We start from the raw sequence: 285,192 nt of genomic DNA on the forward strand, positions 1-285,192 counted from the left end.
CAGAGGCGGCCGTACCGGCGGCCCGTCCCTCCTCCCGGTGCAGCTGGATTAAACCCGCCGGTATTCCCGGGAGACTCGGGGAATCGGAGCAGGGGGAGTCTGGAAAGCGCGGTCGGGCATCGCTCACGCCGGGTGTCTCCAGGCCTGGGGATGTTTGCTGGGTCTCACCTGTAAAGAAGAGTCCGTCACGTTTTCTTACTAATAAAGCTGAACTGAGTGAGAAACTTCGGAAACAAGAACAAAGCGGCAGCACCTTGCTTAGCTCACCAGCTTCTCACAGGGAGCAAACACGGGTCTTCTGCTGCGTCCTTAACAACTGCAAACGCCGTGCCACCGGCCATGAACAGAGGCTGTGCTTGAGCCCCCTTAGAGCAAGAGTCACAAAGTTTCAGCAGGTTACTTCCCAGAAATGCCTAGTATCTGGTTGCCTCTCTTACCTTATCTTATCTTACAAGATACTGTCCAAAACTGTGTTAACTTTTTGTTTTGAGGCCTGATTCCTCACAGAATTAGAACAACTAGCTGTAGAGCTGTGAATTCCCTTAATGTGCTGGCACAGTAACAGTATCACGAAGGCCACAGGCTTGTTTGGAGAGTTCAAAGTAAGTCTTTGATCTAGTTTCATCCTGTAAATCACTCTTGTGGAATCTCATCTTAATTTTGCAGGGTTCCTGTACATGCTGGTTGCGTGGGCAGCTGAGCGCTCTGGCTGTAGAACAATTCTTGCCATGCAGCAGGTCAGGCTCTGTCCGCAGCACGTGAAGAGCACAGGGAAGCAGCCGGAGCCCTGCCCGGACAGGAGAATCGGGGGCTGTGTACTGGTGGTCCCCTCCCAGTGCCCCCCGCAGCGACGGAAACGCTGCCGTGGAAAGCATCAGCGCAGCAGAGACAAAGGAGGACTCTTCAGGGAAATTTTGTGGTGACAATATTATTGACTGTTTATATTAGAAAATACATCAACTCCCAAATCAAACCATAGAAAGAAAGTAATCTTTAAAGCAATTATGCATTATCGCAATCCCTGAGTGGCAAATGCATCTCTTCAGTACACTACATGGGATGTTGGCGACTCTCCTGCTACCTCTTTATTTTCCTGTGCTCAATTTTGCATTAAATTTGCTTTCTGAAGTAAGTGCAGCTAGAAGTGAACTGCAGAAACTGAGCCCCCCAATCATTGTCATTAAGGCCAGTTTTCAAGCAGCATGAAATTCAGTAGAGACACACTCAGGGTAATATGAGAAATTACACACAGTACATGGTACGGGTATTCTTTAAATTCTAGCTTAATACATTCTGGCTTTTAATCACTGAATCAACCTCTCAATTCTGACAATACAGATAAGAACAATGCTCATCTAAATGTATACAATATACCTTAATACCCAGACAAAACCAGCGGTACTACTGGAGGGGGGAGTTATTGCCCTTTGTATTTCTTCAATCATCGTACACAAACTTTGCTTGAAGACTCCAGAAGGAAGATACCTGTTCTTCCTTACATGTTCAGTTTGATGAGTGATCTAGGAATGCACATTTGCACTTAAACTTCAGTTAAAAAAGGAAAAAAAGAAAAAAAGTCCATTAACAGTCAAATGAAATGTTTTATTCTGAGTTAAATTAGAGCTCCCTCTTCATCATGCATGAGAGTATTTTTCCTTCATCCTACTTGGGATAAAGCCACATGAATCTGCTTTCCCTTACTCGTTAAAGCTCCAAGATGAACATTTGCTGAGACTGATGGCAGAACTTACCCTCTTGACCAGTCTATCGCTTTGACTCACGATTTCCCCCAATACAGCACTCAGTTACACACCCAATACTGGTTCACACCCCAGTTTTCCCAAGATGCAAAAAAACAATTGCATCTTTAAACTGCCACCTCTAAGAGCGTTGACTTGTCCTGAGGACCCGAGCGCGCTGTCCCTGGGCAAACGATGCCGCATATCCTCCCGACGCCTCTTGGGCTCTTCCAGGCTGCTGCTGGCCCAGCGCAGGCATCTGTAAAGATAACACACACAAAACATGCCATCGCTCTTCCCATTCTGGCTTGACTCCTTCGTGCCTCCTATCTTGCCTTCTAGCTCACACACACCTCCTCCCTTCCTCTCCGTAATCTACCTACGAGGCAGACACCTCAACCTTGCGAAATAACACTGGGGTACCTGCTAGTTTTGCCCACAGGAGGATTCAGAACAAGCAGAGCAGCTGCCCCTGCATCCCTCTGAGACCACTGTCACAGTTTCTACCCGCCCTGCTAGAGACTTGACATCTGACTGGGCTCGAAGACGTTGTTCTCTTGGCCGGTACAGCAACAATGCACAGTCCTTTGGGAGCAGTTCCTGAACTGTGTTTCCTCAATTCAACTATTTCATCACTAAAAGAATTCTACAAATAATATGGGTCTAAGCCTCGCATTGAAATAGTTTAGAAAGGAAGGAAAAACTTGAAAGACGATGCACTTTACCAGGATGTATCATATCAGTCCATCCTTATGTATCTCACACCTGGCAGCAGATTGAGGGCAGGCCAAAAAAGGAATTTTTCCTCTGCCGATACATAAATGGCAGGTCCAACGTAGATACAGTAACGTCACTCTCTTTTACCCAGAACAATTTATTAATAGTGATTTTGTTAGAGATCAGCTCGCTATACGTTCACCTTGTGCTGCATTTCCACACATGGAGTTCTTGCTGAATGGCTCTTGGTTCTAGATCATCAGGAAATCAGGCGAATGCCACATTAATCCAAAGAAACGGACTTGAAGAATGGGAAAATCTTGTATTTAGAATGTAGGGAGAAGGCATTATGGGATTCAGTCCCTCCTTACATATATGCATTAATTCCCACTCAGAAAATTGCAGGAAGTACTTCAAGAGTTGTAATAAAAAATCTTAACTTTAAAAGAAAGACATGTATCTTAAATAGAAAAATAATACCTCAAGGCATACTAAGACAACTAGTAACGTGGTAAAAGTAAACTTAAACATAAAATTTTCTTGTGGACAATTTCCTACAAAATTGCATATTATAATTTGCAAGCCTTTCCCGCAAAGCACATTAACTTGCCCAGGAAAAAAAACAAAAAAGGAAGCTGGACTGGGGATTGTCGTTCTGCTCCAAAATGGATCCTTTGTTCATTTCCAAGGCATGAGATCGCATTTGTTCTGGGAAATGTGTAACGTAACCTGCTTCGGACGCCGTGTTGGGCTGCGCCTCTCCGCTTGTGCCACACAAACCGTCCGCTTTAGGGACCCGGTGCTCGGTGCGGAGTCACCGCCCTGCACAGCGCCCGTGCGGGGCGGCAGCGCCCAGGGCGGGCCCGGCCTCTGGTGCCGCTCCCGGCGGTCGGGGAATGCAGAGGGACAGCGCTGCCGACCCGCTCCCGGCAGTTGCGGCGGGTTCCGCGGCGCTGGCGGAGCGCGGGGCGGGGCAGAGGCCCGCTGCCATGCGCCCCTCTCCCGCGGCGGCGGGGCGGTTCCGGAACCCTTCGGTGCCCGCCCGCCCCTCAGCGGGGGCCGCCGCCGCCACAGCAGGGGGCGCTGCCGCGGGCCCGCGCCCGGTCGCTGCAGCCGGGGCCCAGCGCGGCCCCGGCACCTGGCGCCCCCTGGCGGGCGGGAAGCAGAAGTGCCGGCCCGCGCCGTCACGTGACCGGGAGGCGGAAGAGCCCGCCGGAAGCGGGGGGGCGGCTTCCGGCGTGGCCGGGCTGGGGCGCGCGGGGCAGCGGCGGCCGCACGGCGCTGAGCCGCGGGCGCATCCCGCTATGCGAGAGACTCCGCGGCCCGCAGGTGAGACGCTGCCGCTCGCGGGAGCCCGCGCGGCCGCCCGGCCCGGCGCCGCGGGCCCGCCGCGGGGTGGGGCGGCGAGCGAGGCCTGCGCTCTCCCCGCCGCGCCGGAGGGCTCCCGCGCCGCTGCCCGGCCGGGGCGGCCCTGCCCGGCGGAGCGGCGGGAGGCGGCCGGAGGCGGGGGGGCGGGCGGCGGGCCCGGCCCGCCCCAGGCGGAGCCGCCTGGCCGCGGGGGGCGCCGGGGCCTGGCCGGGCCTGCGGCCGCGGCCTGTAGCGCCGTCCGGGCAGGGCCCCGCCGGGGCGGCCGCGGCGGCCGGAGGGGCGGTTTCATCAGAAGCTCTCCGCGGAGGACTGAACCACCTGCCCGCGAGCGCTTTCTTCAGGTCGTTTTATTTCCAAGCAAGCAGTGTGTGCCTCGTACGTCTCAGCGTTGCAGCTTGGCGACTAATTTCATTTTTATTAATTCAAATGGAAAAACTTTGTTCTTTATGAGCTGGGATCAAGAAAATGCAGAAAGAGACAGAGCAGGTTGTAAAATGAGGAAGTGAAACCTCTTTGGAAAAAAAAAGTTTTCTTGATGTGTATGGCTTTATTCATAGAAAATATTTTACTTACGTTTTGATGGCTTTGGTTTTCATGAGAACTTAAAATGTATAATATAAAAGTCTGCTCCCAGCTGGAACTGTTTCTGTGGTGGCATGCTGAGTCCTTGCTGAAAGGCTGCAGCTTAGGCTAGCGGTAATTACATAAGGTCTGTAGATAAGTCTCTTTAAATTTCAGTTGAACGTGTCCTGAAGGCTTATCTTTTTTGTAGGCAAGTATTGAAAAATAGGCTTAAATCTGAGAATATTCTGAAAGGAGATAAAGAACTGCATCTGCATTAAAAAAAAATAAAATCTGATTGTTTTAAAAAAGATTTTTATAATGTATGCTATGTATAACCTAACTGTTTGAAATACTTAAATAACGTTGTCGAGTTGTTTTAAGCAAAGGGGTAAGAAAAATTAACAATTGAACTGGCAGGCCTACTGTTCTGTTACTCTATGGAAAAATATCAGTAGCTGATTTGGTCTCCTGAAGTGGATTGGGTGTATGGGTGCATGGCAGGACTGATGCTTTAAAGAAAAAACGTGAGAACTGCTGAAGAGGTAAATTTAAAGGTGGTCTTCTGCTATTGTGTAGATGACAACTTGAAGATCAGCTGAACTGTGTGCTTTTCAGAGATTCCTTTTTCAAGGAAGCAGTTGAAAAATCTGCTCTTTCCAATACTCCCTTGGATTTACTAAATTAAAGAACCATTCAGACCACCGAGCAGTTTATATTGACAATCATACAGCTTGTTCTCGGACTAGCTGGAAGTGTTCTATGGCAGCCAGGTTATCAGGGTAGCAGTACTCAATCCAAATTTCACGTTCACACTTAGGTATGACAGTTTCTGCTAATTCACTCTGGTGAGTTGGTTACTGTCTCTAGACTTTTTATTTCACTTGAAAGGTGGGGAAATGGTGCCATATTCTGCACCTTCATGTGAAATTCCCCTATACTTTTGGGAGTACATCTCAAGAAGCTTGTTCAAGGATACACATAATCATTTTTAGCTCATCAAATGCTTAAAGCAGGCTGTGAGGACTCTGGGGAGTAACGCCTTGATGTAAAGGGCTTTCCGCTTTCATAACAGTGTTGGTCAAAGCACTTGAACTGGTGTGCTAGGTATGCAAGTTTTAGTCTGTTTGCTCAGCTGATGCATCTTGGTTACTGTCTCAGAATGTCACTGCTCACCCGTGATTTTTGTGGGGCAGTATTTGTAGGAAAACTGTCTTGTGTCACTAAGTATTTAAAAAAAATAATAATTAAAATTATGACTGATCCTCATCTTAAAGCTGAGGATCCCAAGGTAGTTGGTAAACATGTCTTAAGTTAAGCAGTTATTTCAACCACTAAAACAGTAACGATTTCTGAAAATGTAAAAGCGTATGTGACTGTATACAGCAAGTTGTGGTGCTCAACTATGAAACTCAGTCATTGGACTGTCCTCCAGTGGGAGCTTTGTTCAGCCCTTTCAGTTCCTCCAGCTACCCAGCACTGGAAATTAGTGTAAGATCTGAAGAAAGAAGGAAACTGTGGTCAAACAAGGTACCTTTTTTTTTTTGACTATGTTGCTGTGATTATTTATGATTACAGATGGGTTTCATAAATAACAGGTTATTCTTCCCAGGCGGTTTTCTTCAGAGACCTTCGTAAGATGGTCAGGTTGATACCATGCTTCTAGTAAAAAAGTAAAAGGAAGTTTAAAAGCATAATCTTCACAGTTCTGCAGAAGATGCTGGTTTCAATGTTTACAAGGAGTTTGTGCCTGTATTTATTGAAGAGTCTTGGTGGCTGTCTGACTGCCTTACGCTCTCTTTTCTGGGAAAAACCTTTATGTGAGATAACAGTGAATCGTCTGTGCTCACCTCTGCTCCATGTGCTCATCAGCCTTTTCTAGCTCTGAAACTTTGGAGATGGAACTCTTGAGTTTTTTGGGGAGTGGGGGAGAGTTGTCTGGAATAGGAGTTTGAAAACAGATCGGAATGGTAGGGAAGGGATTATGTAACCATGAGCTGTTGGTTAAACACTGAGTGATTTACATAATCGCTCCTGTGTAGTCTGCATTTCGTAAGCAAGCTGCGGCTTTTTCTGCACTTAGCAGTGACACATTTGTGCCAATGTGCCAGCGTTTTAACACAGTGCACCAAGCCAGCAGGTTTCTGTCGGTGGTTACATAACTGTATGGAAGTATTGTGGTTCTTGTATGGACTCCCTGCAGCAGGATTCACAGCCACGTTTTCCCAGTTCCATATTTCCACAGACATACTTTCATTTCAGAGTCCTCCGGTTGTTTGTAACGCAAGGTCTAGTTTTGCACCATGTTAACAAAGTGCTTTCAATTCTGTACATACACACTATCTGCTGATTTACTGAGTATTCTCTCTCAGGTGTGCAGCCCCATCTGTTAAAACTTTGACACTTTCCCCCTTAGGAGAAATGGAGCTTGATAGAGGAACACTGCGTGCTGCTCCGTGGCTCTTCTGGAATTCTGCTGTATTCCATTTAGGCATTATCAAATTGAAAAATTGCACAAGTTTAGCTTACTCAGACAGTTAATGTTCTTTTGTAGTTGCATTTAAATTTGTCATTATTTCTAATGATAATAATGTGCAAATTTATCTCAAATTCAATTTAAAGCAGACATTTTAAAGAATTGTATTACTGCTTAAAAGACTGTTGACTTTGTAATAAGACGTCTGGATCATGTGGGAATATAAACATTAAAATGTGAGTCTTAGCTGAGCTTCTAGCATGTAATTGTTGCATTGTTACAAATATACAAGGTACATGCAGAAAAAAAATATGTACAGCAGATGTATCACTTTCCTGATTAACATTTTAAATTCTGTAAGGTTTTTCCTAAAGTAAGGAATGTTACAATAACATCTGAAAAAGCTCATTGAAAGATTGGATTATAGTCCTGCAAATGTACAAGATCTTGCTTTTTCACCTTTTGGTTAATAAAACAACAGGGAAATATCACTAAAAGAGTCATAAGCCTCATTCTTACTAGGGTTCTGCCTTTGTAGTCATATGAATTGATATGTTAGCTTTTGAAAATTTCATTTAAAGTGGAATATTTCATATGAGTACAATCAGTCTTTATTAGGGAATCAATGAGATTATTTTGTTGGCAGTTGAAATGCAGAATCTTTCATATGTTGTTATAAACTCTGGGACATCCTGGAGTTAGAACTCTACTGCTGTAATTTCACCAAATAACTGTTTCTGTTATCCTAAACTCATGCTTGAAATGCTCAATCTATCTCAGCTGGGTAACGTGTGTTTGTAGCTCCTGCTGTAGTTGATGAGTCCTCTTGGACAGATGAAGCACAACAAAATGTGCTGTTGTAGCCATTTGTGGCCAAGGTACAACTTTCAGAAAAGGGAGAAATAGAAGTGCAGCAGTGGCATGGGTTCCAGAAATTGTTGGGTTGAGTTCCATGTGGGTCTGCTTAAGTGTTATTTGATAAAGAAAAAAAGAAAAAGGGTAGAAGGAAAGATCAATACTTTACTAAGCAGAATTTCTGTTTCTTTTTGTTTTTCTCTTCTTACAGCACAACACTAAATTTGTAATGAAATGGAGTCTGGGTCAAGCTCTTTTCGAGTGGAATTTCCAGATTTTTCTAGCACCATTTTGCAGAAGTTAAACCAGCAGCGCCAGCAAGGACAATTATGTGATGTGTCCATTGTAGTTCAGGGCCATCTCTTCAGAGCCCATAAAGCTGTTCTTGCAGCTAGTTCACCTTACTTCTGTGATCAGGTTCTCCTGAAAAACAGCAGGCGAATAGTCCTGCCTGATGTGATGAATCCCAGAGTGTTTGAAAACATTCTCCTGTCCACCTACACAGGTCGGTTGGTAATGCCTGCTCCAGAAATTGTTAGCTATTTGACAGCAGCGAGTTTCCTTCAGATGTGGCATGTAGTGGATAAATGCACGGAAGTGCTGGAGGGGAACCCGACAGTTCTGTGTCAGAAGATGAATCACGGCAGTGACCATCAGTCCCCGAGCAGCAGCAGTTACAATGGGCTCGTTGAAACCTTTGAACTTGGCTCTGGAGGACAGACGGAATTCCACAAGGTGCAGGAGCTAAGGGATGGCGAAAACGAAGAGGAGAGCTCTAAAGATGAGCTGTCGTGCCAGCTGACAGAACACGAGTACCTTCCCAGTAATTCTTCTACAGAACATGACAGGCTCAGCACTGGAATGACAAGTCAGGATGGAGAGGAAGGAACCAGCGACAGCGCAGAGTATCAGTACACCAGGCCAATGTACAGCAAACCCAGCATCATGTCTCACAAGCGGTGGATCCATGTGAAACCAGAAAGATTTGAACAAGACTGTGAAGGTGTTGATAATCCTTATGATGAACACCAAGTTTCTGAATCCATGAATGCCATTCAGGCAGATCATTCAATCCAGTCTTCCGGTGTCGAAGACTTTCATATAGGTGACAAAAAGATAGAAGCAGAGTTTGATGAACAGGCAGATGAAAGTAATTATGATGAACAAGTTGACTTCTATGGCTCTTCTATGGAGGAATTTTCTGGGGAAAGGGCAGATGGAAATTTAAGTGCTCACAGACAGGATCTTATGATAGCAGCAGGCTACGGCGAAGGCATTGAAATGGCTGCAGGAATTAAAGAAGAAACGTCCCTCACTGGATTCTCACACGCTGATAAGCTGTATCCTTGTCAGTGTGGGAAAAGCTTTACACACAAAAGTCAGAGAGATCGGCATATGAGTATGCACCTTGGTCTTCGACCTTATGGCTGTGGTGTCTGTGGTAAGAAATTCAAAATGAAACACCATCTTGTAGGCCATATGAAAATTCATACAGGCATAAAACCATATGAGTGTAACATCTGTGGGAAAAGATTTATGTGGCGGGACAGTTTTCACCGGCATGTGACCTCTTGTACCAAGTCATACCAAGCTTCTAAAGCTGAGCAGAGTACTACTGAGATGAACTAAGACATTAGTGCTTACATTTGTTTAGCAGAGTAAGCAAAATTAATTATGCAGATAATGTCTGGTACTTGCTATTGTAAATTCTCCAAAAACCAAGTTTTAATGATTGTGCTGGTATAAGCAGACCAAACTTATTTTCCACAGTATTACTCCAGGTGTTCGATGGGTGAAGTGCAAATGGTTAATCTGAGAGGTGCTTGCGAAATGAGGTCTGTTAGGTCTCTGTGACATGGATTGTAATCACGGCAGTATGTAGAAGCCCTGTTGGTTTTTTTAAGTCTTCTAAATTCACAGTAAAACCCAGCTCTAAATTGACCCTAATCCTGCAAATACTTAGATGAAGCAGGAATTCGAGTAGCCCTAGTTAATGCAAAAGAGAACTAGGATGACCAAGCCAGGTTACATGATTCACGTTTTAATGAAAAAAAAAATTGGACTTCCACCTTAAACTGGACACTGCCAACATACTTAACATGCATCATTAGATAGTCTACGTCATTAAATAGCCTTTGCTGTATTGCTTAATGAAAGGCTGTGTTAAAGGTGGTTTGGCTTTCCTTTATATGTCTTCCATTTTTTTTATCCATCTTCAGTAAAACAAATGTTGTATAATTTTGTGCTGATTTCTATTTAGAGTCTGTAAAGCACTTAAATATAGTTGAGCACTATATAAACTTCAATCTGTATTAAGTATGATTTGTCATTGCTCCTCTAGGGTCTAATGCTGTATGACTCTTGGCTTGATTTTGATTGCTACATCGTGAGAGCTTCTAGAAGTGTGTGTAATAAGTATGTATTGTCAAAAAAAAAAAAAAAGTAAGATGTAACATTTGGGACTTAGCCAAAATAATCAAAGATTTAAACTGTAGTTTTCTGTTCAGATTTTTGTGGCTTACTACAGTAGCAAGTACCAAACTCTGTGGATTCATTAATTGACTTTTTATTGGTACAAAGACTTCTTTGGGAACTTCTATCTAGTTTTAGAAACCTGCTTTAGGAAAATTATTTAGTCATTGATAGGTATTTATGCTTTTAATTCTTTACTCTTTGAATAGTAAGAACTATAATACAGATTCTTGGTACTGAACTACTGTGACTGGTTACATGTGATCACAAGCAGCCAGTGTTGTTTACCTCTTCACGTGAAGTTGCTTGTGGAAAAAAGTAGAAAGCATGGTATGTGGATCTTTTAATGGTACTGCAGAACATGGTACCATGCTCATGTCCGAAGTCAGGATTTTTGCTGGGAAAGTGGCACTTCTGCTTCGTTAGGATGAGGATCTGTGTGCTGGGCTCTCATTCTTGGAGATAGATGCAGGAGTGTTCAGAGTTCTGAGAGATGCTGCCAGCTCTGCAGGTAGAGTGAATGCATCAATTGTAAAGGTGGCAACAGGATTTGGGGGTTGAAAGCTTAATGCAGTCCTGTGCAAAAGCAATTAACCCTTCTTTGTAGTTTACTGAAACATATTATAAAACAGAAGGAGCCTTTAGAGCATACATAGACTGTAACAGAAAGAGGTGATGTCCAAGTACAGTGCTGGTAACATGGGGAAAAAAGTTAACCAGCATCGAAGGCCTAAGCCCGTCTGGCCCCAATTTATGTATTGGATACTGCAATGCGCAGGATAACGTGCTTCAACAGATGACCCTGTATGGTGAAGCAAAACCACACAAAGGTAATTACTATTTAGACGCTTTTTTGAACTCCCAGTATCTTAAGATACAACTGAACTATATCCTGAATGTCTGGTACAAGCTGGGGGTTTACTACTCAGTGGGCTGTAATTACTGTAACTTCTTTTCTGGCATTCTACTTACAAACTTTAATTTTTTTTAAGAGGCTCTTAATTCTTAATCTTCTAATGCTTCAGATATTTTTCATACGGAATTTTGTTAAAACAGATATTCCCAAATATGATGAACCCATTGCTGGCAATGGGCAGGAGTGGTCAGCACCGCAGAGTTCCCGTTCTTAGCACTGAACTCTGCAGTACAGCATGGTGGCCATGTATAACCCTTGTGATCAAGGTAACTAAACAGGGATTTGCTCACTAACACTGTAACCTGCTTAATGTATAGAAGCACTTTGTATTTAAAAAAAAAAAAAAAAAAAAAAACAAACCATAAAACTTTATAAATATGTTTTTTAAACGTAGAAATTATATTCCCTTTATGGTTTGTTTCCACACTGCTAACACTGTCTTTTTTAATATAAAAAAAAAATTATAATGCTTGCCTGTTTACACGAGTGTAGAGGAAAGGGTTCTTGCACTCAGTGGCCCTATTTTTCCATTCTCCAAGGCCTTACTACATACAGGGTGTCATTTCTGCAAGTACCATCGTCACATTTGAGGGAAGGTACTCTCATACTCATTTCAAGAATGATCTTGTGTATTACATTAGTTCTCAACCCCTTTCAAATTGTCACTTCAGTGTTGCATAAAAAGGTTAAGGGTGCCTCTTCCCATTTAACCATGAAAAAGGCTGGTCAGAAACACCAGGCTGAAAACCGTGGTCAAGCAAAAAATTGTTTCTGTTAAACCCAGGCCATCCTACAGAGCTGCCAGCAAAACTGTTTCTTTTACCAGCTTGGAATGACTTTTATATGGGACATTTCAGAGTTAAACATTTACTCCTATTTGCAGTTAGATTACTTTGAAATAAAGCTTTAAAATAAAATGTACTGCGAGAGACACTTTAAAGGTTTTATAACAGGTCCAGTAGATCATATTATAGAACCACGTCCTTTTTTAATGACTTAGCCTGAATAGTAACTTTTTAATATTTGCCTGTTACTGTTTTACCCCATATTATGACATTGTCTTGAAAGTCTAACAAATGTTGCTCCACTGATTTTGTAGCACTCGGCTTTCTGATGTTAATTTACATGAAATCAATTGATTGCAGGAAAATACTGATACGATTGTCGTGAGATCTAGTTAAGAGGATTGATGATTTAAGGGAAGCTTGGGATACATGTCTAAAATCCTTACTTATGCTTATCACAGGCAAAACAATTGACTTGTGTTTTTCCTGAATTTAATGTATTGCCCTCTGACAAACTTCTAATCACTGATTCAGGTATTGGGGGGGGGGGGAAGGTAACAAAACATTACTTAAACACTTAAGGAAGTGTCTTTCCTCCCCCTTCCTCAGGCTCAGCTTAAGTCTAACACCTCTCCTCCCTGCCTCTGTAGTCTCAGTTTCCCTGGTTTTCACTGAGTTGCGCTCTGCCTGTGCCAGTTCTCATCGTGAGGTGACAGATCCCACGGAGGTTGGGCTCACACGCGTGCTGGCTTCTCTGACGCTCTTCATTTCTTAGTGGGTGTCCTCGGCTGGTCGGTGTCCCTGCTGATGGTGACACTGGGCCGTAGTCCCTTCAGGGATGTGCCTCTTCCAGCCTGGGGCTCCTGTGGGCCTCGGTGGCTTCAGAGGTGTACCTGCTCTGGCACGGCTTCGCTACAGGCCAAAGTCCCCTCGGAAGTGAATCTCCTCAGGCGTGGAGTGTATCCTTCTGTGCGTGTGTCTCTGTACGGGTCCTCAGTCTCTTCTCCATGTGTTCTCCCAAGAGCAGCTCTGCAGTTTCTCTGTGTGTGTTTCCAGATGTGTTTCCCCAGGAGTATCTTCTCCTCGTGTGTCTCCCCACACCTCCCGCTAGCAGCTGCCACTCTCTCTTAACCATGTTTGGGCAGAGGCACTGTGCACACCTCTGGTGGAAGTTTTGCCGTGCAGCGGGTTGTTGACACCCATTTCAGAGCAGGCTGGAGCCTGTTTGACTAGCACAGGGCAGTTCACAACCTCTTGGCACACGTCACCCTTGCAGCCCCTGCTATGGAAAAACCGCGATTTATGGCCAGTACGGGTGTAGGCAGTGAACCAAGGCAGGCAGGTGCAGCTTCTGTCAAGCTCTTTGCTAATGGAGTGGTCTTGTTCAAGAGACAAGAAATTACTTCTTGTTTGTGGGGAGGAGGGAAGCGATCCATATATATATATACATAAAAGAAATATGAATGCATATGTATATGATGAATTTCATTAATCTTCCCTTAAGCTTCATCACCTTTAATGATACAGCTTAGAAACATCTGTGCATTTTTATATTGCTCACTGTTGGCTGTAGTAAAGTGAATGTCTTCTGAAACCAGAACCATTGTACACACAGGAGGCTTTGAGAATTTTCTGCTACTGTGAAGCCACTCAATTGTCCTGTCAGTGGTAAGAACACTTAGTGATACTACAACAAAGTTCCTTTTCATTCCATTTTGTAACTAAGATGTTAATTACCATGGAATCTGGGTAACTGCCATTCTGAAAAATTCAACTATTAGCAGGGTTAAGATCTCTGCTTAGGTGTGTATCTGACCCTTTTGAGGGAGGAGGTTCCTATTTCACACACCGCTGTTGTTTTTTTTTTTGTTGTGTTGTTTTGTTTTTTAAACATTACCTTGTTTGTTTTATGGGTGAGCAGGTAGACTCTAGAAGGTACTGTCAGTACAATTTTTGGTCTTAGCTTTTTTTCATCTGAGGTGTTTCTGGGGTTGAGAAACTTAGTCCTGTGTCAGAAGCAAGGCAGATGGTCGAAGGCTGACGTACTGGGGTTCTCATAAAAAGAATACTTGATGTCCCTGTATTAGTGAGCCTGAACAAAGGAGGCGCGTCAGGTCTTGCAATCTCAACACTTTTGCACTGGTGCCAGAGAGGCAGCCTGTCTCTGAATTATGAGAGCCTACAGCAGTATATTGAGTATTTTGCTTTAACAGAATTAGAACCTTTCTCAAAACAACAAAGCTGGTTTTTTGTCATTGGAACGCTTCGTTGGATAGCTAGGCTTCTTTAGCTATAGGCTGTAAACTGTCAGTGCCCTAGAGGGAAGATGCTGGAAAACAAAATGGTATATTTTTAATGTGATTAAATTGTAAGTTCCGATTATTGCTTGAAGCCTGTGTCTGTCGATTGCTGCTCCTTTTTTTCTTATTCATGGGATTCCATATTTCTTCCAGAAATGTAACTGTTTATGCAAGTCAAGTGAATCTTCCTTAATGAGCTATAAGTTTTTATTCTAAACAAGTCATTTATAATAGTAAATTTGCATATCTTGATATTTTGTGAGATGTTATGCCTGTATTGCAGAGGTTGGATAGTTTTGTCTATAAATATTGCTGTCCTGATTGTACAGCATGGTTTTAATTTAATGTTACTGTTCAATATTTTCTTCTTATAGAAGAGTCCCATGCCCCTTTTTTGTATAACATGTTTTAATAAATGTTATCTGTCAACTTTGTAAATGTTTTCTTAAGCTTGAATGAAAGGAATGCATGTCTAGTACTAGTATTTAATATTTCACTTTTGCCAAAATGATAAGTGCTCAAACAAAAGTACAAATCCAAAAGTTGTTGATATATAACTTTATTAAATATATAAAGAAAAAGTCTATCTAGTAACGTGTCTTCTTGAAATGCTGAGAACATGCCAGCCTAGCCTAAGAAAACACTAAACTAAAAACTGATTTTTATAAGACAGTAAGCTGATGAATTTGTGGAATTGGGCCCATTTCTTTGGTGCTTAGGTAATTAGTTCCCATGTTTGTCCAAATTTATCAAACAGGTTTTATTATTAACTGGTTTTTTTCAGAATGGTGATCTCTAAAGTTACAGTACAGAATGTACAGGCTGATAAGAAAATTCCAGAACACTCACTTCATAGTAGCAGCAACTGCATGTCCAAAACGCCTGCAGGTAAATTCGAAGTAGGTACAGGTATCATGTAGATTATTTTTTTTCTTCACAAAGTATGAAAGAAATTTCATACTGTGAAAAAGTATTAAAGATTAAGTCTCTATTATCTTCCTGTGAGGATTCCTCCTCTCCCTGATTAAATTTAGATACTTCATGAACAATTTCCTTTGCCCCACCTCAGTCTGTTCAGCCCTCATGGATCTGTCATAGCTGATGCTTCTTGCTCAGCAGCCTAACGCTTGCTATCTAAACAAAAAATGAGCTCGCCCTCATGTAAAGTATATTCAGCTAATTCCTGGAGAAATCTCTGTTTGTGTGCCCCACTCCTCGGTCTTCAGCAGCTGTGGGGGGAATGTGGTTCAGCAGATCCACGTCCTGTTGCTGCTGGTTACGCAGACTGGACGCGTGCTAGAACAAGCCCGCGGTGTCCCGTCTGTGCAGGAGCAGATCTAGGTCTGGTTTTCTTGGATGGGAGGGGACAAACGCCACTTGTGCGCCTGTTCCTTCACTTCGTTTAGGCCTGGCCTGGGTGTTCCCCGGCCGCTGCTCTGCCCGGTCGCCGCCCCGCGCCTCGTTTCCCCAGACTTGTCTCCCGCGTGTTTTGCCGGGAGCGGGGGGACGCTCGGGAAGGCAGCGCCGCGTCCAAAGTCAGACCCCGCCGATGCCTCCCCCCCGCGGTTCCTACCGGCACCGGCCGCTCCGACTTTGAACACGAACCGTCTGGTGAAACGGGGAACCGCTGCCCCGCGGAAACCGCGAGCAGGCGCTCGAGCGATGCGCGTGTCTGCGCGGCAGCGGAGCGGCCGGCGTAAGTGTTGGGGATGGTGCAGCCGGGCGGGGGTGGCGGCTGCACACCGGCTGCGCGGTCTCGGCCGCGGGGACAGGCGGTTCCCCGCGCGGAGCAGCGCCGTGCCCGGGACTCGCCAACGCTTTTGTTTCCGTTCTGACGCTCCGGAGCCGGCGGCTGTCCGGGAGCCGGGCCCCGGCAGGATGCCCGCGGCGGGTCTCTGCGGGCGCAGCCGCAGCTCCCTCGTGTCCGGGGGGCTCCGACCCCCCGCGGCCGCCGCGCGGGCCCCGGTTCCGGGGGGGGGCGGCCCCGCCCGCCGCCGTCGCGCGCCGGCAGGAAGCGGAAGCGCCGCCGGGGAATCAGTTCCGGGTGCGGCGGCTGCGGGAGCGGGCGGGAAGCGGCGGTGGGAGCGGGCCGGGCCGCGCCGGGCCGGGCACCCGCCATGTGAGAGACCCTGACAGCGGCAGGTGAGCGGCGGAGGGGCCGGCGCGCCGCGGCCCGCGCCTGTCCGGGGGCGGGGCGGGCCGGGGCCGGGGCCGCTGCCGGGGCGGGGGGTCCCGGCGCCCTGACAGGCCCCGCAGGGGCGGCGGCCCGGGCGGCCGCGCAGGGCTCGGCCGCGCTCCTGGCCCGGCGGGCGAGGACTCGGCCCCGGCGGGGCTGCTCCGCGCCGGGCTCGTCCGGGCGAAGCCGTCGCGTCACCCGGGTCCGTGTCGCCGGCGTCGCTTCGGCTCGGCAGCGGGGCGGGCGGTCGCGGCCGCGTCCCGGCCCCGTGTCCGCCCGGCCCGGGCGTGAGGGAACGGGCACGGCGGGTCGGGCGGCTGCCGCGGGGCGGCCCCGGCCGCGGTGCTGCCGCCAGGAGCCGGCGGACCCTGCAGCCGCCGCCGTCCCCTTAGAAGAGTTGGGAAGTTTTAGCGAAGCCCCGGTCTCCGGGATTGCGAAGGTCTCCAGAGCCCCCCGGGCGTGCGTCGCCTGCGGGATCGGATTTATGGTAGAACGCTCCAGAGTTGAGAGCGGAGTTGGAACAAGCCCGAACAGCCTCAGAAGCGTTGATACAGGAGAGCCTGGGGGTCAGAACAGAAAGGTGGCACGGCGCTAGCTGCACCACGGCCCTTGCGCCTCACAGAGTTCTCGGCACCTGCATCGGGATGTGCCTGTGCCTCGTTGCCTGTCGGTGAGAGCTGCGAAACGCTCGGGCTGTCGGAAGTAACGGACTGGGAAAATACTATGAAAATGTGCTCTTCAGAACTATTTTGCTGCAAAAAAAATGTTGCTGATATATAGAGAATATAGCTACTTCATTGCTTAAAAGAAACATTGGAGCCAAAAAGTTACAAGTTGATGGAGAGTGACTAAGGTTTTTTTTTTTTAAAAAAGTAGACGGATTAAAAGGCGTAATACTAACCAAGTATTAACTTGGTAGCAAGTAATTTATCATTGTAATAGCAGAAGGTACAGAAGCCCTCCCCTCTCCTCTCCTTCCCCACTTCTGGAAGGTCTCGGTGTGTAGATGTATTGCAAGGCCCGTGCTATCGGTTGGGGCTTTAGCACTGGTAGTGGCTTCTCAAAGCACATCTCGGAGTTGGCAGCACTTCAGAGAATGTGGACAGTAACTCGTTAGGATTACATAATGGGTATATTATGAAATTTGTGCACAAAATAAAAGTTTGTGATCATTACTTGTAAGATCTTGCTGATATAAAGTGTATGTATTGTAAATATGTCCCTTCAATTCATTTATCGTAAATATGTCCCTTCGTATTCATTTATTTATACACAGAACTTTTGCTGATCTTGGTTATCTCCAGTTTGCCTTCTAGTAACTTTTTTTTTCTGTATTGAGGTTTCCAATCATTGGGTCAAACTTTGCTTATGCATCAACAGTTGTTTCATTTTTACTTTTTTAATCACTTTCATACAGGCAAACAATTGTGAGGAAGACAATTTGACAATAAGGGATGAAGGTGGCCCTTGGACTTCAGTTTCACAAATGCTTTCCTTGGATATTTGCTCAAATAAGAGGCCTCTTTCTGTTCTTTTTTCTCTATGAAATGCTAAATATGCAGTTCCAATAATTTCCCTGCTGCACCACACTAAGCATTGAGAATAGGTTTGTAGTGTTATCAAATTAGCGTGTGTGTGTGTACATACATACATATAAACTAATTGCTTTTAATTTTGATGTTAAATCGTCCACTTCTTCAAGTGGTTTTCTATTTATCATGTTGTGAATGTTGGTGAGGTAAAAATAAATCCTTTTCAATTTTTGTTGGACAAAAGTCTGAATTAGTAAAAAATTTTCTACAAAAAGTGTAGGGATTTAATGTATTGCTCAGCCATACAAATGACGGGATGGTGTTCTGCAACGCTTTGGCAGTACTTGCTTGACAGACTCGGGGTTGACTCTTGATTTCACTGTGGCTGTTCAGTACTCTGAACAGAGTGTTGCCTCTGTCTGCAGAGGAATCATGACACTGGCTTTCACTGCAGCGTTCTAGTATCTGCTGATGAAAGTGTGCGAGAACTAAGTTTTCCAGTAACTCCATTTCAGCCTGTACTAACTGGCTTCAGTTTCTAAGGAAACTGGGGTTTCCTGCATTTTCATGAGGTAATGAAGATTTAAATTGTTGTGTAGTCTCCACTACTATAACAGATTCTGTGTTTTAGCCTAACAGAAGTGAAGCAGACTGACTTTCAAAGCTGTTTTCCGATGAAGAATAAGACATATTCACCTTTTGTTGTATGCTTTACTACTTCACTGTTCAAGTTTGGGCCAAACTGTCTATATTTCTTTTGATTCCACTGGGCACTTTTTTAGCTTAGTTCAAACTTTCCCAAAGCCTAACACACCTTGAGAATTAAATCTGTATGGAGTGATTTGTGAGTGGTTAACATTTGGAGGAGTGACCATCTGAAATCCTATTTTGTGAAGAAAGGAACTAATTGCTTCCATAGCTATTTATTTTGAGAAACATGGTTGTTTCCGTAAGTGTTGCATTACTCTGTTATTAGACTACTAGAAAGGTAACTTAGTTCTCATTTAGGGGCTTTTTTGGATGGTTTTCGAATCGGGAATCAACTATACTGTAGACTGTTCAGAACGGTACTGAGCTTAACAAAAGTATGGACAGACTTTGCACGTGAACACAGGCTTGTGCTAGCTGGTTTTAATCATACTGGCAGTTTTATTTACCTGTTAGAGGTGAATCTAACAGAATGAGGTGTTGAACTGAGTTGGAAAGGGTTTTGAGATGACTGTAGGTGTAAAAGATGCCATAAATAAAGTGCATTTTATCCCACTGGAGAAGCTGCAAGCAAAATGAAACTTGATGCTGCAACAGAAATATTACCAGAATTTTCTGTTGTGCTGTAGCATCTCTTAGGATCTGCATATCAACTCTTTGCTAAACTTCCATCTGAGTCTATGACAGTCACTTACTTGTTCTGAGATACCAAAACCTTGTGTTTATATGCAGCAATCTCTCTAGTTGTACTCTCCAGTGTGTCTAAGTTTTAAATATATTTGAGTGAGCTTAGAAACAAAGAGTACAAATCAACTTAAGCAAAGATTATTGTTTGGTGTATTCTTCTATGGATAATAATGCTTCTAGAATTCAGCTTTGTAGTTCTCTGGAAACCAGGAGTTCACAAAAGAAGAGTATAAGTAAGAGTGATTTAGGAAATGATCTTGTTTGACGCGAAAAATACTTGAACAGTAAGTCCATGCTTGTTTATTGTTCCATTCAAGGGAAGCTTCCAAAGAATGCTTCGAAAAACTATCACTTTATGTGCTCAAGCAGATACTTGCAATTTTACCACCAATCTTCAAGCCTGTTGCTTTGTGTTATTAATTTCTTTGGTTTTAGTTAACAGTCATGTGTTTGCGACTTACTGCTACAAGGTAACATCTAGGTGACCAGATTCAGAAAGAGTAACATTTTCAACAGTTTTCTGCTTACTGTAGTGCTATGATTTATGTAATAAATGTGGTAAAGAGCTTTTAAACGTTACTTCTGTGTACTGCAGCCAAAGTTTAGAAAAATCTAATTAGTACACAAAGACTTATTTTATATATCCCTTCCATTAAGCTCCAAGTGTTACTTTAAGTATCAAGTAGAAACATTCTCCCAGTCATCCGTTCTGTGGTTTAAAGGAGTCGTTTTAAATTTATAAATATATATGTCTATGTAAGTCTATGATTTTAGTGCATCAATTACATGGAGGAGTGTATCATTAGGTATATTTTCTGTCACAGGAGGATGCCTGCATGGCAAAACAGACTGCATGGATGACCTGAAAATACACAAGACTCTATTTTTATTATTTATTGTGTGTGTTTCTGGGAAAACCTTTAGTGCAATTGATTTTTAAGTCTATAAAAAACAGTAGTATCTGATTATCTCACCTGAGGTAAATATAAAGTAATTTAGTCTCCTTCATGATTCTTCATGATTCAGAGTTCTTGAGGAGATGGCTGCTTGAATTCAGGAAGAATTGATGCAAAAACCAGTGCTACATATCTACATAGTACTGCTTATATTATTATAAGTGTGTTGTAGTTCTCAATTGGTGGGAGAGTTGCCTTTTTCTTCTTCTTCTGTTTTTTTTGTTAAATGACTGCGATATTAAAATCTGTTTTCTAGCCGTAGGGAAGCTTGCTGTACGTGGAGGGCCATGTGTCACCCTGCATAAGGCCATCCAAGGGCACTGTATGTTGACTTTTAAAAGAGAATATAATACTTTACTGTTATGAGAGGTATAAACTGGTAAAAGAGTATGTGATCTGTTTCTGCCTTATTTTCAAAGATTATTTAAAGAGGAAAAAAATATTTAGAAATGCCCCTAGACTGTGGCTTTATCTGATGGCAGTTTTTTCTTTGAAACCACTAGCATTAATTGTTGTGGCTGCTGTAATCTGAAGACTAAGGCAAGTGCAGACTGAAAGGAGTGAGAGCGATATAGATTTTTGCCTTAAAACTTCCATGATCACAGCTGATAGGGTTACGCTCCTAGGTTAAAATTCTCTTGAATGATGATACATTTTTGCAATGACGTCTTAAGTTCTCACAGATGGTGTAAATTCAGTAACTACTGAATCCTACAACATGCAAGGGAGGAGTGCACTGATTTATACTAATACCTGATTCTTTTCTTGCTTTTTCTCTGTATTCGGAGCATGATGTATGGAGTATCCATTCTTGGTGTCATGGAGCACTTTTTTTGTTTTACTCTTTCATTATGGTCCTCCTAACTTTTCTATGTATTTCTGTTTTCAGACACATGCTATAACAGTAACGATTTGTAACGTGTGTTTTTTCCCCAAGGAACCCGTGTTGCTGAGCTAACTAAAGAAAATGCAAGGGATCTTTTCTCACACCTTTGTGTGAGTTAAAATGAGCGTAATTTGTATCGTTCACCTGTCTGTGAGAACGGCGAATCACACACCAGTGAGGGAATGAAATTAAACAGGTGCAGACTTAGAAGCAGAAACTAATACGACGTTGGCAGACACACAGCTTCGTGTTGTAGTTATATGATGCTTCCCTGCTGCTACTGTATGATGTCAGTAAAATTAAATACCAAATGTGTTTTGTCACCATCTATTCTTGGGGTTTTAAGTGAAATAAGAGCTTTCATAGAGCATAATTTCTAAAGTAAGTTTCTTTTGAAATCTGATGAGAAATGTTAAACACGTGTCACTCTCACGTTCACAGGTTACTCCCATGAACACTTTTGTTTGAAGACGTAGGGCCGCGATCCACTGCTGGTAAAGTCGTGCTTTGGTCTGCACTTGCTGTATAAGACCCCGGTGAATAAATGTAATGCAGACACGAAGAGAATTGATACGATTCTTTTGAGTGTGACTGGATCATCTCCTACAGAAATAGACAGGAGGCTCCACACAGAGCCCTGCTAAGACTTAGTGAACTTAGTGCCTGGTTCTGGCCTGGGCTTTAAAACTAGAAAGCCTTCAGCCAATTTCTTGGATACGTAATATCTCTGAAGACCTTAAACACTTTGATCTACTTATGCAGGAAGGTTCAGAGAGGACCTGTTCATAGATGGGTGCCCAGAGCTGGACTTGAATGTTACAGGACCTCAACCTAACATTACGCTATCCCACAGTCAGGGGTGGAAGCTAAAGCAAGACAAAATGGTGAGAGTACCTAAAATTTCTATGGTTTGTCTTAGTCCTCGCTGCCCCCCAGATGCTTAAGTTAGCATAATACAAATAAAATTGTCTTGATTCTGGACTACTGTACTGTGGTCTTGGACCTAAAGAGCACAAGTTACCTCCGTATGTGCTGAAATACCGTGGGAGGTACTGGACATGACTTCTGACTACACATTAATTTTTTTTTTTTCATCTCTGCTAATTTTATAAAGAATTGTTAGGTGAATTAAAGTAGTTACATTGTCATTGCTTTGGGAAGCAAAGCTTCCTTTTGCCTGTCTGGTTAACTGCAGGGGTAATTTTTTTCTTTAGAACATACAGTGGATGCGTCCAAAGTTAATTTTGTGTTTTAGAGTGCCTTTCTGCTTCAGTTTAATGCTACTCGCCTCACACCAAAAGAGAAGGTTTTAGGGAGATATTTTGACTTGGAGGAAGCTGTCAAAAAACTGCGGGGGTTCTCACTGGCCTTTTCAAACTGTAGTGATCTTCCAGGACTGTTTCAGAAATACTCCAACCATAAATCGTATTGTCTTGAAAGAGCTACTGGCCTGCCAGCATTGATAAGTAATTGAGTACTGTTACGGTACAGTACCCTGCTGAACAATATTTTGGTTAATTCCACTGGAATTTGATTATGGAACTCCTAACTTGATTCTGTATACAAATAAATTAATACCTTCTTGTGTATGGGAATATAATCCAAAGATTACTTTTATCTTCTAGTGACATTGGGGATTTATGTGAATAAATAAGATCATTCTTCTTCTAACCTTTATTCATCAATAAAACACTGCTAGTGGTGCCTGCTTCTCTGACGTGTGCCGTGCTCAGATTCTTCCCCGTGTCTTGTCTTCCCGAACCCATGCACGACAGTCAGTGTGCCCGGTGCCGACCCCAGCAAAATTACCGCCGTCTCGGTGCTGTTCCTGCTCCAGTCCTGCCTGCTTCCAGATGGGGTGTTCATGGGTAACCATCAGTTCCAGGACCTCTTCAACTAGAGATTTCAGAGTTTGGCTGGAAGCGAGCGAAGGGTTCCCTTCTGTCCAGTGCTGCTGCTGTTCAAATTCTTGTTATTTAACTCCAGCTTTCTGCAGATGTTTTCAAGATCACAGGAGGCACGCGTCTTCAAAGGAAGAAACTAAGGTGGAAAAGTACTCACAAGTGCGTGCTGTAGCTTGTTCACCTTTTTTTAAGAGCAGATGGGCACAGAAACTCACTGTCCACTGTTTTCTGGGCTGCATTTTGTGTACTTGATCTGTTTGCTTTCAAAGCAATACTGTGTGTTCCCTTGATCCCTATTTCTGGTTTTTACTGTTTTTCTGCTCTACTGACAGCCAGACTTTTAGACCTTTAACTCCATCATCCTCTCCACTCTCTACCGGGATTTGTGCTGTTTACTCCTAACAGTTTAAGGAAAATAAGCTTCTTTGTTTTCCAAAAGAAAGATGAAACAACTCTGAGAACAAGGATGCAAAATTGCTTATAGATACATATGCCTGTGGAAATAATTAGATGTTCTAACACAGTTGTGATGTGCAAAGATCGCTGAGGATCCCTTTCCTCTTGGTGTCCCTCTCGTCCTGGTTCTCGTGCCTTCTCTGCTACGTACTCACGGTCCATTTTCAATGTGTGGCCATGTCCTAGGAAGCACAAATTCATCTAGAGATGCTAAGATGCCATGATCAAAAGAATTATTTTTTTTCTCTCCATGGTAAGGCATAAAATGTCCATCTTCTTTCTACTCCGGTGCCTATCCTTATTTCATTCTTTCTGTCTGGAGTAGTGCTCGTGGTGACAGTTTGTATTTTAATATTTTGTCAAGGACTAAGTTGTTCGTTTTGCTGAGTAAGAGCCCTTAGGGAAGTATGGGGCAAGGAGGAAGGCCACTTTCTATATATGACAGACTTTATGTACATTCGAGTCACAAAGGAGCAATTTCTGATGAGATTTGAGTGGGGCTTGGCTGAGATCTGGTTCCTTAGCTCAAGGATCCAAAGTGATGCAGGAGTGGTGAACTGCCGCTGCTGAGCCTGCTCTGGTGGTTTGTGCACGGTCCTCAGCCAAGGTGACGTGCCCATTCACGTCACTTCAGGTGAACAAAGCTTCTTCCTCCACTTAGGAAAGAGAAGCTTAATCAGGAATGTCCTGATGTTGCCTCTGTGCATAGCTGGTAAGGCAGTGACCCGTGCTGGGTTGTAAGGAGGCCTGCTGCCCTGTCCCGCGAGAGGAGTGTCCCCACTGCTGACACTTGTGTCTTGCCCGTGGAGCAGGTGCATCTGCTGGGACCTGAGCAGGGATGCTCAGAGCAACAAGGTCCGTCTTGCCATTGAGCTACACCGCTGTTAGATTGGGGTGGGTTTGTTGTGATGTTTGATTTCTGACTGAGGTCTGATTTGCACCAGCTCACAAGCTCTGAGTCGTTCTGTAGCTTTGTTCGCTGGATACACGAAGTGTCCTGCCAAAGCTGTCTTTGTATAGATGGCTGCGATCGCATCGCTTCCGTTAACCGCCTTTTAGTCCTTATTTCCCTCATCAGATGCAAGAGTGTATAAATCATGTTTTCCCCTTTTACACAACTGTAAAAACTCGAATGCAGTCTGGTTTACCCATATTAATCTATGACATGTTGGTAACTTGCAGAACATATTTATCAACTCTGATAACCTGATCTTGAATGTTCTGTGCGAGTTTTTGACAGTTTTCCAAATCAGATGTAACGTTAGTCAAGGCAGGGAGCTGGCCATCTTGTTTCTCTGCTCAAAAGAAGTTCCATTTGTGAAGGTTATGAATGTGGGTTTTAAGTGACAGTCAGCTGATACAGCTCCAGTTCTTCCTTGTAGGCTTTTTATCATATTCCTACCTGTTGATTTTGGTTTTGGACTGCCTGAATTTTCATAATTTGATTTAAATTGTTCATATGTCCCATTACAGCATGTAACATAAGACATAAATAGGAAAAAAAATCCACTAGTATGTTGTGATACATTGGACATGCTTCCTGCATCAGAAGTCAATGGATGATGTTGAGATCTGTTTGTCCAATTGGAAAAGCAGGTACGGTGGCAATATTATGTGTTTAGACTTCTGCATTAATAAGAACAAAAATAGCTATAAAAAGTCTGAAGATTCCTGGGCAGTCGATTAGGGGCCCAGTCTTGGAAATGTGGGGTGGTGTCTGCTACAGACAGACTCTCTCAAGGGGACAAGCGTGTGTGTGCTTTTTATGATAATGATCTATGAAAAATTGGTAAAGTGCTTTTCTTTAGATCTTGTTTTGAAATGTATACGTTTCTCTAAAGCCTCTTGGAACATCCTTTCCCAGTGTATCAGGCGAGTTTGAGTACCCATGGCTTTTGAGTCAGGTTAGAATTTAAATGTCAAATCATTCTAGCTAGGAAATCACTGCTGTGTCAGATGAGCTTCAAAGTTCACGTCACAGTTTATTTAAAAAAGAAAAAAATCACAAAAGGAAATTTAAAAAAAAAATGAAAGTCCATGGGTGGCTCAAACACCCTTCAAATGCTGCCTCGCATATTGACACAAATTCATTATTATCTGGGAACCTCCGGCACACTGGGTATATAGTTTGGAATTGAATCCACACTTAAATGTTTCCTTTCACTAGGATTTCCTTGTTCTGTGAATGTTGAAAGATTGATTTTTACTTTTTTTAAATAATTATTGAGATTATTTTCTAAGGAGGTAAATGATTAAATGGCAATGTCACTGGCGTAGTATATTCATCTCCTCTGAAATAAATTCAACATATCTAGACTTAAGGAACATTTTTTTAAAATATTTTTGTGTGTCCGTATGCACACACACACACGCACGCACACGCATATGCACCCGTGGCTTTTCTTTAGCAGGTTTTTCAAACTTCATGAAGTACCTTCCAAAATCATTCTTGGGCAATTTAACAATGCAGTTCCCTCCAAGTGTTGATGTAGTGTCTGCCTTGAAGACCTCCTAAAGGTTCTGAGGTTTTTAACTTGCCTACTGACTATAAAATTAATATCCTTTTGGGAGGGTGGGGGTATTGTTCTGCAGTTCTTACCAGGGAGTGAAATTGCAAAGTTCTTTTTAGGATGTAGACTGTTCCAGGGAGCCTGTGACATATTATGAGCAATTCAATTGTGAATGTTGCAGAAGGGTAGTTCAAGTTATATAAATGCAAGAAACGGGTAGATTAAGACTCTACTTTTTGTATTATATCAGGTATTTATAGCAACTGTTTTGTTGTAACGCACCTGAAACAGATCAACATGGTGACTGAACTTCAACATGTGCAAGCATTGTTTTTTAAATGGAAAATTCTGTATGCCTTCTCAGTTGTAAATCCTCTCATTTTTCTTTCAGATTACTCTTTACATCAGTAGAAATGGACAGCAGCAGTTTCATTCAGTTCGATGTGCCCGAGTACAGCAACACTGTTCTGAGCCAGTTAAACGAACTCCGCTTGCAAGGAAAGCTATGTGACATAATTGTGCATATTCAGGGTCAGCCATTTCGAGCCCATAAAGCTGTCTTAGCTGCCAGTTCTCCGTATTTCCGTGACCATTCAGCGTTAAGCACCATGAGTGGCTTATCAATATCAGTTATTAAAAATCCCAATGTTTTTGAACAGTTGCTTTCTTTTTGTTACACTGGAAGGATGTCCCTACAGCTGAAGGATGTTGTTAGCTTTCTGACTGCAGCTAGCTTTCTACAGATGCAGTGCGTCATCGATAAATGCACACAGATACTGGAGAGTATTCACTCTAAGATCAGTGTCGGTGATGTTGACTCTGTCACTGTTGGTGCTGAAGAAAATGCAGAAAATCGCAATGGAGTTAAGGACAGCAGCTACTTTGCCAATCCTATTGAGATCTCTCCCCCCTATTGCTCTCAGGTGCGACAGTCAACAGCAGGCAGCGATCTTAGGATGGAAACTACTCCAGGCAAAACTCTACGTAGTCGTCTGCAAGAGGAAGGGCATTCAGATCGAGGAAGCAGCGGGAGCATCTCTGAGTACGAGATTCAGATTGAAGGTGATCATGAGCAAGGCGACCTGATAGTAAGGGAAAGTCAGATTGCAGAGGTGAAAGTTAAAATGGAGAAGTCCGACCGGCCGAGCTGCTCCGACAGCTCGTCCCTTGGCGACGACGGCTACCACACGGAGATGGTGGACGGGGAGCAGGTGGTGGCAGTCAATGTCGGTTCCTATGGGTCTGTCTTACAGCATGTTTATTCGTTTACCCATGCCGCGTCGCAGGCTACAGGTGTGTCTGAAACCTTCGGAAGCCTGAGCAATACGAGTCCTTCACGGTCAATGCTGAGCTGCTTCAGAGGGGGTCGTGCGCGCCAGAAACGGGTATCCGCTGGCCACTTGCACAGTGATGTTCAGGGCTTGGTGCAGGGGGCCGACAGCGAGTCCGTGGTGAGTAACCCAGGATACGAAAACAGTCCACGGGAGAGAAACACGAGAGGTCACTGGTATCCGTACAACGAGAGGCTAATTTGCATTTACTGTGGCAAGTCTTTCAACCAGAAAGGGAGCCTTGATCGGCACATGCGGTTGCACATGGGAATAACTCCTTTTGTGTGCAAATTTTGTGGGAAGAAATATACCCGCAAGGACCAACTTGAGTATCATATTCGCGGTCACACAGATGACAAGCCCTTTCGCTGTGAGATCTGTGGAAAATGTTTTCCTTTCCAGGGTACACTAAACCAGCATTTGCGAAAAAACCACCCTGGGGTAACAGAAGTAAGAAACAGGGTAGAGTCTCCAGACAGAACAGAAGCGTTTGTGGAACAGAAAGTAGATAATGATGCTTCAGCTTCTGAAGCGATGGATTCTAGTATGGAAATTCATGCAATGTCTAACACATCCGATTAAAATACTACATTCAAAGTGCAACACAAACAAGCACATTACTAATGTATTTTTTAAATCTTTTATTCTTTTAGTAATCTTCAGTACAAGTATAACAGCCTTTTAATTTTCCTGACCTAGTGGAAATCAGTTTGAAATGGTTTCCGGAGAAGACTACAGAAGTATTGTTTGTTTTTGAAGGAGGCTGGGTTGTTTGGGGTTTTTTTTACTTTTGAAGATGCGCAAAATATAAAAGACGGTGTGCTGGGGAAGGGAAGAGTCTGCTAAAGTGTCCCTACTGGTTGATCTGGCGAGACCCAAATTCCAGTGGAGAAAGATATTAGAGTAAGATTGGCAGCTCTGCTGGAAACACCAAGAAGCTGTAATCTCCCTGATTTTGTTTCTTAAATTCTGTTGCTGGTAATGAGTTACGCAGCAGTGGGGAGAGAGAATATTATAGCTTGGATTCCTTCCGTGTGTCATGATGAAATCTGTTTGCTTTTACTAACTTTTTGGTAGTTAGTCTGTTTATATATATAAATTTGCTTTATATATATAAAATGCTTTCACTTTTCCTACTCCGGTTGAGGTGAATGTCAAGGTTTATGCCATGTACCACTCTTTCGACTGCTAGGTCTCCTCTCTGCTTAGGATTTAGGACTTCGGACTTTGGGAGGATGGTTTTGGTTTTAAAAGAATGTTGTTTGGTTTTCATTTTATTAGACTATTACTTTGTGTGCAAAAGTGAGCAAAGTGAATTACCTTGTTTTAATAGCTTTGCTTTATAACATATGTAAACCAAATGCCATAAATCTATTAAATTATGGTTAAATTGTTGAGGGGTTTTGTTAGTTGTCTAGAATGCAAGCTGGACAACCTGTGGTGCTGACCTTTTTATATATATAGAGATAGATATATCTATATATATATATATAAAAAAAATTATTAGCAAACCTAAAAGTAGCATTGTGGTTTTAAATGTGTTTTTACTGGCCTCAGAATCTACCTTCATTTCGTACTGTAGAACCATACCAGGTAATTAAATTTAACTTCATCACTCTTCATGGTTGGTTAAAACCTGAGAGAGATGTTGTAGTTTAAACTACAGTATTTCCAAGCAGTGTTTTAATAGGTCTCTTCACAGAGAGCTGTTTTCAGGTGCACATTGACTTCCTACTTAAACCTCCAAGTGATACGTCAGCACTTGGAATTTGTACTTTTTTTTGTAAAAAAAAAAAAACAAAAACAAACTCTATGGGAATTTCGAGCAATATGTCTGTTATTTCATGTGTGAGTATTACAGAGTTGCTATGGCTTCCCTACTATTTTCAGTGGTTGTTTTCTGCGTAAAGGAACTACCAACATCTTTAAAAATACTCTAAATCTTTTTGTTTCACCAAATGCTTTTTTTAATATGGTGCTAACTTCATCATTTAGGTCAGTATAATATATAAAATGTGAAACATAATGGTAACAGTTAAGAAAAAAAAAAAACACACAAAAAAAAAGCAACAACAAACAAAAAAAACCCCACCCGAAACAAACAAACCACAACAAAAAAACCCAATAGCTTAAGAGACCTCAAAAGCATGAACTGGCAGACACTACTGTGTAAAATTCTACCTGATGAACAGAATTCAATTAATCACATGCTTCTTTAAAATACAGGTTTTTCTATAATTGGGCCTTATGTTTATTTAGCAAATATTGAAAATACATCAATGAACATGCTGTTTAACTCCTGAAATTTAGAAAATAAAAGCTCGTTCCTAAATTACAGGAAAGCAAAAAGGTAGGTTTGCTATCTTGTAAAGCTTTTTTGGCTCCTGTGAAGTTGGGGCATATTTGTGCAGTAGCTTTATTAAATACACTAGTTCTTAATATTGTGACAGTCTGCAATAAGAATTAATTTCACTAAATACAGATTTACAGTATGAACCCCACCTGCTCCCTGGGAGCAGTTTCAGTTAAATTGAGTCCGTAATTTGCCTCTTTGTCCAAATAAAGAGGCAGAGGGTGGGGAGATGTTTCTCTCCTCGAAGCGACAGTAGAACTGTTGTTTCCGGTAAGGGGAAGTATATGTCTGTGTCTAGGGAGGTAGTCTATATGTTTACCCACCTAAAAACATGTTGGTGTTTCTGATACTGGTTTTTTCCTAAATGTTTGTTTTAAGTAATTAAATGCAAAAAAAAAAAAAAGTGTTTTGATAAATTAAGTTTGAGACATGCAAAATCCAAGAAATGTACAGTTATTCTTAACCCTTTATCTTGGACCTGTGCTGTGGTGCCTTTGGTGTGACTTTTTCCATGGAAGTATGAGTTGAGGATAGCAGGATATGGGTACTAATTTTATATTTCTTGAATTTCTCTGTGTCACAATCTTAACATTATTTAAATCTAGTTCTTTGTATTTGTAAATGTATTAAAATGGTTTGAGTTTACCAAAGAGTGACTTATCCAAAATTGTCTCTGACAAACAAAAACAACAACATCACTTTGATTGTACAGGTTCAGGTTCAAAACATTGTAACGGGACTGTTAAGGGGCAGGAAATGATCACTTTTTCTACAAAATCATGATTCAGCAGTTTGCAAGTTCGGCTTGCTCCTATCCGTGTCGATATGCCATTTACCCTCCCCACTGCTAGCAGTGTCAATAATGATCAAGCCATAACACAGTACTGTAAAGTCCAGCAGTGCTTCGAGGGACGCGCACGTAGGTGAGCGTGAAACGTCATCGAGCGTTACAGTGACACTCACAGAGTGTGTGACTCTGGTAGAAAACGAACTTCAGACCTGGCAGCAGCAATTAAATTGTGCCTTGTCACATAACGGTGTGCCAGGATGAGCGTTGTCATGAAACATGAGGCATTACCTGATTGAAGTTCATTTCACAAGGCCACCAAATCAGAGGATGCTGTGTTATTTCAAGCGAATCATGGAAGTACTGTACAGTGTCTTGTGTCTGTACAGTTTTACGTTAGCACAGAGCTGTTACACATTTCATTTACAATAAATGCAGAAGTCAATAAAATATGTGAAGAAATATTTGACAGCAAAGTAAATCATGAAATTATATAGGCTGGTTCATAATTGAGTCTCTTCTTAATCTACCTTTTGATTATAAACAAATGTGAAAACAGTGACAGTGTCCTTTCCTCTATATGTTTAACCTATTATGACAAACTGTGAAAATAAAGGATTTTATACCTTTGCTAATGTTTGTGGTTTTAAACAGTTATTTTAGTTTTCTTAATCAGTTATCTTCCATATTATTTCTTTTAAACTTGTAAATACATTTAGAAAATGGCTTTGTAAATACTTACAGTATATCAGAAGTTCAGTTTGGTCACTAAGGCCTCAAGATTGGCTCTGCTTTTTTAGTGTGAAATCTCTCAATAGCATAAAGGATACTGTCAGTTCACTGTTCAGCAGAATATACTGTAGGCCTAAATTGATAGTTCTTAACGCAGTCTTCCCAAGCATAAATCCACGTTTTATGCTGAAGCCTTTGGTTTACTTTTAGACAAAGCAAGGAGGCCTCTTAATACGTTTAGGCTGAATTATGGGAAGAACAGCAGGAATAAAATCAAGGGCTGGGAAAAGATTGAATGAGCTTTACCTTTAAATATATATATATATATCTTATTTGAATTTTTGTATTAGTTTACTGTGATTCTTTTATTGTCATTTTTCTAAACAGGTTTCACATGAAACCATTGAAAGGGACTCAAATATGCAACACCTAATCTATTTTCCAAGGGAATTTTACCCTTGAATGGTGCTTTTTGACTGGTCAGGGTTATTTATTAAATTTTATATTTGAAAGTATTTGGGGAATTATGTAAATTCTTTATATGAATCTGTTTATTTCATGAATTGTAAATTTCATAATACTCAGTGATTGAATTGGAAGTTTAGTAAAGTCATTCAAAATGTTCAAAGTTTATAATCTGTGTGCATTTTACATATATTTTAACAAGTGCCAGAATAGTTGTATTTAATCTTGTAGATTTAATACTACTTGCACATCCCTGTGACAGCATTAACTTAAGTTATGCAAGTTTACATTAAAAAAAAAAAAAAAGCTAAACAAACAAGTAAGCCTGGGACACGTGTTCCTGTATTTCTTCAGGGGGTGTGAAGCGAAGTATCAGTAACTGAGCAGGTTTGCTCCTGGTTTACGTCAGTAACTCCTGCGGTGGTGGATACAATAAACTGCTGTCTCTCCATTTACATGTGCTACGGATCCAGCCCGGGACTTGCACTGCGAGCCCCCGGCTGCCTATCGGATTAGAGGTAGGGCTCTTGCACGATTTTAACAGTGTTTGTTTCTGACTGAAAAATTGTATTTTTAAATAACTTTTATTTGTATGGTTGTTTTTCATGATAAATAATTGAACAGTTTGAATGACTTGACCTGGTGTCATTATCTTGCAATATAAACCGGTAACCTCACAACTCCACACTTCATCACCACATGAAGTAAATGAAGCTAGCTAAGCTGATGCTGTAACAATTAATAACTTGCCATTAAGGATTATTTTATAGCATGAATTTTAAAATATTTATTCAAATGATATTTTACTCTTGTATTCACTTTGTTTTTAGATTTGTGACATGAATATTTCAGTGCTGCTTTATTTTGTTCTGATGAATTTGTTTCTTGCTTGTAAATTGCTTTTTTTATGGTATAAAGTCAATGGGAATTGCTGTTTGTAAATTAAAATGCTTCTAGAGCAAATCTACAGTCTCAGTGTCTACATTTAGATATTTAATTACTAAGGGACTTGCATTTTAGGTGCTTTTCCTGAAGTGTTATAAAAAGTTGCAGTTCAATACTCGTGTACTAACAAGGAATCATAAATCTTTAAGAGACGAACTACTCCTGAAGTGTCTCTTTTTGCCGGCACTGCTTGTTCCGTGCTGGATGGTCATGAGAGTTTTGTGCTCCACAGCCTTGTCCAGCTCTGCAGCAGAGCAGAGGCCCCGGCCGGCGGTGGCCGGCGGGCTGACAACGCGCCAGTGGCCAGTGCCCCGGGTCGGGGGGTCGGGTTCGGTCTCCTCGGCAGCATTTGCCTTCTTGGTGCCATTCCCCAGCAGTGCTGGCTGCGGCTCCTGGCCCTGACCTGAATTTGACGGGAGTTGCACCCCGTTGCTTCCACTCGGCTCCTTCCCACCGGCGCAGCCTGCCCGGGCTTGGCAGCAGCCGGCGGCGCTCTGGGCGCCTTCGCCGCAAGCGCGTTCTGGGGGGAGTTGGTAGATCCTCAGCCAAGCTTTGCTGAGACAGACTTACGCTTCTGGGACAATTAGAATTTTGCAGAAAGAATTTTTGCTTTATATTCATGAACACACAGCTGATATTATTAATTTTTGGTTAAAATTTACCAACATTGTTGCCAGTTTTTCGTTGTGTATGAGATGTGTGCCAGCAAAGACTTCTGTAATAAAGCTGAATTAAATTCAAGTGAGTTTTAAGCTCACGTGGCTGCAAAGGGTGTGTTTATATGGTGCTAATGCAGCTGAAGGACGTAGTTATTTTGTCTGGCTCTGGGCGTTTGGGGTTGGGGGGGATGCGGGGTTTTTTTTGTTGGTTGGTTGGTCCCCTGAGACCCTGTGGACAGATTCAGAATGAGCAAAATACCTGTCAAATCCCCTTGCTTGTAAGGGGGGAAAACTCAGGTAATGAAGAACGGGGTGTTAGGAGAGGAATGAAATGTAATGAGAGACAGAACGTACCCTACTTCTTATACCCCCTCCACACGTTTTGTCTTGGTTTGTTTGGGTTGGTGGAATTGTTTCACCTTCTGGGGTACAAACAAGCGCAGGAGGTTGTGTCCGCAGAACCTGGTGCAGTTGACTCTGCGGGCCGAGCTGCTCACCAGTTCCTCCAGCAAACACTCGCTGTTTCCTTCGTTGCACGGTTCTGCCCGCAGACCAGTTCTGGAAGCAGCTCCCGCTGTTTTGTGCGCCGACGGGCGAGTTGGGGAGGGTGTGAGCTGACACGGTCCTCGGCAGTGGCGCCACACGCGGCACAGGTTTGTTGGCAGCTGGTTGTGCGCTGGGTGCTGGCTGGGTGTTGCCCAGCGCTGGGCACCCTCAGGAAGCTGCTCTCGGCAGGCAGCGTGCAGGGGGGCTGCGCCGCAGCACCGGCCCCAGGCCCCATATCTCTCAGGTATTTCTGTTTGAAGGCAAATGTAAAGTTTCCTCCTCGAGATGGCTGGCTGCTTTTTACTTGCTTTGGTCAAGCAACATAAACACGCTGTATTTTGTTCACAACACTGTGCCAGTACAGTCTAAGTTACAGAGTTCTAGATACATTTACCCATTAGAACAGATGCTGTTCCTGAGGGCACCAAACTTTTTGGGAGCGATGGAGGAAGGGAAAGTAACTAGGCACTTCTTCCGCATGGAAGTGGTACACATCTGGTGCTTCTGGAAATGTGGTTTTCAGTAAAATGGGATGTTTGTCTGCACGACCAGAGCAACATGCGCATGTAAATTGTGCAACGGCATCTGGATAGTGTGCCCTGTAGCACAAGCGGCACTGTGAGTTATAAAAGTAACTTAAATTGTTAATGAAATAAAACATTTCTTCCTTTAAATTGCATTTTTTTGGGTCCATTTTAAAATTGTATTCTAATGAAAAGCACAAAATTGTAGCACTAGCAAAATTCAAATACACCACTATGGGTAGCAGTAAACCACTGGTGCTGGTCACCGGTCCCTGAATGTAGCGGGGTTTGATCAAGGGCTTTAGAGAAGAGTTGTACTTTTATGAAGGCTCACACTCATGTCCACCATGCAAACTGAGCTTTTTTCTAATTACATAAGAACTATATGCATAGGAGCTAATAACGCTGAGTGGGCACAAGAGATCTCCCGTTCTGCCAAACACCCTAAGTTCTGGCATCAGAAAAAAAGGGTGAAGTAGTATCGGGGAAGATCCGTGTGGCAGAGTGTGACAGAAGGCTGGTGAAGGCCGCACAGGGCTGCGTCCGTCCGTGCTGCCGTGGTACTGTGAATCAGAGCCATGTTTCAGAATGACTGTTCGTTCCTGTGTCACTTCCCCAGAAGTCTGGTGCTGCGTAAAACAAAAGACAACAGATGCAGACAGGAGAGGAAAAGATAAAAGAGTTTTGGTCAGAGGGACACGTGTGGTCACCCACAGCAGACTTCTTGGCATTGAAACAAAGGAGGGTTTTGAAGAATGATTTTTTAAGGCAATTTGGCAAGGTTGGTGGAGAATTCATCAGTGTGAGGCAGCATCAGAGAAAGTACAAAGGTGCCTGTTTGAAAACAGCAAGCAGGCAAAGGACAGTGACCCCGGCTAGATGTAAGTGAAATGCAATGATAAGAAAATAGATTCATGGAGGATTAATGGAAAACTCCTTAAAAGTGAAGATACACAATTGCTTTTGGAAGAAAAAACTTAGGAAAACAATGAAGGGATATGAAAGCAACAAGATTAGAAAACTGTGGGTTTAATGAGTCGAAACTTGTCAAGCTAGTCAAATAAAGCTGAAATGATGATGTTACAATCAAATTTTCACACCAGTGAAAGACTGTGATTGTCAGTTCAAGAGCCATTCAGATTCAAGGCTTCACAGCATCTGAATAGTCTTTCTTAAGGTTGGTTTCTCTCCTTTTATAGAGAGGAAAAATCTTCAGATACAAAGACAGGGAGTGCTACGGTGCTCAGATACGAGATGATGCAGGTCCGTTGCCTGTGTAAACTGGCTGGGAGCTTCAAAGGACCCCTTCTTCCTCTGTTTTGGCCACATGAAGATGTGGAAATAAGAGAAGTTGTGGTGCTGAACATCAGATTATTTTAAGATTTTAAAAATGTCTCAACTATCAGAATAATTCTGATATTGTTTGCACTTAACACTTAGAAATTACTCAGGTTTTTCTTTAACTCCCTTTTTTTCTAGCTGACCTTACGCTGCATTTTTGCTGCATAGGATTCTGACTTCGTCTGGCTCTATCTAGGGATACACCATTGACCTTGGGGAGTTCACATTTGTTTAAAGTTGCAATCCATGGCAATAATTACAGTGCCACAGTACAGTATGTGTGGTTAAACTTCAACTTATCTTCTTTAGAGTTTGTCCCTAGTAACTTGGAAAATACTTCAGTCTATTTCAGCAGAGCTATCCAATAAAAGAATTGGATTGCATAAATTAAAGTAACTTATTTCCAAAGCCTGAAAAAAGTTTTCTCTAAGTCAGTGTCAAGCAATGCTGACAGACAAGAGCACACCCAAAAAAGTTTGGCTGTTGAGATTAACTAATCGTTCATCATTTTAAATAACAAACAGAACTTCTTGATCCAAGATAACACTAAGCCTGAACTGCTTATCAGAACTACTTTCATTTGGTTCATTTTTCCTAATTTCTACACGGTATAACTTGCTTCCCAAAACCGTGCCTGTAATTTCAGTAGCATAAATATAAGCAGGGAGTTATCTTTTGGTTTATGGGTATCCACCACTCTAAATCTACTCTAGCTATTGTGTATAGATGTTCTTGTAATATGAAGATTTACAGGATTTTGCTTGGCACTGCTATGTGTCTGCTTTGCTGGAAATTACCATTTGTGTAGCAGGGTCAGCAGAAGGAAAGATGTGGCCATTCTCGTGCAAAGCCTTACATGGGGATGGGCTAAATAGCAGAGCATAGTAGAATTAAAAAGCAACTAGAGATTCTGACAGAGGTGCTCTCAAAACCCTTTAAGAGATGCAAAGTTCTGATACCCTGAATGGAATATTAATTCATAATTCAATTAGTGACATTTTCAGTGTCAGTTTGTACTTATTTGCCCAGTGCCAGTGTATCTTGGATGCATCTTGGTGGTTTGCTATTTATAATAATTTATAATCCCCAGTATCAATCCAGGCTGGGAGAGGAGGGGAACTCCAAGGAGAAGGACTTGGGGGAGTTGGTGGGTGGAAAACTGCCTGTGAGCCAGCAACGTGCGCTGGCAGGCCAGAAAGCCACCCGTGTGCTGGGCTGCACCCAGAGCAGTGTGGGCAGCAGGGGGGGGGGGGGGGGGGGGATTCTCCCCCTCTGCTCCCTCTCGTGAGATCCCCCTGCAGTGCTGGGTCCAGCTCTGGGGGCAACAGCAGAAGGATGAGGGGTGACGGGTTTAAGCTGACAGAGGGCAGACTTAGGTTGGATCTAAGGAAGAAATTCTTCCCTGTGAGGGTGGGGAGGCCCTGGCACAGGTTGCCCAGAGAAGCTGTGGCTGTCCCCTCCCTGGAAGGGTTCAAGGCGAATTTGGATGAGGCTTTGGGCAACCTGGGCTAGTGGAAGGTGTCCCTTCCTGGGGCAGGGGATGGGACTGGATGGGCTTTAAGGTCCCTTCCAGCCCAAACCACGATGATTCTATGAATGCTCTGAAATACCTCAATTTTTCTCATCTTTGCTGGCACATCTGAATTCGGCATCAAGGGAAAAACAGACTCTGAATACTATGCTATAAAACACCACGGTTAGCAAAGCGGGATATAGAAGACACAGATTTTGTAAAGAGATTAAGGCGGCTAAGGAAAATAATTGATTTAGGTTAAAAAAAACCCAGTTCTGTTCAACTGATCTTTGTGTACATGCAGACACGTCCCACATTGTTTAACTTTTCATAAGGCAAACTTATTGGAAACAGCTTGAGGGGAAGCTAGAATAGCCAGTGAGCACGACATAGCAGAGAATTTATTTTCTTTCAGCAATAATTGCACAGGGAAGATGGAGCCTGATCCCATGGCCGCTACATTTCATTAACTATATGAAATAGCATATTACAGTTGTCTTGTGCATGGATTTATGGAAAATTTAAATCAAATATTCAATCAAATGTCACTTGAACTATAGACAGAAACGTTTCCTTAAATTTTGGGGAAATTATATGGCTAATGGCATTGTCTAAAGAGACATTATTTGGCTATTTGCATTTTGCCAATCTTTTCAAATAACTCAGTACAGTACAGCCCTAAATCTTGTCTATGCATTTTTTTCCACCAGAGGGTGCTGGCCAATTTTTTAAAATGTAAGTTACGTAGGGATGATTTAAGGTGCTGTACATAGCAGAAACCTGAAACGGGAACTAAAAAAGACATTTCCAATCTTCATTTATTACGATACCCTCAACAGGAGCAGCTGTAATTCCATTCTCAGCAGGGCAGAGTTTATATCCAGGGTCTCAGATCCTGTTGTAAGGCACAAGACCTGTTTAGGCAGTGGACTTTATCACTTTGCAGTACTTTATGCATCAGTTTGGAAACTCTGACTTAGAACCTCATCATTATTAGGGTAAGAAGTGACTTAGTGTTCATTTTTTTTCTGAATCCTTGTAGAAATACCGGTAACTATATGACTTTCTAAAAAGAGGACTGTAGCCCACGAACTGCTGTTCCAGTGCATGGTGATACAGGACAGAGTGGCAAACATTTTGCCAGAGAATCCTGTACTCTTGCTGCGGTGGGAGATGATGGTAGAAGTTTTAGAACAAAGTGTGTGTAGCTCAGCAGTACCAATAGGATAAACAATAAGGAGTAAATAGTCCATGCCTGTGAAATGATTGGAGATTCATATGAAATTTATTTTAATTCTTCAGCCATTGGAGGGTGGGAATATGTAGGGAAAACGCCTTTCCACATAGTGGCTTTGGCTTTGTTGTGGATATTGGAGCTGTGTCCATCAGTATTCACAAGCAGATCCCAAATCTGTGTTTCAAGTTATTTTTACGGTTTATTCTCAATTTGAGTGTTTCTGTTTCAGAAAGAAAGCTCATGCGTGTTTAACTGGGATGTCTGAAGGTGTTTGAACTGCTCTGGATTTGGCCGTCGTTGAAGACTCGGAGACTGGAAAGATCCCCCCCACCTCTCCCGAATCCCGCAGCCTCTCCCCGGGCTGTTCTCCCCTGTACGAGCCCCGGGCTCGGTCCGGGGGGGTGACAGACACCCCGCAAGTGCCTCCCCCGATCCCCCCCGCCGAGCGCTGCTTTTAGAGTGGCTTAATACGGAGACAGAGGCCCCTTCCCTCGGCCCCGCGGCTGCGAGCGCGGAGCCCACCGCACGGCGCCCAAAGGGTTAAAGCATTTACCGTGGGGTAAGTTCAAGCGCGCGGAGCGGGGCGGGACGGTTCTCGCTGCCGAGTAGCTCAGGGAGGCCCACGAGGCCCCGTCCCACCGCCCGCGCAGGACGCGGCGCTGCCGGGGGCTCAGCCCCGCGGCGCGACCGTGACCGCGCCGCGGGGCTGGGGGCGCCGCGACGCCCCGTGACGTGTCGGGAAGATGAGTCGGCGTCCGCGCCGCCCCCAGGGCAGGGCGGGTAAAAGCCCGTTCTCGGCCTCCGCGTCCCCCCGGGGAGCCCGTGGACCCGCGGGGCGTGGCGGAAGGGCGGCGGGAGCCGCGCTGGGGGGGGGGCTGCGGCCCGCCGGGCCCGTCCCGCCGAGGGGCCGCCCCGGCGCCCCCGATCCCGCAGCACCAGCCGGGCCTGGCGGCGGCTCCGCGCCCGCGGGGGGGCAGGGGGGCGGCGGGGGGGCGGGGCCGTCTGCGCGCACCTGCGGGCGGCGGCGGCGGCGGCTCCTGCGCAGTGCCCGCGCGCGCGCCCGCCCGCCCCGCGTCCATTGGCCAGCGCTGTTCGTGCGCAGCGGCGATTGGCCGGCGGGCCCGTCAGTCTGGCGCGCCCCGCCCCTCGGTCCGCCTCGGCCTCGGCCTCGTCGCTGCAGCGGGCGGGGGAGGGGTGCGGCGCGGAGGGCGCCTCCCGCCCGGAGCCGGCGGGTCCCCGCGCCTAGGGGCGGCGGCCGCGTCCCCGGACAGGTGAGAGGCGGAGGGGCTCGGTGGGGCAGGTGGGACCGGGCCGACGCCCCCCACACACACACACCTCCCGTCCGCGGGGCGGCCGTGCTCGCCCTGTCCCGCCCCGCCCCGCTGGGCCCGCCCGGCGCAGCCCCCTGCCCGCCGCCGGCGGAGCTCTGCGGCGCCGGGCCCGGCCGGCAGCCACCCCCTCGCCCCCATTCCCCCACCGGCCCTCCGGGGGTTAGCGCGGGGCGCAGCCCGCGGGCAGGTGCGTGGGAGGGGTGGGGGGTCCGCTCCTCTCCCCGCGGCCTCCGGGGCCCGGCGGCGCGCGGCGGCCGCGTAACGTTCTCGCGCCGGGCCGGGCCGCGCCGCCGCCTCCGCGCTCCCTCCGCGCGGCGATTTCGGGGAGCGGTTGGGTCCGCGCGGCGCGGAGGGGGCGCGGGGGGGGTCGCCGCGCCTTTGGAGACTCGGCCCCGGGGGGGGGCAGGTGGAACCACCTGCCCTTGGCAGCGTCCCCCCGCACTGAGGGCGTCAGTGGGAAGCGCTGCCCATCGCGTGAGTTGCGCTGCGCGGAAGCTGTTCAGCGGCCTTTGGCGGCCGAGATCTGTTCTCAGTTCACGTAATTTCTGGTCTGGCTTCAACACGTCCGAGGTGTTGGTGTGCGGTGGAGAGGGAACTGATGTTGAACTTGGCCGCAGAACCGAGCACACCTGCTGTCTGGAGTCTGTTGTTCTGAACCCGAGAAGATGGAACACACAGGGTCTCTTGTCTTACTTACCGTTGAAAAAAAATTAAATCTGGGTTGTCCCTCTTACCATGTGGAAAGATACTCCTTGCCTTAAAGACCTTCTCATGGAACGTAGCGATCTGTGCCTTTGATGTCCAACAGGTGCTTCTAGAGTCCAGTTTGTTTTCGTGTTGAATGTTTCACAGACTGTAGCTCAGACTGAAATGATTCATGTCAGGAAAACACGCAGCTTTTAGAATAAGGAATTTCTCTTGTCACAGAATAATGTAAATTGGGAAGAATCTCCACAGATAATCTAGTCCAAATCCCTGCTCAAAGCAGGGTTAGTTTAGAGCAGGTTGTTCAGTGTCCCCCTGTGTTTCGAATTTTGAGATTCCATAAGCTCTCTGGGCAACTTATTCCAATGCCTAAGCATTTTCATTGTGAATATTTTTTTCCTGATGTGTGATTGGGATTCAGCTTCCTGTGACTTGTCTCTGTTGCCTCTTGTCTCTTCACGTTTTTGCCTTGGAGGAAAGTCTGGTTCTGTCTAACCTGTAATTTCCCATTAGGCAGTTAAAGCCAGCAGCAAGACCAGTCCTTAGCATAGTCCTTTTAAGATTAACAAACCCAGTTCTCTCAGCCTCTCCTCTGGCATCTGAGCTGGCTGTCTCATTTTTTTGTCAATTAAAGCCTAACTTTCAGCTCACCTTTGTCATATATATTCTGTTTCCTGACCAATATGCTAGATACAGTCTTCGATCCAGATTTGTTTTCTGAAACTACATCAGGATGGCTTTCTGGAAGAGTCTCTTATTTTGGACAGACAAACAAAAGTTTAATATTACTTTAATATCTTTGGGTTTATCTTCTAAAATGCCATCTTGAAATGATAGAAAATGAACAGCAGAAAGGTTTAAATATTTTTTTTTTGAATACCAGTTAGTGTTTTCGGATTTTAAATGTTGGATAAAATATTCTGCAACTGGTATATGAATGTAGCTTCCACTTTTGTGTTTCAGCAAAGCATAGCTGATCCTTTACCAAAGGAAAAAAGACTGTTTAAATAACACGGTTAAATTACAGTGCTTTCAATGATTTCCTTTTATGACTACATCTGTTGATTTTCTAAGCAGTCAGTAATAGATATTCAGAAGTATCACATCTCCTAAGTACAAGAATTTTTAAATAAGGAAGTAAACTAGTTTAAGTATTTTTTTTTTTAAAAAAAAGGTGTGTTTTCTCATGTTTGGATCTGAAAGCAATTTCCTATTTTGCAGAAATTTCTCTGCAATAAACATTCAGATACCCTCTTATGGGAGACGCACCAAAGACATTGAGGAAGATGGAAGGTTAATGGAAGTTTTAATAGTTGCTTTAGCAAGTAATATGAAATGTAAAGTTTTAGCACTACTTTACAGTTACCTAGGATGTGGTTTGGGATTATCTATTTTTCATAGGTGCTTTCTGGTTCCTGTCATTCCTTCATATACATGCTCGTAAATGTTTTCCTTGGCTCAAAGCTTTTCCTTAACTATAGTGGATAACTGGATTATTGTAAAAAACTATTTTTACTGGATTCGTTGTGTGAAACACATACTTCAGCTTGAGTGAACATTGGTCTCTTTAAAAGTTGTTCAGTTAATTTGTGCTGAGGTGCAGAGGTCGTCTTTAATTCAGGGTGCCAAATATTGATGAATTTTTTCCAACAAGAGGCTCTTTTCCCTGTTTGTTAATGTTTTCATGGACTTCTGTTTGTTGACATCAGGTGGCATGTGTATCTGTTCTTGAGAAATTTTTCTGTCTGCCCGATTGGTGTCTGTCTTCCACACCAAATGACCTTTGGCTATTAGCAGCATGCAGGAGGTGGAGAAACAGGAGGAATTAATGCTGCCGAATTGAAAAGTTCAGATGTGCTCGAGGCTGCCAGCACAGAGTTTGCCAAGGCGATTTTTTTCAGATGTATCAAATTTTTACTTGGAAAGTTAGTTTTCAAAGCTATTGAGAGTGAAAGAAGTAGACAGAATAGAGCAGACATGGAGACACACACAGAACAGCTTAATCGCGAGGGAGCAAATCTGATTGACAAAGCTGAGATGGGACCTGAACAAACATTACATCTGTAATTTTGGTTGAAAAGCTTGAATGGATGCTAACTCGCTTGTAACTTGTCATTTTGATTCTTTTATGAACTAGGATCGGTTTGCTCGTGCAGGGAGTGCCTGCTGTATGTATACTTGGAGTTTGGATGGGTTTTAAGGGTATGAAGAATACTGCTATTCCAGCAAAAGATAGCTCTCTTTGATGCCAGTAGGAATTGCATGTATTTAAAGACTAGAAGATACAAGTTTCTGTAAGTGGAGGTTCCTTGCTGCAGAAGAAGAGAGGCTGTAGTAGAGGCACAGTAGTAACACCATGCCATCTGCAGCGATTTTGGGCTTTATCAAAGCAACATGGGCTTTAATGGGATTTTCCAGTCAGTTTCCACATGAAAGTATCTCTCTTTTGAGATGATTTTCTTCTCATTTGATGTATAATTTTCTTAAACATCAGCTGTTATAAAAGTTGATACAAGGCAAAAGAGGAGGAAAGGGAAGGACTATGTCTAAATATCACCAAAGTCAGTTACCTAAACACTGTTTTCTCAGGTTTGTTGCTCATCACGTTTGATGGAAGAGCTGCAGCTGAATTTGCTGATACCAAGGAAGAATGATTGTATTTGGTTTTGTGTGCATTCTGCTTAGTTAACTCTTGAGGAAAACAAAGTGAGAATGAGTATCATTTACCATTCCTGAAGCACCTTGAAGGACGTGATTAAAACCAATAAGCAAACCCATCTTAGCTTGGACCTTGTGTTCATTGACAGAGTAAGGAAGAGTTACAGGTACATCTTTGGAGAATATTTAGTTATGAAATTTCTAGTATTCTTCCCTCTGCGATGTATTCTTTAGTTCTTTTGAGTTTGGGAATTTGTCGCATGCCAGTGAAACTAGAATGGGGAACTAGCCATCAAAGCTGGGAGGGAGAGCTAAGAATAAAAATACCAGAGTGCACGTTTTGGGCAAGGAATACACGGTTTGAGAAGAACTGAGTTCTATAATAAATGTCACCATAATCCTGTTTCCTGTTAACTTACAGGAATGTCATGCTTTTAAACAAGAGATAAACCTGCTGAATAGCCAGAGCTAGACCGAACAATGGATTGATGAAGGTGTGCAGCAAAATGGGTTGAGTGGGTGCAGAACTACCTTATTCCGCTGTAAGTATGGTTTTGGCTGTAAGCTGATTTTGGCTGGGATAGAGTTAATTTCCTTCATAGTAGCTAGTATGTGACTATGGAGTTTGTGTTCATGTTTCATTTATGTGAAGTATTGCCCGTTAACATAGGGTAACTATGTTGTTGGTTGATTTTTTTTTTTTTTTTCCCCAGGTGCTAACAGGCAGCCTCCATGAGCTGCTTTTGTAAGGGTGACTCGTGCAGAGTATCACCTGCATGTAGTCTGGATTACGATAAAGTAATGTAATGCATCACAGCAAAACTCCCCAACTGCGTTATGGGGAAGCAGTGGCCACTGAAATAGCAGTCCAGTGTTCTTTCACTGTTCCAGGAAAGTAAGACTGGCAGTTCAAGGACATTGCTTCTAAGAAGTGCCAGTGGGAGGCTAGATTGGAAAATCTGGTCTGATAGCCTGCTTGAATGGACGTGTGTGTTACAGTCAGGGTGCCTTCACACGATGTCTGTTGTAATGGGGATTGCTTCCAGACCAATTAATTTTAAACTAGTCTTCTGAGACGCAGGGGGCGGGTCTCTGTGCTAAATTTACCATCAAAATCTAGAGGAAGCCTGAGACGATTGAAGCTGGAAGTCTGATGCTTTTGAGAAGTGTCTTAGCTAACTGAATAATCCATTCTGGGACCTGTATGCATAAAGCATTCAGATTCTTGCACCCAGCACTTTAAAATTTCGGAATGCACATTTGTATTACAATTGCGTTGAATTAGTTTTCAGTTTAGCATATTGGTAGCTGATGACTTAATCTCGCTTTCAAAGTTGACATTATGACTGTGAAGGCATTAAAGGATTTCTTTATCCAAAAGCTTAAGATATGATACTTTCTTTTAACCTCAGCAGGGTCCAAGACGTGGCTCTGTTGCATCAATACTTCCTCCCTCCTATAAACACACATCTTCACAGCTGAGGAGGTGGCTTTTTTCTCCCATATCTGCTACTGCCCAGAAAAGCTGCTAGTACTGCACACCTACTAGTGCACCTGAAAGCCAGTTTGAAGAGGATGGAGCTTTGCTCAACTTGATGTGTGTTCTCTGAACAGTGTATATATCTATGTGACTTGTAAATGGCCAACCATATTGCATTCAGTGAACTTTTTTACATGGTCATATTCTCACATAAGTAATTCTCTTGTTGATTTTTCTGTCCTTCAGGATCTGATTTTGGCAGGTTTCTACAAACCTTGAGTTTTCTATATAAATTCTTTCCCTTCTTGTGTGTTTCCTAGTCCCTGTCTGTACATACTCTTGGCTTATTTTCCTGACTTCAGATCCTCTCATGCATAAGAAAGTACATGTACAAATAACTCCTGTCACATACCTTCTTGGGTAGATGTTTTGCAGTTTCTGTTGTGTGGTTCTGGTTTTCCTTCCTCCTTCTGTCATCTGTCTCTTCAATAGGTGGTTCCTTCCTAGGTCCTGGGATTTAAAGATGAATACAGGAATGTTTGACTCATTCCTGTAAATCTGCAGACAAGGAACACCATCATCCATCCTTTGTGTGCTAGACTTTAGTGTCTCTGAGAGCTTTTTTTGGGTATTGACTGTTAGACCTTATTGGAAGCAGAACCCACTCTTGCGGTGGCTGTAAGCCCTGTAACCAGTAACCATCTCCGAGCTGCTCCTATGCCTATCTTTTTCCTAAGCTCTCTGTTTGCAGGAGCCTCAGATTTATGGTTGTCTTCTGGAACGTGTTGACTGAAATAAGTAGACATTTACACTGTGTAGTCTTTATTGTACTTAAATACTCTCAAAATAATAAACATCTTTGTACCTCAGTTTCTACATCATTTGTGATCTGTGTTTAGATTTACATTGGGATTCTAACAGTTAAACTCTTGAGTCATCTAATCTTTCCAGGGCTAATTCTGTTCCTTCTTGCCTTTCCCCACCCCCAAAGTGAGTGAGTGCTCCTCTAATTGAACTGTGGTCCCCTTTGTCAAGGATACTCGGAATAAGCTTCATCAAGCGCTCAAAAGTCCATCACCCAACAGTTTTCTAGTGAGTCCAGCAAAGAGCTGTGAAGATGATGAAGGGACTGAAGCATCTTTCGTATGAGGAGAGGCTGAGAGCTGAGGCTGCACAGCCTGGAAAAGAGAATGCTCAGGGAAAGATGTCACCAATGTATAGAAATACCTGATGAGCGGATGGAGCCAGGATCTTCAGTGGTACCCAGTGAATGGAAGAGGCAATAGGCACAAATTAGAATAGATAGAGTACATGGAACGTACATGGAAGACACATGGAATTCCACCTCAACACAAGAAAACGCTTACTTACTGTGAGAATGATCAAGCACTGGAACTGGTTGCTCAGAGAAGGTGCATCATCCATGGAGATAATCAAAACTCAACTGGATGTGGTCCTGGGCAAGCTGCCCTGCTTGAGCAGGGGCATTGGACTATATAACCTCAGGATGGCCCTTCAGCCTCAGCGGTTCTGTAAAAAGATAGTTATTAAGATTGTGGGTATTACAGAGCCTGAGAGACAGCAGGCTTTCTGAACTAACTTTCTGCAGGTGAAGCAGAAGGAATATGGCAGTAGTTGTGGTGAGTAACACTTTCTGCTAAAGAGGGAGTGTTTATCACAGTCCTACATGAACATCCTGACCATTGGAGTATAGGTTAAATCACGGGCAAGGTATAGTAATGGGAATCATTGCCTCCTACACTGCAAATCCCTTCCAAAATATTTGCCTTTTCAGCCTAAATGACTTGGCAAAATTAGTACAAGTATGAAACTAGTTTGGAGTGATGGAAACTGTGAGGGATAAATGATTGTCTAGTCCTAAACTCTGTTCTTCAGGAGTTAGGACGGTGCAATCTAGCCTTGTCTTCTAAATGACTTCACATCAACCAAATTGTGACACTTTCTCTGTATTTATTTCCATTATTTTTCTAAGGGATGCTGTAAAATAGGTTTTCAGAGTAATTGCATAAAACCCCTAAAACCTAGAAAGCACTTTTTCCCATTTTCATTTTGTAATCTATCAAAGATGAGTACCTATTCTTTTCTGAGTTATGATTGCATATTAAAACAAAAGATTTAAGACATTTTGAAAACAGGCCTGTAATAAGTTAAGATTCACTGCCACCTAGTGGAACATTGAAAATTTTAAAGTGTTCTAAAACTCGATTAAATAAGCTTTGGAGAAGATAGTCCACGTGTTTTTATGGTTGACACAGAGATTCCAAGTGGCAGCAAAGGATACTAGATTTCTTTTTTGGAGTAGCTTATAGTCGTTATTCCTCACTTAAGAAGTGCAACTTTTTTATTCCCCATTTATGGTGGAACATGTGAGATACTCCTGCTGATTTCTAACGTTTGAATACAAAACCAGCTTATTATTAATGAAACACTTGGAAACTACAAAGGCTGTTATACTTTTGTGGCAAATATTGTAAATACTAGTCCTTACTAGTTCCTCTAGTAATATGTAATAGTTCCTTACTAGTAAGTTCAACTTACTAGTTCCTCTCTGTAATAGGTTGTTTATATACTATTTCAAGATATGTTAATGGTGTTTTGTGTGACAGGCAGGGTGTCTTCTAATCTTGAGGCTGGTACTAAATATGAAACTTCACCTAGTTTTCCTGAGAAATTTATATCAACACACTGTTTGACTAGAAATTACTGCTTTAGTTGAGAGGCATTTTTGTCAGTTTCATGATGAAAATGGAAAGCTGGGTTTGCAGAACCAGAAAATACATTCCAGATGCCAAAAACTTACCACAATGCAGCTTTTATCTAACATGGGGAGGAGTATCTGCAGCACTGATGTGGGAGTGTCAGATCAGTCGAGCTAAAGGAGAGCTGTAGTCGCCTTGCCATTTCCCAGCAAATCTGCACTTGTATGACAGATGAACAACCTGGTTACTTACAGCTGTTCACTGCAGAGTCTGGACTTGGCTGGGGTGATTTCATTTTGTCAGTGCTGGTGGAACTTGCCAAGTATGGTTGTGTGCTACACTTAGTAGTTTCTGTTGCTCAAGAAAGTGATTTTCAGCATTAAAGCTTTTGTTGATATGTGTCCTTTATTAATTAATAGATCATGAAAACAAGAGAGGACTCTGGTGGTAATCACTGGGGTCTTCTGTATTGTATGTCATAAGACTTCCTTGAATTCTCATTCGGTCTTCTTGTGGAGGGTTGTTTTGCTTTTTTATTTAAATAAATAAATTCAGCCTTGATGTAAAGACTTCCGACATGGGTAAAATTCCACAGCCTGTGCAGAGTTCTTCAAATGATTTCTTAATACCAGAAACCTTCACTGTATTTCTTAAGTTTTTAGGTATCCAGAGTGAGATCTTTCTACTATCTTTACTTAGTAGAATGCCACTTTATTATGTTTCTTTTGCTTATGCAAGTGGTGTTGATCATGTCATTACTTTAATTCTTGGTGCAGTAAATGATGGTAGAGAGAGGAGAACCCTGAATAGTTACCTTGTAAATATAATGAATGGTCATTAGAGTGAACTCGATTATCAGTGGATATAGTAAAGTTATGGGGCATAATCAGGATAAAAATAGCATCACACATTCAGACCTGCATTGTCAGCTTCCTGCTTTTCCATGGTTCTAGCAACTAAGAATTCTGTGAGATATTTAATAATTTTGAAATAAATTTTGACAGTTTAGGAGCATTATGAAGAGCCTTTTCGTTATCAGATTGTGCATGCAGCTCTTAAACTGTAAGACTTTGCGTTCATTACAATTTTGAAAAAGAAGAACTTATTTTTATTCAGCTTGTAGAATGTCAGCTTACCTTTGTTGTGTAGTGATTGTCACAGATTTCTTTGTATCTGGGTTGCCCTATAACTAAGTTATTTGGAAAATCCAGGATTTGAACTGCTGTAGGGCAACCTGGCTATGACAAAGGAATCTCTGGCAGTCTACTACTGTAACATGAGACTAGTCAAGTAGACCATATCATAAAAGCATGACCTGAGCTCCAGATGTTTTTACCTGCTGTTAGGTATAGTTCAAATCAGTTGTGTATTTGTAAAACTCGAAGAGTTTGGGAACTGGATTCTGAAGTTGTTTCTTAAACTCATCACCGCAGCTGCTTCCCTCCCAATGTTAGAACTCATTTGAGCATATGTGCGCTAGAAAGGTGGAAGTAGGGGAGTTGAGACAATTTTGGTAAGAGAAAGCAACTTTGAATCTGCTTTTTCGTGAGTTGGACTTGATTCATTGGCAGCTATTGGGCGGTGCTGCAAGAATCTGTTTTTATGCCTGTTTGCTCAGATATTGAAGAATATCTATTTACTTCAGTGATTTCAGTTTGTGGTCAGCTAAATTAGTGGGATTAACATGTAGTTGATCCACAGCCCTTTAGTAATATTTTAGTGGTTTTGGTTAAAATCCTGTTTCAATCTGTTGGAGTTGGCAGGTCCAGTGATCCTAAATTGGGGACACACTTTGCTAGTTCTGCTCAAGTTCTGTATTTGTGCTGGTAGTGTAACAGTGACTGGTATAAATCTCTGCACTAAACCGTGGAGTGCTGTTTCCCTTCAGGAGGAGTATTGTCACTGGATCTTGTCACAGGCCAATACAGGGATTTATATACTAAATGATAAATATTATTTCTATTACATTTTCATTATTATTTATTAACTATAAGAAGAAGTTTCTCAGAAAAGAATGTGCTGAGACTAGTAAATTGTTTGCGGTGTATTTTATCCATAGGTGGTACTGTTGCCTAAAGCATAATGAAATCTATTAGGGACTTGCTGGTGAAACGATACTGACAAGACACAAGGCAGTTTTCACTTAGGAGGATCTTTAGTCCTGGCTATTTAATCTTCTCTAGCCTAATTGTTTTTTACGTACTAAATTGTTAGTAGGCAATTATTTTTTAAACCCAGGCTTTTGAATACTTCAGAATTTTTCGTATTGTACAATATGGCCACCAAGGTCTAATGTTGAATTATTTCAGAAGGACTTTTAAATGGAAAGAGCTTTTTCATATAAAGCATTGTGACTAGACAGTTCAACTGTCCAGTCTCTCATGTGCGTTTATGCATTGTATCTCATGAAGGGGCTCAGAATGGCCTGCAAAAGATTGCTATTGTCTGAAGGAAGTGGGGTTCACATGGATCATTTCTGCCTTTACTATAGGAGATGTGGTCCTTTTCCTCTCCACATTGCAGAAATCATCTGTGAGGGGATGAGAAATGGGGTTTGAGAGGTGATACTTGGCTGGACGGGGGCACTCAGAAAAGTGAAGATATGTGGTGTTTGAATGTACTAAACTTTTGGGAGTGGATGCTGTCAGGAATAAAATGGTTTTACATCCATGTTGCTCAGTGCTTCTGAGGTTTGTGCATTAACTTTTCCCTAGGTTAGCAGGTATCCACACAGCACTCAGCAGAGGCTTCTTTGAACGATGTAAACAAATTCTTCTCTAGCAATCCTTCCAGACTGGCTTGCTCTGTCACTGCAATGACAAAACAGCTGTAAATTGCTCAGACTCAAAAGGATTTTGAACATTTACTTTTTTTTCCTGTTTTTAATACTAAAATGATGATACTAAACAAAAGAAGCTTAGTGAGGGGGGGGAAAAGGTATGTAAATATCTAGACATGGAGAACATGCAATGCATGGTTTTAGATACTTTGATGCTAATTGCTTTTTTTCTCTTTGTTTAGCAATAACACAAAAAGATGGGACTTCTTCCCCTTACGAGCCTCTGGGCTGAAACTGGATGTGATGTAGATGGTGATACAAGTTTCACATCAGTGGCTGAATGCAAGCACAGGGGCACAAGTATAACCACATTATTGTTTCATCCTGTTTTCATAATACAGTCCCATTTTCCTCTTCTAATATGTTAACTGTGCTAACATATTCTCATTTGTACTTTACGCCCACAGCATCTGAATATGACTTTGTTCATGGTTCATCAAGGAAAGACACATTCTAATGGTGAACATCTGGAGGGATAGTTTTGGAATGAAGAAAGAGGAAAATGAGTGCAATGGTGAAAAACAATTCAGAATTGAATATGGAGCTCTATATGGTGTATTGTAAACGTGTCCTTGGGTTGTGGCAATTGCCAATGAAGTGGAACGTATATTGTTGATTTTGCTGGAGGTAGAAAGCAAGATTCGCTCAGTATTCTTCATTCCCTTATCTTGGTCGATGAGAGCTAACCGTTCTGATGTTTGATACCAAATTCTGGAAGGCATGTCCTCTGAAAAGTGGCTGAGGACTTTGGGTTCATCTTGTTTGGAGAAAAGGAGGCTGCAGGGCGACCTCATTGCTTTCTAGAGCTTCCTGAGGAGAGGATGTGGAGAGGGAGGTGCTGAGCTCTTCTCCCTGGTGTCCAGGGACAGGACACATGGGAACAGCTCAACGTTGAGTTGAGGGAGATTCAGACTAGATATTAGGAAACATTTCTTTATTGAGAGGTTGGTAAAACCCTGGAACAAGCTTCCTAGAGAGGTGGTCGATGCCCCATGCCTGGCAGTGTTTAACAGGCATTTGGACAACACCCTTAATACCATGCTTTAACTTTTGGTCAGCCCTGAAGTGGTCAGTTGGACAAGATGATCATTGTAGGTCCCTTCCAACTGGAACTGTTCTATTCTAAATTTATTTATTTAAAGAAGAAACCCAACTGGTAACTTTGTTGGTTCCAACCAAGTTTCTTAGTGCCCAGATGGGGCCCTAGTGCTGTTCAGTTGTCTTGACTGAAGCAGTTGTGCAGCTGATTTAAGCTTAAGAACAGTTATCTTTTGGTAGAATAGCGAAGTATGTTTTCTTAAAAGCATGCTGCAGCTGTCAGCTCATGAGTCAGTGATATTAGGAAAACCGTAATAAACTAATTAAAGTAGTAAGTAAATGGGGTTTGAAATCAGCTAAGACAGTTAACTTTTGGAGCTCGGAATGGCCGTATCAGGTCTGATCAAAAGCCTGTCTAGCTCACTGTTTTTTCCTCCAGTAAGAACAATGATCATCAGTGGTTGCTTACATGGTTAATCTTGTATTTGCTGAGAGCAGTGTGAACAGTTAGTAACTTCCCCAGGTTGCTCTGCTAGCATTCAGAAACTAAAACACAGAGACTTGGCCAGAGGTGATATCTGTGCTTAAGAGTCTTTTAGTGACTTTCCTGTGAGTTAGATAACTAGTAATGAGAATGAACTTACGGTCATTGTAACTGGAGTATATGCATATTACTAATAGCAATGCAAAATTTGCATTTCTGCTTTGCAGAGAATGTCACTCTGTGCCATAGATGGCAAAATTTGACAAATGCTGGTGTAATAATGGCTACAGGGATTACTTGTGTGCTCAGTTTTGATGGTGGTGTTTTTGTTTTTGTTTTTTCCAGTTTAGTTGTTCTTGCAGTGTCTTCACTTTTGCTTCAGAGAGAACTACATATCTAAATGGGTTTTTTAAGTTGGCAGAGAGGAACAGACAATCTCTGGTGGTATGTATGTTTGCATCCTGATTTATCCACCTTGCTTCTGGCAATCTGTGAGCGAGCTCTGCTGCAATGTGTCTGTGAACCTGCTGTACAAACAGATAAGGTGTTTTGTTTTTTTAACACCATTTGTATAATGCATCATTTTAATGATTAACCTGAGCAAGTTGAAAGAATTTTTAAGAAACAAAAGCTTATGAAAAGAAATTATATGTCATTTTAGCGACTTTTTACCTTTTATTGCCAACATATTGGACCTTTGATAATTTTCAGAATTTCAAAAATTTCTTTTTAATCTTGTTGGAGTGAATTATTGCAGGTATGGGGCAGTAGCTTTTCTACTGATTATTTTTAATATCTTTCTGTATGCAGTCTGACAGCCTTTTGTTACAGTAGACTTAGTAGCTCCACCGTTACTTAATTTGCAGAGTAATACCTTCTGTGATAGCAGGTGTGGAAATACTTCAAATGACCAGGTGATTTCAGAAGAATAAAAACTCCTCCTTGGATTTGACTTAAAAGGATAATTGCTCCTTATGACTTTCCTCAAGGCAGCAAAACAAATGGGTGTGTAGAGAAGTATTTTTTCATAAGAGATGTGAATCTTGGAGAAACCTATGCACACAGGAAAAAGCAGTGCATTTTTAATGCTTCTGTTACACTTGAAACATTTTTGGGGAAATTTCTGGTTTGGTCCTTTTTAGAATGAAAGTACCTAACCTTGCAAGCTTTTTCTATGTACTGAATGTTGAAAGGCAGAAGTATGTTAGTGCTTTTGGTTTCAGATATTAAAGCACTTTTGTCTCTTCTTGGTTTAGTGAATGTTAAAACTTGGAGTAAAACTGAGCTTGGATGGGACACAAGGTCACATATGGGATTTTTCTTTCCCCTCTCAGAGCATTTTTGAGCCCCCGCACACTGGAAAGCCCAGTCAGAAAGGCGGAGAAGGAGGAGATGAGAATATTTTTGTGGCCTTGATGTAAATGCCACGTTTTAAAGAAATTACATCATTAAAATTGCTTTCCACTTCAGTATCTCTAAGGACTATTAACAGGAGCAACTCCAGACCTAGAAATGCTTTGTAGACTGTTAGTGCTCAAAATATGAGTTAATTTTATCAGGACACAAGATAAAGGAAATTGCTTCGTGACTGGTTTCAGTGAGGAGATTCTGGCATTGTCTGAAACCCAGTTACTGATTTGTTTCCTGCATGCCCATGAGATTGAGGGGGGAGGAGTTGTTTGTCATGTAAGGCCTTGTGGGGATGACAGGTGGGGTGAAGACCTCATCTTTCTCAAGGGAGTAAAATAAGAGGTTGTTTTTATTCTCAGCTGCTTGCTTTTCCAGTGTTTTCCTGTTTGTGTGGTCAGAGTGTTGTGGGAAAGGGTGAGGAGACAAAGGGAGATGTGGCAGTAGCCCTACTTGCATATTTGAGTTTTGCTAAGAGAACGTGTACAGGAGTTCCTGGCAGCGACTGCCACAGGGTTGATCTGTGTGTGCATGGGGAATGGTGAAACAGCCATGCTGCTTGTTTTCTCAATTTAAAGCACATCAGAGCTTGAGCTGACTTGGTAATTCTGTGAGCAGTTCTTGGTTTTCGTGTGTGCAGACACTTATGCACATGCAGAGACACACATGAATAGTTCTGCTCTTAGTAAGTATCTATATCTGAAAAATTTTTGCTAGATGTCTGCTAGCAGCATGCTTAAAGCGTGTGTCAACTTTCTGCAACACTGCCAGTTCTTTGCGCAGTGAAACAGGGGTATATGGTGTCTGTATTTAGCATGTTCCTAGCAGCCAGTTTAGGTTTAATAATTAGAAATAGTCAGGTACTTTAGTTTTCACCCCACAGGCTTAATACTGATTATTTGCTTTGGGAGGAAAAGTTCTTCTTTCTTTTGAGGCAGGTGTTTGGATTCAGCAGTCTCTTCTGCGCAATTCTGTGGGTCTGGACTGTGTTAGCTTTTCTTATGCCCATCCTAACAAGCTTTCATGGAAGGTTCCATCTGGATTCTCAGATCTGAATCTTGCAAAGCTTCACTTACCTGACAGAGAGAGAGGCAGATCCTGTGCTGAGACCTTCTCTATAAACAGTGTTAGCAGTGGATCGTGTTAGGTTTGTAAACATCCATGGCTGTCCCCTGGGCACTTAATCAACCATTTCATTGTAGTCCTAAGAGTCTGTTAACATACCCCTGTAAGATTGTTCATGATGTCAGAGTAGTCTTAGATTTGAGATTATGTGGAATTTGCCTCATGATTCAATGAACATAAACTTCAAACATATCCAAATATATCATTATGACGTATTAGCTGACAAAATTTTCAGTGATTAAGATAAGACCATAATATGTTATGTTGAAATTTTAACTGACAGACTTTGTCAGGTACCACGTCATTGTGCTAATTGTCGTTGGACCATTAATGAAAGGGCAGCATTAACCTGTTAATGTGGTGGTTAGAATGGATGCCCAAAATGCACCAAATAGAGTATCTCTGTGAAGCCTGGTTTTGCTGTTTGAGAGTAGAATTTGAATTTTGGCTTTTACTTCATTCCAGATAGGTACAGAGAATGCTTGTCTACAGACAGTATCTTCTATAGCAACAATGAATTAAATCTTTAAGTTTTGCAGCAATAATCAGAGGTCCAGTGTGAGAGAGGGAACAGACATCCATTGGTGACAATTTTTTAAGTGACATGAAAAAGCCTTCTGAGTGATTTTGTGAATTAGCCAATCTTATGGTCAAATTTTGCTTGCTGTGTAGATTTGAAATAAAATTGCTTAGGATTCCCTTTGCTTTCCCTTATATGAAATTTTGACCAAAAGGAGTATTTTTGTGCCTGGAAGTATCTTGTCATTGGGAAAGTGATTTTACTTAAATGTGTATGTAATTCTTTTATGAGTACCCTTGCTATCTGAATTAAGTCTGTAATCATTTCAGTTGTTCTCATTTTAGTTATGCCTATTTAAATACAAATTTTATTTTTTCTGAATGAGACGCAACTTAATTAGATCTGTAGAATTATATCTCAACCCATGTCCTTATGGTGCATATCCTTTCGTGTATAACAATTAACATATATCCAAGAAGAGGTAGTTTGATTTCCTGGTATCATGGAGGGAAATATTTATAAATACTTAATACTTACCTTTGTTCAATGCTCAGAAATATGCTGTCTTGTATTTATTTATGTTTTATTTCAAGATTGATGGCTCTTTTAGATATGAGTACTACTGTTGTGTTCAATGACTTTGTTAATTGAGAACTGCAATGTGGGGTTTTTTGTTTGTGTTTTTTTTTAGTTTCCATTAAACACTTTGTAATTCTGGAACAGATTATTTGATCCAAGCGGGTAAAGGCAACTTCTTCATGGTACCACATACTCAGATTTTTTTTGTAGTCCAGTCTTTTGGTTTCTGGAGGAAGCTTAAGGTATATTACATACATGAAGTCCTAAGCCAATTTGGAACTGCATCTGCCTGCTAATTCAGTTTGGGAAAAGTCTTACTTCAGACAGTGCTGTTGCTGAGCCGAGATCTTGAGATTCATCCTTCCAACTAAGAAGGATGGTGTTGGCTGGTTCTCTTCTCTGGAAAACTTCTGTTCTTTGGGGCCTGACATAAAATGCTTTTTCAGGTGCACCTGTCTGTATAGATACTAGCGGAGGCCCAAGCAGCTGCAAATAGGATTTGTGCGTTAGAGGGATACAGTGGGACTTAAATCACCAGTTATGAGACGAATTCAAGCGATGAGCAGGGAAGAGTGAGGAAGCACCATTTTTTCAGTCAGTTAATAGCTTGGATTTCTTATTTTAAAATATGTTATGATAACATGTAGTTTCTGGATGAATGATGCCTAGCATGGGCTTCATATAAAACCCAATTCAACATAAATGACAACTAATACACTTTTTCCCCCTTCCATTTCTTGAGTTGATTGGGAGCAGGGATAAGGACTTGTCATGGCTTTAACGATATTCAGTCATACTCCTTCCCAGTTGGTACCTGAAAGAGAAAAAAGAATGAAATCTCTCATATTGTTGGGGTTTTTAAAATTTTATTTATTTGCACAAATACATTTGCTTTGCAGGAATCCTGTTTTCATCATGTTGTCTCACCAGTGCTGGCTGAGCTGAAACTTCCTGCGTCTTGGGGAGAGCATGTATAAAAGAAATGACCTCATGGCCAATGTGATGGTCACCTCCGCCACTCCAGAGGTACAGTTCCTTGGTTTTTGTTAGCTTCTGTGTCAAAATGGAAATTTTGGCTTGTTTCAACTTTCATAGAAGCGCTTTCCACTACTAATCCTGTCAGTCCTTTTTCTTACAAATACTGTAGCATTTGGGACAGAGCAATTTTAGAACACTCCATGGTTCTCAGTGTTCACAGCCAATTTATTTATTGTTGATGATGATGATTACTCATTTAGATTAGTTTTAAATATCATTTTTTACCAGTTACTCTATAATTTACAGCAGCCATTTATTATTGGTGAGTTAAGAGCAATGTAACATATCATCTAAATGGAGACAGTCAGAAATATTCCAGTTGATTTTTTTTTTTTTTTTTTGAATTTACTAGTCAGAAAGTATTTTGTAAGATTTTGTTCATTTCAACCCATTGTGTCTTTTGGAGACCAAGCAGCTCTGGTCTGCCTAGTTCCATCTTGAGCTGCTGTGCACAGCTAACAGCCTGTGTTTGTAGGTCCTAAAACTGAAGACTGCTTGGGTATTAGTTAATCTACAGAGTTTTTCTGGCTTTTTCATGTAATATTATGATGAAATAGTCTAAATCAGCTACAGTAAAGCTTGCCCAGTAAAGCACACGTTTTAAATGTACAATTGGAGGTGCTTTTTGCTTTTTAAAAAGGTAACATTTTGATGATGAAATCATCAAGGTGAAATTATTCTCTGCTTGAAAAATTCTCCTTCTTTGTCTCTTAAGACAGCTGAAGAGCTCTGTGAAGCAAGTTTTTCCATCATAGTGGTCCCTTTTGCACACACAACTTGATCCTGTCAAAACAGTTGTCCTGATTTTCATGAAACAAATCAGCTGTTTCAGTAGTGAGCCAATCTTTAAAAATCTTAGAGCAAAATAAAAATATGTGATACAGCTGTGCCCTGCAGAAGATCATTTTCTCAAACATAGTATAAATGCCCTCAGACTAACAAAAATAGTTTTTCATTCTCTCAAGTTGGGGGACATTTTAGTCTCCAGGGTCAAACCAAAGATTCTCCTAATCCGTTATTCTGCCTCTGATAGTTGCCAACAGCATATGCCTGAAGAAGGGCACGAGAGCAGTGCAAGCACAGGAAACATCCCACTGGTACCGTCCTGGCCACAGCTGTTTGCAACCCAGGGACTTCCTGAGGGGAAGGTCCTCTTTGCTGTCTTTCAATGTATTTGTCTTCCATAAATTTACCTAGTTCCCTGTTTGAAACTGCATCATCTTTTAGTTTATACAGAATCCCATAACAAGCTGTTTTTCAGCTTAACTATATGCTGTGTGAAGACCTGTATCCTCTTCTCTTTTAAAATCCATATCTGGTTTTAACTGATAACCCCTTCTCCTGGTGTTAGATGAAGCAAAGAGAGACCATTCCTGTCTTTCCTCTCACTTACTTTGTTGGTTACTGTACTTATTCCCCAAACGCACTACCTCTTTTCCAGGTTGAAGCACAGCCCGTCTTTCTTTGTAAAGAAGCCATTCCATACATGTGATCCTTGTTTCCTTGTTCTGAAACTTTTCCAGTTCTTTGATACCCCTTTTAAGATGGAGACTAATACTGCAAATGTATTCCAAGTTAGGGTGCACCATGGATTTATAAAGGACCATATTCATACTCTATTATATATTTTCTCTTTTCCTTTTAGAGACTTACTAAATCTTGTGAAGTCCCTTTTCAGTTTTTTATTTCCAGGTTTTGGTTTTTTGTTTTACCACACTGAATAAATAAAATTAAGATCCATAGCCATCAACAAATTGTCACCTCATTGTTGACTGTCTTTTCCAGGTTCTTGAATATATAATAATCATCACTTATCTATGCATAATTCTCTGCTGATTCACATATTCCCAGTGCTTGTAAACAACCATCTTGTAACAAAGAGAGTGTCTATGCTAGCGCTGCATAGTTTCCTTAATGTCTTTGGAGTGAGGAACCATGTCAGAAGTCTTTTGGAAGTCCAGCAAGACTCTATTAGTCATGTTCCTTTACCCACATGTCTGCAGGTACTGAGGCAGTGCTGCTCTTTCTGAATACCAACTTGGCAATTTCCCAATACAGCATACCTATCTGTGTTTCTACTAATTCCCCTTTTATTTGCTTCTTGGGTTTGCCCAGTACAAATGTCAGGCTTCCTAATCAGTAGCTCCCCAGATATTTTGTAGGGAAAAAAACCAATCAGCATCTCATTTACCACCTTCTAGTTCTTTGCTACCAAGTCAGTTTTAAGCAACAATTACATGTCACAGTTAGGTAAGATGCCAAAAAATCTTGTTCTGACAAGTGTTCTTCTAGCAAACAAATAACCTCAGTTATCAGGGCTTAAGATTTTATGTGCATATATTTTTATTCAGTATGTAGTTTTACTATTAAGAAATAGAAAAATAATGCTGTTATTATTATTAAATCACATTATTCCTAAAGAGTGGAAAATGAGCCACAAGGGCTTGCATCTGAGCCCAAGGACAGAAAGTTCAAAAGGAAGGCGAGGTACCAATTTTTAAGTCAAGACACAGCACTATTCTGAAGTACCCTGGAGCTAACATTGGGTTAAATTTCAGTACGTGTCAGTTTTTCCTTTTTTATAATGTTGTGGATAGAGCAGCATGATTTGAATCTACCCACTCTTTACCTTGCAGATTTAATTTTAAAATTTCCATTGAATGTGCATCTTCAAAATCCTAATGTGTTTCCTTTTGTGGGACAGCTCTTTTATCTAGTCTATGATTTTTCAAAATGGCTTTCTAAAGCTGGAAATCTCCCAGAGCTAAAATTGCATGTCACTATAGTTTTTGCAGACGAAAGTTGGAAACATTTGTGAACCATGCTAACCTAAATTTTATAATTCAGTGTTTGAAGCTTTTTGAAGTTCATACATTTTCTTGTCATTTCTTAATATTTTTACACATCTATTTTCTGAATTTGACATGAAATTCATCATTCTGCAGATAAGCCTACTATTTTTTCTTTGTAGGGTAGTAGCAGTTCAGATTCTCTGGAAGGGCGAAGTTCAGATTATGCCAATAAAAGCTACGATGCAGTTGTATTTGATGTGTTGAAAGTAACTCCTGAGGAGTTTGCTGTAAGTAGAAATGTTATTTTTGCATTTAAGCTTGTATAATATTCAGGGCTTGCAGGATATTAAAAAATACATAACTTTTTTCTTAACATAAAAGTATTTTAAATGAATTTCCAATGTTCTTGAAAACAAATTTGTGATTATATAAACTTTAACAAAATAAACATGTCTTGGGATTTAATCATTCAGTACTGGCCTGAGACAGCATATTTGTTTTTCTGTGTAAAGCCATTTGAATTTTTTCTAGTGCTTTAGAAGACCCTAGCGTAGATTTAAAGATGTTAGTTATCCACAGTCTGATTCTTTTTTTTTTTTTTTTTTTTAATTGAAACCACAAATACTCATCTTTTCTGCTGAAACATCAGTTTCTCAGGAAAAAATCAGTTTCTTAAAAGCAGGAAAGAAGCTTGTAGAGAGGAAAAAATTTGCACTCCTTAATAACAAGGTTTCAGTGCTAAACTGAAAGCAGAACTGCAGTTTTGGCAAAAGTGCAATACAGTTCTTGTGCTTGGCCTCTTGTTTTTAATTTGTGTGTTAACTTGCTGGGGAGCAGGAAGGAGTGAGGGTGAAAGCTACTGAACCTAGTTCAATGTTTTCATTAATATTCTGGGCATCAAAATGATGTTTTCCTCATTTGGTGCAAGATTGTATAATATCTGTTCACAAAAAAGTCCTGGAGATATGCCTACATTATTCCTACAAGTTTGTCACTTTGGAACAAATTCTCATGAGTCTTTAACACTAATACAAAGTACACAGATGAGAGCTGTTATTAGGTAAAAATATAAAAATACTCGGTTGGCAAATCTGCATCAACTCAGATGATCCGTGGCCAAGGACTACTGTCAGAAATGCGTAGAGCCACAATTTAGACGGGCCTGTAAAACAGAGATGTCTAATTTCATCAGAGGAAACTGAGTATTAAGTCCAAAGAGAGCCTGGAACGTAGTGTGTAGTCTACACCAGGAAAAATGAATTTGTGGTGATATCAGAACTGTATTTATACAATGATCAAGTCAAGGTAAGGTTGTTCCTAACATACAACTCATCAGTTTTCTATTAGGTTCCTAATTCCTACTGCTGTTGGTTTGAGACGGAAACTTGCTGATGAGGGTCTTGATTTAATGGTACACTTCAAAAACACACGCATATGTGCACACACCCTCCCTTATGTCACTGTAACCTGTCTTTTAACTCTGAAGTCCAAACTTCTGTAAGTTGCTTTTCTCTTTCCAGTTCCACTTGCCACCTAGCCTTGAACAAAACAAACAAAAAACCCACCAAAGGCAGAAGAAACCCAAAATTGAAATGTGTGTCTGTAAGACTGGCAGTGAGGCTGGAAGAAATCATATGTAAGCCCTCATGGTAGGGCTGTTTGTTTGGGGCTGCTTGGTTTGTTGATGATGATTTTAATAAGGTTACACAAACTTTTTAACACCAAGGCTTTCCTAGCCAGAGTAGCTATTCTCCTTGTGCCACATTAAAACCTTTTCATTGGTTTACCGTGATCCTCTTTTCTTATTGACAGCTCAAGTAATGTTTACTGCTTCTGTTCCACCCAGAGAAGCAGGTAATTTCTTTTTTTCAGTAAATAAAAGCAACCAGTAAATTATACATACAATTTCTTGCTACTCAAGACTGTAGTAGTCTGAGTGTTTCAAATAACTTGAAACAGTTCAGTTAGGGAGAATGAAAAAAAACCCACAGGTCTGGGTTTACTGTAGTTAGTACAATTTGGTTACTGGATATCAGGGCAGAGATCTGTAGAAGAGGGGATTGCTGTATGGAATATAAATATTTAGAGAAAGGGAATGGAGCCAAGTTAAGGTCACTTCCAAGTTTAGTGTGTTGTGTTCCTTTTTAAAATTTAGAAGCAATGGAGGAGAAATTTCCTGGCAGTAGTCACATACATAACAAAAAGACCAGCAATTTGTCAATACTACTGAATTTTGTTTTCACCTTTTTGGTGATTTTGATTGAACCCATGTCTTGTTGAAATGATTACTAATTCTCACTGAAAACTTCTTTATTAATGTCAAATAATATGGCTTATAGTCAACTTGGAGCCTCTGCTGTGCATCTTATTAGGAGACAGTCAAGAAGTTGCAAACAGGCATTTGTGACTGCAGTCAGTTAATAACAACTGAGTTTGTAAATACCCAAACATTACTCAGAATATAAATAGCAAAACTGAGTGCTGCTAAGAGTGTTCAGCTAGGGCTTTGTGGCAAAATCTTTGACTTGGCATAATATAAAAGCAAGAGATAGAGAGTGTAAATTAACCATTTATGGAAGGAAATTTTTTTCATGTCTGTCAGATTTTATGGGCCTTTAACTTTCCTAGGCTTATGTCTGAGGAATCATACTTGTAGTAGAAACCTTATTAAAACTACGTTTAAACAGATAGGTTAATTGGTGGAATCAAATGAGCACTTTGAGGGGGGATAAGCATGTTTTTGCTACTTTGGGTTTAGTGTAACAAAATGGCCAACAGAAGCTTTGCTGGGGAAAGATCCAAAGAAGTGTTCTTTGACACTTTCTTTTACACAGTCAGGTAAATTACAAAGTTAAAAGCTCTGTAGGTTTATACACTCACAGTATAATTGAAGTACCTATTGGTTAAACATAACTTATGTAACTTCCAAATATATAATGTCATTCGATCGCTGAAGCAATTCAAGTATCTTATCACTCAGATGCTGAAAATGTTCTATAAATGCTTTTTTCCAAAATCATTGGCTTTGAAACAGCGTTACAATGTCTCATTAGGACATACTCATCAGTGACTTAAGATCTGTGTATGACCCCTTTAAAGCATACTCCAACCTTAACTGATTAACACATCATAATGCTTTATTGCCTTTCAAACCAGTGAACATAAAATATATGCTGCTTTCTGTGTGAAAGGCAAATAATTCTTCCTGCCATTACTGTTTTGGCCCTTTACTGACATAGCAGAAAGACTCTCAAACACAGGTTTTTCCTCTTAGACTGCTGCAGGTGCTGCAGACCTGCAGTGAGGTACAGCCGGTAGATGGGAGGGACTCTGGTGGTCTGTTGCACGAAGGCTGCTGGAGTTCCCACTTGTGTGTGCCAGCCTGGACAGGGGAGCCCGAATTAGGACTAGTCAGTTCTGGTCTGTGGAGAAAAGGTGACTGTATGCTTTGTAGTTACTAAAGGGCAGATGTAAATACATGATTGTTAGCTCTTCCTATCACATTATTTAAAATTTTATCTTTATTGCAGAGCCAGATTACATTGATGGATATGCCAGTATTTAAAGCTATACAGCCAGAGGTAGGTTTCCTTACTGTCTGCTCACACCTTTGGAATTCAGTGCCTGAGGAAATGTAACCATTTAAATAATGCTTTTTCATTCAAAAATGCTCAAATTCTTGCACTGCACTAGTACTCTTCTAGGCTTATTCCTTGTTAGCACTGTGAATCTGTAGCCCAGCCTGATTTACTTTGATTTGTCATCTGTTGCCAAAAGAGATGACTGTGCTTTTCTGGAAATCTTCCTGTCCTGTTTTGTGTTCAGTGTTTCTTCAGGATAAATTTATCAAATATCAAAATTCTCTACTCTCCCTTCTGCTCCTGTTTTTAAGTTCACATCTGATTTCAGAGTTTGACTTACGCCTCTAGTCATAACCTGTATTTTAGTCTGCATCAGCCACTTGGTAAACTTCTTAATTTGTACTATCATGTTTAAGATTCATATCTGAGGGAATAGATCAGCCCAAACCCTTAAAAGTTATTCTATTAGTGTCCTTTAATTTTTTTAACCTTTTAAGAAAGACACAGAAAGAAACTCGAGGCCTGTTGAGGAAGAGCAATCAAAATTAACATAGACATTTGAAAATCAGAAATAAGAACTTCAGAAATTAAGAATGAAGGTGGTTATCAGAATATGTTAATTTGAATGAAAGTGATATGTCATCTCGGTATTTTGGTGAAATCTATTTTCTGCAAAAGGTGCAAGAATTGCGTGTTTCCAGCTTCCAAGTTCTTTAATATAAGAACACGTCCTTAGATCCATTATGGTTTATTGTCTTGTGCCTCAGTGGAATATCATGAATACATAAAGGGCAAAAACCCCCCTATATTAGTGGAACTGAATTTCTGAAAACCTCAGAAAGGGCAGTCCAGTTTAGAAGGTTCTTGGTTGAAACTCAATCCATCTAATTTGGTCACTAAAACCAACTTGTTGTATATTACAGTGGTTCAGAGAGGTTAGCAGCCTTCTATTTTGAGAAAATATAGGAAGGAAAATAAAAATTAATGTAACTGGTGTCTTGCCTTCCTGTCAGATAAACTAGGTTTTTTTCGAGAACACCAAGACAGTTTTGTGGCTGAAAACACTTTCATGCTTTTGAATTACATGGGTTCTCCAGGCAGTCGGGGGAGTGTTTTCTTTACTGTGGGGGAAAAAATGGCAAATGAACAATGCAATAAGAAACCAGCAATACCCATAGAAAAATCTGTTAACACGAAAATATCAGTACTTACCAACAGATACATATATACTTTTTCATGAGAAAATTTTGCTAAGAAAAACATCAGGTAGAACAAAATGGAGGTTTCACCAAAAGCAGAGGTAGTGTGATACCCTGAGGAGATGAAGGAATGCAAAATAAAATACCAAACTATAGATGTTCATATTTAAAGTGAATTTTGCGTTTGCTTTAATTGCTATGAAATACCTGTGACATAGAATTTTATAGCAAAACAAAATACTGATTTGTTGTTCTTTTTCGTTGTCATTCTTTCATTTCACCTTTTGGAAATGAAATTTCCTGAACTCTACTCTGGCAGATAGATGCAACTTAGTGAGAAATTATCAGAAAAAAATGAATGTCATATTTTCAGCTTCTGCTAGAATAAAGGTCTGTGTATGAGCAACAGTTGCCATAAACGATTAGGTTTTAATTGTATTTTCTGACTTTCATCTTACTGGAATTACCAATACAATTTAATTGTTTGTTTGCCAAAAATAAACAACTGTTTCTATCCTGAAATTATGCCAACTGTAGGACTAGGTTTTAAAGCAAGATATAGTCTGTGTATTTGCCATCTACCTGCCTCTTGTTGCTAGACTAAGAAGGTTAAAATCACCCAGTTGGATCAAATATTAACGTATAGTCTGTAGTTGTCCGCATTTGCTTGAGGCCTGGCAGCCTCTTCAGCTAAGTCAGCGTGTGCTCTCCTGTGTCCGTAAGCTCGGACACCCTTTGACAAACCTCCCCTTTGAGGTCTGCAGGGTTTCACGCAGATGACTGCTGGCTCTTGCACTGTTCGTGGGCAGGCGTTGTCTGACATTTTACACCAGAACTCTGCCTTGTTGGAGTCTTCCCATGGTGTCCCTGGATTGCATGGTAGAAGGAAAGGCCAATGTTCTGGTTGAAACCTGTGTTTGATCACGTCACTGCTTAGGGTGGGGGCAGAGTTATGGTCCCTGCTTTTCCTTTCATAACCTGCTTGTGCAAGGTGGTCACGGTTGCTCTGCAGAATCAGCTTTTGCGTGCAGGGAGCAACGCTGGATACACTGGTACGTGGGCGAGAGCGGTTGTGGTGAGGCTGCAGGGGTTTGCTGCCTTCGCAGGGAAGTTTCCTTAGTTAGCAGCTGTTGGGCTGGTGCTTTACTGAGGTACCTGCTGGTGAATTTTGTGTTTGGGGGAAGAGCGTTGTATTGGTTTTTTCTTCAGGTTTTAGTCTTTAACATGAGCTTATGCAGGGATGGAAAGACCTAAGGTTTCAGAGTTCTGGTTGCCAAGTCTTATCTCAGACACACAAATACCCTTTAAACCTAGTACTTGCTGAGGCTTTTCTGCTTTTTGATTGAGCTATTACTAGAAAAACACATTTGCATGTTACTTTGCAAGAGTTCAGTAAGAAGACATCTGATTAACAATTCTTTTTTTTCCAGCAGAAATAACTATGCTTACATTCTAGATTTCTACGTAACTTTATTTAGGGTTTTTTTTTCCAAAGTTCTGGAAATTGTGGTCTCCACAGATTTCAGGGTTTTCTTGCACACTTGATTGTAAAGTTTCTTGTGATTGTGTGCACTGAAGAAATTGCCTTCATCCTTCCATACAAAAAGATAAAGCGTAATTCTAGAACACAGTATGTTTTAGCAGTATTAAAAAAATTCAGCGGGGCATGTTGGATCAATTACTCTTATCAACCTTCCTATTCAGTCCAAATTTTAAACCTAGTCAAATGATTTTTACCGTGCACAGGGTTTTCCATTGTTGCTCACTAGCCCTCTGGCAACTGCTTGATATCCTTAGGTTCCTGACCTCTTCCACTTTTCTGATAAATGTAAATTTTGCTGTCCCTAGTAGAGTGACTGAGATTTTTCCACATAAACTTATTATTTCCAGACTCTTAAGACCAGACGTGCAGCGATCACGTGGAGAATCTGTGTCTTGACAGATCTGAATTGGCATTTTTATCTGCAGAAGGCTTAAATGCTGGAAGACAGGGATACAAAGTATGTTTGGAACTGGAAATGCTTTTCCTGGTGCTCACACAGGAACATGCAGACCTCAGCATCTCCAGAGTGTGTTCCGTTTGTCAGAATGTGCAAAGTGCACAGAGGCAGAATTCTCTTTGGTTGAGTCTCTGCCTTTTCATGTGAAGTGTCTAAAGTTAATAGCATACATCTGAAAAGTTGAACAACATTTTGATTGAAACTGAAATTTGTGGTTCTAAAAACAGAAGAGTGATTTAGAACTGGTGTTATGGAGAACTCATTTCCAGTATGTAGTATCCACCACGCATCAGATCTGAATATGAAGATTGTATAGATATGTGGTAACGTGAATCTGTAGTTAAAAAGAGGCAGGCTGTCTAAATATATTTGGAACTGCCTAAAATAACTATTGGAAAATAGACACTTTCTTTCTGGCTAAATCAAATTTGCAGTTATAATTTCAAATTCCTTTTGATGCGTAATTTAATACAGTTTATTTAAGGAGAAAATCATTAATCTGCTTTTTAGCTCTTCTGTTTACTTTATACTTCCCACAGGAATTTCTACTATTTATTTTGCAGGTTAGGTGAAATATTATTTTTTGCCATAGAGCACTGGGATTTTATTATGAATTGAAACTGATTAGTTGTGATTACCACGTATACTACAGAATTTGTGATTTTTCCTATTACTTTGAACTGGGTTGACTTTGAAGTAGTTGCCGTAATGAAAGAGCATTCAGAAATTTGTTTCATATACTGTGACTGAACTATGCAACCTGCTGGCAACTTTTTGCTTTATTAGCACCAGAGTGCTAATCCATATTCTTAAGTATATGCCACACTTCAATCAAGTCTGGCTAAACTCCTATGGCTTAAAAAAACAGCCAAAAAAAATCAAAATCCGAAATAGAACAGAGTTCTAACCGCAACCTTCTGTCCACCAGAAGACCTTCAGACTTAAGACTGTTAATGCCTAGCCTTTTTATTAAATTATAGACTTTCTCAGTCTGAGTATCACGTATGGAGATTTCAGGGTTTTTTAAATTAGTTTTTAACTGCTGTAAATGCTTTTTAAATGCTTTAGATCTCGCATTATAATAAAAAAATGGGAGATTGAATATGCTGAACTGTGGAGTATTCATGGAAGTTCTACTAACTGTGAGGAAGACATTCAGGAATAATAGCTAGGCTATCACTTCTAGTTGCACAGCTGAATTTTGTACTTGATAACTACTTCTAATACTGCTTATTGACATGTTTAGCTTCAATTTTGAACCAGATAAGAGTATGTACTAGCAAAGTCTTTACTCCTGTGTCTGCTGAGTTGCTCATATGAGGGAACCCTGGACTGTAATAATCAGTGCAGAATGAAACTTGAGACATCAGTTGTGCCTGGTTGTTTAGTCTCTCTATATCTGAATGTTAATAATGATGTCTGTTTTTTTCTAGTATCAGGAGACTATTCAAATCACATCATTTATATACATCAGGAAAACACAGAAGTGTTTGGTTAGACTAGCTGTCATTGGATCAGTGCCTTGGATTGGTTCTAGTAGTTATCTGATAGATGCTTCTGTCATGTATCAGTTTTTGCACCTTTAAATGTTTTTAAACATTACTGATTTTTAAGGCAATTCTCAAATGTGTTTCCTAGGAACTAGCCAGCTGTGGATGGAATAAGAAAGAAAAACATATACTCGCTCCAAATATTGTTGCCTTTACTAGGAGGTTTAACCAGGTAAATGATTCGATTGCTGTGATGAACAGGTACTGTTTGACAGTTGTCTTTGAGTATAAAGTTAAATAGAACTACTCCTATGAATTAAAATTTAAGAATATTTTTCTAAGTGAGGATTAAGATTTTAAAATGGCAGTTCCTGTTTTCAATTGCTTTGTCCACATTTTTGTGTTGTTCCTCTAGACCGTTGGTTTGTATTTATTAGTTCCTGATCATTTTTGCTTATGTGTCATGGTACAACATCAGCAGTTATTTTCCTTCTTTTCTGTGTTTCACCTGCTCATTCAGTTACCTTAGTGTTTGCTCACTTCTCTACCAGCAGTAAGGTTTTCAGGTAATTGCAGCTATACAGATGAGAGTTTACGGGATTAGAACTCTCTTCCTTCTTTACCTTGTTTTCTTTCTGGAGCATCATGAAAGTTTACAAATATTTCATCTAATAAAGTCCTTTTTTTTGTAAATAAATTCAGTTATGTGTGTTTACTTTATAGGTCAGTTTTTGGGTTGTACGAGAAATATTAACAGCACAGACCTTAAAAATAAGGGCAGAAATATTGAGCCATTTTGTGAAAATAGCTAAAGTAAGTGCAAATTTCTTGTACTATCATTCAAAATCTTACTTCCTTTTTGTTTGTTTCTGCACTACTCCTGTGAACCGTTGTTGGATTACAGAGGGTAACGTTCTGTTTTAGCTTATCTGCTATGTTGTACCACATGAATAAGATAAAGGTATGACATCTGTTGTTTTTACTTCGTTAAATAAAACTACCCAGTTCAGTGTGAGTTGTCTTGTACCTTTGCCTAACAAGTTTAAAAGTGGTTTGTCTTGTTGATGGCCAGCTATGTGTTGCCAACACTGAACATGGTTGTAAACTGTTCTGTTTTTTGTCTCCCCCCCATTCAAACTTAACTTTTATAAAAAGAAATCTCTTGCTTCCAAAATGGCTATTGTGATACTTGTATTCCTACTTGTAACATGTAGTTGCTGGTATAAAGTATCTCTGTTAAAGCTCAGTTATTTTAATGAAGTTTGAGCACTGCATTTTACAAGTCATTCTTAACTTTTTAAAAACTATTTTTAAAAATCCTTCTCTCCTTCATGACCTGTGGTCATTCTGTTTTGTATGACCCTGTGTGACACTTACTAATATTAGTAAAAAGACAGCACTTGGCTCAAAGGCCTGAGCTAATCTTGTACATGTGAAATGTGTGTGTGTGTAGGTAATTAGGATAGTATTTTCCATGTATTACTAAATATTTTTGTTTTGGTATTGTGAACGTTTCCAATCAGTTTACTTAGCAGTTTTGTGTTTGCGCAGAAGAGAATGTGTCTGAATAATTCCTGACACAAATGCATAGTCCAGGCACTAGGAGAATGGTCAACTTGCAGGTGTTAGGTTGTTCTTAGAAATAAGAGGTTTGGGTTTGGTTTTTTCTCCCTGCAAAAAGGAAAACACTACCCTCTTTTTCATTTTTTTTATTTTTCCCACCCCGTTCCTCCTTTTCCCTCAATACAATCCAGATCTTTCTCAAATGTTCCTAAGCAATGAGTAAATCGATAACTCGAGGATGAATCCGAACTCTTTTTAAGATTTACAAAGAAGCTACATGACAGCAGTTCTCATTTTTCTATCTTTCTGGAACTATGTTGTAGGAAACTTTATCATCTAAGACATCTTTATTCCAAAGTATTGTCTCTTGAGATCAATGTGTTTTGAGTAATTGACAACATAGAATGAGTGTAAAGTACGTTGAAGTGAGGAAAATTCGTCCTGTAAAACAGATTACAAAATAAAAAGTTATATTAATTCTGAAAGGGTCATCAGCAGCTTTGGTTAATGTTTTTGGCTTAATTCAATTTTAAATTTCAAAAATTATCCCCATTTTCAAGAACAATGCATCAAATAATTTTTTCATATTTTCTGTTCCTGAAGGAACAGCCTTAGAAAATAATAAATTCAAATTAAATACAGTCTGTATTCTCATAGCTGTAATGCATTTTGTTTTGAGGGGTATATTTGGAAAATTTGCAACTTTTAAAGTGGTGTTAATAGTTCTGCACATTGACAGCATTGGATAATGTTGTCTGCAGTCATTGATGAAAAGTTTATATTTTATTAATGAAAAAAAAATATATTTTATTAATGCAACTTTGAGATTAATTAATTGTTTCCTTTTTTGATGTGCTAAAAAGTTGTTACTCCCTTTTTTCAGAAGCTTCTAGAACTGAATAACCTTCATTCTCTTATGTCTGTGGTGTCAGCACTGCAGAGCGCACCTATCTTCAGGCTGACCAAAACCTGGGCTGTAAGTTATTCCTTGACCATTGACTTTTCTGTCTTGTTTGAATTGTGAGATTTTCTGAACTATTCTGAATTGTGAAATGGTATGCTCTGGAAGAAGATCCTTTATATTCTTAATCTTGTGGTACCAGTAGTGATCTGTTACGTGTTTTGTGAAAGCAGAGTTTAAATGGCTGCATATTTTTAAACAATCCTTTTTCCTGTAAGTTTCTTGTTTTTCTGTCTGTTCTCGAAGTCACTGATTATATGCTCAAGAGGACTTCAATCTTAGAAGACCCTCACAGAGTGTGTATCAGTATCCCGTGCCAAGCCCAGCCTGCGCTGAGCATCCCCAGGGCGTCCCCGGGCAGCGGGTCTCTGGAAGCGGCTGGGCTGAGGAGGCTGCCCAGGGCCTTGGCGGAGGGGCTGTACCGGGATGTGCTGTGGAACAGCTGCCTGTTCTCAGCCGCAGGGAGCCAGCGCTCAGCGCCGTAGTTCTCCACTTGTTGTGACTCAACTGGCTTTTAAAATCATCTTAAAAACATCGCTGGTGTTTCTGAAAACAGCTGAAACAGGGAACGTGTTTTCATAGCTGCAGTTGTGTATTTTATGTTTACTTGTCAATGTTCTGTCACTTCAGGATCTTTTGCATTGCTAAATATTTTTCTGATTTTTCTGTAGTAAGTCCAGGAATAGAAAACAGAGATTTAAGAATCATAGTGATTTTCTTTCCTTATACTTTTTTTCAAAAAGTTTTGTCATACTTTTAATAAGGCGCTGTTGAAATGGCACAATCTACATTTATTTAGAGCATTTTCCATTGCTGTTTCTACTTTCAAATTGAAGGGTATTTTTAGCAGTTCTGATAAACTATGAGAGTGTTGGTGACTGTATAGTAACATATATTTTTCTCTAAAAATTTAATATTGCTGAAGTTACTCAAAACTCTGAGGTAGTGATATGTGGATCCTTGATAAACTATACAGAAATAATAATCATATTTCTTCACATCTTAAGATTTACACTGAATTGCTTTTTTTTTTTTTCTTAACAGGTAGCATGTTTTCAAACACTGTGCTTGTTTGGGTGATGATTAATCTTAATTTGACTATGTTTTTATTTACTGTGGGTGGTTCAACCAATTTTATTTGTTGTCTTTGTGCGGATTTGTTTTTTAAAATTTTATGATCTTCATTTTTTCTATGTAGCTTTTGAATCGCAAAGACAAGACCACCTTTGAGAAGTTAGACTATTTACTGTCTAAGGAAGATAATTATAAAAGGACACGAGAGTACATCAGAAGCTTAAAAATGGTTCCTGCTATTCCATATTTAGGTGAGTGTGAACAATTACCTTATTTATCTGTAGTTCATTTTGACTGATGAGCACTAATGTAGCATGTTGTGCACCTGAAGAACACCGTATATAGAATGTATGGTTCACTTCGTATCTAGAAAAATTACATCTGGTGGAGATTTTTAAGCTGCACACTGCCTAGGATCTCAGAATTGTAGAAGTTTTGTGCATTACTGACATCTGAAACTACAAGCATGTCTTTGTTTACTGTCCTTTTGATGTCTTCAGAATTTACAAGAGCGTTGGGTTTCAGAAGTGTCTTTACAGCGTGATTTGAGATCTTGTTCCTGTAGCTTTCAGTTTTGTGAACTGTTTTTTCAGATGCCTCATAACTTGGTGTCTCTAAGCTGTAGTTGTTGGTTTGTGTCAGTTTCTTGTAAAGACTTTGAAAAGAGATACAAACCAAATACTCAATTCAGCTGATGGACTTGTCTTTTCAGTGTTCCCTGGTATTATTCATGTAGACACACTATATCATTATGTCCCCAACGGCTCTTTTAACTTGCAGTTCCTGCCCATTACTCAACTGTGCTAGCATTCCTGAGGAACACTGCAAAAAACAGATTCCTGTTAAGGCCATTCACACACTGGAATGTCTTTCCTAGTGATGGATTTTTTAAAAGAAAGAGTTAATCTAAGAAGTATTTAACCAGGTCTTCTGTAAGGGATATAATAGAAATAGTAAGATAATTTATTGTAATTATTTTTAGTGCCCAAGACAAATAGAGTGCTTTTTCTATAGCAGTCCACGTATGCAAAGCATGGTCCTGTTGAAGTCATTGTTCTGAACATTCTGTAAATGACTTCCAGAAAAAATATATTTTAAAAAAATCAAGCTAAGTCTGGAATTTCCATCACAGATATTCGGCACAAGTCACTCATGTTTGACACAGTTATAAGTAACAGAATACACCATAAAGAGATCTCTTAAACATTTTAAAGTATTGGTACAACTACAAACTCCACTTCTAATGCAACTTTTTTCCTCTTCTAACATCATTCTGTCTTGTGCTTGAGCCACATGAACTCCACAATATCAAATACACCTTTACCTAAAGTACTGGCTGTTGTTCCAGTTAATGATCTATAATTACAGCCACACATCTGAGAAGAAAATTTAAGATTCTAGGAATGATACATAACAGTTCTTAGAGAGCTGTGTTGTATTCCAAGGAGGCTTCTCGTCATCGTGGTACTTCTTAGGATGAGCATGCCTGACATATTCACAGAATATCAGAAAGATATATGAGGAAAACTCTTTTAAGTTTTGCATAGGCTTTTTAGCACCTCAAGCTTATATGTAGTCTTAAAGTATACAAGGGACTACAAAGAAACCCTTTATGTGAATGTGTAAGCACTCAAAGTAAATCTGTAGCTTAATCTAGTTTGCAGTAGGCTTTTTAGAATCTTCATTCCTTTGGCTTTTTCACCATTTATTCTGTTGATTCAGTGCATATAGTTCAGAAGAAATCCATGCCACTTGACATCCTTGACAACCTTCTGTGGCAACATTTCAGTTCTGTATCCTTTTTTAGGGAAAGAGAGTGCACGTGGACTGCACACAAAATTCAAGATAGAGGCGCATGTTAGATATATACAGAAAGTTTTTTGTGCTCTGCTTAACTCCTAACATTCTGTTAGCTCAAAGTATAATAGCAAACAAAAAAGCAAGTTGTTTTCAGGACTATTTATTGTAATCCCAAGATCTTGCCTTTATTGGCAATTACTTGCTCTTTTCATTTTATATGGAAAGTCAGGACTTTTTTTTCCCCTGTATGTGTCACTGTCTATAGATTTTTTTTTTTTTTCCATCTTTTATCTTACTGTCCAAGCAGTCTGTCTCAAATTCTTCTGCAGTTCCTCTGTCAGCCCTTCTTTCGCTCCCATCAATTAGTTAATATCATCAGCAGATTTTCGTTCCATTGTTCACTCTGATTTTCAGGTCACTTATGAATGTGTTGAACAGCATGAGTCCCAGCACAAATTCCTGTGGATAACAGTCAGCACTGCTTATGTAAAATATTTCTTATTAAATAAATTTGACAGCTATCCCTAATGGCTATACTTTAAAAAATGTGTTGAAAAATTGGTACAAGTTATTGAAACTTCTTTGAAAATAATTTCAGGTTAGAAGGAATGTTTAACTTATCAGAAGAGACTATTCAAAGGGGACTTGTTTCAGTGAATAAATATCTTCTTGGGGTAGACGGTATTGGGTATGGAAAAACTTCTTTAATCTGCTTAAATGAACAAGTAGACTGATCAATCTATGTTAGCAGTAAATAGTGAACTTAAATCACTGAATGAGAGTGACGAAGTCTCTGAAGATTTGCAGAGTTCATGGGGCTCCTGTTTCACGCTGTAGAGCCTCTCGTCTCTCACTGCAAGACTGTTAGTTATGAAGTATCAGTTCTCATTCCATCTAGGGCGGTCTGAGGTTGGTTGAGGTGCGCTGGAGAACGTGCTGGGGAGTTAAACAACTGCTTAAGTTGTGCAGGTACTCTGGTAAGCAATGTTGCTGCTCTTTTAAAGTAAGGTTTTCTCTGCTTCCTGAGAGGTGCAGTTGAACCTTTGTGTGACCATTGTGTAACCAGATGAATATAGGAGACAACAACTGGTATGTTTACAACCTCAAGATATGAGAGATTAATATATTCCTTTACTATATTTGGAACTACTGTGTTAAAACATCCAACAGTTGTTTTCAGACAGGAAAGAAAAAACCCATGAGATTGGCAAGGCTGTGGTCTGAGCTGTTGGAAGCATTGAGCCACAGTGTGATCTAAGAAAAAATAGCAGTCACATTGATTTGAACATTCATGGGTGCAGTGGCTAGCTACAGCTTTTTCCTGTCTTCACTGTAGGTGATCTTTTAGGTTGTATCTATGTTATCGAAAGGACAAAGATGGTTATGTTCTGTTACAATCTACAGGTTTCACTGAGTTATGGTGGTTTGTTTTGTTGTTTTTTTCTTGGCATATAACAATGGGGATTATGCTTTGAATGATAATAGGCATTTCAGGCAATAAGTCTTATGAAATATGTGTATAAGAGGATAACGAGTTATCTTCTAAGTAACTTAAATCTTGGGAGCTGGCCTTTTGCCTAAATGCTCTAGGTGGAGCCCCACTGTTTAGTTCCCGATACACAGATAATGCATTAGTTAACAGCATTTTCTTTACTGTTCTGAAAAAGGTAGAGATATTTTAAAAAGTTAGAAGAGCAACCTAAGTTTTTTAGGAGGTTTGCAGTCCCAGGACTCTTTCTACAGTACTTTTTGAAATGAAGGAGCAGTACAGGAGAATTGAAGCTATTGCAACTCTCCTCATTGTGCTGCAGGTCTCTTCTCCTGCATAAACTCACCTCAAGTGCTTTTGCTAATGATAGGAAAATACTTGATATGTGATTTTTAGACAGCCTACTGTTGTCAGAGATGTACTGCTTTGGAGAGTGATGAAACAAGAATGTAATTGAAAGAATTGGAAATAATTAGAGAAACAGGAAAGACTAAGGCCTTTCATAGTCTACAGAAGTGAAATGGTGGATCTAATGCAAACTGAGTTCTGTTGTGTGAATGTGGGGGGAAAAAAAAAGGCATAGTGAAATTTTGCAGATCTGTGATTCTGCCAATATACTTGCCAACCACTTATTTCACTGTATAAGTTCCAAATTCCCTATGTTTAATTGTTTTTGATGTGCCAGCCTCTGGGTTTATTAAAAATGATTTAATTCAAATTTTAAGAAAAAAGATGCTGTGTTAAACATTGGGATGTGGTTTTGGGTTTTGTTTTCCATTTTCTAGAGGTCTTATCTACCAAGCTTTAGCTAAATTATGAAATAATGATACGGTCCCTACTTTTGTCCTACTTCGATGGTCCACACTGAGCCAAGCAAAGTTTTAGTTGGTAAATACCTTTCCTGAATAGTGTCTCTGTGGTAACAGGGACAGCTTCTTCCAGTGCCTTTAATTTCAGTAAATCGGTGTGTTTAAAATGTTGCCCTACAAGAGTTCTGCAAAGTATTTTATGATGATGTAAATACAGCTTTTTAAATACAATAGGAACTAACTCATTAGGTACAACTGGATGTATATTCTTGTTCATTTGGACCTTGTTTTCTGCATCCTTTCCTCTCCCTCCTTCCCACCACCAGTTGGTTTGAATGTGTTGGATATCCTCAGTCCTTTTCTGTCAGACAGCTGAGCCACAGCTCTTGTTGTGAACATCACACTTGGCCAGTGATGTAACAGCACAGTCTTTTTATCTCTCCTCCATTTTTCTAAACTATTCTGTTGTTCAACTTCTTTTTGCTAGTGAGTTTGTTAAATCTAAGTGTAGATACACAAACTTTCTTGTTCTACCCACACTGCCCTATCACCCAGAATGAATTTTAAGGAATTTTGCTACATTAATGCTACAGTCCTAATTGTTAGAGCACTGTGGCCAGGCTCCAGAGCCAGTAGATGCATTTAATATTTCTTACCTAAAACTTAATTGTTTTCCAGAGTCCAGTAGGTAAACCAATAGAAGATAAACCTTGAATACGGTTTGAAAATTTTGGGGTTTTCATAGAACCTACAAGAAGTTCTTCTTCCTTGGGATGTGTGAGAATTTAGTATTTTTCTCAGCTGAAGATTGCTTTGCTTTTGACGTTGCAATATCTAGACACTTGACACACGTTAATAGTAGTTGTGTACCAGAGTTGATTTGAGTCATGGGGCAGAGTGGCGTGAATTAAGTGATTATGTATTCTTTGCTATGAGTAATCTCAACTAAAACAGGATGAAATCTGAACATGTCAAAATAACATTTGTTGCTTTATTAAAGGATTACAATATTACAGGGGTAATCTAATATATTAAAAACCCTACTTTCAGTTATATACAACACATGCTACATCACACATCAGTTTAATGCACATCATACTGTTGTAAAGTGATGAGGTAATAAGGGAAAAAGTGTGCAAGCACACTCACACAAATGCAGAGGCTTACTGTAGGCTTTTGCTCTCCCTCTTATATGCATTCTTTAACTTGCATTTTTCATAGTAGTTGCTGTTTTGAAATGGGTGTTCTAGCAATCTGTTCTAGAAACCTACCTCAGAAGAATATTAGAATTATCCCAATCCAAATTTCATAGTTGTGACTGACCTCTAAATATAGATGAGTAAATCTATTTAATAATTTGACAGTAATGTGCTATAATTGTGAAATATGGTAAATATAACTTCTCTTGGCTACAGGTAACTTCTTTATATAATTTTTATCTATGGGCTAAGGATATTAAATAGCTTATATATTGGTATCCATCATTTGCCTGCAAAGTTGGATAGTCCCTTTAATTTATATCCAGCCATTTCTGATTACAGAGGCTACACAGCAGGTAATGACTGAAGTCAGGTACAAAATACTGTGACAGTTGGTGTCATATAACGTGTTGGCTGTACAGCGTGTTACATCTGTTGCAAATCTGGATTCATTTCCATATGCAGGTAGCTACTTCATTTTGGTAAAAAAATCATTAGTGTTTCTAAAATATTTCAATCAAATTTGAATTTTAATTTATAGGAGCAGATTATTAAAATGCTCGAAGTGAAGGGGAAAGACTGGCTTTCTCACGACAGTAATGGTTTCAGTATCTACTCTCAAAATCAAATTATATAGTACTAACTTTATTCATGGCAGTTAACAAAGATTAAATCAGGATAATCACACTAATGTACATATACCAGCTACACAGTTCAAAGGATATGATTTCCTGTGTCAAATGATTGCTCATAATAACAATAATACTCTTGCTGTACAGTTTGTAATATTTCTTGTATTTGAGAATATTTATACATAACATACAAAAATATTTAAATGTTGTGGCAGTATTTTTACCATCCAAACTTAATTTACAGGGAATAAAAACCAGAAAGTTTATCTACAGTCCATCTAAACTGCCAGTTGTAAAAGGCTTAATATAACTACTTTTAGTACCAAGAGGTGTTTTGAATGTTATGTCAGTTCAGTTCCTTTTTTTTCTTCAGCTTTTTTTTCCTGGAATGATTCTTGAAAATACAATATACAAGCCCTCACAGCAATAAATGTACAATATCTTACATTCCTCATTTCTGAAAAGATAATTCCAGGTAGTAACATCATAGCTTTATGTGATTTTTAGAACAAGAAAGCAAACCAAGAGAAGAATTATTTTAGTGGAATGTGTTGGGGTTAGGTCTTATCATCATAACAACTTTCTTCAGTGAATATGATCCGCCGCGGAATTCAGCCCAGTAAACGCCATCCTGATACCGACTGCGGTAGTGTCCTCCGCGATACCAAACGCCGTTGAGATTTGAATGAGCACATGCGTTGTACCACCATCCTCCCTTCTGGTAATGAGCACAATTGCCTGCAAAAGAAAGGTCTGATTCAGTCTTAGGAGTAAATGAAGTCTTGCAGCAAGCAAGCTAAGCACTGTGTGTTTAACATGTAGATACCACATGGTACAAGGTGAATTTAAGCTTCTTCAGGAACCAGCTCTGTAGTTAGGTTCTGCAGATAGACTCATTAGCGTACTCTTCCTTGCTGGAAAATTTGTTTGCATTACTGTCTCAAATAACACCCCCCCAGCATATTTTACAGAAATGATAAATATTTCAGTGAGAATTTTCGTTTCAGGGTTAGTACATATAAGGGTTGACACACCCATTTGTGCTTCATAAGTTACTGACAAATATTTAAAATGTAAATTTTTTTTTCGTGTGTGTGTATGACCGTATTTTTCCTTTTTTAAAGAAGGGAGGGGGAGGAGGGCACAAAAAGTGAGGCAACTGGAAGGGACCTTGTACCTGTGTATACGTCATGGTCCCGGTCCAGCGTGGTGAACTGTTTGCCGTTGTGCCAAGTGAAAGAATCTCCCGCGTTGCCATTGTAGCGCCCCAATCTCAACTTGTAATACTCGCTTTCTGGCTCCAGTCTGAAGCTGGCATACTCAGCAAATACTTTTCGACCTGACCAGTCTTCCATTGTTATGAGCAGTTTGTAGTTGCCTTGATTTGTTAACCAATAAATATTTTCTAATCCGAGCCAATATTCTCCATCTATATTACCAAATCCTTGCTATAAAGGAAGCAAGAGAAGCATGTTAGTATTGTGCATCTGTTTTAGTGGTAAATCGGAGTGTATTCTTAAGTAGAAAACCACAGTGACTTATTGTAGGGACTACTTCTTCTGAAGGGTAAACACACAAGTTCCTCTTCAGGTAAGCTGTTGGCCAGACTCTAAAATCACCCTTTAAATTAACTTTAACAATAATTTTTAGAGGGTAGAAAACATCAACAAGCTGCTCGCTTGTCCTAACCTTGTACGTCTCCCAGTTCCTGAAGAAGTTGACAGACCCGTCCAGCCGTCTCTGAATGACTGTCCAGCCACCGGGGTCGTGCCGCTGGTCACACCAGACCTGCATAAGCTGGTTTGTGTTTTCAGGCTTTACAAGATAGATGGAGCTTGTATCATGGCCGTCTTCTAATGCTTGTAGACAGTCTCTCCAGGGCCCTGTGCCAAAACAGAAGGATTCTGCATCAGAACACAGCTGAGCATGTCTTTAATGCAGGGCCGTATTCGAATTGGTAGCTTTTTACAGTAGATTTGCTTCTGCGGAATAGTTAGTTTTTCCTCTTACTGAAGGTACAGTGTCCCCTGAGTGTTTTCAAACAGATTCATTTGTTGAAACTTTATTTCTGGAATATATCGCAATGAATCGTTGACAAAGGTAGATCTTTTTTTAAAATTGTATTTTATTTTAGGCAGCTGCACTTATAACATTGATTATATCTTCAAAGAAACTAAATATTAATGACTCCATAGATAACTATTAATAATTTCCCTCAGAAAGCAAAATGGTAAGTTTGACTTTGTTTCTGTCTTTGAGAAATTCAGCTTTTTAGATCCCAGAAAATGTCATTGGCATGGACATTAACAATGGAACCAGCAACATAAATTAAGAATGGAGGTGTTGCTGTTGTCACCTTAATAAATGATGACACAAAATAGAAATTAAGATTTGTAACATGGAGTGCCCACTTACATAGTGAGCAAAATTTTAGATAAATGAGAAGACTTTTAAAACACTTTGCATTCTCAGAAATTACAGATACTACTCTTCTGTTTTCAGGAGAATGCTTTTTTTTTTTCTTGAGTTTAGTAAGAGTCCATAAAGACCTTACTCTTTTTGAAAGTATCCTATAGTCATGATTTTTAAAGACATTTTCTCCAATGGGAAGATAATTAGGTTACATTTTAATGAGTCTGAGAAATTTATATTTAAAAGATAGAGGGGTCTGTGTTGATATCTGCATAAAGACTCCCTCAGCTGCTTTGCTGCCCAAGCAGAAGAGTGAAGTCAACAAGAATCCTCAGGATTAGAGATTACAGACCCTTGATTTTTTTTTTTAAGTATTTATTTATTTTTCCCCACACTGAAGGAAGAAGGCTTGTCAGATCTTCTCATGAGGAGTCTTACTGAAGCATATGCTGCTGTCAAGAGTAACTTCTCTTTTAATTTATTTCATCCACTGTCCAACACTGATAATGGTAGTTACCCTTGTACTCAGTAAATGAGTTAGTAGTGAATGAGTTTTATAGAAACAACCTCAGTGTTCTGGGGGTTTTGGGGTTTTTTGGTCTTTTTAACTAGTTAATCAAAAAGTCAGTGTACCAAGAGGCAATCCAGTTTTGTGGTCTGTGGCCATGCTGTGTTGTTCTTTATCCCTTAGTCATATTCACAGACTGTAGCCCCTTCTCCGTTTCTGTGGTGGGCAACTGTTCAGATTTCTGGCAATTTAGCTGTAGATGCGGTATTCTGTGACACAGTTGCGTGGCTTATTATGAGAGGTGGAAGACGACAAATGTAACGACTGCTGGTAATTTAAATTGCTCTTGTTTATTTTATCACAATATGTACATAGTGGTACTTACTAAAAACAAAAAAGAACATGTCAGTTCAAAGTCAATATTGAAGAAACTCCTGAAATACTCAACCACAGATCTTTGATCTTGTCTTCATAAAAATAAATATATATCAGTATATGATGAGGTATTTACAGCTTTTTAATCATGCAGTTCCTTGTAGGCCACATGGCAACAGTGCTCTACTGTACAGGATTCTTTTCCCTGAAAGATCTTTAAGATGAAAATAAACTATTATAAATACCTCAAAGCAGCGTTTGCTACTACTTTTCCATGACAGGTGGTTTTTTGGCAGATACTAACTTTCCAAAATTTTGACTAAACTATGTAGTCTGATGTTATCTGGCATCAGAAATGAAAGGGAACGTACTGAAGACAACTGGCTCCAGCACAAATCTCAATAAGACACCATGGTTAATTCTGCCTCATGAAAAAAATACTTTATAATTAAGGGATTTTTATGGTTCATTTATGTGAGGCTCTTTCTTTGTACTTTGTAGCAGCTTCATTTAAACACTTCTAGTAAGAAACCTGCTCAGTGTGTTCTGGAAGTACACACAGACTAGGTATCAACCAGAACTCTGTCTGCATAGACACCGAGCCCTTCAAATATCTCTAAAAGTGATACAGAATTGGTATTACAAAAAGCAAGTTCATTTTTATTCAAGGTAATTGGATGATGGTACATGATTCAGATTTGTTTGCTGCTTGTTATACTGTTCTGAGCATATTTTCTATGAATTAGTGAAAATTTTTTAAATTTTTTTTCAATGTCACATTTGCCACCTTTCAGTGTTGGCATAGCAAGGCAATTCTTGGTGAGAGGTTACATAGCAGTTAATTGTTTCATGTTCACTTTACTTTAGAACTCTTGGGGAATGTGCTTTACTCTTTACAGTTCGTTAGTATTCACTTCTTTCATTGGCTTTATAACCTCTTCTACCAACACTTCAGTTTGAGGTAGATCCTGCAGAGTAGCCTCCTTGACATGGATGTAGTCAACACAGGCTCGTCAAAGTGTTCCCTCAGTGAATACTCATAACAAAATTAATTCATATTTTCTACTGTTGCCTTAATTTCTCTTGAGTGTATCTTTCTCTATAACCTTTTAGTCAGGCTTCCTGTTCCTGATCTGTTAGGTTTTAAGATTTAATCTTAAGATTTTAATGTGTCTTTATATTTAACCTGACAAAGTATGTTCTTTTCTTATTTCCTGATTTGGACATGACTTTAGTGCTTTGAATTACGTTGTCTGCCTTCTAGCGCTGCTCTTTTACCGAGCTGTTTAACCATGACAAGATTTCCTGATCATCTCAAAGTCTTTTTTTTTTTTTTGGATGCATGGATAGTTCTGAATCTGCAGTAGGGTATCTTTAAATAGTCTCTGTGGTACTTGAAAACATTTTACCTTTTCAGTTAACACTTTATGCATCAGTGTTACAATATTCTCCTATTTTGTGCCTCCCAAGTTTCTGATAGGCTATTATATCAGATCTTGCTAAAACCCCAGCTTTCTAGTTCTTTGGTCGTTTTTGTTGTTGTTGCTTAAGTAGTAATATTTGTTTAGAAGCATATATATACACACACACACACATTTGGCTTGGCCTCGCTACACGTATTGGCCTAATATTTCTGTGCCCTGTTTAAATAATATTTTTCAGATTACACATCAGCATTTCTTATTTTAATTTTGTCCATTGTTCCTATCCAAAGATTTTACTTGATGGTACAAAATCTGCATTACTTCACCTAAAGGATATACCAGTTTAAACCAGCTGCTTCATTAAGCCATAATTATCAGTATGAATAGATACTGTCTGTCTTAGTAGTATACAAAAATATACATAATAATGCCTTCTTTGAAAAAGTGTGTAACCATATAAAATTAGCATACACTGTATGTACTGCATTAACCTTAGCATTACAGTTTGCTATTATTTAACTTTGTTTTTTATAATGCAGCATGGGGATAAAATGTTTACCTGCAAGTTTTATCTGGTAGAGTATGATAAACTGGTTTGTGTGCATGTTTTTCTAGGAATAATGTCTTCTATAGCAATTGCACAAGAAAACATACATTTCGTAGTTGGTATAACTGGCTACTAAATGTTTTGATCCTGGAAAAAGATTTGTTGGGCAAGGATGATGAATCAAATTCATGCAGTTTTCAAGTCCAGCTTTCATTTGTCTTGTGTCTAGGCATCTTCCAATGGTGCACTAGCAAATTTAGACAAAGCAGGATATTTTGATAAGCTATTCCTCTATTTTATACAGAAAATGTAGCAGTGCTTCACCTAACAGTGTTTGTCCTGTTGTGTGTAGTATTCTACACTTTAATAACTTGTTGTTTCAGATCTGTTTGAATTATTGACCCTGTGTCCTAAACTTTTTGATGTTATAAACTAAAACCCATTGTAGATAAACTACATCTGCTTTTTGCATTGGCATATTAAAACTTGTAGGTAAGCATTAATGCATGCAAATTTGTTGGGGTTTGGTGTGTCATAGCCCTACATCCCACCCCAAACCTCGGGGTAGTAAGTCCAAGAAAGGAGTTGTTGTTAGTGTCACAGCTACGCCATTTCATCAGGAAGTCTTTTATTGGGCTTTTAGCTCTTTCAGGCAAGTCTAAGGAGCAGTGTTCCTGAATAGGACTACAGAAATTTGCCTTGGAATTCATATTTTGCATAGTAGAATAGAGTAAAATACAATTGGAGGTATTCTGAACAATCTCTGGTGTTAACATGTGAGTTACTGGCTATTAACCAATTTTTTAAAATTTATTTTTCTGTAGAATTTAAGTGTTGTGTACATGCTCAGTATTCTGCAGACAGAATTAAACTTACCCAACTTATTCTTTTGGGTATGAGCGGGAAACAAGAATGCACAAAAAACAACTAGAGGCAAACGATTTAGGATAAAATTGCAAATTCTTCTACTCAGAATCAAAACCAAGTATTTTTTTTCATTTTCCTTTATTTTTGCAAAGAACCAGGAACAGGAACACTGGGGTGTTTTTTATGCCTCATAAAGTAAGACTTTCTGGGAAATGCATGGATCAAAGCATGATATTAGTCCTTGCAGAGAAATTAACTTGTCTACTCTGAAGTGTATATCTCTAAAATTACTTTATATCCAGTGATGATGCCCACATTTTACAATGCATTCTTTCAGTTTCTTTTCTCTAGAGCATTTTACTATGAGACTGGGGTTCTTTAATTTATCTACATCATGTTTTTATGATTTACTGCCAATGTTGTTGTTCTGCAGTCATTAGCCTTTATCATATTAGAGGCAATAGACTATGATGTGTCTGTTGAAATATCCAACAATTCAAATATTCCTAATAAATTTTTGACAAGATGCTCTTCTTCTATGCCTTGCCTCTCAAATCTGACACCTTTTTTTTGTGATTTGGCTAGTTGTTTTGGCTTACCTTTGTGAATATGGAGAAAATACTCGGTTATACATGTAAATCACACTACACAGTCAATTATAATAGCATGTAGGGAAAGACACTTCAAACATGACAGAGAAATACTTGTAAATGACCATCTTGTTTTAGATTATAATAATACCTTCCTCTGAGTGTAGGCATAGGGGTCTAGTATATTAGTACTGTATAAAGGCATTGCGGAAAGGGTCACTGTGCTGAAGATTTTAAATTTAAAGTAACCTATGAAGTAGGTTGTTTCAAAAATATTCATGTTGAAAAAAGATGAGCGCTTTTATTTTATGGTAAGTGATGTGTACAGAAATCTCTGTAAGTTTGTTAAATTAATTTCTGTGGCAGTTCTTATGATCTCCAGTTCAGATTCCTGGTTTTTGACTGAGGTAGATGTGACTGTGCCAGCCATATTGCTGGTTGGCCAGCAATAACACAAACTGCCCTTTTTTTGCAAAAAAAAATTAGGCAGCAGTTGTGTAAACTTTCTCTATAGTGTATATGCTGTTGTTAGGAGAAAAGGACAGTTCTTTTACTAGATCTGTCTGGTAATCAATGTTTTTGTAATAATAAAATGTGTATCTTCCTTCTGAAGTATTAACATGCTTTATAAACAAGGGTCGTCTTATCTTCCCTTGAAAAAGTGAGAGCATTCTGCCTTTTAGAGAGGTGGTTTTGATAAAATCGCCTCTGGGGAGTCAAGCAGACCTTTGACAAGTAGTACCTTTGTAATCTGACCAGTGCTTGTTCACTGCACAAACACCTTTAACTACAAAAATCCTTTTGTAGTATTGGATGTACAGGATGGAGAGACAGCTGTATCATGAAGAGACCACACATTTATGTTACGTGGAGACCAGAGTAGGTTTTGATAGCTGATTGTGTGGGGTGTATTGTATTGTTTTGGATTTGCACCCACCCGTGCAAAGTTGAAGAATTTGAAATACGTTTTTAAGTGTGTCTGTAATTTTGCTAACCCAAACCACATGATTATTCTTCCCAACCCTGTCTTTTTTGTCTTGCCTCTCCTTAATTTCTGTCTTCAGCAGTCATTAATTCTGTTTGGATTCTTAAAAAATTTCTCTAATCGTATTTTATTTCTTGACTTGAACAATTAAGTTGTACGAAACAAAATATTTTCTCATGTTTTTTAAAATGCGTAATTAAAAAAAAAAAAAAGAGGAGGGGGCTAGGATTATCATACAAACATAGAATGGTCTGGGTTGGAAAGGACCTTAAAAGGTCATCTAGTCCAACCCCCCTGCAGTGAGCAGGGATATCTTCCACTAGGTCAGGTTGCTCAGAGCCCTGTCCAACCTGGCCTTGGATGTTTCCAGGGAGGGGCATCGATCACCTCTCAGGGCAACCTGTGCCAGTGTTCCATCACCCTCATCATAAAAAATTTCTTCCTTATAGCTAGTCTGAATCTACACTCAGTTTAAAACCATCACCCCTTGTCCTGTTGCTACAGGCTCTGTTAAAGAGTCCCTCCCCTCTTTCCTGTAGCCCCTTTCAGTCCTGGGAGGCCACTCTAAGGTCTCCCCAGAGCCTTCTCTTCTCCAGATGAACCCCCCGACTTTCTCAGCCTTGATCATTTTTGATTGAGAAGTTGATGAAAATTGATCCAGCCTTCTGATGATTTTTGTGGTCTTCCTCTGGACCCAATCCAATAGGTCCATGTAATTGCTCTTATGAATTAGAGATTCACTTAATTCTGCTTTGCACTGATATTTTCACACTGCATAATGTTTTACAGAAATGAGATACTTCATGCTCTTATATATGTCTTTTAGGGATTTGTGAGACTCAGTAATCCTACATAGTGCTTCATGGGGAGCTGGAAGTGTGGATCCACGCAGCTTTTAACTAATTTAAAATCATTAATACAAATGAAAGGGAAATACGAGATTTATTTTAAAACTTAAGTCTCACTTTCTACACAGTTTACGTGCATAATTAAATTAAATGTTTGGGTTTTGACACTGTTTGCCTGTCTCTCTCAGTGAGATACCAACTTCCAACTACCTATCTGTTGGGAGAAGAATACAGCAGATAAAAAATACATAGCAAGTTTTTGGAATTTCTTAGGGATAGGTTTTTCATAGATACATAAAATAGAGAAGGCAAAAAAAATTGCGATATATTACATTTGAACCTAGTAAGTAGGGAAGAACTGATTGAAAATGTGAAATGGAAAGCAGCATCAGTAATCTTGATTGTGAAATAGTGAAAGCCATGATTCTTATGGAAGAAGAGTGAAAAGCAAAACAAAATGAACTTTTAACAGATGTCAGCAGATTCAGAGAGCGTGCAGAGAAAATGCTTTAGACAATTAGTCCAAGTGGAGAGTTTACAAGTTAAAAGAGACTCTGAGGACACTGCAGTGGATTTTGCTATTGCAGAAGGCAGCTAGGGAAAATGGTAAGAAAGTGACCTTGCTAAACTGTGACCTTTTAGCTCAAAGTAGATGCTAGCTCAGAGTGTTAGGCATGTCCGGTTGTGTGTGGGGTTTGTTCGTTTGTTTTTAACAAAACAACACCCCCCCAAAAAACAAACAACAAAACACCACACAAAAACAACAGTGTGGACAAAATAAAATAAAGCTACTGAGAGCAGTAAGACTAGTAAGTCTACAGTCAAGGGAAAATACTGGTCTGCTACTTTGTAAGGAAGGAGTGCTGTCAACAGATTAAACTGAGAAGGCATTTCATATTTTCCTTCAGTTTTGCTTCAGTTTTCATTGCACAGGCTGGCTGCAGTCAGATGGTTAGTACAGCCAGGAGTTTTGGCAAAGGTTGAGAACTCAAGACACAGTACAGAAAGGATTGGATAAAACATAGGTGGATTTCTTTCCAGTGGCTAGGCAGCTGGGGTGGTAGTGGGTTTTGTTTCTTTTGTGGAGCGTTGGTTGTGGGTATGGGGCGGTGGGTGTTTTTGTGGGTTTTTCCTAGTCCATTCCAGACACGTGGCTGAAGTATCATTTACGGCATTAATCGTGGGGAGGGATTTTGTTTGAGATGTGCTTTGTGAGTGGAGAACATTCTGGAGGATGAGGAAAAGGTATTAAATGTTCCTTGCCCAAAAAGAAAGGTGGGGAGAGGAGAAGGGGATACCCTGGAAATGAAAGATTAAATAGCTTAACTTCAGTTGTTGGAAATTTGCTTGAACAAATCAAACTGCTGCAAATGAGAAAATAAGGATAGAAATGATTATTGTAATGGATTTGAGCAGAAGGAATGTGAAACTTCTTTTTCTGATAAGTTACATAGATAAGGGATAAGTAGCAGATGTCAAATCTTATCTTAGACTCATGGACGTTGGAAGGGAACTCTGGAGATGAACATGAAAAATAGCTGGATAAGCAGCACTTCCTCAGGTGAGGATCTAGAGTTCTACAGGGTTGCGAGTTGGTCATGAGTCAACGTGAATGTGTCCTTTGCAAAAAAGGAAAATGCTGTAGGAGGATAGATCAACAAAAGTACTGTGCACATGAAGCAATTCTTCCATTCTGCCGTGCGATGGTGAAGTCTCGGCTGCAGTTTGGGTTCTTACAAGCATGAGGAGGATGTGACCAGTTAATGAGTTTTCAGAAGAGTCTAACAGGAAGGGGAAGAGTCTTAAAAGAATGCTTTAAGGATATTTCACTTACAGAAAGATGGGGAAATACTGTACTAAACTTGAACCTACTTTGAGATCAAAGTCAAAATGTTATAGACCTGATTTTCCTTTTTTTTTTGACATAGAACATTAGAATCCTATTCTTTTTGGCTGAGGTTCTGCATGCCACAATACAAGCTTTGGTGAGTTAATCTCTGGCAATATGGTGAAGTAACTACTTTGTAGCAAAATGTTTTAGAGACTGTGCTTTGGTCTGAAACACCTGCACAAGTTTCTTTCATTGTGGGTATTCATTGAGAAATAAGTCTGTGGGGGTTTTTTTATGTGTCAATTGCATTATTTAGTAATTCTAAAGAGTTTGACGATGTCATTTGGAATATGTTGTAAATAGCTTTAAATATATTTTGAGTGCAGTTCACAGGCCATACTCTGTTCCAAATCTTAGTTTCAGATGTCTCTGGGTTCCCTATCTGGGTCCCCCTGAAGCAAGGACATGTTGCCCACACACTGAAGAACAGACTCCTCTTGTATGGGACACGTAATACTTGAACTATTTTTTTAAATATGTGGGACCACAGGTGAAACTGGATTCTTTACCTGTTATTTCTTTATCATGTAGATCAACTGATCTCTGATGTGATTTCATATGCCTCTAATCTTGCTTATGGCAGAACTCTTAAGACTCTTAATGAGGGCTGTGTAATAATCTCTCGCTATTCCATCACTTGCTTCCCTTTGTTCCTGTCTTAGAGCGCAAGTACCCCGTGTGAGGTACAGAGCAGGTACGTATTCCTTTTTGAGTTACAAAAGCACAAACATTACCACAAGCTAGATCAACAAGCTCGTAATAACTTCATAAATGTTTATGCAAAAAGTGTCAAACCCCTTCAGATGTCCTGAGTTATAACATTTTGGTCTTGGGCACAGGTGAATAAAATATAGATGATTGACTGTTGATTAGTAAGATTTTTCTGCAGCTCCTTTATCTCGTACATGTAATAAGCCCTGGGTTTGTCTTGGCAGAGTAACATGAGAAAAATCTGTGGGGCTAGTGTATCTGAATCTGTTGGACATTCAGAATTCATGTTTTTGCTTTCTTTCTGTGCTTGTACTACCTTAAAAATACACAAGATAGACAATGTCAAATCTAAGAAATCTCAATTAGTACAAAATCCATTTGCATTTATTTTGCTAAATAAATGAATTCTGTATGCATTTTTGATATTACAATTAAAACATTGTGCACTGCATATTAGCATAAACTAATGTAGACATATCAATAATATTACTTACCAGATGGTTTATCAGTTGAAGTCGGAATACTAGTAACTGCAGGCATGGTTGGTAAGGTCGGTGGCAGAACCTTTAAGTTCTGATCACTCTGAATCTCATTAGTAGATATCTGGTTAATAATGCGATTGTAAGTAGGAGGCTGGTAGACTTTATTTGGTGTCTGTGGAGTTTGTGGCAGTGGCTTTATAGATGGCATTCTTTGACAGTGTTCTTCCAGTTGGGCAATTATTATTGACTGATTATTGGCAATTGACATCAAATGTTGGTACTTGTGCTCTAAGTCTTTGTATTTGTTTGCAAGCTGCAACATATCTGCAGTTTGGTTCAGAATCTTATTCTCAAGCTGAGAAAGTTCTAAGGCGTTGTCACGTTTTCGGATAATTTCATGTAGTAACTGCATATAGAGTTGTGTGACACGAGAATTCATATTTCTGCTCTCTTTTCTTAAGAGTTTAACCTCATTCACAATCCCACCATCCACCTCTACCAGTTGCTGGAGAGTTTCTATTTGTCTCTTTTGTTTGAGTAGTTCATTGTTAAGTAACTGTAGTTCTTGTTTGTTTACCCTGTTTTCAAGTAGAACTTCAGGCTCCTTAGAATTAACACAAATGGCACCTGTCACTCTCTGCTGAGGTACAATAAAGGTGTAAGTGCATTTGTCCTGTGTGTCACTGGAACGCTTGTATCTGTTCATATAAATGAACTCTTGCTCTGTTTCCTCATCATTGCCTTCAAATTCCTGCGTTTTGCTTGCAGTAGCTCCCACAACAGCTATTAGCATTAGACAGATGAATCTTGTTGTCATCATGATCCTCTTGTTCTGATCAGATATTCTTCTGCAAAGAACTTTTAAAAATCTGTTTTAAAATAAATTCAACAGTAAGTAACAAATAGGAAATCAATGCAAACTTACAACTGGTAGTCTGTTCTAAAACTTACAAAATATTACATAGTAACTAGTATGTCTGTGTACAAATGAGGTGTTTTTATTGTCCAGCATGAACTTATGTTGGCTGAAGGGGACATCAAGGGGACTAGTTGTATGGCCAGGACTGTAGTTACTAGTTGCTAGTTTATCTAAAGCCTGCCAAGAACAACAAGAAACTAAGTAATAAATACCAGGATTTGAAGAGTCCTTTCTTCCAGGCAAGTACCACAAAAGTTTCCAAGATTGGTGTTTTCATTTAAATATGAATTAATTTTCATTTCTTACAGTTACAAATATAACCTTTAAATGTAAACAGAATGTAAGTTATTATGTACTGTTAAAAGTTCTAAAAATATCAAATAGCTCATTTGCAGTATTTTATAACCAAGTATATTGCAGGAGACATAGCTTAGGTGAAATTTAACAATTTTATATTAGTCAGCAGTATTGAACCTTGTAGTTAAAAAAAAAAAAAAACAAACCCAACACTTACTCTACATTAGTCCTTAATAATTATAAATTTAAAACTCTACTGCTCAAATATCATAGGCAATAAAATCTGTTGTTTTTCCAGACTAGTAGAATTTACAACTAAAATATTTATTGTGACTCTCACTGGAGACTTTGTCTGTACACTCAGCTTGGTCATTTCACTTCAGAGTCCCTTCAGGGAAGGGGAAGAACACGTGCCTGTGTGCACAGTGGATGAAGATGACCCCCAGCTGTTAGAATTAGCTGGTGGTGTTTACTGACACACTGCAACAGTACCCATTTGGTGACATTACGCTGAGTTCTCAGAGCAAATTCATATTCAAGGTGGAGAACTGAGGCCATCACAATCTCTTTACAAATAAGTCAATACCAGAACTTAACAGGCAACAGTCACCTTGGAAGCGTGAGCTTAGCATTGTCACTATGGCCAGGGATGTCCTTGTCGCAGTCGCTCTTCCAGCTCCTTGAACAGCACTTTGATATCGTGTATTTCTAACAGCTTCTTGTTGTTGAATTTTAATAGGGGTGTGTATATATGACCTAGTTTTCTTAAAGAAAATGGGGGGAAAATGCAGTATGGAGCTTTTTCAGTGTATAAAAGCCTGCTTGATACTTTTTAAAACCAAGGTGGTGTCACCATCAGGTTTTTCTTTGCTTGTAAAGCACTTCACATGGAATAACCATTCACTGTTTAAATAACTGCCCCCTTACTGCTTGGTCATCTTTAGTACAGCGAAATGATGATAGTAACAGCTGTGAGAGACTGGAATTAAGTCCAGCTAAGCACAGCCAGCATGGATAGCGAGAGGCTGGCAGACACAATGTATGAGGAGCATCAGGAAGAGCTAGGTTTGTTCAGCCCCCAGAAGGTGAAGGAGACATCTTACTGCTGTCTTCACTTACATAATGAGTGTTTGTAGAGAAGATGGCTTCTTTCTGGAAGTGCAGTGAAAGTATAATGGTCAATGGATACAAATTGCCTCAGGAAAAATTCATTTTGGGTTTTAGAAGAAAAGAATTTCACAATGAGGGTGACCAAGGATTGAAGCAATCACCCAAAGAGGTGGTGAAATCTCCATTGCTGGAAATATGTAAAGTTTTGATTTAAGCAAGTCTCTGAGCAGCCTGATCGAATGTTGAAATTAGTCTTGCTTTGTAAGACGAAGGTGAGGTCCCATCCAGTCTGAACTGTTCTATGATTCTAGGCAGCTGCTGGCTTGTAAGAAAGTTTTTTTTAGAGTTTCAAGATAATGATGGATATGCATGCTTAAATAATTATTCATACTGAGATGTGGTTGTCAGTCATCCACATTTTTCTGTTCTTTTGAAATAAACCATAGAAGTTTCTATAAATGGTTCAAACAAAAGTGACCAGGACTTGATCCTTCTTAAAATTTTTGGATATGCATTTTTGCTTCAGTTTCTTATTTGGAATAAACTCATTTTCATTTTGCAAACAGAAAGGAATTGTGCTTTACAGAACTTGTCAAGAATCTTGAAAACTTGTCAGATAAAAGTTTGGAGTTTGACATTGTTTCTGTAAGTAAAGGAATGTTATTTGGAGCTCTGGAAAACAGGGAACATAAATTCACCCCAGACAGCTTTAACTTGCATAATCAGCATTTGCACAGCAGGTCACACTTGGAAACCCTGGCGGTTTTCCAGGCCTTGTATTTCTCCACAGATGGACTGTTTTTGCAAATGTCTCTCACATATAGGTGTAAAATGGGTTTTATTTCACTGTTTGCATTGAAATAACTCCCCCCCCCCCCCCCCCCCCCAAAAAAAAACCCCAAAAAACCAAACACCCAACTAATTATTGTGACCACTGGAAAGAAACTAATTTTTTCCTCAGCATTCACTTGTGTCTTTGTCACAGCATCTTGTGTCTTTTAATTGAACACAGGACTTGGGGTGCACATTCTTTTCCAGGCTGAAGAAATACAGAGAAACTCAGAACAGTTTGATTTCTCTCCACTTTTTTTAAGAATTGTTTAAGAAAGAAATAGAACAGAGTTCATCAGCCTCATCTTAACCTATCAGTTCAAACATCTTTCAAAATAGAGTAGAACAGACTGTTTCAGTTGGAAGGGACCTAAAACGATTATCTAGTCCAACTGCCTGACCAATTCAGGGCTGACCGAGTTAAAGCATGTTACAGGCATTGTCCAGATGCCTCTTAAACACTGCCAGGCTTGGGACATCGACCCCTTCTGCAGGAAGCCTGTTGCAGGGTTTGGCCACTGTTTGCAGAAGGTGAGCCATCAGTGAAGGACATCAGCATGATTAGACTGTGCTGAAGTGCTTCTCTCATGGTTGTGCCTGCATGTCACCTTTTCTAAGGTGTTCTTCCTATAAGAAAAAACATTCGAAGGAAAATTACATTGGTAAGAGAATGCTCCTGTACAAATGGAAACAAGAATCGTACTGTCTTCAGATGTCCTTCCTGCAGAGTCTGTTTATGAAGTGATCTCTTAAGGCTTTTTGTCTGTACTTGTTCAGTAAAAAAAAAAGTGTTCAGAATGAGGCCTGTTTGTTGCATATTGTGATGGACTACATAACATAAATGGCATTTCTTTTCTGCAGTTGGATTAAAAAAAAATTTTTTTTTTTTTTCCAAAAAAGCTTGCTGGAGGAAGTGGGGAGGGAAGCCAGAGAAACCATTTTAAGGAAGGACTTAATGCTTTTTAATATCTTCCCCTTTTTGAGTAGGAGACCATCAGATTCTTAGGACATCAGAATTCCTTCCCATGGGAGAGGAAAATATTATTTATTTGATGTCTAACACACTAGCTTTCAGTTTTCTTCTGTTACGCTTATGCCAAGTAATTGCTCACAGCCTTTGCAGTTAACTAGTGCCCTTGCTGATCCCTCAGTTCTTCCCATTTCTCTGGCTTGGCCTCCTTGCTCCCTCCCTCTCCCAGTAGCTCTTCTGCAGTGGACTGGGAGGGAACTATATTACTGGGGCCATATTTGTTCCCGGTGCAAAATTCCACTTAGGTAGCTGTGGACTTTTCAACCTTGCCATTGCACAAAACTATATGATATAAAAGCATGCTTGCAGGTTTGGTGCGAATTTTCTTAATTACTGGAAATACAGCATGTCTGTCTTTTATCCTTGTGCACACTGACAGAATTTCACCAAACAAGCATACAAACAAAAATGGGAGAAGTGAGAGAAGCACACTTAGAAAGATACATGTCATTTCAATTAAAAGTCAAATAGAACTTATAATTAGAAAAAGTATATAAGTTTGAAGTAATTTCATTTCTAGATTCTGGCTGTTCAAGACTGTTGCACTCGTAAAAGCACTGTTCTTGGGAGTCGAGTTGGGACAAACTTGCCCTAGTACAGAGGCAGCTAAAACGGATTTTGTGTATGTTTCCCCTACTTGGCAGTATATATTACTTTATTCAGGCAAAAATAATTTCTTTTCCTCTTTATCTTTCGCCAGTATAACTGCATCTGTGTGAAAACTTCTGGTGGCATTGTGGTGTGGGTTATAATCATAGTATTTTGCATATTCCTAGCCAGCATAAGCGCTTTGGTTAAAATTTCAGTTTGTAGACCAAATGTTGGCCTGTCTGTGTATATAATGGGATAATATAAGTTGGATTGTTTGCTCATTCATTGTTTGCCCAACTGAGGATGTTCCCATGATCTGGTGAAAAAAGAGGAAATAAACCTTCTGAAAGGGCTATCAGACGTTTCAGCATTTCCTGTCCCTTAGGAAAAAGTAAATAAAATCTTTCTTTGGCTTTGCTTTGAAATATTTTGCTGTCCTGTACTGTGTCATGCTTATATGGGACTTTTGGTTAGTCAAAATATATTACCTTTTGATTGCTACGAGTATCTTGAAATTTATATGTGATATTTCAACAAGATTCAAGTATTTTACCATCTAAAATTATACAGGTGTTTCACATCCTATAGTTTAATCACTGTCATAATCCTGAAATGATAAAAGTACTTCTACGTGCAAAGTATTACTGTTTGGCAAATACTGACTTTTTTTTTCCAAACAGCTTGCCTTAAGAAAGCATTAAAGGTAGCAATGTCAGCACTATGGCTTTTTTTTTTTTTAAAGCTACTTGTAACAAAATACACATCTCCTTGTGGATATTCCGACATATATATCTCTTTTCATTACTTGTTGGTTCTGATGCTATGCTTCATTTGAATTTTTGTGTACAGAAGAGAATGAAGGTATGTCTCCATCAGATGAAAGATATGACTTGTAATAACAACACAATGAAGTATCATTAAGCCTATTTGAAAATCCTACCAGTAGCCTTTCAATGCTATGGCTGGTTTTGTTGGATGAAATTTGTTCATAAAATAGACATTTGCAGTATTACTCTGGAAAGAAATGTGTTATGAAAGCCTGAGTACATACTGTCAGCACTGTTGCATCTAGATCTAAAGTGGTTTTGCAATGTTGCATCTTTCAACCATTGAGAGATTGGCGTCTTGTCTCTGGGAGTTTATACTCTGTTCTCTTTACACCTACACTGATTTCGGTGCTCTGCAAAAAGAAGAGCTGAGACAGTAGGAAGAGCACTGGATGGTGGCTGAGCACTGAACTCTATTATGCTTTACTCTGGATTACAAGTCAGTTCAAGGAGGAAATGTTTTCACGTTTAAGGAAGGCATCACCTATACTATAGCATTTTGGAGAAACACAGAATCAAAATAATGATCTGTGTAAATCTTGTGTGGAAAACCTTAACTAAGACAAATGTGGAAAATAATTGCCTGGGTTTCATACCAGAATATAAATTTTGTGTCTTAAATTGCATTGGTTTGGGTTACTGCTACAGATAAGGAACATAAAAGAAGCCAGTAGGTAAAAGCAGTAGAATTGCTTCTTGCTGCTGCTCTTGTTTTTCTATATATAGTGAACTGTTACTAATCCAGAGGACTGTAGGTATGAAAGTGTGATGCACTGAGTATATAAATGCAGCTTTTGTACAAGTGATATGTGACACTGTCTACCCTTGGAGACTGCTTTACAGAGAAGGAAATTTTCTGTGCTAAAACTAGGATGTTTTAAGAGGGGATTTCTGGGCACTTCAGTAACTATTTGAATTGCAGTATAGTTGAATTTATTGCAAAGTTAATCTAATTAAGAAAAAACACTACTAATTTGGTTTGAGGAGCTAATACATCAGAACCTGGTATATGATGAAGATAGCAGCAATTCTCACTTCAGAAAGTTAGAATAGATTTTTAGTGGCTCGTATGTCACAGCTCAGGAATTCAGGAGGCATTTTCAGTTGATCAGGCTTCAGTTATGATGATCATTGTACGTTTCCGATGTGACTTTTTACACTTAAGCAGGAGTGCTCAGTAAGCTGTCAAAATAGAATAAGTCATTGTATCTTTGGGATAACAACTGTTGTTTTTATAACAAACTGCTACCATTTTCTATCACTGTCACTCAAGCTCCCTAAAAAGGCTCCCAGAGTATTACATTCCTTAGGAAGTTAATTCTAGAATTTGAGGGGTTACTTGTTATTATTTCACTCTATCTTCTGGATGTGGTTTTATTTATGTGTCATATTTTCTTTTTTTTTTTCGGTAGTAGGTGACTTTCATTAAGGAGTGGATAGGCAAGGCCCAACACTCACAGTTTATTCCCATCCTTGTGAATTGCTTGGACTCCAGGGTTTATAGTCTAGAGGCTGGATCATTACGAGTGTGGGCAGGTCTAACATGCCAGAATTGAATGCACCATGATTAAACTGATACTTCAGAGCCTTTTAAAAATATCCAGATAAATGAAAAAACACATACATAAGAAGGATGAGATACGCACTTTCACACAACACTGATATTTTCTGACATTTCCCGGTATGGTTGTTTTGACTTAGAAGAAAAAAGTCAGCAGTGATATCCTACACACAGATGAATTTATTTTGTTGCTCTAAATTGCTCTGTTACAAAATTCAGTTCTGTGGGTTAATCAGTTCTTGTGTGCTGGCCACATTTAATATGATGAGGCTAGCAGTCATTTGATGGGCTGGCTTTTCCTCATACCTTACGTGCTGTGGTACCTTCTGTGTAGATTCCTCAAGCATTTAGACATAAATGAAGGCATGCTCACAAAAGGCAGAGTGTTAGCTATTGCAGCATTTATTCTTGAAACGATAAACTATTTTATTTGATTGTGAATTCACACATAGTTTGATAATTGTTCATTCTAAAGAAACATGAAAAACTAGCAACAGATCTTCACTGCTTCTTTAATACTTTTGTCTTTGAAATTAAGAGGGGTTTTTAGATTAATGCAGTTTTACATTTTAATTATGAAAGCAAATGGAGCAAGGGTGTCTAAAACATAAAATCCTACTATGAAAAGATCAGAGGGTTTGGTTTTGCTTTTTGTTAACAAACATTAGTTTTTGCTTCTGCAGAGTCCTTCCTTGATAGTCAATGTTTGTGGATTTAAGAGTTAGCTGGCATGTTCCAGGCACCAGGCCAGTAATATGATCTGGATTTCACAACACCGTTGTGATAAGATAGATAAGCATGAATTTTCTGAAGCTGCTTTCTTTCTTCCTCCCTGCCCTTTTTCTCAGAGCTCGTGCTCTGTTCTTACTCCCTCTCCCAAACATTCTCTTGCATGGAATTACATTAATGCATCCTCTCAATTTTTCAAGTAGTCTTCATATTTAATGGCATTTATTAATTTTCGCTCTTTTCTAAGGAGAGGGACTTCCACTGCTACATGTTTTCTTTTAGAATTAACTCATGTAGTTTGATTTCTAGATAAAGAGTACTGCTGTGAAAAACCTGAACACTGTTTTTCAGTTTTGTAAAAGGAAACGGTAATTCACAGTGAAAATACAGCATGGTAGTGTGCATGCCACATGTATTAGGAAAAGCTTTAAAGTTTTGTTTGAAGTTTTAAAGTAAGTATAATAGGGGATAGGGAAGGGCTGACACATAATAGCATGCAGTTTCACTTATGAAAACATGATGTAAAACTAAGTTGAAAAGTTCACCTCCAAACTTATGGGGGGAATGAGTTTTGGTTTTTTGCCACTAGTTACTTGTTTCCATTGTAAGCAGTGCCACACTGACAAACACCAATTAACTGCTTTAGATACTTCTATTATAAGGCATTCTATACTCAGCTTTTTTGTGCACTTAAAATTGTGGTGAAATTTTGGTTCAAGCACTAGTCCATTCTTCTGATGTTAGTCCGTTCTTCTGAAAAGGAAATACTTTTTTTTACTGAGGGGAATGGATGACTAAAGCAGCACTTCAGAATGAGAGTATCTTAATTAGCTCTTGGAGAACTTTTGTTTTGAAATACTATCAAGTGCTGCAAGAAACTTCAAAAGATTATGTATGTTTTGCTGCTGTGTAACTTTTTTCAAGTTTTGGCAAAAGATAGCTTTTTTAGTTACAAGAAGTACAAATTTTCTTTCTGGATTACCAAGAATTTTAGTCATGTTGTTTGTGGATTGTTCTTTGTGCTTTTAAAGTTCTGTCATAGATGTGGAATGTAATTATTGAAAGAGAGCACTGCTTTTGTTGTTGCTTCCCTTAACAGCGGCCTCACCTTATTTTCACTTAATCCAATCACTACCGAAAAGCGCTCATACTGTGTGTGCTCACATGTGTGCGGGCGCATTGTCTGTAATAGCCCTTCAACAGATTCACATCTTAATAAATGTGACTCATTCTGCCCATGAAAAATAGTAGTTAGATCATACCGTAAATATTTCATGCTTACACAAAGGCACTCATAAATGCTAGGTTATTTTTTAAATGAAATTTTTGCAAAATCTTTGAAGTATTTATTTTATAGACTCTAATAAAAGTTCCAGGAACTCTTGTATCTCTTTGATCAGACATGAGTGTAAGAAAGACCAAATAGAGATTTTGTAGTTTTTAATACAGGTAGTCCTTTAGAAAAGTTATCACAGAAATTAGTATCCCTAGAAAGTTTGTTGAGACATGTGCGTTTTCAGTGAGCTTGAGGAAGCATGAAGCTCTAGTTACCTGCAGAATTAAATAAGATTTAAAAAAAGATGTAATATTCTTGAAAATAATGGCAAGAAGGCTTTGCACTGCCTGGCATCATAAAATGTCTCAACTGACTCTGCAACTCTATCCTGGAAGTGTTTTTTTAAAGAAAAGGCGAAGGGAAAACCAGGCTTGCTGGTTTCCGCGGGGGCTCAGGGCTCCCTGGGCCGGGCTTACAGCCGCGGCGGGCCCTGGCCGGACAACAGCCGCCGCCTCCCCCCGGCGTCCCCCCGGCCTTACCGGTCTCCGCCGGCGCCTCGCCCGGTCCTGGCCGCGCTCTCACCGCCGGGGCCCGGGACCGCCGCTGCCCCGGGGCTGTGACATCCCTCTGGGCGGGCTGCCCGCGCCGGGCCGGGCTGGGCAGGGGAACCCCCCGCCGCTCCGCGCCGCAACTCCTCCTCCTCCCCGCGGTGTTTCGGGGTTTCTCGCGGGCTGGCGGCCCGGGCCGAGCCCCGCCGCCGCCCTGGGGCGTTCCGGGACCGGGGGGCGCAGCGGCCGGAGCGGGGCCCGTCACCGCGCGCGGGGCCGCCGCCGCCTCGTCTGACTCCGGCCCCTTTGTGGCGGGCTCGCCTCCCGGCCGCCGCCCCCCGCGGGCCGCCCCGCTCCGGTTGGACCGGCCTCTCCCCCCTCACCCCCCCCGCGGGGCCGCCCCGCTCCGCTCGGACCGGCCTCTCCCCCCCTCACCCCCCCGCGGGGTCTCTGCGGGGCTCCCGGACACCCCGAGCGCAGCGCCCGCGGGGGGGGGGGGGGGCACTGCCCGGAGGGGGCTGGCGGGCGGGTCCTTCCGCAGAGCCCAGCGCAGGCTCCGCGGGTGCTCAGCGAGTGCTGCCCGTGAACGCTGGAAGAGGGGAATAAGGCGGCTTTTTCCGGGGTAGCGCCGATATTCCCCAGTTTACGCTTCCCAGGTCACTTCTGTCAGGAAATGGCATGTGCCCAGAAATAAAGGAAAATAAATTTGACCAAATTCAAACAAGCCTTAAAATAGTCTAGTGCAGATTGAGAATCCATCATTTGGCTGAACACCAGTGCATTTTTTTAATGTGTGCTTGCTACTCGCGTTAGTCATCTAAAGCACGTTTCTCATTTGATTGCTGTGAATTACTACTACTTCCCTAGAACCCTTCTAAAAACTTATTACAGAACTTTCTATGCATAGAAACTGTACTTCGGTTATTAGCTATCACCTCTGGTTTTAAAAAGGATTTTTTGAATTAATGTAAAATTTGTCTTTATGACGTATTTATAATTTGCTGGGAATCTTGCAAAGAAATAATCGAATTTGAAACTTCACAATAAAAAAATGTTTACTTTTTAGCTACTTTTTATCAACAGTTTAGCAAACCAAACTGTTATTTCACTGTCATTGCATATCATGGCCATCTTTAGAAAGCTGTACCATATTGAAGTCATGTATTTGTTTGCAGTTTTTCAAATAGTTTTAAAGATCTTAGGGTTTTGAAGAAATGGAGGAAACCAGAATGAGAACACTTAGATTAATCAAAGGGCAAATAAAGAGGTTTAAAGATACTGCATGAAAACAAACTATTTCTGTTCGAGTTAAAATGTGGACAAGTAGTGGCTGTTCTAATAATAAATTATTTCCATCATGAAGGTGAATGTCTGCTATGTCAGAAAAAAACACGTCTAAATATATTACAGTAGTAATTCAGTACGCCTTAGGCTTTTTAAGTTTCTTGTACCTTTACTGTATGGCCTGGGATTCCTGCAGGGAATGTAGCACTTAGGGATATGGTGTAGTTGGGATCCGTCAGTGCTAGGTTAACGGTTGGACTAGATGATCTTCAAGGTCCCTTCGATTCTGTGGTTCTGTTAGTGCCTCTTAGTTACTGTTATGTTATCATTATTTTCCAATTGAACTGAAAAGCTTACTCCTTTCTGTATCTGGAGAGGACACAAAACCAGGGACTGCAGTGGTTTTTCCAGAGCACTAGTTTTACACTTTAAAACCTGGTTTAATTAAACTAGAATGTGATAATTCTATTTGTTTTTGACAGATTTACCAATACGCCCATTAAATTTTCTTCCAACTTGTATATGATTCACACTCCTTCATTTCCAAGGTGCTTTTCCAGCCCACAGAGACACAGAGCTGCTCAAGGGCGGGAAATGGGGAGCAGGTTGCCCTGAGCGTTTGCCAAGATTTTGGGGTGGCTGTTTTCTGTGCAGATCAATTTCTCACATTCCTGACTATTAGACTGCTGACAGAGCTGGGCAGGTGATTCCCTGCCTAGATTACTACTTGAGTATTTAATTCTCATTTTAAAATGAACATCTTCAGATCCTTTGCTTTTGTAGAAGAATACTGGTTTCTAACTTGCTGTTATGCCCCAGAGCACCCAGGTTCTTGGACATACAAGATTTCCCGAGGATTAAGTTCTTTATTTAGGGCCATATTATAGAAATAATCCGTAACCAATTTTAAACTCTTTAACATATACTTAAGCTCCATTGATTTTAGGGCACTTAAATGCCTAAAAATTTTACCTAATGAAGGAGGCTGAGACTTCTCTTGTGGTGTGTTCTTTAGTCATTCTGTTCTCTTAAAGATGATCGCATTGTAAATAAAAATATCTGAAAGATCAAAAAGAGCCAAACCCTATTTCTTTGATGGTCCTCTTTTCTGAATGAGAAACAACATATTATTACACAGATCAGCCTTCTGATTAAGTGCTGAGTGCTTCTTTTGTCTTTTTAAAGCCCTCTAAATGGCCTGTTCCTGGAAACTTTTGTATATGGGTCATTCCAAATTGTGTATGACACAGCTGCCTTATTTCTTGAGTCTGTTGCAGTTTTGTCGATTGGGAACAATAAAGTTGTGCCAACTTGACAGGTGACGGGGAGCTTTTATTTGGATGTGCCAAGTGCTTGTAGGGTATCCAGGTTGTTTGGATAATACTCGGTATTTGCCAATGGGAAGGATTGGAAGAGAAAAATGGGATTAGCCTTCGTGTGGGCATTCTGCTTGGGCCAAATGGTGATGCCTGTTCCCTGGATTTGTAATACTATGAAGTGGAGTTCATTGCTTTTGTTAAAGGCTTTAGGCTGAATGATGTGATTTTCAAAACATTTTATAGTTGTTCCATTTGCTTTTCGTACTGAGAATCCCAGACATCAGTTTATATTTAAATCCATGATTGGAGAATAACAGATCCTACTAATAGTAGGATATTAATAGCCAGTTATTTCTGGCTGTGAAAGCTGACAGTTGTCTCCTCCAGAATAATTCAGTCACCAAGGAGTGGTCTAATGTTAGATTTGGCTTTGAGAACTAGTGAAAATACGGTAAAACAGCTGGTCATAGAAGTTAACTTTGAGTCAGTGGTCAGAAGCTCAAGGTAAGCAAGATAGATAAGAACATGCCAATCTTAAAAAGACAAACTTTGAGAAATCAAACTGATTAGCTTTTCAGACAGTGTGTAGTTCAATTGCTGAATTCATTTGCCGCAAGAGCTTTTGAAACGAATTTTTTTTTTTAAAAAGTGTCTGTGGAGGAATAGCAGAAAGAAGAAAAAGTGGACAGATTCAGAGAAGAAATGTTTTAAAGAAAAAATACCACCCAGACTTAAACACAAAAGTGTTTATACAAGATCTATCTCAGGAAGTCCCTAAACCACAGCTCACTGCTGACAGGAAGCTACATCTGGAAAACAACTATTGTACCTTTGCCTTTTTCCTATATCCTTTTTTTTGAAGCATTCTCTGCTTTCTGACACTGGATAACATACATTTAAAAATGTTGAAATTAATCACTACAATATTTAATCTTCTGTGATATATTTTTCCTGATTTATGGGAAAGCATTAGGAAACAGTTGGGTTTTGCGGAAAAATGGAAAAAAAAAAAAAATTGGCAGTACTCTTGAGAAAATCTGATCTGTTGGGAGGGAAAGCTTTGTGAGGAAGCTCCAGACAGCTTCAGACTTTTTTAGGCTGTTTCAGTTGCAAGAGAATGATTTGCACCAGTCTGAGGTGAATTTGGGCATATATTCCTGAACATAATTCCAGCTGATTTACTGGTAACTTTTTCTTTCACACACTGGTACCTTATTTTGAAAGTTGCTTGGTTTATGCCGCACTTCTTTATCTGGGTTTCTGTATTAGGCTTCATTGCTACAGTGACAAAGCTAGGACAATTAATTCCAGTGATGCATTGGGGTGAGGTTATTCAGAAGACACCAAGGGATTGTTTCCTTCTTTTAGTTTTGGTAAAGCTAAGTAGGAAGCAAATATATAATTTTATTTCTTTCATTAAACGTAGATGAGAGGAATGGCTGAAGGTGAGTTAGTTGAGCTAAGCAGGTTTCTTTGGTGTTCCAGGTGATGGTGACTTTCTGAGAAGTATCAGATGTTTGCAGACACTCTTGAGTGGCCTTTTGGATTAGCAGCCCTGCTTCTAAAAGATTTTCTTTTGAGGTCACCAGTGTGCTTGAGTGAGGAAGAGCAAAACTTTATATAGACTTTGCATGAGATGCAACATGGTGGTAGGCTGCTCTGCTGAGGATTTGATGTATCAAAAGGTAAGAATGAATGTCTCTTAGGAATCTTTTATTTTCTCTGAAGCAATTTAAATCAATCATCTGTCAAACTGAAGCATGCTTCAGGCTTAAATATCAGCTGGCTGTATGAATATTTCCTCACTTCTTACAGCTCTCATTAACGGGACTAACTGGAACTAAGCCAGGTCTGGATATATGGTACGCTTTGTGTGGCCCTAGTAAGACCAGAAACAATTTGGTGAACCGCCTAAGGGAGTAGCTTGAGGAAGCTGTCTTGGTAAAATGTATTATTGTTGATTTGATGCATCATTTTTGTTTATGTAAGTCTCTCTTAAATGTTGGGTTTCACTGATACTGATTACAGTTTTTCTGTAACAAAACACATGCACTCTGTCAGAAAATGCACATTTCTTATTCCTTGTCTCCAAAAACTGAGAGGGAAGTTTAGTGTGGATTTGGATTTTGACTAACCTAGACCTCTAGTCCAAAAGGGGTAGACTAGTATTTAATTTCTTACTTAGATTCTTTTTAGTGCTGTTCCTGTAAATTTTGTGAAAAGAATTTTGATTCCTTTTAGATACGTACATCAAAAGTAAAATTAATTTCATTGTGTTAAGAAAGAATATATTCTTGGACTGTGCAGCTATCTTGTTTGCATATGCTGAAATGATTCCCCACAGCATATGTGTTTTACCTTAATACATTTTTTTACAAATAGCATTTTTCACCTTCATATTACTGTAAAAAGTAGAGTATTTAGTAAGAGCATGATCTTCTGAAATATCTGTCACAACTGGTATTCTCTATCCAGTTTCTGTCGGCGTGCATATAGTACAGTACGCAGGCCAGTTCCATGGCCACATCATCAGGTTACGGAGAATAGGAAAAAAATCACATAGAAAAGGGGGCCTCTGCAGGTCATCTGGCTCAACCTCCTACTCAGTGCAGGCCTAACTTGAGAACTGGATTAGGTTAGTCAAGACCTTGTCCAGCTGAGTTTTGTAAACCTCCAGAGATGGGGATTTGCAGCCTTTCTGGGCAATGGTGTAGTGCTCGACTCCTCTTAAAGTGATATTTTGGGGGTGTTTTTTTGTTTTGTTTTCTTTCTTTTCCCTATTCTAATTGGAATTTCTGTTGCTGCTGCTTGTGTCACTTGCTTCTTGTCCTGTCACAGTGCATCTCTGAGAAAAATCTGTGTCTGTTCTCTACAACTCCCCCACAGGCTCCTTTTTGTTAGGGACATAACCACAGTTAGGTTCTGCGCCTCTGGCCTCGTCGCTTCTCCAGGCAGTGCCGGTTCTTTAGGCCTGGCCTGGTCTGTCAAGTGCTGCTGCTCCCGGGCGTTCTATGGCCCTGTGCTGGCCTCTCTCCGTGCAGCGTCTGTCCTGCGCAGCAGTGTTGCAGATGTGGCCTCACCACCCCCGAGTAGATAGAAAAAACATCTTTAAAACCTTTTTGCAAATGAACTGTATTCCGTTTGATTGCCACCTCTGTGCACGTAGTAACATTGCATTTTATAAGAGGCATGCTACTGAGCAACATTTCCTGCAAACTGCATGTTATAACCTACCTTGAAAATACAGTTAAATTTGTAATGTTGCTTTCTTAAAAATCACAGATGGCTAGAAAGTTACTTTTCTCCTTGTAGGTCAGATTGGGGATATCTAAACAGTCTATGTATTCAAGCTAGCAGCTAGGGCTTAAATAGGTGTTGCAGCTCCTGAGAAGGCAGTGTGAACTGAACCCTTTCTCTTTTTCCTGAGCTAGGGATCATTATTTCTTTGTTTAGGTACAGAAGGAGCCAAAAGAAACAGGGCAGTATAGGAGATGCTCTTGGCAGAGGGAGGATCAGTGCTGGAATTTTGTTTTGATTTTTGTTGAATGAATGCTTGATTTTAAAGATGCTCATGCCTTTCAAGGGACTTGTTTAGCAATAGTGTAGTCACTCATCCCATTGTTGAAGCTATTGCATGTACTCGTGTACATACTGTAATAATGACAGCGTAGTTTCCATTACTGTTGTTACCCATTTATAAAAAATGTATTTGCTGTTACTGTGTTGGTTGGAACAAATCTTTTCATACTTTATGGGAGTGTTGTCTTTTATAAACTGGTTATAGATTGTGTTCTGACAGAGATAACAGACTATAACTATTTTTACTTTTTTTTTTTTTTTACTAATTGTACATAATACCATTTGTTGTTTGCAATTACATCATCATCTTGCCATGAAGTAAAGCAATTTGCAGAACGTTCACTTCAATTTTTGAATTATTTGGGGTTTTGTGTTTGATTAATGGAGTTAGAGTTGTATATTAGAGCTACATTATGCAGAGCTACGTTATTATATTGACAGAGTTTTGGACCCATGAAGTACACCTGCCTGAATGATCCCTAGATTTTATTGAGTTGAATGCTGTCTACACTGAAAACTTACTGGAGCAGTTATTCCAGTGAATGTCTCAATTTGGATGTGATCATTTTTGAGGAATGCTGGGCCTGTAACAGTCTATCTGTTCCAGAGTAAATATTCCAAAATAGTTTGTCTATGCTTTCCAGGTATAGACAAGCCCAGAGTGGTAATGTGGCCCTCCAGTACTGTTTTCTGGTTCTGAAACCAGCAAAGAGAGAAACTGATATTTGCATATGCATGATTATCTAGCTGTACACTTTTATAAACTCCATTTTGCTTATATCTTGTGATAAAAGAGATTGCTTGAAGTACTTGCTTTGTGGTTAAAATCCGTGTCAGTTGTCTGCTTGTACATGCACAGCCTTGCTGCCACAAATTAGTCCATATAACTGCCGTACTCCAAAGTGTCCTGCAGCAAGAGATGTGCAGGCGTAGGCTAGCACCCTTACCACATCTATCACAGAATAATAGAGTCATGGCTGTGAGGGACCCCTGGAGATCATCTGGCCCAATCTCTGTTGAAAGCAGGGCCATAGGTCACATTATCCAGGGTCTTATCAAGCCAAATCTTGAATATTTCCAGCACGGGGAGCTGCACTCCTCCTCTGGGGAACCTATTCCAATATTTCATTGTCCTCACAGTGAAAAATTTTTGCTTATATGCAGACAGAGTTTACCCCATCTCCTCTTGTCCTGTTGCTGTGTATCACTCTGAAGAGAGTATTTCCATCTTCTCTGTAGTGTTAGTGTGGATTTTGCCAAGCAGCTTTGCTGTTTTAACAAGAAAATATAGACAGAGGCGATACTCTAAATCCTTTCCAATGAAGCCACACAGGGTAACAGCTTAAAGATTCTGATTTAAATATACATATGCAAATCTGCATCTGCCTCCCTATTGAAAGTGTAAATAATAACCAGAGGTCCTCAAGCCTATCAGGAGCTGAAAAGTTAATTAATCGTATAGTTTACAGTTTCAACATGAAAATAGTTGTGATCCGTATTTCCATGTCAGGCTATTTCTGCTTTAAAGCAATTTAAATAATTATTTAAAGCTCTAATTAATATATTTGTAACTTATTTAAGAAAGGCGTCTATTTTTAAAGTTTTCCCTTTTCCTTTACTTATATGAGGATTTGTATAAGGAAAATTCTTTTCTTGATATGTTTTTAAGATGCTTCTCATTACTCTCTTTGAAAGAGTGAAGTCATGTGGTTTGAAGCCGTAATTGTTTTCCCTTTCATGTAGATGAATGTTCACAAAACAACAACAAAAAGGACTGACAAATACAGAAAACGTATCTTTCAGTTCATCCTTGTGTTGAAGAAATAATGTTCCAGAAAGCAATCATATTAGCTACTTCTCGTCTTATTAACTTACTAGCAACATCATTACAGGCATTGCTTTTACCTGTGTTTTTGGAAAAAAAGCTTTTGTGGTATTGTGAGTGTTCATACTCTCATTAGGCTGATGTTATGCAAGGGAAGATGGCAGAGAATGGCAATTGCTGTTCTGGAATTTGGAACTGTATATGTAGAAATGATACAAAACTTGTTTAATTGAGGAAGTTTTTTTGTCTTTTTGACCCAGCCTCAACTACAGTCCTGTGTTTGTGCGTGTGCGTGATACCGATGCTGTGTTCTGGCTGGCTGGCCTCAGACAGAAGTGATAAACCTGGTCGTAATCCCACTTTTACTTTCCTGTGAGTGATCCCATTCACTTGGCCACCGTGCCGGCAATGCGTATTACAAATCACATGTTGTTACCTTGGCAGAGATTTCTCTTCAGTTGTTTTTAGAGTGCTCCGAGTCCTACCAAGGTTAACCAGTATATACATTTGGTTTTGTAGAAAAATTTTCCAGCCCTTAGTCCATGGAAAATATCCAGTCTTCTTGAAACCAATGATACCACAAAACTGTTGGCTTTTCTGACTATGAGCTAATCTTCTAAGAATGGTGTCTTTGGTTTTACAGACTGCTGACTGTAGTGGTTTGGACTTTCTACCACTTAATTGATTAAGTTGCTTTCTCTCTGTCCTCTGCTTTATTTAGTATGATACAACCAGACTTCTGTATGTGGGAAAAGGCTTTCGTAAGTATAGCTGACTACAAATTGGAAACATAATTTTGTCTCTTCTGGTTTTCCTATCAAACCAGTGTCATTATTTAACTTTTGGGGAGAAAAAAGGGAAAATGATTACTTTCCATAGTTTGCCTTCTGTTATACATAGTGCCAGTTTACTGTGTGTCTTGTAGACAGTGCTTCCTGTACTCAAGGAATGCTCTATACCCAGACAGACGTCCAGGTTACACTGCAGTGTGTGTGCGTTCAGGGCCTTTTGGGTTGTAAATATCTTTAGAAAGTGTACATGATAGGGAGCCAAATTTGTTCATTAAAACATTTAACTTTTTTTTTTCCTCCTCCTGTAGCATGTGTTTGTGGTTGTCACAGTAACAGTACAATTTACCAAACAAATGTGGAAGATTATTATAGTACTTGATCAAAATGTTAAGCAAGAATAACAAATTGAAGTCCCCAGGCTAATCTGAAATACTTCTCCATCAGCTAATTATTCTTTGTTGCAACGTAGTGAATGTCTGACTAACAAAAATTCCATACAGCAGCTGTTTTCTAACTTATTTGCATTTGCAGAATTGCACAGACCCTTAGCAGAGCACTATGCGCTGAAGTATGTGTCAAGTATACAGTTGTGGTGTGCTTTAACCACTTAATTTTGGGGTTTTTAGCCCCACTGTTTCACCGGATAGTTTTATATCCATTATAAAAAAGAGGAAAAACAAACAAACTAAAAAAGAAGACACGGTTGAGAATGATGCAAGTTTTCAAGCTTTGTCTGCATGGCTTTTTTACAATCAGTTTCGCAACAGTGTGTATTTGTGAGACAATTTAAGGTACTGTAAATTTTGGATTACTGCTTGTGCCTGCAAATTGTGGTAAACCCCCAAAAGAGATTTGAAATTCTGAATTGCTAAGAATAAACGGTGCTGCTATTTCTACAGGCTGCACACTGTAACCTATTTTCTACAAGGAATTTAAACCCCACTTTTGATAAGTCTTCCTGGTCATAATATTTATTTTCATGAGGTCTTTCTGGCAGGGAGATGCTATCTCTCTCACTGAACTCGTGGAAAATAGAGGATAACAATAACTTGTCCAGGTCAAAGAAATCTGTGACAGAACAGAAAATTTGAACCTGGATTTTCTGAACTCCAGGCAAATGCCTTAAAAAAACCAGACTTCCATTTGTTTCTGCTACTGCAGTTTAAAGTAATACCATCCCAGCTGTTCTCATTGGTATAACTTTTTACATGTGATCTACTGGACTGAAAGTATTTTGTCTTTCATAGCATGTTATGTCAGTCTTTCTTAATGAGGAGCAAATCACACACCATAGCTGTTCATGAAAATTTTAAATCACAGAATCATCTAGGTTGGAGGCGACCTTGAAGATCATCTAGTCCAACTGTTAAGGATATAAAGCTTATATGCTTGAGCTGAGGTTCATCAGAATTGGGTGAAGCTGAATAACCACTGATTTCTGGAGGTTTGGGATTATTTTTCTTAAGAGCATGTTGTTAGTACCCATCAACTCCAAAATATTCTTATTTATTATCTGCCTCAGTGCTATTTTCTTTTTCTCAGAAGCCTTGAGTACTGAATAAAGAAATAATAGGAGGGGCTTAACTGTGAATCAAGACACAAATATACAGACTTAGGCTTGCATCCTGCTGAACACTGCAGTTCTCCATAAATACTTTTTCAATAAAATTTAGCCTTGGAAGTTGTTGTCTGGTGGATGGAGCACCCAAAATGCATGATCTGGGTAGCATTGAGTACTACGTTTCAAGGTCACTTTTTTTTGTTGTACTTCGGTTTCCCTGTCTTTAAGCTGTCAGTAACATTACTGCTTTGTTTGAGCTCTGCAATAAAAATTTAAGAGCTAGGTATTACAGTCCTTCTTGCCAATTTCAAAATAATCAGTCCCCTTTACACAGTGTGATTTCCATTGATAAATTTAGTTCTGGATTATGTGGCCATGCTTTTCCTTAGTCTGTGTTATTATTTCCATGATGCCATAAACTAATGAATACTGTGTCATCCGCAAACAATATCCAGCTGCAAAATTAGTTCTAGTAACAATGGAGAAAAGTCAGTATCACTGGAAAATGTCTTGCCTGTAGAAGCAGCTGCCCATGAGCTCACCCTCTGGAAAATATCCTGATGGCTTCACATCTTAGAGAGCTTTTTTCAGTGCACAGTAGCACAAATGTAAGCCAAGGTTTGAAAAGCTAGTGCTGTGTGTTTTCTTTGGCATATGGCAACCCTGAGCCTTTCCTTTGAGAAGCGGGTCTTAAAGTCTTCTGCTGAAGGGAATAATTTTGTGATTCCTCTGAGCAAAATAAACTGATTCTCATCGATTCCTATTGTTACATCATACATATAGAAGAGTTCAAAATGCCACTGCCCAGATGAAGGCTGGCAACACTTAAAAAAAAATCATAAAAAACTAATCATCGTTCTTGATTTAAAATGAGGGAGGGAGAGGAGCACCATTAAAAAGACTTATCTTAATGTGTATTTACAAAGAATATGTTCTGTTACATTCCAGCGTGTTACATTCGGTTTAATTTTTTAATAGCATCCTTCAGTTCGGTTTCTTCCTGCACCCCAGTACCCCCAAAAAGCCCATTTCTTTGCACTTTTATTTATAATTTACAGGACCTGTGCTAACCCCCCCCTCATACTTTTTGTTGTTCATGTATCTCGTTGGTCCTTATCTGTGTATTGTCCTGGAAAATTTACTTATTGTCCTGAAGAAATGCCTACAAGTGCTGATACAGATCAAGAGGGTGTTTATACCCTTGATATCAATGAGAATAGCTGCAAACTTGCTCAAAATAGCTAGAAAGTAGCCTTGAACCAGGTTGTCATAAGGCATATTGCACCGTAGGAGCTCTGAGCAAATAGAATTTTTACAGCCTTTACTCTAACTACATTTTGATGTGCCACTTGACAAGAGGGAACAGTGAAGAGCTGCTGTATGGAATCTAAATCTAGGTGGGATCTCCAGGTCATGGAGAAATCTTGGTGACTCGGACTGATTTTACTCCACATCGGAGTGCTACAGAGCCATTCCAATACTGCGGAAATGTGGGTTCTTTCCTCCTTTCTGGTGTGTAAAGGTGCTTGGTCCACGTTGGCAGTGTGAAAATGTTTATAACTCTTGTGTGTTGGATAATGGCTGAAGCAGCTCCCAGTATGGTTGGACCCCTTGTAATAGGTAAGTTCAGAAGAGCTGAAAATAGGAATTGGGGTTTGGGTGGTTTTTTTACCCCCTAAGAGATGAAGAACTGTGCATTACGACTTTGTTCCTTCCTGTGATCTGCACCCAAGGCCTGATCCACAGAGAGCATAGCTAGAAGTCCTAAAATAAATGAATTTTTCACACACACGCAGAGCCTCTGTACTCCTTCCCTGCATTCATACAATTGAAATACTAAAACTGATTAAAGTATTCTCACAAAAGGCAAATGTTACTGTTCCTCATCTTCATTGAAATGCATTCAGTTGGTTACTGAAGTAAATAAGTGAGCATTGCATTATGCTTTCATAGTAGCTTTTATGAATTTTGCAAGACTGTGTTACAGAGTTATCTTTCAGTTTTCCAGAGTTAAAAACTAAAACTTTCTAGACAATCTCAGTGATGATTCAGTTTCGAACTTGATGATTGTGTATTGCATGCATTTCCCAGTCAGTATTTTTCCCTATGTTTGTGATTGCTTTCTAACTGTTCTAGGCCTGTAAAACAAGCCCCCTACAGATCATAATGGTATGTGTGAAACTGAATGACGTGTGTCGATTAAAAGTAGTTGAGAACCATTCAAGAAATGTTATGCTGTGTGGTGAATTCATTTCAGCCTTAAGCCTGCCTTTTTCCTTCTTATATAATTTTTAAAGGTTAAAGTACCGCACATCAGACACTAACTCTGCAAAATACCTGCCTACCAGACACTAGATATAGGTATATTTTCGATCATGAAGATAGCTGACATCTTGTGACATGTGACTTCTGTATATAATATGCTTCTTTACCAACAAAAAATGACATTTTGTCTAGTCAGCCAGTGCTTTGGCAAAGCACAATACAAGTAAGAACAATCAGCATTTTTGGCAAATACAATAATCAGCATCTTTCTGTATTTACTGAGAAATCGAGGCTTAGGCAAATAACTATGCCATTTTTTTGATTAAGAAATTCATAAATAAAAACCTTTTCTTCATGTTTTTTAAGTCATCACATAATCAAAACCTAAATATCATCCCTGTTGTCTTCTAGCAAATGCAGCCTGGAGCCTCAGCCAAAGCATGCACCAATAATCAGTAAGTAGTGCATAGTGGCAGGCCTAGGAGGCACCACAGTGTAGTGCTCAGCCCTGGTCATGGTGGCCAGAGGCCCTTGTTCGTCCTGTCAGCTCTCTGCAGGCTGCCTGGACCTCATCAGCGGTTTCTGGCAGCTGCCATTTCCTTTTTTCAGTGTCCTTGTTATGGTCCTGCAAGAGGCTCACCGTAGACATTAGGCTGTATAAGTGCACATGAGCAAAATAGTTTCTGTCCTTTTTTAAGAGGTGTCACAGAACTCAAGCGCTAATTATGAAATTTTTCAACATACAAATCTAGAACTCTCCATTGTTTAATGGTCCCAGACCACAGTGGGGGGTAAATAGTTGCTGGTTGTTACATTCGTTAAAAGTATGCAGTTATTTATGTTTGAAACACTTGATCAACTGTTTGATTGATTTGTTTGTTTCAGGAATTTATCTCTTGGATTTAATCTACATTGATTCTGCATATCCCGCTTCAGGCAGCATTATGGAGAATGAACAAAGATCCAATCAAATGAACAATATTCTCCGAATAATAGCTGATCTGCAAGTCTCCTGTAACTATGGTTGGTAAATTTTGTTATTAAGCCTTAACTAAAATTTCTTTAGTACAGCATTGTGAAAGTGGGTTTTGGCCCTTTGTAAAGGTGACACAGGAGGCTAACGTGGGTAGAGTTGAACACTAGTAAGGGATGTAGCTTCCACTTCTGTGCAGTTTCACTCTTACTGATAAATTGGGCAAATAAGCATGTATTCTAAATGGTAAGAGCTGGAACAGAAGTTGTGCAGAGTTGGCTGCTATGTGTAGACTACAAATTACATACTTTCAAGTACAGCTACTGCATTTGCGTTATATTCTGTTTCCACCAGAGACAGTCAGAGAGAATTCTCTTAATATCTTTCCTTTGCAGCAGATATGATGTCTTTGGAGTGTGAATGTGTTAATTTCATTATCATTTTATTGTTAGTATCCTGATGATATGTCCCCCTCCTTAAATACGTTATCGCAGAGGCGCAGCTAATTGGCCTGGCCTTGGCCAGAGGCGGGTCTGACTTGGAGCCAGGGCAGCTTCGAGCAGCTTCTCACAGTGGCCACCGCTGTAGCCCCCCCGCCACTCGCTCAAACCAGAGCAGCGACTTAGCTTGACTTTTCATTGCTTAAACTGAAACGAGCTGGAAAACCTTGCAAGCAGCTGTACAACTAAATACATTTTGGATATTTAAATGCTACCGTTTTGGAGAATTTTGACCAGAAAAAAATTAAATGTTAGATTGTGAGAAAATGAGGTGAGAAATGACTTGTGTATGCTTAACTATCCAGCCCTTGTCCTTTGTTGTCAACTTCGGTATTATAAAGTATTTAAAGATAGGGACTAGGCATAATAATGTATGATTCTGAATAGCTAGATTATTCAGCTATCATGTTCTTATTGTGAGCTTTATTATTTTGTGTTTGAACACTTTGAATGACAAACAAACCTCATGATTTCACTGCCCCTTTCCTTTTTACAGTTTGGCAGCTTCCTGCATTCCTATACATTAATTTTGAGTGCTCTTGTTAAAATCAGAATGGAAATTAAAATATGGCCTTGAAGAAACAATATTCAAGAATAATGGGTGCCTTTAAAACAGTTGTCTTTACGAGAGCATAAAAGCGAAGTTAGATACTACAAGGCATGTTCCTGTCCGTGCACCATGTGTCAAAGGATTTTTCCATCATTCTGAACTTAGCACCTGTCTGTCTTAGTATTCAGCATTGTAATTTTTAAGTCTCTTCACTTCACGTTCATATGAGAATCACTAACAGCCATGGCAGCAGCTTTAATTTCCCCCAGAACAGTGAGCACAAAACTCAAGCAGGGTTTGCAGCAAATAATTCTTTTCCACTTGTGAGATAGCATTTAATAAAATCCGCCAGTTTTCATGATGATGAAATGCACCTGCATTTTCTTTAAAAACTGAGCATCACTTTTGCTCAATCGAATATTGAACATCTTCATAGAGTCACAGTAATATTTCTGCCTGATTTATTCTTCAGCAAGGTTCAAATTCTTTGCTTCCATTAAGATAAGCATAAGAACCAGAAAAAAAATGTGAAAGAGTAATTCACTTTGTATGATGCAAATGTTCATCTTTTTTTGTTCAAACGCTCCACAGATCATCTTACAACACTGCCCCATGTGCAAAAGTATTTGAAGTCTGTCCGTTACATTGAAGAACTTCAGAAATTTGTAGAAGATGACAATTATAAGTAAGTACTATTCTTTTCTTCAGGTTTTGGGGAATTTAGTGGAAAGATCACTTGACTGTTAGTTTGATTAAGAGCTGAACAAAGAGCCACTGGCTGAAGATGTTTTGGGGTTTGTCTGTTGTTCTTAATATTTTATTAATGGAGCTCATAATACCAGGATGCCCGAGTGTCTTCTTTTATGACTCTAACCAGATTTCCAAAATAAAATACCTTTGTAAAAGTTAAAAGCAGATGAAAATCTAGACTTTATTCTGTTACGTGACAGTTATATTCTGAGAATTTTGTTCAGGAACCCTACAGTCATCTCCAAGATGTCCAGGATTGACTTGATGCTGTTGTAAATAATACATTAAAAACATCTTCCAATTTCAAATTACTCTTTTTAATAAACTGGCACTTAAGATATGAACCTGACAGTTTTGGGGGTTTAAGCATGTTAAAGCAGTGCTTACAAAAGAGGTGGAGGAGAGTGAAGCCACACAGTGGTGTGAAATAGATACCATGGAGCACATTGGTCAATATGTGAATATGCTCCAGTTAAAGGAAGTGATAATCCCTGGCCAATAGTTCTGAAAGAATTAGCACATTAAATCATAGGTCTAGCAGCCAAGGTTTTAAATAACTCAACCAAGGTAGATGGATTGCTATATAATTAGCTATTGACAAATATAGTATCTCTATTTGGGTGAACAGAATTAAAAGTATTCAAGGCAACCAGATGTTCAGTACTATGATGGTGGTCTGAAAGATTTTAGAATATGTTTTGGAGAGCAAGGTTGCTAATGAACTTCTTTAAAAAAGTCGTTACCAGTTTTATTAAATACTTCAGTTAAGAACTTTGTTTCAGAATTTGTGTGTCCTTAGACCATATGCTAATAAAACAGTATTGGAAGGGTTCATTAAAGTAGGAGATGATTTGGATCTCACAAAGGATGAATCAGATGTCCTGATGCCTGAAATGATAGTGACTCAAAAATCAAAATGTTATATATTCATTCTAACAATAGTTCATGGTATTGATCAGTAGATGTCTGTCAGAAGTGAGATACAGCCACGAAAAGACAAATTCATCCCTACTCCCTATCAAATACAGTGTTTCTATAAAAAAATAAATTGTTAATACTGCTTTAAAAGGAGCTGGTGAGACCTTATGTGGAGTATTGTATGCAATTCTGGCCATCCATGCTTAGAGTGGGTTTAAAAAAATTCTGGTGCGATCAGTTGAGTAACACCTGATCGTGTAACACCAGGCTTAAAGAACTAGGTTTGGCTTTAGCCTAGAAAAGGAGGAGTTTAGGTAATAGAATCACTTATGTATAAACACAATTGGGAGAAAATAGGGAGGATAAAGAGCAATTTAAACTAAATTGTAATGGTAGCACAAAATTAAATGAATACAAAAATTTAGAAGCTAAATGTGGAAATATGGTTCCTAATCATCAGAGTAATGGAATTCTGGAACAGCTTCTTAATTGGAGTAGCAAGACAAGTAATTAAATAATTTTAAGTTGAAACTTAATCAGTTAATGAAGTGAAACCTATCGGTTAGTGTTTGTGAAAAGGAAAGAGCAGATTCAGTGAATCAGAAGAGTGTGTACTACCAGCGTGGGGTTCACGTACATATGAGGAGAAGGAATGACCTACCCTGACCATTCTACGTTTCTCCGCAATTAGAGCTGATATTGCTGGCATGCAGATGCAAAATCGTGCTGAGGCAGTTCAGGATAAAAAGGTGTCACCATAACAGAGACAAAAGAACCATGTTTGAGCATAACATGAGTCAAGCGATTTGTCTTTTCTCTTCAATTCTGAACATAACTGCAGTTGGTGATAACTCCAGCTGCCAGAGCTGTTCCACGTGGCACTGGTTCAGGGCACTGTGCGTACAGTGCTGTACCAGTCCCCAGCCAAATCTCTCGATAGGGATTCTTGTGGTAAATGTCTGTGGAACTTCGCTTTTCCTGAAAGAATAATTCTAAAAGTAAAACCATTCATACAAGGTATTCTTTTGGAACTTCTCTGAGTATTATCAGGACATACTTCAAATAGGGAGAAAATGTCCAAAATTTGTCCCCTTGCTTAGGGTAAACTTCATCAAAAGAAGCTGAACCAGCATTGGGTAGTTCACTGCAAAAGATCATACTTGGTTATGGTTTGATAGGTTTCTGCTTTTGTGTCTGGTTGATCACAGATACTAAGAATAGTGATGTTTCTGTAGGAAAATTATTTGGGGAAAAAAATGTGAAACAAGTGGTTTCTATAAGTATATGATACTATAACATAATATTTGGAAAAACTACAAGTCATGAGTAATTCCAATTTAAACTTGAAAATCATTTTAACTTCAGCAGCAGCCTTGCTGATAATGCTGGAAGGTATTTGATGTATCTTAAAGATCATTTAGTACTTTTTATTTTGATTTAGTTATTTTTGAGAATATTTCAATCAAATTTAGCAGTTTTCTTTCAAGGCTTCACTATGGCAAGGAAAAACTGGGCTGAAGTCAGGCATTAAAAAGAGGGAAAGATTTGATTCTTAGCATAGTAAAGTTGCTGCAGTTTATATACATTGGAGAACTTTGGCCTTTTTCTACCATGTTTGTTTCATCAGAATAAAGCTTTAAATTAGAGTCTGTGTTCATCAGAACTCATCACAACTACCCTTAAAGAGAACTTAAATAATTCCTCTTCCATCTTCGTATTTGATAAGAAAATTTTGGATTTTGTTTTGAATATTTGATTTCACATTTTCCTCTTAGTTTTCCCTAATGGATCTTCAGTTTCATAGCATTTTCTGGTCCCATGCCAGAAGAAACTGTAAGCCTTGAAAAGGCAAGGAGTGCTAAGTTTTTATAGTGGGAAAGAATCTCCTCTCTCTTTCCAGTGACTGCTCTTTTTGAGCCAGGGACAGCATTAGTGTGCTCTGAAGAGATGTGTGCTTGACCTTTGGCAGGGAGAACAGAACTATCTCAGTACCAGGCTGTCAGGGAGAGAAGCTTAGATAGTTGCCCTAAAATGTGTTGTTGGCAGGATCCCAACACATGTTACACCAAATGAGAACCTCAATTACACTGAAAAGGAAAATTTGGCAGCCACTTTATATAAACAAAGCTTTTCTCTACAATTTTTTGTGCCAGTCCAATTGCTTGCTTTAAGTTTGTGCTTGTCAGCAAGTAGGAACACTCCAGAAAACCCCTGACAATGATGTCATATCCTAAAAATAATAGATCTTTCTTGCTGAGCCCATATACTGCTCTCTGCAAAAGCGGAGAAATTATAACATTTGCTAGTTTCAAGACTAAGGGGGCAACAGTGGGACCTAAATCGTCAGGAATTTTTCCAGTTACACCCAACATGTATTGCTAATCATTGTTATGTCAGGACATCACCAGCAGCCAGCGTGCTTCAGAGATACCATGATGCAGCTGCTGCAGGGTCTTCTTCCTCCTCCAGGAGTGTAAGAAGTGACCTGAGGAGAGCGCTTGCCCCCAGGTATGCAGTTTTTCCTTGAGCTAGACAGCACCATGCCACATCCCTTCCTAACCTGCCATGCCTTGCAGTGGTTTCAAAACAATTTTTTTGGCTGACCTGGTATCATTAGGTCAGGCCTGGTATTCTCCACAGTTGTTCTTGGTCTAAATTGGCCTTGGTATTCACAGCTGTTCTTTGAGCAAAGCCCCTTTGAAGGCTGTTATTTGTGTTACAGTGTTATCTGGACAGGACCATCGGGATTGGAATCCCGTTCTGTAGGCTGCCATCTATACTTACACTTCAGTTCTTCACAGCATATTAGGCAAGACACTGATATTCTAGTAAGATGATTTACAGAAAAATCAGTTCAAATTTAGATTCGGATAGGCAGGATGCTATGGGAAAGCATCCAAGAGAAAATAATAGTCAATTAAAACATTATACTGACTCCTAACAATGATGGCGCTATAAAAGCGCCAGCTGCACCACATTGGTTTTAGTCTTATGGTGACAGGAATGGTATGGCAGGTGCTTAAAATATTAGTATTTATAGCAGTGAACCTTGGCCACAGTCCATCTTAAGCAGGCCTCTCAGGCAGCTATATTCCCTGGACCTTTTCTACCACGGATTGTCAAAAGCAGGGGTAGGGGGAAACCTTACTGTTAGTCTGAGCTTTCTAGTGCTCCAGTGGCCATATGGATCAATAGCTGTAGTTGTGACCTGGCTGCCTCTTCCACAGGACATTCTCGGGGACAGCGAAGCTTCCAGAAACTTTTGGACCTACTGTTTAAGCGCTACACAGGCAGCCCAAAATGTTCCAGATGTCAGACCCATTTTGCTTCGTACACAAATACTGGTCAGAAATGCCCTGAGTGACAGCTTTGAGGACTGCACTGCTTTATTCCAACTTAGATCTTCCTTGACTCAAGAAAGATGAATAAGTTTTGTTCAACCTCCTCATGGAGCAGCTAAATTTCTTGTTCATGTAAGGCTATTCTCTCTCATCATTCACTTGCTTAATATTAGGAGAATTGAGTAAAAGTATCTTTACTGTCCTAACAGTAGTTTCATCCTGTACTGGAGAGCATACTCTCATGAACTGTGTTCAAGACTGGCTACCTGTTTTATTTCCTGCATTGTGTTAGGTTCCTCTTTTCCTGCTTATTGGGAAGGTTATTCTTAACTGAGCTATATGGCGGCATGCAGTAGCAGAGTGTTATTTAAGACTAGGTTGGGATAGAGGTCCAGCTTACTTTACAGAGCATACCAGCCCATTCCAGAAAATATTTTGAGTATCAGGCTTTAAAAAAAAAAAAAGAAATTGTTTACATCATCTTTTCACTATCCAAGAACGAAGCCTTCACATACCATCCTTATGCCTTGTTCTTTAAAGGCTTTGTCTTGATTCTCAAAGGTAAATAGGTGGTTTGTTAATTCAGTAAATCTCTATGCTGATTTTTTTTCCTAGAGATTCTACTTCTAGTTTTTGTTTCACCTTAGATTGTTAATACTAACTCCATAGTTTGGGCAGTTTTTGAGGCTGATACCTAGGATTTATTCTGGCATGTCTCTTAGGTGAACTCTTGCTGTATAGTTTTGGAATGTTGACATTTCATATGTCAGCACTTAGACCTTGCACTAAGACTAGGCTTCCTCACCATGGTAAATCAAAGATTGTGTTTTTGAAAAGAATTTCTGAAAAAAAAATTTCTAACAGTGCTGTGATATTGGATGAATATAGTGACTTACAAGATGGCTTTGTGATCATCTTGGCTCAATGTCCCAGTGGAGAGCGGTGACGAGCGGCATCCTCAGGGGTCGGGGTTGGGACCGGCGCTGTTTAACATCTTTGCTGGGGACACGGACGGTGGGATCAAGCGCACCCTCAGCGAGTTCCCCACCTACACCGAGCTGTGTGGTGCGGGGACACGCTGAGGGAAGGATCCATCCAGAGGGACCTGGGCAGGCTGGAGAAGGGGGATGGGAAAACCTCATGAAGTTCAACAAGGCCGAGGGCAAGGTCCTGCCCATGGGTCGGGGCAATCCCAGGCACAAATCCAGGCTGGGCGAGGAGGGGCTGGAGAGCAGCCCCAAGGAGAAGGACTTGGGGGAGTTGGTGGGTGGAAAACTGCCTGTGAGCCAGCAACGTGCGCTGGCAGGCCAGAAAGCCACCCGTGGAAGAAATTCTTCCCTGTGAGGGTGGGGAGGCCCTGGCACAGGTTGCCCAGAGAAGCTGTGGCTGCCCCCTCCCTGGAAGGGTTCAAGGCCAGTTTGGACGGGGCTTTGGGCAACCTGGGCTAGTGGAAGGTGGCCCTGTCCAGGGCAGGGGGTGGGACTGGATGGGCTTTAAGGTCCCTTCCAGCTCAAACCAGTCTGTGATTCTGTGATCATTTACAGGTGCAAACACAAAAAAGAGAGTGTCTTTACGGTTATGAATGGTTTATTAGGCATGCTGGAACAACGGTAGTTTTTTACTTGTAGTAATACTGGTGAATATCATTGGGGAGAGCGAGCTGTGAGAATATAGTTTGGTATGTGATGGATATGAATGATGAATGTTGGGTGTAAGCACATCAGGTGTCAAAGTCTGACAGACCTATTGATATTATCACATTAAGCCTCTGAGGGGCCAGAGATTCTGACTCTGAGAGTGATATTTGAGAGACACTGCTCATGCTGCTGGCATAACTGTATGCACGGTGTAGCAAGGTGAGAGCAGATGAGCATGCGTGTACATGCGTGTAACCTGTGCTTCTCAGTGGAAAATGCAGTGTCAGAGGAATTGCAAAAATTAATTTGGGTGGTAACAAACAAGCCAAGACTGGTTGAAACTGTACTGACTCGCAGTATCTCCTCTTTGAAATAAAGATGAGTTTGATTGTTTCCAGCCTTCTGGGCGAGGGAGGGAGGAGGAGAGAAGGTGGTCCAAGAATGACATCTCATTATCAGAATATATTCCTTTTTTTCACAGTTTATTTAAACATTTTGTTAAACATGTCAGCATGAGTATTTTATATTTACCAAAACTCAAATTTAGGCTCATATTTATTTGCTGTTCTTTTAATACATCCTGTATTTTCTTAGGTTGACTAGCTAAATTACATTTTTGTTGTTTTGAAAACATTGCAGAATTCTGGCATTGTTGAAGTCAATGACCAAACTGTCAGAGACTTAGCAAGGGCTATTTCAGACTGTACTTTAACATAACCAAACAGCATTATCTAACTTCACATTTTCTAGCAAGATGGCCAGCGGAGAGTGATGTAATCTCATAACACTGAAGACTCACTTGTTGCTCTGTCAGTGAACTTTTAAGTGCAGCACACACCACAGGTGCTTTCTAGATTGTATAATGATACATATATGGTTTGTAATTTATGTAATAAATTAACTTTTCATGCAGAGGGCATAAAATGTTTGCTATTAGGTTTGTATCTAAATTTACTAACTTTTGGAGGGTTTTTTTTCAGGTGAAGACTATATGAAATTATGGTTTTACACTCATAGTATAAAATATCAATTTCCATTTCTGTTTTTGTAGACTTCCCTCACAGTTTCTTTCTTGGATCTAACAGGTAGTGATTTACTTAAAAAAATTTATTGTTTAGTTACCTAACAAAATAAATAACTACACTTTCAACAAAGTAAAATTCCTGCTTACCACTGCCAAAATAATTACTTTCTTCAGTTTCTTTCAACTTTCATTGTGAAAATTTTCTTGTTAATTTCTCTAAAAACTTGTTTTTCCAGATTATCATTAAGAATTGAACCAGGTAACAGCTCTCCTCGACTGGTTTCCTCCAAAGAAGATCTTGCAGGTATAAAACTTCATTTGAAAATTTGAGTAAGGAAATAATTTTAATTACAGAAATCCTCCACTGAAGTATATGGGAAAACCCCAGAGGAATTAATCAGTTTCAAATATGGGCTTTTTTTGAAATTACAGAATTACCTTGTAAGGGCTGTCAGAGAATTGATCCCTTTCCATGCATATGCCCAGTTTCAGAACATCCTTGGTCCACAACACCATTCCTCTGATTGTTGTAAAAGATCTGATTTTTATTGCAAATTTCTACATAGCCAGCTTGTACTTGGGTTAGCACTGTCCTCTGTCTTAAATAATTTTTTCCTTTATGATATTCACCCTCAAGTTCTTACAGTAACAAATTATATCCCGCATATCAAGATTGATTTCACACCCATCAGCATTCATTTGACTAGGTAAAACAAATCCATTGATCTTAAATGAATGAAAACAATTTGATTTCAGAAGTAAAACTTAATTTGCAGAGATTGTAGAGGGGGGATGTGCTGTTATTTGACTTTCTGGAGAACAGGTTTGCCTGGATGGCAAAGAGGAATGTTTTTAAGATGATTTATTAGTAGGTTTCCCATTTTTAATAGGTAGCATAAAACCTATTGGACTTTCTCTCTGCTGAGATTAAAAACCCAGCTACAGCACAGTGCATCTAACATTAATCCCTGGCATCGACCAGTGCGAATTGCCAAGGTTGTCAGCATCGGTACCGAGTCTCCCACTCACCTTGTTACCACATCAGAGTCTACTCAGGGACGCCGATTCCCAGTAGTATTGCTGCGAGCTTTGTTGTCCAGAAGCCAGACCTGGTAATTCAGAGGTATTAACAGTAGCATGAGTCATCAATAAAGATTGCTGACTTGTATATAAACAGTCGCAGTTCAAGGGATAACACAGGCTGTTTGTTAGCATTGGAACAGAAATCAGATTGTGTCATTTTTTACAAATGCTTGCATTTTCATTATCATTTAATAAGTGAAGAGCGAGCACTCTTTCCATACAAGCGAATCAATGCAGTGAATAACATAGGAAATTCTCCTTTCGGGTTTCTGTGTGAACTAACACATAAATTTGAGACAATTTAATTGTGTAAAGCAGGACAGAATTTGTAATAGCTTTTAGCAACATCTAAAAAACTATAGTACGAGCCATAAATTGACCAAAACAAATCTGCTGTACCATCACAGTTTATTTCTATGAACAGACTAAATAAACATCAGACTATGTGAAATGTATTTACTCCTATAGGAGCCATTATCTCAAAAGCTCTTCTATTTTAATCTCTGAAACCTGAATGGCCAATTTTTGGTCTCATTGCGTTAAACCGTGTCTGAATGTAAAAAACCCAAGGGGCCCAGACCACATCTGACAAGCAATTTCATTTGGCATTCAAAATGTCTTTTCTTCTCACCAAAGCAGAGAGACACAAAGTGAGTGAAAGAGAGAAAGAAAAAGGAAAAGAGAAAAATATGGGTGTTTTTCCTCTGCCTCCCAGCTCTTCAGGTTGGCTGCTGTGAAATCCTTTCTAAGTGTGGAGTGGCCAGTCATTTATAGGGAACCTCTCGTTTGTCTCAGGATCATGAATGCTGTTCCCAGAGTCAGATGAACATTTGACCTGGTCTTCAGCCCATACAGTTCTAAGGAAAAAGGAATAAAATCTATAGCAATAATAATTTGGAAGAAAACATTTCTTCAGGAAGGCATTGTCCCCCTCCACACTCAGTGCCCAGTATTGTTAGTTGCTGTGTAAAATATAAGGAAGTAGTTCACAGGAGGTTTTTTTAACTAGGTAAGTTCAAAAGCAGTTCTTAACGAACACTTTCTTTGTACAGACATGTGTATGGCTCTGGCTGGGATGGAGTCAACTTTTCCCATAGCAACCCTCATAGTGCTGTGCTTGGTGTCTGTAGCTAGAAAGGTAAGGCACCGGTGTTCTGGCTGCTGCTGGGTGGTGCTCACAGCAGCAAGGCTCTCTCCAAACCCACGCCCCCAAAAAGGCCAGTAGACTGGTGGTGGGCAAGAAGTTGGGAGGGGACATAGCCAGGACAGGCGACCCACGCTGACCCAAGAGATATCCCATACCATGGGACATGCTGAGAGTAAAAGCTAAGAGAAAGCGGGGGGCATTCGTTATTAAGACGTTTGTCTTCCGAAGCAACTGCTGCGAGTGCTGAGGCCCTTCTTCCCAGGCAGTGGCTGGACATCGCCTGCTGATCTGAAGTAGAGAATAAATTCTTTTTTTGTTTTCCTTTGCTTCTGCACGCAGCCTTTGCTTTTCTTTATTAAACTGCCTTTATCTCGACCCACGGGGGTTTTTTTATGTTATTTTCAACCCCTCTGTCCTGCAGAGGAGGGGGTTGATAGAGCAGCTTGGTGGGCACCTGGGCCAGCCAGGGTCAACCCACCACGTTATGGAATATTTGATTTTACTTTTGTGAGGAGTTGCTTTTTCATACCTGAAATTTAAGTCACTGCCTCTCATATGATTATATCTTACATATGTAAGGCAGATATATGAGTGAACGTTTTTGTTGCCTAGCTTTCACATTGTATTGCTCACATTTAAATGCTTTACACTAGGGTTTTGATGTTAACATTTCCCTAGGATGATTGTGGCAGTTCTAACTTCGGTCATAGAAGCACAGTATGTGATTATCACCAATACTCTGTAATTCTTAATCAAGAGCTTAGAGTTCATTAGAGCTGTAATAGAAGACAATTAAAAATACAGTTCCAAAGTTGGAAACAAGAACTTTGAACTCTCCTGAGCCAGGCAAGTAATATGGCTTTATACTGCAGTGAGCTCAGCTGGAGCCCACAAGCGTTGTGATCGGGACAGTGTTCAGTAGTGCCTGCTCAGCTGAGCAGGGGACCATATGGTATCTGGCAGTATTAGGAGAGGGTGAACTTTCCCCTCGGAATCTGCAGTACCCCTATATGCTCCGTAAGGTTGCTTTATTCAGAGTGAGAATTAATATGATGACTAGAAACCAAGTCTTGAGTCATTCTTATGGCTCCATTCCTCTGTTAGTATTTCCTTTGAAAGCTTGACACACTTGTGGACTGCTGTATTGCTTGCTCGGCTAGAGAGTTCTCACTTTCTGCCAGTTAGACAATAACTGCCACCAGCATTTTGTAATACCCATATGAAATTTTCACTGTCCTGCACCTATGTGGCTGCAAAAATGCTACTAAAGGGAATTGAAAAATCAAATTAATTTCTGGAGAAAGTTAGCATGAATTCAAATTTGAATTCAAAATTTAAATTTGAATTTTGAATGAAGCATGAAGGCAATAATTTATCATTTATTTCACAACATTAATAAATAGAAATATATCTATATGTTAGTCTTGAATAATTCTAAGCTAAAATACCCAAATATCAGTAATGAGATATTTGACCATGGAGAATTAAAAATAGCACATTTGAAGGTATTCAAGTCAACTTTATTTCAAATTATAGTTTGAGATCGTTTCCACTTCAGCCATTATGTGCCAGCAGTAAATCATTTGCAGTCAGCAAGCTATAATGGTAAGAGATGATCTCAAAATAGCATAGGCAGTAGTTTATGTTCCAGTCAATAGTTTAAGGCATAGGAGTCTGAATATAGTGATTTTAAGGTAAAATAAAGGTTCTTGGCCCGTAAGGGTAGCCATCAGTTCAGTTCTCCTGATAGTCAAAAAGTTAATACATCACTAATAGTGATAAGTCTAGTTGAGTTCTGCATGTGGCATACTGCCTTCTTATAGGTTGCCATGTGTTTCCAAATATGGAGAAAAAGCTCGATATCGTGGTAATAATTCCAAAGTTTATAATGGACTTAAGTGAACAGAATAGGGTCTTCTTTGTCTCCTGAAGTATAATTACTTGTGTTGATGATGGAAATGGATTTTCCTTTCCAGCGTTGCAACTTTATCTTCTACCCAACTTCAGTTTTCTCTCTTTCAGAAGAAGAGTAACAGTTTACTCTAGCCAGGGACATTGTGGGTTTCTTTTTTTCCCCTTAAAGTATCTTTATGAGTGTGAGGCTCAATAAAAACAGTTAAATCCTTCAATATTTCTGTTTGCAAAGTACTGGAGAAAACCATGTGTCCGTTTTCCACTTTGGTTGCCAACTGGTTTTCCAGTAAATTCAAACAGGACGCAGACATCTGATTAAAGTGAATGTCTCGCAACAAGCTATGTTTTGTATATTAGTGGCTAAGATGGTCTCATTTAATTACCAGATACATATATAATTGTGAATAGTGCTTTCACGGGAAGGTTCGGTGCCTTCCATAACGCTGCAGATATTCTTGTCTCTTGCAAGTAGCATTTGAAATGGAGCTTTAAACAGTTTAATTGTATGCTTTCAGGAACTGTGTGATTCACACAACTTCCTTGGCAGCAACTTAAGTCTGTTCATTCTGCCTTGCTATGGTTTGAGAAAGGGAGAGAAAGCGGCTGGAGAGCTTATAGTATGCTAACTGTTCACAGTTTCCAGTTGAATTAGCTGTAAAAGACATCTGTGTTCCTGCAGCGTTGGCTAGGAGGTGCCCAGCATTTATGGTACAGCTATTGGATTGTTTTGGAAGGTATAACTCAATACATTTTCCCAGAACAAAAGAAAATATTTAATGTAATGTATGGTAAATAAGTTAGCCTTCTAAGCAACTGAAGGTTCTTAGAACTTGCACACCATGTGTAGCTCAGTGCAGAAAACTTCATGCATGTTCTTTATCATCTTAATGTTACTTTGAAAAGTTCAGGGCACAGTGCTAATCAGAACATTGAAAACGGTTACTCTTTCTCTGAAATATACCATGTTTATCCTGTCGTGGAAAACAATATAAAAAAGATAAAATAATGTTAAAATAATTACCATATCCAGAAAATTATGTCTAATACTAAGTGACTCAAAGACTGGTCTTCATGATTCTGTGATTTTTAATGAACCTCTTCATTAAAGTTAGCATTTAAAAGTCCTTTTTAGCAACAGCCAGGCCTCAGCTATGGGCAGCACTTGTTTTGGGGTTTTTGTTACACAGTAGTCAGGGATGGACTCTTATCCCCTCCTTTTTTTTTCTTTTTTTTTTTTTTCTTTTTTCCTCCCCCCAATTAGGTTTTGGTATAATTCTTGAGAGGAGAAGTAGTAGACCAGAGGTTTTATGTTACCACTCTACCAGGAATCTGGGTAATTAATCTGAAACGGGAGTATTCTCTTTTCTGTTATTGGGGTAAAATTTAACCCATTCTGCTGAGTCCATTCAGCGTTGAGAGTTGCTGAAGAACTTTTAATATTTCTTTTAATTAGAAGCAGTAGATTTCTCGAATGTAAAGTATGTAATATATAGGAATTGAAAATGTAGAAACAGAAGGAAGAAAGACTGGGATGTTTGCACATTTGTAACCCTCTGAAAGTAGGTATACTACACTAGTGACGTCTGTGCAGCAGTCCCAGCATTTTAGAATAAAAAGAACCCCACGCTGTCATTTTCCATGTAAACACTGAGTTTGACATTTAGTTTTGCCATCTGTTTTACTGGTTGCTTTGGCAACTAATAAATAGTTTGTGCTAAGTGCTTTAGCAGCCAATCGTTCTGTGGAAATCAGGATTGTCTAATCCTTCTGCAAGTGCTTGGTTATTGCTTCATGTGCATAGTGTCTGCTTTTCTTACACTGTACTTAAGGTAGAAATGGAAGAACTAAGTTTTCTTCACAAAGAAGTTTACAGACAATCCAGAAAACTTTGCTCTTTAGTTTCGAACTTATTTCCAATCTCTTACTCTGTGATACTTTCCCTACAAATTTTTACAACTCATTTGAATATTTTTGGAAGAAATTAATACCAGAGAAATGTGTGCAATTCACATGTTGTTGTCAGCTACTAAATCCAGCCAGAATTAGTGTGCTGTGGTTTTTTTTCTTAACAGACCAAAGCTTCACAAAAACTGTAGAATATTCTGTCAAAGCAAATACAAAGTTATCAGGGAGAGAATGATCATGCTCAGTTTTTAACTTTATCACTTTACTACTTTCTTTGACTTCCTTGCCAAACAAGTCTCTTTAATGTACTGGTTAACTGATGCTTATTTTAACTATCAAGCTATTACTCCCTAGGAATGTTAGAACGATATAAAACAGCCAGAGGACAAGGGGATTTTCTGCTCTGGGTTGGGTTTTTTTTTGTCTGTCTTCAGAGCAGTCACTTGAAATAATTTCTGCAAAAAGTTTTTTTTTTGATGGATTGGTTAATGTATTTTGTTGAACCCAAACTTCCCTGCAGCTGTGCTCTCACAGTGGGTATGTCTTCACTGCCAACGTGGATGTCATCCAAGCTCATGCAGTACCCTGCAGATTCAGCTGCAAGAAATTCAGCGTTTTTGCTGAAGTGTAAGTCAGGGTTTTGCACATTCCACTGGTGCAGTATAAGTAACACAAATGCTGACAATTAGTGATTCCATAAAAGTAACACCTGAAATTGAAAGTATCGCTTCTAGTCAGGAAGCATTTGAAGGAAATACACTCAAGTGTGCTTACTGTGCAGTCAGAAGTACATTAGAAATACGGGTAGTTGTACTTGATCTTCGGAGTGGCACAGACAAAAGCATCCCAGGATTCTGGTGCTCTTATCTGGTTTGCTGTTGTCCTTGGTAACTATATTAAACTTGTGATCTTGCCTGTACTGTAATTTCATCTTTCCCTACGTTATTAACATATTTCTACAGTCCTACTCTTGGAGATACTGGATTGAGTACTACTGGGCAAACTCCTCTAGGGTCCATTTTGTACATTTTGACACTTCAACAAACAAACTCCCCTGTGTCCACATCACTTTCTGGCAATTACAGCAAAAAAAGTAAGCCAGAATTGAACGGTCTAAGAAGATTGAACTACTTCCTCACACATGCCCACAGGTTTTTCATAACAGCGATTGAGACGGGGTGAACGGAGCTGCGCCTGCGTAAGCTGTACTGGCCCATTAAGGGACGTTGGTATCCCAAGATAGTAACCCAGCATGATTCACTGTTATACTTAAATCTATGGGAAGAAAAAGTATAAGTTAATATGCTCATGTGATTGAAAGGTCTCATTTTCATAATTGTTGTTATTGATAGACATTACAAAAGATTGACATACATGTCAGTGTTTATTACCTCACTGCAAACTATGCTTTTGGAATTAACTTTTAAATTAGTGGATTTTGTTAATGCAAATTTGAACATAGACCAAAGACTACATCAAAGGAGGACCACACTGTGTATCTATTCCAAGCATTCTTGGCACTGGTAGGTGGTAGCATTTGTAAAAAACAAGAAAAGAGACCTGGCCCAAACTATTCTTGTTACAGATTTGAAGAAAGAGATATGAGACAAAAAGGGCTATGAAGAAACATTTTCGAATAAATTGCCGAATAAGTGTATTCTGGAGTCCTGTAAACATAAAATGGGTTCTAAAAAATAGAACCTGGAAGTAAAGTGAAGCAAAATAATACCACGTAGTCCAGGTGTCTCTCTCAACCTGTTATTACTTTCTTTGCTTGTTTAAGAAATTTGGGATGGGAAGATTACTTGCACAAAGCAAATCAGTTGAGTTTGAGGGAGGAAGGTAATGTCCACATAATGACTTTTTCAGATTACTAACTGAAGAAGTTTGTTATGAGATGACTTTAAGCTGTTTTCTGATTATTTAGGAAAGCAAACCTGCACATTTCACCTGAAAATCCGCTAAAGGCTGTAATAACAGAAGGAGCATTGAGAAGTAATAGGGAATCAAGAAAAAAGAACAAGCTGTAGCTAGATAAGTGGAAGATAGAATTTAAAGAAACTGAGAATGATTTAAAGGAAAATGTAAACAGGTAGCAGGATGTTCTTTACATGTGTTAGAAGTAGAAGGCACTTGAGAAAATTGTGGTTCATCTGGACTGTCAGTGAAAGAAAAACACTGAGGGAAGGACAGTGCAGCAAAGCCAGACAGTTTATTTGCAGCAGTAATCATGAGTTCTACCGAATGTTTCCCTAGTCTTAACATATTCTTCTTAAATGCAAAAAATGAAAAGAGAATGAGGATTTGTAAAAATACGAGGTCTGGAATGAAACAGTGAATTAATCTTTTTCTTCTTATGATATTTCTGGAATTAGAAATTCTTGATTGCTGAAGTGGACAGACTAATATTCTATACCAATTACTGTCCTTAGGGTGAAAAAAAAAATGCACTGCAGAATAAGGTTTCCAAATCACTTTTTATAAACGTATCTGTACCTTTTGCAGTTACGTAGTGAGGAGGTGAAGATTAGAGTAGGACACTAATTACAGCAACAAGGATCATGTGGCAGAAACACAAAATCCTATTTATGTTCTGTTTACTTCCAGGGCATGGTATTAGTAATAGTTCGTAGTCCTCTTGAAAAAAAGAATACTTTCATTCAATAACCAAAATCATCTTCCTGACCTCTGCAGCAACAGGCCTTTGCATACTGTTTCCAAAGAGAGCACGCAGACTTCAATTTGTCTGAACAAAACACGCTTTTTTTTTTTTTTTTTTTGGGGGGGCTTGGGGGAGCATGGAGAGGTGCAGCCAAAGACTCTGATTCTCGTTCTTAGTTTGCTCTTGTCTGAGAAGCAGCCATAACATACTTGTCTCTTGCATGTTGTATGCATTAAAAGGTTTTAGTTGAATTGTAAAGCAATATTCTGAAAGTTAGAACTATGCTTTTACAGTAGGCATCATTCTAGATTTAATTTTTTTGCGTCATTCTTGATTCTGTGCACAAAATTCTTCTTAAGTTTTTTATTGTGTGTTTTGCAAGTAGGTCTTTCTATTTGAAAGTTTTAATTATCACCCACGGACTTTGGTTACAATGGCAACAGAACAGTAAAAATTTACAGCGAAGATTTAACTAGAGAGTCTGTGGCTTGGAATGTCTTTATTAAGTTTTAGAAACAGAGCTGGTAAGTATCAGTTTTACTTCTTAGCTGCTCACCAAAAGATAGTAAATGGTTGAGACTGTTTACCTTCCCGAAGAATCACTCTGTTTTTCACCATACAGTATGCAACTCGCTTTCAGTTTTATGTTTGGATGCCTAGTATTGGTTTATTGATAGATTTTTAGTAGACAAAAATTGTGAACTGTAACTCCTTCACCCTGTTGCTTTTTTTAAAAGCTCTGGAGACTGTAAATGTTCACATGTTCTACTGAAGGATTGCAAAAGTAACGTTCATTTATAACATTTGAAGGATTATTCATGGAAAAATTATGCAAAGGAAAAAACAGTGAGATCCTTTGGGATATGTGTAAACTTTTCCAAATGTTCTTGCCACAGATCTCTGAACAGCACTCGGCTCACTCTGATGAAGTCTCACGTTCCCTAACGCAAACAAATTTTTAATAATGTTTTAATATTTTTATACATTATTTTTGTGCATGTCAGCATAGTCTTGAAAATGATGCTGAGACATAATGAAAACCAAACTAACCCTTGTTCATGCCAGCTGACTGGAAAATTCTACTAAGAGTGCTTTGTCTCCATGAAAGGCAAAATAACAGAATAGCAATCATGGTAACAGTATGCACTAGGAGTGGAGCCAGGAGAGTAAAGAGGAGAGTTAGCAGTAGCAGATGACTTCACTTATTGGAAAAAAGGGGGCAAAATAACTCAATCTCAAATGAATTTAAATATTGGAATTTTGTTATCAGCAGTATCAGGCACAGCTTTCCCAGCTAATTGCTCAGCAGTCTGGTATGTCCATAAACATCCCTTGGTCTGTGCCATTTTCATCGGTATCTCACCACTTACCCTCTTTGGCATCCTTCTTGGCACAGGCCCTCTTATCTCTTACCCCTTTACAGAAATGAGGTAATCTCCCCTGTGCCTCATAACTCATGTTGACACCCTCTGCACCCCAGACTTCTTGCTGAACTGAGTGTACCCTGCAGCACAGGTCCCGTCTAAGGAGAACTCTGAACTTCACAGTTCATCTTCACAGAAATTTGACAGCAGAGCAGATGCAAAGACTTTGTAAAGCTTTTTAAGGTCAGATTCTTTTTGCCTTAGCACAGGGTTAACAGGGACAAACTGTATATATTTCCTTCTCTTGCCTTGGAGATGTGGAAGATGCAGAACTACACAGGAAATGGCCACTCCAGAGTAATACCAGCACAGCTGACACTTCTGTCTTCATCTTATCCCACAAAGCATCCTGTTTTCTGTCATCAGGATCTTCACTAAAGACACCTAAGTGGGAATTAAGAGTGAGTTCATTACCTCCTTTCACAGGACTGATGAAAGCAATTGTGATTGTCATGTGTAATAGCAAGGAAGCCAGGCTGGAACTGTTGGCTTAAGTTGTAAGGCTCCTAGACCTATTTGCACAAATTCTGTCACCCTTGACACATCTCACTTTAGCCAGGCAGTATTTTAACCTGAACTGAAGTCTGATTCTATAATCTTACTTTCAATCTGAGATATGCAGCCCTTTTAGACATATTACATCATTTGTTTCAGGGTTTTTTTATCAAACTTTTTCTGTTCTGAAGCTGTCCAGGTAATAAAAGCTCTTCCTAAAATCGAGTTATAAGGATCAATCTTTAAATATTTTTGTGTTGTATTCATATTAGTGCAAATTTCACTCCATGCTTCCTAAATGGGGGTCTAATTTAAAAAAAAAAAAAAAAAAAAGGGAGAGTAGAGCAAAAACTCTCAAAAGAACTATTTTTGTTGGTAGACAACATCTCTTATTTTTTGTAGGTTTTGATAGCAATAACATTTGAACCTATAAATAGTTTAAAGTACCTGGAGTCAGATCCAGCTGACTTTGGTTTTGTAATGGCTTTATCGTGTCAGCTCAAGACTTGTTATTTTGCTGTTCTTTCTCTAGGTAAAGTAGTTTTGGTGCAGTCTCCATGCTTTAGTTCAATGAACATTGTCTTAGAATCAAATTAGTCAGTCTTATTGCTTTCAGCTCTGTGGCTGTCCATGGTGAAAAACTTAAACCTTTAAACTCTTATGTATTAGAAAACTTAGTAGTTACTTTGACATGTGGCATAGTGTCTGTGTGAAAAAGCACTGTACCATACTCATTTAGGACTGTGCCTTGAGATTGCTACTCTTTCACAAGCTGTAGTTTCAGCAGTTTGTTAAACATAATGCTTCAGTAGCTCTCGTCAAACTATAATGCCATCCACTTAATGTAAATCGAGATTTAGAACTGGCAACAGCAAGAAGGAACTGAATGACACAACAGGAAGCAACAGAAAACTGAACGAATCCTGCAGCCAGATTAAGGGACAAGTAGTGACTTAATGTGTTGCAAGGTGTGATGGTAACCTCAAAGTGGCCATACTAACACTGAAGTTTATGCTGAGTTTCAGAATAAACTCGCTGATACCTGCTCATAATTTTCAGAAAAATTCTTTCAGCTGCCACTGTCTTCACACTGGGTCTCAGTTCTAATGTATTTTAAGCTTCTTAGCAGGTAGTGAACACCTCAGTAGTCCTAAGTATTTTACTGTTCACAAGTTGAAGAGTATCTGATGGAAAGGCACTGTAAAGAAAGCATGTAGAGAGAATTCCTTTTTGTGAACCTAGTTCATCAGAAGGGCTGGAGGTTTTCAAATAAAACAACTTCTAATCATTTCTGAAACTTATGAATGCATTTAGTTTGTCTCTGCATAAATTTCAAGAATTTGTAAAATACTTTAGTGAAATATATGTTCTTGCTTATAATGCAAGAGACAAGATTTTCAGACCTAATGGTGAAATACGAATTCAAACAGTTTTTACACTGAACTAGTCACCACCGGATTGTGCTTGGGTTCATACTTTTTATAGTCTAACTTGTGCTTAGCCTTTATGGCAGAAGAGGAAGATGAACCCTATTGTCTTTAGGGAAGAAGCTTCCAATGTCCTTTTATAGCCCAAATGTAACAAACTTTTAATTGAAAATGCAGTAGAACGTTGTACTCAGCCCTCTTCCGACCTCCCAGGCGTATGATTCTGTTTGAATCTCTGGATCAAGTAATTATTAAAAGTGCATTTTTTTTTTAAACTGCATGTGGCCTTTAAGCATAAGACCTTCTCTGAAGCCACATAGGCCAGTGACTCATGCTACTGATGTCACGTTTCACAAATTCTCGGTTGTGTGATGGTAGCAAAGACAGGCAAGCAAAAATGTCCTATGTAAGATGGTATATAGGAATAAGGTAGAAAACAGGATTACAGACTGTTTTCTCTTTGTTCTCCCATTAAATTGATGATCTGAGGAACGATATTACTGAAGCTTCCTCTAATGAACTCATTTCCCCTCTCTCTATTGCTAGAAGCAGTTTCCTCTTTCTGCTTGTCTTGAGGCTCCTTTCATTGTTAATTAAACAGCATAATGAAGGGTTTGCTCAAATGTGCAGAACACTCTGTGGATAAGATTTTTCCCCTTACTGCTAGGGAAAAACCTTTGCAATTCTTCATTGTAACAACCCAGTTCGTAGTGAAATTCCTGAGTCTAGGCTATGGGCAAATAAAAATACAAGTAATTTGGAATGAATTCCTATATTTCGTACAACTTGACAGAAGACTATATTGCAGAGTTGGGTATGGACAGCAAAGCATCTTGCATCAATTTGCATTATTTTTTGCCTCTCACTAGGACAAACTCATCACTGGTTTTCTTGTTTCTACTTGTCTCATGAATCCTCAGTTCAAGGCAGCAGAAATTGATGAGTAAGTTCTGTGCTCGGGGAGAGATGGAGTAGCCTATATAACAGATAGAATCATAGGGTATCTCAGGTTGGAAGGGATGCATAAGCATCATCGAGTCCAACCCCCTGCTTCTCGCAGGACTGCCTGAAACTAAATTATATTACGAAGAGTGTTGTCCGGACGCTCCCTGTACTCTGACAGACTTGGTGCCCTGACCACTTGCCTGGGGAGCCTGTTCAGTGGCAGACCACCCTCGCAGAACCATTTCTGTCACGAGTGTACCTTCATGTCCTGTTGTCAAATTCTGCCCTGGAATGTTGGGGTTTTGCTTGGTTTTTTTTTTTTATGCCTATCACTAATTTGAGGCCCGACACCCTTGTAAGGATTGTGATGATAGTTGTATGCGGTTTTTCACATCACAAAGTTTCTGTCTCTGTCGACCTATTAACAGGTGGGTTTAGGTTAGAGGCCAGAAGCCAACTAAGCTAAGGCTGCTGGAGCCTTCGAGAACTGGTTCCTGTAATGTCAGGGAAAGTCTTTTCACTGCTACCTGAGCTGAACCAAGTCCGGAGATAGATACAGGGCAGGCAGACAGCCACTTTTGTGACCACTATTCCCACTTCTGTCACAAGCAGCAGTGCCACAACTAAATGTTTAAAAGTGAAATCTCAGCTGTTAATTGTGAAGCCAAGAATAGCATTGCATTCGCTGAGGATGATGATAGGCCATGTTGTTCTCCACTGTATTGCAAAGTTCACTGCCAGCCTTTTGCGAACAGCATCAAGGAACTGGAACAAGAACAGCTTGTCCATGTTTTCCGTGAGGCCTCATAAAATCTGTAAAATGAGAGGAAGAATAATTGCAGTGAGACATCTCTAGAGCTCATAGATGATTGAGAAGTAATGCATCTGTCTGGCCATTAGATACATGAAAAGCCCCTGCTTTCTCTCGCATGCTCAAGCTGTGAGTCAGTGTGAGCAGATTGTTTACAGTTTATTCACAACATGGAGTTGTGAACAAAACTCAAAACATGTGTGAGCATTCCTGCTCACACCCGAAGTACAAACTGACTTTATGGCTCTGCATATTACACTTTGGCACATCCAGCTCTTGTAAGGGTGCCAAGACTTTTTGTAGGAGTTCATTGTTAAAAGTATGTGCAAAGCTGTTTCAAAAATTACTTCCAGACAGTTCAAGAATAGAGAGATGAATTCATAACAGAAATGGATGGTGTAACCCTAATGCCCAAGAAACAGTTCTTCAGAAATGGTGCCTTTTGGTTATCTGTAACAGTTCATTTTAACCAGTGGCTAAAAACACCAGCCCATGAAATTTCTGAGGTTTGCATCGGTTCGATGTTAAACAATCTCTGTCTTTTAGGTCCATCTGACATGTCGGCAGTTATGAAATTCAGCAGGAGACCTACGTGTCCTGATGCCTCAGTAGCAGGAAGTCTACCTACCCCTCCTGTACCACGGCACAGGAAGAGTCACAGCCTGGGAAACAAGTGGGTACTCGGCCTGTCTCAGGCAAATTTGCGAACGCTCTGGTGTTTGTCCGTTCCCCTTGGTGTATTGCAGGAGTGCTTCAGGCTTTACTGTGTATTCTCTAGGTGTTCTCTTGACACTTTGTTATTTTTGCTGACTCTGTTCTCTGCTAGTGCCAGACCTTGACCATATTTGAAAGCTGTGTGTCCGCTTTGGTCTGTGGATTCCTGGTGCGCAGAACTGATTTTTCTTTTGTTTTTTAAACATCTTGCTAATACAACTAAGGAAACTTCCTAGCTGCTTGGCACACCTTACCACTCAGGAAAGTTGTGACCTTTGGCACTGTTTTTCCTGGGCAATATGGATTAGAAACATTTTTCTCTACCATTTACAGAGCTAAGTGAGAGCACCTGTTCCCAGTTAAAGTTGCAGCATCTTCCAAATTAATGGGTTAGGGAAAAAGAAGTTCATGTGACTTGTCCAATGGTGTGTTAGTTCAGCTTAGAGAAGGACCGCTAAGCCATGGCCCAGCTGGGGTCAGCTTCTGTTTTTCTGCCTTTGCCTCCAGCCAGGGTGTTCAGGTTTTGTACAGAGAGGAGTCAAACAACTTAAAACTTACCATCTGCAGAAATCTAGTAATTGTTACTTATAAAGACCACTCAACTCTGAAACTTGTTTTGGTGGTCGCGGGACATGGGCACCGCAGAGGGAGAGCAGCAGCGGGGCTGTGCCCGGATCTTTAAAACCCGCTGATGAGGCCGGGGCGGGGTTGGGGGCACTGTGGGCGCTGAGGGTCGGCTGAGGGCGGGGTGAGGGTCGGCTGAGGGCCCGCTGAGGGCGCTCAAAGCCCGCTGTCCCGCAGCGCCATGTGCCCGCTGAGCGTGGTGGAGAGCCGCAGCGCCACCTTCCCGCCGGAGCGGCCGCGCCACCTGCTGGACGACAGCGTGCTGGAGCCGCACAGCCCCGCCCGCGGGCACGCGCTCGCCTCGCGCCTCGCCAACGGCCTCTCCACAGGTAGAGCGGGGGGGCGGGGCGAGAGGATGATGACAACTACATTGTGGTACTATAATGAATAAAATAATAATTATTATAAACCCAAAGTGATCAAGAATCTGCGCTATGAGCAGGAGAAAGCCCCCTTCTAAGCGACTCGAGCTATTTCTGGAATAGGAAATAGGCTGTGGGTAGCAAGTTACTGTCCAAGAAGAGTCTGACACTGAGGTGATCTCTGAACTCCTGATAATACCGGCACAGCTCGCTCTGTCATGCTGAGCCTTCAGACATCGGTCCTGGGCAGAATGAAACTGAGCGAAACAGCCGTGCCAGGGCAGGAGGGACAGATGGGCCACAGGCTCAGGGGAGGAACAGGGACTATCACTGCACCATGGCACCAATTTGTCATGGCTCCCAGCAGCAGCGTGCAGCTGGCATGGCCTGTTACAGGTGTGCTTGCTTGTGGGAAATAAACAATGATACCATGTCTGATCACTTTAATCAACATACAAATGTTGCTGTAGAAATATTGTCTTACAGAGGAACTGGGATTTGTGTTCCTGAAGTGCTTAGCTTTTGAAGGAAAAGCAGCACAATGAAAATTAAAGTAACATGTAGATGCCTGGTATTTAAACACAGCAGTGTTTGAATTACTTCGTTCACCAGTAAGGTATTATAAATGGGAAGGCTCATGTAAGCCTCTTCTAATTTTAGACTTTGCCATGAACTCTAAAGACTTCAACTTTGAAACATGGTTTGAGTAAGCAGTTCTGGCAATCCACATACATTGGCCTTGTATTTTTCCTTGGGTGGTTTTCTTACTCCTTCTCTGTACTACTCTTTTTCTAGATAGCAGTGAAAGCTCAGAATTTAGTGAGGATCTGCCGTCAGGGCTTGAAAGGTGAGTTAGTCTTCATGTACACTCACTGAGCAGTCTACAGATTTAGCTAAGAAGTTCATGAATGATCCCTAACATAGGTAAGCCCTAAATCAATAGTTGTTTTTATCGAATTATTGATTAGTTATGAAGAAATGTCCAACATTCTGAAATAAAGCACTGTAAAGTTACTGTGGATTTCTTCTCATGGGCCTGAAAAGATTGGGAACTATCTCTGTCACATTTACCAACCCATAACTGTTGAAGTCTCAGACTAGAACGTCCCTCATCAGATATTTGCATTCATAAACAGGGGTCGTTTGTATGCCACGCTGGGGCCTAACTGGAAGGTACCGATCCGGAATTCTCCTAGGAGTCAAAGCTGTGTCTACAGGTATGGTTCAGGGTCTACCTTGTGCAGTGTACGGTGCTAAACTTCCATGTGGGGCTCTATGCTTTCCTGGCATAAGGTATTTCGTGTCTAAAAGTATCCTTGCATGACCATATCAACTCATGGTAATCTTCTTGTCCTGCTGGTAAAAATTCCTGTTAATGCTAAAGCAGGGGTACAGCCCATTCAGATGAAATTCAGTTTTGCTGTGGTTTAACTAATTATATCTGGTTTCCATATTGTAGAAATCTAGTGTTTACTTTGGGTTTTATGACATTACAGAAGCAGGTTTGTCATGAAGGCCTTCTTTGCCTTCTGTGACAAATAATGGTGTTAGAAGGATACCTTCTTGACACTTTCTCACAATTTATTTCCTGATTTGCAGGACAGCTACCCATAACATCAGTTTGTGTCTGAGAGCTATAGTATGATGTGTTGATTCTGTACAGTAAAGAGGTGTTACCTTGGACCTCAAGTAACAGAGGAAACATCTGCAGTGCCATATGTAGCAGGCGCTCCCGATGTTGCTAGTCACTAATTCATGGGCTTTTCAGAAGCAGGTAATCCATTTACAGGCCAGAGAGAGGTGACATGGAAAATTGTGTGTAGTTAGAGGGATAAAAATAATTCATCACATCCATACCTGACCTGGACTTGACAAATCCTGTGGTAGTGGGAGGTGAAGAAGTACATATGAACAGTAAAGAAAATAGGGCCCTGAAACAGTATTCTGCAAATACTGAGATTTAGTTGGAGTTTAAATCCAGGCAGTTTTTATTTTGTATAAATTAGTTTGCTTCAGCCATTGTAGAAATGTTGATATAATGTGTAAATGTAAGTACAGCCATTTTACTTGAGCTAGTAACATCTGATAGCCGCATAAGTTAGAAGTTAGACAAGAATAAAAATGCATACATTATAAATAAGTAAAGGAACAGTATTTCAGCTATTACACCTACTGCTGGAAAACACTGTCTTTAACACGTCCATGTTTCAAAAATGTATACAAGCTAGAAATACAAAATAATAGAAGATAAAAATGTGAAAAGCCTATTAAATCCACAAAGAAGAATTATTCCCTAAAATACATTTCTTACGTTTATCCACAGTCAAGTAATTCTAATGCTTGAGTTTGTTCTTCCTTTTCTGGAATCTTCCACTCCTCTATCGGAAGACTAGAATTGCCGAGAATACACATTAGCATAGACAAGGCAATTCCATTTAATCGAGGAAGATGCACCTGCCAGTTTGAGGGGCTGTTCCTGCATAGGTGTGTTGCTGTGTCTATCACTTTCACCAGCACATTTATACGACACCGTCATACTTGTTCATAGACAGAGTAGTGTTCCTTTCGCAGCCCGATGGTGCGGCATCACGTGGGCTTTTCCTTGTGTTCATTATTACATGTGATTTAGTTGGCTCTGGTAAACTTCATTGGCTCTAATAAGAGGCTGTGATCACATGGCAATGAAGAGAGCCAGCAGCAGATAATTCTAACAGATCATCACCTACTGATTAGTCTTTGGTCCTTATGGCTGTTGACATTTCTAACTTAGCCCATACTTGGGTTCTTTCAGTTGTAGCACTTTTTCACTGGTGTATGTGGGAAGCTCGGTGTTGGTCCTGGGAAAGGAAAAAATATTTTTATCACTGTACAATAAATTATTTGGCATTGTTATATAGTTCTCCCCACTTTTTTTCCAAGTAGCCAAGGTAATTTCGTACATTCTTTTTTGATAGCTAAAGTTTATTTTAAGATAAAATTACATTTGTGGGAGCTCTTACTGCCAAAATTTTAAGCCGTAAGCTTCCAGAAATCCAGGTAATTTCTGTAATTTACCAGAATAAAGTAGAAAATTGACTGTTTTCCCTTTGACTTTGGGCCTCAATATTTTGTTTTATTTTTTCATGTCTAAGCCCACAGAATAGAACCTTTTGTTGATTTTCTGTTTTTCAAGGGTCCTAGTTCCTATTTGATATCTAGATCTGGAAAATGCATATTTTAGAGTCAGGTGTCAGATGATACAATATATGTAAGGCAATGCAGGAAAAATATATTTAGAGCTAAATTACATTTCTTGCTTCTTGTTCTCACTTGTCTCCTCATATACGTGTGGCAATGTTTTTTCTCTCCAGCCCAATGGGGGCCTGCAGCTGCACATTAGGTAGTTCCACAGGAGTCATTACCATGGAAGGGCCGTTAAGAAGAAAAACATTGCTCAAAGAAGGCAAGAAACCTACTGTAAGTGATTCTAATTCTTCCCGTGATTCTAATACAGTAGTGACTGTTTTAATTTCCAGGATTAGATTAAACCTGCAGCTTGATACCACAGAAAACCATTTTCCTTGTTACTGTCAATTGTAAAATAATTTTCTTTTCAAAGTTTTAAGTGGGTTATATTGGGGTTGTAACCTTTGTAAGTCATTTGATCTACAGCAGTTTCGCTTCTCCCTGGATTTGCAAGTAATGTCTCTAGGTTGTGACAGCAGAGCAAGAGTAAAGCAGCTCTATAAATCAGCATGCATTTCTGTGAGGACAGAAATCTAGTATCGTTGTGAAACGGGAAGACTGCAGGGCATCCACCCATAGCACCAAAGTCATGGTAATTCATACTTAACCTAAATTCACACGTTTCACAGGTTCTGGTCCTACACATTTGGTAATTTTTTGTTTTCTGTAGAGTTCATTGATATTTTTTGTGTGCAGCCCTACTGTTCAGTGCTAAAAGATTTGAGGAATTACAGAGATGTCATCTCAATACATTTTATTGATCTAATGCAGAAGTCAAGTATCTGTGCAGTAAAAGGCAGCACACTATTTTGTTGTGAAGTAATCAACCCTGATATTTTTAAGAGGTACCCAGGTAAGATAGGTTGTATTTACAGCCAGCCATCACATTTAGGTAGCTGGGATGATTTATACCAGGAGACACTCTATCTAACTCTCCATTCCTTGCTTCTGAAATTAACTTCGGTAGCGCTTAGACTTGCTTGTGAACAGATGTTTGAAATGTCAGAAAATGCAGAGTTTTTCCTAATTTTTTTTCCTTTCTGATTCAGCTCTCCTCATGGACCAGATACTGGGTTATGCTTTCAGGATCAACTCTTCTGTACTTTGGAGCAAAATCTTTAAGAGGCACTGAAAGAAAACATGTAAGCTTTAAATTTGTTCTAAAACCCAAACCTGCATGTTCATAAGCAGATCTGGAAGGATGTTTGAAGTGTACTTGCTGTTCCATATGTCTGCACAACTTCTACAGTCAAAAGTTCATCCCTACTACGGTCGCAGCTGTGACTGACTTGTCTATCTCTTCCAGTATAAATCTACACCTGGTAAAAAAGTCTCCGTTGTGGGCTGGATGGTGGCGCTGCCTGACGACCCTGAGCATCCTGATATTTTCCAGCTGAATAACCCTGACAAAGGTAGATGCTGCAGGATGGACATCATCTGTATTATATTTCTGTGACAGGAAGTAGATTACTCTCTATTAATGAGTTTGTAGATTACAGAACTTGCCGTGGCACTCATTTAAAAGACTGGAAGAAGATTTTCAATATAGAATTTTCAAGGGAGGGTACAAATGAAATTGAACATATTTCTACAATATGCTGTGATGCTTCTGTGGTGCCTACAGAGGAACTGCTGTATCTTGACAGTTACTGCTTTGCAGAAATTGTCCAACCAATATGGGGTTGCTGCGTGTCCATGTGCCCGCGTCCCCTGATCTTGGAGTTTCTGAATAGCTCTTAAAATTGGTCGATACCAAATCTTGGCTTACACTGAGGCCAATTAAAATACTATGAAAATTCTTCAAACGTCAAACTATTTACCAAAAAAAACCTTTTAATTATTAATTACTTCTTGATAGTGAATTTTGAAGTGTCATAACTCTTCCGCCTTGATTAAACTTCGAAAACTTTAGAAAGGCCCTGGAGTTATTTTGCTCTTTGAGTGGTTACATAAAGATTTTTGAGGCTTCCTTCACTTTTCATGTTTTCAGCTTTGATGCTGGACATGGACTTGCATCTACTGTACGAAGTGGAGCTCTTGAGTGTTGACTAAAATGCAGAAAGTATTTGATTGCAAGACACAATTTAGAAAATAATGAGGCATAGAGGAAACTCACAGTAGGACATTGAAGAAAACGAAGTTCACAAATATCAAAAACATTCGTAAGAAGTTTGGCAGTAACCACAACAGTCTTAATGAGAAGAAAGGCAGGAGTAAATTAGATGTGACCTAAGTGGTCTTTTCTGTGGCTGTAATTTGTAACTCCTCTTAGCTTTGCAGGGGTGTGTTCTTATACCCCCCTTCTCCCAAGGATTGCTGAATAACAATGCCCCACATGGTCTCTATTATATGAGCAACATCCTGTTTGAGCATTCAAGGTGCAATTTAATTTAACAGTTTGCTTCAGGACTTTGGGTTCTGCACAGAAATTAGAATCCCTTGAAACTACATGTCTGTGTGCAAATGTAGAGCCTTCGGTTTTCTTCTTTTTGTAGGCAATGTTTACAAGTTCCAGACTGGTTCAAGGTTTCTTGCAATATTATGGCATAAGCATTTGGATGATGCATGCAAAAGCAACAAGCCTCAGGTAAGGTTGTGAAACTTATTTCTACCCACTTTTTCATATTTTCCCAAAAATCCTTACTGGAAAAGATAACTCTTTTCCATTTGTGTGCACACACAGTCCTGTGGGGACAGACATAATTCCTCATTTTGTACGTTGATCCAGTTTTTCAATAGGAGGAATAAAAATTATTTAAAACTACAGAATTTCCACCAAATCAGGATTTGTGCAGGTCTAGCTATAGGTTTGGTTACCTTAACAGCATATAACCTCTACAGTCACTGCTTCAAGTGAGGTAACCCCACCTCTACTTCAGAAGGGGCTTCCTCATGGACAAAGAAAGCAAACATGCTAGTCCTGACTCCAGTGACCAGGTCTGTAAGTGCCACTGAAGAGAGTGTCGTGTAAAATGCTATGTTTGTCCTTTATGTAGCAGCCTTATTCTTCTCTGGAGGACAATGTTCCTTCTTAAAAGGATTTCCAAAGGTTATACATTAATAGGATGCTGATCCATATAGGACCTAACAGGATGCAGCTCGAGAATCGTCTTACACACACACATCCCCCCACCATGCATACTGATGGCTTCTTAGAATACTTTGGCTAGATTTGATCCATGAATAGAAAAATCATTTGAGTCTTTATCTTTCCTTTCGGTTATGGGGTTAGCTCTCTTTTGGACCTGTTTGGGATGGATTACACTTTTCACATCACATAATAAATGATTAGCCCACTCTATTTTGTAACCTTGCAGTTGCCCAGTGCCATAATAGGCTCAGGAGCGTTATATTGCTGAATAATTTACATTCTCTTCCAGGTACCTGCTAATCTAATGTCATTTGAATAATTTGCTCTCCTACCTGGTGTGACTTAAGTGCCAAACTGAAGAAACAGGCTATTGTTCTCTAAGGAGGAAGAGGAGAATGGTTTTCCTGACATGAGCCAGCCACAAATATTTCAGCACTTTCCTGTGTGACTTGAAAGTGATTCAGAGACAGCTTTTAGAAGCAGAAAGTGAATGTTGTCCTTAGGATCAGATACAGTCTCTTGCACTGAGTGAAAGCAGACAAGTAGGTGGACAGAAGATTAATCCTGATTCCTGCAGGATTCTAGAGCCCTCAACTTTTTGTGGTCAGAGACTGCCATGAACTGATGTTTGACCACAAACTGAGCATCATATCCTCTGCCGATTCTTTTTTAAATGGTTCTTTTTATTGTTAAGCTGCTTTGTGTGACTGAAGAATATTCGGCCCATGTTGGGTTTCAATTCTTTCTAATGCACAGAATGACTGACAGTGTTAACTTGCTGCAAAGTGTCAATTAGAATAGAAAGTTGTGGAACAACATTTTTATAATCTAAGTGCACTGAGTTGCTTGGCAATGTGGGTGCCTCAGATTTTCTATCAAATCTCTGGACAATTCTGCTGTTCACATTTGAGCTATTTGGGAAAAATGTATTTTGGCACAGAACAGTTGGTTTTCTTTTCATTCAGTGATGTTACTCGGGAATGCCCTGACAACAGATTTAAGGCTGTTTAAATTTATGTTCTGCTAAAGGTCGTCTTTCATTCTCTTACTAGTGGCATAGTTGCTTCCAGGTTTGTTGTTTTCTTCAGTCTGAATGTTGTTCATCTTAAATCCCTTGGTACACCGAAGCAGGTAATCGGGTGTTGTGTATCCCATGGCCCTGTCTCCTCAGAATGATTCCATATCATCGTTTCTGTTCTCTTTCCGTGGATAACTCGGCTCCGTGCAAGTCCGGTACCTGATGCACCTTTATGACACCCGGTACTGGCACATGGTACTGCTGTTAGGAAGTCACGGTGGCAATGAAAGCTGGGGAAGTCTGTCTGACAGTGGAGCGAAGAAGCCTTCACACCAGTGTCCAGAGAACAAAAAACAAAAAGAACGTAACTGAGCCTTCTCTGAAAGAACTCTCTCTCATCCGTAGCTGTATCCCTGCTGTGCCCTGGCGCTTCTGTGGCCAGAGTTCTTTTCTGTCCCCATGCTAAGTTCAGCACTTCCTGTTTGAAACTCTTGCCACAAGGCATCACTATTCAGACTTCATCAATCACCAGAAAACCTCTTCTGAGTTTCCTAAGACTGCATAGAGGAGAAATTTGCAATCCAACCTCTAGCTTATAAGCCATGAAAAAAAACGGAAGTCAGTTTAATTGAACAGTCTATATCAGAACAAGATCCCTGGCATTAGGAGTATTTATTCTGTGGACTTGCACGATTTTCTAAATTTTTATTTTGAAACTTCTCTAACAACAACAACAAAATACCTGTATTGTTAAATGAAGGTCAACTGTAACTTTATGTTATTTTAAGTATTCACATGACAATCCTGAGAATGAACCCTAATACATACCAGCTTTTCAAGAAAACCAGTTCCTGACAGCAACTGCATTTAGATCCTGGGACATGTGAAAGTGTATGTAAAGTTGACAAAGTTTCTTTGATAACTCAGGAGTTGTGTGAAAAGAGTAGTAATGCAAAATATATTTATACCTTTTTTCTCCTTTTTTGCTAAATTAAGACAACTTTGAACTAGGAAAAACATCAGCATCTGCGGAGGCAGAGCATCCAGTGCCATTAGAGACAGTGTAGAGCTTTTTTGAATGTGATAAAATCCTGTCACCAGTAAATTACTTTGGACTGTTAGAATATGATTATCACCTAAATTATTCTGCACCTGTGAACTTTTGTCATGAATTATCAGTGAGATTATTCATGAAGATGCAAGTGTTATGTGGACCACCATGTTAATGAACATGCCACCTGTGACCATGTGTGTTGTGTGTTAGGAGCATTCATGGGGTTCGAACCACATGCAGAACGGTGACCAAAACAATGACACACTAACCAAGAAAAGAACTGTTCAAGTCAAGCGGGGCATGTTAAAGTTACTTTATTAGTAGCCCTTTCCCCTTAAAAGGGAATAACCTGATCTGTCTTAAATATAAGCTAAATTTAAAATGGGACACATTGGCAGGAAACGTACATACATTAGAAGCATGTAAATACCTACTCATTTCTAACATGATGTAGTGGAAGTGAACACCAGTGAGGACTCGTGACATTTTTTTCCAGCATATTGCAACTGAGATAAACTAATGGATGTTGTAACAACTTTGTTATGTTTACAAGCCTCCCTTGAAAAGAACAATAACTGCTGACCGATACAGTAGCAATAGAATGAGCCTGTACACACTCAGAATTTAATGGCTTTTAGAATTTAAGGGTCTCTAAAGTGTTACATGTGTTACTGTATATACAAAAGGTAGAGTGTTCTAGCCTTCAAAAATACACTTATACTCAAAATTACAAGCCATAGAGCCTGTTGGAGAAGTTACAAAAGGGTCCATTTTCGCTTGCTTGTACAACAGATTCCCAAATGGAAAGAAGGCATCTTTGCCAGAAACCACGATGGGCCCCAAAACAGTGTGGCGTGAATGAAGGGCAATATTTATGAGTGATTCTTATATCCAGTCATTTGTCACTGACAGAAGATGAATCTGTGGAGAAATTAAACCCTTCAAACCTGCTCAATTCTCAGACTCAAATCCTACTCAAAACCTTGGAATTTGAAAATACGTCAAAAGTCACTTGAATTCCTGCACACTACTACCGTTTGAATGTAAAAAGAATTATACAGAAGAAAGATGAACATAACTAGTAATAGTTTTACACAATAGTCAGGTAAACATCTTTTCAGTATAGCACAATTGTGAAATTGCTGCAAAATATAAAAAAATTCAGAATGATGGCAGTGTATGAGTATTAAGCCACTTTTAAATGAGATTTTAAGTGTTAAATAGTTTGTAGCTGAGTTTTTATGGTGTCATTGGTACCATTTGCTGTCATCTGGTACTTTTAATGTGACTTGAAAGCTGCTATTGAAATACCACATATTGCATATCAGTACTGATTAATACAGCATTTTCACAAAAATATCACAAACCATACAAGTTTTCATCCAAAGAGAACAACTGCAATAGTTGTGTAAAAATAAACATTATCTCAGAATTACTATTTTCAGAATTGTGGATACAAAATGTATGTAGGCAATATTATTAATTTATTAATGTGCAATTTTGATGTAATGCAGTGCCAAAATGCATGTTTTTCCAAATAGCACTAAAATGAGGCAAAGAAAGTAGTTTTCAAATTGCAACTTATTTGTCACATTATAATGTAAACCAGTTTCAACTTTTTGGTTTGTTTTGTGTGAAAACTTGCACCATTTTTGGCTGTATTTTCCAGCAGTCCACTGCATGCCATTTGTGTAAGGATTCTTTCTATAATTCTTGTGAACCGTCTCACTCATAATAACCCAGGTGTTGGAATCTAGGTTTTTGGCAAAGAATTTTGTTACCTCAGTCTTGTATCAAGTTGCTGTATTTTTCAGTTTGTTACATTGATAATGATTGTTTCAGTAATTAAATACTTTAATGTAAAAAAAAGTTTGTTTACTTCAACAGCAATTGCATTTGGTTGTAAGTTTTAAAATGTGCAGAGTATGTATGCTGTTAACAATAAAATATTCTGAAAAAGAATAGCAGAGGTATAGAAGGAACATTTTAGCTCAAAGGCAGCAAACGTTTTATTTGTGAATGAATGGTAATACAGCTGAACAGACTTTGTAGTGCACAGCATATAGCCATTTAATGGTATAAACACAAGAGAATCCAGATTTCTAACAGAAAATTGAAAAACCCTACAAATTTGCAGCTCTTTCAAGTGGGATTTGGAAAGTCCAAAGAAGTAGAGACAAACCCATCCTCTTGTGGACTAGGGGGGTTGGACTAGGTGACCTTTGAAGGTCCTTTCCAACCCAGACCGTTCAACGATTCTGTGATTCCCCATTCAAGGTTAATAAGCTCCACATTACGACTGGCAAAGAAGGTGCTTTAATTTCTACAGAAACATAATTTCATGAGCAGTTGCCTGAGGGATCATAGAATCACAGACTGGTTTGGGTTGGAAGGGGCCTTAAAGCCCATCCAGTCCCACCCCCTGCCCCGGACAGGGACACCTTCCACTAGCCCAGGTTGCCCAAAGCCCTGTCCAACCTGGCCTTGAACCCTTCCAGGGAGGGGGCAGCCACAGCTTCTCTGGGCAACCTGTGCCAGGGCCTCCCCACCCTCACAGGGAAGAATTTCTTCCTTAGATCTCATCTAAATCTCCCCTCTGTCAGTTTAAAGCCGTTACCCCTTGTCCTATCCCTAACTCCCCGATCAAGAGTCCCTCCCCCCTTTCCTGTAGCCCCTTTCAGTCCTGAGAGGCCACTCTAAGGTCTCCCCAGAGCCTTCTCTTCTCCAGATGAACCCCCCGACTCTCTCAGCCTGTCCTCACAGGGGGGTGCTCCAGCCTCCCGAGCATCTTCGTGGCCTCCTCTGGCCCCGCTCGACCAGGTCCGTGTCCTTCTGCTGTTGCCCCCAGAGCTGGACCCAGCACTGCAGGGGGATCTCACGAGAGGGAGCAGAGGGGGAGAATCCCCCCCCCCCACCCTGCTGCCCACACTGCTCTGGGTGCAGCCCAGCACACGGGTGGCTTTCTGGCCTGCCAGCGCACATTGCTGGCTCACAGGCAGTTTTCCACCCACTAACTCCCCCAAGTCCTTCTCCTTGGGGCTGCTCTCCAGCCCCTCCTCGCCCAGCCTGGATTTGTGCCTGGGATTGCCCCGACCCGTGGGCAGGACCTTGCCCTCGGCCTTGTTGAACTCCATGAGGTTTGCCCATCCCCCTTCTCCAGCCTGCCCAGGTCCCTCTGGATGGATCCTTCCCTCAGCGTGTCCCCGCACCACACAGCTTGGTGTAGGTGGGGAACTCGCTGAGGGTGCGCTTGATCCCACTCAGTGTGAAGGTGAGAACAAAACAAACTCATGCAAAATGGATATCTTTAGAGCTGGGAAAAAACATACCCCTTTCCTGAAATGGACTCCTTTTCCTGTTATCCCCCAGAAACAGGAAGACTGTTTCAAGACTTTTTTTATTACTTTGTAGTCTTGGAAATCACTTGAATCTATACAATTTTCCTCCAGGGTCATGTTCAGTGTTTCACTGTAAATATTTTATAAAGGAAGCATCATTAAGTGTCTCTTATATCTACCAAATGGTTCTTTTCACTGATAGCATCAGTTTAAATGGAAAAACTGATTTGAATTCCTCTCCTCCCCATAGGCAACAGGATAGAAAATAAACAAAGTGAGCACATTAGGAAGGAAAAGCAACAATCACTATATTCCAGATTGCCATTATTATTGTTATAGAGGCAAATTGCAGGGAAGAAAGAGGACTACTTTCTGCATTACAGAATGTCACTATAAGGTGACATGCTTTTGTTACACAATGTTCAAAGATGAGTACTGAAGAGCTCGTTGAATGTTCATGATGTGCCTCTTGTTTTGTAACCTGGGAGAGAAAAAACAAAATGAAGTCTTTAATACGTTTATTCCTACTTTAGATGTCAGGCTGTGCTAGGTATGTAAGTGATAGCACTGGTAAATTGCATTAGTTTTTCTTCTGAAATTAGTGATGGTGGTTGAGGTATTTCCATAGCTGTGATCTATTACTATGAACATTTGTTTAGCAAATTCTGAAAATATACCAGACTTTTGCTTATGGGGAGTGTAAAGAAAAAAAGAAGTCGAAGTTTACATATCTCAGCAGACCTCAGATGTAGAGCAAGTCAGATAAGCATATTAGGAAGGATGAAAACACCCATTTTGCGTCAACTAAAACAGAGTTGTGCATAAGTGCAGATAGTAATGAATTGGAGGAAGTATCCTTTATATTTCTGGACTTTGTCTGTAGCCATGCCCTTACTGCCAGAAATCAGCTTTTCAGCTTTAAGGAAGAGTAGACTGTGTTCCAAGTGATTACTTGCTTCATATGATCCATGCTTTGGGTTTGCAAGAATAATGTAACTGAATATAAAGCAAACAAGCAAGGTCAGAAATCAAATAGATTTGTTCTAGTGTACGTATAGAGAAAAGCGTATCCAATTCTGCGGAATAAAGAAAAGTAAACAACCAGCTAGATAAATTATTTTACGTATGATTTGTTAATTGATACCACTATCTTAATAAAATGATAAATGTCATTTTTGAACACATAGGAACACTTAGAACCCTGGAAATACTGGAAGTGAGTTGTAGCAAAATGGTTTACCATTTATTGTAATAATACAAAACTACTGATGTGAATCTGTTTGACTCTTGTGGAGGCTCTCAAGTAAACAAACAACCAAAAAATAAAAATTTATTGTCAACACAATAAACTAGCACTCCACAAACATAGCAGCAGATTTGAATGTCTGTGAGAGGAGAACAAAACTATCACCACTTCCTAAGGTTTATCAACAACCCAAAATGCTTTGTCACTCACCTAAAAAAAGGAGGGATCTCAACCTCAAGGAACTTCTGAGGGCAGCATCCTGACCCAAGTCACCTCAAGGAGTTTCCTTAGGCAGCATCCTGACCCAAGGGGAGAGACCTCAACGGCAGCATGCTGCTCCAGGGGACAAGCTCAAAATGGCTGCCTGAGGGGAGGAGCGCAAGATGGCTGCCCCAGGGGATAAGCACAAAATGGCTGCCTGAGGGGAGAAGCTCAAGATGGCTGCCCCAGGGGATGAGCACAAAATGGCTGCCTGAGGAGAAGCTCAAGATGGCTGCCCCAGGCGACTCCATTTACACCCAGGCCCAATCTGATCTGGGGTCAATACTGGCTCCCATTGGCCGAGGGCCCCAACTGCCGTGAAGCCCCAAGAACAAGGGCACGGAAAAAGGAAATCAATAGCTGCTACCCTTCAGCAGCCAAGGAGCCCTATTTTCATCAGGCGGGTGCACCTGCCACCTTGACATGAACACAATGAATGTATGCCTTGTCTTTTAGAGGGTAATGTCATAGTCTTTCATGGGGCAAAGAGACAAATGGAAAGCAAGGGAAGGGGCAACTAGCTGGTGCAGAAATGAGTATGTGAAGATTTAAAAAAAAAAAAAAACACAAAAAACAACACTTCCTTTTAGATTACAAGATGTTCTTTGCTGCTTTCAAGTACAGCATACTTGAATGTCCAGCTAGTCCTGTCTGCGTTGTTTAGTAGTGCAATTCTTTTAATTCTTTCAACAACTGGGAAAGGGAGAGGGAATAGTTTTTATTTTACCTACTGGCCTCAAGGAGGGTACATTTGTACCTGCTGAGGAGACTTGATCTTCAGATCCTGGGGGTGAGTGCAAGTGGCAAACTAAAAAAAAAAGCATGTTCTAGCACAGCTACTGAGATATGAAAGTTATTTAGTCAGTCATTAAAAGCACCATTTTTTGCAGCTATTTTTTGGATCACTGTGTGAAGCTGAGCACCTTGTATATTGTATCTAAGAGTTAATATAGTATACTGTTTTGCATAGATTGTTTTCTACAGAAGCATCACACGTACTGAACCCCTCCACAACCAGAGAGAAGTTCCTACGTCCTAGAGCAACACAATCAAGGATGTTCACATTATAATTCAGATTTGTAATTAATTGTTAAAGAACTAACATGAGATGACAAAGACTAAGGTAACAAATTCCTCTTTCAGTAATTAAGTTTCTGGAGCAGTCTCCAGCTAGAAGGGGATAGTGGTTACCTCTAACAAAGTAGGTTGAGCAGATTCCTACAGTTGTTCTGAATTTATATCACAGGACCAATGCAGTTGTCTTCCCCCAAGATTAGAGGCAGGAGCTTGCTAGTGTTAGTAAAAGCCCTGCAGGTAGCAGAGAGGCTGTTCTCAGCATAGCATAGCTCTGCTCTTGGCACTGCTCTTGTCTTAATACCTAGCCTGATTCCACACTCCTGTAATCTCTTATGGGTATGCTCCATCTCCAGAGGTGCAAAGAACTGTGAATCCAGTGGAATAATTACATTCAATTAGCAGTAAAATAGGAAATGTTACGAGGAGATCTAGCAATTCCCAAGCAGTGAATGTGCTGATTAACCATTAGGGGAAGTGTCTGTGGAGCACATGTTGTTATCCAGTTCCTTTGACATCTTTTGAGATCAGGGTGCCTCTGTCTTGCTGCCCTCTTTGTGCTCTGAGGAGGCAAAGAAAGGGGGAGAAGTTGGTATCTTCTGTACCAACCCCTGACTCATGGTTACTGTATGGCAGGAGCACATTTGTTTTCAGTCAAATGTTTCACTTTGGAGTGAGGACAACACAGCACGCTGCCACATCATAAAAGGTAAGAAACAAAGGATTGTTGCTAAGGTAGGGTATGTATGACATGGGGTGAACTCTGATGATGACTGATTAAGCCAAGGCTGTCAGTTAGTACTTAAGATTACTCTAGAAATCTGCAATCTTCCTAATGGTGGTTGAAACCAGCATGCTGATACCTTGCAATTTCCCCTGCAGTTATGTAAGCTTGCTGAGTTTCTCTCTCAGTGATTGTTTTAGAACAGATACACCTTCACTGTAATCCCTTAGCACTATGATATACAGACAGTCTAGATTAAGGTGTTTGCAAACTTTTTTTTTTTTCCTAATTCTTCTGTGTCTGAAATGTTGTTTCAGTAGTTTGAGAAGATGGGGTTTGGGTTTGTGTGAATTTTGTTCTATTAAATGCTTGTGATTTTATTCATGTCTCTTGAGATTTATTTAATTTTTGCTGTTACTTAGATTTCTGATGGTGGCTGGTTCTCTAGATGGTTTTGTTTCTGTTTACTCTTTACAACATAGAGAAGCTGGTATTTGTACTTCTTTTTTTTCTGTTTTTCTTTTCTTGACTCACTTTGTTTTCTTATAGAGCTGAAGGTCAAGAAAATTGGTTTTCTCTATTTCTTTTCCTTACCATTCAATCTGTGTTATGCTGCATAGACTGAGCTTTGTTGTTGGATGAGGATTCTTTACCCAAAAGTATGGCAAAGTGGTAGTACAGTCCTTGATTTAATAAATCTTGGGAACCTAATAAGTTTTGTTATGATAACTACATGTGGAAGATCATGGAAATCCTGTTCTGGTTCTTAAAAAAAAAAAAACAAAACAAAACAAAAAACTCAGCAAGTCCTATAGTCCTACACCCATTGTTAGAATGTGTCTGGGTGAAAAGCAAGCTTGGTGTTATCTGATAGCCCATCTTCATTAGTGACTGGGTTTAGCTGCCTTCTAAGAAGCAGCAAGAAATCCTGTACCTGCCATTAGGCACTATTCAAACTGCAAGAAAATTCTCTCTTGTCCTGTTATCTAGTGTCCAACTGAAGCTTTGCAGGAGACTGAAGAGTTTTTTTCATAATTTATCTTTGTTACATCAATTATTAATGAAAGTGTATCTTAATCTCAAAGGTATATTGTGGACAAGCATTCTGTAAATTTTTGTAATGGTAGCAGGAGTTTTAGATGTATTCCAAGCAGCATTCCAAGGTGGTTCAGGTGTTACATTAAAAAATTATTGGACAAAACCAAACCAGAAACAGCAAGGCAAAATGATAAATGAGACAAGAATGTACTCTACAAGCAAAGCATTTGTGGGTATGTATATGGCTTTTAGTCAGGTTTCTTTGCTTGACCTTTCTACTCTTTAGCATCCATATATCCATTCATATTTAAAGGAACATATGTATACTGTGAGACAAGAATGTGGTCTGTAGCAAGCTTATCCTGTGCAGATTACAATTCCAACATCCATACATATTTTCAGGTTACGCACATCCACGCTGAGTCTTAACACACTGTAGGTTAAGGTTACTTTGCAGTGTCTTGTATATTTTGCGGTTTGTATTGGGACTTTAAGCTGCTGGTTGCAATTAAGCCTCTAGCATGGTGGCCTGCTAAAACAATATGGTTCAGGGTTTTTTTCCCTGTATATATTTATGGAAAGGGAGAGGTGATGTAAGGCAAACACAGGCAGTGAACAGAATTCACATGCAGTCTTACAACCAACTGCCAACCTTGGCATGCACTATGAGGGGCATCCGGCTCCATCAGTCCTAAAGAGATCACCAAGTGATGGTTATGTCTGGGTTTAAAACTTTTCTAAGTTGCTGGATTTTTGAACTGAGAAAAGGGGAAACGAGAGAAGAAAGGGCCTTAAGGGGGGGTGGTGTGGTGGTGAGTTTTTTAAAATTTTCTCCTCTAGTTATTATTTCGTAAATCTTTTTCATGAGCTAATTTCTTTGCCTATGCTTAAAGGTAAATGTGCCAAGTAATTCCTTTGTGTCTTTAAGTGAACTCTTTAGTCTCCCTTCTTACCTGTCTCTGAACTTCACTGTTTCTCTCTTACCTTTTACTGTGCAGAATAAACAGAAATGGTCAGTGAACTTTCTGTTTCCACAGCAACACTGGAAACCTGTCAGTGTATTTCAGGATGTTTTTTAACGTGTTCAAACATTCCTCTCTCTCTAGTTAATTAACAATTAATGTAGCCACCAAGAAAAGGTATACCAGGAAAGAGGGACATATCAGTACAAAGTCCAATTGACAGTGGCCTCGTTCCTTCTGCTGGTTATTTATACAAAGTCACAAAGGATCAGACTGAGAGACACACCTCTTGCTGACTGCCACTCTTCCTTCAGTTTGGTAATCTCCTGACATCACATTAGGCCCAGGACACCCCCTAGAATGGAGATTTCACTGAAGAAACTGGAAGTCAAAGGTAAGTATAGAAGTTTGTAGTCACCACAGCTCCTTCAGAAAAGAAGAGGACTCCAGGCATGAGCACAAGTCCTTTGGAAAATCCATAGTGCCCGAGGCAAATTGTTGCAGCTCTGGTGTTGTGGTACAGTTCTATGAAAGTAAATGTGAGGTCTTAAACGTGAAAGACTTTTTTCAAATAATTTTTTGTTTTGTCATGGTGTTGGTGGTTTGGTGGTTTTTTGTTTGGTTGGTTTGAATAACTGGCCTATATCATGAGCATATATGTTGAGTTCTTGTACCTCAATTAAAGAGAAAGTGCCTTTTTAAAGAACTCTGTAAGGGCCCTGTGGGCACTAATTGCCCTAATGGCCCTGCCCAGCCCCACCTGGGCCCCTCACGCCCCTGCCTATAGGCCCAGGAGCCCAGTTAAGCTCAGCTCTGGGCCCTCAGCCCCTGCCTGAGCTATGCCGGGAGAGGCTCAAGGTTCCTGCCCTGGGGACCCAGGCCCTGGCCGGCCGACTGGCTTCCTGCTCTGGCTTTGGCCCTGTATTGTTGCCACGGACCTGCCCTGCAGCCATGGGACCAGGCCTGCCCTGTTGGTTGGCTCCCCAGCTTTGGGCCTGTGGGTCAGCTCCCCAGCTTGGCCTCAGACCAGTCTCATCCCATGATGCTGCTGGGTGGCCAGGACGGGCGGCTGAACCCGGCTGTGGCCCTGAGCAGAGCCAGCCCCGCTCACCCCACTCGGGTGCGGAGGGACTGGGCCCTGGCTGCTGAGGCCCTGCCTGGCCAGCTCTCTTCTCCTGCTCAGGTCCCAGCTGCCTGTGTCTTGCCAGCTGCCAGCCCTCACTGCTCTCCGATAGGTGTTCTTTGTGACTGTCTCTACACTGAGAAATGGAGGCGTCCACGGCTGCTCTCAGTTCTAGGCCTAGTTTATGCATTTTCTGAAGGAAAAAGAAATGAGGAGGAGGAAAGCAGAAATGTGTGTTTTTTCCCTAGCAAAATACTAAACACTTCTAAAACTACACAGTGGCATAGGAGGATTTTGCAAGAACTGATGTGTGGGGAGAGAGAATGAGCAAAGAGTGGGCTGTTGTTATGTACTGGAAGAGAAAACAATGACAAAATGGTGATAAGAGGTTTAACCATCTGAAACAAGGAAAATCACACTTTTTTGTTTAAATAAAAGGCAAAAAGAATATCAGAGAAAAGATGAGAATGAAGCTGCTGCCCAGCTATGTTACTTCATTCATCTTGATAATTTTGTACAAGTATAAACTAATTTCACTTTTGTTTCTGCCGAGGTTTCCTCTCTAGTTCGTATGTATTGGTTGCAGTCACCACAGATTTTTCCAGTTCTCACACTAAAACCAAGAGATCTATTGAGATTTTAAGATTTCTAGTCAGGTGGCTACAGTGTTTGCCTGAAAGTTCTCTAGAAGTGACTGTGTGTACACTGCAGCCCTTGCTGCTCTAGTGCCTAACAGGCTGAATCTACTCAGGAAGAAAAAACAGAAGACTGTAGTGATTTGAGGATGGGGTCCTTCTTGATGTTAGTTGATTGAAGATTATAATTAATATTAGATAGCTGTAGCATTATTCACTCTAAACATTTTTTTAAAAAACAAACAAAAAAATTAAAAACTTTACCTAAAGCTCTCATAACCTATACATTTAGCGATCACCAGGAGAAAAAGTGTTATTTATTGGTGTGGTTTTGAAAACTTTTTCTGTAAATGAGAAATTCAGAGACAGTGATAGTTTCTTAGTGACATTTATTGCTTATGCTGCTAGGCAGTAACAAGAAGCTAAATACAGGGAAGATTTTACTGTAGTGCTAACTAAACACTTTAAGTCCACCACTTTTTCCAGGAATTAGCAATTTGGTTTCATCAGCTCAAATGCACAGGCTTACATGGGCTAACCACTTAAAATCTGTTCTATTCCAGCCTATGTATCGAACACCTGAACAATCTCTGGGACCAGAATGCAGCCTCAGCCCTACTGAGTATTATGTACTGCAGCTACTGTACAGGTTTCTCTCTCAGAAGCACTAAATAGGCAAGTCATGATATGCCACTTTCATAACAATACCTGCAGTTATAACAATAGCATTCAAATAAAATAAATGAGTTACTGGCAATCTTCAACCTTTGAAAATCTTTTATAATGAAAGGTATGATCCAGGTCAGAGCTTTAAAACAGCTTTCTGAGAAGAGACAACTGGCAGTTGCTTTTCTGTGTTGCAGTTCACATCACTGCAAGACGTGTTAATGGGAAAAGCAAGTCAGAAAAGCTTATGTGCTGGTTACTTCCTCCTTTCCCTTGCCCCCCAGCTGACTTCTTTTGAAGTGAAAAGCAAGCATAAATTCAGACTCCCTTTGTAAATAACCCCAGTAAGGACTTGATAAATAATAATAATATTTTTTTAGAATGCAAGGAAATTCAACAACATACATGTTTGAAAATGACCTAATGGTTCAGCTGACAAAGCATGCTCTTAAAGAGGATCAAAATTTCTCATGCTGAACTGAGCTAAGTCAACATGTCATAAAGGGAAATGAGTATTAGATGTGTAATAAACTGTTTTGCTTAGTATCAAAGTTACTGATGGATTACTGAGGCTACCTTAGTTGTTGTTATCTTGTTTTACTTGAAAGCCTGCAAAGATGTAACACAAGCCAACTCCCTATACACTTGCATGAGCACCAATTCTGTGAGCGTCAGCATGGGCTCCCTGGCGCAGCACTGATTCCATCCCCCAGTGCCAGCTCTGCTGGTCAAAGGTGGCTCCTAAGCACTCTTACACCTCAATCAATTGGTACACGACAATTACCAAGGCATTTCTTATCTTATCAGCAAGGCAGAGTTTTCTCCCTTATATGGAGTCATTCTGTTTCTGGTGTTCCTGCTCCCAGACAGCTTAACCCGTTCGGCAATGAGGCCTTCTTGCCCTCTGTGCCAGCTCATTCCTTAGTCACGAATTACCATTGCTGGGTAGTTACAACTTGAATTTCCCCTCAAAAATACTTCAGCTGTAATCAAGTCACCTCTGCAATTTCCCTTTTTCCCTCTATGAGAGCTGAAGATATGTGTCTTTCCATAGAAATAAAAGTTATTTAAAATAAAAATTGAAAACACCACACTCCCATTAAGAGAAAGGGAGAGATTTTCTCTCAAAATAGCTAAGAGAGCAGGCAAATCCAGTTTGCCCCCCAAAATAAATTGTTCTATTCTTTTGCATGTCTCCCCACCCAGTCTACTCCTCCCATTCAAGTCAGTGTTTACGTTAGCTATTAATACAGCTCCACCAGGCAATCAAGTGTTGACTCAAGTTATATCCACCTACTATTTCAGACACATGCTGTGGTAGATTAAAGGTAGATGTGATTAAATACTAACTTTTATTTTCTGGTCTCACAACTGTGCACACAATTTCTGTGTTGATTTTGTATCATTATAAAGTGAAAGAGATAATCTCAACAGGACTAAGCTTACCCGGAAGCTCCTCTGAAAAACACAAGGTGCTATTTAAGATTAGACTGTTGAAACACACTAGGTTACAGCTGATCTAATGGGAAGTATTTAAATCCTGATCTAGGTAAATCTCTAAGAACATACACACAGACACCATAAATAAAGGAAAATGATCATCTATCATTCTACCAGTTAACAAATATGACTGTTGGGATGTTGAGATTGTATAAACATCAATTGAAGAATGTATAATTTGATTAAGTCAAAGTTGTTTATCTGAAAAAAATATGACAGAACAGAAAGCAAGCTGATATGCTGTACAGGAAGCTAACAAAGTCACGGGATTTCCCAGAGACAGTCAAAAGTACTAGAATAATTGTAGAGGAAGCAGATGTTGGGGAACAAGCAAGGTTGCAAGGTCTCTCATTTCAGTGGGAGCATAAGGCAGAATTGGAGCACTGGAAAGCATGAAGTGCTAGACAAAGAGGCTTGAAACTGTGAGTAAATACTCTATCATTTGATTCCTCTTACGTTCAGGAGGGCATGATTTGGCGCGCTGTGGTGAAGTATCAAGACTGCACATAACAAACACGGACTCCATTATTTTCTCTTTACGTAACAACTGAAAAATGCTGAGGTGTTGTCTAACTATTCCAGGCAAAATGGGTGACAGTGTTTTATAAATCTTCACTAAAACAGTTATTAAAAGCAAGGCTGTTATTGTTTTGTGTGAATAAATTTCTTAAACTTTATTGATATAACATACCTTGCAGTAAATTGTCGTCTTCCGAGTTTTTCTCTGTACTGCAATACTGTGGTATTAACCTGAACAGGCAGAGAAGGTCCAGACCTGCTAACGTATTTTAAAACTCCTCTTTTACAGATGAAGGATATTTTTCAATTTCAGAGCAAACTAAGTATTTTTCTCAGTAACAGAGACCATAGTGATATCGGACACAGTGAAACAGTGGTCATTTGCTCAACATTGGAATTTCATCTTACATGAAGTGAGGCTTTGCCAACATATGTTCATTTGAACAAGGGACAGTGCAAAGTAGTACAAGAAGTATCTCTTAATAACTTCATGTGTATAAAATCCTTTTTCAGAATGACAGTGGCTATTTCTGGTCAGAAATTATTTTTCTGACAATAGTTGAGATGCTACATTTTTTTAACGTTCCCATCCCAGCTAGATAAAGAGAAACTTGGTGGGTTTAGTCTTCTAGTTCAGTGGACATCAGCTAATGGCTCCAGCCTGTGGTTTCCAAAAGAAGTGGCACAAACTTGAATCCAAAATCGTAGTTCATATTTAGGAACTGATGCCATCCCTTTCTTGGAAAAATCTTTTATCAACTAATCTCCCTTTGAACAGGTCAAGATGAAAGACAGAAATGGGATGAAGGTTAGCAGCCACTGGAGGTTTCCAGAAATGAAACAATTCTTTGAGGAGAAAACAGTAGGTTATTTAAACAGACTATATAGATCTCTATGTGTCTCTGTAGTTTTTATAACTTCTTTATGTAAAAGGGACTCACTTGCTTCTTTATTGTCCCTGTCTGTAAAGTTTTACTCACAGTCACCGTTCATGCCACAGGAGGCCTCTAGTTTCTAATAAGAATGCTAGTTTACTTTTTTCCAGATCAAGTGGTTAGTAATGCTTTTGGCATACTAAAACTACTCATTGTTGTTAGCCTCATAAGCTATTAGGATGAATTTGCATTGCCCAAATTGGGTAATGTATGCATACAAAATCTGTGAAGGGAAATTATATCAAAAGTTTGTTTGCACGTAGCTAAAAATGGACAACAGATTGTTTCACCTAGAAGACGTGAGAAGCAAGAGAACATCTGAGTGAACTTCCTGCTTTGTGTAACTTGCACTTTAAACTAAGATAGAGACTTCTGTGCGAGGGCTGTACAGGAATTGCTCTCTTTTTACATTGCCTAGAAAGTAGTGGTGTTCCAAAAGGAAGAGGCGTAAATGAGAGTATTTGCCATAAGTGGATTTTAACATTAGGTCCTTGTTGCAGGATGAGATTACTAGTTTTTTAGTATTTGTTAAATCTTAAAAACGCAATTTGCATGTAAACTTCCCAAGCCTAATTTAACAGGCAATTTTTAAGGCATATTGCTGCCTAGTGTAAGACTGACAGTTGAATACATATTTCACCAGAACAGTGTAATGATTTTTGCACTTAGCATCTGTATTAAAAAAAAACCCCGGATCTTGTATTTCTGGAAATACACGAGACAGACACTAATGATGAGGAACTTTATTAGTGCTTTCTTTCATCTCACCCTTTAGTAAATTTGTCCTATCTCTTATGCAAGTAAATCATCTTCCCCAGAAAAGTTTATATCAAGATTCTCTGATTTTCTCTACCTTTCTCAGTCACTTTGTTGTTCTCTTGGATGGGAAGATTGGACCTATAAACTACTCTACTTTTAGAACTTCCTGTCCTCTGTGTTTGTTACATGCCTCTCAATCTTCAGACCTACTCCCATCTCTGAAGAATTCTGTTGATTTCTTCCAAGAGAACACTGACAGCTAAATCCCACCTCCAAAGTGGGGAGAGAAGTAAAAAAAAAAAAAAAAAAAAAAAAAGAAAAGCAGTTGTGGATAAAAAACAAGAACTAGAACTATTTTCCCATGTTGTTGTTGGCTTCTTTTTCCTTTGTGTCGTGTGTGTGTGTGTCCCCCCCCCCGAAGTTTTCTGTAAACATTTTTTAATCCCATTTCCCAATTAATACTTTTATGGAAAAAAGCCACTTCACTCTAAAATAGTCTTTCTCTTAGTTTTCTAATAGATGGCATATTAGTAATTGTAAATGCTTGCTAGTCCAAAACCAGGAGTAACAGTAAGTATTTGAAGAACTTTGGTGCAAGCTGATAACTGATGATGCAGTCCTACTTTTCTAGATATTGTCATCTTTTCCATACAAATATTATTTGCAAGGTCCTGCTTAGTTACTAGTGAGCTAATGACAAAAAGCATATTTTAATTTTTTTTGTTAATTGAGGAGGCAATATTTGAAGTATTTAAAGCAGATGAGGAGACAGCTTCTGCAGAACTGAGTGGGCATATTAGAAAAACTTCTGCACATGCAGCATAGGCTTAAAATTGATGAATACCAATACTTGCATGAAAGAGGAAGATTTACAGCTTACATGACCATTTTCAGAGAGCAACACAAGATTTTAACTTTAGAGAATGGGTCATTACACATGTTCAAAACAACTTCTTACATTTTTGAAGCCAAAAAATGAAAAAGAACACTTGAGCAACATCTTGGATTTGCAAAGAACACCAGGCAGCAGTGCCTTCATCATGTTCTTCAAACCTAGTACTCTGAAGTCAGAATAGAGCCACAGAATGTTGTGCATAATTAGAAAGCAGTTGTTATTCAGCTGAGATTGAGTGTATGCAAAAGAGGACAGTACACCTACAAATGGTACAGACAATGGTTAATGGATCTGATGTGTTGTTGTGATGTGTCATGTTATATCACGCCCTCATGGCTGCTTATAGAATAAAGCAAGGTTTGATTTAGTTTGGTTTTGTTTTAATTTGCCTTCCATCTGCTCAATGGTTTAAGCATGTGTAAATACTGAGCTGTGATTGTATACTGAAAATCTTCACTTTGTAGTCTGATCTGGTAATATCTTGGAGAACTTCAAGTTTCCATGGCAAGGTTAAAAAGTTCAGGAGTGCACGTGGTCCCAATGAAGGGTCACAATATTCACACGAAGTCCTACTGATAAACTGCTAATTTAGAGCTGTGGTCTGAGACTTGACATCTTTAATAGCAAAAGCAATTTACATTTAAGGTAATCTCAGCCACCTGAACAAGTGAAGATTATTTTCAAACCTCTTTTCCTAGATAATGTTGAATACCATAGGAACCTACTAGGCTCTGAAAACACACTAGCCTCAGAAAACATTTTCTCTGTGACTTGGGAATCAGGACATTTGAAAGACTGTGACAGGATTACTTCTAGCCCAATCAAAAGAATGCAGTTTGAATTTGTGTTCACAGCACCTTTTTTTTAGGAAGAAGAGAGGAAAGGATAGCTCTATAGTTTTACAATCTTCTTAGAATACCAAAAGATAAAGAATGTGGGTTTTCACTAACATAGAATTACTTCCAGGCAACGAAGTGATTCAAATTACACTATATTACCATTACTGTATACCAAAACAGCTGAAACAGTTGCACCGGGCCCAATTGTACAGTAACATGTAAGAAAAGATCAGAATGATAAGGTGTAAAGAACACAGAAAGAGCTTGGAGTAAGAACATCTCTCCATTTTTCCAAACCTGTATGAAAAGTCAGGTCTTCATACTAAAGTTTGAAATATTAAAACAGTAACTGTTGTGCTTAAGAGAATCAAGTTCAAGTCAAAACATTACTTCCTTCTGGCAAATCACTGAGTGTGTTTTTTTGTATGTTTGCTTTGTTTTAGAGAAAGTGAATAGAAGACTGAGTGTAAAGGTCTGTTAAGTTCCAAACTGTGAGATTCAGAAATGATACACTGTGGAAAAAAACATATTTCTGCTGTTGTTGCATGTATACTTATTTTTGCAAGTGTTTTAATCTGCTCCTGGAAAGATCCTCAGCTACAGAATAACATAACTAGAAAAATCTTCCGCCAGGCAACAACTGCCAGTCCAGCAGGTCAGCTTTGTAGAGGAAAACCTGCTCAAAATGTAATAACACCATTAAAAGATAACAGAACTTTTATTATAGCCCCATACTTCGATGACAGAGAAAGTAAAACCACTCGTGTGATTGGGATTGTTCACCACGAAGATGTAAAACAACTATACTGCTGGTTCTGCTGTCAGCCCAATGGGAAGATATATGTATCAAAAGCAAAAATTGATGTTCACTCAGATAGATTTGGATTTCCTTACGGTGCAGCAGATATAGTTTGTTTGGAACCCGAAAACTGTGATCCAACACATGTATCAATTCATCAGTCTCCACATGGAAATATTGACCAGCTGCCAAGGTTTGAAATTAAAAACCGCAAGGCTGAGACCTTTTCTGTTGACTTCACTGTATGCATCTCTGCCATGTTTGGAAATTACAACAATGTCTTGCAGTTTATACAAAGTATAGAAATGTACAAGATTCTTGGGGTACAGAAAGTGGTGATCTACAAGAACAACTGCAGCCAGCTGATGGAGAAAGTCTTGAAGTTTTATATGGAAGAAGGAACTGTAGAGGTAATTCCCTGGCCAATAAACTCACACCTCAAGGTTTCTTCTAAGTGGCATTTTTCTATGGATGCAAAAGACATTGGCTACTATGGACAAATCACAGCTCTAAATGACTGTATATACCGTAACATGCAGAGGAGCAAGTTTGTGGTTCTTAATGATGCTGATGAAATAATTCTTCCCCTTAAGCACCCAGACTGGATAACAATGATGAGCAGTCTTCAGGAGCAAAACCCAGGGACTGGCATTTTCCTCTTTGAGAACCATATCTTCCCAGAAACCATATCTACTCATGTGTTCAACATTTCATCCTGGAACACTGTGCCGGGTGTTAACATACTACAGCATGTACACAGGGAGCCTGACAGGAAAGAGGTTTTCAATCCCAGGAAAATGATAATTGATCCACGAAAGGTGATCCAGACTTCAGTCCACTCCGTCCTGCGTGCTTATGGGAACAGTGTGAATGTTCCCATGGATATCGCCCTCATTTATCACTGTCGGGTGCCCCTTCAAGGAAACCTTCCCAGAGAATCCCTCATCAGGGATACAACACTGTGGAGATATAATTCATCATTAATTGTGAATGTTAACAAGGTGCTGTATCAAACCGTACTGTAAGCTCACAAGCGAGACCTCGGTTGTAAGGAGGGAAGGTGGAGAGCTACCTGTATCATGGGGAGGCAGAGGATATAATTTAAAGGTCATATTAAAATCACTTCCACATGAAGCTTACATCTTACAGAGATTTAGGAGAACAGCCCTTTTATGTACTGTACAAAGGTAAATGCATTTGATTTGTGAACCGAATCGAGGTATCCAGGGAAGAAATTTTCAAAACTGAAAAAATCATTTGATCCAAGAAGAGTGGTTGAGGCCTCAGGTCCACTGTTTTTTTAGAGGTGTTTGCACATGGTTGAGAAGAGCCTGATGACGTTGATGTTACATGTCTTTGCAGGAAATTGGTGTGACATACCTCTTATCGAGGATAGATCCCTTTCGGGATATATTATACATCTTTGGCCCTGAAAGTTAACCGTGTTAGGGATGCTATAATTTTAAGTGCAGTAGTGAAATTTAAAGGTGTTGCAATAGGCATTGTATGCTATGTTTTCCCCAGCAACAAATGCACTGTGTATTTAAGATCATCTATTAATCACAGGAACAAAAGCCTGTAACTTACGGTCTTCACTGCTAGAAGAAAATCCCACCATAGAACTCGTACAAATGCAAACATTGTATTTTGTTGTAGGAATTATCTGACTAGGTCTTGCTGTCTCTAAAACAGTAGAAGCACTGGTGTAAACAACTGGATTTTATCATTACGGAATTATAAAATTTCCCTTTACTTTTTCAAAATTGATTTGCATTTCGGAAATGTAACGGCTTGCTGGCGTTCCTCCATTTTACACAAGTTAATGAGACGAACGGACAGCCAAGCGTGGGGCCGAGGCGGGACACCCTCCCGCGGGGCTCGGCGCTGCCGCCGCCCCGGCCGGTCGCTCCCGGGAGGCCGCGGGGGGAGGCGCCTCAGGGGCGCGGCAGCCGGACAGGGCGAGCGGCGCCCCCGGAGCCGCCGGGCCGGGCCGGGCCCCTCCCGCACGGCTCGGCCGCGCCCGGCCCTGCTCCCGCACGGCCCGGACGGCGGCCCCGCGCCCGTCCCGCCCGCATCAGCCCCCCGGGACAGGCCGCGCTGCCGCACCCCGGGGCCCGGCGCGGGGCTCCCCCACAGGCGACCCCGGGGGACCTGCGGCGGTGGCGGGAGCAGCCGAGGCGCGGGGGGGGCGGGTCCCGGGGAGCGCGGCTCGCCGCCCGCCGACCCCCCGCCGGCGCCAGAGCGGCCCCGGTGCGCCGAGACCCGGGCCCGGGCGGGCGCCCGCGAGGTCCCCCCGCCTGCCGCCGCCGCCGCCTCTCCGGGCGGCAGGTGCCGGGGCCGCGGCGGCGCGGGGCCGGTCTCGCCGTTCCGCTGTCGCCGAGGGGGCGCGGGGGCTCCGGTGCCCCGGCCCAGCTTCTCGGGGCGCCGGCGGCCTCCCCCCGCGCCGGGCAGGGCGAACCCCGGGCCGGGGGCCGCGGGGGGCCGGCACGCTGCCGGGGGCGTGTTGGGCCGGTCCGACGGCTGGGACCGAGGAGGGCGTCGGGCCGCGGCTCCGGTTGGGTCCCGGCACTGGCGTCACCTGCGGAGGCTCGACAGGCGCGGGACTATTTCCACTCGAGAAACAGCAAATGAGATGGGGGTCAGCAGTAGCAGCGTTTTGGGTACTGGTGCTGACCACTTAATGGTAAGTTAAAGGTATGTATTAATTGTAAGCCCAGATGTTTGAAGTATCCAGCTGAATATATGCCAAGCCTGGGGCTTAATTTTGGATTTAAGGAATGCGTAACTCCTTGAAGGAGTGGTGTCTGCCTGCGCTGCGGGTTAACCCTGGTAGGCCGCTGAGCACCACAGAGCCGCTCGCTCGCTCCCCCCACCCCAGCAGTGGGATGGAGGAAGAGAACCTGAAGGGCAAACGTGAGAAAACACGTGGGTTGAGGTGAAGCAAAGTAGCGTGTGCAAGCAAAGCAAAATAAGGAATTTATTCACTGTTTCCCATAAACAGGCAGGTTTTTAGCCATTTCCAGGAAAACAAGGCTTCATCACATGTAATGGTGACTTGGGAAGGTAAATGCCATAATGCTGCGTGTCTCCCCCTTCCTCCTCCTCCCCCAGCATGGCAGCGTGTGGCGTGGAAGAGGCCTTTGGTCAGTTTGGTTCAGCAGACCCGCTGTGTCCCCTGTGAGCTTCTTGTTCCGCTCTACTGCTGGGACGGGCCGGGGGGGGGAGCAGCGTGAGAAACAGAAAAGACCTTGACGCTGTGTAGGCGCTGTTCAGTGGTAGCTAAAACATCAGTGTGTTTTAAACACTGATTTGGTCACAAATCCAAAACACAGCACTCCACGAGCTACTGTGAGGAAAATTAACTCTGTTCCAGCTGGAACAAGTACAATGTGAAAGACAAAAAGTTGAAATAACAATCTTTTAAATGTTGTCATGCAGTTTTTACTTTGTCTGATATTCTTTTCAAAGGCCGCAGTCTTAATTGTTTACAGTAGGAGAAATTTGGCTTCAGGTTATACAGCAGATTATTACAAAGAAGTTTATGACTGTACAGGGAAATGTGTGGTTTGTCAGTTTAAACGGCACAAATTAAGTATATAGCAACACTGTCTATTGGTCTGGCTTACCTTCTTTGTATTTAGAGTAGAAACAGCCAGCTTAATTTTTTAGAGCAATATTTTACAAATAGTGGAATAATACTGCCCGCAGTTTAATCCTTCAAACGATGTGCTTCTGACTTTGGATCGTATAAGAGAGGAAGGACACTGGTGTTTCAAAGAGTCTTTCTGAAAAAGATAAACTAGCAAAAGAAAGACAATCTAGATAAAGATGGTCAATGACTGTTAGTCTTTGGAATTTTTATTTAAGCACCATTGGTTTCTGTTGTTACTTTTGGCAAAAACGATAAATCAGAGGATGGAGAATAACTTTTTCCATAAATAATAAATTAATAAGGCTATTTGTTAGTGGTGGCTTTTTAGTTAGACCCTGGATACACCAAGGGTTAGGCTGTTTATTGTTCCTATACCACTGAAGCTCATGCTGCGTATTAGCAACTGAAACTTCGCAGTCACCTGTCGTCTGTTGCCCACTAGCCTCACCCTAGATTGGGAGATAAAGCTGAGAGTTACCAAAAATTACACTCAGTATAGACATTGCAAAGATACTGAAATGAGCAGCATAAAAGGTCTTTAGCTGTCTCAATGCAAAGAAAACAAATTACAGAAGGCGGCCACAGTGCAGAGAAGATGTGGGAGAGATTAATAATGACCTAGGAATGTCTCTTGAACTAAATTAGCACTTTGTTCCACCTTTTAGTAAGGGCAACACTAATTGTGTTAGTGTCTTACTAAAGAAAGATGGCAGAAAAGAAGGTCTGAAAATAGAAGTTGTACAGCAAAGGTGAAAACAGATTCCAGTTGGAAGGTGATACTGAGTAATTTCCATTCCAGAATTCTAAGAAGACAGACAAGCTACTGAAGAACCTATAAAGGGTGTTTAATAAATGTGTCATGAGCGTAGTAGTATAACGTGGCAAAAGAAAGCATGAGCGGTTCCTCGGTTTAGGAAGGGAGAAAAAGATTTAAGTATACGCAAGTTTGTAAGTGCAATCTTGGTCACATACAAGGTTTTAGAGTAGATTTTAGAAGGGCTATGACAAAATAAATAAGGAGAAATGTGATTAATTTGAGCAACTTGATCTAGTGAAAGATGTCCCTGACCAACAGCAGAGGGGTTGGAACTAGATGACCTTTGAAGGTCCTGTCCAACCTAAACATGACTGGGACAAGAGCTCTTTATTACACCTTGCTGCAGAAGAAAACGCATTGTGTAACAGCACTTGGCTGAAAGACTGGGTAGATGTATTAATCTTCAGATGATGACAAGCTCAGATAGATCTGTGCAGTGTGGTGCATCTGCAAAAAATACAATCCTAGCATATGTTAAGAATGAAAATTTCCAGCAATGATGAGGGCTTATCACTGTCATGTACAAATGGACAAGGAACAGACATTTCTAGTCTTCTGTGCTAGAGATTAATTGAAACCAGGCCAACTGCACAGAAGAAACTGGTCAAGGAAGTGTGTTTCTTATGAAATGGTATTAGAACAGCTTGTCTTGTTTAATGAAAGAGTAGCAAAGATCACTGGAAGGTGATATGACTGCGGTCCATAAATGCAACAGGGAGGAAGAAAAGCTCTTTACTGTTAAGGGGAATACTGAAAAAAACCAAACTGGTGCAAAGTAGCCATTGATACCATTAGCTAAATTTAGTATTAAAGCAAATCTGCATAATTTGTATCGTGTTCTATTTGAATAGTAATTGGAAATAAAAGGCACAAAACAGGATTGAATTATTGTTGTTATTATAAAATAAACTCTTCTAAATAAGATGGAAGCATATTCTTGAAGTTAAAATTTGCCAAGTACTTTTTATATTGAGGAAATATAAACGTTCCTAATTAATCTGACTTTATGTATTTTCTGACTGCGTATCTGCTGTTAGTTTCGGGGGATCAAAATTCATGACTCATGTTGGGAAAACTATGAATTTCACTCCTCAAATAATTACATATTTTCTTTAAGATTCTGTGTTCGGTGTGTCTTGAGTTCTGTATTTTGCTCTTCTGCTTCTAGAGTCTGCTGTTGTTTCAGATCTCTTTCACAGTTCCTCATGAGAATATGTATTTACCTATTAGGCCTATAGTATGTTACCAAAAAGAAGATTGCCCAAGAAATACAGATATATAGTATATTTTTCTAGTTCTCTTTAAGTATGTGTGTAAACTGCAGATACATCAACATGCAGGATTAATTTCCAGAAGGAAGCTTAAGTAGCCTTAAAAAAATCACCTGAGCAGCTAGGTGTGATTTGCTTCAACAACTCCACACTCAAGTTTGTAATTTAAATTAAGTTCTGGGGAGGCAACTATGCATTGCTCAAGAGAAGGAAAACTTGTTTTTCTGGTAGGTGTGGCTGCTGTTACTGACATTAAAGAATACCAACCATCTGAAATAAATGTGTCAGCAAGTGTCTTAGGTGCTGTACCAGCATTTTTTTTTTTCCTCAGTATTATTCTGTATTGAACAATTCTTGCAATTTATCTTAAAAATATTTATGTTTTTATCTGGTTAGAATAAACAATTTGCAGATTATGCTTTAGCAAAAAATAAATGGAGGACTGAACAGAACTTCACTCAGCTATCTGCTTTAAAAGGTACTTTTTCCTTTCCAATGTTCACTGTTCAAAACACAGTTGAAAAGATTATTTTTTTTAATTGTTCATTATTTATAGCTAGCAAAAGTAGAGCTAACAGGTAATACATGAATTGTGTTGTTTAATGTTGACATGTTTTGATATTTGTTTAGTAAAAACTGTTTACTCTGTAAGACTGACCAATATTTTAAGTCATAAATAGATAAGACTGAGGAAAAAGTGTTAAATGTGACCTACTCTGTGTTGCAAGAATGCTAAAATACATAACAACCTGGGAATAAGAACGCTCAGGGGAAACTTTTTGTCTGACTTCAGAATATTTAATAAAAAGTCTTGTAAAATTTGAGTTGTTCTCAGTGGCAAATCTCCAGCAGAAGGTTGTATGACAGTAGCGGGCTCCGCAGTTCTGCTTTAAATTCTAATGACTTCTGTGGGGACACTCGCCATTTCAGAGACAAGTCGGTGATTGCTGCTGTTCTGCTTTGTGCCTGGTGCTATGTAGTGAGATTTCTGGTGTCCTATGACTGTTCTGGTCTGTAAAGCAATTTCTTGGTAGCTAGGAAAGGCTGCTATAAGTCATACCAGCCTTGGCAAATGGGGCGTTTTAAGGGCTATGTTGTGACCATAGTTTTCCTTACGTTGCTTTTTCAGGAAAGAGCAATTGTGAAAATATTGCACGTTATTCTGAAGGCGTGGACAATTATTTTTTGCCTGAACTTAGTTGAGATTCAGCAGCTAGATCTTACTGCTTGGAAAACACACTGTTTAAGCAGAAAACCAGACCCTAGGGGAATTTTTCAAGCCAAGCAGTGAAGTTGCCAGTGAGTTTAAGCACTTCCAGAGTGATGAAGCTGCTGAGTATGATATCTGGATCAAAAGTATGGATTTAGGTTCTTTTTAATTTTGTAACTTACTACTTTCTGAAAATGCTAGTTTTCTGTTCCATCACAAAACAGTACCAAGATAGAGGCTCTCAAAATAGCTTTACACAATGTATGAAATGCAGAAAAAAAAAAAATATTAGGTTTACTTATTATTTTAGAATGATTAATATGCTTTGGAAAAATACTGTTAGATACTTAGCATGTGCATACTCTCTGAAGATACTTAGATTACTAAGTACTTGAGCAAGTGATTTTATTAAGAGTCTTTAGAAGTAAATGAAAGGACAAGAAATATGTGAGTCTTCCAATATCTGTGTACACCTATGACATTGCTACCTGTTTTAGCTATAAGATGTATACCTAGAAATTTGGGTCTTTTAATGGTATGATTTTTTTTCTCAGCAGCTGGCTTTATGCAGCAATGACATGCCTACTAGAAACATTTTCTTCATCTTGTGCAATAGAATCAGTTTATTCCATCTTGGCATTTTACCACACACTTCTCGCTGGCAGTCTCGCTGGCAGGGGTATTGTCTTCTACCAGTCCGGTTTTCTGATCTAACATGAATTTGATTAATCTGGGGCACTCTTCCTCCAAGAATGTCTGTGGTGCAAGCAGGCCTTTGAAAAGACTTGCTGTCACCTTACTGTTTATGGATTTTATCTGGATGTCAAAAGATTAATTTGTGGAGGAAACTTTAATCCGAGTTCCACTTGCAGAAATTGCTGCTTGAGGGTGCCATGAGCTCTCTGTCAGGCATTAACACTTGCTAGTCCATGAGTGCTGCTAAAGACTGGCCCTCCAGGTACTCAGGAATGCCTGTCTGTTCCTGCAGCAGCAAGAGTTTAAGACCTGACCCCCAAACTCTGCCAGGAGCTGAGCCAGCATTAATGCAGTGTGAGGAGGCCCAGATCTCTAGCAAGCATCATATGAGGCGACTTTCCCTGCAAGCTCTGCCTTGTACAGTGCTAAGTAGGGTAGAGCTGATAAACTGAGAAGTTTTGTACCCACATAGATTTCACCTGTCTTCTGTTGAATTATATGAATTGACCTTCCTCTGTATGTATTTTCGCATCTGTGGTGAACTGCAAATTAGGGAATTATACCTTACACATTGTATCTGGACCATCATGCACAATCTCTGAACTTGATTAATTCTGTATAAATTTAATTTATATATCTGCCCCTAACTTGTCTGTGAGAAGTCAGGTTGAGGTTTTTTGCATGTATACTTTACATATACATTGTGTAGGGTAAAAAAAAAAAGCAACTTTTGTTTTGCTTTTAAAACTACTGTCTAATTATTTAATTGGATGTTCTAGAATGTGGATTATAGAAAATAATGAATAATGACTCTTTGTTCTCCTGTATGTAGACCTCTATCATGTTCTCTCACAGAACCCTCCATGTACAGAAACTGTTCCACACATCCGACACATAGAGGCATTCAGTGTCACATACAGTATTGTCCATCCCATTAAATGTGTGTTCTGTGATAGGATTTTCATAAAAGCACAGTAGCTGAGTCTTTGATTATGTTAGTGCACAGTGATAGAGATTTGCCCCCATCTTGTTTGTGAAATTCTTGAGCAATGATCGCGAGTCAGTATTATCTCATACTACATATTTTCTCTTCTGCAGATGCGGCAGCATAAAGTACAAGGACAAAGAAATTTGCATCAGCATTTAGATACAATCAAAATGTTGTGTGGTGGGAAAAAATCTTACTTTGCTGCTGCTGTGTGCATTATTACTCTAACTTCAATGGTCACACTTTCTTATCTTAGGTTACAGAGACTTTCTCACCTGCCAAAAATAATTCAAGAAGGTAGCAGATGTAGAGGGAAAATTACCAATAGCACAATAACACCATTAAAAGATAACAGAACTTTTATTATAGCCCCATACTTCGATGACAGAGAAAGTAAAACCACTCGTGTGATTGGGATTGTTCACCACGAAGATGTAAAACAACTATACTGCTGGTTCTGCTGTCAGCCCAATGGGAAGATATATGTATCAAAAGCAAAAATTGATGTTCACTCAGATAGATTTGGATTTCCTTACGGTGCAGCAGATATAGTTTGTTTGGAACCCGAAAACTGTGATCCAACACATGTATCAATTCATCAGTCTCCACATGGAAATATTGACCAGCTGCCAAGGTTTGAAATTAAAAACCGCAAGGCTGAGACCTTTTCTGTTGACTTCACTGTATGCATCTCTGCCATGTTTGGAAATTACAACAATGTCTTGCAGTTTATACAAAGTATAGAAATGTACAAGATTCTTGGGGTACAGAAAGTGGTGATCTACAAGAACAACTGCAGCCAGCTGATGGAGAAAGTCTTGAAGTTTTATATGGAAGAAGGAACTGTAGAGGTAATTCCCTGGCCAATAAACTCACACCTCAAGGTTTCTTCTAAGTGGCACTTTATGCAAGATGGAACACACATTGGCTACTATGGACAAATCACAGCTCTAAATGACTGTATATACCGTAACATGCAGAGGAGCAAGTTTGTGGTTCTTAATGATGCTGATGAAATAATTCTTCCCCTTAAGCACCCAGACTGGATAACAATGATGAGCAGTCTTCAGGAGCAAAACCCAGGGACTGGCATTTTCCTCTTTGAGAACCATATCTTCCCAGAAACCATATCTACTCATGTGTTCAACATTTCATCCTGGAACACTGTGCCGGGTGTTAACATACTACAGCATGTACACAGGGAGCCTGACAGGAAAGATGTAATCAATCCCAGGAAAATGATAATTGATCCACGAAAGGTGATCCAGACTTCAGTCCACTCCGTCCTGCGTGCTTATGGGAACAGTGTGAATGTTCCCATGGATGTCGCCCTCATTTATCACTGTCGGGTGCCCCTTCAAGGAAACCTTCCCAGAGAATCCCTCATCAGGGATACAACACTGTGGAGATATAATTCATCATTAATTGTGAATGTTAACAAGGTGCTGTATCAAACCGTACTGTAAGCTCACAAGCGAGACCTCGGTTGTAAGGAGGGAAGGTGGAGAGCTACCTGTATCATGGGGAGGCAGAGGATATAATTTAAAGGTCATATTAAAATCACTTCCACATGAAGCTTACATCTTACAGAGATTTAGGAGAACAGCCCTTTTATGTACTGTACAAAGGTAAATGCATTTGATTTGTGAACCAAATCAAGGTACCTTGTGAGAGTCCACAGTGGTCTAGTGCCAGTTAAGAACTGGGTTCCTCAGGTAAAGTCTCTACTGCAACTGTGTCAGATGTGAGAGCTGAGGCACAGGGAGAGGATAACTCTTTCACGTGCCAGTAACTATGAAAGGGCGTTCTTCAAGGCCTAGGGAATGACCGTGCAGAAATTAGAAATTTGGTGTACCGATTTCCAACTCTCTCTATTTTTCTTTACTCATCTTCAGATATGATTTAGGTAGTACAGTGAACCTATAAACTACCTGAAGAAAGAATTAATTGTTTTTTGGTTATTTGTATCTTTGAAGTACTTGATGGTTAAAAAAAATACAGCTATGTTTAGTGGTGCCTATTAAAAGATGGCCTGGGACAGCATCTCTGAGATGAAGAGCTGCATTGGCATTAACACTGTAACTCATTATAATCACAGAGGCAGGATAAGAAAACACATCAGCTGTTGCACTGGAACTGCTGCTTGTTAGAGGTATTTCTTCTTAACGGAGACGGGAATTTGTAGCAGAGCCAAAAGTCATTTAATGATACCAAGGATCAGAGCAGATGGTATTACTTCTTCTGGAAAATGTAAAATGAGTCTGTTTAGTATTTCTCAATTGATTCAAATAATGCAAAAGGCTATACACAGTTTTCAACCTATGTACAAAAAATATAACTACAGTCATTAGTATTAAAGGTAACGTTGCTTAATTCTTGCAGTGTGTATGTCATTGTTTGGGTACAAAATTTGTATGTGCCAAGTTGAGTAAAAGGTAAATACATTGTGAAAGTAATTGAGTAAAATCTACCAGTTTCAATTGTAAAAAAAAAAAAAAGGAACCCCTTGTATTCTTGGAAATAGTCTTTGTTAAAGTGGTAATGTAGTGTAACACTAAACATAGCTGTTAGAGTCCTGCTGATCCAAATGACTGTCACCTGGGTTTTTGGGACGTGTGAGTTTAAGAAGGGTGATCCTTCTTTTGTTAACCCACAGCTGTTCTGAATTACTTAAGTGGTAAGTGCTGAGGCATGTTGGAAAGCTTTAAAACAGAGGCATGGAATACAGATTGATGTTGAAGAAAAAGGAGACTGTTGTGAACTGAAAAGAAGGCTATTTCCAGGTGTAAAGATGGATGGATGAACAACTGATACATAAGAGGTTTTTGTTGTTGTTTTTTTTTTTTCCTGGGACGTTGAAGCCTCATAACAAACTGTTTCTTTGTGAAAATTAGACATCGGGTGGCTTTTAGTCCTTTACATCATGGGTAAGTTGAATTATGTTGTTCCTTTATGTAGGTGTAAGGGTACAGAAGCTGCATCTTTTCCAACCTCTATCTAAAAATAGTGCCAAGAAGTTACTAACTTCTGCTGAAGACTCAGACGGGAAGCAAAGCAAACAAGAAACATTTGCTTACTGTAGTTTCAGAGTTTCAGTCATATTTTTTCTGTTTGCTAACACCCCAAAGTTATGTGCATTGTACTGATCTGGGAATGTATTAGAACTCTCCTATGAAGGGACATCTGGGTGCATTAATAGTATGACACTTCAGTGTGTGACAGATGTGTGCATGTGAGAGCAGAGATGCTTTTTTTAGTTTTTACACCAGTGTCATGTTTTCATTCCTTCATCTGTTTTGTGGAGGCACATATCTATGTCCTTAAAGAGCTCTGTCATTAGTGGATTAGTATCGTTAGCTAGGAAATGTCCAGGTGGAACTTTTACTTGGAAGTCTTCAAGAGACAGTCTGTAAATAACTGTTTACTAATTGTGTTTGTAATATTCATCAGCTGCTATGTAACAGGCTGAAACTTCATTTATAAAACTAAAAGGGTAGAAGAGCAGTGTAGTGTGTATTGGATGCTTTTCATCATGCTTTTCTGCTTGCATACTATGGGACAATGCAGAAAAGTAGAATTTAGAGTTCTGAATTTGTTTAAAATTTTCTGCAACTTCCAAAAGACTTGTGGCAGAATCCCTTTCCAACTAGTACTTCACAGCTTTTAAGAAACTGTAGTATTTGCTTTGCAGTGGCAGCAGCATCTCCCAAAGTCTGTATCAACAAACTCTGGCAGCTGTATTAACACCAGAGGTGCCTGCTGCAGCGGTACTGTCTTGCTTGGCCAGAGGTCCATTTAGAAGTTCAGACTCATGTAGTTTTGAAGGGGCATCTGGAAGGCCAACTGCCTGCTTAAAGCAGGGTAAGGTCTCATGGTTTGCTCAGGACTTTGTCTAGGTAAGCTGGACACAGTCTTTCTGGGTAACCTGTTCCAGTCTTAAACTACCCTCACGGTGGAGAAGAGCTAGTTGGAATTTCTCTTGCAGTTTGTGACCATTGGCTCTTGACCTGCTGCGTGCTGTTGACAGGAGTCTGACTTTGCCTCTTCTGTACCTTCTTACTCTGTAGCTGGAGGCAGTAGCAGTACCTCCCCACCCCTTGCCACGGCCACCTTCCCTTTCCCCACCACTCTCTGGAAGGCTGAACTCAGTTCTCAGTTTCTCAGACATCTTGTACTCCACTTCCCTGTCCATCTCTTCGGGTTCTCACAGGACTTGCTCCAGTGTGTCAGTTTGTTTTGTACTGGGGAACTCAACATTAGACTCAGATGTAGCCTTGAGCGCAGAACAGAGGTGAAGAATCTCTCCCCTTGAACTCGTGGCTAGTACAGCTCAGTGTACAGTTGGCCACCTTTGTCAGAAGGGCTGAATCCTGTTCCATTTGCTGTGCAACAGCATTCCCAGGTCCTTTCCTGTAAAGCTGCTTTCCATCTAGTTGGCTCCAGCCTGCCTGTTGTGTGGGGGGATTGTTTCAGGTGCAGGATGGTGCATTTGCTTTGATTAAACTTCATGAGATTTCTGTGAGCCCACTTGTCTGGTTTGTCGAGCGCCCTCAGAATAGCATTCCCTATTCTCACGCATATTGACTGTTTCTCCTTCCTCTCCAAATTAGTATTGTTGGAAAATTGCTGAGCGTGGACTCCACATAATAAAGGTCACTAATACAGTAGTTAACCAATTCTAGCCCCTAAAGAACTCTTAACTGGTTACCAGTTAGATTTTGTATCACCGATGACCACTCTTTGAGCTTGGCAGGCCAGCCCGTTTTCCACTCATCTTGCAGTCCAAGTATTTACTCCATATTTCACTGATTTGGGTACAAGGACATTTCTGGCATGTTCCTGTCTAAATTCCTGCTGTAAAGTAATCTTTCAAAGTTAATGCAGTGTTTTATAGGTGGCCCATCATCACATGGCTCCTTTAGAGTAAGCTGAGTTATTGCACAGATCATACACAGTATAGTTACTCCCACATTAAGAATGATGAGAACTCTGTTTCAAGACAAGTTACTGAAAGCTTTCTGTTTCATGTAAGTTTTTTTCACTTTTGAGTGAGACAACAAAAGCTCTAAGAGATCATCATTTATGCCCCAGTGTGGTTTGAATCAAGAGCTGTGAATTTGGCTTCCAGTTGATAAAATCCCTGACTACAAACACATTTTCAAAGTAAGTTTGTGTGAATAAAGGTGGAAAACCGAGTACTTAAGACTCTAGCCTTGTATTCAAGAGACACTGCTCCACTGTGACTTAATGTGGTTCCTCCCACATCACTCAAATACTGATTCTTGCCCATGAAAACTCCCCTTCCATTGGTGTAATTCATACCGCATGCATTTGGGAACCTCGGCCTTCATTCAGTACTAAGTATGAAATTATGTCTCCTTGGATAGTGGGAAGAAAAAAACCCAACATACTAACAATAGTAATGCTAGGCAGGTTTATCTTTTCAGCCAATCTTCATGAAAACTCATGTCTTCAAGTTGTGTTTAAAAAAAAAAAAAAGACATTAAGGGGAGATTTTATTATAAGGGAGGAGGGGAAACCAACCTAAAGCATTTCTAAAGCATGTGATGTCATTAGATACAGCTTTTAAATACATGTCAAATACCACAAAAGTATGTGAATAGGTATTTGTTACTCAAGAGTTAACTCACATGTACATCAGGTCTCCTATGATAAGCAAAAGACCTTTTTCTACTCTTATGCTTTTCTTCAGACTTTTGATCCCCCCCCCCCCCCCCCCCCCCTTGTGGCATTCTCACTGTTATTTGTCCCTGCTTTCCAAATCTAGATGTAGCAACTGCAGCTTTTGGAAAAAGTGAATGGCTGCTAGACATCATTCAGTATAAGAGTGACTCTTTCTGTAGAGACTGATCATCATCTTCCCATTCATTGTATTTCTACCTACCTGTGAACTAAGTTACATTCTCACACAAACGATAGGAAATATGGACTATAAAATACTGATCAAGCCATTCTGAGTTACCATCAGCAACTATGATGAATACTGTCAGAGGTTTCTAAGGTTAATTGCGATGGTAAGCTCTATCAGATAGATGAAAAGTTGCCTCATTCTCGCTGAGGAGAGTTCATACTGACATGTTCCCAAACTTAAACAAATTATTATTGTTAGCATCTGATCCTAGTTAAAGGACTCATTTGATTATTTCAAAGGCTAAGTAATTAAAGCTATCGTAAGAAAAAAATATTTTTAAGAGAATGATACTGGAGAGAGAAAGGGTTTGCTGTCTTCTCATTTGAGTTATGCAGCCATGCACTGTAACCAGTATTTGCTGTTAGATGTACAAAAGCCTGTGGTTCTAAAACAGTAGCTTCACCTTCCGTTTCAACGACAAAAACTAAGTCAGAAGTCAGGTCAAGCACTACTTCATTTCAGACTTGATGGTGGATTTGAACGGTTTAAACGTTACAAGCTATGCTTCGGAGCCCAAATAGGTATGCTTAAACATGAGTACAGACAAAATTTTGTGGTGAATACTGTTAGCATGCTGTATTGCATTATGTCCAAAACAACCCATTCCCAAATGCCCAAATAAAAGTAAATGATTGTGCATTGCATGATGATACCATTAGGTGTGCAACTTTGGTTCATGCAAAGTCTCATTTTATGGACACGCTGCTGATAGTCCATATATTCCTGAAGATTCTGCATATGTGAGCTTTTCAGCCATGTTCCTTCCATAACACCATATGGATACTATGGTCTGGCATACTGGTAGCAAAAACCAAGCCCATATCATTTTGGCCATTTAGTCCGTTTAACCAAGACATTTCACCAGCCAAAAAGCTTGAACCTCTCTTTGACTTTCTGTACTCTGGTAGAGGCCAACGGCTTATCAGTTTTTCTGTCCTCAAGTCCATTATATACAGGTATCTGTTATCAAACAGTAGAGCAAATATCTCTCCAAAGCCCAGCAAGGACACATTTGAGAAGTCAGGAGGTTTGATAACCCTAGAAGACAAGACAACATTGTTAGAAACAGTGTAATGATATAGTCATGAACCTGCATTACTAAAACAAATCCATATGTGTCTGTAGAAAATAAGTGTCTAAACTCGTAATTCTGGAAGGACTTAGAACTGGATACAAATTTTTCAAATTAAGCAACTGAACCCTTAGCTGTAGTCAGGCCTGCAGTTTCAGTTCTGGCTTTGTGTATTCAGGATGGATCCTTCCGAATGTGAGTAAAGGTTAGGATTTGAAAGGGATTCTGCACAGCACAAGGAAAAAAAAAAAAAAGGTCTTGTTTCCAGATATGCACAAAAGAGCAAATGTACTTGTGCTTTACAGTAAGTTTTCATAGGGATTTCATGCCTCAATATCTTTAAATTAAGAGGTAGAACCTCTTATTATTCTTTTCACCACTTTTAAAAGCCAGAAATAAAACAGAAATGCCTTCTTGTGGTAAGAAGATAAATCATTCAAGATTGGTCCTTAACAGAATGCTGTTCTACTGATGCTTAGCCTAAGTTAAACATTTTCACCTCAGGGAGAAATAAAAAGTATTTGTTAGTTCCCCTACACCTTTAAGGATATTTTTGCCTTAATAAATAAAACTTGGAATAGAAACTGAAGAGAGTAAGTGTTCCACAACTGACTGAGCATTTGATCATAGCATTACATAAAGCACAGAACTGAGGCACAAAAATGTATGGAGATGAAAATCCATTCTCAGCAGTAAGAGAACATCTTTTCCTTTTGAAAGATGGGAGGGTAAACTAAGAGGTGAAGTTACTCAGTTATTCTTACTGATAAGCACTTCTTTTGGAGTAATCTTCCTATGGTAGATACTCTACAACTAGTTGGGCCATTTCAGTTAAGTGTCTGCTAACAGTTCTAAAATGCAATTTTTTCTTTAATAAGTTACAATCATTGATGCCACCATTTCTAACAGATACAGCCTTGTTCTTTTTATGGAAACAGAATGCCATACTGTTTGATCCCCTACTGCAGTCTGATAGATTTTACTATCATTCCACAGCATTATAGAGCATGACAGATCAGTAGTGCTGTAAGGAAAAAGTATTTTAATTTGTTGTCCCATCAAAGGACCCCCAGAAATGGCCACCTGGTTCTCTGTAGAGCAGTCTCCATGGCAACATTAACTTCCAGCCACTACAGTTTCACATTAACTACTACAACACTGCAGTCTGATGTAAGTCTATATGGAAACTCTCCAGCTTATGGAATGAAAATATGAAAGAAGACTAGCCTGTGGCCAGAAACCAAAACAGCAATCAAATGATTTGTATTAATAGATGATAAATTATAATTAAACCTGGCAATATGCGTAAAGTAAGCTAGTTTACAGAATTTTTATCAAGATTCTTTTTGTCTACATCTAAAGGAAGTTATTAAAACTAGTATGTTCTACTTCTTACTTATTTAAAGAAGACTTAAACTGAAAGATTTACCTGAGAATATCATAGCTGGCAAAGTCCCACTGGTATAATCCTAGTGCTGAACTGCACACTATGTATTTACCATCAAAGTGCAGTCTGGGTTGTAGGGAGATGCTGCGATCTTCAGAAACCGACAGTGTTTTTAAGCACTTGCAGTTTATTTCCCTTCCAATAGGCCAAATCTACAATTAAAACACAGTTTAAGACCATAAAACATTCACATTATAAACTGTTGCACAAATAGAGCAAGCTTCACAGTCTCTCTTTAAGCATCAGGTAATGTGTGCATGGTTTTTCAGAAATATTTATCTCCTTTAGGTAGGAACATCAATTCTGTAAGTGATTTGTCTTATAGTATTGTTTCTAGCCTAAAAAATCACAGTGAAAATTGAATGCTTTAAAGAACAACAACAAAAAAACAGATTGGACAGAAACGTATAAGTGTTTCAGGCACTTCCATAGCCCCAAACTATTTACAGCACTCTCTAACCCAAAAGTCCCCAACAGTAACAGTACTTGCAGTTAAGTGCTTCGCTGTCAAGTTAGCACGTTAGGCATGCACTGAAAGCACTTACTTTTTTCCATTACCATTCATGCAGAGCTACTATTTAAACATGAAGGAAAGCATTGAAAAATTAGCTTCCAAAGAGCTGCATGTCTTGTATGCAACAAGCAGGGAATATGGGAGAAGATAAAGTCTTATATTATTTGTAAACTTCAGAAAAGCACTCAAGCATTTTATTTCCCTGGGCATTGAAATGATATATGTATGATATATGGTACATACCTTGATTTCATACTTATCTGCGCTTAGAAGAATATAATCCCCAGGACTATGCATAAGAGATTTGACTTTGCACTTCTGCAAAACTACCTGTAATTGAAGGATGTAATGATTTATGTTGATGCTGTTAAATAACCAAAGTTTCATCTGCATTTTTCATTTCATTGACAACCTGTATTAATAAGCAAATATATGTACTTCACTTCTACAATCACCTCCTGACCTTCCAAGTTCTGAAATACTCAGAAGAAAAATACTGTTCCTTGATTTCAGAACACTTTTCATGCTCAAATTTTGGTTATCAAGATCATTAGTTTTTCTGTATAATTTTTAAAGTAGGTTTCTTTCAGAACCATTGTTTTTATTCAGTCTTTGAATCAGACACTGATTCCTAATATTATTCCAGCTGCTTTGGATTAGAAATATCTTCAATGGTCTAAAAGGTTTAATTATAGCTTCTTCAAGTATTTTTTTCTGCTGAAATGTTATTTTGCAGTATTTCCTGATGTTCTCCAGATTCTACACCTAGGTGCAGGGTTAAGATTAGGAAATAGGCATTTAGAACACATTACAAAGTTATTGCAAGTAAGTGTTTTGCAAGATTAATTAAAAATCAGTGTTCCCACCTTGGTGACCCATTCTGTGTGTCCAGTAAGGGTATTCAGGCACGTTCCTGTTGATAAGGCCCATACTTTCACAGTGAAGTCTGCAGAGCCACTGACCAGAATATCAAGGTCATCATTGTAATCCACACTAAAAACTACAAGCAAAGAGGGTACTAAATCAGGAATATACCAGTTTCTATGCACGCATTTTTCTGTGAGACACTAACTACTAGTAGCCTCTATATGAATTTAGTAGCCTTTAAATTCAAATGCTACTAGAGCTTTAACTGTTGTTCTTGAACTGTGTATGTGAATTGTTGCTCTGGATTCCTAGGTTTACATTCCAAAATTACTTATTTTTGTCCAAATTAAGAGCATGTACATCAGTGGTTCCTTTATGGTTGGATTATGGCAAAGCGTAACTTAAGCTAGTTCCTATTTTAAGAGTTCTATTAAGTCAATTCCAGCAGAATAAGTACATTTGATATATCTCATTACTCATAGGGGAACAGACCTACAGCTGAGTTGAGGATATTCTGCAGTAGAGGACAGAGAAGTTAATTACGAGGGAAATGCAAATACAGATTCTCAGGTCCTATTGTGCTTTTTGCTGTAAGCCCATCTCCAGTCTAGGGATATAAAGAACTGCTATTGCCATGTGCTCCCTGCTGCCTAGGCTTTGCATCTTTCTGATAGTAAATAGCTACTCGAAAGTACTGAATAACCATGGCATTTAGTATTATTTCCATGCAACTGCAAAACACTACATGGCTAAGCTTTGGCATTCAAAGGCAGACAGATCTAGATCTGTTCTGGCCGCTCTCCTCCTCCTCCTCAAAAGGTGACATGGGACAGAGCCTAAAAATAAAAAAGCTATAGTGCAAAGAGCTAACTTAAATTATAATTTCTTTGATGATGATATATGTTACTTGACTGGTAAAATTACAAATTGAAAAGTTCAACATACCTGCACCAGTATGTCCTCTAAAATGTTGTGTCTTTGACCCAGAGCTCCATTCCCAACAGGCTACTGTATTATCAAAAGATCCTGTTACAAGCTTTTGTTCATCAAACTTCACTGCAGCACAAGTGTGTGTCTGGATACCATATATGCACTGACCTGTGCTTACATCCCACAGTTTTGCAGACAAATCATCTGATCCTAGAATATAAAAGAACAGGGTAATTGGAAGCAAAGAGTAAATAATATTTCCAGTCCTATACTTGCCTTCCATATTTGTCTTAAACATAGTATTTTCATGGAATCACTGAATGTTTATGGTTGTAAGGGACCTCTGAAGGTCAACTCTTCCAACCCCCCTAACTCAAGCAGTGCCACATAGAGCCCGTTGCCCAGGACCATCACCAGATGGCTTTTGAGTATGTCCCAAGGATGGACACTCCACAGTCTGCCTGGGCAACCTGTGCTCAGTCGCTCTCACAGTAAAAAAGTGTTTTAGAAGGAACCTCCTGTGTTTCAGTTTGTGTCCACTGACTCTTGTCCTGTCACTGGGCACCACTGAAAAGAGCCTGGCTCCACCTTCTGTGCCACCTCACTTCAGGTATTTATGTACATTGATAAGATCCTCCCTGAGCCCTCTCTTCTTTAGGATAAAAAGTCCCAGCTCTCTCAGAATTTCTTCACACAAGAGATGATGCTCCAGTCCCTTTATCATCTTCATGGCCCTTTGCTGGACTCTCCAGTGTCCACGTCTCTCCTGTACCGAGGAGCCCAGAACTGGACACAGCACTCCAGGTGTGGCCTCACCAGTGCTGAGTGGAGGGCAAGGAGCACTTCCTGCAACCTACTGGCAACACTCCTCCTAAAGCAGCTGAGGATACTGTTAGTCGTCGTCTTCGCAAGGGCACATTAGTGGCTTGGCTCATGTTCAACTTGGTGTCCACCAGGACCCCCAGGTCCTTTTCTGCCAAGCTGCTTTCCAGCTGGATGGCCCTCAGCATATACCGGTGCCGTGGAGTTGTTCCTCCTCAGGTGCAGGGCTTTGTATTTCTCCTTGTTGAACTTTTTTTCATTAAATAGTACTTTCAAGCTGCTTGAATGGGGAATAAGCCCTAGTTTTAAGTCCCAGCACTACAACAAAGCCTCTTGTTTTCATGTTAATTAAAGCTATTCAATGTCTGGCCTTCCAGTTTCCTCATATCCTTTTAGCACCTTTCACAGATTCCAGCACTGCCTCTGATTGGCTACTGAAACAATGCATAGAAATTTTACATGATACATCACTCCCAGGTTTGCAGAGCCACTGACTATACTGCAAGCTTTAGTTTGTTTTGGGTAGGAAAGGAGTCCACCAAATCTGGAAAGACAGCAGATGAATAGCGGGCCCGATCACCTGCCAGTTTCCTTTCTCTCCCCAAAGTTTCTTTTTACCAACAGTAAGTCCAGACTGCTGGCTTTGGAGAGCAGAATAAAACCCTGGACCCTTACAATGCTGCTTCCTGTCTATTTACATTCTCTGCTGAGCAGGGAAGTGAAAGACTGGCTAGAGTCTAGTTCTTGGTTTCTAGTAACCATCTTAACATACCAACAAATGTGGGAGTACTTAGTCAGTACTCCCAACTTATTCTGTAACATTTTCATCTCAAGTGATTAGGAAATCCTTGGAATATGCTCTGACAGCAGTTTATTGTAGCTTTGTTACTATTTCATACTTAAGGTTTTGTATTTGTTCTGGCTGTATTTTTAAGTTCAAACTGAAATCTTGAAATTTGCAGTCTCCAGGGAGGAAGTTGAAATTATCATTACAATGTGCAAGTCAGACTAGTAGCAGTTAAATCTAGTTTACAGGTCTTCATACGAGCACTTATGTTAAGAGCTGAAAGTGCATACAGACTGTATCTGAGAAATTGTCTTGTTTCAAGACAGACTTGTTCTGCCACACCTGGGAGACTGCAGGGATCACATAGCCCAAACAAGGTCCCTTTAACTGGAAGGGATAATTAACATGTCTGTACTTCTCCAATGGGTTTACTAATCTGAAGCATGATACCTCCTGTTACTGTTTGTTTTTTTTAACCAACAAAGAAACCGGTCTCCTTGTTTTCCTATTAAAAGTGACTAATGACTTTATTAGTGTGCCATGTGTTTCAGAAATTGAAAAAAAAAGTAATTTTGAATCATCTTAAACTGCATTAGCACTATGAAAATAATCTGGTAAAGGAGAAGCAAATTGTCATTAATCATGGGCAGGGGGAGAAAACAAAGAATTGTAAGACTCTAAGTTTTCTGTTCTTCCTACCTGTACACAGAAGTCCATCTTTATAGTAAAGTGCATATACTCTGGCACTGTGTCCAATTAAAGAGGATGTCTCAAAGGCTTCGTGGTCCTTCAGTTGCTTCATCCTTAAAATAGCCTTTAGGTAAACCTTCTTCCAATGCAGAGGATCCTGAACAGAGTCATCTATTTGCCAACCCAAATTCTTACATGCAGTCTGCCACACCTCTGTACAGGCACTTATAACCTTATTCCACTGCTTAGAGACGAGGCAACATGTGAGTAAGGTCTGAGGATCAAGCCATTTTAACAGATAAAAACTAAGTTCCAATGGAAGAAGTTTGAGGAAGTCCCTCTTGAGGAGAATCTCTAGATTATTGGAGAGGTGCCTGAGCTGGACTGCTCCACTCAAGCTAATCAGGTGATCCAGAGTTTCATTTTTCTGCAAGTCCGTCAGAGAAAGAAATGTAATAGAAATGTTATCAAGCCATGCTTCAAAGTCCTTTTTCTCCATAAGGTTATGGAAAAATTTACCTGTGATACATCAAAATACTGTATTAGTTCCGTTCAGAAAACAAGGTAAGCATCACATCTTTATTACTGGTACATCAGTATTCCAAATGTTAACACATAGACTGAAGTGACCAAACGCATTTTAAAATATTCATTAGGTTAGGACTAAGCATTTACATGCACTTTGAACTATCATTTGACCCGCATCAGACTTAAGTGAATTGTATGGAGCTAGTGAATGTTAGCATTCGTTATGAGTGTTAACATCTTTCTTGTTCTAGGTTAACACTTTAAAATTCTGAATCCAATAAGGTAAGGGTTAGTTAAAAGTTTTAAACCTATTACAGCAAATAAACACTGTCTTATAGTTTACTCATGGAATATACTGATAAAGGGAATAAACCAAAGCATATAAACAGAGTGATAAAGTAGTTACTGTCAGAACTTACTCGTACTTTTGTCCTGAACAATTTTAAACACAAAGAAGGTTACTGTAGGTTTTTTTTAAAGAAGATACAGAGAGATGTCTGAAAAATTGTGTTGAAGGATATGTTAGCCATCTTTCTGTTTGGCTCATGTAAAGACTGTAGATTGTGCTGGTCTAGTAATCAGTTTTGACATGTTTGCAGTGTTTTGACCCAAACTTTTTTTTTTTAAATTCCTGGGGTTTTTTTCCTATTTTCTCAGTTTATCTCCAGTGAAAAAAAATTAACTCTGAAATTGAAGGTTAGAAATACTACCTCCTGAACTATGCAATCTCTATGCATTTATACTATCCTGCAGCATCTCAAGTTCCTACAATAAGCTTGGACAAGTGATTAACAAGATAAACATCGGGCAAACAGTTAAAAAGCCATATTTATTTACTTTCTCTGGAAGATCTAAGTCCGTGCATTAGACACCTGGCTGAATTTAATTCATGGAAGCTCCCACACCCAAAGAATTGAGGAATCTGAGTGGGAGTCAATAACCTGTTTATTTGCCTTCACAGGGTAAGATCTTGGAGAACACCTCTGAAGGTGACACGGCAGGACAGAGCCGTACAGCCTTGGCTGCAAAGGGCTGCAGGTGGCGGGCAGTTGTTGCTCAAACAGACGAAGGTACTGGCATCAAATGCACGGAAGCAGCTCCTCCTACCAAGTCACAGGTTCATACAGCAGCTTCCACCGCTGACAGCACTTACCAGCTCTCCTCAGCACCGAGGGCAGTGAACACCCGGGCTGTTCTAACAGGCAGGTGTTCTCTTTAAAAGAAACAAAAATGTCTAACAGGCTCCCTACGAACAAAGAACAGGTGAGCTCTAAGCGCCTGCCGTACTCGCTACGCGGAGCTGCGCGGACCGCGGGGGCTGCTGCGCGCCCCGGGCCGGCGCTCGGGACTCGGCTCTCCGCGGTGTCCCCGGCTCGGCCCAGCCCTTCCCCCGCCCGCTCCCATGTACCTCCGCACGCGACGGGCGCGGCGAGGACCGGAGACTCCCAGCGCCGCCGCCGCCGACAGCTCCGCGCCGCTCGCCCGAGTCCCGCGGCGCTCACCTCAGGCACGGTCCCGGCGCGGAACGGCCCCCGGCGGGCAGCCGCCGCGGCGAGCGCGGCCCCCCCGAGCCCGGCTCGGGCCGGGGCTGCCCCGCGGCCATCGCGCCCGCGGCGGGACGGGCTCCCGGCGCTTCCGCGGGCCCCCGCGGGAGGAGGCGGCAGGAGGCGGCCCTCAGGCGGGACCAGGCGCCTCGGCCGCGCCCGGCGCGGGAGGGGAGGGGCGGGGCGGGGCGAGCGCCGCGGCCCCTGCGCCGGGCAAACCGGCCGGCACCGGGGGGGAAAGGCGCTCCCGGACCCCGCTGCCCGCCGTGCCCAGGCGGTTTCCGGCGCGCCGCTGGACGTCATCACTCCGCTGCGGGCGCCGGCCGCTTCCGCCCGGCCGCAGGTGCTGGGGGGCGGCGTTAGAGCCCGCGCTCTAGAGCCGGGCCCCCTGCCTGTGCCGGTCCCGTGCCGCTGCCCGTGCCGCCTGGACGGAGGCCGCGGCCAGGCGCGTAGCTGGCGGCGCCGCCGGTGGGGAAGGGCCGGGCCGCGCTGAGGCGCTGCCCGCGGGTGGGACATGGCGGCAGAGGAGTCTCGCTACCTGCTGGGCGGCCCCGCGCCGGGCTCCAACCGCAGGTGAGCGCGGGGACGGTGCGGCGGAGGCGGCCTCAGGGTCGGGCCCGCTGCCAGGCCCGCCCGCGCGTTACCGGCCCTTGTGAGGGGTCGGAAGCGGGAGGTGGGGGCGGCGTGATCCTTGTCGGCCTCTTCTGCCTCAGAGTGCGGAACGAGAAGTTGTACCTGGCCACGTTCGCCGCTGTCCTGGGGCCGCTGAGCTTTGGCTTCGTACTAGGCTATAGCTCACCTGTTATTCCGGAGCTGAGGAAGATCAGCGATCCTGAATTAAGATTGGACAGCAATCAAGCCTCGTGGTTTGGGGTAAGGCTCTAGGATGCATTACCATTATGTGATTTCATTTGAAAGCATAGGTCGTGAAGGTGCTGCTTACAGGATGGGGTCTCACCCCTCTTAAGAACGAGGGTAAATGCATATCTTAATAATGAAATCCATTTTTTTAAAAAAAATCAGTGATTGATTCGAATTTTTCCTTAGTAACAGCACTGTTATGCTCTGATAACTCTCAGCGTATTAAGAAGCGGGCCTATTATTTGGACTCATTTTTGGTGCTAAAATGTCTTCTTACCATTCTCATGTTTCTCAGTTGAACCTGTTAAGGAACAACAGAAAATAAACTTTTCAATAAATTAGTGCAGTCGATCAGCATGGGGAATATTTGCATTTGGGATGCAGGTTGAACTTCAGGTTAGTCAAGATAAGAAATTGTTTAGGGCTTTAAAACAGTTTGAAAGACCTGTTTGTAATGGGACAGCTTTCTAGACAGTTTAAGAAACAGTTACTGCTGTTTTTTTTTTTTTCTTCACTGAAAGAGCATGCAATATGAAAATCACTTCCTGTTCAATGGTAGTTGACTATGTTTTGATTAAGAAAATGTTTTGGTTTTCAAAACATCTGCATACTCTTGCCTATTTTTTTAGAAGCTGCTATTTACTTTTCAAGATTTTAAAAGAAATTGCTGTCTGTTATTTGTTCTTATATTTATTCCTATATACGTATAATTTTTTTTTTCACTTGTTTTTTGAAGTCAGTAGTAACATTAGGAGCTGCTGCCGGAGGAATACTAGGAGGCTACCTTGTGGATAAAGTTGGGAGAAAGCTGAGTCTAATGCTGTGTTCAGTACCATATGTTTTTGGATATATAGTTATTATATCTGCTCAGAACGTTTGGATGCTTTATTTTGGACGAATGCTGACAGGCTTAGCCAGTGGAATTACTTCACTTGTTGTTCCGGTAAGTAAGATGTTTTTCTGGGGGTGTGTGCATGTGTTGGTTGCTTTTTTTGTCTGTGGGGTTTTTGTTTCTTTTTCCATAGCAGTATTATAGAAGGCTTGGGTGAAGTTAACCGAATAACTGTAGCTAAGGTAGTTTGCAGATTTGGAAGGAACTGATTTTTGTAGAATCATATTTTGCTTGTTTTTAATCATGAAGAAAATATAAATAAAACAAATTTTGTTTCTTCTAGTGACGCTTCTGTACTGTGCATTCCTGATACAGTGATGTGATCTTTAAGATTATTAGTCCTTTATTTGATTGTTTCTGTTTGTGTTCTGCTGTAGTCTGGTAATATTTATCTCTTCAAATTCCTCATATATAACATTAGGGGAGGGTTGTGTGGTTTTTTTTTTTTTCTTATTACCAGATGCTTCTAATAGTCTTGTATTTCACCAAACTTCTCGGTTTTGCAAATAAGCTATGGCTGCTCAGTCATCCTGGAGTAATGCCAAGTAGTGCCTTCTGATTCCATTTAACTGTTACCTTCTGAATATTAGCTTTTCCCATGCATTCGGGAATATATGTGCAGTAGGAAATAGAGATAATTCATTCTGTTGTTGTCTGTCTTCTCTGGTATTATTTGACCTTTTGGGGTCTAGCTGAATAGGTAGTAGTGTGAAATAAACCATCTAGAATTCAAGTTTGTTTATTTTCTGATGGTTCCAGCATTTCTAGCTTTTGAAGTGAGATGCAAACTAGAAATCAAAGGATAAGAAGTAATGAAGTACGGAATAAATGCTTGTTCTTTGTCAGTCTAGATAGTTATAAAAATAAAATCTGAAAAAGATTCAGAGTGGTAGGGTCTAAATGATAATCTTGTTCAACTTTTGTTGTTGTTGGAAGCTTGGTTGCTTAGTTTGTTGTGTTAATGTCTTTGGAGGAATTCTATCTGCTTTACAAATGACTGTTTTCTCTTTGTTTCACGGAACTGAGCTGTAAGTTCCCGTATGTAAAGGCCTTAACCCACAGCCAACAGTAAAAGATCTATGTGACTGCAGCGATGAGGGAGGAGCGTGTCATATGTAACACCAAGTTTTTGTAGCTGTAAATTATTCTTGAAATAAAGATTACTTATTTTCCTTCCAGAAGAATTAAGAACTGTAACTTTAGAAATAATTGTATGTATAAGTAAGAGGGATTTCTTTGTTATGTATACAGCTAAACTGTCTCGAGGGGAGACCTCATCGCCCTCTACAACTACCTGAAAGGAGGTTGCAGAGAGCTGGGGATGAGTCTCTTCCAAGTAATAAGCAACAGGACAAGAGGGAATGGCCTCAAGCTGCTCCAGGGCAGGGTTAGACTGGCTATTAGGAAGTATTTATTTCCAGAAGGGGTTGTTGGGCGTTGGAATGGGCTGCCCAGGGAGGTGGTGGGTGGAGTCCCCATCCCTGGAGGGGTTGAAGAGTCGGGTTGACCCAGCGCTGAGGGATCTGGTGGAGTTGGGAACTGCCAGTGTTAGGTTAATGGTTGGACTGGATGATCTTCAAGATCTTTTCCAACCTAGGGGTGATTCTGTGATTCTGTATTGACTTGAGGTCAATATATTAAAAAATAGCTGAAAAGTTTTAAGTCAATCCCAAGTATTGGATGAGGTGGCATGCTGTTTATACAGTCTGTGTTGAGATGAGCTGTCAATTTTGAACTTCGTGGAGAATGAAATAATTTGCACTCATAAGTTTTTAATTCAACATGAAGACTTTCACTGCAAGCAGTTTTATATGTGGCTTGGGCTACGTGTTTAGGCAAAGACTGTTCCTTCCAAGCTCTAGACTGCTTTGCGATGATGTGTTTCTTGTTGAATATGGCTTAATGTAAGTTTATTCACCTTTGGGATTCTGATACTGCATCAACATTCTTCTGGCTTAGGTCCTCCCTTTTTTCTGTGGTTTTTCATAATGCCAGTATACATTTCTGAGATGTTACTTTTCCCCTCCATTTTTTTAAGGAGGGGGGTTGCTAGGAAATATGTCTGTGTGTTTTCAGAAATGAATCACTTATCAAGTCCTTGATCCAAAATCGGATAGAAGTAATTTTTACATGTTTTCTTCCTGTGTTTTAGGTGTATATATCTGAAGTATCTCATCCTAAAGTCCGTGGTATGCTTGGCTCTTGCGTTCAGTTGATGGTGGTGACTGGCATACTGGGAGCCTACGTTGCAGGTATTGGGGTTAGGGCTCTAGGTTACAAAAAAGTATTAGTACATGTAATGAAAGAACTACACTGAATAATTGGAAGTAAATATTATTTTGTCTGTACAGCTGATTGATGTTCATAGTTCTCTTTCTTTCCTTTTTGTTACCAAGGATTAACACTAAAATGGCGCTGGCTGGCAGTGTTGTGTTCTTTTCCATCCTGCATCATGCTATTTTTCATGTCCTTCATGCCTGAAACACCGAGATTTCTGCTGAATCAGAACAAACGCTCAGAAGCCATAGCTGCTTTGCGCTTTCTGCGGGGACCACATGCGGACCATGAATGGGAATGTACGCAGATTGAAGCTAGTGTTCAGGAAGAGGTGATGAGAATCTGATTTACTCTTAAAAACTTTTTGTATGGAAGTGACATCTGAAAGCATATAGTTTAATTAAAAGGGTTTTACCAAAGCTTAGCTAACAGCCTTTCCTACAAATGGTGGTCCAAACCTGTTCCCTCATACAAATGATACTCAGAAAACAAGTGAGATTCTTTGAATCGTTTTCCTCTACCTTTCAGCCTCGACTGCTGTCACTGTTGGCTGCCATCAGTGTACATGAGTAGCAGTTGGGCTCTTGATCTTGTTAATTATGTGACAACTATCTAGTGTTTTGCTTTATTTAGCAATTTTGTGGGATTGTTCAACACCTCTAACACTAATTTCCCATTGTTTGTGTTGTATGAATGCATTTTCTTTTGCATCTCTAAAAGCATCGTTTAGCCTCTTATTAGATGTGTGCTTAAATAGGCAGGTCTTATTTAAAGTTTGGTTTCTGCAAACTGTGGATTCATTCATGTTAACTTTCTCTACAAAGTACTGTCAATTTCTGTCTCTAGAAACTGAGAAAAGGGGAAAAATACTTTTCTGGAGTTCTCAGATACTTCAAATGTAAACATTTTTACTGCTAAGGCACTTAGTTTTGCTAAAGGGTGGGATGGCAAACTTACAGAGTTTGAACAGGTTGAAATATTCTGAGGAGGTTTTTTTGTTGTTGGTGGTTTTGTTCTTTGATTTGAAAGATGAAATTTTTCACCAAATCATTGCTCAATCTTTTTAACAGGGACTGAATCTCTCTGAATTTAAGAACCCCTCAATCTACAGGCCACTTCTTATTGGTGTGTCTTTAATGTTCTTCCAGCAAGTAACAGGCATTAATGCAGTTATGTTTTATGCAGAAACTATCTTTGAAGATGCAAACTTCAAGGTAATCAGGGTGTTTCCAAACTGACAAATGTCTATAATAGTTTTAGCTTAGCCACTGCTATAATAAGTCTAAAACACGTAATAAACTGACTCAATAATGATCCTGCCTGTGTCATAAATAACAGGGTTTGGGTTTTAGTGGGCTTTTTTTGGTTTGGGTTCTAGATACCCTCTTGACTGTGTTAGTCTGGCATACCTGAATGTTCTGGTTTTTGGAGGGGAAGTATGTTGTGTTTTGCTGGTCTGATACTCTGACAGAAATTCCTATTATAGTAATATTCCTATATAAATCTTTTTTATTAGAGTTGCAAATGCAGTGTTTCAGAGAAAGTGAAACTCTAGGAATAAGTTGGCTTGTTTTAGAGTTTATTAAGAGACTAGTATGTTGTGTAAATTGGTGGTGTCTTCCCCCCCCCCCCTTGTCTTCCCCCACCATTAATTTGTCTGGCATAGTTTGTCTTCTTTCAGATTCAAGAAAAAAATGCATTTGTAATGCTTGCTAAGTGATCCTCTTATCAGCCTGAAAGAGCAAATTCTCCCTACTTCTTACTTTATTTCAGGACAGCAGAATGGCTTCTGTTGTTGTGGGTTCCATACAAGTATGTTTCACTGCTGTGGCTGCACTTATCATAGATAAAACTGGACGAAAAGTGCTGCTTTACATATCTGGTAAAACATGTTACTGAATTTTGTTCAGTAAGAAAAATTACTATATATAGTACCAAAAAGTGTCTTAACTGTTGGGGGAATTAAGTATTGCAGTTTATGCATTTTTAAGTGGTTTGCTTTACATTTATAATTTGGCATAATATAGACTTAAACTCCTAAGAGGAAGCTATCATGTTATATATACATTGTAGGGGGAACCCCTTGAAACTACATATAGCTATCTTCTTGTCTTCTCACCAGGCCAGTTTTTATTTTGAAATGGCTGTCACTGAGACAGTTCTTACTACTATGATGATTTTTCTGCTTAGTAAGATTCAATGTCACGATACATTCTCATACCCAAGTTGTCAACAAATGGCTATTTCAAAATAATTTCTCTGTGGCTACTGCTGCTTTCATGGTGCATTGTGGTGTTGAGTTACACCAGCTAAAAATCTTAACTTTACAAGTAAATGTGCTAAGTAAAACTAATTCTGTTTGATATAGTTGTTGTGCTGCACACTCAACAGTAATGACTGCTGTCAAGACTATATTGTTTGGCTAGTGTTTAGAATGTTTGTCTAGCATCTTTCACTCCTGTCAAGGCCAGTGTTTATTTCCAAGAACATTATCTTTTTAAGAAACACTTCTGTGAGGGCCAGCATATCTTACATTTGGCTGACCAGCTATGTTCTGCCTCTCAGAATACCCAAGTGGCAACCAGGACAACTTAGTTATTGCTTACTTTACAGGGATAATCATGGCTCTCAGTACGGCATTGTTTGGGCTTTACTTTAAAATGGTCCTTCCAAATCAAACCAACTCATCAAATCCTGATGTGTGGTTCGCTCTAAATTCAGCATCCCCAGGAACAGAAAGCAGCATATCCTGGCTTGCAGTAGTGAGCCTAGGGCTCTTTGTTGCTGGTAAGTGGAACAGGCTTCTAAGTAGCCATTGCACAAAACTCAGACTTTCTGATGAATGTGACACTTTTGTTCCATTTTGTCAGATTATTGATGAAGGGGAATGAGTTATGTCTTTGACAGACCTTTTCAGTGTACAGTGCAAAGTTGGGCTGAGCGTTCGCAGCCCTGGTGATAGATCTAGCAGCTTAGTTAAGCCAATTCTCTGGAAAATGAATTTATATCTCCTTGTGCTAATAGTAAGTAGTAATTGCTCAGGTTAAACTGCTTTACAGTCATTAATGGAAAAAACAATCTTTGTTAGTGTCTGAGCCACACTGAATTCTGTGATGGTACAAGGCAGCAGCAGTTAGAAACAAGGTCAGTTTTTAAACTTACCACTTCAGAGACTTCATGGCAAGAAGTTCTGCTTGTCAAGAATATTTTTGTTATTAATCTGATGTAAAATGCGCTAGCATTTATGATGCTGCCCTAAAATAACTTACTTTCGTTCTGGTTAGAGGTACTGTTTTACTGGAATCGTCCAAGAATCTAGAGTGAAAACTTCATCCCCCTTACTTGACTAACTTGGGCATCATTCAGTCTACTGAGTACTTGCATTTATTCTTTTCTGTTTGTAATTGCAGGTTTTGCCCTTGGCTGGGGTCCTGTTCCATGGCTGGTGATATCTGAAATCTTCCCACTTAAAGCTAGAGGCATATCGAGTGGTGCTTGTGTGTTAACAAACTGGGTTATGGCCTTCTTGGTAACCAAAGAATTTAATGATTTAGTAGTAAGCATCGTAAATTACAATCTGAAGTTTCTTTTCATAGGGCAATTTATTAAGTATGCTCCTGAGAGAGCCTTGAGCCAGTCTTCTCTGGCAATACAGAACTGTAGTTGTACAGTAGTGAGCTGTAATAATGCGGTTTTTGTTGTAATAACGTGGTTTTTGTTGTTTCCCCTCTCTCAGGGTTTCTTAACATCCTATGGCACGTTCTGGCTCTTCTCTGCCTTCTGCTGCCTCAATGTAACTTTTACAGCCTTTTATGTTCCTGAAACAAAAGGACAGACCCTGGAACAAATTGAGGCCTACTTCAGAAGATCTTAAGCCTAAGGCTTTTAACATTGATATGAAACCTTCATATCATGAATTATGGTGCTGTGGTTGAAACTCACCGCATCATGTGGCAGATATCTCAGTTACTAAATTTGCTATCAAATAATTTTGGTGAATTTTGTAAAATCTGAACTCTGTTTTTTAAAAAAAATCTGTGGGAATCTGCATACACTTGTGCATATTCCCTGTAGTAAAGCTCCCATGTGCGGGTCTTGGATGTAACTCTCTCTCTTAAGATTCCTGTGTTGTTTTTCACCTGGTGCAGACTGACTATAATGGCCAAGTGAGAATGTTAAATGTATTGGCCAGATGTAAATTAAGATCTAATTTTGTAAATAAACTAAATTTCCTAGCTCCTAGGGAAAGGTACAATGAAGAAATGAATGATGTAGCCTGGCTAACATTAGCCTGCAGTACTCTACCTTTGTGTTGCTGCTGCTATTTCTGGGATGCCTGACTGGAGTAAGTCTTGGTCCCAGCTGGAGATGAATGCTTGGCTTTCATGGGTGTTCATGTTAAGTCAGTGTTATTTTTTCTATTGCTGTCAAGTTGGCTAATGCATTTAAATCACAAGAAGGGTTGTAGCTCTTAGGAGAATGTATTTTAGAATTCAAGAAAGACCACTGCTTTTTCAAAAGGAATTGCAAGGTCTTGGAGACAGCAAGGATACACTCTTAGGCAGAAAAGGAGAAAAACTGTATCTTTTGTAGTTTTAATTTAAGGGGTCTCCAAAAGCCCAGAAGATACCTGGAACCACAAACCAATGCTGGATTATAGTTTTTGTCAAAGATGGGTAAGGCTTAAGACACAAAACACCAATCTCACAGGTATGATACAGCACTTAAATGAATGACATCTCTGAAACAAAATTTCTACAGAACTCAAATGGAAACAGTGATCCAGAGCGGTCTACAATAGCGTACTTGCTCCTGTCTTCAATTTCTTGTCTGGTGAACCAAATTTGGAAAAGCCATTAGTTCTGCATATGTGAAAGAAAGAATGGAGGTCAAATTTATGGTTTATTACACATGAAGGAATAAATCATCTGTTAGTCCTTCACAAAGGTGATAAATGGCACTTAAAACAGTTCCAGCTATGAGTGACAGGACTGTTTCTATTTGGATGTCACATCTGAACCACAAACCATACACACTATCACATGACATTAAAACCAATGGTAATACATCAGCATTTAAGACAAGTGGTAGATAGAATTTTTGATCACAAATGTAGCAACAGTCGTAACAATACGCAGTTATTAAACTACAAAAGCAGTCTGCTAACATTCAAAGACTTAGTTAAAACTGATATTCCAGGCTGATAACACTTTTTGCATAAACCTTTAGAGACATAATATTTTCTATTCAACCAGATAAATACCTAATAGAGCTATAAATAAATATGCTGAAAATAATATTTTAGATTTTCTCTTCAAATCATGTGCTAATATCGTGATTTCCAGTAGCAAACAGGAGTCAGTCAGTTGCAGGTCAGCAGCACAGTGAAGCAGTTAGGCAGTATATAGGCTGTTGAAGTTGCTGTGCTCAACTACTAAGAGTGAAAATACTTTCTAACCTGCATGCAAGCACAGATGTTTGCTGCATACTGTCCTCTGAGCTTTCCCATATTGTTAATATTAGGTTCTCAGGGTGTAATTCATTCTGTCTATCTGAGAAAATACTGCTTCAACAGAATTAGCAAGCACTGTGCATATGAACTGTGACATCAAATTGTTAATAATAACAATAGTATGGTATTCCTTTCCATACACAGAAGGCAACAAAAATGATTCTGGACTACCTTATCACTTGCTGATGGGATTCCCCCTGCCCCCATAAGATCACATTACTTTAGATTCCTCTATATGTTTAGGGCTTTTAATCCCTTAAAACTTGTGGTAGAAGTTACAAATATATATGCATATATATGTATATACATACATATGTATATATATTAAAAACCAAATCCAAACCCAAAGGGTTCTATCTCTCAAATGCAGACTAAGCCAACAGCTCTGGGAAAGCTGCTGCATCTGCAAGCACAAGTTAGACCCACACCTTTAGGAAAACCTGCATGAGCTTGAATCCATGGCTTGGTCAAATACACACAGAACAGCAGAAAGTAAATGTCAGGAGCAGCACCCTTGACCATATGCAACTAGTTATGTAATAGTGTTAGACTTCATGTGGGTGCTACCTGTCCCCTGCCCTATTAAGAACTATTTACATTTATTCAGTTGACTGGCCTAGTATTAAAATTACATATTTTTAACTTGAATCTACCAGTCAATTACAAATGCTTGCAAATGTATAGAAATAGTCCCATGAAGGCAGACAGCAAACCTGCTTTCTGGGTGCCACTTGCATCCTGTATGTTATGCATTGCAAAAACCAAAACCAACAAAAAACCCAAACCCCAAACAAAACCACCCCACCCCCAAACCCCCAAGAAACCAAACCAAACCAAACCAAACTGTCCTAAACCAGGAAAGGATTGTGATCAGAACAGGCCCTACTTTGTTCCTCACAAACCGGGCAACTTGAAGGTATCTGTACATCCATTCAGCCTGAGTCCTGATCTCTCACTACCACCAATAGCACCTAACCCTTTCAGATTGCATATGGGTCTTTTTATCTCTCCTTAGAAGGAAGTGTTTTGTTACTTTCAAACATTTATAAAATTTATGTGTATTGCATTGCCACTAGAAGAAAAAGCTGGACAAAAAATGATTTTTTTGTCTGCAACAGTTCTTAAAGCCCAAACTCTACAGACCTTGGGAAGGGGTCTTCAAAGCCTCAGCCTTAAGAGCTGCATATTACACATGTGTGAAGGAATTAATGTAGCTCATGCATCTCAGGGCTCTTGAGTCCTAGTCACACTTCAGAGCAGTAATGCAGATGCAGGACAAAGATGATGGGTAGCTCTAAATGTTGCATCCCCATTTTGAACAGCCAAAAAATGCAACAACATGTCATTAAGGCTGTTTTGAATGGAGGTGCATGGGGGGAGTACTGGACTAGATGATCTGCAGTGATCCAACCTCAACTATGCTGTGATTCCATACATCATTACCCATGCTGGTGAGGAGGCCTGAGTACATTCTAAATTAACTGCCTGTACAGTCTGATGCTTGCACCAAAGTAAATGACATTCCTGTAATTTAGTCAGACTAAGGCACAGTGCTGAAGTGGTGACAATACCATTAGCCAAAAGGGATTAAGAGCCCCGCCTCCTCCAACAAATCCAGCATGTTGGCAGAGAAAACATTTCTTGCAGAAACTTATCTAAGAGTCCAGAATGGGCCTTCAGTTGAGCTTAGCTTGATAGGAAGTGTTCAAGTTGTTAACAATTTTTCCTTCACAGAAAGAATTTCATCCACCTGCAGCAAAATTTTTCAGTATTCGTCTCTATTAGAACACCACTGATCTTACATAGCTGTAGATTCAAAGATTATCTTCTCTCTCAACCATGGTCAGCCAACACCAAGAATGCAGGCTAAAGGCAGCTTTAACATAAGATGTGGAAGTAGGAAGGGTTTTGCTTAGGGTGGACATGGCTGCAATTTGTGCCCAAGACTACTTTCTAAGTTTTAATGAGTAGACGCAGGCACGTGCTGGGAAAGCAGAGGGGAAACAACATGGCCCTGAGGCTGGAGCGAAGGACAGTGTATCTGTCCATCCCAGCAGCCTTCCAACAGGCCTTGTCATCTGACACTGGTCTGAAGTACGAGAGGTTGCATAGATTTACAAAAATCTTGCCCTTTATAAATGATGCACAAGAACTTACATATCAATACCACCAGTTTTCTTTTGTTTTGATTTTAATTAGCAGGCTGAATGGTATGGATCTAAGAATATTTTGAGAGACACAATGGCTAGAAGCTAGTTCAGAGGATGCCAACTCAGCACACTAAGAGGCAGGTAACTCATCACGGTTTGATGAGACTGTTAAAGAGCCCACAGAAACCACATCCTTGTACAGTGGATATTTGTCCAGCTGTGCCAGCAATTTCACATTATTGTGTGATATTTTGTCTTTTGATACAATAAATGTGATAAAGGCCTTCACAGAATTTGGTTCTCGTGGCTTATGTCAAACAAAATTGGAACATTATTACCATGTTCTCCGATTTCTACCTATACTCTGGGCTGGTCTCCCATAGTAAGTAGGTAGTAAACTACATATACATGACCCTAAAGCCTCAGCTACCATCTCTAGGTGTCATATAAACCAAACTAATGTTGCCTGATCCCTCCCAACTTATTTTGCTAGGTCTAATAGTATCCCTACATCCCTGCAAGACATGCAAGAATTACAGAAGCAAAAACTCAAGAAGTGGCAGCCTTGTTAAGGCACTTACTGCATACATTAGGAATGAAGACAGGTAATTTTTTTCCACAGTGCAGATCCTTCCTGTCCTATATGAATAATAGTCTGTTAGGTCTGGTAGTTCCCATTGTGACCTCTGTAACAGCTTGCGCCTGACTCATTATTCAAGCTAGAGCATAAAATTTAGGTGGGATGTGGTGGTGGGGAGGGCAGTTGCTGGGTTTCCCTCTTCAAACTATACCAACATCCTGTTCCAGATAAATACCATGAAGCTAATCTGATCTGGTTTTGTCTAGCTTAAGCAATCAAATTTAATATGTACTCCTTACAGTCCTTTTGCTGTTTGTTAGTATTTGCTAGATGTCATCAATGCTGTGATTATGACATTCAAAGGTTCTCATACACACACACACACACACACACACACTCTTAACTTTATGGCAATACTGTGGTTCTGGTTAAAGAAAGTAACTCTTGCTTTATGGGCCCTCTTTCTATAATCATGTCTCGGTTACGATGCACATGCCACATCTACATGCATCCTCACTACCATCATAACCAGTGGTCAAGCTTTCTGTCAAGCTTTCCTCATTCTTCTTCATCTTCCTAGTACTCCATCTCTAAGGCTGGTCTTTCAGGAAACCTAAATATGTGTTCAGGTTCTTCAAAACAAATTTTTAAATCTCCATATATTGCTTCAACTGCTATTGTACTATGGTGTAGTCATGTTAAATCGTGCTAGAATAGCACAGATGAACTTCTGCAATATATTTAAAATCTGATACCTTAACAGTGCAAAGCAAAGTTTCCAGTCAAAGTTGTATTTTAACTAAAGCTCCAGTTTTGCAAGAGACTGGTAGACTCTTCAAAAACACCCATGTAACAGGAATTAAATATTACATCAAGAAATATGCTTATGGAGAAAGGTGATGCTTTTGCTTTCTAAAAATATGTAAGTGCACGCAGTGTTCCCTAAAGCGGGTTTGGTAAGTCCACAGAAGCGTTTACAATTTCCAGGAGAACAAGCACCACGTGATACTTTCAGATTGAATTTTTTTTTTTTTTTAAAAAACCTTAGCTGCCCAGATGAATAAAACAGGGTAAATTAACACAGTCTCTGGAAATAATATTCTCAAAAAGAATTACAAGCTCTTGCAAAGACTTTGAGCTGGCACTTCCTTTTAGATGCTTATTAAGGTTCACCCCACACATCTATGGGTGCAAAAATACTGAAATAACAGTAGCCACTGGTTAATACTACTTCTGCTCCTAGATTAACTGCTGTTGAAAATATTGCTTCATTCCTTGACTGCCCACTCCAGTTGAGCATAAGAAATGATCCTTTCAGATAAGGTCTGGCATATTTTCTTAGGTGGAGCAATTAAGCCATTATATACAATAAACTGGGCAAAAAATACTTTGCAAAAACAGTTTTACATTCAGAAAGACTGTAGCAAAAGGCACATATCTCCAGATGGTCATGCCTGGAGAAAGTGAAATCATAACATGAGTGCTATTATGACATAAAATCAAAGATATGGAAGTATTCTACATATAGAACAAGAAATACTTGCTAATAAAGCTAAAATCTTCATGGATAAAAAGCCTGGAAGCATCACACTTTAATGAAAAAGAAAAAAAAAAAAGCAAACAAAAAAACCCTGAACAAAACCCTTTCAAAATAGTTTAAAATTGATTTTTGGCATAGAGGAAGGGGTTAAAAAAATAATCAAGCTTTAAACATGAAACCCTGTCCTTTAACATAACAAAAGATCTAAGATGACTATTTCATCATAGAAAATTAGCTTCTTAGCAGTGACACTTCAGTCTGAATCCAGTTAGAAAAATATGATTATCGGGAATAATGACTTATACTGTTGGTGCTAGAGCAGACAGCAGCTAATGCTTATGCCTGCATAGGAATCTGTGTAGTCAGAAAGAAAACCAGGGGTTGGCTCTTCTGCTTGTAACAGGAAAATCTGTAGTTTTCCAGTAGATTAAGAAATACAGTTGGGTGGGTTTTTGGTTGGTTGGTTGTTTTTTTTACTTCCAATTCTTAAGGAATATTTTGAAAGTTTGTGTTTTCTATAAAAAGTCCCTCTGCTCAAGGATTCTTAATGCAAAAACAGTTTTCAAGTTTCTCTAGAAAATGTGCATGGACAGGCCAGAGCAAAGAAAGCAGCATCTTCATATCTTACCTGATCTTTATAGAATATCCTTGATTCTTCAGTGAACATACCACAGCTGCGTCATTTCAAGGACTGACTGCACTGTTTGGAAAGACCTTGCCTGCAAGCCTTTTTTGTTCTTGTTGTTGTTTGGTTTGGTTTGGTTTGGTTTTTTTAAAGACTGAAAAATCAAAATGAGTGATTTATGTTATAAAATTCCTCTTCCCACATAACACACACTGTTGTAAAACAACTCATGTCATTCAGGTACTTCAAATTAGAAGAAGCTCAGAACAAGTATTACTTCTTATTTCAGCCTAAATCTCTCATTGATTACCTACTGTTAGAATGGCACAAAAAGTAATGGTTTATTAACTGAGAAAAGAAAACATACCTATGTCAAAGATATAAGCATCACCAAATCAGGCTGAGATAGCCAGAACAACATGGGTTCTATAAAGATTAATCACCAATACTTCCGCCACATTTTACCACTAGAAGCAGTGTTTGTGACATTCCCATAGAGCTCACAGAGTTGTAAGAAAATGTGAAGTAAGGAAGAAAGGTTTTAAGACTGTCTTCACTTCAAGTCAATGATGTCTTCATCATATAAAGAAATTGGCTGAAATGGATAGCTAGATGGTGAGCTCTCCTCCCTGTTTGATAAAGTATCGGGATCTGAACTAGTGGAAAGATGACGTCCTTCAGAATAGCTTTCAAAAGAGCTTGAGATTATCCTGCAAAGAGGAAAACAAAAGTTACTAAAAAAATACACAGATCAGGGCAAGTAGGATCAATGGCTATTTCTAGATTCAATCAAGTTATCCTAAAGACAGAGACAGACCATTAAAAGTGTGTTTCTCTGTTTTACTCAACTGAAAATCATCAAAAGGCAATGTCAATGAAGCCGCTCATCCAAATAATTTCCAAATAGCAAAATAAATCAAATATGGCTTTACATTGCAGCAGATGTTTTGTTAATCTCCGTCTATTTTATCTTGGCTGAATTCTGCTGCTACTCTACATAAATATCGGTTATGAAAACAGTGCAAACAAGAGAATGGCAGCAGGGTCAGGTAAGCAGAGCCAAACAGACAAATGCTATGGTGTTTCTTTGCAAAATTTATTCTGGAAATAGCAACACAAAAGCCTACGAAGAAAACAGCAAGCAAGTCTGCACAGTGCAGATTTAGCAGTCCAAATCCTAGCAACAGGGTCAATGGCAGCAGGTCCCCACAGAATTCTATTTAGTCTTGCTTTGCTCATTAACATGTCTTTAGCAAAAGTGTAACTATTTCAGTACTTATAGTATTCAGGTACTTCAACAAATACATTAGCATCGAATCCACATTGGTATACAAGGGTCTCAGTCAGCCCCATGCCAACTGAGATAAGCATGAACAATCAATTCTGAAAACATTTACAATCTAAGTTAGGTTCTTTTCTAAAGCCAGTATATTTACCTGTCACTACTAGTTGATCTTACTGCTCCCTGCTTGGGGTCTGACTGTCTTCGAGGAACCTTTTTTTGCTTCTGTGCACTTTCTGTCTTGGGTATAGGCTCATCCAAGAGGCCTCAATAAAGGAATAAAAGACTTAACACTCTCAACAGAAAATAAAGCATTCACGAAATCGCTAAGGCATCTTGTTGCTGGTTTCCATTGTTAACTAAATAGCTTCTGCCTGGCTTAGAATATGGTCACCTTGTATGTGATCAGACGCTGGCTAGACTATTTGCAAATAATGTTTTCTCAGAGTTTTATTTGTTTGTTTATACTACTTATTTATGAATACTGGTTGCATGTTACAAATCTGACTGTGATGGTCCAAAGATTAGAAATTATATACTTGGCAATTGATATGTACACTGAAGAATAAGGAGAGTTTACCCAGCAATTCTTTGCGTGTTCTGCTTGCAATTTCTTTAATTTCCATACGAGATAAGGATAGCGAGTGAGTAACCGGAAGAGAAGCAATGCCACTGGATGTTGTAGTAGTGATGACCTTGGGAGCCAAAGGTGACTTCAAAGGTCGTTCAATGCTTCGCCCAACCAGATTACTGAGAGGAATTTTGTACAGGTTTTTGCATGGAACTTCACCTGAAACACAGAAGGGAAAAAAAAAGAATGCTACACTTTCACAGCAAAATCAGTTCTTAATACTTCCAAACAAAAAGTTATACAGAAAAGTTATACTCGTTGCGCTGGGTGCTTTTTAATCCAAATAACAAAGACCCTTCTTGCCCCAGAGATCTTTCAATACAAATAGGCTAAGGAGGAGGAAGAAATACAACCACCTTGTGGAGACTTGCAATTTGACTTAGAGGGAAAAAGATTGACTCTTGGTGATGTGATGAATCAGCAGTGGAACCAGGAAGTAAATTTACGTGTCCCTGAGGCTGGTATTCTGACTATTACACCGTGACACTGCACTGTGCAATATTCCCCATGTATTTTAATATGTTGCAAGTATATTGGAGCCTGGATCCCAAGTGGTTTAAATTATGGCTTCTCTTCTTAGGTGACATAAAATACTAAATGTTTTGCTAATTCCTAGAAAAAAACCCCACAACTTACTATCAAATAGCACTGCCTTGTAAGAACTGAAATTATGATTCCTTTCTCCTTTCCCCTTCTGCCAACAGTGCAGCAGCAGATTTAAGTGAGGAAGATATACATCTATCTTGCTTTATCTAGTTGATGTTCCCTTGTTTCTCCATTTCCCTTGTCCCCCTATAGACTGTTCACAGATCATGTTACACTAAATTGACCAGGCAATCTCTTTTGAGGCTAGAACTTCTTACTTTTGGATCGCAAAAGAGCTTTAAGCATCCAGTAGTAGTTTAGCTTTTTTTAAATGAAAGGAATGATGTATGTGATATCTCAAGTTTTCCCATGATTTTATACCTATTTTTGCATTATTAATCTTGGCCATATTACAAAGCTACTGAAGCTTATTTCCTCTCCTCCTAAGAAAGGATTTCTTCAAAACAGTGCTACCATGCATTCAGAAGATACTATGGGGCAAAAGCTCAGCCGGGTGCTTCATATCTGTGGGTAAATAGAAAATCTCTATCCTCCAGACTCTCAGCTAGGAACTCAAAATCTTTTACCTGATCAATTTCATCTTACTAAAGATCAGCTGCACTGAGATGTGACAGCTGTTGGAATGATCAGAGATTGTTATTCAAGCTGCCTGGAAACCATGTTACCTTCTAAAGAAGAAAGAGGACATTCTGGCATTTCATCAGCTGTCGGTGTTTGAGGAGAACTCCTTGAACTCATTTCCTTAGAGCTGCTGTCAGATGATCCACTTACTGCAGCAGTAGCTTTAAAATAAATATCTGACTGAAATGACAAATAACTCAACATTAGTACAGCGAGAATTTCTTAACCATCTTCTGAGTAAGAGCTCAAATGTTCGTCCACTATGTTCTATTGCCACTATTGCTGTATTGCTGCTAAGTCAACTAGGGTTGGTCATGGAAAGCTTATCCCACTGTAAGTAGAAGGAACATCTGTGATGTTGAGGATAGCATTTGCCCCATAAGCAGTCAATCATCTCAGATCTTCATTACTGTGATCAATAAAGGACAGTGAGATCAATTCTGATTCTTTTTGTACTTGATACAAGCTAAGAGCACAGAGATGAACAGTTACCACCAATTAAGTACCACATGTTTCAGTTTTGGTGTGTTTGGTTTTTGGCTGCAGCAACTTTTTATGTGAATTAGATCCCAACATATCACAGAAGTAGTCAAACATGATTTTCCTGTGTCTTACCCTTGATGCTACAAGTTGAAGCTCAGGCACAACTGCTGTGTGGACTAAGTTCCCATTCACCACTAATCGGATCTCAATGGAATCAGTAGTGAAGGCAAGGATATAAGGGAAAGCACAGACTGCAATGAAACAAAAATTACTTGGCAAGGAAAAATGGTTAATGTAAATGTTTCTTGGATGCTCCATGAAAAACGTTTTTGAGTATCTGACCTCTTCTGGCATCTCCCTTTCCTATGAAAAGGGTTGTCTAACATACTGATGGACACTGAGCTACATCAAGCCTGAAGAAAACTTCACTCTCCATGCCTGGCAGAATGTAGACTGAATGGAAAATGAAAAACAGAAAACAAGGAAAAAAGTTCAGCAAAGGAAGAACTTGGCACTAAGGCTCCACTTTATAAAATTATCATATGCAGAAACTTAACTAAAGTGGCATCATGAATGTAACATGCTTATTCCTAGCACACATACTGTAATTCCACTTACAGCCAAGTGCAAGTATAAATAGTAATGAAAAAAACAGCCATCTAGTAGAAGAGGTATTTTCTTACCAACAGCATAAGGAACTTGATTCCAGCTGAAGTGGAAGTCATAAGCTGATGGCTGGATCAGTGGAGAACCTCCATTGAAAGGATACACCTTTCTGTACTGGCAAACATCTGTAACAAAAACAGAAAAAAGAAGCATCCATCACCTTACACTACAAGCGACAAACACCAACTTCATAGGCAGATTTTGCAGAAATGTGGGCATTATATACATAATCAAGCATTTCTGTAGGAAGTCCCTCTATATCTAAACTGATAAGGGAAACGTGCTTCCTCTGTGAACACAGCATTTGAAAGATCAAAATAAAAGACCTATATTTTAATTAGTTGTCATATTTCACAAAGTAAGCATTACTCCATTTCAACAGTTATCAGTTCCTTACCTTGTCTATGGATAGAGGAATAGGCAAGAAAAATTCAAAAAGCAGTGTCAGCAGAACTGTACCCCTCTGCTCTTCAAGAGCCATATGCTAGCACAGTTTACGTTCTTTCAAGACTGTTAGACACACGGGATATTACAGACACAAAGACTTCATTAATCATATAACTTGTGAACCTACTTCTTAGCTGCTGTAAGTCCACTGATTCTGAAATTAATTAACAGTCTTTTCATGAGTCAGACATGAATGCTGGCTTATACAGATTCTTACTGGCAATGCAATTTTGAATTTTTAATTTGACAGATCTAGATAATGGGAATTTAACCTTCCACTACCAATAGATTTTTCTTTAAACACATGCACTAGTGATGATCAAACATCTATTAAATTTCAGGACTTGAGAATTCACATCAGCAAACAAAAAAAAGCTTAAAGATGAAAATCAATTGTAATAATCTTTTTTTCTTGCCAAGCTCATATGAATGTACTGAGGGCTCCAGGTAAACATGTAAGACCCCCTCAAATACATGCTGCTACCAATATCTTTTCTCTTTTTTAGGCAAAATTCTATTTTCTTCCTTAATTGAGATAATTGATGTCCTTAGACTGAATCAAGGTTTATATCCAGAAATGTATTACAGACCTTTTTCTAAATACAGTCTTAGGACACTGCCAAATCCTGTGGTTTTATATTTGTTCTATGATGATATTTTCAGAATTATAAAACTCTCTAAAGAACAAATGCAGGTTTCCCTGTGACACTGTCCTAGAAATAGGAATTCAAGTTGATGCAAGCCTGTGCAGCACCTTTACTGTAACTATAAGATCAGCTAAGTGTGTTAGCTTTGGCTCAGCAAGGGGAACTGATTCTGTGCAGGCATACAGGTGGGAATTCATTATGCTCTGTCAGATAGCTTTTTAGTTCTGAACCAGTGCTAAGTGAACCAGACCCAGGTTCACTTAGCAAGCTACCAGAATCAATAAGGCCTCACAGAGCGTAGAAAGACATAGTTTTGAACACTTGAAACTTGCTCTGTGGTACCAATCTGATAGCCAGTGCTGAACATAGGTGTATTTACCCTGTCTCCATCAATGTTCACTTTGAAGAGGCAAACAGGACATGCCTTCTGCAACAGAGAAAGCTGTGCCTTGTCCTTCAGCATTGCCTCATAAAGGCTGCTTCATGCTAAGAGCTTCTATTTTCATGAGGATCGGAAGAATAAGTACCTGTGTACTGCAGAGAAGAGCATATGTGTGTTATATCCAAGGCCATTTTACAAAAGGAGATTGAGAGAATTACAATGAAATAATGCAACAGTGCCAAGAGGTAGGCAGAAGAAAAAGCACAAAGACAGAATGGGACAGCACACAGAGGAAAAAGGGGTGGAATGCTAAATTGTACATGTCTTGAAAACACCTAGTAAGTGTGTAACTACCTAAAGAATGAGCTAGATCTGAAGAAACAGGATTTTTGCAAGGTGGTAACATCTATAAATATATAGATACACACCTATATACCTGAAATTAAAACCTAACAGCTAGTATGTCTAAATTCAACATACCCTGCAATAAAATAATACTTCAATTTCTAGTCTCTCTAATATGCATTTAAATTCAAAAGAACATATATTGAAAAACTTTCCATGAAACACTGAAATTTATTTTAAAATATGGATCTAGACTCCAATGAAAAAAGAATTACATATGCAGATCGAGGTATTACCATTTCTGGTCTTCCCTAAATACTTACAATTATAACACAACAGGAGACCAGCTTCACCATCTTCATATACATCAATAGCTGCAACAAAATTAACCTGCAATGATAATGGGAAAGGGCAATGAACAAGCAGAGGATACTGAGGTAATTACAAGCAGGTTCTGACTAACAAGTAATACAATCAGTTGGGGTTGTGCACAACTACCGAACAAAGGAAAAAAGAAGAAGAAAAAGTAATTTTTCTGTACAGTACTGAATATTCAATACCACATCCACAGTATAAAGCAATAAAAACTTACATAACTTATTTGGCAATACGAATTTTGGGAAATGGGGTGATTTCAGGACAGCTGTGAATCAACATGATATGCTAAAGATAACAATTCTTTTCAGAAAGTGAAATCCAAAAAGCTCCATTGCACATCATGACTAACAGAAAGATCAGATGCACCAATTACTGGTTTAAAACCACTAACGTTTACAGAGGTCAATAGGGATGTACTTAAGGATTACTGAATAGGCTGAATTTAGAAACTGAGAACCAGTGCTGGATAATCCACAGTATTTTTTACATAGCTTAGGTTATGTAAATTCTTATATTTCAACTCTGTTATTTGTCTTCTACAGTTAGATTAAAAGACCCAGAACAGCCATAAAAAGTAGGGTATCTGTTCAGGAAATGAGACCTTATTAATGAAATATGTAAGATTACATTATATAAATGCTTCCCAGACCACAACATTTACTACTTGGGCATGGAGAGGGGTTGGAAACTGATTCCATGAACAGCAGTTCTTTGACTTTCCTTTTTACAATAAGCTAGATGTTCACCTCTTGATTTAAGATTACTGTATAAGTCAAGAACTGTTAAACAGACCTTGAAGTTTATATGTTTATACCAAACGCATTTTGACCTATCCTTTGAAGTGACTGAATGCCATTTCTGCTCTGTTACCCATGGAAATAATTTGGTGTCCCATTTCAACATCACAAAAATCACTGGCTCAGTTCATATTAATTGTCTGCTTTGTTTGTGTTCTCAAGGAAATAAGGATTCCTGGGGAGAAGAGGAACAGGGTGGGGTGGTGGGGGGATGGTGGTGTACTTCTCCATCCCCATTCTTTACTTGTAGTTCCTCCTCATCCAGATTAAGACAGATTTCCAGTGCTGTGAAGCTTACACTGTATCACCCATGCTAGGAGTACAAAACCTCTTCATCATCAGATCTGAATAAAAATACAGACGATTTAAAAAGAAAATAACCTATCAACAAGAACCATAAAATGAAAAGAGTAGTCCCTTATCTTGTTATGAGGAAAAGAGTCAGTTAACAACAACAAAAAGATTAACTGTGCAAAATCTTTTTTTGTTTTCTGTCTAAAGCTATACATCCACATTCCTATTTAGAAACAATTAAAATTATCTGATTTTCAGAGATGCTGAAGATCATTATCTTCCCGGCAGTAGGAAATACCAAAGTTCTCTTTCGAAGATCAGGGAATTTGCTTAAATCCCAACCCTATATCCTAGTTAGAAAGATTCAGTTAATTTACTAGTTGACTGCGCAGCAGTTTCTTAAATAGAATTAAAAGCTATGTGTAAATATTTTAGCCTTAGTACATGCAAACAGGAAAATCTGAATGAGATACTGGTGGCCAACAACTGAAGTTATTTTGCTGCAATTTCTTAAACAATAAAACACTGAGACCACAAAGCCAAAGCAAAAAGCAAACTATTGTCTAAGAAAGGAGAAAAATTAATTTATGCTGACAGCAGTATTCCAGAGCCTGAAACACAGGCTCTTTCCTAACATGTCATACCTTGTACCTACCTTTCTTGGGAGTGATTATTATCATGTATCCCAAAAGGAACAAATATCTCAGAGTGTCCTAAAGCAGAGGTTACAGAAGTGAAAGGTAAGAGACATGAGGATCTCTATACATTACACTCCCAGGAGGTCAGGACAGGATGCACTGAGTCTGCAAGAAATTATGTTCAGTGTGGTTTTGCAAGAAAATAGTTTCAATGATGAAAACTTACCTTGTTTGTTTCAACGTGATGCAATCTATAGGGCTCCCCAGTACTCTCATTAATTAAATCAAACTGATGCCGATACGCTACACAGATCATATTGTCACTGTCTCCAGTAGGTCCATCCACCAGTGTCATAACCACTGGAGGGTCAGAAAGGCATATTTCCTATAATGTAAATAATAGAATTATTCTCTTTTTCAAGCTCCTACTGTGCGTGCTGCAGATACTCCATGAATTTAAACGGATGTGCTCTAAGCCCAGAAACATGATAAAGAACAAGCAGAAACTTAATTAAAAAAAAAATCTAAAAAATTTCTTTGGCATATATATGATGGAACTCCATCATAGGGCTTCTCACTTTTATTTGTCTGGAGGTTCAGGAGGATAAAAATGCATGCTCTTTGACTCTCCCCCCCCAACAGCTGAGTGCCACCCAGTCTGTTAAGGTGTTTAGTGATTAGATTACACATACCCGGATGTATTGGAACTCCTCTACTGGAGATTCAGATGATGATAGCAGAGAGCTGCTGGTTAAACTGTTGCGTGGATTATATTTCTTTGTGATGAGAAGTAGTTTGTTCCGAATAGCCACAACAATCCTCAGTTCACTGCCATGGTGAGTATTAATGGCATACAAATGGCAGCCTGAGGAAATAATGCTCTAGATTGTAAGTGCCTGAGGTAGTGTCTGCTTTTTTCCTTCTGTATTTCTATGATGATTAGTACAATGGGGCTCTGATGCATGACTCAGCAACACAGAATTACTAACCTCCCAATAGGATAACATTAACTTCTAGAAAAAGACAAAAGGCTATGACTCTTTTGAAACCTAATTTTCCCCTTACTCCTTTTGCAAATAAAGACTAAATACACGGATTTTCACTACTCTGCAGGTTCCAGCTTTCCAAAGCAGCTTGCTTCTGAAGACCAGAAAATGTTTACGTCTACTAAAATTATCAGTAACACCCAAACTAATCTAAGCACTGCTATTTAATGGAGATTTGCCAGTGTTCCTCCACCTTAAAATGCCCTTTATTTCAGTCTCACATCCCCACATAATTCTTCTCATACCTCTCAATCCTGAAAGCAACATATCTATTTTTCTCTAGAGCTTTTCATCAGCAGTGAATGCCAAGTAACATGGTATTTTTACAAAGTTCTAAAATGTCATGCTGGACTATACCAAACTTATTTCCACATATAAGCTTAATAAAGTTTGAATTGAATGTCCAGATAAAAAACTAAAAGGTGAACACCTGAAAACTGCCTCAAGGGAGCTAATCAGCTCCTGGCAACTACAGGTATCATACAACAGTGGATGTTTTTAACACAGGATAAAAAAATCACCTTTTGTTCTCTCCAGTTTATTTTCTCTGCAGTCATATTTGCTTCTTATCATTTGCTTTGTTTCTATATCTTTTTGGACAGCACTGAGTCTGAAGACAAGGAGACGAGAGTCTTTTCCTGAAGGATGAAGAGAGCCGGGAAACAAAAAGTTAAAAAAATATGGTGGTAGTTTGAAATTAATACTTCCAAAGAGAAGCAGTACCTAACAAACAGAGCAAAGATAAAGCATACTGCTTCTCTGTGGATGAGCCACAACATCATACAAGACTGCTTATGAACTCTCTAGGCTTTACAATTCTAGTAACCAACCCCTTCAGTTCTGTAGCTGAGTTTCCCATCAGGTGGTGCTGCAGCAAAGACTGATATAAGAGCTTCAAAACAGTGAAATATACAAAATTTCACAAGATAGCAAAACTATAATAGATATAAACTACAGGGCAAGAGGAAAAAGGGTTAATTTTAAAAGCTGGAACCATCTGGCTGAGCAGCTGATAACTGGATCCATAATGGAGTTTGAAACCCTCTAGGATGGAGACTGGTTTTGCTTAACAGTTCTTCAAAGGTAGGCAAGTTAGGTTCAAGGCATATTTCAACTGCAAAAATAATAGTGTTTACATCCATGGCTAAATCTGTTTCCCACAAAGACAGATATGAGTGGAATCTACAACCTGTACATTTAAAACAAATAAATAAATGATACACTACTACCTGCAGTTAGGAAATAAGCAACTTAAGAGTAGTTTCTTATCTAAGAAACCAAGTTTCTTAAAATGTAAGCAAGGCAAGATTTTCTGACAAAGGCGGACTCTTTTACTAGACTAGCTGGTATGACTGGAAAAATTAAGCATGCTTTCTTAATATATACTTGGTGTGGATCCCACCAGAAAGGCAAAAGCAAAAGCATGGGTGCTGCCTTCAATTCTGAGAGAACAGCAACATGAATCAGGACATCTGGCCCCTGCATAACCTTCTTTTTGCAAGCAAGTGTAAGAGAAGACAAGATGCAACACTTCCTTAAGTCTTCCACAATTTGAAACATTGAGTAGTTTGACTCAGAGAGCAAATTCTTACTGTCATCACTGACAAAAAGAAAATAAAATATATGCAATCCCTCTCTTTTCAAGAATGTGCGCACACAAGAATTTGCACTTCCATGAAGGAGTTCACGGAAGAAGAATGGCAAGCAACATTCACAGCCTTTTGGAGGGAAGGCCAAAAAACATGAGCTAAGTCAAATGTTCAAGGACAGTGCTACTGCTCTCACTGATTCAGCCTCTCTTTGGACTTAGTCCTGCCTTTGGTGTTCAGTCAGTTATTCCAAATATAACAACCTGAAGAATCTGGCATCAGAATCTGGCAAATTCCTCAAACAAGCAAAGATCATAAATATAGTTTTCTCTGGTAGGGACAAATCTTATTAGTCAGACAACCATCAAGACATAGAAAATGCACATCTTATGTTTGTAATGTCAGACAAGTTTCCAAAAGATCAACTATGCTGTAGATTTACGGCGAGTCAATTAGTCCACGCTTTAAGACCAGGTAATACTAGGCTGCTCTTTTCTAAAGCCTTTCTCCTTTTGATGAGTAAGGCTGCCTATAAGGTATTTCCCACTCTATCTGAGAATCTCTTCAACTTCTCTGAAACCACCTTTGCCCATGACACTTGACCAGCTATCACCTTCCATGCTAGATGCAATAATTTTGGGCCTAGCTAGTGATGACCATCTGAAATCTCAGCTAGATAGCTGTGGAGGCAACTGAACGGGCCTCTGCAACAATATGTAATCCAAAATTTTCTCAGTAAACAAGAGTGACTTTTGATAGCATCCCACAGGACTAGGGAAATCAACAGAAAAACATATAGGAGGCTCTGATTTCATTTCAGAAAAGGCATAAAGCAGAGTCAGTATTAGAAATACAACACTTGGTGAACACTGTATCATGAGAGTTTTCTATTAACTGAGTAGTAGCCCTGTCATCAATTTCTGCATTAACTGGATATGATTATGTGATATCTGCTCAGGAAGTCTCACAGCTTGTTGCCAACTCCTGGAAAGTGCAAATTATAATCCCACACCCAAAACTGGATGGCTGTGGTTGCTGCCTAGCAACTTAATGATCAGTTTTGTCAATCTAAAATCCCTAACAAGTTTGTGGCATCTTTATTTAGGAAGGGAGTAAAGAGTGGCTCTCAAATTCATGGAATATTTTAATGCTATGAAATGAGAAATGTAATCAAGGATTTGCATGTTCACCCACTGTTTGCATGTTCACCACTACTGCACAATTCTTGGTGCTGCATGTGAGTGTTTTCAAACATCATCACATAAATAAAAACCTACACATGACCAAACACCTTAAAATAATGCACTTCCATTTCTACCAACTTTGATTCTAAGCTAAAGCAGCTATTGACACAACCTGAAGGAAGGCTGTCTTTCCTGATCTGGAATCAGCAGAAATTCTTACGACTACCATCACTTGTACTGAGATCAGAGATGATTTTTAGTGCAGCCATTCAAGACTGAAAAAAGTTTATTCTACTTTTATTACTGTTTTCTCCTAGATTCTGCCTCTGATTAAGTAGTTGCTCCTCCAGTGATAATTGTAATGTTCAGTGTTAGTACCTGAGCTACTATTTCATCTAGATATTTTACAAACATTCTTGGTGATGCAGACAATTCCAAAGCGCTACAGCTGCGTTCCCACAGCAAAACTCAAGAACTTTTTCTGGCCCATCTGAATGTCTGCATTCTTCAGATCAAGAAATGGTTGTAAACAGGCACAGGGGAGAGCAAGTATTACCACCTAAATTAAGCACTGTTGTTTTTGGAGGTTACGCCAAACTTTGGAAGACCTTTTATGCTTCCATTAAACATGCCATATTTACCTCTGTGAAGATGCTCTGTGTGTGCAGCAAAGAATAACACATATAACAACATCTTTCCTGGGCAGGCACTTCACTGTGAAGGCAGAACAGTGATCACTACCTTCACTGAAATTAGTTTGATATGCTTTTAAAAAGGAATTGGGGTTTAAATCCCCACAGGCCATGAGATGTGCTCCCCACGGGTTGACACTAAGCCTGCCTTTCAGCAGACATAACTCTTCACCTCTCCTTGTTGTTTAAAATAGCTCTGGCTCTTTGACCAGCATCACTCCTCCTTCACAATGCTAGTTCTTTTGCAGGTGTTCCAAACAACCCCACTGTAGTGTTAGATTTATCTGTGGCTGCCTATAAAAGTGACTGTCATCCAAGATTGTTTAGTTTTATTTAACCTCATACAGACTTGATTCTTCCAAGTAAAGCAGCTCTTCCTCATCCCCCCTCACCCTTGTGTCATTTTACAAAATGAAGCTAGAACAAAAAAATACGGGTTTTGGAGGACAAAACGGATACATTTTTGTGCTTTGCCTCTCATTACTAGGATAAATTTAACCAGCAGATGTCCCCAACAACCCCACTGTAGTATTAAGATTTAACTGTGTCTGCATTAGAACAGAGGCCATTGCTACCAAAGCAATTTGTGCTGCTGTCATCGATACCTGCTGTATTGGTGCCTTCTTCAACGTCTTCTCTTGGAATGTTGACCTGAATAAGCTCTTGCTGATAGTTAAGTTTAAAAAGTTAACCTTGTCGTATATAACATTTTATCCTAAAAACCCACAAAAGTTTTTGAACCCAGTTTATGAGCCCAGTATGAGCATGCTTTTGCTCATCTAGCTCATTATTTTTCTCATTCTTGCTGCTGAGGTGTAATCTGAAAATGAAAGGCAAGTATGATTTTTCTTCCATCCCAGAACTTAATTTCAATATGGTATGCAAATACAAAATAGGAAGCCAGAATTCTAGCAAGTATTAAAGAACTTTCTCCTAAATGCTTCAGAAAGCATTGGTATCAAGGATTAAAAATCTCTGCAATTTTTTACACAAGTAAGACTTTATCAGACTACGTTTGAAGTGTCATGAATTGATGCCAGTAATACCTTGTTCTGTTAGCTCAAAACGCCAGCTTACATCTCTCTCTTCAGGTTTAACCAAACAGTACAATGTCTTGGCAATTAACTGTAATCATCTTTTCTAGAAGCTTCACAAACTAACCTTCAGATACAACTACCCTTTCCAGATCTTCAGAAATGTCACCGACCCTCCAGGTGTCGTGAGAGAGAACTGCGGATGGCTCACAGGTAGTTTGAGCCAGTTCTGTAAGGTCCCAGGGTAAATTTCATCAGGTGTAGCCAAACTGGGCAACTCACAATGATACAAAAGGGACCATGTTTTACGCTAAGTTTAGGTAAATGTAACTTCAGCCAATACTGAGCAAACAGACATAGTGTGGTAAAAACCAATAAAATGATCATATTTGTAATTCTTTTCTCTGTGTTACACATAAAGATCCTGGTTTTGCTTTGTGTATGTTCACTTTGTGAAATTCAATCACAGACTACTGGGTAAAAAGGACCTCATTGAAAAAGTGCACATTTTATGCACATTTAATGCTTCCAAATGGGGCTAAAAAGGAAACACTGTCAGTCCAAACAACATTTAAGTTCTTTTATACCGGAACTTTCAAGAAAGTACATTCTATAGCACTAGGATGTGGTGACAGTTAACAAATACCAATAAGACACATTTGGTAAAACAGTGACAGCGTTAAGTAATTTCCCCCAAATTTTTGAGCAACTAAATAAACATATAATTCAGTCAAGGAGATTTCCAAGGATTGTTGAGTTCCAACAGTGGCTGAATCAGCATGAATGAGCATTTAGGGATTTCTGTCCTCCCCCAGCCTTTTAGAACATAACAGCAGCTGCAGTATGTGCTCCCTTATTCTGAATGAGGCATCTAATACGCTTGCCACTGATAGACACCATTGCCTTATGAGACATACATACCCAGCACCAGCTACATTCATATGAGAATCAAAGAACAGGAATCTCTCCTACCTTTGTCTGTTCGGGCAATCAAAAGATCCAGAGCTTCCAACACATGCATCTGCTTTATTTGGAGAGTTTTATCAAATACTTGCACTGATGGTTGACCATCTGAAAAAGAAACACACATATTTATTCAAAATCCTGCTAAAATTCGCTAAGTGCTGGTTTTGACCTATTTCTTTCTTGTAATAAAAGCCTTGGGTTTTTCTTAAGAAAATGAAAAAAGCTGCACAAAGCTACTATGTATACCACAGCATCATAGCCAATGCTTCATCATGGGACAGTTTTATCATTGCCATAGATCAGATTATGCAACTGAAGCCTAAACAGGACCTTCCTTTGGAAAGTTTGGGAATTATCACCGAGAACTAACTTCATTCCCTCAATCCTGCTGGCATTATGTGGCACACAGAAAATCAAACTAGTAATATCATTGCTATGGAAGAAGCAAGCTTTCACCACCGCATGAGCCTTTGGCTTCACACTATCATCAAGGGCTAAGAAATCCAGATAAGCCATTTAAACACTTCTTGAGCTTGGTTGTGACTTCACAAGTCTTTTCAGATGGTCAAGAAAACAACATCTGAAATAACAAAACATTCAGAAATCTGCATTAACACTGGCTCCCCAATATGGCTTGATTCTGATGCAGAGAGAATCTTTGCAACTAGGTTGCATAAATGTAATAATACTTGGATTGGCAACTATCCCTGTAGGTGAAGACCTACCAACACCTGAACAGACCTTATGAACATACATTTTCAAGAAAATGGTCAGATACATAAAAATTGACACAAAAACACTGGATCATTTACTAACCATCTATTAACAAGATGCCAGCATCTGTAGAAACCAGCAAGGACTGGCCCCAAGAATCTGCGCAGACAACCTCATGAGGAAAATTACTGCAGAAAGACTGGGATTCCCAAGGCTATGAAGTAACACATGGGGTATATATTAAGTACACTAAGAAATACAGATCATACAGACACAGAATGTGATGGACAATGGTAAGTAATAACATGTAAATGCTTCTGGCAGGATACATTTCCAAACAGTTTACTTTTTAAATATCGAAATTTAGTTAATTTTCTTTTTTTTCCTCTCCATATTAATTGTGATTGGAGACTAGTAAGTGTAAGACACATTTCTGAAACACCTGAATTAAAACATAAGCAGCTGATACTCATTGCAACCCTGGAAATACTCAATATGTATTTTATTTAAAAAAACCCTACAGACTTAAAATGTATGTATCACCATGTATATGCAATTTGCTTACATTCTATGGCTCAGTTTGTGATGTTTACTAGTATACAGTACAAGTTAAAACTGCCTTTCTGCCAAATTGTTCTTTTGTGACGTGTTCTCTGTACTTACCTCCCAGAGTCTGCCCCTTCTCCCTCAATGTAAGTGTTAGCTGAGGTCTCTCGAATTCTAGAAGCACTTCTGAAGCTTCTGTATGTAAGATGCATGCAGAAGAGTGCAGTTTGCATCTTTCACTCCCTAATGCCCTTGAACAAAATCTGATATTACAGAAAATAAAAACACAACTGATTTTTGTTTTAAACTTGATGCAGAAGTTAAAATAAAAGATGATTGCATCCAGAAAATGCATTTTCATCAAATATTCTCAGATATAAAAATATCCACACTTGCTTTGACTTGAGAAGTGCTTCTGCCTCCAGGCTCATCCTTTATTAATTTGATATCAGCTGCAGAGTCACTTTAACACTATGCATTTAATCTTTGCTGCTACAGCATCTGATTATAAAAGTAAATAAACAGTATGCAGAACTGACATGCAATGCCATACTCAACAGTGTATAATTTTTTCACAACTCTCCTCAGACAGACGGGTTCACTCACCTCCTTTTTACAAAAGCTTGTGGTTGACAAGTTAGCTGTGGTATCCCCTTTCACAGTGGTTTTCAATTTCAATGCCTAATACAAACAGATGCCTTATTTAAATAGAGTTTTTGTCAGCAATACTCAAGCTAAAGACTATAAAGCAAGGACAATTTAGGACTACAGAGTAATTCCAGTTTGGAATTCCTATGACATTTTAAGTAATTAGGAAAGAAGCAGAGTTCTGTATATCCCGAACAAAGTCTGCATGAATCACTAGAGGGCTGCTAGATATCTTCTCAGCCAAAACATATGTTGGTTAGGGATTTTATTTTATATTTTTTGGGGGTGGGGTGGGGGTGTGTGTTTGTTTTTTAAATGGAAACTCAAAATCAGAAAAGAAGTATCAAACATAATAACAAAGCCTCCACCTCAAACCATACAAGCTAGTCATCTACACAATTCATTCTATAAGGTAGCTGGATTGAGGATTTTTTTATCAATTACACAAGCTGGCCTTTCACTTGCAAAAATTCATAACAGACCACTAAGTCAAACTATATATGTACATATTGCCAGGGCTGCCAAGGACACACAGTCACAATATCACAAATTCTTCAACTAGAAGTAACTAGAAGCTGATTCTGTAAGGGCTGAGAACTCCAGAGAAATACTGTATAAACCTAGTTTCAGTTAGATACACAATAACTCTGTTTAAGGCACCCTACATACCTTCATTGGTAATCCTTACAGCAGCGTTCCTATAAAGTGATGACACATGGAATTGCTACAGCATTCTTTAATGCAAAGTTTAGAAATTACCTAAACCAATTTTGCTGCCCTAAAGTTTGCCTACCATCATATGTGGTCTCTGAAGTGGCAGTAATCAGCTGTATGTACGATCTGCACCTTTGCATTAAGCATGGCTGTCAGCTTACAGAGATGCACGAAATTCATTAACATTTCCATTTCATCCCACCAGTCAATAGAGATCACCCTGATGATGAATAAATGATTTAAATACACTGTTGAACCAGTCATCAGTGAGTTTTGTTTATCTAAAAACTCAACGGACTATAACTAAGGGACAGACACATTCACAGAGTTTGTAACTTAGTTTGTAGCTTAGAAGAAAGTTCTTTTAGGGAAGAGAAAGATTTAAAAGTGAAAAGAACCTCCAAGAAAAACACAAATGGGTATCTATGAATTTTTAGCCCACATATTAGGTTTCCCTTCAATGAAGCCCATGCCAGGGATGGAAGTCTTGTTTAAGAAATGGGTCCCAACTCCATTTGTTATGTGAGTATCTTATCGGCATTTAACTTGGGAGAGGTGGAGCGGATCAAGCTTATAGGTTTCTATACTTCCAACAACCACGTTTTTCTTTAACTTCTGTAAAGTAATTAGTAAACTTGGGGAATAAATTGTTTGTTACTTCTGTCTGAATATTACAAACACATTCACTCTTTTTTTTTTTTTTAAACACCCGCCTAGAATGAATAGCTATTTCAAGGTGGTTGGGGAAAGGGTGGGCAAAACATAGAGGAGTACTTTCCAGCCCTGCTAATGCAAGCTTTAGCAGCCCCAAGATTCTTTTACACCATCTCTCAACCACCTGGCTCTATTCTCTAACAGGATCTGGAACTTCTCAGTTTAGGAGGTTGCAGAGAACTGGGGATGAGTCTCTAACCAAGTAATAAGCGATAGGACAAGAGGTAATGGGCTCAAGTTGCGCCAGGGGAGGTTTAGACTAGATATTAGGAAGCATTTCTTTACAGAAGGGGTTGTTAGGTGTTGGAATGGGCTGCCCAGGGAGGTGGTGGAGTCCCCATCCCTGGAGGTGTTTAAGAGTAGGGTCGACTCAGCGCTTAGGGATATGCTGTAGTTGAGAACCGTCAATGTTAGGTTAATGGTTGGACTGGATGATCTTCAAGGTCTTTTCCAACCTAGACGATTCTGTGATTTCGACTCTTCCACTCTTTAGCTTACTAACTCAAATTAAAAAAATGGAAGGGAAGGAAGGAGGCTTGTGTTTTTTGATGGTGTGTTTGTTTTGTTTCATTTTTTTTCTGTTTTAGTTGCCTGCTCTGTTAACTCTTGCTGAGTTAAATCATCTCAGAAAAGAGGTGGTAAGCAGCAGAACCATGTCACTAGTCCAGGATCAAGAAGAGACAAGTGGGAAGGGTCAGGGGAACTGATGAGCATAGACACTGTCTTTTCTTCTGCTGCAGTGAACTGCCAGATCAAACCAGACTATCTAAATCATCAGGAAGTTTTACTCCTCACTGAATCAAAATGTCAGTAAGTCCATAGAAGACTGAAGTCAGGGACTGGTATGTTCAAAGATGTATGGCAACCTCTGATTTAGCAGAAAAAACTGTCAAAACTTGTTCCTGGCTGAAACAGGGTAAATAATTTCTAAGAAATTAAATCTTAATAATACATATAGAGGAAATCCATGAAAGATTATGTTTCTTCAAAGCATGGAAAAAGACAGAGCACTCTTCTGCTTGAAGGCAGAAAGCATCTGCTGCACGAAGCAGGGAAAGACCTTTTACGTTTGATTCTAAAGTGTGATTTTTCCAACCTCCCTTTAGCATATGTATTTTATAAATATCTGTAATTGTGCTGTGTACCTCAGGTGTTAGAAATACTTTTATTTGTATTTTACTTTAACATCTCTTAAAATAATGCAATACTACAAAACTATTTCTGACCACAGAGAACTGCATTAAGTCCTGACATAACTCTGCAAATTGATCAAATTCTAACAAAAGGGGTGACGCAGTCTTTGTAAACATAGGTGCATACCTCCTAAATTGATCCTACCTGACCAAGTCGGACAAACTCTGCTTGCCGAGCTTCCTCTTTTTTCCGTGTTGATTTTGGGGACTCTGGTAGCACATCGCTGAAGGACCTTCTATTGAGCATGTTCTAAAACAGAAAATGTTTCTTTTTTATACTGAACCAAAAGTTTTCATAATCTTTTAATCTGAGTTAACTTGATGTGGTATCATTTAAATTTTCTGTCTTTTTTTGGATATTTTCCTGTAGCAATGAATCTATCTGTATAGCTTCTCAGAGAACAGAAACTGCAACTATTCCAATCCTTGAGCGCTTTACCTTCCAACTCGTCATAGTTTATCACTGTCATGTTCTATACAATCATAACAAAGACCGCAGACATGAATATATAGACAAAACAGTTTAAATAGATCTATTTAGCTAAGAGAAATAAACAGTGGGAGAAAAATAGCACCTCACTAATTTTAGAAGTATTGAACTACTTTTTAGTTAGTTAAGAATCACCTTAAGAATCTCTTCATCATCTAAAATGAAATTATCTCATTGTTACCCAATGGTAAAAATAATCCAAATTTACACATAGTGGAACGAGTGAGTGCAGTTTTTATGATGACAAGACTAATACCTGTATTTGCAGAGCTAAAATTTCCTATTCCCTTGCTGGACAAAGCATGACATTGTTATGCTTCTTCTCACACCTGGTTTAAACAAATGCATGAAGAGTCCTATCCAGAAAGGACTGCAGCTTTCATATAACAGTAAAAGAAGTTATATGACACTTGGTATTTAGCCTAGTGTATGCAATTCAGTGTTCATTAGTATTACAGTCTTTTAAAGCAACAGAACATTGAATCTACTAGTGAGAACTGGAGAGCACATGTGAGGGATGCAGAGACTTCTGACTTACATTTACCTTGTGTAGATCAGGCATCAGGTCTTGGTATAAAGAGCGGATCAGCATGTCTAGAGTGCGTTGACGTTTCTGAGAAAATGTTGGGGTTTCTAAGGTGGCTTTTTCCCCATTTATTACTAAAATATTACGGAAAAGAAGCTACATTACCTAAATGAACTCTGACAACTTTGACTGACTCTAGTTTGCCTCTGTACAAAAATACCTGTTTTCCCCTTAGCAATTTAGAGTTGCCTCCTTTCTGAATGTTTTTAGTGAATAATGGTCCCTTAGGCTTAAAAGAAGAGCATCCCAATAACCTCCTAACAATAAAAAAATTAAAGACAAACTGCTAATCAATTTAAGTACTAAACCAATTTAAATATGCAAAATGAGTTACTAGTCAAGTTCCTGTCAGGTAAGCATCTGACTCTAATCATCACCATCGGTTCTTAGATTTCCTTCTCTTTCCACTCATCTAGAATCTTTCCACTGATTTAGAAGGGCAAGTAAGGGTCAATGAAAACTGGAACTGAATCATTACAGAATTTAAAAGTTTTTAAAGATGCTGAAAGGCACCTATGCAGCATGCATACAGAAAAGCTTATATTTTCAGGCTTTCAGAGCTGCTAACCTAAAACATTCTATTACTAAATACCAAACAGCATTATATATTTCCAGATCTCCAAGTCCTTTAAGAAAATGTAAAGCTAAATATGGCTGCACATTCTGCAAATGTAAAAGTCAGTTTGTATCTAGAGATAGCGTAATTGCATAGAAATTCATTTTTTTGTTAATCTTACTGGAACAGTTTGATGGAACTGACATCCCACCAATGCTACAGATTTGAAAAAAATTCTATACAGAACAGCAGCATACACAAGAAAATGTGTTTACATTTTAAGTATCATGAATTTCAATTTATTAAAAAAGTGTTTCCAGCAAAAGAAAAACTGACTTACATTTCACTAACACAAAATCCCTGAATTCCTGGTGATTTGTAAACACAGGTGGGGATGGAAGGGGAGGCCCAAAAAGAGGAACACTTTCTTCTGAAAATATTTTCAGCCTATTGAAAGAACAAATCTTTATCTATATTGAAAGTCTCATTCAAAACCCATCATTTTTATACACACTATTCAAAACAGAAGGAAGAACTGGAAACTGTTATCTAGGTATGTCTTAGGTAAAAACTCCCACACATCTAACAAAAACCATCCATTTGGAATTATTCATTAGGGCAAAATTCTGCTGCCTTTACACAAACTAACACTGGGAAACTAACAATTACAACAGAACTTTGCAGTTCTACCCACAATGCTCTTAGTGGCACTAGCAAAATCTAGTCCTTTTCAAAAAAGCTGTAAAAGAACAGTTCTTCACCTACAAAATACATTCTCCTTATAGATTTCCCCTTAACTATGCATTCATCACATGTATGAAATATTTGACTCTTTCTGAATAACGACAGCCTACTACAGCTGAATCTGCATCTCAGGAATAGTAAATTCATTTTCACTGAGGAAGAAAGAGTCAGAATGACTTCCATGACAGTTGGACCTGCCGAGTTCTTTCGGTCCATAAGGAATCCAGCATAGCAAGAACAAACGGCAGGTACAAAAACTGTGCATACAACATGCTCAGCAAGCCATAGCTTCTTTAAGGTAAGTAATCATTCCTTGGTATTTCAAGTGACAGTCTGCACAATTTTCTTCACTGTAAGACAGCAGTCAGAAAAAGGTGAATGGACAGAAAGAAGTGTAATTAGGCCAAGCCGAAATACACAATAACGTATTAAGCCTGTCATATACTGCATGGTATGCACTATGGGAAAATGTGTTAAGATGGGCAGAATGAAGCAACTAAGGAATAAGATGGACTGTTCTAGTAAAAGCCATCAGTTATTCAGAGCAAGAGAGACAAATTTATCTTATTTACTGCAACTCCTTTTTTTTCCCAAATAAACAACAACGGAAAAAGCATTTACCATGGGTAGCCCGTATACTATTAGCTAACGATGAGGACAATGTTCACTTCTTAAAGGCTAATGAGGGATGTGTGCCCAGGTTTCTGTCCCAGAACAAGAAGAAAAGGAGGAAAGAAGTAACTGAGCTTTCACTGCACATTAGAATCATGAACATGTTTTGTGCCTCTCACAAACTTGGGAATGCTGAAAAGCAGTTATCTATGAGAACAATCAATTGGGGGAAAAAAAGTAAGAAGGTGCTCAAAAAATGTTAAGAGCAAAATAAAACTACTCTTTTTTTTTAACTTCACTACAGACATTTTCCAAAAGAAACCTTAGCTATAAATAGGAGGAGGGGAAGAAAACCCCACATGTGCAAACTGAAGTATCAAACTGTTGGATTCTTCTCTGGAGCTAGATTTAATGGCACGCTGGAGAAACACAGTAATATAGTTTTCTCTCATCTTACTAAATCAAGATTTAAGTTTCTTAGATACATTGAAAAAGAAAGTTATTTCTACTGAAAAATTCTTTTGAGATGTACTTGTCCATATATCCCCCCTGTGGACATACGTGCACTTCAAGCACTCAAGTTTGTAGTCTCAAGTTTGTAGCCTTTCAACTCCTGCACATATTTGCCATATATATGCTTTGCTTCATCTCATACTCCACATCAAGAGCCACAAGGATGGTGTGAACCTTCTCCATCCAGCATGCCCCAAAATAAAGACTCCCAAATATTAAGGGACTGTAATAAAAAGATAGGAGAAAGCACACATATTTATCAGCAAGCTTTCTTTAAGAAATCTAGTTAATATTAATCCATTTTCTTCTCGCCTTCATATTCTTGCGCATTTCCACATTTGCACTGCAGATGATTTCAAGTAACATTCATAAATGAGTAGGTGGAGTTGTAGTTGCACAAAAAGCACCAAACTCTTACTGCTAACGATTGAGTTTTGGAGCTAGGCAAGAAGGCTTAGTCACTCCTGTATATTTGAGATACAAAAAATTCCAGTAATCTACATTGCAGCAAGAAAAACATATTCTTAGATGACCATGAAGACTGCTCAGCCTATAAAGTATAAGAAACTTCCAAAGCAAGCCAGAATTTACATGTGTTGGAATGGCTGGAACCATGTGATCAGATCCGAGCAGCAGCTTCTGAAACCATGTACTATGGCTGGCATCAGTGGTCTGTACTGTGTATTGAGGGAAAGGCTAAAAGAATGCTTTCTACCCTTGTACTATATTTCTTAGCTGTCGAAGTGATACAGGTTATTCAAAAAAAAGCACTAGTGCCAGGTGATCAGTTCAAGGGATATTGCTGGTCTCTTTCACAATCTGCCTGAGTCCTCAGAGTTATGGAATTGTCAAGGAAGGAGGAAGCAAAACTGATCTACTTAAGGACTCTGTATTCCTGGAAGCCATTTCCAAGTTCAGTTACTTTCTTTCCAGTACAAGCTAACTAGTAGTGTACATAGAGTTGACATAGCGCTTAGGGATATGGTGCAGTTGGGAACTGTCAGGTTAATGGTTGGACTAGGTGATCTTCAAGGTCTTTTCCAACCTAGATGATTCTGTGATTCTGTACCTCAAAGGAGCAGACCCAATGCTTTCAACCTTCAGCTTCATCCTTCAAATGTGGCGTAGAATGATTTGCAAATAGTTTAAAATTTTGCAAAATAATAACTAATATGCAGGCTCACACAGCCATCAGAAATTTGCATTCAAAGCCTAACACACTGACTTCACCCTTTCATCTTGCAAAGCTTTTAGCTTTGAGTGTGGTAGACACACACACATATTCTAGTTTGAAGTATAATTTTAGCTTCATGCCCTGAAATTTCTTTTCTAGGGCTCGGCAAACCAAACATTTTGGTTTCCTAATATAAATTCTTTAGCTATGAGAGACTTCACCATCTGAGCCAGCAGTGATTTCAAACCTAACCAACCCTCTCCCCAGGAACATATCCAAGAAAGAATGCAATTCTCCCATTTCTTTTTGACCTTCTTTTGACTTTGACTAAGTAGTAAATGACTCAGCATACTTTCAATACAAGAGGGATCACTACAGATATTGCTAGTACTTTGTAAAGGAGACATAACAGTGGCAAGTCTGTGTCGTATACTGAGAACTGCAGCACACACTGTTAGCTAAACAGTGGCTCTTATTTCTCTTTACTGCTTATTTGGTTCAAGCACAAGGTGAATCCCTCCCATAGGCTCAGACAATGACATCCCACTGCCACTCTGCTTTTTCAAGACTGACATATCTCTGGCATCTCACCATTTATCTCAAGACAATAGTTGGAATTAACTATTTGGTTAAAGCCACTTAGTTCATTAAGCCTAGCCACGAGGCTGCAGAAATGCCTGCTTTTCAGCTTCTGGTGAGACCTAACAGACTCAGAGTTGGACAGCATATGCCTCCAAGTGTGAGGATCCCAAGACTAACTGAAAAACAGATGAAGAACACATTATGTACCAGCAAAATTCCACTTGGTTTTAAATGATGTCCAACTGTACAAGTACTCTATTAAGATCCCTAAAAATGAACTGGTTTGCTTAGCTACAACCGAACCCAGACCTGTAAGGACCTGCAGTCCATGGCTATCACAACATCACATCTAATTAACTTTCATCATACATGTAGTTCACTGTCACTGATCTCACCAGGTCTGAATGTTCCAGGCATATCTTCCATCATTCTGTTACATTTCATCTAAAAAGTAGTTTTGTTTTGCTCCCTTAGCTTATGCCTGTTCCAGAATTTCATTTTTCTGATGGTTAGAAACATGCAACTTATTCATAGCCAGTTTACAGCCATCTGCATCCAGGTCCATACTGCTCTTCAATTTCATAAATTCCTTTGGCTTCCTGGCATACGGACAGATGGACAATACAAAATGTTTTCCTGTTATCTCTAAACCATCAGAAATTCAGTCTGAAGTTATTTGTTACAATCAGCACCTACCTGTAACTATCATTCTGCTTATTATATCTCACTAAGGCAAAAATATCTGCCATGCAGTTAAGGAATTAAATCCAGTACTAATGAAGCTCACATGTATTTTAATATATATTTTTTTCCTGCAGCACATTTCAGATTTAATAAAGGTAAAATATATTAATCAATGTAAATATATAAAATATTCTAGACTATAGACATTTTACTGTTGAGGTCCTGTACAAAATGTTATTGTTCGATCAAAAGTTTTAAGAACCGAGCTAGTACCACAAATACAGACTTCTTGCCGTTACATGAAGCATAAAATGTACTACATAGTTTTGTGGTTTGTGTGTGTGTTTGATAGAGTTGTGATTAGAAATTCTTTTAGTTGATAACAAAGTACTGATACTGAACTTTGCTTATACCAAAACTCCCATTGAAGAAAAGATTCCAATGAAGTAATTTAGCTGACAGAATTGTAAGAAAATAGAGAGTAAGATTTAAAGTGCAAGTACAAAAAAAAATGTATTATCAGTCTTGATTCATAACTTAGGGCAAATCTGGGAAAAAGATCAAAGAAATCCTTATGATTGTCTTGCAAGTTATTTTTATGGAATATTTTTTTTATGGTGAGAGGCTTCTTGCTTTGATAGATTTCCTTAACACCATCTCTAAGTTTTCAGTCCTTATAAACAGTGTCAAAGAAAGCATAAGTCTGAATAACTTCACTGGCTGTATGGCTTTGTTCCAGATAGAATGAAGAGACCTTTGCCAATAGCTGTGATCAGCACTGTCAGACACTGCACAACGAAAAGACTTACGATGGGATTCAATTATTTCAACATAAGCACCCATTACTATTTAAGATGCTTGAGAGTATATTGGCTAGTCTCCAGCTGCTATTCCAAACAGGGCACAGATCTCCTGTAGGCCCTGAGTCATACCTGACAGGCCTGCACAGACATTTCAGATATGCTGGAACATCTAAATTGGTGCTGGATGCCTTTATTTGGATAACTCAATCCTACCCCACAGATGACACATGGCAAACTCTTAGAGCAGCTATCATCACTGTATAGGACAGCACAGTGGGATATCTGTATGGTAATTTTTCCCACTGTAGAAGTAACAAAAAAGGGTTGCTATATAGTATGTAGAAAGTGAGTACAAAGCACTAGTACAGATTCAATGAGCTTTGAGATTTACCACATCTGACACAGATCAGTGTCAACCTCCCAGTTTTCTTGCAGACACCTTTATTCCTGACTACTGTCAAGTGAAAACATCAGGAAGGTGATATGACTCCATCAACCAGCTGTGGACTACTTAAAATTACCTAAATGATAACACATCCTTACGGATTTAGGGCACATCTGCCCCTCCAACTCATTATGACATCAAGGACAGTTGAATCTCAAAATGTTTGGGGGTGGGGGGGGAAATCAAAAAGAGTGGGGTGTATTAATTACCTCATAACAAGTCCTCCTAACAGCAATAAAGGAAGAATTACTCCTTTTTTTACTTACAGTGACACTCTGATGAAGAGGTACATTGACTTCGTAAACATTTCTTATTAACAATATTTAGCTTCCTCTGATATCTAAAGATTCATTTTTGTTGAAACTGTGGAATTCTTTCAGTTCTAGTCACTTCTTCCATTTAGAGTAAAAGAGGTTAATATTAAGAGCTTAAATCTAAAAACTAAGACCAGCCATGGACAAAACTAGAAAGAGAGTTCTAACAACATTTAGTCAGTCTGAGAACTAGGTTTAGAATTTGTAAGCTTTGTGATCATTTTTAGAAACTCAGCAACAGAGCACAGATAGAAATAAAATTTCATCCATTTTTCTTCATTCCATTCAATCTAGCTAGGAGATGCCAGATTGGGATCTACGGACCACTAGTGTGACCCCATGATAATCCCAAGTGATTGGCAGCTGGTTTTTGGAATCATATTGTCTTCACAATGTTTTCAACCAAAAGTTTGAAAAACACAGGCTGCCAAAAATCTGGAGAATATGTGATTTATGGTCTGAAAGATTTGTGAAACACTGATCTAAAATAAACAGCAACTAAACATTAAAATGCAATACTCAATAGTTAATGCCAAACTAATCCATACCACTAACAGAAATATTTTAATTCATTTATATTTTATGAAAATGTATGAAATTTAATTTGTGAAGTGATCGAAATAAATGCCTTCAATAAAAATACAATTTAATCATATTCTTGCTTTGACCTTATCTTCTAATGTTTCAACATAAAAATTGTTTTATGAGGCAGACAGAGACTCCTAGTCAAGCAGTTGAAGGTAAAGAATGCAAGAATGCAGCTGTCTTTCTAAAATAGTTTTCAATTCCATAAACAGCATGCAGGAAGAACTTAGGGTAGAATTAAAACTAATACTGATCTTTTAGGAAAAAAAAAAAAAAGAATTCACTAGAAAATGTAAGGAAAAAGATACGTGTAAAATGAGAGCGAATCATGGATGGCTTGAATGCTGGAGAAGACTCTTCGCCTTCCTGAAATACGATAGTGACAATGTCATTTCCAATATGTCGCTTCCTTTCTACCTGGAAAAAAAAAAAAGAAAAGGAAAAGAGGGGGGGGAAAGACAGACACAATGACTTAAAAAACATAAATAAATACTTTAGTTCTGTGAGAGAATGGTAAAACAATATTCCTAAACTGCAAACAGAAAAATTATGGTCAATATGACTGAAGCCAATATAAAATTATTACTTAACTATAAGCAAGTAAGCCTAGCAATGCCGCAATGGACACACAAGGCAGCTGCTACTGCATATTTTTAAGTTAGCAAAGCACTCGTAATTTATGTAACTTCCATAATTAATATTCATAAATTGGACATGGAACACCCAACACTGCAAAAAAGCAAATCCACCACTTGAAATAAAAGGAAAAAACCCTGATGCTAAGTTATTCTTTAAAAACAATTAAACGTCCTGATTGGCCTCTGGTTTCTGCTGTGATCTTGTCATCAATCCAAGGCAAAAGCATGAGAAAACTGACACAGAAATAAAAAAAGGACAATATAATTATATAATCTGATTATATTATTATAACAATACATAATATATAATTATTCCTTAAATAAGAAAATAGTAAAACAAGTAATTTGTGAGTAATTTTAGGTAAATCGTTAAGGATGTGTGATGTATAGGTAAATGCATGTGTTTATAAAGTACTTTTTTCATCATAGAATACACAGAAAGGTTCAAGCAATGGATGACAGCACGTTTGAACAAGTACCCAAGAATCCACCTAGTCAACCTATGAGAGGGCAACAGCAGGGTTTTAGAGCAAATGAACAAAGCTTGCCATTAACATGCTCACAGGGGGAATTTCTTTCAAGCTACACAAATTGCTACCTGAGTACAAGTTGTGTGTTACATATGTGAGTATTCTGACAATTCACATGCAAGTCTAATTTGCAGCCTTCCTAAATTCTTCGAGGTAATTATAATTGCAGCAGTGAAGCTCTACACATCATCTGAGTAACAGAATACTCAATCACTTCTCAGTCAGTCAATTTTTACCTTCTTCACAAGCGTCCTTTGTACCTTAATATAGATCATACGATACATTATCTTCCAACAAACCTCATGAGGATTTCAGCATTAGGTATAATATTGAGGAAAAAATATAGCAAAAGTCTTAAGACTTACATTTCTTAAATATTAACGGGCAAGAAATCCCTTATTTTCTTTTAAAGATTTGGAGTTCATGATTTAATAAATAAATAAAATTAAAAAAAAAAAAAAGGAGAGCAAGAACCATGTACCTGCTGCTTGTTCTCTCTAGAATATGGTAGCATGGTTGAAACATGGAACATAATTTCATGCCCTTGAAAAACTGTATAGATGGAACAGGTTCCTGTTGTATCATCTGCAAGGGAAGACAACATTCTCAGCAGGAATATGTCCTTTAAATTTTCTAAAGATCAAAAGATATTTCAGGTCCTTCCACCAAATCTTCTTTAGTCATCCTTTTTTCTGATCCATTTTAGAAAATGTCCACGCTGAATGTTTTATGTGGGTTCAAACCTGAGTTTGCAACCTAATCTGCATATTCACACACTTAAAACCTGTGACATCCTTCACCCAGCCTCCTGAAATCACATACGGTTCTTCAAGACATGATGCCCTACTATCATGAAGCAAGTAACATGTCAGGTTATTCTTCACCCCATTCCAATATAAAAAATGAAACCATTCTCCTTGAAAATACAGGTCATATAAATACTTTTCTTCAACTGCATTCCATACCAGTGATTTAAGCTAACCTGATTTTTTCCTGGTGAAGCAGAGCATTTAGCATGCACATAAGGAAGTCTCTTTAGGGATTGCATTACTTCTACAATATATATAATATGCGCATGCAATAAGCAAAAACATTTATATTGCAGTCACCCCCCTTCTTTGCTTCAGGTGAATTCTTACTTTTAGTGTCCAGTCCTCCTCTGTAGCCTGTCCAGCCTTTCAAAGTAATTGTATCACCCAAAAGATGCAAAAATCTTTGAAAGCTTTCACTTCCAGTTTCTACATGTGGAAGGGAGAAACATTACAACAGAAAAGCACATGTGATAATAGAACACCTATAAAAAAAAAATCAAAATACAGGAACAGGTCCTGCTCCCAGGACATGAGGATCAAAGTTTCAGCTGAATTAGTTTCTCCTCACATCATCCAAGCCTCTATCTTTACAGAAACAGTATTCCAGCCTTGCAGAACAGGCATCATTAGACAGTGACCTCTTCTGCTAACTCCAAGACGTTGTTCAAGTGCATAGAAGAACGTGATCACGCTGCAAAAACGTGAAAGAACTAGAAACAACAGTGACTTTTTGCAGATAACATGAGTCGCTTCCTTCAACTGCTTCATTTTTCTAAATCTTCTGTTGTATAGTCTATTTCTAGGAAAGAAATTTCAGTATCTTCCAAGTTGTAAAAGCAGGTTTCCTACAGTAACCTTTTATGGAAATAGAAGATTCTACGCCACACAAACATGAAAATCTAATAAAACTACTGCTTACATAACCATCACCTCCCTTCTGTCTTCCATATGTAAGCACTATTTACATTTTTTTATTCAGATGAATAAAACAATTAAGAAAAAGGTGAAAAACTCACCATTGCTGAACATTTCATCATCTGTAAGCTGTCCATCTTTAGCATAAAGGACTCCAAATTTAAAATTCACAGATCCCTGAGAAATAAACCCAAATATTACATGATAAACAGGTAATCAAATGAAAGACCTAAAATAATGTTTTCTCTAATGACTTCTTTGTATACATCCTATGCATGGGAATATACATTTCATACCAACTCCAGTACATGCTCAAGTAGCAGATACCAAATAATTTACCTTTGATCACAGATTATGGATTTTATGATATACTAAGTTGTGATCTATTAATATGATATATTAAGTTGGTGCTTAAAATTATTTTTAATCGCATATGTTGCAAAGAAATACTTTTTTTAGGGCAATAAGCAATTGATTTCTAAGTTGTCACAAGCATGTCAGTGCAAATATTTCAAATACAAAGCTGTATTCGTTGAACAGGTCTGTGAGCTAGGAGCAGTAAGTTTACATTTACCTCTTGCTCTTCAAGAACCAATAAATCCTGTAAACAAAACAATATCTTTAGCACACTGGTATTAAATATAATGCAAATAAAACTGTAACATCCCTGTATATTTAAGTTTTCTATAGAAGTGGCCAGTTCAACTGATAAAGGCAGTTTACTTTGTAGTATAATGTAACCCTACTCATCATTATTATCCTGCTACTGAAAGAAAAAAAACTAGTAGTATTTATACTTAATGACTTATTTTTCCAGAAAATAATAAAGAAAAACAACCAAACAAAAAAAGAAATAATTTCCTACCTTTTGTATCTCAGGATGAAAAATTTCCCTTGGGCTCTTCTCAAATTTGTCAAGACTCATAGCACTGCAATGGATATGAAATATTGCTTTATAGAAGGGCAAGTATATATCTCAACATTAAACCAGCAACTGGTTGCAGTTAGAACTGGTTACAAAAGGAATTGTTCAAAGAGCCTCTGTTGCATGGAATGTTTTGTGGAATAGCCATTTCTTTCTCATAATATTAACCTCCAAGGCTTCCTAAACTTGTTTTGGATTTTAAAAACAGAAACTAGTGAGACCCTGCATGGAGATCAGGTTTAAATGCACTGTATTTACTTATAAAACACAGAGCTTTATTCCATCACCTTCACTTTGGATTTACACATAATCACTGAGAGCATTTTAGGAGGAGTCAATGACCTCTTGTAAGTTTTTTTTCTCTCTCTTCTAAAATAATTCAAGGCAAGTCAAATGAAAAATGAGCAGTTCAGCATCAAATTCACATGCCAAAGATCCACAAACAGAACAGAGAAAAGTATTTAAATAAGAAGCAAGATCAACTGCTTCAATAAACAGAAATATCTAATTTATAGCATTTTCTCCTAACTCATGTTTCTGCATTTACTGTTATTTTTGTCCAGTTTTTTTTCCCCAGCATTAATTTATAGAACCGCAGAGCATGTCACAGAGTGCCAAATGCAGTCTGTCTGGGGCACAGTGAACTAACAGGAAGGTCAAATCTCATGCACCTTTCCATCATTGCTTATGCTAGATCACAACACAGACAGGATTTGCTTTAGTTCCTTTTGAAAGGGATTAAAATGTTCCAATTAATTTACAAAAAACAGGTTGATTAATGTAAATAAAATTATATGAGACTGTCTATACCTAGATTCACATCGGCTGTGAACAGGGTAAAATGTCAAAGCAATATCAATCAGGCCTGAGGGAAGGCTCAAGGACCATAAAAGCAAACGAATAGTCAGGAAAAATTTTAGACCAAGCCCAAGGGGGCAAAAGGAGATGACATTTATCCAGCTGACTGCAGGTGGCACAGCACCTGGGAGAAGTGGGGAACAAGGTCTGAAACAAGCCTGCATTTTCCTCAGTAAAATACTGGAGCATCACAGGATGGAACACATGAGGGTGTTTCAGCAAAAGAGTTATGACCCTAGTTAACAGAAGACAAAGTTTCTCTCCTCTGGGTTGCCTGACTGAAAAGCATATGCAGGTGAGAGTAGAGGGAGAGGCTGGGTTAGAAAGGGATGTTAGGAAGAGATATTTCAGCAATTGGTGCACAGACATGGAAGATCATGTGCTTATGCAGGTACAGCATGCAGTACTGACAACTAGGAACACTTCAAGTCAGTGTTGTAGGAGTCAGAAGAGGGGACAACTTGGCTCATCTCGATGAAGATGATCTGAAGTGTTTTCAACTCACCATCTTGAAACTCCAAACCAGAGCCACATCCCAGGAAATCAGAATTAAGAAGTGAGGCTCAGTGGCCTGCTAGTCTCTCTGGCAAGTTCAGTGGTTTGGGACCTCTCATCAGAAATCTTGTGCAGTTGTAGAAAAATCCAGATCTGGTGGTACTGAATTCACATCCCAACACATGCCCTGTTCCCAGAACTCTCCTCTCACATCAGCACTGGCACTGTTATCCACTGGACTAGATTCTACCAAGCAAGAGACATTTGCTCATACTCTATACAGATCAAAGGTTTTGAAGACTTGCAGACTGTCCATTTATCTGGTACACACTACCTGTTCAGTAAATGAAGGCACTTTTTAGGGTTTCTAGAGGAAGTAAAATCCTTACAAGAGATGGATTTGAAGATGCTGTCAGTGACAGATTTAAGAAAACACACCACATGATTAAACGATAAAAAATGAAGATTAAATTTGGATGAACACACTGCCAACAGGTGCGCTGACATTTCAGCTGATTATAATGTTAAAAGAAATAGAAATTGTGTTGGGCTTGATCACTTTATGTTCTGTTCTGTCACAAGAGTCAGGACAGAGGACAAGCATGCCATACAAACTCTGGCTGGGAGGAATTTTCTTGGCTTCACTGACAGTGACCATAACACTCCCAACAGTGAGACTTACAGGGAGACAATCAACTGAAGAAACAGTTCTTGATTTCTTCCCTGTTTGCTTCCCCCTGCTAGGGTGTGAGAGACTGAAATATCAAATGATTGTCTCAAAGCTTGCTTGTGCATGTATACAAACCTCAAGGACAAGCTGTGGCCTTTGGATTAGTCTAAGGAATGTCACCCAAGGAAGTGGGAGTGTATTGAAGGATGCACCGCCCGCTCCCTTACAGTTGCATTGTCAAACTCCTTAGATAAGCCTCAAAGGGGGAGACACGGACTGAGTGAAACCAAAAGTTTATCACTGACTCCATCGTGTAAGCCCGATATTTTGTGGCTCTTATTGTGTATACCAGACACCATGCATGCATTGCTAATGACTTCGCGCCTTGGATTGCTCAAGAAGCATGAAGTCAGCAAAAACCTGTGGGAACAGAGGAAAAACTAAAGGTGGGCAGATATGCTAATCAGCTGATAAGATGAACTTAAAAGGCAACAGAGAACTTTGCTGTGTGTGCACCCACCACTGAAGAACTGAAGACTGAGGACCAACAGGACGCTGCTGGATCCATGGTGGTCACTATTCTTGCAACTCTATTCTGGATGCTTGCTTTATTTCTGTCTTTTCCTTCCATTCTGTCCTATCGCTACCACTCTTCACATTTAATAATAAAAACTGTTTTGGGTGTACGGCATTTGACCTCATTTGTGTCTTAATCTCGCTCTTGGGATCATATCGAAACATTCTCTGACATTGGATTGGGACACAGGGCCACATAATAACCATCTCTCTAGTCAAAATCTGCTGTTCCTTACATCTGTTTATTGCCTATCTAATGTAAAAAGATATTTATTCTCAATCACTGCAGTTCCACTTAGCACCTATTTTCCAATTAACCCAAAAATAGTCCCTCTGCTGAAGAAAAAGTGCTAAGAATTTTTCCCCATTTGAAGTTGTCACTTTGTCTGTTCCAGAACAGGCTTCAAAACCACTTTTTGTCGCCTTCAATGACTAAGAATTGTAAACCTGGTTCTACTGCTTTTATAAATCTATTATGAAAACCATGCAACACAAGCTCTGAATTACAGGAAAGGCATACAGACAAATATCTTAACTGATAACTTATTTGTAAATACATACCTTAATATAGATTTCACTGATAATGTTTTTGTGGGACTATAAGGGAGACATATTTTCTGGGTACCCTATAAAGAGAAAAGCTAGGAGATATTACAGGACATACTGACTTTTTATGTACATTCAAATAGGAATATTAATAAAAACAATCAAGTAAAAAATCAAGAACAAAACCATGCTAGTTTTACTTAGCCATACTTACTACTGTTTTGGAAAAAAAGGGGGGGAAAAAAAAAAAAAGAAAAACTGAATGTGAAAATTCATGGATGGTGCAAAATTTTTTTTACTTAGTTTTGACTACCTTGGCATGTGGTATTAGGGCTGCTGAAACTACCAGAAACTACAAACTATTTCTTTTTAAAAACCAAACCAAACCAAAAATGAAAAGTGAACCATGTATGCTTACAGGAGTGTTTTAAATCAATTGCTTGGATAATAGGCTCTTATGGAATCTAAAGTGAAAAAAAAATCATTAAACAGTATTACTGAAACCAGTATCACACCTGCCTATTTTCTTAACATTATATAAGAAAATCCTAAAAATAAAGTCATTGCCTAAATTGATCGCAGGACGTTATCAAGAACAATTTAGGCAACATTTCTAAAAATAACAGAGTGGCAGGTAAAAACAATTAAAAATATTTGGCATCACAGATTTCTGTCAGAAAGTTTAGTATAATGTTATCTACAAAGCTAGTTTAGTTTTATCTACTATGGTAGAATTATATGTTCTTATTGTATAAAATGGAAAATATGTATTAAATACTGAAATCCTGAAGAAAGCAAAAAAGTGTATGATAAACATATCCAAAAGAAACAAGGAAACAAAAAACAAGTCAGAGCAGCAGTCAAATATTTGTTTCTTACTGTTTTTCTCCAAAGTATTGAATGGTATTGAGGAACGCGCTGATTATTTTGGTCAGACAGTACAACAGACAGAAAGAAGGGGTTCTTCTCTGCATCTGTACCTATATAATTCTGATGGACTGTTAGGGAAAAACAAGAAACATTATCAACCATAAAGACAACGCACACACCCGCTCACACACGCACACAGAGAAACATGTATAAATGTGTAAACATATGCATTCATACGTAAAAATATATACTTGTCTACGTAATTGTGTATTTATATACAGATGTGTAAAAAACCAAACCAAAACAAGCGATAGGTACAGCCTTCAGGGCCAAGAAGGGTTTCAAAACATCCCTTTTTGGTAGCAGGGGTTCTGCTGCTTACAGAAACCCATCCTCTCTCTTCAGGTTAAAACCATACGAAACAAGAATGTGCTTTCTGTACAGCACAGAAAATGTATTAATACTAAATTAATACCATACTTTATTCCATATTTAAATAATAGCAATTCAAAGCTACATTGCATTTTCATTGATCAAAACTTCAATCCATTCGCAAAAAAATCATTACCTTTCCCTAAAAAATACTTGAAATACCATCTTGTATGATACTCTGGGTTTTCCAAATGCACATCCGTTCTGTGCCATGTACCCGGAGTGTAGTCTGTATTCTGAAATAGAATTGTGAGACTGTTAGAGGAAGGGAAGGGGAAAGGGAAAGGGAAAGGGAAAGGGAAAGGGAAAGGGAAAGGGAAAGGGAAAGGGAAAGGGAAAGGGAAAGGGAAAGGGAAAGGGAAAGGGAAAGGGAAAGGGAAAGGGAAAGGGAAAGGGAAAGGGAAAGGGAAAGGGAAAGGGAAAGGGAAAGGGAAAGGGAAAGGGAAAGGGAAAGGGAAAGGGAAAGGGAAAGGGAAAGGGAAGGGAAGGGAAGGGAAGGGAAGGGAAGGGAAGGGAAGGGAAGGGAAGGGAAGGGAAGGGAAGGAAAGGAAAGGAAAGGAAAGGAAAGGAAAGGAAAGGAAAGGAAAGGAAAGGAAAGGAAAGGAAAGGAAAGGAAAGGAAAGGAAAGGAAAGGAAAGGAAAGGAAAGGAAAGGAAAGGAAAGGGAAAAAAGGAAAAAAGGAAAAAAGGAAAAAAGGAAAAAAAGAGGAAAAAAAAAAAAGAGAACATCATATAGGCAAAAAGCGATCAAGAGATCAAGAGTAGCTGATTCACCAGAAGAGTTTTAGCTGTATACTGTTTTTTAAAAAGCAAAGAATTGTTCTGAAGTCAGTTGTTGTGCAGCTGAAATTAAAACTTCTACTTTTCTTTTTTTTCTAAGTAACTACAGTCTTTTCATATTGCACCACTCTTGTGGGTAATAGCTTAGTCTTCCACTGAAAAGAAGATATTTCAGTGTGGAATTTGAAATAATTCTCAAGGACTCCTTGCTAGACCAGAGCAAGCTCTGGAAGTTCTTCAGTGTTATTTCTGTGATTGGCTGGTCAAGGTAAATTGCCAAGTCCTTTTCCTCTAAGAACCAACACATGCAGAGAAAAAGCCATTCTCTGTATCCATTCATCATGCGGCCATTCATCACCCACTTAGAGAATCTTTCTGTGATACAAGCTAACCAGCTTTTGAACTGTGAGAAACTGAACTAAAATGACAGTGTACAGAACATGACCCCACAGAGAATCAATGCAGAGTACTTAGATTGCTTTAAACTCTGCAGCCAGTGCTGATGCAAACAGATGATCAGTAATAGTTTACTGTTCACTTGTATTAGTGCAATACAAGCTTACCAAGACCTTACATATATTTCACAAATGAGGTGTTCTTTCTTTTAAGATGATATTTACTTATTATTTAGAAAAACTTTTGCAAAGGAAGATATAAAATGAAGATAAGTAGAAACCTAAGTGTCACTGGAGAGGTTGCAGGGACACACTGCAAGTTTAACAGCACAGGAATCTGTAGGGGATGACTCTCTCAGGCTCTACTTAGCTTTTTTATCTCTTATTTAAAGATAAGCATAGCTGCCAAAAGACATCTAAGGAGGAAAAAATGAAGCTATAACCTCATCACACCAAGAAATAAACTTAAAAGCACAAAGGTCAGTTTGAACATAGTAGTATCACCAGGAAACAAATATAAAATGGTGAACTAGGGACTGCAAAGTGTTATTCAGAGGATAAGATAGATATTTTTCTTCTAACATAATCAGGTGAGCAAAATGTTACCAAAACTAAACAGAATACCACATTTTCCCTTGAAAAAATTAAATTGTCAAGATTGCATGCTCTTGAAAGAAGAGCTAAGCTAGACTTTGGGGAGAAAAAAGCTATCTCCCTCCTTTCAGATTCTTACATTCTCATATTATTTAGCATTTTTCAAGTCCTCTTCCTTAGTAATTGACTGCAAATACATTTTTCACTGGTGAAGAATAACTGAAGCTGAATTATTTTTTCAGCTTTCTGTGAGTATCTTTAGCCACTTACCTCACCAGAGGAGCCGTTTTCCACACGGAACCGTCCAGCTCTTTGAATGGCTCCATCAGCATCACTAGATATAAGCTATAAGAGAGTTTAAGATAGAGGTTCTAGTTCCAAAAGTAGCCATATGATCAGTAATAAAAGCTTACTATAGTTTCTTCTTCTCCCAGGCATCATGACTACCCACTGAGAAGGGATCAGCATAGCTATTATTGATTTGACTACAGATTTGGAATGACCCAATTATAACTCTAAGGAGACATGAGTGGGAGAGCCGTTCACTCTTTTGGTAGATCTCAGTACTAACCAGAAGTTCTCCTGTCTCAGATTTTGGCTGCACCAACACACAGAATGCCTACAGAGGGACTTACCTGCTTTCCAGAAATTGATCTTGAAGCTTGTTGCTTTCCAAAAAACGGGTCTTACAGACATGATGATTCTTGTCCTCTCAGCCTTGCTAAGCCTAAAACTCTACTTGTTTGGCAGTATTACTGCAACTAGCAGTCTTTTACTGCATTTTATTCATTGATGTTTTCATGAGACAGAGAGCAGCAAGAATCTCCAAACATAACAGTGATGATACTGAACAACATAAGGTACAGGAGATGTCCTGGTCTGCTTCCAGCATTAACATCAGAAAATATGGCTTGTTTCCAGCTGAAGACTTCAACAGTTTCATAAATACTCTGGAAAGATCTGCCTGGTCTTTTTATAAGGGAATCCAGGGATTCCCAGAACACTGAAACTCTCTTTGCTGTTAATAAAGCTCTTGAGAAGTCAGTAAAACATAGGATAACATGACAATTCTGATGTGTTCAGCAACACTGCTTAGGATCCCTACAAGGGAAGAGGAGAATGCAGCCAATTATATTGCATGTTACTCCTCTCAAAACTGTAAAAATGAGACTGTCACATATCATACCAAACTTATGAAATGGCATCTGGACAATAATGCAATGGTATATCATTCCGTGCTTCCCTCTGGCAATCCATGTTATTCTAGGATAATACTCTGTCCCTTTACTTGGTGGAAGAGTTATCACAACATTTTGAAGTTCTCTTTGCTCCTTGCTTTGAAGTGAACTGAGGCTATGTCAGAAATAAACTAACACAGCAAAAACTCCAACACATCCTGATGCCTTGTATAAACTATAAGAGAAATGATACGGACAAACTGGTCATATTACACCAGTGGGAAAGACATAGGAAAAAATGTTTAGAACAGAGACAAAATAATTGCATTGTAATAAATAAAAGGTGGAAATAATTGAGCAATTGAGATGCTGCTGTGGAAAATATTAAGCAAGAAAGGTTCAATATTACACATTTAGAAATCTGAAAGGGCAACAAGCACCTTTATACGTTTGTACTCCAAAAGATAAAAAGACACACTTTCATAAAATACTAGCAGAATTTTAAGAAAAACAATCAAAAGACAAGACCATTTGTGTGAGCTTACTGTGAATTTATAATTACCAGTAAATTTTTCTCTTCCAGCAAAAGAATCTAAGTACTAGTAATGAAAGAGCCTCTTAGAAAGCAGCTGATTTTTTGATTAAAACACCACATCTAATATGTGGAATGTATGGAAAGAGAAGAAAGATACCTGGTGTTCTAGCAATGCAACTTCCAGCCACTAAGCCACCAATTTACACCCAATTTACATGCATATTGATAAATATTCTATCCAAGAACTTTAAATTACAACTATAGCTAGAAGAAAATGAGTGATTTCTTCCCACAGTAAGAGAGCTGGAGTTCAGTTTCTTTACCACTCCCCACTTCCGTTTTCCTACAGTAAGTTTATGTAATTTCATTATGGCCTTGTATACAGAGTGACATTGTTTTAACTGTTGACATACTGCTATCTTCATAGCGGAGAAGAAATTTATATATGAGAAAAAGAACGTGCCAACTTATCTTTGAAGAAAATGCAAAATAACTGACAGACTTCAGGGAACAGTTTTCAATATCCTTATTCTGATTTTAATTTTAAACCTTTTCCCACTACTCTGAGGCACGTACACATAAAATCACATGCACACATATATAGGTACAGACACAAGCATGCACACAGTTTTTAATTCAGGTAATTGCAAGTACTTCATCAAATGCTACCCTAATATTTTGCAATCTTCAGCTTATAAGAGGAAAAAAGGCTCAATTTCCATCTGGGGGTAAACATGATATTTATATAGCACTTCCTGTCCCATTACGATGAAATATTCATAAATAAGGTAGTAAAAAGATTTTCTAGCACATGTCTAATATATCTATTCTGAAGCCTCTTTTAATTACCCTATAACTTTCAAGTCCAGCTTAGAAAGCACATTTTCCAAACTAGATCAAATTTTTTACCTGCAAATGAAAAGGATTTGAGCTCTGCATTATAAGCTGCTAAAATCAAAGGACAGGCTATGTAAACTTACAAGCTCCACAGATCCATAATGCTTTCTGCTAAACTCTCCACGTCTGCAACCCAGATCTTCAGAGACAGAGCTGGAATAGAAACGCTTCATCAGTGTACGCAAGTCAACTAGCCTTAGATCTCCTGCAATGCTATAGCCTGCCATTACCAAACATCATTCCTGCTGAACAAGGTTCACAGTGCATAAACTCATTACTGCAGGGAACACTCCTTACAACATGCACAATCTCTAGCAGCCATTGCTGTCTGGCTTTCATATTACCCCCAAAGGAAAAGAAATGTCTGTGTCCTGACTGGAAGCAAAAGCTATGATTAAATTAAATATTTAGTCATGATGTGATCAGAGTTCCAAAGCAGGTGATGGCTTATAACCATGTTTGAAATCTGCGTTTAATATAAAGGAAGAAAAACCAACAGTAAACTTAATGCCTCGAATAGGACAGCTGCACTACACTCAATAATCTTATGCTTAGTATGTTGCTACTGTTTTTTTCAGAGTCTTTTTTTAGCCTACCCACAAAGAGAAATTAAACAATTACTTTAATTCAAAAGCATAAGGAAAGTACAGCATTTCATAGGCTTCCCCCACCAAGCTTAACAAAGATAAAATTGTCAAGCAAGCAAAAGAAATCCTAGAATACGAAATTCAAAATCTATGTTCATTACCACATATAACCTCATACCATCATGACACATTAAGCACATCACTATGTGCTTCATGAGGTCAAAACAGATAGCAAACATCTCCTCTAACTATAAATGCTAAGCCTCCTGCCTTTGCAATGGGGATATATGTGTTACAAATACAAGCTAAATAAAGATTTAGATGTAAATTTAACATAAACCTTGATTACCCGGTCTGTACCAGGGCTAGCAGCTCAATCATCCTCCATCATATTCCAAACTTACAGTTCACCCTTCAGTCAGCGGTAACGAAAATAAAGTAATTTAATTTTAATGGGAAAAAAAAAATCCAAAACAAGAAACCCTCCATCCAGCAGTAAGAGATTAAATTTTCTGAGAATTATCAGCACTGTAAATTGCAATGTTACATCGATAAACAGATGAAACATCTAAATTTTAATGTAACATCCTCATACTTGACTGTAGGAGATACGGTGACAGTGGACTCCAAAACACTTTAATTTTTAGACAACTTTTCTATTTGGATTTGTATTTATAAGTACTTAAAATTTATTAAATATGATTCATATTTCTGAGTTCCGTCCACTTGGATTTCATGTCTTTACCCAATGAAAAGCAACACAAACAAGACGCATCTAACGAAACTTTAAAACTCCCCAAAATAATTCCAGTATTTGCTTCCAGTATGTAAATTATGGGGGAAGCATAAGAACATGACAGTAAGAGTAATTTTAAATGACCCACACACTTAAGCAGGAATGTCAGCTGCTGCAACAACAGAGCTGCCTTTCTAACTTCATGTGAATAAAATCTTCGGATGAGACAATTGCTTCTGGTAACGTATACCCTGTGCTTCTCCGTCAGTTGCCTTTCAGCCAGACCCCTTGTCGCACAAACATATCTATACTGCTTCCTAAGCAAAAATGACCATATACAGCCAGTTTGACCCCTGAAGGCCATGAAGTTATAGTCTGTGTTCTGACACCTATGGGGGCACACACACATGCCACAGTAGCATTAGGAGGAGTGACTTGAGGAAAACTGCCTACAAGAACTGAGATTAATCCACATTTGCAATTTTTACAAGCTCCAAAACAATCACTCAGTTGGATGCATTACAACCTAAACACAAATACAATGATTTGAGCTTTCAGCTTGTGGTTGCCTGCGCAATGAACTCATGTTTGACTGGGGACAGTTATTAATCTTAACTTTCCTGAGAATCAGCGTGAAATACCTTCCAGGAAAACAGTAAGTTCCCATATCAGGAATCTGCAAAGCAAAGCAGAGACGGAAAAAGTCTGTGATACAAGAAGAAATTGGGCTTGGGTCCTGATCTAAGATCCCTTGTCATCAAAGAAGCTACAGTTTGATCTTACTTACGATGTGCTGTTTGTAGACATAAATATTTCAGAGCCCTACCATATCTGAGATCGAAAAAAATGAATGTTAAAGCCCGCAGTTCTTAACAGCTTGTACTCTAATTGAAAGTAACAACAATAACTCCTCTTTTTTCCCCCACAGCAGGACAGAAAGTAGACAGAGACAAAATGAGAAGAGAAACAGTATTAAAACCCTAGAGATACATAAACTAAAAATGAGCCAGTGAGTAAGGCTACTTCAGGTTGCTACCTGAAAAAAGCATGCCCCAAAGATGGAATTTTCAAAGTTTGCAGCAGTACTTCTCAGTCTTTTCACATTTGTGACACTGTGAATTTTCAGAGCCTTATCAACTGGACAAAGATGAAACAATCTTAATGGAGATCAAGAGAAGAAACTGTTGTTAAGTCAGGAAGTCTGAGCATCCAGAAGTAGGTTCAAATCTTAAGCAATCACACACCATGAGGACTTTGTGTCCAATACTTTTATACACCTACCACTACTGCTGTTGGACCTTTGAGTGAACCTTGCCATGCAATACTGCCACGTTGTTGCACAGAAGTTGTAGCACGCCACAACACTTAAGAGCTCCTTCTGAGCCTGTAACACAGAGAAGATGGCCCATAGTAGTAAAAAGACTGAATGTACCTGTGAGCTGCACATCTCAACTTCTGTTACAGTTACCTTCTACTCTATGTGGTTTTGTAGCAATAATAGACACGCTCATTCAAAGTATATTTGGACAGTCTCTTTTCACCCTACTCCTCCACGACATTTACAAGGAAATCAGGCATGTTTTACACTTTATTGCAAATGCATCATCTTCTTCCCATCTGTCCATCATCTGAAGGGAAGTATAAAAAAAAAATAAACTTTACTTCAGTGTGGTTTGCAGTAAAGAAAAATTTTGAAGCTATTACTTGTGAGTTCTCATCTTTACTTTCAGAAGGAAACACACGTAAATCTGGCTAAAAGATTTTCTCTGCAGTTATTAAGACACGGTAACATAAAAGTATTTCAAGATTAGCATTTATACAGACAAAAATAAAGACATCAGATTTTCTTTTCCCTTCCAGATAGTACGAAGAGGTCTTAGGTTTAGGTGATCCTTTGCCACTTCACACATCTCAGAAAGAATCTGGAAAGTTCAGATAAAACCTAAAAAGTAGTAATGCATCAAATGGAATTTTTTAAGTTCCTGCATTTTGAGATACACATGAAATTTGGCAGATGCTTCACAGAACAAATGGAATGCCTCCTTTGCAAATCTATTTTAAGGCACTGTGGCTTTTCTATTAGTTTTTTACTTTTACAGAAAAATCAGGTAATCATGGTAGGGCTAGCATTTTCTTTGTGTGCTACTTTTGTTCTACAAAATTCATTTTATGGCTAGGTGTGCTAGTTGCCTTAGAAACCACAGTAAAAGCAATTCCAATCAATGAACACTTGTCACCGTCAGTACTGGTGTCAGAACGTTATGAAAATAGCAGTCAAGAGAGGTTTTGCTGCCGCCAAGCTCTGGAAATTCAGTCTTTGATCAAATGAAGAAATGTATGTAAGATGACAATTCAAGGAATGGATAAAAAAAAAAATTTAAAAAAAAAATCCAATAACAGTCACTAGGACAATAAATCTTTTCAGGTCTTGGGAAAGCCAGGTCACCATTTTGTGTGCCTGACACCTGGACAACCCCAAACACAAATATAATACAAATTAGAAAGTCACCACAAAGAGCATCTGGCCTACTGTGCTTTGAACAGAACCATCTCCACCTGGATAATCTTTAGAGACTTTCATCAGTCATGCAACAGCTCCACAAAGCAGGAGAAAAAGCAAGCTGAAGTTTGTAAAACTGAAGTACTTCTGCCTCGTGGCAAAGCTAACCTCAAAATGCATGAAGCTAGAGGAAAATGCCATCTTATGAATTACCTGCATGATAAACCCAGGGAGCTATGAAGACATTTTAGAACTATATGAATACACACAAACTAAGTCATATATCTTAATCTGGTGATATTTCAGCTGAGTGAAAGTCAAACTCTATCAGGAAAAGCATGCTGAGATCTGTGTATATTAATGCAACAGAGATAAAGTCAGTAGCTAACAAAAAAGCTTTAAAAAATAAAATACGAAAAGAGCATTCAAAAGCAAACATTGTAACTAAGAAATGGATATAGGTATAAAACACATGAATGCACTAATGTAACAAAATATGGGTTATCGAGTTAAAGGAGGACATGACATGAAAGCCATTAATTGAGAAATACAAAAAGGCAAAATGTGTATTAAGGTATATGCCTGGCAGCCCAGGTAAAAAGCCTGGAAAGTAATGTCCAAAACATGGTGGCAGAATTGAAAGCAGACAAGATACACTGGTCTGATCTTAATTGAGATTAAGATCATTAAGATACATCCCAACAACAACTACTGCAGTAACATTTCCCAACCAGAGAGTCACAACAAAAGACAAAGTGAGGTGCAGAGTTAAGTTTGGGTTCTACCATACAAATCTTTTTTTCCTCAGCATGGAAAAGATGATTGTCCTCCACATTCTGTCAGGTGTACTCAACATTGCTTCTAGGAAAGTTCTGGAGGCCTGTTAGCCCAAAGAAGGGTTCACCATAAAGACTCCCTGAGGTCCATGAAAGAGAGGATGTTGAAGGAGAGCATCTGATTCACAAACTTGTGGTTTACCTGCACTTGCAAATACAAAGCTCTTCACAACTGGTATGATGTCTACAAAACTATATTCTCTATCACATGAATATATCCTCTGTTCCAGATTCTCAAAAAAAAAGTCTGATCTAAACAATCCCAGTACAGTTATTAGATAATTTTTTTTTTAGCATAATGACAAACCATAAAATAGCTGCCTTTAGGAGGCGCTCCAACATACTCCAACGTTTCACATTTCATTAACTTTGCTGGCCACAGAACGACAGCAAGCAGGGCTGCTTCAGAGTTCTGTCATTGCACGATAGACACAATGCTAAGCATGCAGACAGTAGCCAACAGCAGTATACACAAGATAACAAGGAGACAGCACTGTCACATTCTGCAAGGAAACTGGCAATGGCTTCGCACCACTGTTCATCGTGTCTTGACAACAGCCACAGCCACCCATGGTGACAGAGGTGGAAAAGAAAGACATGATATCCACGCATGCCTTGTAAGGTGAACCCACAGGACTCCATTCCAGACCAAATACCTAAGATCTATCCCTACTAAAGGTACAGAGATTCACAGATGCAGTGAGATGGGGTATATTAACTAAATGATGCAGAGAACACCAAGAGCAAGCAAGTTCAGTGGGAGAAATAATCTGTTTTCTTCAACCACGCGATACAGATGGAAAACATAGACAAGCTCAGAAAAAGCATAAAGAACAGGTTTATGCTCCTATCCTCTCCACAAATTACACTCCAATAATTTAAGGAAATACACTGTCTCACCACAAACCACACCCTTTCGTATCAAAAGTATTTTTCCAACACCGCTCTCACGATTTAAAAAACAGAAGTATATCTGAGGAAAATATTGATTAAAACAATAGTGTTTTACTATTAATATTCTTATCCATTTGCATCCCAATTCAAAGTACCTAAAATATACCTAACTTTCAAACACACTAGTAGTCCTTTTAAAAAACAGAATTATACCCAATAGCTAATCTCTGCTTCTTCTCAACCTAACTACTTCATATCACACTTCTACTTCATATCATACTTGTCATCTGCTTCATACCAAGCCCTTAAAGCAGAATCTCACACCAACATAAATGCTACACAGACAACTTCATGAAAGTTAAGCATCTTAGCCTCAATTTATGCATAGGTGAGATTTACATTATCAAGCTATCTGCCTAAGTGCACGTATTCCCCAATGAATTCTAGCCTGCATACCTCTTTGGTTCTCCATTCTTGGTTACCAACAAGACTTGTACTCATCAACTCTATGACATCACATAATCTGATTTTAAAAATATGCTGTGATTAACATTATCCTTATTTTCTTCCCTGGATTACACCCTTCCTCAGTCCTGACCTCATCTACATCAGAAAAACACTGTTGCTCCAGTTATGCCAGTTTTAAAATAGTTTTCATTCTATTAAGGTGAACTGCCAGTACTGAAGTACTTTAGGTTAGTTTACCTGTAGCTCAGATCAGTTTGGTTTAATAATTTAGAATTTACTTATATTGCAAAGCGTTTTAATAGAGATGAGCCTTTATTCACCTAAAAAACCCCCAGATTATACACATCTGTACAGCACCCAGGGTACACTCCACCTCCCTCTCCCATTTGTTTTGCAACACAGGTGCTGTTGTATAAATGCACAGCAATGAGGAAGAGGAGAGAGGGACAGCTTCCTCCCATTTCAACAGAAGCTCCTACAACCTTGCAAGTTGAACAACAAAGCAAGTTTAAACGTATTTCCTAATCTGAATTTAAGCATGTATTTTTTAGGATCCCAGTCAAATCACAAGTTTTGTCTTTTAGGAGTTCGATACGGAAAGCACTTTACTGGGGGCGCGGGGTAGCGGCCGCAGGGGGCGAGTGTGCAGACGGCACTGTGCGCCCACACGGCACGGCCTGCACGCCCCGTGGGCTCCCCACCCCCCGTGCCGCCTAGATCCTCACTTGCCAGCAGCGGTTCATCGACCTCCCCTGAGGGGGCGGGCACGGGTACGAGCGCGCCCGGCAACCGGGGAACTGCAGTTACCGTCCCGGCGGTGCTTAACGCGGCACGAGCTGCGGGACCGACTCCGAAGACGCTCGTCTGGCTCCACCCACGCCCCTGACAGCAGCCCCTGGGGGAAGCGGCTGCCGCCCCGGGACTCCCGCTGCTCCGCCGCCTCAGGGCCGGCCGCTGCCCCACCCCCCCCCCGCCCCGGCGGCCCCTCCGGTACCCCGGCCGCTAGAAGCGCAGCAGCGCCGTTCCGCCACCGACAGCGCGGGCCCGCGCCGCCTCGCGCCGCGCCCCGCCCCGCCCGAGCTCGGCCCCCGCCTCCCCGGCCCCGGTACCGCTGCGTGAGGCCGAGGAACCGGGTGGAGGCCGCCTCTGCGCCGCTCGGCTCCATGCGGGCGGCCGGCCGGAGGCCTCACGCCTTCAGCGCCGCTGCCGCGGCTCCGTCCCGCGCGGGAGCGGCGGCGGGCGCTTCGCGCGCATATCGCGCGGCCCCGGCGCGCGCCGCTCAGAGCGGCGCCGGCCGCCGCCAGGGCCCGCCGGGAGCTGTAGTCCCGGCCTGCGCGCGAGCGGCGCGTCCTCCGCCCGCGGAGGGAGCGAGCGGGCCCCGGCCGCCGGCGGGCTGCGGCACGGTGAGCGCGGGGCGGCGGCGGGGCCGTTCTCTCGGAGCGGGTTGCCGTTTAATAGGCGCAAACCCCGCTGCCAGCTCTTCAGCCGCCTGCGGTCTCTGCTGCGCTCGAGAACTTCACGCTGCTACTCTGGCTTCGGCCAAGGCACGTGAAAAGTTCTCTCAACACGCTCACGACAGTTCAGAGTCGTCTCACCGACTGAAGTCTCTGTCACGTCCAGTCGCAACTGGCCAGCAGGGCGAGACCTTAGCGGGGAAGGAATGACAGCTCAATTCAGTACCATTTCTTTAACAAAGGCAAGAGGTCAGACAGCACGTGGGCAGAGTCTTCGGCTTTCTAGACGGCACGGGCCCCCTTAATCGCAATTGAGTCTTAAACGATCTCCACCAGCATGACATTAAAAGTCTAACACATGACAAAACAGCAGCGATTTCAAGTGTGTGAAGGTCTTCCCTCTGTTTTCTCCTTTACACAGATACTATTGTTCTCTGCCTTTTCAGGAGGTAAACACAGTCTATGCTTGTCAGGTGACATAAACCCTGGAGTGAGGTTTGAGCCCCCGCACTGGGAATTAAAGCATGGCAAGGTGACCGTGTGAGGCCTTATTTTAAAACTTTTCAGTAGCAGTTGAAACCAATATTACAATCAACTACTATGACTAAAGATGAACCAAGGTTTTCCTAGAGTAACAACTTGCATCTTGGGTAATCGTAATTTGGATGACTGTATTCTGTTTAGACAAATTTATTCAGAATTTCAATTGCTTGTATGGCTGGTAATGAACTGCACTGCATTACTGTGTATTATTAAATACTGCAGCTGTCCATGTAGTAAACCGTAATGAGTTACTACATGATGCGATTGTTTCTCTATCTTTCTTTACAACACTTATTACAAAACAGTAACTTCAGGTAATACACTAAAACTCTACTTTGAGGTTTGCATTTAATGAAAAGATTCCCTAGTGTTAAAAGACAGTTCAGTTTCCAGAATTCCTATCATTCTGAGTCTCTCTGCTTATTCTGTCAGCCACTAGAAAATGAAGAGTGACAAAAGAGGGCAAAGGACACCCATCATGCAGTAGAAGCCACCAAGGAGCAACTTTTAACTAATGCTGATCCGGGCTGGACTCAAGCTGGTGATGTACTGCTGAGGAATTCTGTCAAGCATTAGCCTTGCCTTAAAGAATTCAGACAACATAGAATGCTAAAACTTTTAAGACCCATCTGCATCTTCTATAAGCGAAGTTTCCAACATATTGACACCTGGGGATTGCTTCACAATGCAGCCTCTGGCAGCAATTCTGTCTGGGTCTGCACCCTCCACCAGTTACTTACTCCTCCTTCGCTGTCACAGCACCACCCTTTGCTGTCAATTCTGCCATTGTGTTTGAGGAGTCACACTATCAGCTGCTCAATAAAGTAACTTGGGGTTAAAAAAAAAGAAAGAAAACCTCTCAAAAATGGTAGGGAGAGACTCTTTCTGGTTAACCAGGGAATTAGCAGGATACAGTTGGATTGTGAGTTTAATGATAGATTGATTTGAGCAAAGTGCAAGCATGAATAAAGTGATAAAATGCATCTGGAACCCAGCATACTATTATTCTGAACCTCACGTCATCAAGTAGGACCACCTACGTGTCCCATCTACAAGTTACATGTCCCACAGCTGCTCAGTTTGGCAACGGCACCTCAGGTCCAAATCAAAAAAATCGTACCCATACACCCAGCCTCTCACTGAAAACTGGCTGTTATTCCTAGAGAAGCATATCTCTGTCCACAGGCAGTTGATGGCCGCATCCAAGTCTGTAACATAATGCTCAAGGAGCAAGATTTAAATATGCTTTTTAGTTTATAACCCCGGTGTTAAAATATGGTGAGAATTCCATGCATGGGCCACTCTTGGAGTAACACCTCTTCATGCTTTCTGCTGCACACTGCCTTTTTCCTCATACAGTTAACTGTAGCATTTCATAGTTCTTCCAGCTAGAAATAATGCCATCAAATTTAAATCAGAAACATGTAGCAATTTTTGGAATAATCTTCTTTCATTAACTATATTATTGTGCTTTTATTCAATGTTAAACGTATGGACGTGTCAATTCTCTATAGTCTGTCCCCTGACAAATACTCAAAGCTGACAGGAAATAGGAATCTCCACCTTCGCAACCACACCTTTGTTTTTAAAATTTAAATCTAAAAGCCCCTATGTCTACAGGCAAGAAACTGCAATAAGATAACTAGTTAATTACCGCAAACAATGTTTTGTACTAGTTAACTGTTTCACTAAATAATTTTTGTGGTTTTGAAGGATTATCTCCCATGCATGGAAAAGATCTTCCAGTTTTAGAAATCAATGGAAATAACTGATTTTAGCCCAGTAAAATAACACATTGTAAAGAATATCTCATTTGTTTGTAGGCTACCTGTATAGAGCTCATTACATCATAACTTAAATGTCATCCAACATCCAACCATGTGCCACTTGAAAGTACATTTCAGCTAAAAACACTGTAAACTCAAAGCTAACTGCTTTCGTATCAAGAAATACCCTAATGAACATAAGTATGCATAGCCAGTAAAATAACTTAAAAGGAACTTCTATATTAAAGAAATAAAAGTCTTTATTGAAAGAAATACCAACAATAACCCCTACTCAGTATTTTGTACCCAACCACAATTTTCCTTCTTTCTAAATATCTGCATTGCTTTACAAGATTGCCAAAAATGAGGCTTCATTTCTCTTATTCCTTCAGAAGAACCTACTTCCATGGAAATAATGAAGCAGAAAGAACCTTCCACTGAAAGTACTTAATTTCCACTTTAATGCAGTTGTCATTTACCCCATTCCCTTCTGTGCACTAGGTATAAAACAGTTAATATGAACACATGCATTCACTCCAACCTAAGTACGTGCTCTGTGGTGCCCCTCTGTCATCCTGAAGAATACCAACTTTTAAAACACAACCACTCTTCCAAACAGCAAAGAAACATACCCTGCTTCTGCACAGATCTTAGCAATTGCTAACAAAAGCTTTTCCTCAGTCAGTTTCTTTCTAAGTATGCCTCCTGAAATGGAAAGCCTGAAAAATTTCTGGGCCTGTCTAACAGTGTGCTAAAATTCCAGCCAGAGTGGAATGCAAGCACAGAGCCCCTGCATGAAAAAGAGCCACAAAAATTGAAGTCTGAAGTTTGTTTTGTTTTAAATGTTTGCAAAAAAGGAGAAAATTTCTATAGTATGCTATAATTTCAAAGCTATAAAAAATCTTTAACATGATAAAACCCACAATATTCTTTACACGTAGGGCTGCCTCCCTTACAACATGCTGTCAGCAATCCTTTTCCCATTTTCTGAAACAAGAAGCACACAAAAATGGAAATGAGACAGGTAGTGGCAAATTAAGAAAATAGAGTATCTAAAAGAGCTATGCTGCAAATTAATTTGCTTTGGATGCTGTCTAGCTAAAATTTTGGATTTCTGTTAGCAGCTTTTAGCAATGATAGATGTTTCTAGTATTCTGTTGCCTGATACAGCATGTCTCTGCAGTAAGAGGCTGGCAGAGACACAAACAGCAGAACTGCCTTCGCTTTATTTGTAATTACTGCTGATTATATGTCAAGTTCCAAACTTCCCCCAAAAGAAAAAAGCCTCAACACAATATATAAAAATGGATTTTATAAGCATATGTACGGAGAAACAGAGAATATTTAAAGAAAGGGACAGACAAAAAAGCCCACAGCCTATGAATCATAAAGTCCGAGAAAGAGAATTATGGGAATATTAAGAAAAATAAGTTATTCACTGAAAAAGACACAGGATGGTAATAAACCTCAAGGTTCATCAGAATGAACCTCTACTTTCTTTGTTTAATTTCCAGAATCACATCTCCCTTAATCTGCTTCCACCTTTATAATAGCATGGGTCATTCAGTCCATTTTGTATGGATTATATAAAGACATATGAAGAGCTCAATTCACCAGACTTGTGATATCTGTACTGTCAGTGATTTCAAATAGGCCTATTCTTCTCTCAAAATGAGGACTCTTCATCATTACTTTTGTTAAGGCATTGTAAAACAAGTTTACTTTCCAACAAACTTCAGGACAGATGAGATCCTCAGCACCTTGCAGACAAGGAATATACCTTGAAAATGATTGCAGACTCTTAGACAGGAATATAGCTGGTCTATTTCAGCCTGACAAGTAACACTACAACTAAGATTTCAAAATAACTCTATCAATCCATTTTATCTGCTTGACTTTCCCAAAAGACCACAAACTCACTTTTAGCGATAGTTTAAAAGGATGAACTTTCCCTTTATAACAAAACCACTTTGTAACTCTCCATTGGTGATGTCTCTCTCATGTTCTTCTGCAGCATGAAGTACTTACATAGCATACAATGATCCAAAAAGAGAAGATATGTTTGATTTCTTTTTATTAGACGAAATGAAACCACTCATCTTTTTCACAACTGGATAGCTACACAAAAAGACAAGTCTAGAAGCAAAATTCTCCAAAGCAGACTAAGCCACAAAAATTGAAGTTTGTTTTTTTTAAATGTTTGCAAAGGAAGTAATGAGGTCATGAAAACCCTGGGCACATACAGGACTAGAGTAAGATGGCTCAAATTCTACTTAAGTCCACATAGTCAGCATTTTCTATCATCTCACTGGTTTTGGACCTTCAAATGTATTTAGTCAGTTAGGGACATAGGTGGAATTCAGACCACTCAAATCTCGACCAGATGATCTGCATTACTTTCCATCCAGACGGAAACATTTCTAGTGCATAGCCAAACTTTACTCACCATTACTACTTCCAAGCTTTCCCCTTCAAACTGTGCATTCAGTGGACCTGTGTAGACCTGAAGTGGCATGGACTGGCCACTGCCTGGACAAGTTCAAGATTCTACACTCAGTGTAGCATACTTGCCATCTCTGAAGGCTTTCACAAGGCCAAAGTCCAGCCTGCTTACAAAACAACCATATAGAACAAGAGACAAAGTACTTCATGTAAGTTCTTAAACCAGCTATATATATATGCATTTGCTTGGTGAAAAAATGGACAAAGACCTTAAAAATTACAATGATTGGCGCAGAGGGAGTAAGAAAATAATTTATGCTTAGCAAAAGAGATTTCCAGACAAGCCTACAGTACTAGCAAGGCAAGGGACCCAGAAGGAGCAGACCCTCAGATGCTTCTTACTACCCTGCTATGCACTGATCATTTAATGGATTGTAGAAGTATAACATAATTTTAGCCATCTGCAAAGAGTTTTCTGTGAACAGTACACCTATTCAGTGTGCCTGCAAGTAGCAGAAACTAGTCAGTTCCATGACAGACAAGCACATACGTCAGATTTGCTATGGAATGCTGCTCTCAAGTCTAGATACCACAACAGAATGACTTCCATTCTCACTATGCAACTAAAATAGTGGGCTGCCAGATGAAAAGCAACGGAATTCAAGACACACCTAGACAACACTGTACTGAATACTGAGGAAAAGCCAGTCATCACAGTTCATGCACAGATGAAATACTAAAATAAAAATTTTACTTATAAGTAAGAAACAAGAAGTGCCACAATAGCATTCTCTGAAGTGTAGTCAGCATCACATTTGACACCAAGCAGACAGGCAGAATCTCTGTGTGCAGTGAAGAATTTGGTGTATGAATGACAGTTCTGGCTTCCTAGAAATGAGGAAGAAGTTCTTGCAGTGACACAGCTGATACAAAGAGGGGTGAAAATCCAAATAAAATCCAGTAAAGCCAGTAAATCCCAAGCCAGAATGCTAGCTGTTAGGAAAAAAACGACAACCAAGGGCAACTCCAACATGGGGATAAAACTTCAATTAATATTTTTAAGAAGGCTAATGCACAAAATGTGTAACTTACGGAGAAAAAAACCACGACCACTAAACTGTATTTCTTCGGGGGGGGGGGGGGAAGTGTATTTCATAGCTAGAACTAAAGGTCTTCTAAAATGCACTGGAAACTTCACTGAGAGCAGACTATAGCTATTTTTGCAGGTAACTGGTTGAGCCAGCTATTTCCATAAAAGCAATTATTCTCAGTAATTAAAATATTTTAAATACCTCAGCAAATTTCCCAAATGGAACAATTCATCTGTACAGTTCTTAGTACAGCTTTGCGTGATTTTTAGGTCAAAGGACGAGAATTTCTTTTCCCATAGGCGACACTTTCTTATGTTTCTGAGAATACATGCACATGCCTTCCTGTACATACACACAAAGACGCAAGTACAATTGAAAATAGAACACAGATGTCAACAAAAGAAAACGTAGCCTTATCAAAGGTTGGAGGTTCACCCAGACCTCATTCGGGAGAGTTCTTCAGAGACTTTCTGTTTGTCGGTTTATTTAAGACAGGTCCCTGAAGGCGCTTTCTCTCGTTTCTCACGCTTCAGGGTCACCACCAGGTCGGGCAGGCCGCGGCCGAAGGACCCGGAGAACGCGCCCCTCGCCCGGCCCCCGCCGGGGGGCGGCTTCCGCCCCCGGGCCCCCCCCCCGCCCCCGGCAGCCCCGCTGAGGGGCCGCTCGGCACCGCCATGCCCGCGGCCCGCCCGCCGCCCGCGCTCCCGGGACGGCGGCGCTTCGGGCGCCGCCCCGCCGGCCGAGCGCCCGTTGCTCCCGGAGCTCCCGAGCCCGGTAGTTACCAGAGCACTCTCAGAGGCGCCGGGCACCAGCAGCAGCCGGCGGTGAGGCTGCCCGGCGCGCCTGAGAAGGGCATCGGGACGCGCTCCCGCCGCGGCGCCCCCACGCTCCCGTCGGTTTCGGCGCTGCCCCCGCTGGCGCGGTCCGGGCGGGCGCGCGGCGCCGGGGTGTGCTGCGGCTCTCCCGCCCCTCGCCCCCGCCGCTGCGGCGGGGAGCCTCGGCAGCCCGGGGGCCCTCGGCAGCGGACCGGGGCGCAGGCCGCGGCGCCTCGGCCCGCGCCGGCCGCCGGGTCCTAGAGCCCGCGGGTCCGCGGCGGCGGGGCGGGCGCAGTACTGCCTGCTGGGCAGCGGGGGCGGGGGGGGGGGGGGGAAGCGGAGCCCCCTGTGTGCCGCTGCTCTGGCCGGGGTCGGTTTCCTGTTAGCTCAGTCCCTCCGGCGTTTTTAGAGGCCGTGGTTTTCATCTTGTCTTGGCGGGGCGTCCTGGCCTTGGCTTGGGTTTCCGAGCGGTCCGAAGGCCTGACCGCAGGCGCCGGGTGCTGTGGCAGTTAGTGCCAGCGCCCGCCACGGAGGAGGCACTGGGGCTCCGCTTGGCGCAGAAGCATTAGCGGACTCGGGGTGACAGCGGGCTGGGGAGGGGACGCTGGGCGGGCAGTCTTCCTCCCTCTCACAGGGGTGAGGGGCACGCTTCTGGTGGTGGGGCGCTGAAGGGGCAGTGCTCAGGCACGGTGACGGTGCCCCGGCTTTCCTTCTGCTGGCTGCAAAGGAGAGGGCAGGCAGGTGAGAGGTGACAGCTTGTTTCTCCTTTCTGCGTTGGGTGCGTGCACTTTCATGCTCAGTAGGAGAAACGCTTCTAGCGCTGCAGTCTTGGTCTGTGCTGCATTTTCTGTGAGTGTCACCATCTACCAAAGGCTGGAGTTAGCTGGGTATCTAAGTGAGCCTGACAGTCCATGAGGGCTATGTGACATCCTGGCAATGAAATGGAGCTGGAGGAGGTCACCTCGTAGTGAGCGTAGAGTCGCTCTTAATTGTGAGGACAGTTACAGGCCTCAGAGCAGGGGATGGTTCTGGGAAGGCTGTGCAGTTGCCTGACTGCTCGGTAACTGTTCTTGCATTTTGCAGGTGCTGATGTACAGCCTGGCATTGAAGGAGCAGCACAGCTGGGAGCTCTGTAGAGATCTGTGGCCAGCCATGAGGACAAGCTCAGACTTGCACCCTGGGCACAGCTAAGTCCTGTGGCCATGTGGCACATGAGGGAGGCTGGATGAGTGGAAGGTGGTTGTGTCCTAATTGTGGATGGGGAATACTGTGTGACAGTCTGCATGCTGCTGGGTGGAAGGAGCTGGAGGGGGCAGTGTTTGAGACCAAAGCTGAGTGGGGGTACTGAGCAGGACACACATTTGCCAAGCAGTGGCAATTTGAGTGGTGTGCCAAGCAGTTAGTCAGCTTGAACTACAAATGTTCAGAATGTGGGTAACAGACTAAAAAAATAATTACTATTTTACATCATAAGAGATGTTTCCCCAGCTGCAGTATTTTACCTTTGTTCTGAGGCATTTTCTGGTTAGTCTTTAGGGTGGAATTTACTGGCCAGAGACAAAGGGTTTAGAACTGTTGTTAGTGACTACAGGAAGAATATTACCAGTTGCAACAAATGCTTCTCACCTGGCAGGTTCTACATTCTGCATTAGTAGGTGCTATACAGGAAAATTCCCTCAGGAAGTGCAGCTCTTGTAAGTAAAGGCCTCTTGCAAGGCATATTTCTGTTATCTTATTGAGCACTATACAGAATGCACTCCTGGTATAGCTTTGGCAGCATATGTGGCCCAACGGAAATAAAGGGCAACAGTATTGCATTTTCTTTGTTAGAAAGAAAACTACAGCCTCATGCTTCTGTTGCTAGTACTGTTACTAACTTAGATCAGCTGTTTTTCAGTATAGCCTCCAATAATCCCAAATGCTTTTAACAGCTTAAAGGTTTGTGTTTATTGGAGTAAAAGCCTATTTAAGTTACCTACCTGTTTATATGGTTGCTGTGATACATGCAGTTATAGTAAAAATACAGATACAGTCTTTCATAGTAGCCGTCTATTTCTTTTTCCTGTGCTTAGCATGCTGTAAACCCAAGGCAGAGTAAAAGACTTATTTCTACCCAGCTGCCTGTCTTTATGCATTTTGCTGGTTTTCCCCTCCCCTTTCTTAAGGTGGGGCTTAGTGGTATATCAACCTCAGGTCTCACCCCAGGGATTTCATTCAGTTTATGGCTTCTAAAAGGGTTGTTGGTCTGGGGTTTTTTTTGGTTAATAGCAGTCTCTGAAACTAGTTAAGGTATTTGGGAAAATATGTTTTCAAGCTCAGGCAAGTAGAGGCTCATCTTTGAGGTAAGACTAACAGGATGAGACAAGGCTGAATAGCAGGTATAACACAAAGTATGTTTACAGGATGCAGTTGTTTTTTCAAGTCAATAAATGGCTAAAGGGTGTTTGAGGTGGAGAATGCTACAACTACTTTTTTTGACAAATATAGATTATATTTTCTTGAACTTCAAAGATTACTCTAGAAACAGTGTTGTTTTCTTACTGGATCTGTTGGAGGTGATGAAAGTAGGGATCATCACCATCTTCTATAGGACTCAAGGTGAGAGAACCTAGTGGTGGTCAGGGCAAGCATGTTCTCTATGCCTGCACCTGAAGTTTCTTTGTATCCCAAGGAAGTAGGTGATGTACAAGGCAGGTGCTTTTTCCTCTAGTTTTTGTAGATGCTGCATGCAGCACTGGAGGGGCAAAGCTGTACCCTGATGAGCAGTCCTAGGAGATGAGTATGTTGGCTGGATTGGGGTCAAATTGCCAAGTAACATGAGGCAACTTAGTGATGTTTTTCCCTTTGGTTTTGTAGGTGTGGTGGAGGGCTGTCCTCAGAAGTGCTAAGGATTTCAGATGAGCCTGGGTCGTAGAGAGAAGTGGCATGGCTGGCAATTGTTTTTGAGCACAGTGGTCACTTTGTTGCTCTAGTTTTCTAGCCACCACAGGAAATATACCAACTGCACTATCTTTCTGTGGAATGGGAGCGGAGGAGGTAAGTGCAGTGACAGGGTGTTCTGAGGGTATGTCTATGATGTGTGTTTGCATTTTTCCTAAGGTACTTGTAGCATGGACTTTAAAGTTAACATTAGGAATATGACAACTCTCCTTAAATACCTTTTCGGACTTATTTTTAGTATTTGTGTTAAAATATTTGATATAAAAAAATAGAAGTGTCAAAATATATCTAAGTGTCAATAGAGAAGGCTAAAAAGATATTGAGGTGTCAAAATATGTCTAAACATACATAGTCTAAATATATATTCTGTATAAGTGTAAATAGATGCATGTCTAAATAGAGAAAATATGTGTGAATAGATACTGCATAAGATATATATATATAAGTTTCTTGAAATGCAAAGAAACCCTGTTTATAGAAAGGAGCTAAAAACTCAACCACCCCCAAAATATCTCTCTACTGAAGATATAAAAAAGCTTTTAAAATTTGCCCCTTCCCCCTTTTCCCACTTTTCCCATCCCAATTTGGGACTTCCCCTGCAGGGCTGTGTACAGAGTGGGAGCTGCTGCTGCAGCACAAAAATACCTCCAAACCCTTGATTCTGGGTCTGCAATGGGGGAAAAACCCAATTCGGGCTCCCAGGAAAGCCAAATACTCCTGGATTTGTGCAGCCAGAATGCAAAAAGAACCCCATTTTCGTGCACAAAACCAAAAGCAAAAATCACCAATTCTTATCTTGTGGAAGAGCACTGGAAAACCCCCAAAATGGAATATTTGGGAAGAACAAACCCCCCTAATTCTTGTATTATGGAAAAGCAAAAAAACCCCACTGCCAATTTGGGGAAGACTTGGGGTGAGATGCCAAATGGTTGAGGGTTATCTGCTGTGGGTTATCCTGGGTGAACCCCTATGTCTTCCCACCATGTCTGTCCCCCATGAATTTTCTTCCATGTGGGTTTTTTTCTGTGTGACTTCCCCCACAACCCCTGCCCTCCTATCTTGTGTCTCCACTGCCCCACATAACCCTCTGCCATTGGACCCTTGGGATACTACCTGCACCCCCCTACCTGCCCATTGCTCTCCACTCAAATTGACACACCATCTACTTCCCTGCACCCCACTCCCTGAGCAGCAGAGTGGGGTTGGATTGGATGGGTATTGGTTGGTTAACACTGAGCAATTGTCTTCATTTGTATCCTCTGTCTTTCTTGGGTTTTATTTTTCTGTTATTTTTTCTTTTTTCCTTACAAGATGCTGTTGCTGTTTGTTTTTAATTATTAAACTGTTTTTATCTCAATCCATGAGCTTTTGCACTTTTATCCTTCTAATTCTCTCCCCTGTATCACTCAGGTGGAGGGGGAGTGAGTGAGCGGTTGTGTGGTGCTCAGTGTCCAGCTGGGCTCAAACCACGACACAGGGTTAGTTGCCAGCCCTGCCTGGCTGATGCTTTAGTCTCTCCTTGTTATTGCCACCACCCCGATGGGCCGTCCTCGTTCTTCACTGCTGCTTTCTAGTGCCTGTTGCTCCGTAAGCAGCAGTGCTCACGCTGTGCCCGCAGACCCGTCTGCCGACCTCTGGGACGTAACTCTGCCAAATAGAAAGAGCAAAACGGCCCTGGCGCAATCTGCAGCCGTTCTGCCTCTGAAGGGACCCGCCGGCCCTTCTCCTGCCCCTTCCTCTGCCCAGCTGGGCTGGGAAAGTACAGTTGTTGCAGAAGCTGCTACACACCCTGGGGTTCCTTCTTAGGCTGTCGGCTTTGCCCTGTGTCTGGGCTGCTGAGACCATCGACTGCGTGTGGGACACAGGCAGCCTGGAGAGCTTTAGCCCAAGTCCTTCCTTTCCCCTTTGGGCAGCAGCGGTTCTGCTGCTGCTACAGGCAGCCGCTTTCTCGGGGGTGAGGAGCCGGGACTGCAACAAGCTGCTGCACGCTCCAGTCAGAGGAAGAGGCTGTTCTCTGGGCACCTGGCGCAGGGCAAGCGGAGGGACGTTCTGCACTGCCGATGGCTCTTCCCGAGGGAGCTGTGCTCTGGTTTTAGCAGAAAAAGGTCCCAGGCAGCCGTGTGTGGCTGTGCACAGCTATTTGGCGGGTGTCTTGCTTGTTCGAGTAAAGGCGTATTTCTTGCCTTGCAGTCCTCCTGACAGGTCGGAGGTTCGAGTTACAAAAGCCTTTTGCCATCACAGCAAGATGACCGCTAGATTTCTATCAGCACTGTATGTCAGCTGTGTTGCTAGCTGAAAAGGGCTGGCAGGCCAGGAGATAGTTAGAGGGGTCTTGTGAGGGTTGAAGTGTGTGTTTTAAGGAGGTGAATTAGGCAGCTGAAGGCACTGAGCTGACCCAGGCAGAACAGCCCCTCCAGCCCACCAAGTATTGCGTGTTGCAAGCAGCAAAGTGCTCGCTGGCGGGAGCGGCAAGGAGTGCAGGGCTCTGCAGCTGCCCGGAGCAAAGACAGACCCTCCCGGGCTCTGGGGTCCCCTGCTGAGGACATCTCCCAGCCCAACGGGCCTCTCTGCTTTCCCTGCCGCACGGCTCGCTGCGCGCTGGAGGGCAGGCTGGGGAGAAACTTTGTGCGGCGTCTCTTCTCGAAGGGACAGGCCCTGCCCAGGGAGCCTCGTGTGGATGCCGGGGGAGGAGAGCAGAGCAGCGGTAGCCCAGAGGTGAGGAAAGGTGCAAACAGCCCAGCAGAGCCCGCGGGTCCCCAGCGTGTCATCGCTGCTGTGCAGCTCAGCCGCTGGCGCCGGCTCTGCTCAGCCCTCTGACAGCTGAGTTGAGGGATCAGGGACCGCTGCCCTACAGTGTCTAATCTTGACTTCAGTTACAAAGAGACTTTACAAAATGGAAACCTTTCTCAAGGAAGTTTCATTTTATGAACTCTCCATCAGAGTGGATCTTCAGAGATGATGTATTTGGCAGTAGTACTCTTGGGCGGTGCAGCTGGCCAGATGTCCCTGCTAATTGTGGAACATACCAAACCCACCCCTCATCAAGTTGTATGTGTGTATTTTGGAGATAGACAGTCTAATGGTATCAGCTCACAGCTGGGCGAGTTCAGGGAATGCAAAAGGAAAATCAAATATTTACACATCTAATAAAAACACTTCTATAAGCATATGCCCACCTTTATACTAAAGAGTGAAGGACTGAGCTTTATTCTTTATTTTTTGTTTTACTCTTTTAAAGTTTTACACTTCTGATTTTATTGACACAGCAAGCAGGATGTGCGGCAGCAGCAGCAGCGCAAGGGCCGTGGTGGTTGCGGCGGATCCGTCAGCCATAGGTTGTGATGACGGTACAACCTTGTCCTGCAGCCTCGCGGGGTTCCCTCCCTGCAGCCCTGCTTTAAGGACGGGATGAGACATTCTGACACCAGCAAGAGCGTTTGTTTTTATGGGCAGAATGTGCTCAGGATCGTATCAATTGGCATTGCTGGTGATTTGAGGAGTTGAAATCACTCCAGCCTTGCCAGGGTGTGTTGTATGTGGAGCTGACCTGTTCACACGGAGTCCTCCCCGAGCTCCACTGCTATCCTGTCCCTTATTCTGACGGAACTTTCTTCTGTGTTATTTTTTTAAGATGCTGGAATAAGATTTGGGGTTTTTGTTTTTCAGGTGTGTTGTTGTCAGCGTCTCCTGAGGCTCGACAGGTCCCCCCGGGCCAGGTTTGCCTGGCGGCCGTTAAACCCCTGACAGCGTGGCCAGCCCTGTGTTGCTGCCATGGCACAAAAATACTCCAAGCACCCTGATTCTGGGTCTGTAATGGGAGGAAAAAACCCCAGGTTTTTTTGGAAAAAACCCTTCAATTTGGGGCTACTGGGGAAGCCAAACCTGCCTGGATTGGTGCAGCTGGAGAGCAGAAAACCCATTTTCATGCACAAAACCAAAAATCACCAATTTTGATGTTGTGGAGAAGTGCTGAAAAAACCCGAAGTGGAGTATTTCGGAAAAGCACAAAACCCCCAGTTTTTGTGTTACAGAAAGACAAAAAAAACCACCCCAAAACAATCCAGACCCAATTTGGGGAAAATCGGGGGTGAGACACCAGCTGTTGGAGGGGCATTGCTGGGTGTTCTCTGGTGAGGATTATCCAATACGGGTCAGTTTTCCAGAGTGGATCATCTGTTGGGGTTGTCCCAGGTGAGTGGTGAAAAATCGCTTATTGCAGCCCGGCGATCTGGCATGCCCGCTGGCGCCGCCGCGTTCGTGCTCGTTGCTACCGCCATGTGGCCAAAGGCGGGTACTGCAGCCCTGAATTATCTCTGCCTCCAGTCCAGTGCGCATGCGCGACTCCTGGCCCCGCCACCGTGCGACTCCTGCCTCCGCCCCGTCCACGATGGCTCCGCCCCTTGCCCACCGCGCATGCGTGGATACTGGCTCCGCCCATGCCCCCGCCCACCGCGCGTGCGTGGCGCCTGGCCCAGCTCCCGCTGGCTCCGCCCCCGACAATCGCGCATGCGCAGCTCCTGGCCACGTCCCCACGGTGGCTCCGCCCCGCCCAGTATGCACGCTGGCTCCGCCCCTGCCCACTGCACATGCGCGTCGGCTGGCCCCGCCCCCCGAAAATGCGCATGCGCGGCCCCTGGCTCCGCCCCATTGACTCCGCCCCCGCCCACTGCGCGTCTCCTGGCTCCGCCCCACCCCTGCGTGCTCCACCCCGCCCACTGCGCATGCGCAGCAGCTGGCCTCGCCCATGCCCCTGCTGGCTCCACCCCCGGCAACTGCGCGTGCGCGGCTCCTGGCCACACCCCCGCGGTGGCTCCGCCCCCCCGCACAGTGCGCATGCGTGATTCCTGGCTCCGCCCACGTACACGCTGCCTCCGCCCCCGCCCACTGCGCATGCGCGGCCCCTGGCTTCAGCCCTCACTGCGCATGCGCGACAGATGGTCACGCCCTCCAGAAACTGCTCATGTGCGGCTCCTGACTCCGCCCCGTCCGCGCTGGGCCCGCCCCCTGCCCACTGCGCATGCGCGTCGGTTGCCCCCCCCACTCCCACAGCTGCGCATGTGCAGCTCCTGGCTCCGCCCCATCCACGGTGGCTCCGCCCCCCGGACACTGCACATGCGCGTCTCCTGGCTCCGCCCCCGCACCGCTGACTCCGCCCCCGTCCGCGCGTGACTCCTGACTCCGCCCACGTGCACGCTGGCTCCGCCCCCGACCACTGCGCATGCGCGGCGCCTGGCCTCGCCCCACGTCCCTGCTGGCTCCACCCCTTGCAACTGCGCGTGCGCGGCTCCCGTCTCCACTCCCCCGCCCACGCTGGCTCCGCCCCTGCCCACTGGGCATGCGCGTTCCGTGACTCCGCCTCCGCACACGATGGCTCCGCCCCGCCCACACTGGCCTCGCTTCCCGTCCACTGCGCATGCGCAGCGGCGTCCCCGGGAGTGGAGGACTAGCAGTTTATAGAGCGCGAGTTCGGAAGACTGAAGAGCACTTTAGGCGGTTAATCCCGGTGCCGGTCGCTATAGTTACCGCGGGGGGAGGGGGAGCGTGGGCCGGGCTGGAGGAGCCCCCGGGGCGGGCAGTGAGGCTGCGGGCATCGGCTCCTCCTTGTCCGGGGGCGGTGCTGGAGGAGGAGGCGGTGCGCGTCTAGGGAACAGCAGAGAGAAGGGGAGCGGGGCCTCGCGGTCGGTGGCCTGGCGGCTGCCGGGGAAAGCCCCGGCGGCGGGGGTCGCGCGGTGCGGCGGGACCGGGGGCAGAAGCTCCTCCGCGGCGGGGCTGGCCGGCGGCGGCGCTGCCCGGAGCCGCGCTGTGGCGCGCGGGGCTGCGTTCGGCCGGGCTTGTAACAGCTGAGTGACACCCGCGTATTCTTTTAGGGGAAGGACTGGAGCTACAGAAGGAGGAGGGAGGAGAGAAGGAGAAAGAAGGCTCTGAACTGGCAAATTTTCCTGGCAGCGCTGAGAGCGACGGCTGGGGTGAGTCACAGACCCTCAGGGCCCTGTCGCCCCTCTTGTGCATTTTGGGCTCTCCCCTGGCCCCCTCTCTATCCCACACTGCTGTGATGTTTTTGCTTCCCTTTATTTCTGCTCTCCTTCTTCTCTCCTGCTCCCACTCCCTCTTGTTGTGTCTTCTTCTATCTCTCCCTTTTTCTTTTTCTCTAGATGCCTTTGTTCCTCTCCCTCTCCTTCCTTTTTTTCATCCTCCACCTCTCTCCTGTAGCCTAGTGCTGGTTTTTTCCTTTTCCAGTTCTTGGTCCTGATCGGCATCGGTCTGTTTTTGCCCACAACTTCTCTGGCCTGTTCCCTGGCGTTCTTTTCCTCTTCGTGCCTGTCTGTGCCGCTCCATGTCTCTGAGTTGCTCTCTCTCCCTCCTCCCCTGGCATTCTGTATCCCTTTACCTTGGTCGTTGATGCCCACCTCCCTTATTCTATATCTTGCTGTCCCTCTTTTCCTCCCTGTTTATCTCATCCTTTCTCTGACCCTTTGTGCTGCTCCCTGTCTCAATTATTTATTGCTTCATCTCTCTGTCCTGTTCTCTGTCTGTTCTTTGTCGTACTCCACCTCTCTGTCATTCTCTGTTGCTCTTTGCTCTCTAATCCAGCATCCTGCTCTGTGTCCCTCTCTCTTCCGCAGTCATCTCCTGCTCTCTGGCTCCCTGTCCCTCACCTGTCTTCTAGATCTCTGCCTCTTCTCTCTCTTCTTGATTCTCTAGTTTCCTATCTTGCACCGTCCTTTGTTCTTCTATCTCTCTGACTCTGTCCAGTCACTCTATCCATTTCTATAATGTTTCTTTCTCCATCTCTGCCTCACCCCCTTTCTGCTTTGTCTTAGCTCCTCCATCCTCTCCCTAACCATTTGAATGTGTATCTCCATATCATGGCTTGTCCCATCACTATATCCCCCTGTCAAGCTCCCTGTCCCATTAACTCTCACTATATCCCCCTGTCAAGCTCCCTATCCCATTATTCCCCTCTGTCCTTCTCTCTGCCCCTTTTTCCTCATCCTGCAGCGTACCACAGTTTTCTTGTTGTCCCTCTCTTTGCCCTGATCTGTCTGTCTCTCTCTTACTCTATCAACCCTTCTGGCTTCTTCTCCATCTATTTCTCTCCTCTCCTCCCACCTTCCTTATTCCCCTCATTTAATTTCTCTCTCTTTCTGTCCTTTTTGCTCCCCTCTCATCACTTTCTCTCTATTTCCCTCTCTCTTGCTCCCTGACCCTGTTTTTCTTCCACCATGTCCCAGCAGGACTCCTCATCCCTTTTATAGTGATTTCTCCATCTCACTGTGCTTTGTTCTTTACTCCTATCCAGAACACGGTTCTGTTAGAAGTTAGGTAGCTTGTGTGGTCTTGCTAGAAAAGAAGCGTAACCCCATAGCATTTCATTTTTTTCATAGGAAACTAAAGCACATCCTTTTGGATAATGATATTGTTATTGCATTTAGCTGATTGGTTAGTACAGGTTAGTACAGTTAGTATTGGTTATTTAGCTGATAGCTTAGTACAATATCTGTCTTTTTCTATCTATAGCACCTCAGAAAAGCTAATTTTAATTCCCTACCCAGTCACATCGCTGATGCAATAGATGTAGCGAGAGAGCAGATATTGTCATTTCCAGTAAGGGTTGCTTTCTTCAAACAGCACTTTCCATTCATTAAACTTAAGGCAGGTGAGAAAACTTGCTTCTGCTCCCCTGGCTGCTTTTGTGCCTTCTGGTGGTTCACCCCTCCCCTTTCCCAGGTGTCTGTGGTCAGGGTGGTGGGTGGGGCCTGGGGTATATAAACCACAGCCTCTCCTCAGGGTGGTCATTCTGCTCTTGGGCCTCTCTGAGGTCAGTGCTCTAGTGGTCCTTGTGTAAATAGCAGCTTTTGAGCTGTCAAAGCTCTTTCAGCAGGTGTGTTTTGATAATCACAGAAATAGAGCTACCCAAGGTAAGAGTTTCACAATCAGTCAAGGTTCAGCAGCATATATAAGAGGAGTGGCACGTAGTGGTTTATTTTCAGGTAAGTAATTTTGTGTTAAGTGGTGGTGGGTGTGTGTGTTTAAGATGGCTTAATAACATATGTGTTGTATTTTCCTGGCTTTTCTAACTTTATTGAAGATGGGAGCTTGTTTTTTTCCCTAGTATTGCTGTACACATTGTAAGTTGTTGATATCATCTGTCTAAATAGGACCAAAGATGAGATAATGTAGCAAGGGTTAGAACGAGCATCTTGTGTGCATTTGTATATGGAATTTTAGCATTTCTCAGAAAAGGGGCAGGGATGTAAGGTGCAGGGTCTTTCAGGGTATGGGATGGCTCATTGCCTTTCCTAATTCCCTGCAGAGAACCATGTTGTTTTGCAGGTGCTGTGTAGGCAGCCTTTGGAATAGGATGAGCATTTGAAGTGAGCTGGGGTAGTAGAGAGGAGGAGCACGGCCCCAGTGTTTTCACACAAGCACAACTACAATGTTTTGTCTTTTGATGTCATAGGTGCCACAAGCGATGATCGCCATAGTGTCCAACACCGAAACCGGTACGGAGCAGGTGAGCAGAAAGTCTGATGCTTTTGAGGAGGAGCGTGTTGCAGAAGAGGGCTGTGTCAGCCAACATGGTGCTGACTCCTGGTGCTGTTTTTGTGCAGATGATGAAGAGGAACTGTGGCAACTGAGGCATGGACTCCCGAAGAAATCCAGAGAGAAGAAGAGAGAGAAAGAGAGAGTTTATTGTTACAATGATACATGCTTATGCTCTCGGATGCTGTCAGTAAAGCTCTTACTTCATAGTTAACAAATCAGCAATTAGACAGCTATCAACCTTTTCTCCTATCAGCATAAGACCACTCTAACACGCACTGTGCCGACCAATCACCCTTGTAATAAACCATTGTAACAATTTGCTAAGTTAAACAAGGTGGATACGTTAAGCTTGAATGGTTTGTAAACGTCAAACCATAATATCCTGCTGTCTGAAATATTGTAAAAAAAAAAAAAATAGAATATGGTACCCTGTATGGATCTGAAATGATTTGTGATCACTATAACGTATATTATGATTATGATGAATGTTTGAATGTATACGGGTAAAATATTAAGTGTGCTGTTCGCTTGGAACAATGGAACCTTTCCTAAAAACCCCCACCCAAAGACAACATGTAACTGCTGCTTGAAAAGGCCCGCTGAAAGACGGGATCATGAGGCTTTCAAAAGATCCAATAGGAGAAAAATGCGCCAAGAGACCAAGGCTTCGAGACTTTCAAAAAAGACCCAAATAAGGAGAAGGGCGCATACCCCAACAACTGAACACCAAATAAGGAGAAGGACGATGGTACAAGAGTATAAAAGACGCTGCTTTGTAGAACTTGGTGTGCGTGTGGCAGAGTTACGGCTCTCGGCGCGCCCGGCCCTGCTTTGCCTATTGCTTCCTACCCTAAATTGATTGAACCCAAATAAAATTATATATTTTTTTTAAAGAATTGGCTTTGCGTGATTATAACACCCTCTCGTTCACATGCTGTTCTCGCGGTAGCATCTTCTCACAGTCCAGTACTTTTCCACAGTTTAGTGTTGCAGCTGTCCATTGTTTTTCTCTGCCACCTTGGCATAACTCAACAGTCTCTTATCTTTCATCCAAGGCCTGTTTTTCATCAAAGCCTAGCACTTTCTCAGAGGCTGTGCAAGGCTGGCAGGCGAATGTCTCCCACATCTCCCCTTTCTTTGTTTTGCAGCTGCACCTGCAAGACTTGTTTCAAGACTTTATCAACTAAGGGTTAAGCAAACTTCAAAAAACACAGCATACTTAAAATAGTTCCACAGAAGGCTAGAAACAATACAGCAGTTAAAGTTACTAGTTAAAAAGAGTAGGCTAATTTCACTACTATTAATTTTCACTACTTTGAGGGATACGACTAAATAATGCAAAAATAAACAGTAAGGAAAATACAGAATACACACATTCTTATAGCATTTCATCCTTATTAATAACTATGTTTCATCTAAGCTACATCTTTCACTGGTGACTAATAAGCTTATATATTTCATTAAGAAGTTGCAATTACTGTTAGCATTATCTCTGAAAAGAATTGGCAATGGTAGTATATTTTGTCCCGTTGCAGTAGCAAATATTACCCATACATTCTGCTTAAATGATCAGTCGAAGAGACTGCAAACTGTCGGCACAGGGGCATCCAGGTCTTCTCAAATGGCACATGCTCTGGCTGAGGGGGTAATTCTTAGAGACCTTGTTTTAATGTCCCTGTCACAGCATTGGTCTTGTATGTATGCAGTGTTGGTCTGTGCCTGTTTATGTCTGGGTTGGAGCTGGTCTGCCTGAGGGCACAGCAGTGATAACAGGGTGGGAGGCCAGAGGGAAGAGGAGGCCACAAAAAGTGTTGGCTGAAATGGGGTGGGAAGCCGTAACAGGGTGGGGGGCTGGAGAGAAGTAGAGGCCATAAAATTGGAGGACAAAATGAGTGGGAGGCTGAAAAGGAGTGGGAGGCCAAAAAAGGGTGGGAGGCTGGAGAGAAGTAAAGGCTGGAAAAAATTGGAGGCAAAAAGGGGTGGGAGTCCAAAAAGGGGTGGGAGGCCGAAAAGTTGTGGGAGGCTGGAAAGAAGTAGAGTCCAGAAAAAATTGGAGGCCGAAATGTGGTGGGAGTCCAAAAAGGGGTGGGAGGGCAAAAAAGGTTGGGGGGCTGGAGGGAAGTAGAGGCTAGAAAAAATTGGAGGCCGAGAGGGGGTGGGAGGCCAAAAAAGGGTGGTAGGCTGGAGAGAAGTAGAGTCCAGAAATAATTGGAGGCAAAAAGGGGTGGGAGGCCAAAAAGGGGTGGGAGGCCAAAAAGTTGTGGGAGGCTGGAAAGAAGTAGAGGCCAGAAAAAATTGGAGGCCGAAAAGGGGTGGGAGGCCAAAAAGGTGTGGGAGGCGGGAGAGAAGTAGAGGTCACAAAAAATTGCAGGCTGAAAAGAGGTGGTAGACAAAAAAGGGGTGGGAGGCTGGAGAGAAGTAGACTCCAGAAAAATTGGATGTCAAAAAAGGGTGGGAGGTTGGAGAGAAGTAGAGTCCAGAAAAATAATTAGAGGCTAATAGTGAGTGGGGGGTAAAAAGTTGTGGGAGGCCGGAAAGGGGTGGGAGGCCGGTGAAAATTAGAGGCCAGAAAAAATTGGAGGCCAAAAAGGGGTGGGAGGACAAAAAGTTGTGGGAGGCTGGAGAGAAGTAGAGGGCAGAAAAAAATTGGAGGCCCAAAGTGAGTGGGGGGCAAAAAGGAGAGGGGGGGCCAGAAAGAGGTGGGAGGGCAAACAGTTGTGGGAGGCTGGAGAGAAGTAGAGGCTGGAAAAACTTGGATGCCAAAAAGGGGTGGGAGGCCAAAAAGGGGTGGGAGGCCAAAAAAGTGTGGGAGGCTGGAGAGAAGTAGAGTCCAGAAATAATTGGAGTCCGAAATGGGGTGGGAGGCCAAAAAAGCGTGGGGGGCTGGAGAGAAGTAGAGGGCAGAAAAATAACTGGAGGCCAAAAGTGAGTGGGGGGCAAAAAGGTGTGGGAGGCCGGAAAAGGGTGGGAGGCTGGAGAGAAGTAGAGGCTAGAAATAATTGGAGGCCGAAAAGGGGTGGGAGGCCAAAAAAGAGTGGGGGGCTAGAGAGAAGTAGAGGGCAGAAAAATAATTGGAGGCCAAAAGTGAGTGGGGGGCAAAAAGGTGTGGGAGGCCGGAAAAGGGTGGGAGGCTGGAGAGAATTAGAGACTAGAAAAAATTGGAGGCCAAAAAGGGGTGGGAGGCCAAAAAGGGGTGGGAGGCCAAAAAAGGGTGGGAGGCTGGAGAGAAGTAGAGGGCAGAAAAATAATTGGAGGCCAAAAGTGAGTGGGGGGCAAAAAGGTGTGGGAGGCCAAAAAGGGGTGGGAGGCCAAAAAGTTGTGGGAGGCTGGGGAGAAGTAGAGGCCAGAAAAAATTGGAGGCCGAAAAGGGGTGGGAGGCCAAAAAGGGGTGTGAGGCCAAAAAAAGGTGGGAGGCTGGAGAGAAGCAGACTCCAGAAAAAATTGGAGGCCAAAAAGTTGTGGGAGGTTGGAGAGAAATAGAGTCCAGAAAAATAATTAGAGGCCAATAGTGAGTGGGGGGTAAAAAGTTGTGGGAGGCCGGAAAGGGGTGGGAGGCCGGTGAACAGTAGAGGCCAGAAAAAATTGGAGGCCAAAAAGGGGTGGGAGGCCAAAAAGTTGTGGGAGGCTGGAGAGAAGTAGAGGCCAGAAAAAATTGGAGGCCGAAAAGGGGTGGTAGGCCAAAAAGTTGTGGGAGGCTGGAGAGAAGTAGAGTCCAGAAATAATTGGAGGCCAAAAAGCGTTGGGAGGCCAAAAAGGGGTGGTAGGCCAAAAAAGGGTGGGAGGCTGGAGAGAAGTAGAGGGCAGAAAAAAGTGGAGGCCGAAACGGGGTGGGAGGCCAAAAAGTTGTGGGAGGCTGGAGAGAAGTAGAGTCCAGAAATAATTGGAGGCCGAAAAGGGTTGGGAGGCCAAAAAGGGGTGGGAGGCCAAAAAAGGGTGGGAGGCTGGAGAGAAGTAGAGGGCCGAAAAATAAGTGGAGGCCAAAAGTGAGTGGGGGGCAAAAAGGTGTGGGAGGCCAGAAAGGGGTGGGAGGCCAAAAAGTTGTGGGAGGCTGGGGAGAAGTAGAGGTCAGAAAAATAATTGGAGGCCAAAAGTGAGTGGGGGGCAAAAAGGTGTGGGAGGCCAGAAAGGGGTGGGAGGCCAAAAAGTTGTGGGAGGCTGGGGAGAAGTAGAGGTCAGAAAAATAATTGGAGGCCAAAAGTGAGTGGGGGGCAAAAAGGTGTGGGAGGCCAGAAAGGGGTGGGAGGCCAAAAAGTTGTGGGAGGCTGGGGAGAAGTAGAGGCCAGAAAAAATTGGATGCCGAAAAGGGGTGGGAGGCCGAAAAGTTGTGGGAGGCTGGAGAGAAGTAGAGGCCAGAAAAAATTGGATGCCGAAAAGGGGTGGGAGGCCAAAAATGGGTGTAAGGCTGGAGAGAAGTAGAGGCCAGAAAAATTGGAGGCCGAAAAGGGGTGGGAGGCCAAAAAGGGGTGTGAGGCCAAAAAAGGGTGGGAGGCTGGAGAGAAGCAGGCTCCAGAAAAAATTGGAGGCCAAAAAGTTGTGGGAGGTTGGAGAGAAGTAGAGTCCAGAAAAATATTTAGAGGCCAAGAGTGAGTGGGGGGTAAAAAGTTGTGGGAGGCCGGAAAGGGGTGGGAGGCCGGTGAACAGTAGAGGCCAGAAAAAATTGGAGGCCAAAAAGGGGTGGGAGGCCAAAAAGTTGTGGGAGGCTGGAGAGAAATAGAGGCCAGAAAAAATTGGACGCCGAAAAGGGGTGGGAGGCCAAAAAGTTGTGGGAGGCTGGAGAGAAGTAGAGGCCAAATAATATTGGAGGCCAAAATGGGGTGGGAGGCCAAAAAGAGGTGGCAGGCTGGAGAGAAGTAGAGGCCGGAAAAAATTGGAAGCCAAAACGGGGTGGGAGGCCAAAAGGTTGTGGGAGGGTGGAGAGAAGTAGAGGCCGGAAAAAATTGGAGGCCGAAAAGGGGTGGGAGGCCAAAAAGGGGTGTGAGGCCAAAAAAGGGTGGGAGACTGGAGAGAAGCAGACTCCAGAAAAAATTGGAGGCCAAAAAAGGGTGGGAGGTTGGAGAGAAGTAGAGTCCAGAAAAATAATTAGAGGCCAATAGTGAGTGGGGGGTAAAAAGTTGTGGGAGGCCGGAAAGGGGTGGCAGGCCGGTAGAACCGTAGAGGCCAGAAAAAATTGGAGGCCAAAAAGGGGTGGGAGGCCAAAAAGTTGTGGGAGGCTGGAGAGAAGTAGAGGCCGGAAAAAATTGGAGGCCGAAAAGGGGTGGGAGGCCAAAAAGGGGTGTGAGGCCAAAAAAAGGTGGGAGGCTGGAGAGAAGCAGACTCCAGAAAAAATTGGAGGCCAAAAAGTTGTGGGAGGTTGGAGAGAAATAGAGTCCAGAAAAATAATTAGAGGCGAATAGTGAGTGGGGGGTAAAAAGTTGTGGGAGGCCGGAAAGGGGTGGGAGGCCGGTGAACAGTAGAGGCCAGAAAAAATTGGAGGCCAAAAAGGGGTGGGAGGCCAAAAAGTTGTGGGAGGCTGGAGAGAAGTAGAGGCCAGAAAAAATTGGAGGCCGAAAAGGGGTGGTAGGCCAAAAAGTTGTGGGAGGCTGGAGAGAAGTAGAGTCCAGAAATAATTGGAGGCCAAAAAGCGTTGGGAGGCCAAAAAGGGGTGGTAGGCCAAAAATGGGTGGGAGGCTGGAGAGAAGTAGAGGGCAGAAAAAAGTGGAGGCCGAAACGGGGTGGGAGGCCAAAAAGTTGTGGGAGGCTGGAGAGAAGTAGAGTCCAGAAATAATTGGAGGCCGAAAAGGGTTGGGAGGCCAAAAAGGGGTGGGAGGCCAAAAAAGGGTGGGAGGCTGGAGAGAAGTAGAGGGCCGAAAAATAAGTGGAGGCCAAAAGTGAGTGGGGGGCAAAAAGGTGTGGGAGGCCAGAAAGGGGTGGGAGGCCAAAAAGTTGTGGGAGGCTGGGGAGAAGTAGAGGTCAGAAAAATAATTGGAGGCCAAAAGTGAGTGGGGGGCAAAAAGGTGTGGGAGGCCAGAAAGGGGTGGGAGGCCAAAAAGTTGTGGGAGGCTGGGGAGAAGTAGAGGTCAGAAAAATAATTGGAGGCCAAAAGTGAGTGGGGGGCAAAAAGGTGTGGGAGGCCAGAAAGGGGTGGGAGGCCAAAAAGTTGTGGGAGGCTGGGGAGAAGTAGAGGCCAGAAAAAATTGGATGCCGAAAAGGGGTGGGAGGCCGAAAAGTTGTGGGAGGCTGGAGAGAAGTAGAGGCCAGAAAAAATTGGATGCCGAAAAGGGGTGGGAGGCCAAAAATGGGTGTAAGGCTGGAGAGAAGTAGAGGCCAGAAAAATTGGAGGCCGAAAAGGGGTGGGAGGCCAAAAAGGGGTGTGAGGCCAAAAAAGGGTGGGAGGCTGGAGAGAAGCAGGCTCCAGAAAAAATTGGAGGCCAAAAAGTTGTGGGAGGTTGGAGAGAAGTAGAGTCCAGAAAAATATTTAGAGGCCAAGAGTGAGTGGGGGGTAAAAAGTTGTGGGAGGCCGGAAAGGGGTGGGAGGCCGGTGAACAGTAGAGGCCAGAAAAAATTGGAGGCCAAAAAGGGGTGGGAGGCCAAAAAGTTGTGGGAGGCTGGAGAGAAATAGAGGCCAGAAAAAATTGGACGCCGAAAAGGGGTGGGAGGCCAAAAAGTTGTGGGAGGCTGGAGAGAAGTAGAGGCCAAATAATATTGGAGGCCAAAATGGGGTGGGAGGCCAAAAAGAGGTGGCAGGCTGGAGAGAAGTAGAGGCCGGAAAAAATTGGAAGCCAAAACGGGGTGGGAGGCCAAAAGGTTGTGGGAGGGTGGAGAGAAGTAGAGGCCGGAAAAAATTGGAGGCCGAAAAGGGGTGGGAGGCCAAAAAGGGGTGTGAGGCCAAAAAAGGGTGGGAGACTGGAGAGAAGCAGACTCCAGAAAAAATTGGAGGCCAAAAAAGGGTGGGAGGTTGGAGAGAAGTAGAGTCCAGAAAAATAATTAGAGGCCAATAGTGAGTGGGGGGTAAAAAGTTGTGGGAGGCCGGAAAGGGGTGGCAGGCCGGTAGAACCGTAGAGGCCAGAAAAAATTGGAGGCCAAAAAGGGGTGGCAGGCCAAAAAGTTGTGGGAGGCTGGAGAGAAGTAGAGGCCGGAAAAAATTGGAGGCCAAAAAGGGGTGGGAGGCCAAAAAGTTGTGGGAGGCTGGAAAGAAGTAGAGGCCAGAAAAAATTGGAGGCCGAAAAGGGGTGGGAGGCCAAAAAGGTGTGGGAGGCTGGAGAGAAGTAGAGGCCGGAAAAAATTGGAGGCCGAAAAGGGGTGGGAGGCCAAAAAGTTGTGGGAGGCTGGAGAGAAGTAGAGTCCAGAAATAATTGGAGGCCGAAAAGGGTTGGGAGGCCAAAAAGGGGTGGGAGGCCAAAAAAGGGTGGGAGGCTGGAGAGAAGTAGAGGGCAGAAAAATAATTGGAGGCCAAAAGTGAGTGGGGGGCAAAAAGGTGTGGGAGGCCAGAAAGGGGTGGGAGGCCAAAAAGTTGTGGGAGGCTGGGGAGAAGTAGAGGTCAGAAAAATAATTGGAGGCCAAAAGTGAGTGGGGGGCAAAAAGGTGTGGGAGGCCAGAAAGGGGTGGGAGGCCAAAAAGTTGTGGGAGGCTGGGGAGAAGTAGAGGCCAGAAAAAATTGGAATCCGAAAAGGGGTGGGAGGCCAAAAAGTTGTGGGAGGCTGGAGAGAAGTAGAGGCCAGAAAAAATTGGATGCCGAAAAGGGGTGGGAGGCCAAAAAGGGGTGTGAGGCCAAAAAAGGGTGGGAGGCTGGAGAGAAGCAGGCTGCAGAAAAAATTGGAGGCCAAAAAGTTGTGGGAGGTTGGAGAGAAGTAGAGTCCAGAAAAATAATTAGAGGCCAATAGTGAGTGGGGGGTAAAAAGTTGTGGGAGGCCGGAAAGGGGTGGCAGGCCGGTAGAACAGTAGAGGCCAGAAAAAATTGGAGGCCAAAAAGGGGTGGGAGGCCAAAAAGTTGTGGGAGGCTGGAGAGAAGTAGAGGCCAAAAAATATTGGAGGCCGAAATGTGGTGGGAGGCCAAAAAGGGGTGGGAGGCTGGAGAGAAGTAGAGGCCGGAAAAAATTGGAGGCCGAAAAGGGGTGGGCAGCCAAAAAGGGGTGTGAGGCCAAAAAAGGGTGGGAGGCTGGAGAGAAGCAGACTCCAGAAAAAATTGGAGGCCAAAAAAGGGTGGGAGGTTGGAGAGAAGTAGAGTCCAGAAAAATAATTAGAGGCGAATAGTGAGTGGGGGGTAAAAAGTTGTGGGAGGCCAGAAAGGGGTGGGAGGCCGGTGAACAGTAGAGGCCAGAAAAAAATTGGAGGCCAAAAAGGGGTGGGAGGCCAAAAAGTTGTGGGAGGCTGGAGAGAAGTAGAGGCCGGAAAAAATTGGAGGCCGAAAAGGGGTGGGAGGCCAAAAAGTTGTGGGAGGCTGGAAAGAAGTAGAGGCCAGAAAAAATTGGAGGCCGAAAAGGGGTGGGAGGCCAAAAAGGTGTGGGAGGCTGGAGAGAAGTAGAGGCCAGAAATAATTGGAGGCCGAAATGGGGTGGGAGGCCAAAAAGGGGTGGGAGGCCAAAAAAGGGTGGGAGGCTGGATAGAAGCAGACTCCAGAAAAAATTGGAGGCCAAAAAAGGGTAGGAGGTTGGAGAGAAGTAGAGTCCAGAAAAATAATTAGAGGCGAATAGTGAGTGGGGGGTAAAAAGTTGTGGGAGGCCGGAAAGGGGTGGGAGGCCGGTGAACAGTAGAGGCCAGAAAAAATTGGAGGCCAAAAAGGGGTGGGAGGCCAAAAAGTTGTGGGAGGCTGGAGAGAAGTAGAGGCCGGAAAAAATTGGAGGCCAAAAAGGGGTGGGAGGCCAAAAAGTTGTGGGAGGCTGGAGAGAAGTAGAGTCCAGAAATAATTGGAGGCCGAAAAGGGTTGGGAGGCCAAAAAGGGGTGGGAGGCCAAAAAAGGGTGGGAGGCTGGAGAGAAGTAGAGGGCAGAAAAATAATTGGAGGCCAAAAGTGAGTGGGGGGCAAAAAGGTGTGGGAGGCCAGAAAGGGGTGGGAGGCCAAAAAGTTGTGGGAGGCTGGGGAGAAGTAGAGGTCAGAAAAATAATTGGAGGCCAAAAGTGAGTGGGGGGCAAAAAGGTGTGGGAGGCCAGAAAGGGGTGGGAGGCCAAAAAGTTGTGGGAGGCTGGGGAGAAGTAGAGGCCAGAAAAAATTGGAATCCGAAAAGGGGTGGGAGGCCAAAAAGTTGTGGGAGGCTGGAGAGAAGTAGAGGCCGGAAAAAAGTGGAGGCCGAAAAGGGGTGGGAGGCCAAAAAGTTGTGGGAGGCTGGAAAGAAGTAGAGGCCAGAAAAAATTGGACGCCGAAAAGGGGTGGGAGGCCAAAAAGGTGTGGGAGGCTGGAGAGAAGTAGAGGCCAGAAAAAATTGGAGGCCGAAATGGGGTGGGAGGCCAAAAAGGGGTGTGAGGCCAAAAAAGGGTGGGAGGCTGGAGAGAAGCAGGCTCCAGAAAAAGTTGGAGGCCAAAAAGTTGTGGGAGGTTGGAGAGAAGTAGAGTCCAGAAAAATAATTAGAGGCGAATAGTGAGTGGGGGGTAAAAAGTTGTGGGAGGCCGGAAAGGGGTGGGAGGCCAAAAAGTTGTGGGAGGCTGGGGAGAAGAAGAGGCTGGAAATAATTGGAGGCCAAAAAGGGGTGGGAGGCCAAAAAAGTGTGGGAGGCTGGAGAGAAGTAGAGTCCAGAAATAATTGGAGGCCGAAATGGGGTGGGAGGCCAAAAAGGGGTGGGAGGCCAAAAAAGGGTGGGAGGCTGGATAGAAGCAGACTCCAGAAAAAATTGGAGGCCAAAAAAGGGTAGGAGGTTGGAGAGAAGTAGAGTCCAGAAAAATAATTAGAGGCGAATAGTGAGTGGGGGGTAAAAAGTTGTGGGAGGCCGGAAAGGGGTGGGAGGCCGGTGAACAGTAGAGGCCAGAAAAAATTGGAGGCCAAAAAGGGGTGGGAGGCCAAAAAGTTGTGGGAGGCTGGAGAGAAGTAGAGGCCGGAAAAAATTGGAGGCCAAAAAGGGGTGGGAGGCCAAAAAGTTGTGGGAGGCTGGAGAGAAGTAGAGTCCAGAAATAATTGGAGGCCGAAAAGGGTTGGGAGGCCAAAAAGGGGTGGTAGGCCAAAAAAGGGTGGGAGGCTGGAGAGAAGTAGAGGGCAGAAAAATAATTGGAGGCCAAAAGTGAGTGGGGGGTAAAAAGGTGTGGGAGGCCAGAAAGGGGTGGGAGGCCAAAAAGTTGTGGGAGGCTGGGGAGAAGTAGAGGTCAGAAAAATAATTGGAGGCCAAAAGTGAGTGGGGGGCAAAAAGGTGTGGGAGGCCAGAAAGGGGTGGGAGGCCAAAAAGTTGTGGGAGGCTGGGGAGAAGTAGAGGCCAGAAAAAATTGGAATCCGAAAAGGGGTGGGAGGCCAAAAAGTTGTGGGAGGCTGGAAAGAAGTAGAGGCCAGAAAAAATTGGACGCCGAAAAGGGGTGGGAGGCCAAAAAGGTGTGGGAGGCTGGAGAGAAGTAGAGGCCAGAAAAAATTGGAGGCCGAAATGGGGTGGGAGGCCAAAAAGGGGTGTGAGGCCAAAAAAGGGTGGGAGGCTGGAGAGAAGCAGGCTCCAGATAAAGTTGGAGGCCAAAAAGTTGTGGGAGGTTGGAGAGAAGTAGAGTCCAGAAAAATAATTAGAGGCGAATAGTGAGTGGGGGGTAAAAAGTTGTGGGAGGCCGGAAAGGGGTGGGAGGCCAAAAAGTTGTGGGAGGCTGGGGAGAAGAAGAGGCTGGAAATAATTGGAGGCCAAAAAGGGGTGGGAGGCCAAAAAAGTGTGGGAGGCTGGAGAGAAGTAGAGTCCAGAAATAATTGGAGGCCGAAATGGGGTGGGAGGCCAAAAAAGCGTGGGGGGCTGGAGAGAAGTAGAGGGCAGAAAAATAACTGGAGGCCAAAAGTGAGTGGGGGGCAAAAAGGTGTGGGAGGCCGGAAAAGGGTGGGAGGCTGGAGAGAAGTAGAGGCTAGAAATAATTGGAGGCCGAAAAGGGGTGGGAGGCCAAAAAAGAGTGGGGGGCTAGAGAGAAGTAGAGGGCAGAAAAATAATTGGAGGCCAAAAGTGAGTGGGGGGCAAAAAGGTGTGGGAGGCCGGAAAAGGGTGGGAGGCTGGAGAGAATTAGAGACTAGAAAAAATTGGAGGCCAAAAAGGGGTGGGAGGCCAAAAAGGGGTGGGAGGCCAAAAAAGGGTGGGAGGCTGGAGAGAAGTAGAGGGCAGAAAAATAATTGGAGGCCAAAAGTGAGTGGGGGGCAAAAAGGTGTGGGAGGCCAGAAAGGGGTGGGAGGCCAAAAAGTTGTGGGAGGCTGGGGAGAAGTAGAGGCCAGAAAAAATTGGAGGCCGAAAAGGGGTGGGAGGCCAAAAAGGGGTGTGAGGCCAAAAAAAGGTGGGAGGCTGGAGAGAAGCAGACTCCAGAAAAAATTGGAGGCCAAAAAGTTGTGGGAGGTTGGAGAGAAGTAGAGTCCAGAAAAATATTTAGAGGCCAAGAGTGAGTGGGGGGTAAAAAGTTGTGGGAGGCCGGAAAGGGGTGGGAGGCCGGTGAACAGTAGAGGCCAGAAAAAATTGGAGGCCAAAAAGGGGTGGGAGGCCAAAAAGTTGTGGGAGGCTGGAGAGAAGTAGAGGCCAGAAAAAATTGGAGGCCGAAAAGGGGTGGTAGGCCAAAAAGTTGTGGGAGGCTGGAGAGAAGTAGAGTCCAGAAATAATTGGAGGCCAAAAAGCGTTGGGAGGCCAAAAAGGGGTGGTAGGCCAAAAAAGGGTGGGAGGCTGGAGAGAAGTAGAGGGCAGAAAAAAGTGGAGGCCGAAACGGGGTGGGAGGCCAAAAAGTTGTGGGAGGCTGGAGAGAAGTAGAGTCCAGAAATAATTGGAGGCCGAAAAGGGTTGGGAGGCCAAAAAGGGGTGGGAGGCCAAAAAAGGGTGGGAGGCTGGAGAGAAGTAGAGGGCCGAAAAATAAGTGGAGGCCAAAAGTGAGTGGGGGGCAAAAAGGTGTGGGAGGCCAGAAAGGGGTGGGAGGCCAAAAAGTTGTGGGAGGCTGGGGAGAAGTAGAGGTCAGAAAAATAATTGGAGGCCAAAAGTGAGTGGGGGGCAAAAAGGTGTGGGAGGCCAGAAAGGGGTGGGAGGCCAAAAAGTTGTGGGAGGCTGGGGAGAAGTAGAGGTCAGAAAAATAATTGGAGGCCAAAAGTGAGTGGGGGGCAAAAAGGTGTGGGAGGCCAGAAAGGGGTGGGAGGCCAAAAAGTTGTGGGAGGCTGGGGAGAAGTAGAGGCCAGAAAAAATTGGAGGCCGAAAAGGGGTGGGAGGCCAAAAAGGTGTGGGAGGCTGGAGAGAAGTAGAGGCCAGAAATAATTGGAGGCCGAAATGGGGTGGGAGGCCAAAAAGGGGTGGGAGGCCAAAAAAGGGTGGGAGGCTGGATAGAAGCAGACTCCAGAAAAAATTGGAGGCCAAAAAAGGGTAGGAGGTTGGAGAGAAGTAGAGTCCAGAAAAATAATTAGAGGCGAATAGTGAGTGGGGGGTAAAAAGTTGTGGGAGGCCGGAAAGGGGTGGGAGGCCGGTGAACAGTAGAGGCCAGAAAAAATTGGAGGCCAAAAAGGGGTGGGAGGCCAAAAAGTTGTGGGAGGCTGGAGAGAAGTAGAGGCCGGAAAAAATTGGAGGCCAAAAAGGGGTGGGAGGCCAAAAAGTTGTGGGAGGCTGGAGAGAAGTAGAGTCCAGAAATAATTGGAGGCCGAAAAGGGTTGGGAGGCCAAAAAGGGGTGGGAGGCCAAAAAAGGGTGGGAGGCTGGAGAGAAGTAGAGGGCAGAAAAATAATTGGAGGCCAAAAGTGAGTGGGGGGCAAAAAGGTGTGGGAGGCCAGAAAGGGGTGGGAGGCCAAAAAGTTGTGGGAGGCTGGGGAGAAGTAGAGGTCAGAAAAATAATTGGAGGCCAAAAGTGAGTGGGGGGCAAAAAGGTGTGGGAGGCCAGAAAGGGGTGGGAGGCCAAAAAGTTGTGGGAGGCTGGGGAGAAGTAGAGGCCAGAAAAAATTGGAATCCGAAAAGGGGTGGGAGGCCAAAAAGTTGTGGGAGGCTGGAGAGAAGTAGAGGCCGGAAAAAAGTGGAGGCCGAAAAGGGGTGGGAGGCCAAAAAGTTGTGGGAGGCTGGAAAGAAGTAGAGGCCAGAAAAAATTGGACGCCGAAAAGGGGTGGGAGGCCAAAAAGGTGTGGGAGGCTGGAGAGAAGTAGAGGCCAGAAAAAATTGGAGGCCGAAATGGGGTGGGAGGCCAAAAAGGGGTGTGAGGCCAAAAAAGGGTGGGAGGCTGGAGAGAAGCAGGCTCCAGAAAAAGTTGGAGGCCAAAAAGTTGTGGGAGGTTGGAGAGAAGTAGAGTCCAGAAAAATAATTAGAGGCGAATAGTGAGTGGGGGGTAAAAAGTTGTGGGAGGCCGGAAAGGGGTGGGAGGCCAAAAAGTTGTGGGAGGCTGGGGAGAAGAAGAGGCTGGAAATAATTGGAGGCCAAAAAGGGGTGGGAGGCCAAAAAAGTGTGGGAGGCTGGAGAGAAGTAGAGTCCAGAAATAATTGGAGGCCGAAATGGGGTGGGAGGCCAAAAAGGGGTGGGAGGCCAAAAAAGGGTGGGAGGCTGGATAGAAGCAGACTCCAGAAAAAATTGGAGGCCAAAAAAGGGTAGGAGGTTGGAGAGAAGTAGAGTCCAGAAAAATAATTAGAGGCGAATAGTGAGTGGGGGGTAAAAAGTTGTGGGAGGCCGGAAAGGGGTGGGAGGCCGGTGAACAGTAGAGGCCAGAAAAAATTGGAGGCCAAAAAGGGGTGGGAGGCCAAAAAGTTGTGGGAGGCTGGAGAGAAGTAGAGGCCGGAAAAAATTGGAGGCCAAAAAGGGGTGGGAGGCCAAAAAGTTGTGGGAGGCTGGAGAGAAGTAGAGTCCAGAAATAATTGGAGGCCGAAAAGGGTTGGGAGGCCAAAAAGGGGTGGTAGGCCAAAAAAGGGTGGGAGGCTGGAGAGAAGTAGAGGGCAGAAAAATAATTGGAGGCCAAAAGTGAGTGGGGGGTAAAAAGGTGTGGGAGGCCAGAAAGGGGTGGGAGGCCAAAAAGTTGTGGGAGGCTGGGGAGAAGTAGAGGTCAGAAAAATAATTGGAGGCCAAAAGTGAGTGGGGGGCAAAAAGGTGTGGGAGGCCAGAAAGGGGTGGGAGGCCAAAAAGTTGTGGGAGGCTGGGGAGAAGTAGAGGCCAGAAAAAATTGGAATCCGAAAAGGGGTGGGAGGCCAAAAAGTTGTGGGAGGCTGGAAAGAAGTAGAGGCCAGAAAAAATTGGACGCCGAAAAGGGGTGGGAGGCCAAAAAGGTGTGGGAGGCTGGAGAGAAGTAGAGGCCAGAAAAAATTGGAGGCCGAAATGGGGTGGGAGGCCAAAAAGGGGTGTGAGGCCAAAAAAGGGTGGGAGGCTGGAGAGAAGCAGGCTCCAGATAAAGTTGGAGGCCAAAAAGTTGTGGGAGGTTGGAGAGAAGTAGAGTCCAGAAAAATAATTAGAGGCGAATAGTGAGTGGGGGGTAAAAAGTTGTGGGAGGCCGGAAAGGGGTGGGAGGCCAAAAAGTTGTGGGAGGCTGGGGAGAAGAAGAGGCTGGAAATAATTGGAGGCCAAAAAGGGGTGGGAGGCCAAAAAAGTGTGGGAGGCTGGAGAGAAGTAGAGTCCAGAAATAATTGGAGGCCGAAATGGGGTGGGAGGCCAAAAAAGCGTGGGGGGCTGGAGAGAAGTAGAGGGCAGAAAAATAACTGGAGGCCAAAAGTGAGTGGGGGGCAAAAAGGTGTGGGAGGCCGGAAAAGGGTGGGAGGCTGGAGAGAAGTAGAGGCTAGAAATAATTGGAGGCCGAAAAGGGGTGGGAGGCCAAAAAAGAGTGGGGGGCTAGAGAGAAGTAGAGGGCAGAAAAATAATTGGAGGCCAAAAGTGAGTGGGGGGCAAAAAGGTGTGGGAGGCCGGAAAAGGGTGGGAGGCTGGAGAGAATTAGAGACTAGAAAAAATTGGAGGCCAAAAAGGGGTGGGAGGCCAAAAAGGGGTGGGAGGCCAAAAAAGGGTGGGAGGCTGGAGAGAAGTAGAGGGCAGAAAAATAATTGGAGGCCAAAAGTGAGTGGGGGGCAAAAAGGTGTGGGAGGCCAGAAAGGGGTGGGAGGCCAAAAAGTTGTGGGAGGCTGGGGAGAAGTAGAGGCCAGAAAAAATTGGAGGCCGAAAAGGGGTGGGAGGCCAAAAAGGGGTGTGAGGCCAAAAAAAGGTGGGAGGCTGGAGAGAAGCAGACTCCAGAAAAAATTGGAGGCCAAAAAGTTGTGGGAGGTTGGAGAGAAGTAGAGTCCAGAAAAATATTTAGAGGCCAAGAGTGAGTGGGGGGTAAAAAGTTGTGGGAGGCCGGAAAGGGGTGGGAGGCCGGTGAACAGTAGAGGCCAGAAAAAATTGGAGGCCAAAAAGGGGTGGGAGGCCAAAAAGTTGTGGGAGGCTGGAGAGAAGTAGAGGCCAGAAAAAATTGGAGGCCGAAAAGGGGTGGTAGGCCAAAAAGTTGTGGGAGGCTGGAGAGAAGTAGAGTCCAGAAATAATTGGAGGCCAAAAAGCGTTGGGAGGCCAAAAAGGGGTGGTAGGCCAAAAAAGGGTGGGAGGCTGGAGAGAAGTAGAGGGCAGAAAAAAGTGGAGGCCGAAACGGGGTGGGAGGCCAAAAAGTTGTGGGAGGCTGGAGAGAAGTAGAGTCCAGAAATAATTGGAGGCCGAAAAGGGTTGGGAGGCCAAAAAGGGGTGGGAGGCCAAAAAAGGGTGGGAGGCTGGAGAGAAGTAGAGGGCCGAAAAATAAGTGGAGGCCAAAAGTGAGTGGGGGGCAAAAAGGTGTGGGAGGCCAGAAAGGGGTGGGAGGCCAAAAAGTTGTGGGAGGCTGGGGAGAAGTAGAGGTCAGAAAAATAATTGGAGGCCAAAAGTGAGTGGGGGGCAAAAAGGTGTGGGAGGCCAGAAAGGGGTGGGAGGCCAAAAAGTTGTGGGAGGCTGGGGAGAAGTAGAGGTCAGAAAAATAATTGGAGGCCAAAAGTGAGTGGGGGGCAAAAAGGTGTGGGAGGCCAGAAAGGGGTGGGAGGCCAAAAAGTTGTGGGAGGCTGGGGAGAAGTAGAGGCCAGAAAAAATTGGATGCCGAAAAGGGGTGGGAGGCCGAAAAGTTGTGGGAGGCTGGAGAGAAGTAGAGGCCAGAAAAAATTGGATGCCGAAAAGGGGTGGGAGGCCAAAAATGGGTGTAAGGCTGGAGAGAAGTAGAGGCCAGAAAAATTGGAGGCCGAAAAGGGGTGGGAGGCCAAAAAGGGGTGTGAGGCCAAAAAAGGGTGGGAGGCTGGAGAGAAGCAGGCTCCAGAAAAAATTGGAGGCCAAAAAGTTGTGGGAGGTTGGAGAGAAGTAGAGTCCAGAAAAATATTTAGAGGCCAAGAGTGAGTGGGGGGTAAAAAGTTGTGGGAGGCCGGAAAGGGGTGGGAGGCCGGTGAACAGTAGAGGCCAGAAAAAATTGGAGGCCAAAAAGGGGTGGGAGGCCAAAAAGTTGTGGGAGGCTGGAGAGAAATAGAGGCCAGAAAAAATTGGACGCCGAAAAGGGGTGGGAGGCCAAAAAGTTGTGGGAGGCTGGAGAGAAGTAGAGGCCAAATAATATTGGAGGCCAAAATGGGGTGGGAGGCCAAAAAGAGGTGGCAGGCTGGAGAGAAGTAGAGGCCGGAAAAAATTGGAAGCCGAAACGGGGTGGGAGGCCAAAAGGTTGTGGGAGGGTGGAGAGAAGTAGAGGCCGGAAAAAATTGGAGGCCGAAAAGGGGTGGGAGGCCAAAAAGGGGTGTGAGGCCAAAAAAGGGTGGGAGACTGGAGAGAAGCAGACTCCAGAAAAAAATGGAGGCCAAAAAAGGGTGGGAGGTTGGAGAGAAGTAGAGTCCAGAAAAATAATTAGAGGCCAATAGTGAGTGGGGGGTAAAAAGTTGTGGGAGGCCGGAAAGGGGTGGCAGGCCGGTAGAACCGTAGAGGCCAGAAAAAATTGGAGGCCAAAAAGGGGTGGGAGGCCAAAAAGTTGTGGGAGGCTGGAGAGAAGTAGAGGCCGGAAAAAATTGGAGGCCAAAAAGGGGTGGGAGGCCAAAAAGTTGTGGGAGGCTGGAAAGAAGTAGAGGCCAGAAAAAATTGGAGGCCGAAAAGGGGTGGGAGGCCAAAAAGGTGTGGGAGGCTGGAGAGAAGTAGAGGCCGGAAAAAATTGGAGGCCGAAAAGGGGTGGGAGGCCAAAAAGTTGTGGGAGGCTGGAGAGAAGTAGAGTCCAGAAATAATTGGAGGCCGAAAAGGGTTGGGAGGCCAAAAAGGGGTGGGAGGCCAAAAAAGGGTGGGAGGCTGGAGAGAAGTAGAGGGCAGAAAAATAATTGGAGGCCAAAAGTGAGTGGGGGGCAAAAAGGTGTGGGAGGCCAGAAAGGGGTGGGAGGCCAAAAAGTTGTGGGAGGCTGGGGAGAAGTAGAGGCCAGAAAAAATTGGAATCCGAAAAGGGGTGGGAGGCCAAAAAGTTGTGGGAGGCTGGAGAGAAGTAGAGGGCAGAAAAAATTGGAGGCCGAAAAGGGGTGGGAGGCCAAAAAGGGCTGTGAGGCCAAAAAAGGGTGGGAGGCTGGAGAGAAGCAGGCTGCAGAAAAAATTGGAGGCCAAAAAGTTGTGGGAGGTTGGAGAGAAGTAGAGTCCAGAAAAATAATTAGAGGCCAATAGTGAGTGGGGGGTAAAAAGTTGTGGGAGTCCGGAAAGGGGTGGCAGGCCGGTAGAACAGTAGAGGCCAGAAAAAATTGGAGGCCAAAAAGGGGTGGGAGGCCAAAAAGTTGTGGGAGGCTGGAGAGAAGTAGAGGCCAAAAAATATTGGAGGCCGAAATGTGGTGGGAGGCCAAAAAGGGGTGGGAGGCTGGAGAGAAGTAGAGGCCGGAAAAAATTGGAGGCCGAAAAGGGGTGGGCAGCCAAAAAGGGGTGTGAGGCCAAAAAAGGGTGGGAGGCTGGAGAGAAGCAGACTCCAGAAAAAATTGGAGGCCAAAAAAGGGTGGGAGGTTGGAGAGAAGTAGAGTCCAGAAAAATAATTAGAGGCGAATAGTGAGTGGGGGGTAAAAAGTTGTGGGAGGCCAGAAAGGGGTGGGAGGCCGGTGAACAGTAGAGGCCAGAAAAAAATTGGAGGCCAAAAAGGGGTGGGAGGCCAAAAAGTTGTGGGAGGCTGGAGAGAAGTAGAGGCCGGAAAAAATTGGAGGCCGAAAAGGGGTGGGAGGCCAAAAAGTTGTGGGAGGCTGGAAAGAAGTAGAGGCCAGAAAAAATTGGAGGCCGAAAAGGGGTGGGAGGCCTAAAAGGTGTGGGAGGCTGGAGAGAAGTAGAGGCCAGAAATAATTGGAGGCCGAAATGGGGTGGGAGGCCAAAAAGGGGTGGGAGGCCAAAAAAGGGTGGGAGGCTGGATAGAAGCAGACTCCAGAAAAAATTGGAGGCCAAAAAGTTGTGGGAGGTTGGAGAGAAGTAGAGTCCAGAAAAATAATTAGAGGCGAATAGTGAGTGGGGGGTAAAAAGTTGTGGGAGGCCGGAAAGGGGTGGGAGGCCGGTGAACAGTAGAGGCCAGAAAAAATTGGAGGCCAAAAAGGGGTGGGAGGCCAAAAAGTTGTGGGAGGCTGGAGAGAAGTAGAGGCCGGAAAAAATTGGAGGCCAAAAAGGGGTGGGAGGCCAAAAAGTTGTGGGAGGCTGGAGAGAAGTAGAGTCCAGAAATAATTGGAGGCCGAAAAGGGTTGGGAGGCCAAAATGGGGTGGGAGGCCAAAAAGAGGTGGCAGGCTGGAGAGAAGTAGAGGCCGGAAAAAATTGGAAGCCAAAACGGGGTGGGAGGCCAAAAGGTTGTGGGAGGGTGGAGAGAAGTAGAGGCCGGAAAAAATTGGAGGCCGAAAAGGGGTGGGAGGCCAAAAAGGGGTGTGAGGCCAAAAAAGGGTGGGAGACTGGAGAGAAGCAGACTCCAGAAAAAATTGGAGGCCAAAAAAGGGTGGGAGGTTGGAGAGAAGTAGAGTCCAGAAAAATAATTAGAGGCCAATAGTGAGTGGGGGGTAAAAAGTTGTGGGAGGCCGGAAAGGGGTGGCAGGCCGGTAGAACCGTAGAGGCCAGAAAAAATTGGAGGCCAAAAAGGGGTGGCAGGCCAAAAAGTTGTGGGAGGCTGGAGAGAAGTAGAGGCCGGAAAAAATTGGAGGCCAAAAAGGGGTGGGAGGCCAAAAAGTTGTGGGAGGCTGGAAAGAAGTAGAGGCCAGAAAAAATTGGAGGCCGAAAAGGGGTGGGAGGCCAAAAAGGTGTGGGAGGCTGGAGAGAAGTAGAGGCCGGAAAAAATTGGAGGCCGAAAAGGGGTGGGAGGCCAAAAAGTTGTGGGAGGCTGGAGAGAAGTAGAGTCCAGAAATAATTGGAGGCCGAAAAGGGTTGGGAGGCCAAAAAGGGGTGGGAGGCCAAAAAAGGGTGGGAGGCTGGAGAGAAGTAGAGGGCAGAAAAATAATTGGAGGCCAAAAGTGAGTGGGGGGCAAAAAGGTGTGGGAGGCCAG

At 41.0% G+C, this 285,192-nt stretch overlaps 9 protein-coding genes across 50 annotated transcripts; 6 read left to right on the top strand and 3 right to left on the bottom strand.

Annotated features, from left to right (window-relative positions):
* The first annotated feature begins 3,687 nt into the window (after positions 1 to 3,687).
* On the top strand, positions 3,688 to 14,770 carry ZBTB43 (zinc finger and BTB domain containing 43). 3 transcript variants are annotated; one of them, XM_074846317.1, is made up of 2 exons: positions 3,688 to 3,785; positions 7,928 to 14,770. In XM_074846317.1, exon 2 carries the CDS (start codon positions 7,951 to 7,953, stop codon positions 9,343 to 9,345), a length of 1,395 nt encoding a protein of 464 aa, XP_074702418.1. In that variant the 5' UTR covers positions 3,688 to 3,785; positions 7,928 to 7,950; the 3' UTR covers positions 9,346 to 14,770. The 3 variants fall into 3 exon arrangements, with proteins under 3 accessions (XP_074702418.1, XP_074702417.1, XP_074702419.1); XM_074846316.1 differs by lacking the exon at positions 3,688 to 3,785 and adding an exon at positions 4,034 to 5,915; XM_074846318.1 differs by lacking the exon at positions 3,688 to 3,785 and adding an exon at positions 4,034 to 4,165.
* An 800-nt stretch (positions 14,771 to 15,570) lies between these two features.
* ZBTB34 (zinc finger and BTB domain containing 34) lies at positions 15,571 to 32,635 on the top strand. 4 transcript variants are annotated; one of them, XM_074846306.1, is made up of 3 exons: positions 16,242 to 16,331; positions 24,968 to 25,090; positions 26,396 to 32,635. In XM_074846306.1, exons 2-3 carry the CDS (start codon positions 25,050 to 25,052, stop codon positions 27,915 to 27,917), a joined length of 1,563 nt encoding a protein of 520 aa, XP_074702407.1. In that variant the 5' UTR covers positions 16,242 to 16,331; positions 24,968 to 25,049; the 3' UTR covers positions 27,918 to 32,635. The 4 variants fall into 4 exon arrangements, with proteins under 4 accessions (XP_074702406.1, XP_074702405.1, XP_074702407.1 ...); XM_074846305.1 differs by lacking the exon at positions 16,242 to 16,331 and adding an exon at positions 15,571 to 15,885 and having other exon boundaries at positions 21,576 to 32,635; XM_074846304.1 differs by having other exon boundaries at positions 16,238 to 16,331; positions 21,576 to 32,635.
* On the top strand, positions 16,256 to 146,489 carry RALGPS1 (Ral GEF with PH domain and SH3 binding motif 1). 9 transcript variants are annotated; one of them, XM_074846287.1, is made up of 22 exons: positions 39,608 to 39,708; positions 43,553 to 43,673; positions 52,038 to 52,136; positions 56,223 to 56,349; positions 59,333 to 59,440; positions 62,684 to 62,734; positions 67,572 to 67,655; positions 68,147 to 68,236; positions 69,870 to 69,962; positions 71,146 to 71,272; positions 111,819 to 111,956; positions 113,548 to 113,641; positions 120,863 to 120,930; positions 134,986 to 135,112; positions 135,955 to 136,106; positions 136,935 to 136,986; positions 137,276 to 137,356; positions 139,490 to 139,595; positions 140,414 to 140,506; positions 140,671 to 140,776; positions 141,860 to 141,951; positions 142,745 to 146,489. In XM_074846287.1, exons 4-22 carry the CDS (start codon positions 56,293 to 56,295, stop codon positions 142,772 to 142,774), a joined length of 1,749 nt encoding a protein of 582 aa, XP_074702388.1. In that variant the 5' UTR covers positions 39,608 to 39,708; positions 43,553 to 43,673; positions 52,038 to 52,136; positions 56,223 to 56,292; the 3' UTR covers positions 142,775 to 146,489. The 9 variants fall into 9 exon arrangements, with proteins under 9 accessions (XP_074702390.1, XP_074702388.1, XP_074702387.1 ...); XM_074846286.1 differs by lacking the exon at positions 52,038 to 52,136; XM_074846290.1 differs by lacking the exons at positions 52,038 to 52,136; positions 68,147 to 68,236 and adding an exon at positions 68,328 to 68,384.
* On the bottom strand, positions 76,091 to 98,617 carry ANGPTL2 (angiopoietin like 2). 4 transcript variants are annotated; one of them, XM_074846309.1, is made up of 6 exons: positions 98,301 to 98,617; positions 95,231 to 95,377; positions 88,603 to 89,459; positions 78,640 to 78,833; positions 78,128 to 78,398; positions 76,091 to 77,688 (listed from the first exon to the last, which is right to left on the bottom strand). In XM_074846309.1, exons 3-6 carry the CDS (start codon positions 89,408 to 89,410, stop codon positions 77,489 to 77,491), a joined length of 1,473 nt encoding a protein of 490 aa, XP_074702410.1. In that variant the 5' UTR covers positions 89,411 to 89,459; positions 95,231 to 95,377; positions 98,301 to 98,617; the 3' UTR covers positions 76,091 to 77,488. The 4 variants fall into 4 exon arrangements, with proteins under 4 accessions (XP_074702410.1, XP_074702409.1, XP_074702411.1 ...); XM_074846308.1 differs by lacking the exon at positions 95,231 to 95,377; XM_074846310.1 differs by lacking the exons at positions 95,231 to 95,377; positions 98,301 to 98,617 and adding an exon at positions 95,198 to 95,219.
* A 7,060-nt stretch (positions 146,490 to 153,549) lies between the features above and the next one.
* Positions 153,550 to 163,603, top strand: LOC141932651 (uncharacterized). Of its 3 annotated transcripts, XM_074846528.1 has the most exons (3): positions 157,414 to 157,516; positions 158,392 to 158,475; positions 161,485 to 163,603. In XM_074846528.1, exon 3 carries the CDS (start codon positions 161,546 to 161,548, stop codon positions 162,863 to 162,865), a length of 1,320 nt encoding a protein of 439 aa, XP_074702629.1. In that variant the 5' UTR covers positions 157,414 to 157,516; positions 158,392 to 158,475; positions 161,485 to 161,545; the 3' UTR covers positions 162,866 to 163,603. The 3 variants fall into 3 exon arrangements, with proteins under 3 accessions (XP_074702630.1, XP_074702629.1, XP_074702628.1); XM_074846529.1 differs by lacking the exons at positions 157,414 to 157,516; positions 158,392 to 158,475 and adding an exon at positions 153,550 to 153,564; XM_074846527.1 differs by lacking the exon at positions 158,392 to 158,475.
* A 548-nt stretch (positions 163,604 to 164,151) lies between these two features.
* Positions 164,152 to 172,847, top strand: LOC141932569 (uncharacterized). Of its 3 annotated transcripts, none has more exons than XM_074846312.1 (2): positions 164,152 to 164,523; positions 170,585 to 172,847. In XM_074846312.1, the coding sequence occupies exons 1-2, from the start codon at positions 164,473 to 164,475 to the stop codon at positions 171,938 to 171,940; spliced, it is 1,407 nt and encodes a 468-aa protein (XP_074702413.1). In that variant the 5' UTR covers positions 164,152 to 164,472; the 3' UTR covers positions 171,941 to 172,847. The 3 variants fall into 3 exon arrangements, with proteins under 3 accessions (XP_074702413.1, XP_074702416.1, XP_074702415.1); XM_074846315.1 differs by having other exon boundaries at positions 164,165 to 164,534; XM_074846314.1 differs by lacking the exon at positions 164,152 to 164,523 and adding an exon at positions 167,977 to 168,058.
* Positions 172,848 to 175,973: 3,126 nt separating this feature from the next.
* Positions 175,974 to 185,887, bottom strand: FBXW2 (F-box and WD repeat domain containing 2). Of its 4 annotated transcripts, none has more exons than XM_074846283.1 (7): positions 185,472 to 185,887; positions 183,545 to 184,054; positions 181,252 to 181,446; positions 180,306 to 180,457; positions 179,683 to 179,769; positions 178,908 to 179,077; positions 175,974 to 177,444 (listed from the first exon to the last, which is right to left on the bottom strand). In XM_074846283.1, exons 2-7 carry the CDS (start codon positions 184,032 to 184,034, stop codon positions 177,156 to 177,158), a joined length of 1,383 nt encoding a protein of 460 aa, XP_074702384.1. In that variant the 5' UTR covers positions 184,035 to 184,054; positions 185,472 to 185,887; the 3' UTR covers positions 175,974 to 177,155. The 4 variants fall into 4 exon arrangements, with proteins under 4 accessions (XP_074702384.1, XP_074702382.1, XP_074702383.1 ...); XM_074846281.1 differs by lacking the exon at positions 185,472 to 185,887 and adding an exon at positions 185,217 to 185,296 and having other exon boundaries at positions 180,306 to 180,439; XM_074846282.1 differs by lacking the exon at positions 185,472 to 185,887 and adding an exon at positions 185,217 to 185,264.
* On the top strand, positions 185,204 to 193,879 carry SLC2A8 (solute carrier family 2 member 8). Of its 8 annotated transcripts, none has more exons than XM_074846297.1 (10): positions 185,921 to 186,180; positions 186,321 to 186,480; positions 187,205 to 187,411; positions 189,513 to 189,612; positions 189,757 to 189,968; positions 190,708 to 190,851; positions 191,411 to 191,519; positions 192,251 to 192,424; positions 193,048 to 193,193; positions 193,374 to 193,879. In XM_074846297.1, exons 1-10 carry the CDS (start codon positions 186,122 to 186,124, stop codon positions 193,509 to 193,511), a joined length of 1,449 nt encoding a protein of 482 aa, XP_074702398.1. In that variant the 5' UTR covers positions 185,921 to 186,121; the 3' UTR covers positions 193,512 to 193,879. The 8 variants fall into 8 exon arrangements, with proteins under 8 accessions (XP_074702401.1, XP_074702402.1, XP_074702397.1 ...); XM_074846298.1 differs by having other exon boundaries at positions 193,048 to 193,166; XM_074846300.1 differs by lacking the exon at positions 185,921 to 186,180 and adding an exon at positions 185,204 to 185,326 and having other exon boundaries at positions 193,048 to 193,879.
* Positions 193,880 to 194,213: 334 nt separating this feature from the next.
* On the bottom strand, positions 194,214 to 254,325 carry GARNL3 (GTPase activating Rap/RanGAP domain like 3). Of its 12 annotated transcripts, none has more exons than XR_012625854.1 (29): positions 240,118 to 241,336; positions 237,695 to 237,769; positions 235,793 to 235,892; positions 235,234 to 235,352; positions 234,370 to 234,434; positions 231,150 to 231,213; positions 230,859 to 230,885; positions 230,386 to 230,461; positions 229,697 to 229,795; positions 229,039 to 229,142; positions 227,698 to 227,806; positions 225,255 to 225,300; positions 221,274 to 221,380; positions 220,330 to 220,451; positions 219,447 to 219,551; positions 216,639 to 216,713; positions 215,589 to 215,700; positions 214,779 to 214,877; positions 209,829 to 209,945; positions 208,954 to 209,126; positions 208,488 to 208,646; positions 206,478 to 206,544; positions 204,351 to 204,458; positions 203,800 to 203,918; positions 203,229 to 203,364; positions 201,907 to 202,116; positions 201,481 to 201,592; positions 200,412 to 200,754; positions 194,214 to 194,499 (listed from the first exon to the last, which is right to left on the bottom strand). XR_012625854.1 is itself a non-coding variant. In XM_074846280.1 (29 exons), the coding sequence occupies exons 1-29, from the start codon at positions 254,205 to 254,207 to the stop codon at positions 200,598 to 200,600; spliced, it is 3,000 nt and encodes a 999-aa protein (XP_074702381.1). In that variant the 5' UTR covers positions 254,208 to 254,325; the 3' UTR covers positions 200,359 to 200,597. The 12 variants fall into 12 exon arrangements, 9 of the variants coding, with proteins under 9 accessions (XP_074702381.1, XP_074702372.1, XP_074702376.1 ...); XR_012625852.1 differs by having other exon boundaries at positions 200,048 to 200,754; XR_012625853.1 differs by lacking the exon at positions 194,214 to 194,499 and adding an exon at positions 196,092 to 200,198.
* Positions 254,326 to 285,192: the final 30,867 nt, after the last annotated feature.

Source organism: Strix aluco, chromosome 20 (assembly GCF_031877795.1).
Source record: "Strix aluco isolate bStrAlu1 chromosome 20, bStrAlu1.hap1, whole genome shotgun sequence".
In the NCBI taxonomy this organism is placed as follows: Eukaryota; Metazoa; Chordata; class Aves; order Strigiformes; family Strigidae; genus Strix; species Strix aluco.

Bases quoted from the DNA above. Each gene is read 5' to 3' on its own strand.
- ZBTB43 (XM_074846317.1), top strand. From the start codon at position 7,951: ATGGAGTCTGGGTCAAGCTCTTTTCGAGTGGAATTTCCAGATTTTTCT.
- ZBTB34 (XM_074846305.1), top strand. From the start codon at position 26,343: ATGGAAAATTCTGTATGCCTTCTCAGTTGTAAATCCTCTCATTTTTCT.
- RALGPS1 (XM_074846289.1), top strand. From the start codon at position 56,293: ATGTATAAAAGAAATGACCTCATGGCCAATGTGATGGTCACCTCCGCC. The intron at 113,642-120,862 runs GTAAGTACTATT...TTGTTTTTCCAG, and splicing joins GTAGAAGATGACAATTATAA to ATTATCATTAAGAATTGAAC. The intron at 136,987-137,275 runs GTGAGTTAGTCT...ATTCATAAACAG, and splicing joins CTGCCGTCAGGGCTTGAAAG to GGGTCGTTTGTATGCCACGC.
- ANGPTL2 (XM_074846308.1), bottom strand. From the start codon at position 89,410: ATGATGACAACAAGATTCATCTGTCTAATGCTAATAGCTGTTGTGGGA. The intron at 78,834-88,602 runs GTAAGTAATATT...GTTTTGGCACAG, and splicing joins TTCAACTGATAAACCATCTG to GGCCCTGGAGAGACTGTCTA. The intron at 77,689-78,127 runs GTACAAGGTCCC...TTTCTTTTGCAG, and splicing joins GGACCATGACGTATACACAG to GCAATTGTGCTCATTACCAG.
- LOC141932651 (XM_074846529.1), top strand. From the start codon at position 161,546: ATGATACACTGTGGAAAAAAACATATTTCTGCTGTTGTTGCATGTATA.
- LOC141932569 (XM_074846312.1), top strand. From the start codon at position 164,473: ATGGGGGTCAGCAGTAGCAGCGTTTTGGGTACTGGTGCTGACCACTTA. The intron at 164,524-170,584 runs GTAAGTTAAAGG...TCTCTTCTGCAG, and splicing joins CTGGTGCTGACCACTTAATG to ATGCGGCAGCATAAAGTACA.
- FBXW2 (XM_074846283.1), bottom strand. From the start codon at position 184,034: ATGGAGAAAAAGGACTTTGAAGCATGGCTTGATAACATTTCTATTACA. The intron at 179,770-180,305 runs GTGGGAACACTG...CTTCAATTACAG, and splicing joins ACACAGAATGGGTCACCAAG to GTAGTTTTGCAGAAGTGCAA. The intron at 177,445-178,907 runs GTAAATCTTTCA...CTTGTCTTCTAG, and splicing joins GCCAGCTATGATATTCTCAG to GGTTATCAAACCTCCTGACT.
- SLC2A8 (XM_074846295.1), top strand. From the start codon at position 186,122: ATGGCGGCAGAGGAGTCTCGCTACCTGCTGGGCGGCCCCGCGCCGGGC. The intron at 186,181-186,320 runs GTGAGCGCGGGG...CTTCTGCCTCAG, and splicing joins GCGCCGGGCTCCAACCGCAG to AGTGCGGAACGAGAAGTTGT. The intron at 192,425-193,047 runs GTAAGTGGAACA...TTGTAATTGCAG, and splicing joins CCTAGGGCTCTTTGTTGCTG to GTTTTGCCCTTGGCTGGGGT.
- GARNL3 (XM_074846271.1), bottom strand. From the start codon at position 254,207: ATGCCCTTCTCAGGCGCGCCGGGCAGCCTCACCGCCGGCTGCTGCTGG. The intron at 230,886-231,149 runs GTAGGAAATTAT...TTTTGTTTACAG, and splicing joins TTCATCCTGAGATACAAAAG to GATTTATTGGTTCTTGAAGA. The intron at 219,552-220,329 runs GTAAGTCAGAAG...TTTCTGTTTTAG, and splicing joins CTGATCTACACAAGGTAAAT to AACATGCTCAATAGAAGGTC.